At 39.9% G+C, this 288,358-nt stretch overlaps 1 protein-coding gene across 2 annotated transcripts; it reads left to right on the top strand.

The window, feature by feature from the left end:
• Positions 1-65,753: 65,753 nt before the first annotated feature.
• Positions 65,754-244,095, top strand: SH3RF1 (SH3 domain containing ring finger 1). 2 transcript variants are annotated; one of them, XM_032413171.1, is made up of 12 exons: positions 65,754-65,963; positions 67,510-67,997; positions 176,720-176,995; positions 177,810-177,905; positions 204,268-204,570; positions 210,297-210,443; positions 218,161-218,297; positions 219,493-219,663; positions 222,100-222,359; positions 223,284-223,645; positions 232,671-233,011; positions 241,667-244,095. In XM_032413171.1, exons 2-12 carry the CDS (start codon positions 67,605-67,607, stop codon positions 241,833-241,835), a joined length of 2,655 nt encoding a protein of 884 aa, XP_032269062.1. In that variant the 5' UTR covers positions 65,754-65,963; positions 67,510-67,604; the 3' UTR covers positions 241,836-244,095. The 2 variants fall into 2 exon arrangements, with proteins under 2 accessions (XP_032269062.1, XP_032269063.1); XM_032413172.1 differs by having other exon boundaries at positions 65,756-65,963; positions 210,297-210,407.
• Positions 244,096-288,358: the final 44,263 nt, after the last annotated feature.

The raw sequence follows: 288,358 nt of genomic DNA, 5'->3' as shown, positions 1-288,358 counted from the left end.
CATGAATGAAAGGGGAGAGATCACAACCAACACCAAGGAAATTCAGATCATTTTAAGAACATACTATGAGCAACTATATGCCAACAAATTAGACAGTCTAGATGAAATGGATACATTCCTGGAAACTTATAAGCTACCAAAACTGAAACAGGAAGAAAAAGAAAATCTAAACAGACCAATAACCAGCAAGGAAATTGAAGCAATAATCAAAAACCTCCCAACAAACAAGAGTCCAGGACTGGATGGCTTCCCAGGAGAATTCTGCCAAACATTTAAAGAAGAAATAATACCTATTCTACTGAAGCTGTTTGAAAAAAATAGAAATGGAAGGAAAACTTCCAAATTTGTTCTACAAGGCCAGCATGATCCCAAACCAGACAAAGACCCCACCAAAAAGGAGAATTACAGACCAATATTCCTGATGAACATGGATGCAAAAATGCTCACCACGATACTAGCCAGTAGGATCCAACAGTACATGAAAAGGATTATTCACCATGACCAAGTTGGATTTATACCTGGAATGCAAGGGTGGTTCAACATTCACAAATCAATCAACGTGATAAATCACATTAATAAAAGACAAGATCCATATGGTCTTCTCAATTGATGCAGAAAAAGCATTTGACAAAATGCAGCATCCTTTCTTAATTAAAACTCTTCAAAGTGTAGGGATAGAAGGAACATACTTCAATATCATAAAAGCCATCTAGGAAAAGCCCACAGTGAATATCATTCTCAATGGGGAAAAACTGAGTGCTTTTCCCTAAGGTCAGGACCACGTCAGGGATGTCCACTCTCACCACTGTTGTTCAACATAGTACTAGAAGTCCTAGCCTCAACAATCAGACAACAAAAAGAAATAAAAAGGCATTCAAATTGGCAAAGAAGAAGTCAAACTCTCTCTCTTCACAGATGACATGATGCTTTATGTGAAAAACCTAAAAGACTCCACCCCCAAGTTATTAGAACTCATACAGGAATTCAGCAAAGTGGCAGGATACAAAATCAATGCACAGAAATCAGCTGCACTTCTGTACACTAACAATGTGACTGAAGAAAGAGAAATTAAGGAATTGGTCCCATATACAATTGCACCCAAAACCATAAGATACCTAGGAATAAACCTAACCAAAGAGGTAAAGGATCAGTACTCTGAAAACTATAGAACACTCATGAAATTGAGGAAGACACAAAGAGATGGAAAAACATTCCATGCTCATGGATTGGAAGAATAAACATTGTTAAAATGTCTATGCTGGCTAGAGCAATCTATACATTCAATGCAATCCCTATCAAAACACTATCGACATTTTTCACAGAGCTGGAACAAAAATCCTAAAATTTGTATGGAAACAGAAAAGACCCCAAATAGCCAGGGGAATGTTGAAAAAGAAAAGCAAAGCTGGGGGCATCACAATTCCAGACTTCAAGTTATATTACAAAGCTGTGATCATCAAGACAGCATGGTACTGGCACAAAAACAGACATAGATAAATGGAACAGAATAGAGAGCCCAGAAATGGACCCTCAACTCTATGGCCAATTAATCTTTGACAAAGCAGGAAAGAATATCCAATGGAAAAAAGACAGTATCTTCAATAAATGGTGCTGGGAAAATTGGACAGCCACATGCCGAAGAATTAAACTGGACCATTTTCTTACACCACACACAAAAATAGACTCAAAGTGGATGAAAGACCTAAATGTGAGACAGGAATCCATCAAAATCCTAGAGGAGAACACAGACAGTAACCTCTTTGACCTCGGCTGCAACTTCTTGTTAGACACATCTCTAAAGGCAAGGGAAACAAAAGCAAAAATGAACTATTGGGACTTCATCAAGATAAAAAGCTTTTTCATAGCAAAGGAAACAGTCAACAAAACTAAAAGGCAACCTACAGAATGGGAGAAGATATTTGCAAATGACATAACAGATAAAGGACTGGTATCCAAGATCTATAAAGAACTTACCAAACTCAACACCCAAAAGCCAAATAATCCAGTCAAGAAATGGGCAGAAAACATGAACAGACATTTCTCCAAAGAAGACATATAAATGGCCAATAGATACATGAAAAAATGCTCAATATCACTTGGCATCAGGGAAATACAAATCAAAACTACAATGAGATACTACCTTACACCAGTTAGAATGGCTAAAATTACCAAGACAGGGAACAACAAATGTTGATGAGGATGTGGAGTAAGAAACCTCTTACAACTGTTGGTTGGAATGCAAGCTGGTGCAGCCACTCTGGAAAACAATATGGAGGTTCCTCAAGAAGTTAAAAATAGAGCTACCCTATGACCCAGCAATTGCACTACTGAGTATGTACTCCAAAGATACAGATGTAGTGAAAAGAAGGGGCACCTGCACCCAAATGTTCATAGCAGCAATGTCCACAACAGCCAAACTGTGGAAGGAGCCAAGATGTCCTTCAACAGATGAATGGATAAAGAAGATGTGGTATATATATACAATGGAATATTACTCAGCCATCAGAAAGGATGAATACCTACCATTTACATTGACGTGGATGGAACAGGAGGGTATTATGCTAAGTGAAATAAGTCGATCGGAGAAAGACAATTATCATATGGTTTCATTCATATGTGGAATATAAGAAATAGTGCAGAGGATCATAGGGGAAGGAAGGGAAAACTGAATGGGAAGAAATCAGAGAGGAAGACAAACCATGAGAGACTCTTGACCCTGGGAAACAAACTGAGGGTTGCAGAAGGGGAGGTGGGTGGGGGATGGGGTAATCGGGTGATGGGTATTAAGGAGGGCACATGCTGTGATGAGCACTGGGTGTTATATGCAACTAATGAATCATTGAACACTACATCAAAAATTAATGATGTTGGTTAACTGAATTTAAATTAATTGAATTTAAATTTTAAAAAGTAAACTAGTTATTGAAATATAAACATACATATAGAAAAGTTCCCAATCACAATTGTTCAGCTCAATTACTTTTCAAAAATATAATATACTCATGCAGCAAGCATGTAAATAGAGAACATTTCTAGTACCCCAGAATTCCCATTCTATTATTACCTCTCACAAGTAATCTCCATCTTTTCTTCCAACATCACAGATAAGTTTTTGAACTGTATATAAATAGAATCATATAGTATATACTACTCTTTTCTGACTCCTTTTGCCCAACCTGTGTTTGTAAAATTCATCCATGTTGTTGCACTTTGTTTGTTAACTTTGTTGACTTTGTTCATTCCCATTGGTGTTTTCTACTATTAAGATATTCTAGGGGCACCTGGGTGGCTCAGTTGGTTGAGTGTCTGCCTTTGGCTCAGGTCATAATCTCGGGGTCCTGGGATTGAGCCCCACGGGTCAGGCTCCCTGCTAAGCAGGGAGTCTGCTTCTCCCTCTCTCTCTGCTGCTCCCCCTGCTTGTGTGCCTGCTCTCTCTCTCTCTAAAATAAATAAATAAAATCTTTAAAATATTCCACAACTTTAAAAAAAAATTTTTATTGTTATGTTAATCACCATACATTACATCATTAGTTTTTGATGTAGTGTTCCATGATTCATTGTTTGCGTATAACACCCAGTGCTCCATGCAGAACGTGCCCTCTTTAATACCCATCACCAGGCTAACCTATCCCCCCACCTCCCTCCCCTCTAGAACCCTGTTTGTTTTTCAGAGTCCATAGTCTCTCATGGTTCGTCTCCCCCTCAGATTTCCCCCCCTTCATTCTTCCCCTCCTGCTATCTTCTTTTTTTTTTTTTTTTTAACATATATTGTATTATTTGTTTTAGGTACAGATCTGTGCAAGACTGTTGAATCCACAACTTTTTTTTTTATCTGTTCTACTGTTTCAGTGTTTGGATGTTTAGAATAGAGCTATAGTAACCCCTTGCCTACATATCTTTTGGTGAGATATATATGAATTTCTGTTAAGTATATACCTAGAAGTGGAATTTTTGAGTCATAAAAAACATATATGTTCAGTTTTAGTAGACAGGGAAAAAAGTTTTCCAATACGGTTGTACCAATTCCTACTTCCCAGTACTCTATGTATTCCAGTTGCTCCACGTCCCTGCCAAAACTTGGTTATAAATAGTTTTTAATTTTAGTTATACTATTCCTTACCTATCCAATTTCTGCTCAAGTTTCAAATATGTTTATAAGCTTAAGGATGTGTATGAACTATGGGTAGAGAGTTTGTATGTAGATTTTGTGTGAAATTCTAGGGGAAAATTCATAATTATCTATAATTGTATAATAACTAACAATTTACATTACTGGCTTTTACATAAATTTACAGATTTAATGTTTATAACAATCCTATGAGATTGAAGGAGTTTGTTATTATCCTCATTTTATTAAAGAGGAAAGTAATGCTCAGCACATCTGTGATGTGCACAAGACCAAGGCAAAGCTAGACTCAGCTTTTCTGAGAGGTCATCCTATGCACTTTTCACTTCCCTCTCTGACTATTCATATCAATGGACTAAAGAAAAATCACATGCACCAGTAGTGCAGACAAGCTTGACTTTACCATCTGATCTATTATTAATATACATATTTTGAGTATAATGTTGATTTGCCAAGGACTCTAGATCCTCAGAATTGACCAAGATAGATTAGGAATGGTCTATATCCTGATACTTTTTATTTAACGAAAGAGTCACAGGCACCTACATAAACATGATAGACTAAAACAAAACACAGAAGGAATTAGAATAGAGAATTTAATTTGGAATCATGTTGTTGAAAAATTCTACACAATTTACTCAACAAATATTTGAATGCTTTTTATGTGCTGGGCCCTGTTTTAGGTATTGGGATATAGAACTAATAAGGTAAGCTAAGTCCTACTGTTTAGAGCTTAGCTTCTAGTGGGAGTAACAGAGAATGAGCAAACAAATACAAATATAAATACTATTATAATGATCTGGGATAGCTATAATACCATTAAAAATGACAAGGAATAAATTATAATTCATAAATATTACTAAAGGTTGGCAAAGGAAAATTGCTGCATTTTTTAAAAGGCAGGGAATTCATTTTCCAATTTAAAGAACAGTCAATATGTGCAAATGGGATTCATTGTGAGGAGTGGAGAATCAAACAGATGTGGCCTGAAGCAGGCAGGACCTCTGGACAGAGGGCTGACAGAAGATGGAAACAGGTAGCTAAAGGACAGGCAAATTAATAGAGTTGGGAAAGCTAAAAAGTAAGACTGTTTTCGAACAAGAGAATCAGTCTCACTAAATAGCCTGTTCCTGGAGAAGGATGTAAAGTATCTGCCACCATAACTGCATGAGTTTTCTGTTTAGCTGAATTTAACATGTAACAGCGTCAGATTAGTGTTCCCCAAGCTGTGTATGTCACTGAGATAGGTACCAAGATATTTTCTGAGTACAAGGATGAACATTTTTCCTTCTGTGGGGAGGGGTTTTAGACTGTCTTAAATCAAGTTTGTCAGAAGCATTATCCCAAGACAAGGATTTGTGTGCGGGTGATTTATTAAGGAAGTGCCTCTGGGGGAAGCTAGCACTGAGGAAGGTGGGGTAGGATCTGCAAGGGTACAGTTGAAAGCAAAGTTTTGCAAAGGGTAGCTTCAACCTAATCTCCCAGGGGAATTCTGACAAATTGTCCAAATCCAAGGTAAGGAAAGAGGACATTCATACTCCCAAATCTCTCAGGCTTTGGTTAAATGCCACCCCAACGATAGAAATTCCCTGGTATTGGGACTCTGCATGTGTGGTCAAAGTGGCTCTGGTCTCCCCTAGGGCAATTGGTCAAAGAAAAGTCATATGTGTTGACTGTTGGAATCAAAAGCACACTGAATCCTACAGAGCACACAAAATGCTCAAAAGTGATCTGAGGGAAACACTGTCCACTACAAAAGTTGTTGGGAAAATGTAACTAGCACATCAAAGACGGAATTTAATTAATTAATTTATTTATTTATTATTATTATTATTTTTTAAGTAGGCTCCATACCCAACATGGAGCTTGAACTCACAACCCCAAGATCAAGACCTGAGCTGAGATCAAGAGTCAGATGCTTAATTGACTGAGCCACCCAGGCACCCCTGAATTTAATTTTTTAAAATGAGACATTTAAAAGAATAACATCAGATAAACAGTGGCATAGATGATACTTAAGTTAATTATTAAACTGGCATAAAGATGACTACAGTTTGGCACATGCTGGCTTGGTTATCTGTTTTCATTTATATGGTACATTCAGGTGTTGAGTTTCCATCTAGTAATGGCCACTTCAATCTTCTTTGACTTTTTCCATGCCGTCCTAACTATTCCAAGACAGTGCTAATTCCCCCAACACTGTGAATGCCTCAATGCTATGAGTACTGCAAGATTTTGCACTTCTTATATTGCATAAAAATTATTGATTTAATATTCCTTCCCTAAAGACTTTGTGAGGTTCTTAGGGCAATGACTGTGTCTTACTCATCTTTGCATTTCTAATGTCTGGCTCCATGCCTGGCTTACAGTAGGTAGTCAGTAAATGTTTGCTGAATGGATTAATAAAGAAATCCTTTATAGCCTGTGGAAACTCTAGAAAATAAATTTTATCTTCAGTATAAAGTTTGTATCTTGTATTAATTAGACAAAAGCAACTAAAATTATAAACTACCACTAGTATGCCAATAAAAGTTACTGAGCCTCATCAGATAACTTCTACATTTGGCACAGAAAAGTTCTTACCTGAAAATGGAAACTTAAAACTTTAGTTGAGAAAAGCATTCTTGATTAAGAGCACTTGATTAAAAAGAGCTCATTAAGGAAAAACAATACGATTTTTATAAGGACTAAGCTCCTTTTATCTTGCCCTGGTTTGGTTTCACGCTTCAACAAATAGCACCTTTTGGCAGTCACGGCTCCTTGCACTGCCAAATGCAGTATTTGTGGCTGGTCATGCCCTTCCTTGACGTCACTCTAGAAGAGGTCATCAGCTAATTAGCTGCATAAGCTGGTCACCATTATTGCTTCCAAACTGCAAATGGTGTAGTCTGATGGAATCACAATGACTTTTAAAAAAATGCGTTGATTTTTTTTTTTTTCTCGACAGCACAAAAATGCTTCTTAGGACCTTGAAACTTAGGACAATTATAATGGAATGTATCTGATTAAAGCTGACCTATAAATATTCAGGAGAGCAGAAAAACTTGCTTGGATAGGATGAATACTCGGCTTTTTCTCCAGATCAGACATGGGATACTTGTCTGTTTTTCAGATTTTAGCCTCTCCCTCTTCAATTCCCAACCCCCAACAGTACAGTTGACCCTTAAACAATATAGGGGTTAAGGACACCAACCCCTGCACTGTCAAAATCTGTGTATAACTTTTGACTACCCAAAAACTTAACTACTAATAGCCTATTGTTGACTGGGAGCCTTACCAATAACATAAATAGCTGATTAACACATAATTTGTATATTATATGTATTATATACTGTATTCGTACAGTAAAGTAAGCTAGAGAAAAGAGAACGTTATTAAGAAAATCATAAGCAAGAGCAAATACACGTATGGTACTCTACTGTATTTATATAAAAAAATCTGCATATAAGTGGACTCAAACAGTTCAAACCTGTGTTGTTTAAGGGCCACCTGTGTATCTGCTGTTCTTCCATATACTACCTACTGCTTCTTCTCACAGACTTGGAATCTGTCTTCTAGGCTCCTGTACTCACATCTCTTTAACTTTTTTTCTCTGAATAGTCAGCACGTTCACTCAGCTCCCCACCTGCCCCCACCTTCAGGAGGTCTTGCATGTCCTGTTTTCTACTTGTGGAGACCATGCCTTTGTTTTCCAAGGAAATACCTAGTCAGTTTGGAATCTGTCATTCATATCTATGTCAATCTCTGAATGGCCAACCTTTTAATCTTTTCAGATTAAAATTGCTCAAAGAAGCAATTCTGGAGGTGCCTGGCTGGCTCAGTCGGTTAAGTGACTGACTCTTGATTTCAGCTCAGGTCATGATCTCAGGGTTGTGAGATCGAGCCCTGCGGAGCCTGCTTAAGATTCTCTCTCTCCCTCTCCCTCAGCCCCTCCCCTCCCTCTCTCTCTTAAAAAAAAAAGCAATTCTGTATGGATCCTATGCTCTATTACAGACTAGAAGGGGAAGCATCATAGAAAAGGGGAGATTAGTTCTGAAGAGGTCCCTGAGTTATAGCATACATATCTTAGATCTTATTTCCTTGTCCATTCCTCTTTCTGGGAATGAATTTACAATATAGAGCTTTTAATTTTAAAGATTTAAAATTTAAAAAGGGTCAACAAATTCATGATTTTAGCCAAAAGCTGTTACAAAATACAATATAGTCTTTAAAGTAAGGAATAAACCACAGAATAAAGCCTTGAATTGTGGGCACAGAACTTTGTAACAAAATTCTCAGATTTATTTGAAATATGTACTCACCTAATCAAAATGTCACAAGGAATAACTCACTAAGGTTGAGCTCCATATTTGGAAAAGGGACTATATTAAGTTCCCTCTGGTTTCCCTTGGGTGTCCAGCATGGCACTTCAGAAATTTGTTGAAATGAAGTTTTATTAATATTCTTGAGGCAGGTAATACAAATAAGAGGCCTCTTCAAGTCACAGACTTTTACACAAAATAGTAATATACTCTGAGGAAGTAACTCAGACTTGATGAAATTTGCTCCCAAAAGAAGTGATTTCTACCAAGTAGTTTGGTGACATAGTTCAAGTTACCTCTGTTTCCACATCTGTAAAATAGGAATGCCTTGAAGTGTTGTTGAGGTTAAATGAGATAACATATAAAAGGTGTCTGGCCCACAGTGAGCACCCACTATAGGTAAGTTTCCTTTTTTCTCCTTTCATATTGTATCTTAAATAGTCCCAATGCATGTGTGACATGGTTGCAGACACATCAACAAAACAGAACAGAGTGAAAGATAGTCCCTTTACTCAGGCACTCCAAATATAGCTACTTACTGTACTAAAATTACCCTACAACCCCTTTTTGTTAAGATTTATGCTCATTTTATTATGCTATATCCTATTAGTTAAAGACCCTTGGAGAAGTTTATGGTCCAATCTTAATATTAGAAATAGATACATTAGAAATAGATACAAGCAACTAGTTTGTGTTTTTCATGAACTATGAATTGTGTACTTGATCACATTTCTCTCTGTGCACTAGTAGAAAGCTTAGAATCAAATTTGTTGCTTAAGTTTAGCGTATAGTATAAGTATACAGAAAGTATACAGAAATTCATGGTATATATTCTTGCATTAACTTCTTTCCTATTTTATATCTCTATCAATTTTTTTCTCTTGCAACATATTTTTACCTACATTTAATTAATGTGATCTTAGTATATTATATATTTCTTTATAAGCTGTCTTAAATCCTGGAAAGAGAATAGGAGACACAGAAAAAAATGTATATATATTTATAGGTATATAGATATATCTCCAGGGGCGCCTGGGTGGCTCAGTCGTTAAGTGTCTGCCTTCAGCTCAGGTCATGATCCCAGGGTCCTGGGATCGAGCCCTGCATCGGGCTCCCTGCTCGGCTGGGAAGCCTGCTTCTCCCTCTCCCACTCCCCCTGCTTGTGTTCCCTCTCTCGCTGTGTCTCTCTCTGTCAAAAAATAAATAAAATCTTTTTTTTTAAAAAAAAAGATATATCTCCAAAGCCTTATCAGTCGCTACAAACAGCTTCATTCTCCTCTAGTTTGGGTACACCCTTGTCCCAGTAGTTTACAACGTATTTAAGTTTCACTATTAATAGAACAAACTACATAAAATAATGTAGAAAAGGGAGAAAGAAACTTTCAACAACTGAAAAATATAAGCATATATTAATTTAGTAAAAAAAGGTAGGTGAGTATTATTCATTGTATATATTGTACAGAAAAGCTATCAAGGAAGTTGGATAAATTTTAATCAATATAGAATTTTTGTATTCTATTAAAATTTACACACATAAAAACAGACTTCAAAACTGTTCATTTCCTGTTTAATATTTGAGTAATAACTCAAATATGGTTATGACTTATCAACAGAAACATAATTCTGAGCTACAGCTTGCTCTTTTTTTTTTTTTAAAGATTTTATTTATTTATTTGACAGAGACACAGCGAGAGAGGGAACACAAGCAGGGAGAGTGGGAGCAGGAGAGGGAGAAGCAGGCTTCCCACGGAGCAGGGAGCCCGATGCAGGGCTCGATCCCAGGACCCTGGGACCATGACCTGAGCCGAAGGCAGACGCTTAACGACTGAGCCACCCAGGCGCCCCTACCTCTTGCTCTTGATAAAATGTTATGTTTTATTGGGATTTATGAATTCATTATTCTCACAGATGATTTAATTATATAGTCCTGTCTGTTTTGCATACTAGATTTCAATAAGCAGGACTTCCAGCATCACAGGTGTTCAAAACAAAGCATAAAAGCTATGGTTGAATTACATAAATAATAACTTCTTGAAGTACAAAAGCCACATATATGATACCTATCTCCTACTTGGAATAAAATAGTCAACGCTCCTTTCTAAATGTGCAAAGTAAAATTTCTTCTTAAAAATTGTCTCCAGGGGCGCCTCGGTTAAGTGCCTGACTTGGGTTCAGGTCATGATCCCAGGGTCCTGGGATCGAGCCCCACATCCGGCTCCCTGCTCCACGGGAAGCCTGCTTCTCCCTCTCCCACTCCCTCTGCTTGTGTTCCCTCTTTCGCTGTGTCTCTCTCTGTCAAATAAATAAATAAAATCTTTTAAAAAAATTGTCTACAGAATTGAATAGCATAGGGCTCTGACTTCCTTTTAAAGTACTGGAATACCAGACACATTTCTATGTCTTCTTCTAGAGAAGTATTATTGTCACACATATTTAATTTCCTTCTGTGAATAAAACAATGCACTGGAACCCCACCCTTTTTAAGATTTTATTTATTTATTTTAGAGAGAGAGAATGAGAGAGAGCATGAAAGGGGGGAGGGTCAGAGGGAGGAGCAGACTCCTTGTTGAGCAGGGAGCCTGATGGAGGACTCGATGTGGGACTCGATGCGGGACTCGATGCAGGACTCCAGGATCATGACCTGAGCCAAAGGCAGTCGCTTAACCAGCTGAGCCACCCAGGCGCCCTCACTGGAACACTTATAGGGGAAAGGTGGAGTGAACCATGAGATACATAATCTGAACACCCTCCTGTAATGGAGGAGAATGAGGGCGAATAAGATGAGATTAATTTCCCAAGGCTACACTCTAGCATCGGCAACATTACCCACAGATTTTATGAGAGAGATTCCTATTGAAATCTTGGTCAGAGATGACAATGTTTGCAGCAGGTTGGAGGACAATGTGAGGCACAGTCCCTCCATGTAGAATTTTATCCTCTCATAGACCCACTAGCCCCCCATTTCTGGCATCCTCACCCCATGGAGAATACTGTGGTCCTTGGGTTGAAATGTTATGGGCCCATAACAAGGATAACATTAGTAGTATCTTATTTTTCAGAATACAATCAAAAATTTCATGTAGAATCATTGAATTTTTGAGGTGAATGGTGACTTGGACAGCTAGTCTAGAGGTTCCCAATCTTGGTTCTCAATCTTGGCTACATAGTGGAATCAACTGAGGAGCCTCAGAAAGCACTAATGCTGCTGTGCCCCCACAGATTCTGGTTTGATTGGTTCCACGTGTGATCTGGGCATTAGGATTTGAAAAAATATCCCCAGATGATCCTAATGGACCGGGGTGGAGGGGTAGCAAGAACCTCTGATGTAGTCTGACGACTCCCCAGCTCTCCAGGTTCATATTGTAGATAAAGTGAGATGCTGAGAGTCGGAGACTTGCTCATCACCAGCTGGTTATGATGGTTAGTTTACAATTGCAATTTAGCCCTGTGTTCCTGACTAAGAAGCAGATCCAGTGAGAGAAGGTGAGATGTTCACCAGCAGCACTCCTTGGGGCTACCAGGACACTGGGAAGCATCTTGTCCTTGGCGCTCCTGGAATGACACACACGACAAGCTTCCATTATTGGATCAAGACATCTCTATGAGGTTGGCATGAATTACCCTCATTTTATAGATGATGAAATTGGTGCTCAGATAAATGTTCATAAGCCCACATATTTATATTAGATTTTATGAGAGCTTTTGAATAAAATCCTATTATAATTACCTCTAGAGTACATTCAAATTATTTTGTTTTATTATTAGAAACCATATCCCTGTCTCAGTACTTAAAATTTAACTGGTTCCCAGCCTTACTCATGAATTAAATGAAAAAAAAATTCTTAAAACGAGAAATGAATTATTGTATGAAGGGATAAACACTTTACCCTCATGATCACGTATGGTTAACAAGCCTGGGTTTTTTTTTTTTTAATGCCAATAATTTATTTGTAATGACATCCATATAAGAGGATTTTTCTTATAGTAAAATCTCATAGGAAACATAAAATCTAATGGGAAATATTGGATTAGCATGAGTAAAATGCATGAGATCATGTGTAAAAGGATCATACATAAATAACTGCATTTGTAAATCCTGTTCTGAGAGTGGGAGGTAATTATGGTTTCATTGGGAAGGCTTGTCTGAGTCAGCATTGACCTATCAGCCCATTGGCATTTGGAATCCTTTTGGCAGAATGCCCCTCTCACCACCGGATCTGTGGCCAGGGCCCCACACTGAAGCAGGGAGGGTTACAACAGAACAATGCCTTTGGTTGATGGGAGGCAGTGAGTACATTAAAAAGGGCCACCGTTGACTGTGTAATTCACAGTGACTCACATTCTGACCTCAGAGGAGACAGTCACATATTTCACACTGTTGCTTCTAACATCTTTTAAAATCATAAACCTAATGATTATTGAAAATGTGCCACTTGGGGCAGGCAGCCACTTTCTCAGCTTTCCAGTCTCCTTCCAGTTGCTGGCCAAACCCCAAAACTAGTGGGCTTGCTCCTCTTTCAGCCCCTTCAGAAGCCCCTGGCTGATGGACAGTCCCTGTGCCTACTGTGTAGGGTAACTGTAATAGGTCATAGTCTTGGAGATTTGGCAAACTACCCATAAAACCTGCACCCCCATCCTCTGTCTTTCTATAGTAAAGGTGAGAGTAAAAGGGCATAGGAATTGTCTCTTTCACTGATATGATTGGTTTCCATAATATAACAAAATGTATTTATACATAGATATATGGATATGTAGATAGATAAACAATAGTCCTCTCAATCTCTGTATGTGTGTCCCTCTCTCTCAGCAAAGAAAAAAGATTGAAAGTAAATACATTAAGCTGATAAGCACTTTTTTGTCTCTGGGCAGCAAATGACTTTTTCCCACTTCTTTGTTACTGTGCTTTCTAAATATTTTGTGATGGGCTATTTTATTTATATTTTCAAAAATAAAACATAAAATATTTTCCTGTTAAGTATAAACCATCTTATCCCTTTGGTCTGTGGCAAATAGTCTAATTAGCTAAAGCACTAATTTACCTTAAAATCAAGAAGATGGGTTACTTAAACCCTATTTCTTCACAGATAAAATGAAGGAGCGTGTTAGCTAAGAAAGTATATTTTGAGAAAACTGAGAAGCGTAAAAAGATGTTTCTGGCTATAAAGAGGCAACGTGAGGGATCCCGGTGATGATGGAAATGTTCTGCCCTGACTGTATTTATGTCAGTGTCCCAGTTGTGATACTGAACTGTAGTTTTGCAAGATTCTATCACTGGGGAAAATTGAGTAAAGGATATATAGGATCTGTCTAACATCCTAGAACTGCATGTGAATCTACAATTATCTCAAAATAAAAAGTTTAATTTTAAGAAGTCCCTAAAAGGCACTGCTCAGCTATTTCTTAGATGTGTTAAAGGCAGAAAGGCCTCATCATTTTATCCATCTCAGAGTCATTCTGGAGTATATATTTAATATTCTCTCCTCATGATTTTCATGATAAAATTTTTTGTTTCATTGTTTCTTAATACTTTAGGACACAGAAATACATTTTCAAAATAACTGTGAACGACTGGAAAAGTATTCTGTCAAATGAGAACATGAATTGTTGAGAGCCAGTTCTCCCTGGCTCTTTTGCATTTCTGCATGTCTTGTGAGCAAGGCACTGACTGCTCTTTGTTCTGGATGATCTCTTCAAGGAAGTTTGTTTAGTGAACAGCCTTGGAAGATAGAGTGTCTCTTATTGCCCGTTTAAAAATATGTAGATTCCTGGGGCGCCTGGGTGGCTCAGTCGTTAAGCGTCTGCCTTCGGCTCAGGTCATGATCCCGGGGTCCTGGGATCGAGCCCCGCATCGGGCTCACTGCTCGGCAGGAATCCTGCTTCTCCCACTCCCACTCCACCTGCTTGTGTTCCCTCTCTCGCTGTGTCTCTCTCTGTCAAATAAATAAAATCTTTAAAAAAATAAAAAATAAAAAAATAAAAATATGTAGATTCCTTAAGCTCAGAGTTCCTCTCAGTACGCAGCCCACTGTGTGAACAGGTGTCATCTGAACCTCTTGGTGTCACTCTCTAGGACTTGGGGCTCAGGGAACTACTACAAAAATGCTGATACTCAGGCTGCTTCAGTTGCTCTAAGTAATAAATTGTCCTTTGCATCTGACCCAAGTGTTTCATGTCTTCTACCAGCATCTATGAAATTGTACCAGGCTAACTTGTTAGATTGCAAGTAGGGTAAAATCTTAGACCCTTAAGAGTTCTTGACAGTCTTGGTGATGAGGCTGGGATACTGAGAGATGTGACTTGCTGGATGGGGGCCTTGTAAGCTAGTTAATGGGATCTGAAGAAAGCCCATGAGAATTGGCAGGAAGCATGCTGATGCAATTTTATGGTCAACAAGGTAATAAATGGTCTTCTGCTTTATTTCCTGATAACGAGGGGAAATTGGGAAGGGGGTTACAGATAAGAGACAGGTTCAAAGATAGCTGCCCAAATGGCAGCTCCCTGTTTGTTGCTAACTATCCTCCAAATGGAGGATTTCCTTGCCTGTCTGATGGTGAGCCTCAGGTCCACCCCATTGTACAGATGAGAATGTGAGTTGTTGTTTTAGTAAGGGGGTAATGGTTGTCCCAGATTAAAGTGAGCCATGCTCAAGTCAAAAGAGGATACAAACCCCACTATCCCAGAAAACAATGTGGCTGTGGCTGCGGAGTCAAGCGTTCCCAAGGCTGTGACAAATGGTACCAACCATGAGGGATCGCTACCTGGCAAAGAGCACTGTGAGGGCCAAAAACAATGAAGTCCATTGGATTGAGCAATGAGACACGGCCACATAGTTTGAAACTGCAAGGAAATGAAAAGCCTTGTTTAATGGACAGAGCCACTGTATTAGTCTGCTCAGGCTGGCATAACAAAAGGCCATAGACTGGGTAGCTTCAACAACAGAAGTTTATTTCTCACAATCCTAGAGGCTGAGAAGTCCAAGATCAAAGTGAGCTCTTTTCTTTGCTTGTAGATGATTGCCTTTTCACTGTGTCTTTACATGGCCTGGGGAGAAAGAAAGAGAACTCTGGTCTCTCTTCCTCATCTTATCAGGACACTAATCCCATCATGGGGGCTCCTTCCTCATGACCTTATCTAAACCCAAATATCTCCCAAGGGCCCCATCTCCAAATATCTTCACACTGGGAGTTAGGGCTTTAACATGTGAATTTGGGGGAGACACAAACATTCAGTCTATAATAGCCACTCTCTACCTTCATGTCCCCTGATTTCTTCCTCCTCCTCTGCCTCCTTTTCAATCACTTTAAGGAGAAAAACAACTAGAGGTGGTGCTTGTATATACATATAATGGAATATCACTCAGCCATAAAAAAGAATGAGATCTTGCCATTCACAACAACATGGATGGACCTACAGGATATTATGCTAAGTAAAATAATTATGCTAAGTAAAAGACAGAGAAAGACAGATACCATATGATTTCACTTATATGTGGAATCTAAAAAACAAAACAAATGAACAAACAAAAATACAGAAACAGACTCATAAATACAGAGAACAAACTGGTGGTTGTCAGAGGGCAGGTGGGGGAGATGGGCAAAATAGATGAAGGGGATTAAGAGGTACAAACCTCCAGCTATAAAAGAAATAAGTCACAGATGTGATAAGTACAGCATAGGGAATATAGTCAATAATATTGTAATAACATTGTATGGTGACAGATGGTAGCTATACTTACTGTGATGAGCACTGAGTAATGTATAGAATTGTGGAATCACTATGTCGTACACCTGAAACTAATACAACATTGTGTGTCCACTATATTTTAATAAAATAACAAGAAGAGGCCATACACTGCAGCCCAAGGATACTAGGGATTTGGGGAAAGGGAGGAACTTGAAATGCCATGGCTTTGCTGGATATGGGTGTCCAAGTTAATATCCTATCTGGTCCTGAGGGAGGAAGGGGCTCCCAATTCAACTGATGGAATTTGGACAGTGGGGAAGGGAAACTAAAGGGGTCTTGGGCCAGGGTCCTTTCGGCCGATTCAGTGGACTGTCGTTGTGGATCCACTGCCCAGTGTATCAGTGTTATTGATGTTTTACATATTGTATTGTAAATGGCCCTAAAGTCCAAAGAGGATTCTCCTGAAAGAAAAGAGCCACATTTAGAGCCACATATATGTTGCTGCTCAATCCACCTCTCTGGTCCTCCTGGGTGGTCCAACAGAACCAGTATAAAGTTCCAGGAGAGAACAGTCTTTTTTTTTTTTTTTTTTTAAGATTTTATTTATTTATTTGAAAGAGAGAGAGAGAGCATGAGAAGGGGAGGATCAGAGGGAGAAGCAAGCTCCCCCTGAGCAGGGAGCCTGATGCGGGACTTGATCCTGGGACTCCAGGATCATGACCCGAGCCAAAGGCAGTTCCTTAACCGACTGAGCCAGCCAGGTGGCCCCAGGAGAGAACAGTCTTGATTAAAGAATTTAAAGGCAACAGTGATTCTAAGAGATGCACTATCTCAATATAATAGTCCTGCCAGGAAGAAAAGCTAACAGGAGCTGGAGACCTCCAGTAGATTGTCACCAACTAGATTCAGTTGTTGATCCCATAGCCCCAGCTGTTCCAGACATTGTGACTGTCACCGAATCCCTGGCATGGGCCGATGGCACTTGGCATGCCGTCTTGGACGTTGCTAAGGCCCTCTTTGCCGTATCACTGGCACCTAAGAATCAAGAAGAGTTCCCACACATATTGCAAGGCCTCCAATATGCATCTGCAGTATTCCTTCAGGAGTCCCTAAATTTCCTGCCACTTGCCACTGGTGGGTGGGTCAGAATTTAGTGCAAATGCCTCCACCTCTGTGTCCGAAGTTTTCATTACAGGGCTGATGTCCTGTTGGTTGGCAAGTAAGAGCATCAGTCTCAATGGTTTTGACTGTGACGTTATTATATTTCTGGCGAGAGGGTGAAGCTGATAAGCCCTGACAAAATTCAAGAGCTAGCTCACCAAGTAAAGTGTCTTAAGACTATGTGGGCAGATTTACAATGCTCAGCCACCCCAGTAGTTAGGGGAAAACTGCTGTGTCTTCAGCCCTATCACCACCACCATTGAAAGATGCCCAGATCCTTCATGGACTCTGTGAATACAAGAGAAAGTGTGTGCCTCACTGGGTATTCAACTTGCTCCTTTATATCAGGATACTTTGGGGCCCCAACAAACAGCCTGCATTAGAAGCTGTCCACACAAGCTGTGACACACTCTCTACCTTTGGGGTATAAATCTTCGAGCTAGAAGCCCCTGTTACTGGTTATTTGGCTGGTGGCAACCTCTGGCAATAGGAGGCAGCTTCCCTCCAGTTAGCTGGTAGGGTTTTGGACTTGTCATCTGCATGACATGGTGACCACGTACACCCATTTTGAGAAGACTCTTAGCTTGCTACTGGGCTCTTGATGAAACTGAATGCCTGGCCCATGGAGGCCTCGTGACTCTCCATCCGATATTCTTATTTTTGGTTGGATCAACGTTGACTCAGTATCTAACAAGGTGGGAAGGGCCCAATGAGCCTCACTTGCCAAGTGGAAATGGTACACACAAAGACACAGTTGGCCTGGCTCCCATGGCATGTTGGCTTTACATGAAAAAATGGCAGCTATTTCTTTGGGGGAAGCATCATCCTCATGCTACCACCTGAAGCAAGCTGCTGGCTCGGTGGGGCCCTTGACTCCTAGTGCTTCCTCTAAGTGCCTGGGCCTGGTTCACTGGTGGTTTAGCCAAGCCAGGACCTGATAGCGTCCCCTGGGTTGCCGTGTCTATGCTACTTTAGCATCAGCTATACAGGAACAGAAGCAGATGTGGTTGTTCTACTCTGAGGGCAGAAATCAAGGGCATTTTCATAACTTGGGCCAGTATTCCTCTTGATGAAACTAGTTACATTTTTACTGACTCTTGGGCTGCTGTCAATGGCTGGATGCCACTTTAAAAACTACAGACTGTCGGATTAAAGACACCTGTCTTTGGGGCTGTGGGCTGTGGAAACGAATTACAGCTGTTGATTGAACCGTCTGGGTCCTTCACATAGATGCCAACACTAAGGGCCCATTCTCTGATGAAACTAGCTGGGATCAAGCTGCCGGCTGAGGCTGCCTGGATCCCTCATCATATTGGACATGGCAGCACATCCGCCCTGTGGTACAAAGCAGAGGATTCTGTTTCTGATGCAGAGGTCACCATCACATGCCAGGCCTGGGATTCTGCCATAAGTTGACCCATTGACCTTGTGTGTGGTGAGGAAGGTCATATTATTACTTCTGTCAACTCTTGGCAGATTGAATAAGCTGAACCTTTGATCCTTCTAGGGGCAGTTGGTGAGGCCTCAGCATTATTGACACTTTTTAAGGTAATAGTATTGCTCTTGTAGTTTGAACAGCTGAGTCTGCTCACCCCACTGTGGCCCTTGGAATTTATCTGTGGCAACTTTTTGGCTTTGTGGATGAGTAAAGTCTCATGACAGTGTACCTTCTATCACAAAAACTGTTCAATAGAGGCTGATAGTCAAGATATTCAATGGACCCCCCATGCTCCCTACAACACACAGGCATCTCATATTGTTGACCAGTGGAATGACTTCTTCAACACTCAACTCAAAAAAAGATTTCTGACTCAACCTACCTCACATCATCCAGGTTTCTACACCTGTCTAAGGCAGTTTGCTAACTGAACTGGCTTCCCCAGAGAGTGATCTTCTTCCATTGGCTGCTTCCTAGGTAAAATGATAAAAGTGGCACGGAGATCTTTTTTGAAAACTCAGGATTCTGCCCTAACCATTCTTGGGTATGGAGCATCTTTCTTTCCCCTAAGAGAAACCCTAGGTTGGCCTGGTTTGTCCACTATCTGGGTGACAGCCTGTCCAAAATGGGGCCTTGGGAATTCAAACTAAATTCTTGTTCAGATACCTGGGTTCTCTTATTGGATGGACATGTCCTAGTACATCAGGATAATGACCACTTGGTTGAGTACACTGCTCACTGAATCTCCCTATGGTAGCTCACATGGGCCAAAGTGGAGGATATAGTGGGTCTCTGTAAGATTTATAAAAATGCACTTGTTCCTCTTGCACCTAACCTTTCTAGGCAAAAGGTCTGAATGCATATAGAAGATGAGTAGAACAAAGTATAACTACTGGAATGGACACACTGATTTTGTGGTGGTAGAAACTGGGAAGGGAATACTTCAGACCTTGGAAAGTAAAAATATGAAGGAGGGAAGGACACTAATTGTCTTTATCTTTCAGAATCACCCAGAAGCTTCCCCACAAAAGAAAGTGCCCTAACACATTAAGTGCCTTCCTTTTAACTCACTGCTGGGTCTGCCAACCCCTGCCAGACAACTCTGATCAGGATTTGATCTCTATTCCCTTTAACCCTACCAAAAAGTCTAAGAAACAGCAGGGGGGAAGTTTTTAGTTTGTTCAACAGTGCCTAACACAGAGCAAGCATTAGAAAAATGTTTGTAGAAATGAACTGAAATAGAGGAGAGGGAAGATGGTGGAGGAGTTGGGGACTGTAGTTTGATCTGGTCCCTGGAATTCAGCTGGATAGCTATCAAATCATTCTGAACTCCTGTGAACTCAACCAGAGATCTAAGAAACGAATTGCTGCAATTCGACAAATAGAAAAGTGACCACTTTCTGCAAGGTAGGAGGTGCAGAGAAGTGAATCCAAGGCGATATTTGGGAGGATAGACCGAGGGGGGAGGGAGCCTCTGTCAGCCGGCTACCGGCAAGTGATAGATCAGTGGAGAGCAAAATCGGAACCTTTAGAAGTCTGCTCCATGAGGGACAACCCTGCCTGAAAGGCACTCAGTTGGTGAAGCAGGGTGGAATCCTCAGTAGGACAGTGTGGTCTCAGGATCCCTGGGGTCACAGGAAGACCTGGGGTGCCTAAGTGTGGCAGAGTTCCCAGGCATCGGAGTGGGGAAGCCGGCTTCAATCAGGGAGCCCAGGAGTGGGCTCTCAGCTCGGTTTGCCATAAACCACAAACCACAGCACTGGTGACCACTCTCTAAGCAGGAGCCCAACAAGTTGAAGAACCTCGGGGAGACCGCCCCCTGCCCCCGGGAGGAGCAGTGTGGCTGCATGCCACAGGAGTCTGCAGGGTTTGGAGACTCAAAGCAGGCCACATACATGAGATAGAAATGCTCCTTCACAGGCCAGGTGAGCACGCAGTGCAGCAGAAACCAGGAAGACAGGAGTGACTGACAGTTTCTGTGAGGGCACACTGAGGAGTGGGGCCCCAAGCTTTCAGCTCTGAGGCTGGAGATTGGAATGCCGCCATTTTCATTCTCGTCCTCTAAAGCTGCGTGGAATGCCTTCAGGAAACAGAAGCCACAGAGAGCAAATGGGAGCCACTTGCTTAGCCTGGCCCTTGGCAAGGGCGGTGCAATTCTGCACGGGGCAAAGACACTTGAGAATCAACAACAGGCCCCTCCCCCAGAAGATCAGCAAGAACATCCAGCCAAGACCAAGTTTGTGGATCATAGAGAACTGCAAAACTCCAGCGCTAGGGGAAAGTAGTATATAGAATTTGTGGTTTTCTTCTCCAGATTATTTAGTCTATCCATTTTTTCCCCCCCTATTTATATATTTATTTATTTATTTATTTTTGATGCAGTGTTCCATGATTCATTGTTTGTGTATAACACCCAGTGCTCCACGCAGAACGTGCCCTCTTTAATACCCATCACCAGGCTAACCCATCCCCCCACCCCCCTCCCCTCTCGAACCCTCAGTTTGTTTCTCAGCGTCCATAGTCTCTCATGGTTCGTCTCCCCCTCCAATTTCCCCCCCTTCATTCTTCCCCTCCTGCTATCTTCCTCTTCTTCTTTTTTTTTTTAACATATATTGTATTCTTTGTTTTAGAGGTACAGATCTGTGATTCATTAGTTTTACACAATTCACAGCACTCACCATAGCACGTATCTTCCCCAATGTCTATTGTCAGCCACTCCATCCCTCCCACCCCTAGTCTATCAATTTTAATATTTTTCTTTTTCCTTTTCAACTAATTTCTTATTTTATCAACTCTTTTTATCAGGTTTTTAAATTTTCATTTTACAATTACATTCTATCCTTTCATTGTATTTAATTTTATTTTTGTATATATACAAGTGTTTCTTTCTTTACAGTCTTGGGATGTAGTTTCTTCTAACAAACAGACCAAAGTACACCCAGAACCTAGGGTATTGCTATGTTCTGTTCACCTGTCTGATTATATTCTTTCTTTCTTTTTTTTTAAGTCTTTTTAAATTTTCATTTTTAAAGTTACATTCTATCTTTTCATTGTATTTGATTTTATTTTTGTATATGTATAAGTTTCTCTTTCTTTACAATTTTGGGATGTAATTTCTTCTAACAAACAGGCCAAAATACACCCAGAATCTAGTGTATTGCTATGTTCTCTTCACCTGTCTGATTATATTCTTTCTTCTTTCCTTCTTTCTTTTTTTTGGGGGGGTCTTTTTTAATTTCTATTTTTACAGTTACAATCTATCCTTTCATTGTATTTAATTTTATTTGTGTATACATATAAGTTTTTCTTTCTTTACAATTTTGAGATCTAGTTTTCTAACAAACAGACCAAAATATACCCAGGATCTATTGTATTGCTCTGTTTTGTTCACCTGTCTGATTATATTCTCTCCTTTCTTCTTCTTCTTCTTCTTCTTCTTCTTCTTTCTTCTTCTTCTTCTTCTTCTTCTTCTTTGTTATTGTTGTTGGTTTCTGGTCTCTTCTGATTTGTTCAGTGCATAATTCTCTGGGGTCGTTGTTGCTATTGTAGTATTTGGTTCTCTCATTTATCTATTCTTTTCTGGAAAAAATGACAAGATGGAAAAACTCACCTCAAAAAGGAGAACCAGAGGCAGTACTGACTGCCAGGGACCTAATCAGTATGGATATAAGTAAGATGTCAGAGTTAGAGTTCAGAAAAGTGATTATAAAGATATTAGCTGGGCTTGGAAAAAAGCATAGAAGACTCTAGAGAATCCCTTTCTGGAGAAATAAAAGAACTAAAGTCTAATCAGATTGAAATCAAAAAGTCTATTAATGAGATGCAATCAAAATGGAGGCCCTAACTGCTAGGATAAATGAGGCAGAAAAGAGAATTAGTGATAATAGAAGACAACACCTCAACATATAATAGTGAAGCTTGCAAATCTCAGAGATAAAGAGAAAATCCTGAAAGCAGCTAGGGACAAGAGGTCCATAACCTACAGGGATAGAAACATTAGATTGGCAGCAAACCTATTGGCAGCAAACATTAGATTGGCAGCAAACCTATCCGGGACCTGGCAGGTCAGAAAGGACTGGCATGATATATTCAGGGTGCTAAATGAGAAAAATATGCAGTCAAGAATACTTTATCCAACAAGGCTGTCTTTCAGAATGGAAGGAGAGATAAAAAGCTTCCAGGAAAACACAGAAACTGGAAGAATTTTTAATCACTAAACCAGCCCTGCAAGAAATATGAAAGGGGATCCTTTAAGGGAAGAGAGAGCCCAAGGAGATGATGTCTGAGGCCCTGTCAACCATGGTTGTCATGAATCAACTGATGTAGATTCCATTTGAGTGGCACCAACAATTATGAACTCTTTCTAGGCCACTGTGTGCATTCTTATGTGGAACCCAGGCATTAACTTGCCTCCCTCCTGGAAATATAGTGACATGCACATTAGTAGCAGTCATAAAAGGTCTTCAAGTGTTTACAGAAAACAAAAGCCCTGAAGATATCAGTTCACTTGAACTCCCTGGCCCGGACTGTTAAGGATCATAGAATTGCCCAAGATCTCCTCTGTTGCAGTTGGTAATATGTACTGCGTACTTGAGTAGTGCAGCCAAGTGGAAAGGTCAAAACAGAAAGAGTAAGCGACCTGCATTTCCAAGGTAAACCCTGATGGTTTATAGGATTTGTTCAACTTGGGCCTGGGATTTTGGTGGGTGTGGTTGATTGAGGTTGACGTTTTAATTTGGCCTCATCCTGATGCTTGGAGTCTTGTTAATAGTAACTTTAATTAAATGCTGTATGAGACAATTGAAATGGATGTGGTCTTATCCCCTGTCAGTGAGACTAATGAGCATCGCTGATGGAGTGGTTTACTCATGGGAAAATTTACCAGAAGCCAAGATAATTGGGTTGAATGGTGGCCCCCCAAAAGACATGCCCCAGAACATGTAAATGTTAATTTTTTTTTAGAAAAAGAGTCTTTGCAGATTAATTAGGTTAAGAATCTCGAGATGAAATCATCCTGGATCATCCAGATAGTCTCTAAATCCAATGTCAAGTGTCCTTATCAGAGACACACAGAGGAGAGCCACAGAGAAAAGGAGAAGGCTGTGTGAAGATGGGGGCCAATGATGGAATGACGCAGCCACAGCTAAGGCGCACCTGGGGCCACCAGAACCTGGAAGAGGCTAAGAAGGATTTGAGCCTTTGGAGGAAATATGGTTGTGCTAACAGCTGGATTTCAGACTCCTGGCCTCTGCATGAGAATACATTTACGTTGTTTTTAGCCCCCCAGCTTGTGGTAATTTGTCAGGGTACTCTCAGGAAACTAATACAACCATGTTGAAATGAAGGTTGGAAATTACTGGGAAACATTTTTCCACGAGAAACTCCTTTTTCTGTCTATCTTGCAAGCAAGGCACTGACTGCCCTTCGTTTTGGATTATCTTTTGAAGGAATAGCCTTGGAAGATAGAGATAGTGTCTCCCTTCAGAGCAACGGGCAGGTATGATTACTGGCCCTTATAGAAAACGTGGGTCCCTAAGCTCAGGCTTTCTCCCCTGGGATGCAATCCACTGTGTGTTCAGGTGTCATCTGGCTGCTCTTCATCACCTGTGAGGATTGGGGCTTGGGGGACCAGTGCAGATACTGATATTCTGGCTACTGCTGTTACCGGGCGGAATAAATTGTCTGCTGTCTCCGGTCCCAGGAGTTTCATATCTCCTGTCAGCATCCAGGAAACTGGCGGATTAATTTGTTAGTTTGAATGTAGGTGAGTTCTCAGCATCTTCACAGTTATTGACAGATATTATTCTTAGAACTTCTGTAATTAAGCCATGAATACCTCTTTCACTCTGTCCCCACCTCCTCTGAATGCCTCATTCAATTCTATCCTGTCTCTTATAATTCTCTGAAATTATGTGAACATTATTTGTCAAAGAAGCAGATAATCTGTAAAGAGATTGATTTATTATAACATTTTATATTTTCATCAGTTAATAAAAGGGAGTAAAGAAGAGGGAAATTCTTGCTTTTGAAAATCTGCTGAGTCAAGGAGTGGAGACATTGATGAACATGTGAGCATGAACAAATTTTAGTATCTTTACAAAGTCATATGGAGTCAAGAATGCTTTAGTTAGAATATATCATCTGTACTTGTCACCTCAAATTAGATGAAAAGCTGATTCGTTGACAACTTTTCTTCAGGCAAGAGACATGTATTCCACTCCCGGGCTCCCCCACCAGCCCCAGAGAGCTGAGATAAGGAACTGTATCAGTGCATGTTGAACTTTATGAAATGACTAATTGGTGCCATTTGTGGTTAAATGTTGTCAATGCATCATATCAACAATCCTGTCATCATTCACAACAAGGAAGAGAAAGGAATAGGAAGAATGTTTTAGTTAACAAGCCTAAGCTGGTCAGAACAGGCTAGAGACAAAGTCATGAGGCTGTTTAAGCTCATCCCCACTGCCATCCACTCCTTTTCTCAGTTTGGCACCTTTCACCAGGACCTTCGGCTGCCTCCCAGCTGCCTCCGGCTGGCATCCTTGGTGCCAAAATTCTGGGGCTCCCCCAGTCCCTAACATACCGTCAAACGTATCTGTCCAGGAGTTTCCACATTGTTCCTGTTGCAAGTGAACACCACCCCCATGTATCCTACCTTGCTTTCCAATTCGGTTGCTCATGGAGAGCCCCAGAAGACCCAGGCAGGACATTATAGACTGAAAACTGTTTGCCCAAACCTGGGAAACTCTATCTTTGATGGATTGAGTTGAGAAATAAATCTCTAGGTTGTGTACACCCTGCCTTTTACTTTGAAGAAAGTAGCATCCCTGCTCAGCAATTCTCAAGGAGAAAAGAGTGGTTTCCTTGAAGTGCTCCTATATAATCTCCAAGATAAGGACTCTAAGTTCTAGCCTAGGTCACATACCCAATTGAGGACACTTTCTGAACTGGGCAGGCCTGGGTTACAGGCCTAATCCTTTGGCCAGGGTGGCCCGTTCTTTTGGGTAGGGGATGGGTGAAGGGGTGGGGGTGGAGATCCTAGCCGGATCCAACCATAGAGGCCCACGTCCAAAGGCTTATGTAGACCCAGCTCTGATATGGTTGTGAAGAAGCTGCGTGCTTCCACATCTAAACACGTGAGGGCTTGGGGAGCTCACCACTCAATCAGTCACACAGCTGGCCTGGGTTTAGTCTGCTGATTTCTGAGCTGTTGGCCAATTTCTGATCACTAGTGTCTGGGGAAAGCACTGTGCAAGACAGACCCGATGTCAAATAATCCCGGGTCAGGTGGAACTGTGTCCCCTATCGGCCTCAAGGAGGCCAGGGCCCTTCAAGCACTGCAGTCTATTGTTTTCTGTATGTTACACGGAGCCTGTTGACAGTCATCAGGATGGCGCAGCCAATATTGGCATTCATTCTGCCACGCCTCACACCCATGCCTCTAGCAGGTATAACTCATGAATCAAAGCACTCTTTCCCACTGAGCCAGAAAGCACCTCAGAATCGTTGTCAACAAAGTTGTCCAGGCAGTCACTCCTGGTATGCGAGTTGATGTCGAGATGAGACATATTTGTTATCCCTGCACCAGGCTGTCACAAGCCAACTAATTGATGACCTGTGTTTGCCACGTCTTGGCCATGTGTGAAATTTCCAGTAGTAAAATTGCATATAGACTACACCAGAGTGAAGACCTGGGTAGCTCAGTCGGTTAAGTGTCGGACTCTTGATTTCAACTCAGGTCATGATCTTGGGGTTGTGGGATCGAACCCCGCATCAGGCTCTGGGCTCAGCAGGGAGTCTGCTTGAGATTCTCTCCCTCTGCCTGTCCCCCGACTCATGGGCATGCGTGCGCTCTCTCGATCTCTCAAATAAGGAAATAAATCTTAAAAAAAAAAAACAAAAAACAGACTACATCAGATTTTGCTGAGCATTGTGAAAAAGCCTCGCTCAATAAGGCCTTGGTGAAAATGCATACTGGAATGATACACAACCTTTCAGGCACAACAGTGTTATTCAAACTAATAGATATCCAATAGATACCTCAATATTTTCTAGCAGTCAATATACATATGATCTTTCCAGATTTCCTTATTTAAGAATGAATAAACTGAAACAACAACAACATAAAATTAGGAAGAGCATGGCCCTGAAGATGCAGAGCAAATTCATACTTTAAAGGAGATTCACTACAGGAAAAATGGAAGCCAGCTTTGGAAATCAGCTTCTCTGTGATCTCAACCAATTACCAGAAAATACTAACTTTATTATTTTTTAAAGATTTTATTTATTTATTTGAGAGAGAAAACAAGCAGTGGGGAGGGGGTGAGGGAGAGAGAGAGAGAGAGAAGCAGACTCCCGGCTGAGCAGGGAGCCCCATGGGGGACTCGATCCCAGGACTAAGCAGACGCTTAGTTCACTGAGCCACCCAGGTGCCCCATGAAAATACTAACTTTAAAAAATGATATGGGAGATACAAAAGAGCAACAGATAAGGATGCAAGTTGAGACAAAATAGAGCTGGATTAAAAGAACAAACCAAAAGTAAAACATAGGAAGGCAAGAGAGAGCAGCACTGACAGTGTAAAAAACTGAATTTAGGGCACCTGGGTTGCTCAGTCCTTAAGCATCTGCCTTCGGCTCAGGTCATGATCCCAGGGTCCTGGGATCGAGACCCACATCGGGCTCCCTGCTCAGTGGGGAGCCTTCTTCTCCCTCTGCCTGCCGCTCCCCCTGCTTGTGCTCTCTCTCTCTCTCTCAAAAATAATTCTTAGTCTCAGGAAATAAACAGAGGGTTGCTGGAGTGGTGGGGGGGTGGGAGGGATGGGGTGGCTGGGTGATAGACATTGGGGAGGGTATGCGCTATGGTGAGCACTGTGAATAGTGCAAGACTGTTGAATCACAGATCTGTACCTCCGAAACAAATAATACATTATATGTTTAAAAAGAAAAAGAAGAAGAAGAAGATAGCAGGAGGGGAAGAACGAAGGGGGGGAAATCGGAGGGGGAGATGAACCATGAGAGACGATGGACTCTGAAAAACTAACTGAGGGTTCTAGAGGGGAGGGGGGTGGGGGGATGGGTTAGCCTGGTGATGGGTATTAAAGAGGGTATGTTCTGCATGGAGCACTGGGTGTTATACGCAAACAATGAATCATGGAACACTACATCAAAAACTAATGATGTAATGTATGGTGATTAACATAACATAATAATAAATAAATAAATAAATAAAATCTTTAAAAAAAAAAGAAAACTGAATTTAAAGTGTAAAACACAAATTAAGAGTTTTTCCAAAAAACATGAAGGCAGAAAGATGAAGGACACAGTGATGATTTGAACAAAACAATGAACAAACTTCAGCTAATGGATATATATATGAACCTGCACTCAGTCCAGATAGTTTTATAAATGAGTACCAAACTTTTAAGGACTCTTTATTATGTCTACACTGTCTTGGAGAATAGAAAAAAGAGAAAGTTTCCCCAACTCATCTTATGAGACTACAAAGTTTCTTCATATCAAAACCAGACCATCACAGGAAGAGAAGACAAAATTATAAGCCAGTTTTACTAATAAGCATAGGTTTTTAAAATTCTCCATAAAATGCTAGTAAATCAAATCCAGCAATGTATAAAGCAATAAGACATCATGACCAATACAAGGATGTAGGTTGTTTTAACGTAAGAAAATTAGAAAATACAACTCAACACATTATCAGATTAAAGAACATAAACCATCTCAGTAAAGCAGAAAATGCACTAGATGAAATACAGCATTCATTCATAATTTATAAAAAAAGAAATTTAGTCAACTAAGACTAGAAGGGAATTTCCTTAAAATAATGAAGATATCAATCAAAAATCTACATCACCCATAATACTTAATGTTGAAATGATAAATCTTTTCTTTTAAAACTAAAGTACAAACATGCCAAGTATCAACATCTATTCAACATTGCATTGGAGATCTTGGCTGCACAGTAAGACAAGGAAAACAATAGAAGGGCCTAGAAAGGAAGAAGCCAAACCACCATTTATCACAAATAGCATTAGTTTCTACATTGAAAATCCAAGAGAATCTACAGAAAGATTATTCAAATTTACTAAACACATTTTGTCTTATGTATGAGCACGCCCATGTGTGTCCAGCGGATCTCATGCCTTCCCTCTACCAAATATGATACCACATGTGGTACAACCAGTGGAGAATGAAAGAGATAGGGACCCTGCCTTCACAGCTTACAACTAGTGAAGGAGACAGGCAGTTAAACAAAAGGATAATAATAAAGTGAATTAAGTGTTATCATAGAGGGAGAATTTGTAGGAAGAGCCTCTAATCCTATGCAGAGAGGAAGGGGGTCAAATAAATCTTCCCCAAAGAATTGATATATGAGGTGGAATTGAAATGAAGCTGAAAAGCAATAAGGCAAAGAGCCTGGAAGAGCATTCTAGCAGAGAGTGTTGATCAGAGATGTAGCTAGCAGAGGATGGTAAAGAAGTTCTGCACAACGGATGTGGGAAGATAGGGGGGTTGGGAACAGTCAGGCAAAGGGCCTTGGAAACCATGGTGAGTAGTGTGAGCATTATCCTAAGGGCAGTGGATGCCGTCCAGAGCTTTTGAGCAGTTTGCATTTTAGAAAAACAACTCTGGCTGCAGTGTGGCAAATGAATGAGGAGAGGGTGTGCCAGACTGAAGCTAAGGAGACTGGTTTGGAGGAGATTGCAATATTCTAGGCAAGAGACAATAGTAGTCTATGCCAAGGTAGAGGCTGAGAAGAGCTGGATAGGTTTGGGATATATTCAGAAGACAGGGTCATAGGACTAAGAGACTGGTTGGATGCAATGTGTGAGGGAGGAATGACATTCAAGTATCTTGCTAGGGTGTACCAAAGACTGGAAACAAATGCACTCAAATGTTCAAATTATCTATTAGTTGTAAACTTATGGATAATTGTTGTGTTCTTCTTTATATTCTTTCTTTCCTAGTTTTGTTTTAAATACATTTTTTGGCGGGCGCCTGCGTAGCTCAGACAGTTAAGCGTCTGCCTTCGGCTCGGGTCATGATCCCAGGATCCTGGGATCGAGCCCCACATTGGACTCCCTGATGAGCAGGGAGTCTGCTTCTCCCTCTCCTTCTGCCTGCTGCTTCCCCTGCTTGTGCTCTCTCTGTCTGTCAAATAAATAAATAAAATCTTTAAAAAAAAATTTGTTTTTAATGTATGCTCCAGAAAAATGCAGGGCCTGAACTCACAACCTTGAGATCAAGACCTAAGCTGAGGTGCACCTGGGTGGCTCAGTCAGTTAAGTGTCTGCCTTCGGCTCAGGTCATGATCCTGCGGTCCTGGGATCAAGCCCCACGTGGGGCTCCCTGCTCGGCAGGGATTCTGCTTCTCCCTCTGCCCTCCCCCTGCTTATGTGCTCCGTTTGTCTCATTCTCTCTCAAATAAATAAATAAAATCTTAAAAAAAAAAAAAAAGACCTGAGCTGAAATCAAGAGTCAAACTCAACCGAGTGAGCCACCCAGGTGCCCCATCCCAGTTTTCTATGCAGTATTTATTCCTTTCATAATCAAGAGAAGATTATGATTAACTATTTTCTTTTCTTTCTTTTTTTTTTTTTTGATAACTATTTTCTTGTTCCTAACATCAAATCTGTAGGACTCAGCTCTCTTCTAGGAGAACTATTATAAGGCATACTCACAGAATGATGGGTTGGCCATGTGCTATTCTCCCATATAATCTATTTTGCTTTTTATTGGTGGTTGCTGATGGCAATTTGTAATTCTGAAGGACTGCCTCGTGTGGAAGCTGGCAACTAATATGAAAAAGTGGGAAAAGCCCAAGTTTTGCAGAGACAGGGAACTCTACTGCTTACCAGTTTAGTAGTCTTGGGAAAGTCGCCTAATGTCTCTGGAAATACCACCTCTCACACTTTCAGTGTCAAGTGTAATAATGTGTGTGAAAGCACTTGTCAAACGCCATACAGACGTTAGTAGTTATGTGGCACTGTCTACAGGTAAAGTCCAAACACCTTTCCTGGGATTTTGATCCTTGAACAACTTTCCTGAAATTAACCCTCCCTTTCTGTCTTCTCACACTTCATTCTTCTGTTCAGTATTCCCCATAACTCTGCTATACTCACTCTATACTCACTTTCTCAGCTCCTTGTACATTTAGGTATTTGCAAAGAGTGAGGTGGTGGTGCACATATTTTTAAGATGATGCCTTATATTTTAAGTGTTCATATGTCCTGGATTGTCTTTTGTCCCGGCATCTCATACATTTTACATTTATCTTGAATAACTGTGTCCTTTACTGTGCTTAGCTTTAGAAACTTTAGACCTCCTTGGTCTGCTAAATCCTGGTGGACTTTGGACTTGATCCCACGGGGCTCAGGCCTCAAACAAATGCTCTCTCTGAACTTCAGTCTACTCATCTGTAAATTGGAAGTAAGAATATCCACCTTGTAGTGATGAGGAATCATATTCACAAAGTGACTGGCACATAGTAGGTGCTCAATAAATCCATACCATTATTCCAGAGGTGCTGTAGTAATCAGTCTGATGATTTTTTATTTTCAGAAAATAAGCAAAAATATATTATTGTCATCAATATGACCAGCTTTTTGGTGAAGGAGGGATATGGATTTTTTTTAAGATTTCCTTATTTATTTTAGAGAGTGAGAGAGAGAGAGCACGAGCAGGAGGGGCAGGGGAGAGGGAGAGAGAATCTCAAGCAGACTCCACGCTGAGCACTGAGCCTGACACAGGGCTCGGTCTCACAACCCTGAGATCATGACCTGAGCTGACACCAAAAGTCGGTGGCTCAAGCAACTGCACCAACCAGGGGCCCCGGGATATGGATTTATATTTAAAAAATATTTTACATATTTTTACATAATGTACAATTTTCTGTGCCCAGTCTACATAATTCTTTCATAAATTCACTAGATTAACCCAAGTAAAGGCCAACTATTCAATTAAGACAAGAAGTCTCCCAAATCTTCAGCACCCACGGAGTAAGTTATCCAATGGAAAACCTCATCCTTTCACCCATTACTCCTCTCAACCTATTTTGTGGTTCATGCTAGGTTTTCAGATGTGATGGATAAAACTCAGTGAAGCTGGGAGGAAGGAACCAGAGGAAAATTTATCCATCAAACTTCATCACTTCCGGACGTAAGATGACATACACTTTCAATTAACATGTTCCCTGGGAAAGTATATAATAAAAAAGAAGCAGGCACTGTACAAATAAATATAAACTGCTTCTTTAAAGTTATATTAAAGTTAGGTTTCACCCTTTCAAACATCCAGACTATGAGCTGGGTCTCAAAATCTTCCAAAGCTACTTCCTCCCTTGGGTTAGAAAGTGTCAATAGTAGCAGCTGCTGAGGGCTTCCAAGGGCAGGCCCAGGGATCCTCACCCCGCACCAGTCAGTCACCAAGGGAGACCGAGGACCTGGAGGTGCCAACTGACTCTTAGCGGTGGGGAAGGTCCAGGGCTGGGCTTCTGGGACAATGTGACATCTTTCAATTGGCCTTTGGGGGAAACGGACATTTTTTTGCCCTTTTCTAAGACCAGGGAGGCAAAATTCCAAAATTCCATTGACCATTGTTCCTAGAATTCTGGCAAACAATGGTATCCTGCAGGTGCTCGTGTAGCCTGCCTCGTGGGGACATTCAACCGGGAAACGGGTCCATGAACAGGACAGAACCACACAGGCACAAGCGACGTGAGGAAAACCCCAAAGAATCGGTCAACACAGACATGATCTTTCTTTTGTAAGTAGAAATGTTCCTTTGGATTTCCTTTCTCAGGGATGATTTAACTTCATCTATAATTCCTTTTTCTGTCTCTGCTTGGGCAGCCCTGTGAAAGTAAGTCAGATTAATCTACTAATATGGCCATGTTAATTGTATCCTCATAAATGGCTTTCTTGCCCATAATCTACTTGGGTAATTTCAAGAACTTATTTCCCTTTTAATTTCCTTTTCTGCTTTCTGATGTCTTCCTCTGACACTTAAAAATATATATATTATTTATTTACAAACAGGAATCGTTTGCAGATGGTTTTCTTCCCCCAGAAGAGAAATTTCCAGGATAGGCTGTAAATTAAGATAATCAGATGCGGTATTTCCCGGAGATGAATCTCAGGGTTTTAAATGTTTTAGGGACTTTACTTAGGGCTTTTAAGACCCTCCAAACTATGTCTTCATCTCACCTCTATTTTTAGGTCTCGAAGGGTGAAGACACTTGTCTATAAAAAACGAAATGGGATCCAAGAGAATTAGATGTCAGTGGGTCTCCCGGAGAGTACACCCTGTAGAACGTGAGAAAGCCAGTCACATGCGCAGGCAGTGAGTCCGAGGCCTTTTGGCTGCAATTCAAGTGAGCATATCACTGGCCTGGAGCCAGAATCATGAGCTGCAGAAACCATTTGCACTTTGGACTGATTGGAAAGTGCGGGTGGATGTTGAAGCGTGCACATACAGGTCACCTCTGCAGGCCTCGCACGCTTTCTCCTTGGAGTCCAGGATCACGTGCTCTTTTTCTTCTCATTCAGTGGACTTAGGCATATTCCCATTTCTGTGCTTCAGTTTTTAACAGAAGAATTGGCACAATTCCTCTATTCCTACACTTCACTGCCAGAGAAGTATTTGCATAGATTTCATTAATTTATGAGCTGAAAAACCATATGAACTGTTTGTAGCTCCTTGGGTGAGACATGAAGTTGAGAGGTGACATTTTATATGCAGAGTAAGTCCTCTGGTTTTGATATCTCTTTGTTTTACCGCATCGTGACGGAACAAAGGGGCAGGATTTAAAAAGCACAGGCTTTGGTGACAAGAGCAGCTCTCCTGCTTATCAACTGTGAGATGTCCGGTAAGCAGCTCCTTTGTGCTCCCCAGTTTACTGGGGACAACACAGAATTTCCCTAGGTTATTAGGAGGTCCTCCCAGTAACAATACTCGGCTGATGAGAGGCAGTCAGTAAATATTAGGTTCTTTTCCTTACCCTCAGTTTTGACCCAACAGTTCTGAAAAATGTTCTTCCAGCCCATTCATGAAACAAAAACCAAACGATCCTTTTTGTACACGAGAAATGTACAAAAGCACAAACACAATCCCCACGGTGTGCTCAGTATTATTAGGCACAGTGAAGAATATTTAAAAACTATAAAATATATAAATAATACTTAAAACTCAATAATCAAAAGGCAACCCAGTCATCCAGAATATATAAAGAACACCTACAACTCAACAACAAAAAGACAAGCAATCCAATTAAAAAATGAGCAAGAGGGGTGCCTGGGTGGCTCAGTCAGTTGGGAGTCTGACTCTTGGTTTCAGTTCAGGTCATGATCTCAGGGTCCTGAGATCGAGCCCCATGTCAGGCTCCATGCTCAGTGTGGTCTCCTTGCCCTTCTCCCTCTGCTCCTCCCCCCACGCGCTCACTCACTCTCTCTCTCTCATAAATAAATAAAACCTTAAAAAAATGGGCAAGAGAAAAGAGACGTTTCTCCAAAGAAGACAACTAATAAGCACAAGAAACGATGCTCAACTTCACTGGCCATCAGGGAAATGCAAATCATAATCACAGTGTTACCACTTCACATCTAGGATGATTATCATTAAAAAAACAGATAATGATAAGTGTTAGAAAGGATGTAGATCATACCCATACACTGCTGATGGGAATGTAAAATGGTGCAGCTATTTTGGAAAACAGTCTGGCATTTCCTCAAAAGTTTAAATATAGAGTTACTATATGACTCAGCAATCCTACTCCTAGGTATATACCCAAGAAAAATGAAAACATGTCCGCACAAAAACTTGTACATGAATCTCCATAGCACCATTATTCAAAAGACCCAGAAGTGGAAACAACCCAAATGTCCACCAGCTGATGAATGGAGAAACCAATATGGTGTACCCATGTAATGGAATATTATTTACCAATAAAAATGAACTCCCAATGCCTGCTGTAACATGGACAACCCTTGAAGACATTAAAATGCAAGATATCCATAACAAAAGATTACATATTGTATAATCATATTTATATAAAATGTCTGGAGTAGATTAATCTATAGAAATAGAAAGTAGATTACTGGTTGCCTAGGGTGGGGTTGAGGGAGGTTTGAGAGTATATATTAGTTTCCTAGACGTGCCATAACAAAGAGTCACAAACTGGGGGGCTTAGAAAAACAGAAATTTATTCTCTCACAGTCCATAGTCAGTGTTGGCAGGGCCATACTCCCTCCAAAGGACCTAGGGACGAAGGTCCTCAGCACCTACAAAAGAATCCTTCCTTACCTCATCTAGCTTCTGGTTACCTGAAATCTTTGGCTTTCTTTGGTTTGTAGAAGCAGCATTCCAATCTCTGTCTCTGTCTTCACATGGACTTCTTCCCATGTGCCTGTAGCTCTGCATCCAAATTTCCCTCTCCTTATAAGGACACCAAGTCATGTTGGATTTAAGGCCCTCCCCAATCCAATGTAACCTCATCTTAACTTGATTACATCTGCAAAGACCATTTCCAATTAGGCCACATTCATAGGATCTGGGGGTTAGCACTTGAACATGTCTCTTGGGGGACACAATTCAACTCACAACTTGGAGAAATGGGGAGTGACTGCTGATGGGTACAGTGTTTCTTTTGGGGATAATGAAAATGTTCTAAAATTCATTGTGATAATGGTTGCCCAACTGTATGAAAATACTAAAAACTGTTGAATTGCACGCTTTAAGTAGGTGAATTTGTTAGGTATGAGAATTATATTTCCATAAGGCAATTATTTAAAAGCTAAACTCTAAAACATGGTCCCTGTCCTCCTATGGTTTACAGTCAAATTAAGAAAACCAGTTTGTTCATGTGAAACAAGTGAACAACAGAAGTCACAATACAATGAAATGTCGTCATGCAGTGTGATGATCGATCTTGTAGATGCCTAGAACAGAGGATGCATGAGAGCAGCATAATCCCAGAAAGCTTCATATGGAATCTTGAAATATGAGTAGGATTTAAAATTACTTCTTGGGGATTTAGAATGGCTAAAATTCCGCCACTGCTCAGTGCTCTTTGGTCACCAGCTATTTACACGGAAGGTCTCCTCTGCTCTGAACACTCCTCCCGCACTGGCTCCCAGGGGCCCACCTCTGGCTTCTGCACTGGGCCCCAGTCCCAGGCCTTTGCGGAGCCCCCGCCCCGCCCCCGCCCAGGGGCGGGGGAGGGGGTGGACTTGGCAGAAACAGACTTCGTGTGAGTCAGTAGAGCCTGGGAAGGTGGTTTGCTGGTCATTTTAGATGCTCCTCTGGGAAGAATCAGAGAGAAGGAAATTCTCTCTGTGTAAGCGGCAATAAGGAGCAGTCCGGGCCAGTCTCCTGCCAGTTTGTGTAAAATGTAAACTCCTGAGTCCCACTTTTAGAGAGTCTGATTAATGTGTCTGTGGAGGGGGCCGGGAATGAGCGTTTTTAACAAACACCTACAGTGATTCTCATATAGGGGTGATTTTGAGAAACATTGCAATAGAATCCCCAAGCTGAAAATCAGGATCAAAGAGAAGAAAGCATATAAAAATGGTAGCTGAAGGGGTCAATGCAGTGTCTCTAATGCAGCTTAACTTTATTTGAGGTCTTTAGCAACTCTTGCAGAAAAAGAGAAAGATGATAATTTACATGGTTCTCATTATTGGAAAGGTGAACGTGTACTCTTCCTCAGGAGAAAAGTGTTTTCCTCACACTAGATACTGAAAAATATTTTTTAGATGCAGTCTTTCCAGAAGAGATGCCCAGGCTCACTCGTAGGCTGCTTGCAGGGCTGGGCACGGAAAGGGGTGTTGGCTGGGTGGGCGCTTGTTACCAGCGACTCCGCTCTCGGGAATGCTGCAGCAGGCGCCGCGATAAAGCCAAACACAGATAAGTTCTGTTCAATAAATATTGATTTGCCATTTACCATGTGCCAGATACCGTATGAAATGCTGGTGAAACAGAGTAAGATAGCCCTGCTCCTGAGAGGCTGATGGCCAAGGAACGCCAAAGGTTGTGAGCTGAGCAGGCAGCTCACTGACAAGCGGGCAGAGTTCAAGGCTAGGAAATGAGCTCGACACTGGATGGGAGAGTTGCCTGACCCGTGAGCAGGAAGTGCCCAGCGGCTTGGATGCGTGGACAGGGGCCGGAAACTGTGCCTTTTAGGAGGGTGAGCTTTTCCAGTGGGTCCTAGCTCAGCTCACTGAACCGGGGGCCTGGCCTGGCAGGAACGTCACCAGGTCAGAGAGGGCACCCTAAGTGATGATGTCGAGTGTGACCGGTCCTCCACATGAGTTAGGTTCCAGATTAGGGGATAGGAAAAAATTACATCTAATCAAAATTCTCTTACAAAATTCCTTATATTATTCATTAAATAAAGCATACAAACACACAGCATATATACACATATGTGGTATTTGGTAAATAGAACATGCGCAAAATACAATTTTTACTTATTTTAAGTTATACCATTTAAATAATTTCTCTTTTCCTACTCACTGTTGAAGGCTGTATGGTTGCTTCGCATAAGTTAAAATCATGTATGATGTGAAATGGATGATCTTCAATAGGATTTTTCCCTTTTTGGCAACAAATACAAAAAAAGATTCCCTATGAGTGGTACTTACAGCCATCTTCGATAAAATCTGAATGCTAAAACTGGAAGTAGGGTAATTCTAGCATTGAGTTCATGGGGTTTACAATACAGTGCTCTGTGGGCTACCTGGACTTAAGGTGGAATTTAGAGCACCTAGAATTGCTGAATTCTAGAGACTTCATCCCTGTGACATTCTCCAAATACTGCCTCTTTGCAGGGCTCTTTGTAAGAGTTCCCGGCGAGCAGTGTAACCATTTGCTGCCAGACGTCTGCGGGGCTGGTCTTCTCCATTTCTGATTCAGGTCAGTTCCTCGAGGAAAACAGAGGAGGAGATGGTAGAGATGATGTTCAAGTTTGAACATTGTGGAGCCTAACCTATATTTTTGCCGGAGGAGAAAGCTATCCCACATTCACAAAGAAGGTGGCCATACAAATATAGATTTTTCACAATAGCTCTGGGCCCACCTTAGTACTTAAATACATTTTACCCTGAAATTCTGAGTTCTTCCCCCTCAAACAAGGCAGAGACAGTTTTGGTCTAGGAAACATTTCACAATCGATGCTACTGGTTGCCCACGAAAGGTAGAGAAGACCTTCAGGAGCGGCTTGTCTGATTGTGAGCAGCATGACCGACCTCATAGAGCCGTAAGGGTAAATTAGTCATAAAATGTATTAGGTTTCGGACCCTATTTTGTCTCCTGTGTGTTTTCATTCCCTGGCTGGGTTCTGGCCTCATGTGCACCCCCTTCCCTGCCACCTGAACCTCAGCGGTTCTTGTGTTCGGGCCCTCCCTTTCAGTGCTGACAGTTCATAGTGACCTCACTTGGCTCAACAGCAGATACAGACCAGCTCCTTTGAAGGAGATCAACTATGAATGGAATTCCAAGATAGTATTGTCCCAAAGAGCTTGGATGACAGAACGTAAGTCTCAAAGATACTTTAGGCCATCGTGGAACAATTCTGTTACTTCATACTTCTTAATACAAATTTTCCATGTGCAACATTATCTTATCCTGACAACAAAGAGTAGCTCTTCATTGTGATTTGGCTTATAGAAGGGGCTGACTTTATTATGTAATTTGAGGAGATTGTGGTCTCAATTTGCTTTCATGCTTGCACGTTTTTGCCAAGTCTAAAATGTACAGTCAGGTTGGCTGCTTTTGAAGTCAGTCTGCTGGGCCAAGGCAATGGTTTGTATTTCTATGGCACCTGTTTGAGGTACTCCTGGGTCTTTACTAATAAGGTTCCTGGGGGAGTCTATTTATTTCTTTATTTATATCAGTGCAGGGCTTGAACTCGCAACCCTGAGATCAATACCTGAGCTGAGATCAAGAGTCGGACACCCAACTGACTGAGCCACACAGGCCCCCCAAGGCTACTGGGCCAATCTTAAGGCAGAGTATTTCTTGGCATATAATCCAATACATATATGAGACTAGTGCATCCCAACAGGGGTATGTCTAGGCAGAAGTGATTCAGGGTTGTTCTAAAGCTATAAGCATTTTTCTAGGTTGCCATTACTATCTCAAACACTTTGTAAAAAGGGCACGGCTCTGGTGTTCCTACAAAATAGTGAGCCCACAATGTCCATGCATTGATTTTGACAAGCTTGGAAATACCAATTTGTACTGGGCTCATTCTGAGCAGACAGAGCTCCTGAAAGCTACTAGGAGGTGGCGCATGATCCTCAGAGGTGGGGATTGCCTGTAGACCTATCTGCTTTGCACACCTCAAAGGGGAAATGTTGATGTGAATTAAATACTTGGGCACTTTTTTTTTTTTTTTTGCTATGTCTGCCACTAGGTCCTTTACATATCAGTTCATTGAACCTAATGATAGGATCAGATCATAGGTCAGATCAGATGATAGAACCTCTGATAGATCAGGAAACTGAGGCTCAAGAAGGTTGGCAACTTTCCTGAGGCCATATACCCAGGAGGTGGCAGAAACAGAATTCAGATCTGGGACTGTCTCCACATTACCACATCAGCCTGTCATCCTGGGAATATTATGCGAAAATTATAATCACCTTAATAATTCCTAGAAGAAACTAACGGATACAAAAATTGTGTTTTTATGTGTGTGGATACATAGATGCTTAGTGCTTGCTCTACAAATGATTTCTGTAAGGTTTTACTCAAACGAGGTGTTAGGCATGTAAAGGGGTTCAGGCCTGAATTCTACCCTTTGTTTCCCTCTCCCTCCAGGGCTGTCATAAATAGAAAGTGTGGATGTAAGAATCAGCAGTTGAATGTGGATCAGAGTGTAACATTTATATTAGTTGACAGTTTTAATATAATAAATTGTTTTCTATGAATAAATGGCTGAGTAGGATTTCCAGGAAACCATGTTGGAGAATGAGGCTTAGCACTGAAGCCTGTTGGGGTGTTCTGCTTCCTCCCTAAATCTAGACTTTTGGGGCCCACTCTGTCCACTTAGAGAGCAGCTGCCAAGAACCTCAAGCTGGCCTCGTCTTCCTAAGGGACAGAAAGGAGAGGAAGGAGGGGAGGAGGAGTACTTTACAGGTGGGGACTTGAAGTGAGAGGAGGTTACGGGCCGCCTGATGGCCAACAGGCCCAAGAAGGCCACAGGCTGGGCACCTGGGACCTGGGACACATAATCCTGTCTTCTAGTAAGGTAGGGCCCAGGAATGCCAGACGCCCATTCACCATATGAGCCGTCCCCTCCCCTGCCAGGGAAGGACAGCAGGTGTCCTCGCTCCATGCTCCCCTCTCAGGCAGGGAACAGCAAATCCTGTCCTCTTTGGAAACATGAACAGGGATGATAAATGTTCTTGAGCATTTGAGCTATGTCCAGAGCATAACTGAAAACCAGAAATAAACAAGCAGCCTTGAGCCAAGATGAGGTCACAGTGACAATCTTGTTATCCAAGCAACCTTCTCGGGCTCAGAGGGTTTCGGGGCCTTGCGAGTGTCTACCCAGAAGCAGGGGACATCACAGCATTCTCTCAGGATCAACTTTTCCTTAATAGTTTTTGCTATAAATTTATATTCAACTTGCTCTTAAATGTCCTTAGTTTTGGCAGTGAGATACAGTGGTCTATTGGAAAGTAGTGTCCTATTTTGTATGAAATGACTCCAAATACATTATTTTACTGCTTAGTTTCCATCAATTTGCCCAGTCTTCAAGTAGGTGTGTCCACATAGCAAACACCGTTATAGCTACTACTGGGTCACAGTAGCCAAAGCAATTTTTGTTTTTGCATTTTATTCATGTGGTGCTATAATTTTCTTTTTTTTTTTAAAGATGTATGTATTTATTTTTAGAGACAGAGAGAGAGCGTGAGCGGGGGCGGGGGGAAGGGTGGGAAGAGGGAGAGAGAGAAAGAATCTCAAGCAGACTCCATGCTAAGTGAGGAGCCCAATGCAGGGCTCGATCCCAGAACCCTGAGATCATGACCTGAGCTGAAATCAGGGGTCGGTCACTTAATCACCTGAGTCACCCAGGCGCCCCATTGCATGGTGATATAATTTCCTATAATAATTGCAAATTTACATAATTCTTCTTGCCAATTTGATTCTTGAGCTCACTTTTCCAATAATACAAAGCACCGTTGTCATTCATTATTTGTATTAATTGCCATGTACATGGTGCTTACTGTGTACCAGGCACTGTTTTCTATACCGAACTCAGTCAGTCCTCCCCACAATCCTTTCAAGTACTTGCTATTATTAGCTTCACTTTACAGATGAGGAAATCAAGGCAAGTAAAATTTTGAAAATTATGATGTGTTCATATATCAAGAGATGGGGATATAGTCTATATTACACACACACACAGTCTATTTTTCCTCACTAGCCAAAAATGTGTGTGTATATGTGTGTGTGTGTATTAGATTTTATTTCCCATGTACCCCCAAACCCATGCATGCATAGACTCCCTCCTCATCAGCCTCCCCATGCACCACAAGAGTGGTATATTTGCTGTAACTGAGGAACCCACTTTAACACATTGTAATCCAGAGGTCATAGTTTACATTAGGGTTCACCTTGGTGTTGGGATTTCTATGGGTCTGGACAAATGTATAATGCCATGTATCCACCATTACAGTATCATACAGAATAGTTTCACTGCCCTAAAACCCCTCCATGCTCTGCCTATTCATCGTTCTCTCTCCCTAACCCCTGGCAACCACTGATCTTTTCATTGTCTCCATAGTTTTGCCTGTTCTTGAATATCATATAGTTGGACTCATACAGTATGTAGCCTTTTTGGATGAGCTGCTTTCACCTGGTAATATTAATTTAAGGTTCTTCGTGCCTTCTCATGACTTGATAACTCATTTCTTTTTTAGCGCTGAAAAATATTTTATTATCTGGATGTACTACAGTTTATTTATCCATTTATTTACCTATCAAAGGACATTTTGGTTGCTTCCAAGTTTTGGCAATTGTGAACAAAGCTGCTATAAACCCCCTGTGCAGGTTTTTGTGTGGACATGCGTTTTCAACCCCTGTGGGTAAATACCAAGGAGTGCAATTGCTGGATCACGTGGAAAGAGCACGTTTAGTGTTGTAAGAAACCACCAAACAGTCTTCTGAGGTGGCTGACCCGTTTTGCGTTCCCACCAGCAATGATTGACAGGCCCTATTGTTCCACATCCTCCACAGCATGTGGTGTTTTCAGTGTTCTGGTTTTGGACTATTCTAATAGGTGTGTAGTGGTATCTCATTGTTGTTTTAATTTGCATTTCCCTGATGACACATGATGTGAAGCATCTTTTCATATGCTTATTTGCCATCTGTATATCTTCTTTGGTGAAGTGTGTGCTAAAGTGTTTGGCTCATTTTTTAATTGAGTTGTTTGTTTTCTTATTGTTGAGCTTTAAGAGTTCCTTGTATAGTTTTCATAATAGTCCCTTATCAGATATATCTTTTGCAAATATTCTCTCCCAGTCAGTAGCTTGTCTGTCATTCTCTTAACAACATCTTTCATGGAAAAGAACTGTTTATTTTAATGAGGTCCATCTTATCCAGTCTTTCTCTCATGGATCATGCTTGGTGTTGTTGTAGCTAAAAATCATGACCAAACCCAAGGTCATTTGAATATTCTCCCGTGTTATCTTTTAGGACTTTTGTAGTTTTGCATTATACATTTAAATCTGTGATACATTTTCAGTTAATTTTTGTGAAGAGTGTAAAGTCTGAGTCCAGATAAACATTTTTATTTTTTTTGTTTCAACATCATTTGTTGGAAAGACTACCTTTGCTCCACTGTAATGCCCTTACTCCTTTGTCAAAGATCAGTTTACTAGGGGCGCCTGGGTGGCTCAGTCAGTTAAGAGTCTGCCTTTGGCTCAGGTCATGATCTCGGCTCAGGTCATGGTCCTGGGATCTAGCCCCCTATGGACTCCCTGCTCAACGGGGATCCAGCTTCTCCTGCTCCCTCTGCCACTCCCCTGCTCGTGCATTCTCTCTCTCTCTCTCAAATGAATAAATAAATAAATATCTTTTTAAAAAAAGATCAGTTAACTATATTTAGGGAGGTACATTTCTGGGCCCTTTATTCTGTTCCATTGATCTCTTGGAACCTATTCTCTCAGCAATACCTCACTGTCTTAATTACCATAGCTTTATAGTAAGCCTTGAAGTTGGATGGGGTCGTCCTCTGACTTTGTTCTTTTCCTTCATGTTGTATTGACTATTCTGGGTCTTTTGCTTCTCTGCACAAACTTCAGAATCAGTTTTTAAATAGCCACAAAATAACTTGCTGGGATTTTGATTGGCATGGTGTTGAATCTATAGATCAAGTTGGGAAGAATGACACCTTGACAATATTGAGTCTTCCTATCCATGAACATGGAATATCTCTTCATTTGTTTAGTTCTTCTCTGATTTCTTTCCTCTTCTTTGATTTCTTTGAAGTTTTCCTCGTATAGATCCAGACATGTTTTGGTACTAAGGTAATGCTGGCCTCATAGAATGAGTTAGAAAATATTCCCTCTGCTTCTATGCTCAGAAGGAGATTGTAGAGAATTGATATTTCTTCCTTAAATGGTTGCTTTTTGTATGTCTTTTAATTTTTTTTGATAGCTTGGCATGATATAATGGGAAAAAGAAACTGCTGTAAATGGGCTTTTAGTAATGCAGTGGTGAGGTGTGGGAGTAGGGGAAGCATTCTGTAGTACTATTATTAGGTTTCAGTCTTTCCTGGGCTTGTGCCTCCAGCTGTGAACTTCATGTGCTTTTTGGTTGCCCCCACCCCACCCCTTAGGTGGGACAGGATGGCTAATAGTGGGCTGGAGCTGAGTATTTCCCTTCTTGCAGGTCAGTTAGCCTCTGATAAAACTCAGCAGATTACACTGTGTTTAGTTTCTCCTGAGGGCAGACCTTGTTAAGAAGAGCAGAATGCAGGCGCCTGGGTGGCTCAGTTGGTTAAGCGACTGCCTTCGGCTCAGGTCATGATCCTGGAGTCCCGGGATCGAGTCCCGCATCGGGCTCCCTGCTCAGCAGGGAGTCTGCTTCTCCCTCTCCCGCTCCCCCCTCTTGTGCTCTCTCTCTCAAATAAATAAATAAAATCTTTAAAAAAAAAAAAAAAAGAGCAGAATGCTCTGGCATATTTCAAAATGCTTACTCCCCCGCTTTTTCTACCTGAAGCAGAGGGGCTTTTCTCTATTTCATGAGAATCTAATAGAGCTCCAGGAAGTAAGACTGACAAGATTGTGACACCTCCCCCCGTCTTGTCCACACTGAGCCTTCAGCAATTTGTCAATTACAGGGATACCTCGGAGATGTTGCAGGTTTGGTTCCAGACCACCGCAATAAAGCAAATATTGGAATAAAGAAAGTCAAATGAATTTTTTGGTTTCCCAGTACATATAAAAGTTATGCTTACCCTATACCGTAGTCTGTTAAGTGTGCAATAGCATTAAGTCTAAAAAACAATCTAATAGGGACGCCTGGGTGGCTCAGTCAGTTAAGCGTCTGCCTTTGGCTCAGGTCATGATCTCAGGGTCCTGGGATCGAGTCCTGCATTGGGCTTCCTGCTCAGCGGGGAGCCTGCTTCTCCCTCTGCCTGCCAGTCCCCCTGCTTGTACTCTCTCTCTCTCTGACAAATAAATAAATAAAATCTTTTAAAAATGTAATAATTTAAAAATACTTTATTGCTAAAAAATGCTAATCATCATCTGCGCTTTAAGCCAGTCATAATCTCTCTGCTGGTGGAGGGTCTTGCCTCAATGTTTATGGCTGCCGCTGATCAGGGTGGTGATGTTGAAGACTGGGATGGTTATGGCAATTTCTTAAAATAAGACACTAATCAAGTTTGCTGCATTGATTGACTCTTCCTTTCATGAATGATTTTGCTGTAGCGTGTGATGCTGTTTGACAACACTTACCCACAGAAGAACTTTCAAAATTGGAGTCAATCCCCTTGAACCCTGCTGCTGCTTTATCAACTAAGTTTATGTAATATTCTAAATTCTTTGTTGTTGTTTCAACAATCTTCACATCATCTTTACCAGGAATAGTTTCCATCTCAAGGAAACATTTCTTTGCTCATCCATAAGAAGCAACTCCTCATCTGTTCAAGTTTTATCATGAGTTTGCAGTAATTCAATCACATTTTTAAGTTCCACTTCTAATTCTAATGGGTTTTCTTGTTTTTGTTTTTTTGTTATTTCTGCCACATCTGCAGTTACTTCCTCCACTGAAGTTTTGAACCCCTCAAAGTCATCCACAAGGGTTAGAATCAACTTCTTCCAAACTCCTATGAATATTGATATATTGACTTCTTCCTATGAGTCATGAATGTTCTTAATGACATCTAAAATGGTGAGTTTTTCCAGAAGGCTTTCAATTGACTTTGCCTAGATCCATCAGTGGACTCACTATCCGTGGCAGCTGTAGCCTTATAAAATGTATTTCTTTCTTTTTTTTTTTTTTTTAAGATTTTATTTATTTATTTGACAGAGAGAGACACAGCGAGAGCAGGAACACAAGCAGGGGGAGCGGGAGAGGGAGAAGCAGGCTTCCCGCTGAGCAGGGAGCCCAATGTGGGACTCGATCCCAGGACCCTGGGATCATGACCTGAGCTGAAGGCAGACGCTTAACGACTGAGCCACCCAGGCGCCCATAAAATGTATTTCTTAAATAATAAGACTTAAAAGTCAAAATAGCTCCTTAATCTACAAAACAGATGTTGTGTTAGTTGGTATGAAAACAACATTAAGGGGCGCCTGGGTGGCTCAGTCGTTCAGCATCTGCCTTCAGCTCAGGTCATGATCCCAGGGTTAGCGGGAAGCCTGCCTCTCCCACTCCCCCTGCTTGTGTTCCCTCTCTTGCTGTGTCTCTTTCTGTCAAATAAATAAATAAAATCTTTAAAAAGAAAAAGAAAACAACATTAATCTTGTTGTCCATCTCTATCAGAGCTCTTGGGTGACCAGGTGCATTGCCAATAAGGAGTCATATTTGTAAAGGAATCTTTTTTTTTTTTTTTTGAGCAGTAGGTCTCAACAGTGGGCTTATAATATTCAGTAAACCATGTTGTAAACAGATGTGCTGTCATCCAGGTTTTGTTGGTCAATTTACAGAGCACAGAGTAGATTTCCCATAATTCTTAAGGGCCTGAGGATTTGCAAAGTGGTAAATGAGCATTGGCTTTAACTTAAAGTCACCAGCTTCATTAGCCCCTAACAAGAGAGTTAGCCTGTGCTTTGAAGGCAGGCATTGACTTCTCTCTAGCTTTGGAAGTCCTAGATGGCATCTTCTTCCAACAGAAAGCTGTTTCATCTACATGGAAAATCTGTTGTTTAGTGTAGCCATCTTCATGAAGTATCTGAGCTAGATTTTCTAGAAAGCTTGCTTCTGCATCAGCACTTGCTGCTTCACCTTGCACTTTTATGTTATGGAGCTGGCCTCTTTTCTTAAACCACACAAACCAATATCTGCCGGCTTCCAACTTTTTTTCTGCAGCTTCCTCACGTCTCCCAGCCTTCCTGGAATTGAAAAGAGTAGGGCCGTACTCTGGATCAGGCTTTGGCTTAAGAGAATGTTGTGGCTGGTTTGATCTTCTATCCAGACCACTCAAACTTTCTCCACATCAGCAGTAAGAATGTGTTCGCCAGAGTAGCACATTTAATTTCCTTCAGGAACTTTCCTTTGCATTCACAATTTGGCTAACTATTTGGTGCAAAAGCCCTAGCTGTCAGCCTATCTCAACTTTCCACATGTCTTCCTCACTAAGCTTAGTCATTTATAGCTTTCGATTTAAAGTGAGAGACCTATGACTCTTCTTTTCACTTGAACACTTGGAGGCCATTGTAGAGTTATTAATTGGCCTAATTTCAATATTGGCGTGTCTCAGAGAGTAGGGAGCCCAAGGAGTGGGAGAACGATGGGGGAAAGCCTGGTCAGTGAAGCAATCAGAACACACACACATTTATTGATTAAGTACACCATCTTATATGGGTGTGGTTCATGGGGTCCCAAAATAACTACAATAGTAACGTGAGAGATCCCTGATCACAGATCACCATAACAAATATAGTAATAATGAAAAAGTTTGAAATATTGTGAGAAATACCAAAATGTGACACAGAGACATGAAGTGAGCAAATGCTGTTGGAAAAATGGTGCTGATAGACTTGCTCAACACCAGGTTGCTACAAACCTTCCATTTGTAAAAAAAAATATTAAAATAAAATACAGTATCTGTGAAGCACAGTGAAGTGAGGTGCGATAAAGTGAGGTCTGCCTGTGCAGTTCAGGCTTTCCTACTTTGGTGCTGGTTTCTGTGGAAGCTTTCACTGTGGATTGCTGCTCCAGTAAGTTGTGATTCTCTGTAGCCATCTGTCAGTCTCTCCAATTTTGGAGGCAGCAATGTGCCCTGTTCCCTTCTCTTACAGATCTAAGGAGAGTTGTTAATTTTTCAGTTTGTTCAACTTTTTACTTGTTGTTAGAATGGAGTGGCAACTTCCAAGCTCCTTCCATGCCAGACCAGAACCCAAAGTAGATTTCTTAGTTTGGTTTCTCTCAGCTGGAATGAGTGGAGACAGAAAAAAAGTAGGAACTCAAGGTTTGAGATGAATTCTTTTGAAATCTCAGAGGTCTGAATTTGAGCAGAAGTTATTGCATTTATTAGCCTCTAACATATATTCTCTTATCTCCAGGGTTTGGTGTGATTACAGCCTGCCCCTGGGGGTATGAATCTGAATAAGACCAACTCTCAGTAAGATCCCTGATGGGAGCAGCTCTGAATGGTCTGATCCCATCTCAAATAAAATTAACTGGAAGGAAAAAAAATTGACTGGAAAGACCTAGCTTGTCTGTCTGGTATCAGGTCTTTACATTCTTCCATTATCTTCCACACAGTATTTAATGTATGAGTATCTCCCTTCTGCAGTTCTGTCCTTCTACTCCAATTTGGCCTGATTCCTCTCCAGGCCTGCTGCCAACTAGTACTCTGGAACTTCCCTTCCCTGCACTCTGTGGTTGGACCCACCCCTTTTCAGATCCCTCATCTTCTTGTTCCTTGTTTTATTCCCTTGTTTACTTGAAAACATCTTCCCATTACTTCTTTAGAAAAATACTTGAGAAGGGTGTCTGGGTGGCTCAGTTGGTTAAGCATCTGCCTTTGGCTCAGGTCATGATCCTGGAATCCCAGGATGAGCTCCTCATCAGGCTCCCCGCTCAGCAGGGAATCTGCTTCTCCCTCTGCCTGCCCCCACCCCGCTCACATTCTCTCACTCACTCTCTCTCTCTCTAATAAATAAAATCTTATAGAAAAAGAAAAATACTTGAGAGATAGGCTTTCTGAACGCTTGCTGTTCTGAAAATATTTTTGCCTATATTCTACATAATTGCTAGATTGGTTGGCTGCAGAGCTCTAGGATAAGACTTATTTTTCTCGTACATTCTATGAGAGCTACCTAAATGTGTACCTCAGCGGCATTCTCTGCTCTTGCAACTAAGTGTAACTGTGAACAACTTCTTGAGTGGAGCCCCAGAGGTGGGAAGGGATATGCAGGGACCCAATGTGGTTGAGAGCCTGTACTGGATGTGGACCTTGACATCCTCCAGGCCAGAGAGAGTTTGGGGCCTCAGAAAGGTACCTGTAGGCAAGGGTCAGAGCTCCAAAGTTATTGGAGAGAGCTTGGCTTATGAGATCTATAGACAAGAGGAAAGATGACAGGGAGAACAACTCAGCTGACTAGGGTGGCCAGGTTGAGCCAAAAAGAGAGACAGAGACAGAGACTGAAGGAGAGAGGGAGACACAGGACACCTAGTTAAATTTGCCATCCTCTTTTTCAATACAATTTGAATCGATATAAATTTTGAGTTTGATATAAACAATACATTTATTAGCCTCTAACATATATTCTCTTATCTCCAGGGTTTGGTGCGATTACAGCCTGCCCCTGGGGGTATGAATCTGAATAAGACCAACTCTCAGTAAGATCCCTGATGAGAGCAGCTCTCAATGGTCTGATCCCATCTCAAATAAAATTAATTGGAAGAAAAAAAATTGACTGGAAAGACCTAGATTGTCTGTCTTGTATCAGGTCTTTACATTCTTCCATTATCTTCCACACAGTATTTAATGTATGAGTATCTCCCTTCTGCAGTTCTGAAAATATTTGATATTTGAATTTGATATAAACAATGAATAAATCTTTTCGTACAAGTATGTCCCATGTAATATATTTTATCTGGCAACCCTACAGCTAACACAGCTGCCCTTGGAAGGACCTGCTGGTCTTTCTGGCCCTCAAGAGTGGCTGGTGACTTAACAGGTAAGCTAAAGCCTCCGTGTCTTTGAGGCTGGAAGAACACTGACCTTTGTAGCTGAGGAAATTAGGATGCAGGAAAGCCTGGATGAGAAACAGAGAATTTTCCAGCTGATACCTTGTCTGTCCACAGGGGCAGAGAGCACTGAGCCTTCAGTAACCCATGGGATTGCTTAAGACTTGGCCCAGGGTGAATAATACTGCAGGTAGGCAAAGTCACAACCAAGCCAGAGAGGGAAAGAATGCGCCCAGCACCCTGGATGGGCAGCTGCCAGCAAAATCGAATGGCTGGAGGAGTACATGGCAACTTGAACCAAAAAAAGCAATTAGTGCAATCAAGGGGCTCCAATTATAACATTAAACTGCTATAACTGGAGCTCAAGAACATGATTTCTGAGTTTAAAAATACAGCAGATGTATTGAAAAAGAGGATGGCAACTACTGAGAAGTGAACACAGGCCTGGAAGAACAAGTGGAAAAACCTCTCCAAACAGCAAAAATTTAAAGACAGAAACCATCAGAGCAAATCTGAGAGCCAGAAGATAGACCCAGAAGTTGCAATGTATAAATAAATAGGAATTTCAGAGGGAGAAATAGCAATCGAGAGGAGAGGCGATATTTAAACAAATAGGTGAAGAAAATCTTGCAGAGCTAAGGAAACTGTTCAGATAGAAAGGAATCTTTGAGTTCCAAGGGAAGGAGCTACAAAAAAAGGGAACAAACATGACAGATTCCAGTAAAATGGGCTAATTCCAAGGATGATGACAAAGTTCTACAGTCTTCCAGATGGGAAGGACAAATCACCAAAAAAGAACCAGACTGACTTCAGATTCTTCTATCTGCAACTCTGAAATCAGAAGACAGTAGGATAATATCTACCAACAACAGTCCGTGTGGATTAAAAAACAAAACCCAACCACGTGTTCCTAAAGAAACCCACTTTGAACAAAGTGGTAGAGGTTGACATTCAGAGGACGTACAGAGATATCATCAGATAAATATAAATCAAAAGAAGCCGAGTCTGGCAATAGCAATGTTGGAACAAGCAGGACGAATGTTGATATTATGTAATGATAAAAGGCAAATTTATAGATAAGTATAACAACCATAAACCATGTTCACCAATCAATATAGAAGCTAAATATATAAAGCAAAACTATTAAGGGAATCTAGTAAAAATACAATTATAATAGGGATTTTAATATACCTTTTTCAGAATGAGTCAAATCTAACAGACAAAAAAAAAAAAAAAATAGGAAGAGGAAATAGAATAAAACAACAAACAAATTTGACCTAAAAGATGTATGGAACATTATATCTCATAACTTTGTTTCTTTTGTATTTTAATGGAACATTTACAAACGTTAGTCTTGTCTTTGGTCCAGAATAATATCTAGAATATCTAATATCTGATTCACAAAAGTAGAGATTTTATAGGCCACATTCCCTAACTGTAATCCCAAAAAGGGGGGGGGGATAAATAATGAAAAGGGGATACCCCCCAAGAAAACCCCTCTAATGACTTGGAAATTGAGAACCAACATCCCAAATAACACTTCAAAATATAAATAGTACTTAAAATATAAATAAGTATAAATAAAATATACTAAAATGTTAATAAACATATAAATACATAGTTTTATTTATTTTTTATTTTTTTATTTTTAAAGATTTTTATTTATTTATCTGACAGAGAGAGACACAGCAAGAGAGAGAACACAAGCAGGGGGAGTGGGAGAGGGAGAAGCAGGCTTTCCACTGAGCAGGGAGCCCGATGCGGGGCTCGATCCCAGGACCCTGGGATCATGACCTGAGCCGAAGGCAGACGCTTAACGACTGAGCCCCCCAGGCGCCCCAATACATAGTTTTATATAAATAAATAATATGTAAATAAAACTGAAATTACCCAAACTATCTACAAAACAATAATGGAGAAAACCTCATACCAAAACATATATGACACAGCTCAAACTATTCCTACTGGAAGTGCTTTATTATTAAAGAAAGCAGAGAAAAGTAAATTTTTAAAACTCAGTCTAAGAAATTGGAAGAAGAACAGCAAAATAAACCAAAGAAAAACTTGAAAGAGTGAATAAAGACAGAAAATAATGAATAGAAAACAAATAACGTAGGAGGCGCCTGGGTGGCTCAGTCCGTTAAGTGTGGGACTCTTGATTTCTCCTCAGCTCATGATCTCAGTGTCCTGGGATGAGCCCCACGCCCAGGCGGCTTGAGGATTCTCTTCCTCTCCTTCTGCCCCTCCCCCTGTTCACGTGTGCACGCACACTCTCTCTCTAAAATAAATAAATAGATCTTTCGGGAAAAAAAATAAACACATAAAGTAGAAAAGATAAGTACATCTCAAAGTGGATTCTTATGACAGACTCCCCTAAATAGATCAAGTCCCAGCTTGCAGAAGGAAAATGCAAAGAGAGCTAATGAACAACGGTGTAACAACAGGCTTATTGACTTCGCCTGGCTGACGAGGGTGCAGTCAGGAAATAGCTTTGTGTTCTCCCACCACTGCCTCACACATTTTTCCCCAGAAATATTTCCTTGCTCTTGGTGACATTACCGCTAGACCCTATGACTTTTCACCCACTCTGGAGTCTAAAAACAGTCACATGTTCAGATATTTTGTAGTTGGATCCAGCCTAAATGAAAAGTATCTCAGTATCTCTGCCCATTCAGTGATTTTCCAGTCTTCCCAGCTCAGGTCTGATTCACTGCTTTGTAGACCACGGTGAGGAAGGGGTGTGAGTGCCCGTATTATCTACGCCCACTCCCCACAAGCCTCCTCTGGCGTTGGGACCGGGGGTGTGTGGAGGGGAAGGATGAGCCCCCACCATCTATACTATTTCTTTTGTTGGTCATAAGCCCTCTTCCTGACACATTTGCAAATTCTGCTTCTTCCGTGGTGTGCAGCACATGACCTTGGGAGATTTCCCTTGGACACCTCCGCACCTGCACTGGTTTTCCCTGGAGCCAGCTGATGCACTTGCCGGCTGACCTCTGCAGCACTCCAGGCGTCCTAGTCCCTGCCCTCTGCCCTCTGCCCTCTGCCTTTTGTTTTTGTGGGTTTTTTTTTTTTAATTTTGTTTTGGAATTCAATTCACCCTGGCAAGCAGCCCTCTTTCCAGGATTCAGTTCAAGATGACCCAAGCCCTGCTACCTAATGGTACTATGAAAAGAACATAAGCATGCTTTGCTGTCAGATGGCGGAAATACCATTGCAGCACGTCTCTCTGCCCTGTTGTGGGGACTGCTGTAGGCCACCTGCCTCCTCCAGACTCTTCAAGGAGAAAGCTCTAGTGTTATATTCACAGGTGAGCCTCACACTTCAGGAGACACAAGTCAAGCTCTCCTAACACCCCTCCTGGGCTCTGCTCTGCCCCCACAGCCAGGGAGAGAAATGCCAGCCTCCTTTCTATCAAACATCAGTTCCTACAAATACATTTCTTTTTTTAAAAGATTTAATATTTGACAGAGAGAGAGAAAGAGAGAGAGAGAGAGCACAAGCAAGGGGAGCAGGAGAGGGAGAAGCAGGCTCCCCACTGAGCAGAGAGCCAGATGCGGGGCTCGATCCCAGGACCCTGGGATCATGACCTGAGCTGAAGGCAGATGCTTAACCCACGGAGCCACCCAGGCGCCCCCCTACAAATATATTTCTTAAAGCTTGCTTCACTTGGTTTGTGGTAGGAAGTGAAGGAAACGAGAGCATTCCTCGGCATTCCCATATAGGCTAGCAACTTCTGCCCAGTGGATTCTCTTCAATCCCACTTTTGAGTTTCTATTTTTCTCTCTTATCAGCTGGAGGAGTATGTTGAAGTAAGTGATGCTACACAACCGGCCATAGGGAATTAAATGGTTAATCTCATGCTATAATAGAAAAGATCTAATGGGGAAAGGAGGGCTGCCATGCAGGAGAGCAGTCCAGAAAGAAGTATCAGAATCTGGGCAGGGTGAGGGTGTCCCCATGGAGGGGTGGCCTGGGGTGAATTGTCAGAGACCAAGCAGGGAAGTGTGTGTCTGAATGGAAGGATTCAGAGGAGATATCCTAGTGTAGGATGTCAGGTCACAAGCAAGGTGAGGAGGGCCTCTGCATAGAAGGATATCATGGTGCAGGGTATCAGAACATTTGGGGTGAGGAAGTGGCCCTCACAGGGGGTTGGCCTGGCCCTAAAAACCTAGGTTAGGTAGGGAGGGTATCCTGTGTGGGGAGCAGGATGGCAGAGCAGAGGTGGAGTGAGAGGATTTTTTTTTTCAAGGAGGAAGTGCCAGCATAGAGTTACGGGAGATTGATTATATATAGGATTGATCAAAGAAGTAAACGTACTAAGGGAAATGGGAATCAAGGGTAGTTATAAATAAGGAAAGGGAGAAAATACAATCAGCCCTGCAGTACTGATTGAAATTGGAAGTATCTTGAAATCAGGGATTTCAATATATATAGCTATAGAAATAAATATGGATGCAAATGTGTGTGTGTGTTCCTTATCGGTCCACTGAGAAGGTCTGAGGCAAAGATACTCCACAAGCGATGAGCACAGCAGTACTAGGATCTTAATTTCTGAAAACTATTCTTCACTGAAAGGAGCCAGAGCTCCTTGGAGAAATGAGATTCTAGGACTAAGCAGAGTAAGTTCAAAAGGAACCTGGAACATCTTATGGTGCCAAAAAGCGAGGAGATGCTCAAAGAAATTGGGGTTATAACAAAAAGATACAGAAGCCAGCTTGAAGAGATGCTCACAAATCTGGGGCAAATTAAGCACCAAAACAACCAATGATGGAAATGCAAATAATCCTTTGAATGAAACTGCAAACTATGAGAATATATATATATATATTCATATACATATGAGTGCATTGAAAGTTTAATAAGAGAATATTAAACTTAATCTCAAAACACTCCCTAAGAAAATAGGACAGAGAGAAAATGTAACTTTACAGTGCAGAAGACACTATCTTAAACAAGTTATCAAATTGGACAACACCAGAAACAAATTGTGTGCCACATGATCGGATGCCTCGAGAGGAACACAGCATCCCTTCTGTAGATTTTTTCCCAGAGGTGCATAATCTGAGTCTAATAATAAAGAATAGTTTCAAACCCACATTATACAAAATAGCCTATAATCTTCTAAAGAATCCAGGAATGAGAAGTTATTTCCAAGTTGAAGGAGATTAAAGAGGTATGATAGCTAGGTGCAATGCGGGATTCTGGACTAGATGGATTTTTGCTTCAAAGGAAATTATTGAAGATTGTTATTATTGTTATTATTATTGACAAAACTTACTGGTGGTACTGTATGATTGTCAATGTCCCCATTTTGATGGTTATGCTGTGGTTATGCAGGAAAATGTCTGTGAGGGGATGGGGCATCATGTTGGCAACTTACTCTCAGATGATTCAGGAAAATGAAAGTTCTTGATATGTTTACTTGCAACTTTTCTGTAAATTTGAGATTGTTCCAAAAATTTTTTAAAGATTTATTTATTTATTTGAGGGAGGAGAGGCAGAGGGGGAGGGAGAGAATTTTCAAGCAGATTGCCTGCTGAGCATGGAGACTGATGTGGGGCTCAATTTCAACGACCCATGGGATCATGACCTGAGCTGAAACCAAGAGTTGATGCTCAACTGACTGAGCCACCCAGGTGCCCTAAGATTGTTTCAAAAATATTTTTTTAAGATTTTATCTATTTATTTGACAGGGGGAGAGAGAGAGAGAGAGAGACCACAAGCAGGGGGAGCGGCAGGCAGAGGGAGAAGCAGGCTCCCCACTGAGCAAGGAGCCTGAAGCGGGACTTTATCCCAGGACCCTGCTGAAGGCAGACGCTTAGCCGACTGAGCCACACAGGTGCCCCCTCAAAAACTTTTTCTTTTTTTTAATTTAAAATTATGGAGAAGTGAAAAGACTACCAATTGGGAAAAATACTAACAATGCCAATGTCAGAGAAGTAGCTAATATCTTTAACATACAAAGGGCTCTTATTAAACTGATAAGATAAAGACTAACAAACTCAAATAGGAGAAAATCAACATGTGAATGATAAATAAAAGGAGGTTACGTTAGTCGGTTGTCAGGGACATGCAATTTAAAATTTAACTAAATAGCATAAGACACCTATCAAAATGGTAACAATTTTAAAAAGTGGGCAGAAAGGGTGATTTGAGGATGTGGAATGAGTATTTTCATACGTTGATGGTAGAAATCTAAATTGTTAAGTGTTCATGGAATTAATCTTGGCAATATCTGTTAAGAATAGGCATTCCGTTGCAACTAGTAGATAAATAAATTCTGTAGATTTAATGCACAATATAGTGATTATAGTCAACAATACTGTATTATAAACTTCAAAGTTACCAAGAGACTAGATCTTAACTGTTATCTACACAAAAAGAAATGATAATTACATGACATGATAAAGCTATCATGATAGAGCTATACTAGATAAATGTGTCAAACCAACACCTCAGACTTACACAGTGTTATATGGTGATTCTATCTCAATAAAAACATTTTTTATAGTACATTCCCCGTGACCCAGAAATTCCATCCTAGGGAATCCATTCTCTACATAAGGACACAGAAACAAGAATGTTTATTGCAGCTCTGTTTCTAATTGCAGAAGAAAAAATAGTGAATTAATCAGGAACTATTAATAAGAAAATGATTGGGACACAACTATTCCAAGGAAAACTACGCAATATAAGGAATGTTAGTTCTATGCCTGTTGACTAAAAGGGAGTCCTACATTATATTTTTTTAGAGACAAAAAGCAAGATGCAGAGAAATATATAGGATAAAATCCTATTTTTTGAACAAAGTTAACATCCCAATATATGTCTATATATTTTATATATGGTTACTTGAGCCTGTAGAAAGAGAAGAAGCATACCTACATATATACCATATATTGGTTTGGGAGAAGGGGTGGATGCAGATAAGGAGAAGATGAACTTTGATGGTATTGCTCCATTTTGAGCAATTTCTATTGCTCTACAGATAAGTCTTACCATCTGGGTTAATTGATTACTGAGATGCTAGCAGTCTGGTAAATTAATTTTTACCAATTTTTACCAAAAATTTCCACTACTGTGGAAAGAGTAAGAAGTCATAGTCCGAAGATCTATTGCCAGGCCCCAGCTGAGAAGGCTGGAATCTGAAAAAATGAGCTGTTGGAAGAAGGACGAGGGACTAACATGCTCAGAAGAAAATCTCTGAGAACTGAGCACAGGAAATGATTATTTACCAAAAGTGGTGGGGAGGTGGTAAGGGGGAGAGGAAGACTCCCAATGTGAGAGTCAAACACCAGAGCATATCGCAGGCCAGGAAGGTGTAAAGACTTTGGATTACTTCTAATGGTTAGAATCACGCAAGGGGAAGATGAAGATGGGTGTGGAGCTTGCTGTAGCTCAGAGAAGTGAAGCTGCTGACAGAGCCGGTGTGGTTGGGGTGGCCCCTGGTCTGCTCTTCCTCCCACATGGCACTTCCAACCCCTCACCACTAAAAGATTTGGGCAGCTCCTAGGGGCACCTGGGTGGCTCAGTAGGTTAAGCATCTGACTTCGGCTCAGGTCATGATCCCAGGGTCCTGGGATTGAGCCATGTTGGGCTCCCTGCTCAATGGGGGGGCGGGGGGTCCTGCTTGTCCCTCTGCCCCTCCTCCCCTCATGCTCTCACTCTCTCTCTCCCCCCCTGCTCTCTCTCTCTCTCTTTATTTATTTATTTTTAAAGATCTATAAGACAGAGAGAGAGAGAGAACACAAGCAGGCGGAGCAGCAGAGGGGGAGGGAGAAGCAGGCTCCCTGCCAAGCAGAGAGCCCGATGTGGGGCTCGATCCCAGGACCCCAGGATCATGACCTGAGCTGAAGGCAGCCACTTCACCAACTGAGCCACCAGGCATCCCTGTATTCTCTCTTTTAATCAAGCTTCACAACACCCAATGAGGTAGGTATCACTATCTCCCTTCTACAGATGATGAAACTAAGGCTGATAGAAGTTAATTAACTTTCTTAAAGTCACATAAGTAAAAATTCCCAGGGCCAAGACTCAAACCCAAGCCTATCTGACTCCACAGTTAATTATTCTGTTTGTACAAAAACCAATATTTATAATGATGGCCTGGAGTCATCCTGAAATGTTAATTTCCAGTGCCTTTTATTTCAAAACTCAGGGAAACTTAAACTATATTTCAAATATTTTCAGCCAAATAAAACTGGGTTTTCCAGAGTGACCCATTCTTCAAGGATTCTGGATAGCTGAAGCTTTAACTGTACTTTGCAGCTTCTTACTAGACTTCAGTAATTATAGCTCTACAAATTGATTGAAATTGAGTTGCAAATAAAATTTTTATGAAATGCTATAAAATATATTGGTTGTAAATTTTGAGTACAACATAAATTTTATCTATTGCATTTCCTTGCAAACTTCATTTAAAAAAAAAAGCCTTCTAAATGTTTTTGGCAGGATTTTTTTCTAAAAAATTCTTCAATATGGACTTTTTCTTGGCAATCCATCTGATTTCCTGAAGTTCCTGCTGAGTATAAACTTACTATGTAAACATAAAACTTGATTTCCCCCAGTAAAAGCATCAACCATTTGCAAATGCCAATAGGCTTTATAAGCAATTTGCAGCTTGTGAGTAAGGTCATCCTCTTTTTCCATATTTTCTCTAGTGCTTGTAGTATGGGCCACAGAACCCTTAGTAAGGGTATTTGTGAATTCTTCTTTGCTTCAAGGCCTGACCTTTTGACTAAACATTCCTTTATTTTCCTGAGGTAAAGAATCTGATTTAAAAGCTCTAGCCAGCTTACCTGATCACATTTCCTCTAATATGTCAACTTAGCCATAACTGCTTTGAACATCTAACCTTTCCTTAACCCCCGTCACATTCATACAACTACACATAACAATATATACAGTTCCTTTTCATTTATCAAAAGAAAGAATCCTTGGGGAATAAAGATTTGACAGTTCCTGTTACAAGATAATTGTAATACTTAAAAAAAAAAAATAGAGAGAGAGAGAGAGATGAGACAGATGGTGTACACTGGAGACATGTGGAAGTTTGCTTGAAAAATAGCTTCAGAAATTCAATTGAGACTGAGAAGAAATTATGCAAATTATCATTTTTGCATAAAGGCATCATAGAAAACAATGAAATTATCTTCATCTTTAGTCTTCCACAATCTTGTAGAAGAGAAAAACGTCAACTGGACTGATACCATCTTGGTTTCCTATTTTTAAAAAACTTAAAACTTAAAACTTAAACTCTATAACAGCTCATTTTGAATTACAGAGAAAAAAGATTGTTTTGAGTGTGATGATTAAAAACATTATCTTCTACATCGCTACGCTTAGGTCTAATTCATTAACATCAACCATTAATACATTTTTTGATGAGTCATTCAGTACTTTTCTTGTATCATAGGTAATTTACATGGGAATGCGTTATAATAAATTTATTGTATTTCATCAAATTAAGTTCAGTGGCATAAACTGATGATGGAAATTTAACTTTAAAAATTATGTTTATTACTTTAACAAATTTTTCTATTTTTTTTTAAGATTTATTTATTTACTTTACAGACATGGGGAGGGGCAGAGGGAGAGTCTCCAGCAGACTCTGCACTGAGCACAGAGCCCGATGCTGGGCTCAATCTCACGACCTTGAGATCAAGACCCTGAGATCACTACCTGAGCCAAAACTCACTACCTGAGTCTGATTCTTAACTGACTGTGCCACCCAGGCACCCCACTTAAACAAATTTTCCAAATTGCCCCTTTAAATTTTATGTTTGCCTGATTCAGGCATGACACAAAATTTTAAAGAAAGAAAGCACGTACAAGAAGCTGTAAGAATAAAAATTCTAAGGAACAATGTGAAGGTTGGGGTGAACATTTTGGTGGTACAGGTTTAGGGGAATGAGGGGCAGAAAAACAGTAAGGAAATTGGTATCAGCAAAAGGAGGAAAACCACTTACTGCATTCAGGCAAATTTTCGGAAAAACGAGTTGAAGCATAGTATGATCGGTATCTAGTGTGATGATAATAATGCTTTTAAAAACATGAATAAACACATTTTATTTGGGAGCAAGGAAGAGAGAAGTGCAGGCAGTAGCTACAGACAAAAGAAAATGTTATGATGGGATCATTTCTACTCATTATGAAATCATAGAATTTGGCATGTACTTGAGTATACATGTGAATTAGGGTGGATAAATTGAGAAAGACCCACATCTTCTGCTCAGTATTATAATGAAAAACGAAACCTGGGTCATGTGTCATGAGTCTCTAGTGAATTCAAGCACATGTCCGTGTGTGTGTGTGTGTGTGTGTGTGTGTGTTTAAACTGGCCTATTTAAATGCATTAGAAAAGTCAAACTTTATCTTTAAATTTGATCAGAAAAAGGTCTGAAAATTGATAAACAATCTTTAATATACAAAGATAGATTACTAAGAAAGATTATGGAATTTCATTTCCTGAAGATAGCTAGATAAAGTGATGGATATTTATCTACTCTCTTTATAATAGTTGGGTTAGGTAAAGTTTGCTTAGAAGCAAAAAAGACCACTTGAAGGCTTAAAATTTTAGAATGATAATGGAATTTGACAAGAGAAAGTATTTTTTAATAGAAAGGAATAAATCCTATTATGTTTTCCTCATTCAGGTTAAATTTTTCTTTGTCCTTGGGTCAGAAAATATTAGGGGCATCTAGTTTTCAGGCATGTTTTCACTGAAGTTTAACAGTATTGAGCTGTTAAACTTCTGAGGCTTGATGTAGGTGACCCTGGTCACGTTTGGGGTCTTAGGGCAACCTGGAGCCAGCCATGTGTATTTCTTTGGGCAGACTAATATTTTGGCTCCCCTTTAAACTCATTCTTTAAAAATCTGTCCAGTATGGGGCACCTGTTGGCTCATCCAGTTAGGTGTCTGCCTTCGGCTCAGGTCATGATCCCAGGGTCCTGGGATCGAGCCCCACATCAGGCTCCCTACTCAGCAGGGAGTCTGCTTCTCTCTCTGCCCCTCTCCCCCACTTGTGCTCTCTCTCTCTCTCAAAGAAATAAGTAAAATCTTCAAAAAATTAAAAAAATTTAAAAATATCTGTCCAGTATTTATTAAGAGGAGACAGCAGCACTGCATGAAGTGGGCAGTGAAGGGGGGGACAGACTGGAATGAATGGAGGTGGAAATACTCAATGGCTCTTCTGTTGTCCCCAGAAAACCAGCAATGGCTCCAAGCTCCCATATCCTTCTCAACAACACCAAAGCTCTAGAGGGCCCTGTAGAGATGAGTTTCCTTAGTCAATGCCCAGGATACCTCCCTTTTAATGTGCCTCTGGGTGACAGTAGGTTAGCATTTCTCAGATTGTTGTCCCAGCATCACATACATTAGAATCACCTGATTCTTGAACCCCTGCTAGACCTACTAAGTGAGAATCTCTAGCAACGAGACTAGGATGTCTGCATTTTTAATGAGTGTTCTAGGTGATTCTGACTGCACTAAACCTCAAGAACCACTCCCTGAAGGCCAGGTTAGAATTAGAGTCAGCTTAGAGCACTGCAGCCCTCCCCAGGTATTCCACTGTCGAATAGTTCCTCAAATATTCAGACCTGTTTCATGAAGGCTGGAGGAAGATTCAGTTCAGTTACCTCCCACTCATCAGTCTTTCTCCCTAGCATCCATCCTGATTGAACTGAAATCTTCAGGGAGTGTCTATAAATACTCCATCTGCTCAGATTTTCTGCCAGACAGTAGAGTTTGCACCACCTTCCCACTACTGAGGACAAAAATAACTTCTTTGGGCTTGCCTGACTCTAACTGATAAAAGCCCCTTTTCCTGACAACTAAGGTGCTTCAGGACCACTTGGCTCTTTACAAGAGGAATCCATTGCCCTTAGATGTCCTTTATGCAGTTAGGATGGGGATACATTTTTAATACTGGAAAGAACCTTAGAGATAATCCAGTTATGTGGGAAAAGGTGCAGATGTACATAGAAAAGGAGACTGGAAATAAACATTTTATTGAACCCCACTATGTGCCATAAAAGCGCTGAACTAGATTTTTCAATGAGTTTTGTCATTAAATTTTTATGATAAGCTTTCAAAGTAGATAGCATTATATGCATTTGTATAGATAAGGAAGTTGAAACAGAAAATTAAGGAAATTTGCAAAGTCATTTAGTTAACAGGTAGTGGATCCAGGATTGAATCTAGATTCTAATAAAACATACATATATTTTATTATATAATATATATGTTACATATAATATTATATATATATTATTTATATATTGAGAGAGAGAGAGAGAATGGGAGAGAGTGGGCATTCGCTGCGTGAGTTGGGGGGAGGGGTAGTGGGAGAGGGAGAGAGAGAATCTTAAGCAGGTTCTACACCCAGCACAGAGCCGGCTCTACATGGGGCTCAATCTCATGACCCTGAGTTCATGACCCGAGCTGAAATCAAGAACACTTAATCGACTGAGCCACCCAGGTGCCCCTCTAATAAAAATAATATTAACCATCATTTATTAAGCACTTACCATGTGTTGGGCATAGTTCCAAGCATTCTATTTTTATTAACTTATGTAAAATCTCAACAAAACTGCTGAGGCAGGTAGTAGTTTTAGGCCCATTTTACAGGGGAAACTCAGGCACAGAAGGCTAGAAACTTGCCTGAAGTTTACCCAGTTAGTAGATGGAGAATTCTTTGATTCCAAAGCTCTCTCCAGAATCAAGTACTCTGGAGAGACTGAAAGCAGGGAGAGTATTTACTGTTCAAGTAGAAGATAAACAGTTCTGAAATAAGGACTGGGAGAAGGGGCAGATTTAAAAAGCACTTCTGATGATCTCTGGATCATTATTCTGTGGGGAAGGGAGCAGAGGGAAAAGGAGGGACTGGAGATAACTCTGAATTCTCCGGCTTGCTTGGCGAATGAAGTAGATGGTGACTAAGACTTGGAATGAAGACAAACTGGCATTGCATTTATGTTCTGTGTTACATAGCTGGTATTTAGCTTTTTCTGCAGCTTAACTGAGAAGAGAATCATGTGTCTTCATCTTCTACATAAAAACTTATTGACTGATAGATTATAAGAAAGACTCTCAGTGGAATTTGGAACATTGCCTGATTTCCTATGTGTGGGGCAGTGAAGCACTAAGTATGTAGCTTTAGGATGGTAATACATATAATTCTATACTTGATTAATTCTTTATTTGTGAATCATTCACTGGTACCCACCATGGGTTGGCTGTCCAGGCTACAGTGGTAAAGACAGACCCAGTTCATGTCTTCAGGGAGCTTATATTCAGGTGAGGGAGATAGGCAGTAAATAAGGAATCAAAAAATGAGATGCTGAACAGTACTATGAAGAAGACAAAGTGCTGTGGTCGAGCATGATGATGTAGGGGCCAAGTGACACGGGAGCTCATTAGATGGGGAAGGTGCTTGATTTTTATTCCAGGTATGATAGAAAGAAATTGATGAGGTTTGAGAAAGGGTGTAACATGATCTGTTATGCGTTTTTTGTATCTTGCTCTGGGTGTCACTACATTCAGGGCAAGACTGTGGGGACAGGAGTGGAAGCAGAGAAGCTGGTTAGGAGGGCCAGAGGCAAAGAGCGATGGTGGCTTGAATAAAGGTGCAATGGAAATATTTTGGGGATAGCTGGCCAAGTTGTTGATGAAGAGGGATGGAGAGGAAAAGAGAGAAATCAAAGATGACCCCTAGGTTTCTAGTTTAAACAACTGGGTAAATAGTGCTTGCATTTCCCAATGTCGCAGCAGCTGGGGGCTGGTTAAGTTTTGAAGGAAAATGATGATCAGACACATGTATGAATATGCATGTGTAAGCATGATCCGAAAGCTTACAAAAGAGTGCTCTAGTCTGGGAATTTAAAAGGCTGATTTATGTCATAACATTATCACTAAAAGCAATAACTGCTTTACACCCCATTTTTTCCCATCTGCAAATGGGGACGATTATATCTATCTTTACTGCTTCAGAGGGATGCCTAGAAGATAAATGAGATAACATATATGAAAGTACTTTGAAGTCTTGGGAGGATCAGAACTGTATTAAGCCAAGCTATCATTACTGTGTATAGGGTGTGTTTATATTTTTCTTGTATCTACTCAAAGTCACAGGGGCCATACGCATATCATGCTTACATTCTTCATGTTCAATTCCCAGAAATGATAAGATGAACATGTTTCTCTTTCCCCAACTCTTCCTTCCCCTATAGGATTATCTTGAGAGGATTTTGCAAGTATTAGTGTTTTCTCAAACTTTTCAAAGACCGTGGGAAGGAAGGATTTTGCCCAGTGTAACGCTGCCAGGGTAATTTTTGGCAGATAACAATAATGAGATCTTTCTTTAATAGAGATGTACAGATTACAAAGAACCAACACATTATTTCATTGACTTTTCCAAGAACGCTCTAAGAAAGGTATTATTTTTTCACCATTTGACAGAAGAAAGATGGCTCATGAGTTTAATTTGCCTAAAACTTGGTTTCTACGGTTAGAGTAATTAAGGCTAATAGAAGAGCTGTGTTCTACAAAATATAGTGAACTAGTACCAGGGACATTCAAAGAACTGCAGCCATGTGCCAGGTACTATTCATGGGATGTGTGTGGGGGCTCCTTTGATCACTTCAGTCTTGGACACACTGTCTTCAGTTCTTTGGTAATGAGTGTGACTACTGATTTTCTTGCCTAGTTCCATGAGCTGCACCATTCCACCCATGACCTTATATACTGTTCTCCGTAAAAACAAAAAACCAAAATAAGAACAAAACAAAACAAAAATTGTCCCTTACTCTCCAGAGTAATTCCATGATTAACAGTGTCCTCTTTCCCCGGGAACAGTTATAGTACACTTGGTTTTGCCCGAGGCGTTTTGTAAGAGAGAGTACTTGGAATCCAGAGACCTGAGGTTGAGTCTTGGTTCAACATGACTGATTGTGTGACGTGGGGATGAAATGAACCTCTTTGAACTTCAGTTTTAAAAACCGTACACTACATATACTCATATTTATCTGTTTACTGACTATAGTCTTCCAGTGAGCCCCACTTTCATCTGCACAGGTCCAGATACAGAAGTATATAGGCTAAGTTGTCACTTTCAGAGTGCCTTATTTGTAGATTATTGGATTAAAAATTCTCCATGCTGTTCTCAGCCCAAATGCATGTGTATTTGCTCACTTCTAAGTGGGCTGTTATTTCTGGTATTCACACAATATGACTCTCAGCATCTTAATCTATTTAGAACCAAGCTAAGGAGGGATGAGGTCTGAGACTGCAGTTAAGGATTGAATTAATGGATGTAGAATGTTTAGCACATACAGTGAATGGTCGATAATAACTGTTATCATTTTTTCCTTACTTAGGCTATCTCATTGGTCTTGAATAGTTAAGCTGTGGCCTGGGTGGAGACTAGAGAATAATCTGGCTCCCCTTCAGAATGTTACCCTGCTTGCTGGCCAGGCAGGGGTTTCTTGCATAATATCTTTAGCCCCTCTTATTTTCATATATAGTTTCTGCACACCTTTGAGGAAGGGTATTTGGGATAACTTTTTGTAAGTTGATGGGAAATGCAAATAAAATTATGATAACTTTGAGATAATGACGAAATTTTAATTTGTTTTCTCCTCTGAATCGAGCCTGAAAAACAAACCTCAAAACCTGTGGACATGTTTTTCAAAACTACATTTCAGAGTTTACAGGTGTGCGCCTGCGGCAACCGAAACAAAGATTAAGTGATGTTATGGCTGCCTCCCAGGCTCAGATAAAAGAGGCGCCTCTCAGCTAGCTCCACGGTGCCAGCTCACCTGGGGTCAGACTTTGAGTTTTCCCCATTTAGGGCAGGTATAACAGCAAATCCCCACAACCGTTTTCCTCGCCTCTCTCCCCTCCCATTTTGAGTTTCTGGATCAGCAATCCTTCCAGCTGGCTCAGGTTTGTGCCCCGGGGAGGCAGCGTGATGTCTGGGTGCGGGCGGCGGCGGACCGAGAATGGGCGGGTGGACAGCTGCCCTGGGACTGTTTCCACGCTGATCCAACATGCTTCTCTCAGCCCTAGGGGTAACAACACTTAACTCTCGCTCTACCAAGTGTCTCCGCAGGCCTGGGCGAACAGATGCAGAGGAAAGTGGGATCAGTTCCCGCCAGGGCTGCTCCCGCCCTTTCCCCGGCCCCGGCCCCAGCCCCTCCCGCGCCGCGGCGGGTCCCGCCCGGAGTCGTGCGTCCGGGGCCGCCGGGCACCACTGGGCAGGAGGCGGACGCAGCCGGCCCCTGCCCCGTGGCGCCTTCCTTCTTCCCTCCGCCGCCACTCCCAACGCTCTCCTCCTCCGGTTGCTTCATTTTTCAGGCGTGTTTCCCTCCGGGGGAGGCGTGTGCCCCCAAACCATCCATCTCCCTCGCTCCTGGGGACCCCGCTTCCTGGACTCTCGGCTCTCGCAGCGCCCCCTCAGGCTGCCGCCCCCATCGCGCCCCCGGGGGCGGGCGGGGACCGCGCGCAGGTACCTCAGCGCCAGGAGGCAGGCGCTCCAGCCCCGCAGTTCCCGGAGGTGCCGCGCCCGCTCCGGGGGGAGGCGCTGTGGTGCGGGGCCGCCCCTTCGCGCCCCGGGCGCCCGCAGCTGCTCGGCCTCCTCCTCCTCCTCTTCCTCCGCCCTCCTCGGCTGGGAAAGTGGGAGGTGGCGGCGGCGGCGTGTGTATGTGTGTGTGTGTGCGCGCGCGTGAGGGGGGCAGCAGAGAGGAGTCTCCGGGTGCCGCCGCGGCGTCAGAGGCACTGCGAGCGGCGGGCGCGGCGGGGCCGCATCTGCATCGGTCTCCGCCGCCGCTGCGGGGCCGCGAACAAAGAGGAGGAGCCGAGGCGCGAGGTAGGGCGCGGGGCCGCGCGGGGAGCCGGCGCGGGCAGACCCTCGCGGCCGAGGAGGAGGTGGTCGGGGCGCCCCCCTCCTCTCCGCGCTGGTCCGTCCCTCAGTCTCTCCACCCTCGGGTCCCCCTGGGCCCGGAGCCGGGACGGTGCAGTGGCCTCGCTGCCTTCTCCCGGCAGGAAGCTGCCTGGGCTCCGTGCCGCGTTCTCCCGGGGCGCAGCCCAGCACTCCCTGCTCTCAGATGGCTCGGTCTCTCTGGGGACTCCCGCCTCATCTCTGAGGCGTCATAGATGTTTCCCGAAAGGTGGCACTTTGTGGGGCTGACTTTCGCAAGTTAAGGCTGCGGATTTATTTTTAAGTCCTTGAAAACTTCCAGCAGTCGTTCGGGGGGGATTTATGTGCCTGGCCTGACCCAAAGGGTGGCGGAGAGGAGGCCGTTGAATGAGATCCCCGTTCCGGCACCGCCCGGGCAGCAGCCCCAGCCTGGGACCCTCCCCTGCCCCTTGTCGCCGACACCTGGCTCCGGGGTGTGTCTGCGGCGAGCGGCCGCCGCGCCTCCCTGCGGATCTGGGAGTACCTGAGCTTGGCAGCGTAGGAGAGGGGCGCAGCCCTGGGGCTCCCCGCTCCCCGACTCTGTCAAGGAAAGCTGTTAATGCTTCCATCGAAATCTTTTTACCCTTTTTCTTCTAGGCATTTACATTTACATTTATTTTGGTGGTAGGGGAGAGCGGCGCAGTCACAGGTTTAAATGGTTTTTCCTGAATGGCCCCATTTTCATATCATGCTCACAGTTTTCAGTCCAGCATTCCATTCTCAAATTCTTTTGGTGATAATTTTGCCAGATTTTCTGAATGGGATTAGGACAAGCTGTTCAGAAATCCGTTTCAGAGTTTGTCAACCACTGCCCTGAAGGGTGCTTTTATATTTCAGCTGCTTTCAAACAAATCTTTAGTTGTGTCCATTAGAATTGTCAACCTTGGCTCGTTTTGGTTGGGCAAGATTGAACAGTTCTATTTTTAAGGCCAGCGAAGAAACATATGTATTTAATATTGGGATCATTTACCACAAGTGATCGCATGAGGCATGGTTTCTTAAACACTAAAGTAGCTTAAAGATTGGGAAGTTTGTTGGGTTTAAAAGTAATTTCAGGTAGAGGAAGCTTTCAGTTGCTTCTGTTCAGCTTTTCGTGTGAGTTGAGGACTTTATTAAGGCAGGCAATATCACTTTGAGAGCTGAAGAAATCATGAGATCTTTATTGCATTTCATAAATCCATTTTATTGCAGGAATTCTGCATAGTACTTGATAGCTATTTCTGCACAGTGAACTCTTAGATATCTTTAGGGACTAATTTTGAATTGTTTAAAAAGCCCATTTTGTTTTTAATTGTTGACTTTGGAGTTCAGGAACCACATTCCAAAGCAAAGCTGCACTATTCAGAGGAAGCACTTTTGTGTACTTTTTGGTTCTTGGCTCCTCTGTGAACCTTTTCCCCCAAATAACAATACTAATTTTCTGTCTTCTCTCCTCCCCCCTCCCGCATTACTCCAGAGCAAAGTCTGAAATGGATGTTACATGAATCACTTTAAGGGATGCACACAACTATGAACATTTCTGAAGCTTTTTTCTCAGTAAACTAGATAAAGATGGATGAATCTGCCTTGCTGGATCTTCTGGAGTGTCCTGTGTGTCTAGAGCGGCTTGACGCTTCGGCAAAAGTCTTGCCTTGCCAGCATACGTTTTGCAAACGATGTTTGCTGGGGATTGTAGGTTCCCGAAATGAACTCAGATGTCCCGAGTGCAGGACTCTTGTTGGCTCGGGTGTTGAGGAGCTTCCAAGTAACATCCTGCTGGTCAGACTTCTGGATGGCATCAAGCAGAGGCCTTGGAAACCTGGCCCTGGTGGGGGCAGTGGGACGAACTGCACAAATGCATTAAGGGCGCAGAGTAGCTCTGTGGCTAATTGCAGCTCAAAAGATTTGCAGAGCTCCCAGGGCGGACAGCAGCCACGGGTGCAAGCTTGGAGTCCCCCAGTGAGGGTGAGTAGCCTGCAGAAGCAGTTTGGTGAATAACGGTGGTGAAAACTACATTTTTTTCTTTATGCTTTAGCTTGATACTTTCTAAATCAGTTCATTGCTAAAGAAGCCACACTGGAACAGATAGGAAATTATGCCTCAGGATTTTTTTTTTCCTCCTTTTGGAATGAGAGTGGATATAAATAACAAATTTTTGTTTCTAAAAATGCTCTCCAGATAGTCTCTGTTACCTTTTAAGATAAATTTTGGGAAACAGGTAGCAATTATTCACTGAAATCTAAAACGAAGTAGTTTTTTGGTGCCCATTTTAAAATGGAAATTTGGTGTGATTTTTCCCTTTTTCATGGAGTTGGGAGAACCATAATTAGGTATGTATGTGTACATATATATGTTATAAATATGTATGTGGGTGAATCATAAGTAGGAAATTCAACCTTAATTTTTATGGTGCATTGAACCATTCTAGCCATTCTCTTGGTTTTATGAATGCATAGCACAGAATTTACTGGTTGGAGGAATTCTTAACAAATCATGGCCACAGGTAGCTGAGTTTCGTTGCTGTAGCAACGAAATGTCATTTAGGACTACAGTGTAACAGAATCTAGCTTTATGTTGGGTTTTGCAGGGAGTGAAATGAAATGTTTCCATCAAAATGATTTTTCTTGGGTTTTGGGTTTGGGCTGAAATAATTTTAAATGCAGCTAAATATTTGGACAGTTACCATATTTTAAATTCTTAGAAGGTAAGGTATTCTGAATAAATCTATATTATGTTGTGGGTAATGGCATTCCAGTAAGACACATTTTTCTCATTTTTGTAAAAATAAAAAGTAGGTATGGGCATCAGATAATTAAAACAATTTCATTTTTGTTGGAAGAAACAATTTCGATAATTGGCCAAACTGATAAAATATATTTTTAAAGAACAGTTAATTTGGATAAGAATTTTTTTTTCCCCAAATATTCATGGTAAACACTCAAAACTGACTTCTTTCATTTAGTGTTAGAACAGCCATTGGGATAGCATTAGATAGTATAAATTCACAGGTGTGAATATCAGAGGCTGTACCATTCCCTGGCTTCTTTCTCAAACTCATCTTTTAAAATGATACAAAGTATTTATATCACTAGACCTAAAATAGGAAAGGGTTTTATTTACTAGGAAACAATTTCTTTACTGGGCTATCAGGCTTATTTTGAGTTGTATTTCATTTTTTTTTTTTTTTAAAGATAGTGAGAACTTTGGGTTAAGGTGGTTTTCTTTGTATATTTGAAGCCCACATATTTGTGAGGTTGGTCTGCTTAGCAGACCAGTTTTCTTGGATTTCCTTTCTTTTATGGAGTTTACTGGTGCATTGACTAGTGTATAGAGTCACTAATATTTTAATCTCACAACCAGTGATCAAGTTGGTCATTTCTGAGACACCTAACCCAGGTCCACTTAGCTTAATGAGGGAGTAGATTTGCTTCTTTGGAGATTTTGTTTCCTTGTTAATTAGACTAGAGACGTTGTAGCTTCTGGCTATGAATGGCAGTATCTTAGTTGTTGACACATTGCTTTACCTGTTATGAGGAATGCATTGAATGTTTGATTACTGACAAAAAGGAATTTAAGAAAAGGGCTCAAGTTTCAACCTAATGTCCTTTGAATTTTAAGTTTTCTTTCTAACATAAAAATTGACTATGTAATGCTGTAATGTTCATTTATTTCAACTGCTAAGCTTTCAAAATTGAGCTTCACTTTTCTTGGGTAAATTATTTTGAGATTTTGATCATGTTACTGTTATTTTTCTGGCTTATATGAGTTCCTAATTTGCTGCATGTTTTTTCTTTAGCATGAGGAAAATTATTCACTGAGAATCCCTGGTGAACTTGAGCCTTATAACTTGGATAAAATAGTTGAGGTTAATAAAACAGAAAATGATGTCTGTTATTTTAGGGGGTGGGGAGGCACAGAGAGCAGAGACAAAACAAGAAACAAAATTACTCAGCAATCTGAGTTCATGCAAATGTTGCAGTACTTATAAAAATAGCAGTTTTAATTTCTCATTAGTAGTTACTGGTAACTTTTGCTTTCAAGTATTCAAAACAACCAGGGTTGCACAAATAGTCCAGGTACCTGAAAGATAAGTACATCTCAGAAAATACTCCTTTTAAAAAAGAAATCTGTAACATACAGACATGTGGAGGTTGTAATGCACTCCTTTGGACACTTTCCTGAGGTGAGTGACCATAATAAATTCCAAACATGCATTCTCCTCTCTTAGATGTTCTGACACAACCAAGTGGTGCATGAGCCTGTTTCCACATGTTGCATAAAGCTGAAAGTGATAACATGTGGAATATTGCTTCAGTGTATTAGTTATGTTCTATATTCCATTAGATTGTGACCATGTGGCTTCCTCATGCATTTAGCCGAGGTAGATTTGAGTGTTATCAGCAGATACGAACATTTCCAATGTGTGACACAGATCTTGTTCCCAGAATTTTAGTGTTTCCTGCCTAATATTAAGGAGAAAATGAAAAAGTGTTGGATTGGAGTCACCATGGGAATCCATCAGTTCTTTACCCCGTGTAAAGAATTCCTGTTGGTTTTAGGCCAAAGTTGAGCAGTGGAATGAGCCACAGGGAGAGGGGGACTGCAGATATCTGTTTATAGGGACTAAAAATACCTGCAGAAGATAGATAATATATAAAAAAATATAATATACATGCAAAATTCCATATGGAAAACATGTTTAAATAATTTCGACAGAATTATGACATAGTAGAACAGTTAAATTTCTGCTTTCTATGAATGGTTCCATTGGTTCAAGATCTATTCATATCTGTGCACCTATCTGTCTAGAAATTATTAATGATCTCACACTGCTTCTATCTCAAAGTGAGTTTATTCAGCAAAAATAAATCCACATAACCACGGATTTACACTAATTCCCACTTCGTTTATTCTTTCCTTTAGCTAACAAGTATTTATTGAGCACTTACTGGGTGCCAGGCACTACTCTAGCTGCTCGGTAGGTAATGATGGATAAACCAGATACAGCTTCCACTTACGAACTTATGAGTATGTGTCCATCTTGGGGGAGAGACACACATTAATAACATAATAACAATGCAAGTATGTAATTAAACTTGGTAAGTGTTATGACAGAAAGCTAGGAGAGAGGATAGGAGAACGGCCTGTGTTTAGTGTGAGGGTAAATGTGTGTGTGTATGTGTGTGGTATCTTCAAAAGCTTCCTTGAGAACAGCATTTGAGCTGAGATCTTAAGGATAAAATTATATTAATTAGAACTGAGGGTTGCTGGAGTGGGGGGGGGGGTGGGGGGGATGGGGTGACTGGGTGATGGACACTGGGGAGGGTATGTGTTCTGGTAAGCGCTGTGAATTGTGCAAGACTGTTGAATCTCAGATCTGTACCTCTGAAACAAATAATGCAATATATGTTAAGAAAGAAAAAAAGAAGAAGAAGAATGTAGCAGGAGGGGGAGAATGGAGGGGGGGGAAATCGGAGGGGGAGAAGAACCATGAGAGACGATGGACTCTGAAAAACAAACTGAGGGTTCTAGAGGGGAGGGGGTTGGGAGGATGGGTTAGCCTGGTGATGGGTATTGAGGAGGGCACGTTCTGCATGGAGCACTGGGTGTTATGCACAAATAATGAATCATGGAACACTATATCTAAAACTAATGATGTAATGTATGGGGATTAACATAACAATAAAAAAATTAAAAAAAAATTATATTAATTAGTTGAGAGAGGGCTGGGAAGGTGAAGGAGCAGGATAAGAGTATTCCAGTGGCCTTGATCTGTAGTGGGACAGGGTATGGATCCTGTGAAGAACCGATGGAAGGTGAAGGTGGACTGAACATGGGACAGGGATGGTGAGCTGAATGAGGCCTCAAGTGCAGTAATGTACAAGGCGTCCAGAGCCACCACAGGCCACATGGGGTTAAGGGCCAGATGAATGGTAGAGCTAGAAAGTACTCTGCATTTGGGATTAGAAAGATGAATCATTAGGACTGAGCAATCATCAGGGCTCAGAACGGAAATGGGAGTTTGGTGTCAAAGGACTGAGAGAGAAAGGGAACTCTAGATTTGGGGGGAACAGGTGAAATTTCCTTCTGCAAGTGTAGAGTATGCTTTTGTTTCTCCATAGCTACACTCACAGCTCCTTTCTCTCCCTTTCCCTGTTGCTGACTATTATGGGCTGAATTGTGCCTCTGCACCCCCATTCATAAGATGAAGTCGTTTCCCCTAGTACCTCAGAATGTGACTGTGTTTGGGGAATAGTGACTTTAAAGAGGTGATTAAGGTCAAATGAGGTCATATGGTGGGCCCTGATCCACAGTGTGACTGGTATTCTTTTTTTTTTTTTTTTTTTTTTTTTTAGAGAGAGCGAGAAGTAGGGAGAGGCAGAGGGAGAGAGAATCCTAAACAGGCTTCATGCCCAGCGTGGAGTCCAACATGAGGCTTGATCTCATGACCCTGAGATTATGACCTGAGCCAAAACCAAGAGTTGGACGGACAGTGAACCCACTGAGCCACCCAGGTGCCCCATGATTGGTATTCTTATAAGAAGAGGGGATTAGGACACAGAGACCCAGAAGGAAGACCATATGAAGACACACAAAGGTGGATATCTGCAAACTAAGAAGAGAGGCTTCCAGAAGAACACAACCCTGCTGACACCTTGATCTTAGACTTCTAGCCTCCAAAACTGATGAAATAAGTATTTGTTGTTACAGCCAGTCAATCTGTTATGGCAGCCCTAGCAAACTAACACACTACTATGGATGTACTCCTCAAGGTCAGCCCCTTGAATGGCCTCAGTCCACTGCCAGTCCCTTTAGTCCTGGTTTCCCCAAAGACCTGCAAGTGGTCCAGTCCTCTGGATGTGTAATAACTCTGAGAAGTTCTCTGGTCCCTCCATCCCCCTCAACTGCCCGAGTGGCCTGGTATAGTTTTGCAAAATAGACAATAAACCAGAAACACAGAAAATTTTAGGTTGAGAGAAGGAAGCGTCAGGAGGAGAGAACGGTTCGTACTACTCGTTTATCTCTCGGGTTCTTCTGTAAGTGGAGTTTGGAGAGGGTGCTTTCCTGGGCATCATGGTGTCTGAGGCATTACCCAAAGGAGAGGTGGCAGAAAGAGAATTGAAGGAAGGGTAGGGGAGAAAGTCAGGTCTACAGTGTGGCTCCGGGTAGGGTGTGAGAAACTACTGCTATGAATTGCCCCATTGGCCATCTTTAACCTCCAGTCAGTGAACAGGTACCTGTGGAGAATTTTTTTCTGGCTCAGTTCTGTGCTATGATCTGACCTAGGACAGAGGTGGCTTTAATGCATGTTTCTGTTGAAAAAGAGTTTACCTTATGGGGAGGTAAAACACAGGAAACAACAAATAAGGCAGCATCGAGTGAAGCATCAAGCTATTGGTTAAGAAATGGAATAAGTCTCTGTAGTGTAGTTTGTGTATTGTGGCTCCTGGAGTAAGTGTCTGGTCAAAGAGTGGAATGAGTGTGGATTAGGAGGGACAGGGCAGGACATGCTACCCTTCAGTGGGAGACTCAGCCCAACACTGACATAGGAATTGATGTCTTCATTTGGTGGTTTGGATGAGGGAGGCGTCTGGCTGTCTCTGAATGGCTGAGTTAAAATAGAAAACTGTTTGTTTTTGCCAAACAATGTCTGTTGCAGAAATTATTGACTTCTTTTATTTATCATTTCATTCTTGACCCCTGCTTTGGTCCTTATGTTCATCCTATCCCTGGCTTGACTTTATTCCTGAGTCAGGCTCAATGTCTAGGGTTCAAGGCTCAGATTTGGGATTGGGATAGAAGGCTGGGATGGAGATGAGCCTGCCATGCATACTGATTAGTAATTAAAAAAAGAAATGCCTAATGACTCTTTTTTATATTACACAAAGTATGGGACCATGATCATGTAAATCTCACAACAACCCTCGGGTTAAGTACTATTATTATTTAAAAAGTTAAAAAGAATGTGAATTTCAAAATGAGTTCCTAAAAACATTCTGGTGGTAAAAAAAAATTCAGTAATGTAGATGTATAATATGAAGTGTGCATGTCATTCTACATCTCTTCATATACATTTGTGTGTGTATACATATAGTTTGTTTTTTTACATAAATGGAATTTCATGCTCTGTGATCTGATGATGTGATAGTTCATTTAATATATCTGGGAAACCTTTTCATGTCTGAGCACATCTATCTGTCTCATTAAAAACACCCACAGCTGTTTATTGAGGTATAATATACATGCAGAGAAGTGCACCTATTTTAAGTGAACAACCCATTGAATTATCATGCTTCATTCTTTTTAAATGACTAGGATTTTTCTCCCTATTTTAAAAATTAAGGTAGTACATGCTCATAGTAAGAAACTTAATGGTGGATAAGGATGTAGAGGAGAAAATCAAGACTTCTAATCTCCCCATTCTTAATCTCCAGGAATGACTACCATGAAGAGGTTTTTTGTGTGTGTGTTTTTTTTTCCCCAGGAAAAAAATTAATAGAAATAGAATGACATTATATGTGCTCTTCTGCAATTTGAGGTTTTCTGTTTAATATATCTTTCATAGCTTTCCATATCTACTGTCATTGATGTATAAGAGGGCATTCTGTACTATCATTCTCATTTTAGGGATGTGGAAAGGATGTCAGAAAGAGGCTGAATAACTTGTTCTAGGTCTCCTAGCTAGAAAGTGATGGAGATAGGGTTCCACCCTCGCCTGTCTGATCCCAAGAGCTTCCTTCCCTTACCGACACTGTACTTAAGTGACAGACATTCTTCCTGGGTTCTTGTGCTGCTTATAACAGAGACAGCTTTTAAGTGGAGGTTCTTGTGTTCTTACTGTCCTTGCTGTGTTCACTGTTGTTGTTTTAAAGGGACAAATGAAGCTCCTTTACAGTGACAGTAGACCAGGAAACCAGACCTTCTTTAGCTTGGTGCATAGGAGGAGTGTGGTTTGGAGGTCAGAGGTTGTGGCCTCCAGTTCCAGTGCTGCCATCAACCGGCTGTTTGGCTTTTCTGGGCTTCATTTCTTTAGCACAGAACTGCAGAACCTTAGGTCCTCATGCTCCGTGCAAGGAGTCAGGGGGGAAGGATTGGTGAGTTTGGTTCATCTTGCACTTTTCAAAACCCTTTGTGGTATTTGGCATATAGTACACGCTCAAAAAGAGATTTGTTGAATGAATGTTTATTAGTTTCCTGGAGCTGCTATAGCAAAGTACCACAAACTGGGTGGCTTAGAACAACAGGAGTTTATTTTCTCACAATTCTGGAGGCCAGAGTCTGAAATCAGGATATTGGCAGAGCCAGGCTCTTTCTGAACCTTTCAGGGGAGAATCCTTCCTTGCCTCTTCCTAGCTTCTGGTGGTTCTGGCAGTCCTTGGTGTTCCTTGGCTTGTAGATACAGCACTCCAGTCTTTGCCTCCATAATCACATTCCTTCCCAGTGTGTCTTGTCCAAATTTCCCTCTTCTTATGAGGACACAGTAATTGGATTAGGGCCTACCCTAAACTAATATGACTCCATTTTAACTTGATTACATCAGCTAGACTCTATTTCCAAATAAGGCCACATTCACAGGTATTGGGGGTTAGAACCTGAACATATATTTTTAGGGGACACAATTCAACCCATAACAATTGAATGAATGGAGGAATGAATGGTTGAGTGATGTGAATTCTAATCACCTTCTAAGGATCCTAGCTGTACATTTTCTCAACAACTTATTTGTCCTTAACCCCTTTCTTTGTGTTGTTTCCTCACCATCTATAAAAATGGGTTAACACTTCCTCTACCGATTAATATTAAGGTTGCCTTGTGGATAAATGCAAGAATTGATGTGCAACCATTTTGAAAATTATAAAGTCCATGTAAATGGATGTATTATTATTAGTATCATTACTATAAAAATGATCAGTCTTCCTCACAAGGAATATAATATCATTTCTATTTGGGTGACAAGAACCAAATAATTGAGAAGAAATTTAAAAGATCACCAAACGAATATAGAGCTATGCAAAAGGAGGACTTGAGCTCAGTTGTTTTGGTCCCTTCCCTGTGAGAAACAACCTGATGAATGTTCATTCTCTCTGGCTACCCCTGGGAGGTTCTTTGCCCATTTTCCCCATTTTGATTACCATTCCCTCAGCCCTTATTTCTCCTGTGGCTGATTGAAAGAGAGGAAGGGAAGGGGAGGTTATTCTGTTGTTGCTGGCTGAACAGAGAAAGGGAGGAAAATGAGATAAAATCTACTTTTGCTTTAGTCCTAAGCCCTTGCTGTTCTTCCTGTTCTCTGAAAAGCCTCACCTCTGCCGCTGGTTCTCTGGCTTCAGCCCCTCGACCCAGCTCCAGCCTCTGCCGGTGTAGAACTTCTGTAGTTTGTTCACTTTTCTGCCTTCTAGCCACCTTGTATTGTTCTGTCATGCAACCGTGGTCTGCGTTTTCCAAGTGGCTAAGAGGGGGGAAATGGGAGAGGTGTTGGAACAGGAAGGGGGAAAAGGAGAGCAAGGACTCCTGTGCCATTCCGTTTCCTTCCTTGAATTGTTTTTCCAGGTTGCATTCACAGATTGCTCATTTTGCCCCATAATTAGTCTCTGGGCTGGGGAAAAGGAAAATTAAAAATAGATACAAAAAAGGTAGGGGCAATCTGTTAATACCTACCTCCACTTCACCCTTCCAAGAGTCCCTGGCTCCTCTTTGCGTACCTCTATTCCTTAACTGTCCTCCTCTGCTGGGAAGAATGCTGGCTTTTCCCTACCACAGTCAGGCACTCACTCTGTTTATTAATCCATACCCTCTCCAGTCTGTTGCATTAATATGGTTTAAGTAAACCTGAGACAATACATGAAAAGCCTTTTTCATTTTAAGGTCAAAAGACAGATGACTTTGTAGTTCACTTTCTAGCGGGATTCTTTATGAGGATCCACAATAGTAGAGCAACGTAGTATACATAGTACAGTATAATAAGAATACTTGTGATAGAAATATTATGTATAGTAACATAGTATAGTGAGGAACTCCGATATCAAATCAGATGTCAAGTCAGGCAAGCCTCTTTCTTTTACATAGCAACATAGTGTAGTGAGGTGTACTTGTGATGGAAATAGTACACTTGGAAACAGCTTTGCTAGTAAGGCTTCCTCACTGTGGAACTTAGACCCCTCACCCTCCCAGAGCTTTTATCAGAAAGAATGTGTCTATCTCTCCACCTTTTTCTTTTTTTTTTTAAATTTCAGAGACCTTGAAAGTAGTAACCTTAAAAAAGAAAAATTCTGAACCCCAGTCACCCTTCCTGTGGTCTTGCAATCCTTTGCAGTGTATGTGCCTGCCAATGCTTAGTCAAGAGGATGGTAACAGTTGCTTCATGAATGGTGACATATGGGTATCTGTAAACACAGCCATGTTAAAGATAAATGTGTGAGTGGGCTCTTCCGGGGTAGCAGGGAAGGGAGTGGAGGTGCCATTTCAAATGGTTGACAGTAGCAGTAAGGTAGTAGACCATTTGAGTTGTGAAACGTGGATAAAAGGGAGCAGTAGGAGGATGTGCAAATGAATTTTTAAGTTCTATTAAATATAGTGCAGAAAGGCAAGGACTGTCAAGTTTGAACATTTTTCTGTTAGCCTAAGGAAATAAAAAATTCCTTATTTTTTGCAAGAAAAAATCCCTTAGAAACAGTCTATTTTTATTGTTTATAATGTTCAATGAATAAACAGGAGTGGATTTTCATTATTTTAAGATGTAGTGAGTAGCCCTAAGCAATGAAGAATTATACAGAAATAAAATAGAAGGTTATTATAGGGTGCTCCATATCTAGTTTTAATTATGTGAGGGTTGCCCTACCCCCCCATAAAACAGTAGCAAGTAGAGTAAGAATATCAGTGTGGGATACCAATACCCCTGGTATCTGTATAAGATTCTTGGAAGTGTATTTGAGCACTAATGTTTAAAAGTTGAACATTGATTTGTTATAAGGAGATAAAATTCCTCTAGAGCTAAAAACATATGTACACTCCTAATTACATAACTACTTAGTTTTTAAAGAATTTTAAAAGTCCTTTAACACATAGATTAAATATTACATGTAAAAAATTAAATTTCAAACACATTTTTATTTGCTGAGCTTATTCAAGTGACATGTAGTTAGCAAATCTCAGTTTTTCCCGTTAAGCGTGTGTTTCATTTATTTATTTATTTATTTATTTAAAGATTTTATTTATTTATTTGACAGAGAGAGACACAGCGAGAGAGGGAACACAAGCAGGGGGAGCGGGAGAGGGAGAAGCAGGCTTCCCGCGGAGCAGGGAGCCCGATGCGGGGCTCTATCCCAGGAGCCTGGGATCATGACCTGAGCCGAAGGCAGACGCTTAACGACTGAGCCACCCAGGCGCCCCAAGCGTGTGTTTTAAGCACACTTTTGATGAATTGTTTCTAGTATTTCATGTTTTTACTTTTTTCCTCCACAGTTGAACACAGCTGGAGAGCTTAAGTCTATAGGCTAAATATTTTCGCCATTCTTGATGGGCCTAATTATTTTCATTCAGCATTATGTATTTCATATGATACTATGTGCTGGAATTAACACTTTCATTTTTCTCTCTTCTGTTCATTTTTATAAAACAAGTCTGGAACATTAGACGATATTAAAAACCTGAATTCTATTGTACAAAGACAGTGATGCAGCTGAAATTAGTGTGTTAATTGAAAGGCACCATCGTGTGACAGCTCGAAATGTCTATATATTCCAAGAAAGTCCTATTCCAATGTCAAAAAGTATTGGGTGTCAATGTAGGAGTATGAAAATGTGTGCTATGTAGAAGTTGGGGATCACCTCCTACATAGTGGCAAGAATGATGGAGCCCTGGTTTCTACTCCTGGCTGTATGACTTTATGTGGGTGATTTCTCTTTTATAGGCCGTGGTTTCCTTTTGTAAAATGAGGGCTTGTCTGATATCCAAGTTCTTTTGCTTCCCTGACTTTTTGAAATTATTATGCTAGCAAAGGCCACTTTGACATTGAACGTGAAAAACAAACTGAGGTTGGTGTCTGGCTATCATCTTGGTGCGATGAGGTGAAAGGTGCCTCTCAGAGTCACCCATGGACACCAGACTCTAATATCCTCTGAGAAGCCCACGCTTCAGGCTGCCACAGGAACCTTTAGAGGAACTGCTGGATAATCTGGGAGTTGAGATGTGAGGCAGAACAGAAAAGCAAGGACGGTGTAGGGAGCCTGATTTGGGATCAGGCTGCACGGAGGGCTGGTTTGCTTGATGGGCCTCTTCTCCCTGGAATGATCTGCCTCTGTTATGCCTGAATATTACCTTCATGTGGTCGTCACACCGCCTAAAATTCTGACAGTTGGAGATTGTCCACGTATTAAAATGTTCTGCTCTTTGGGAGGGTATGAAATCATCAAAATATGTTGCTTTTCCCATTCTTACTGACTTGAGAACACCTGCTCTGATGGACAGGATTCTTTATGCTGCAAGGGGGAGATGGAAGTAACTGAGCTTCTTTGAGGTCAGACAAGCCTGGATGAAGGGAGTGCAGTGAGGGGCTTATGTGGGGTGACCATGTAATTTATCCTCTACACTTTTGAGCGTGAAGGGATGCTTTTGATAATTTTGCAGAGTCAAGGGGGGTAAACTGGGTCTGTCTGGGGCAAACAAGGCCATATGGTCATCCTAGCTGAGGGCAGTGTGAGCAAGCCCAGGAAATAGAAGAAAGTTTCATCAAGTATGGGGAAGATGCCAAAGAATACAGAAGCTCTTTCAGACATTTTCAGGCAAAATGCAAGAGAATTGATTTCTTCCTCTGAATGCTTCTTTCTGTGGGCCCTGTGGTTTTTGCTGGAGAGAAAATGTGATGTAGTAGGAAAGGCAGGGGATATAGCATTAGGCAGACCTTCCTCTATTCTTTGTTATCTGTGTGGCTCTTGGGCATGTTACCTCATTAGCCTGATTTCTTCATTTGTAAAATGATGCAGATCTGCTTTCCAGGGTTGTGAGGATTGTATGAGATAAAGAATGTTAAGTGTCTAGGACCTAGTTAGACATTCAGTAAATGTTAGTACCTTCTGTTTTTTCTCTTTCCAGAGATTAGAACGTTTAGTACCTTGTATCAGTTATACTGTAAAATAACCTGTGTGCGTTTGTGTGTGTGCGTGTGCGTGCGTGTGTATGTGTCTGTGTGTGTGTGTGTATGCATGCACCCGTGTGCACGTGCATGTGGGCGTATGTAGTCTGGTCATTTAATTAATCCACAGTTACAATGTTAATGCCACAGGAGATTTTGTTCTCTTTTCAACAGACAGACTTTAGGTACACAAGCTGTTCATCAATTAGTGCCTGCACATGATGCTAAATATCTGGTTTAAGTCCTGCTTCTACCACTAACTGTGGTGTGACACTGGTTCTCGGGGGCCTCATCTGTGAAAGGAGATGGTGAGCAACATTATCTCTCATACCTCTTCCTGTTCTCTCATCGTATAAGAGACCCAGCCGGTGGAATTCATTGTATGTTAGACCATCTGTGACTGTTTTCATTGCCTGCCTGCCTTCCTTCCTGCCTTCATTCTTGCTGTGGGGAAAATAATAGTTCAAATAATTTAGAATACTGATCTTTGATTTTGTTCTTTGCTATAGTATTAAAAAGACTTAGATCTCTAAAACTTCTGTAAGGGAAACTAGCTGTGCTTTGTAGTGCAGATTTTGTGCAGTGCACTAATTTTTAAAAATTATTGTTAGGAAGGATTTTTATGCCCTCACACGGGTCCTTTAATGCCACTGTTGGATAGAATGTGTGTTTTATTCCTTTGTGGCTGATTTTTGTTTACCATTCCTACCCTTTCCTGTCCCTCTTCCATAGAGCATCAAGATTATGTTCCTTAAATAGATATTACTGGTCCGTTTAATCATGTTTTCATTATTTTTATACCTCCTATCTAGAGCAACTCATTGCTGTTTTTATGTGATTAGAGCCATCTCTGACTAAATAAATGCCTTTCTGTAACTGATAACTTTCTGATGAATTTTTAAAATGCTGCAACAGTGAAGAGACTTGCTATGCTTCAACTTTAAGCAAGTTTGTATGTTTTTTTTTAATGAAGCTTCTATTTATAGTTAAAATATTCACTTCCTGAGTTCGAAGGGTAAAAAAGGACACTGAGTGAACATTTTATGAAGATGGTCATCTACTGCATTTAAAAAACCTCTTGTAAAGGGCATTTCAAAAGCTGGTTGGTAACTTATTCCTGTGACTTGCAAGTTTCATCGCCAGGAAGTTCCTTCTTTTGTATCAAATACGAATCCCTGTCCTTGCAATTTAATCACATTCTTCTAGTCTCGTCCTTAATGGAAAAGAAGTGTTCCCTTGTATACGCTCCTTCATAACCTTGCAGGCGGTTGTGCAGCCAGACCTCCTCCCTTAGCCATCTTTTATCTGTCCTAAGTAACTGCATTTCCTTTACATGTCCTCTTAGGACTCATTTCCTAACATTTTAATCATTTTAGTCGTTCTCCTTTGGATGCTGTCCAACTTCTGCTCATCTTGCTTGGGTTCAGGTCCAGAATAGCTCTTAGCGTGGTAATAAAGTTCTGAATAGATCATCATGCTGCGGCAGGCTATCACATGATCCTCCTGAGCATGCTGCTTGTTTTTACTTCCTGATGCTATGGATCTTTAAAAATAACTCACTGTATTGCTGATTCATACTTTGCCTAGACCCTCAGAGTTTCTTTTATATGAATTTGCTTTCCCCCTATCCTTATATGAGTGGTTAGTTTTTACTACCTTTCTAATTAAACTTCCTCCTGTTGTTTCGATAATCCTTATGGTAGCGTCAGCAATTTGCAGCAATCAACAGGAACAGAAAAGTGTCAATCCAAAATGCTATCTCTTTAATAGGTATTTGTAATTAAATGGATGCTTGTTCTTAAACACATATATAACCTGTTTATCCTCTGTCCCCATTTGATATTTGATTGTTCTCTAATTAATTGTGTTTTAGTTTTGTCTCCTGAACCAAGTTGTAAGTAACTTGAGAGCAGGAACTCTTGTGTTTTATATCTCTTTTCTGTTCTTTACTGTTGAAAATTAGGTGTTCAGTTCAGTAAGTACATCTTGATGGGGTTGATAGATTCTTCGCATTCCAGAATCCCAAAGTCCACTTGAACACATTCACATCTTCATAAGAGAGACTGCCTAACCACATGTATATTTTTGGTGCACTTAATCATATTCAGTTCTCCATTATTTAAGTCAGCAATGAAAGTATAAATACCAAAGGCTGGGTAAACCCTCATGAAACTTGGCTGTAATTGGATCCTGAATAACAGTTCACTTGAGGGTGGCCCTTGAAACATTTGTGTTACACCCACCATGGTGGTCTGGAAATCATGTTTTCCTAGTTTATTAGAAAGAATGTTCTGCTGAATTGAATCAGAAGCCTTACAAAAGTTAAAATATGTGATCTGTTATCTCCTATCCCCCAGGCACCTCATCGTTCTGACATAGAGGAAAATGAAATGAATCTAATAGGAATTAGCTATCCAACAGTCATGTTGATCTTTACCAAACACCTTGTGATTTCTCTGCTTGCATATCTACTTTTGGAATTCAAACATTACATGTAATAAAGGCCTATGTTTTGATGCAGATTATCTATATACTAAGTAATATCTGTGGTAGGTAATCCTATGGATGGTAGGAAGCACAGGTAATGATGTGGTTTGAAATAGCACCTCCACATTCTAATTCCCGTAAGAGGCAATGTGCACATTCAAAATAAAATTCTTTTTTTTTTTTTTTTAAAGATTTTATTTATTTATTTGACAGAGAGAGACACAGCGAGAGAGGGGAACACAAGCAGGGCGAGTGGGAGAGGGAGAAGCAGGCTTCCCGCCGAGCAGGGAGCCCGATGCGGGGCTCGATCCCAGGACTCTGGGATCACAACCTGAGCCGAAGGCAGACGCTTAACGACTGAGCCACCCAGGCGCCCCTCAAAATAAAATTCTTGAGAATGAAGTGGGCGGGTGGGGGGGGGGCGTAGAGGAAGGCAGTTAGAAGAATAAATTAGCCACAAGTGACTCTTTCCAATTCTCAAATTATAGGACCCCAGGCAGGTCAGATATCTGCAAGTCTGATATTCTGTGATTGCTAATGTAGCAAATAGTTAACTATAATGCATGGAAATACCTCAAGTTATTATTACTTCTCTCAGGAGGCTAAGCTATGTGATAACCTACCAATAAGTAACACTAGATCCACCTAACATTTCATTATAGATGAAAGAGAATGGCATATCTCGAGGAATGGCGCGTTAGGAAGGCTTGGTAACTTTAGAAATGTGTCACGCTGTGGTTTTTAGGTATGCAGTGAATGAAGAGCCTTGTGTGGAAGGGGTAAAAATGCTCTGTGAATACTTATTATGTAAATTTGTGTGTGTTGCTAGGTTTATGTACGTTTCTTCTTTGTGATCCCAGCTTTCCTTATTTCCTGGACTGAGAAGCAAGTTTATTTTTCACATTAACCTGATATATAAATTGGTCAGCCCCCACTGGTGGCTTTTTTCTCCTTCCAATTTAGTGGTGTCAGGTCAGTATCTGGGCAGGTGGTACCCATCATTAGCAATTAGCTAGTGTCTTGTCTGTAAATGCAGCCATGCTCTAAGCCACCCAGCCCTTCTGTGACTGGGGTTTTTTGACCAGCTTGGGATTTATTTAACGTTGCTTAGTTTAGTGATATATGTTGAAATTGAAAATGTATGAAAACAGAGATTGTGTTTAATGCATGCATGTTATCAGTCATTTGGTACACATTTCTTCTCTGTACCTGGAGTGAAAGGTCACCATTTCTTGGCACTTTTATCAGACATACTGGGATATTAAGCCAAAGAATAGAATAGGTGGGTTAAAGATAGATTGAGGACAAAGTTGATTTATAGTTTGATACTTAATATCAATTTTCCTAGTCAGTCGAGTGTCATCTGACAGGTATGCTGAGTTGCTAATTATTGGCAGCCATGTACTGAATAATACCGTCTGCATAGGTGGGGAGTAATTAGATCGCAATGATATATCTGTAGCTTTAGGATGAAAATAGTAGCAATTTTAGTTTGGCCCCCAAATCACTTTTACATGGTCATGAAATCATTTTAAGAGCTGATCTGGGACATCTGGATAGCTCAGTTGGTTAAGCGTCTACCTTCGGCTCAGGTCATGATCCCAGGGTCCTGGGATTGAGTCCCGCATCGGGCTCCTTGCTCAGCAGGGAGCCTGCTTTTCCCTCCGCCTGCCGCTCCCCCTGCTTGTGCTCTCTCCCTCTGACAAATAAAAATCTTAAAAAAAAAAAAAGAACTGATCTTATGGAACAATGTATATCTGGATTCAAGAAAATAAATTCTTGACTACCTGACCTTAAGGGAAAATATGTAACAAGATGTTTTGTGATCTTGAGTGAACTAATCAGTTGAGCGAACTAATGAACTTGAGTAAACAAATATTTTAGTAACTCTGTTCTGTTTGTTGCATCTAGGTTAGCAATGAATGAATTCATTTTGTTCTAAAATAACTTGTTTTGCGTTGATATCACTGTTTGAAAAAGTAAGCTGTAATAAATTTCATAAGCTGGAAAACTCAGCATGCCTTAAAATGTGAAAATGCCAGGCTTCCTTTTATATACTGAAACATGGGGTTAATTGCCTTTATTTTCGACATCTTACAAAGTTCTTGAGTCTCTGGACAGCATACCAGAGTCCTTATTTCTGTGGATATGCAATGTATCATTTACAGTCTCCAGCTGATAAATACCCTTATTTGGCACAAACACATATGATCAAAGGTGATCTGAATAGTATACAGGTTTGATTAATGAATACACTAGGCTTTTCCTTAAGGTTTGAACAAAGAATGATATCACAAACAGTTTTGTTAATAAAATAAATAGAGGTTAAAGATTGGAACTGTTTCTAGTAGACTGTGCAGCCCTAAATCATTCAAAAGTAATGAAGCAGTTTTCTGAAACAGATTGTGTTTCCTTATGAAGGAAGCCACCTTTGTTCCATGTCACTGATGCATTCTTTATAGGTGAGGTCACTCTGCATTGCTGATATCTTTTTCCTTTCATAAAAGGGAGATGTGGACCGCTCCCAGTGCATTCCATTTCTCACAGTACATAAAATAAGGCTTAAATGTACCTGTCCATTAAAAGCTTTTGAAGGACGAAAGCCAACCTCAGAGGCTTTGTGAACCATGAATTGACAATAAAAGACAGTATGCTTCTGTTTTTCAAATAGCCTGTTTAAGGACAAAAGAACTATTCACTCCTACATGACTTTCATGTAGTTAAAAGATAGGAGGATGGTCATCTTGTTTTGTGCATGATTTTAAGGCTGCTTAAGTGAGATTATTTGAAATCATAGTTTTCAATTATTCAAACTAATAAAGTCACTGAGAGGGATGTGTGGTATAAAGTATATAAACATCTTTATGTCTGTTTCTTTAGACAGAATTAAATTTAAGAAGTTAGCTCCTCAACCCCCACAAAATCTAAAGGGTTAAAGCGTTTACAGAGTATCAGGTTAAGCTTTAACTCTTGAAATAGTCTAACTAATCTTCCTCCTCTTCTACCTGTGTCTCCTAGAGTTCCCTTAACATCTCAGTATGAGGTGACACTCTCTTGCTCAAAACTATATAATGGCCCCTTAGACTGAAACAGTATAACTGAGCCATGTCTTTTCCTCCACCTTATCTTTTAAGCTTATATATTTTGCTTCAGCCATACAAGTTTTCTTTCTATTTATCAAACCATCAAGACCTGGGGCCATTTGTACCAAGACCTGGGCCATTTGTACCTGGGGCCATTTGGAACCTGGAAGGAAGGTCTGCTTTTACCCAGATTTCAGGATGGCTTGCTTCTTTACTTAAGTTTGATTTCTTCTCAGATGTTACATCCTTGGAAGGGTCTTCTCTGATCGTCATATCCAATCTTCTAGTCTGATAGATTTATTTTTCCTTATAGCACTTATGTCCACTTAAAATTTTATATTTGTTTACTTTGTCCTCCCCCACTTCACACTACCCCCAATAGTAAGCTCTATGAGGGCCAGGACTTTGCGTAAATTTACCACTGTCGTTATACCCAGCAGCTAGAACACTGCCTGGTACAAAGTAGGCCCTTGGTAAGAATTTTTTTTTTCTCCCTCGGTAAGAATTTATTTAACAAATCAGTGAATGAGTTTTACTTGATGTATGGTGGCCTTAATAACTCTGCAAACTTCATGTTGAAAAAATAATGGCAAATGGGAATCAGGTGTTTAAGTTAGAACTGAAAAGTTTTATAGATGAGTGAATTAAAGTGTCATATTGGCTTATTTCGTAATTCATTTTGTATTTTGTTTTATGAAGGTAAATGTGGAATGATTTAAAAAATAATCTTGCTCTGAGTCTTTTTATTTCCAGTCCAAGAGATAAGCAACATGATTTCAAACTATAGCACTATCTGTTTTTAGCTTTTAGAAATGAATACACACCCTTTATAACTGAAGTGTCAGTGTACTTTAGTACTCGTACTTTTAAAGCTACCCGGAACACCAGATAATGAGGGCATGGAAAGGAGCACTGTGTTTTTCATATATTTCTGCAAATTCCTATGCTTAACATATTCTTTAGAAGAGAAGTGACATTGTTTTCTGTACCTAAAACTGTTTAAGGAGTGGGTGGAAACACCTATTAATCTTGGCTGTGTCGTGACTTGAGAATATTTCCTCATAGGATGTTGGGGAGATTCAAATTAGCCTACAGGTATCCATTTTTTTCCTTTGCAAAATAATACTACCGAATTGTGGGTTGATTCTGTTGATTAATATCAACAGAATGAGCCTGTTGATTAATATCAAAAATAAAGTTCTTTTTTCTAATCTAATCATGGCTATGTGCATTATATATAAAATTCACTTAAGTGTCTCTGTAGACACTTATAAAAATGATCACAGTCACCTGTTTCACCAGTTACTGTCCTTAAATCTGCAGTTTTTTCTAGCTTATTGACATGGAGTCCTTGCTGAAAACGTATTTTTCCCGTTGTTGCCCTGTGTGCATCCGATAGAGGAATGGATCTTTGTATTTCTTTTCACTAACAGATAATTCTGTGTTTTACCATCTATTGGTACTTGGTCTGCTTTCCACTTAGAATTAGAGATTGTCCCTCCTCCCCACTAATGATTCTGGGGCAGTTCTGCAAGGTCACTGTACATGGGCCCATTCTCCAGACTCCAGCTTGCACCTGCAGTCTTGCCTCACATGACCAGGCTGTACCCTGTGTTAATCGCCATCCGCTGAATCAGGTACACACCCCTCATGTTGCTGTGTATTGGCCACCATTCATTCCCTCAGTAAATATTTACTTGGGAGAAGATCTTTGAGCTATAGTTTGACCACCTCTCCTGTTCACCCACTGCGGACTCTGTCTAAACTATCAAGCTTGTTTTTTTTTCTCTCTTCACTTTTTTTGTTTGCCTCTTTTTATCCCTCTCTGTTATCCATTCTCAAATTGGAGACTCAGATACTCAAAGTCTTTGTTTTATAGCCATCCCTGTTTTCCCAGTGAGCACATCATGCCTTAATGTCCTTTTTAAAGTTCCTTGACTACGTTTGACTTATGGTAGAAAAACTAGTGAAGAGTAAAGCACATGGTAAAAGGAGGCATTAATAGTATACGTCTCAATTTTTCTGCAAAATGGAACTTTATCTCCGTCTACCTTTCCTTGTTAGAGGAAGAGCTGTGAAATTATTAAAGTTTTTCTACAGCAGTCTTACAGGATTGTCATATTTACCAGGGATTATTTTATAGATGAAAAAATTTGAATTGGCTTTTAGTTTCAGAGTAAAATAATTGCTAGTTTAAATGACTTACATTAGTCGATCAGACCTAGTTAACATAAGTTTGTGTCTCTTAAAATAAGAGTTGAAAAATTAAATTTGTTCTTTGGTAATTTGATTTGTAGGAAGTGGGGAACAAAGGATTCCAAACAGGGCTTTTAAAATCAGTTCTAATTAATCGTGCGTGCAGATGCATCAGGGAAGATTGGGAGGCAATTAGTATAATTATGTTTAAAATACAGTTGCATGCTTAAATAGATAATCACACCCTTAGGCCTGCCTATCTTTTTCTACTTTCTCCTTTAGGCACGTAGTGAATTTTTTGGCCATTAAGCATGACCTTGGCAGTGTCTGTGGAGCAGAACAGAGTGACAGAATGCAGATGAGCACGATTGCACATTCTCCTTGCTCAGAGTTTGATACTTCAGTGATAACACCTGCACAGCACACCTAGCTAGAACGATTAAACCATACGAGGGAAAACTTACGTTCTCTAGCTAACTGCTCCCCTCCACCGCTGCCAAATCTTATTATTGGAAAGCTGAGCTCTCTTTATGAAATCTTTTTTTTTGTATTCCAATTTGGAGTAAACTACAGCTGAGTCCTCTTCGGAGTGTTATGAAATAATTTGAGTTTCAGAGTAAAACTTGAATAAGTAGCACCTTGCCTAACCGCATACCATTTGCATGACTCAGTTACAGGCGAGGTAGAGGGGCCAGTGGAAGTGCCTTCTGGGTTTCTGAAGTGTTTTCGTACCTCTCAGGTCTTCAGCTGCTGCTGCTTACAATGGATGTGACACCGTGACAAAACTGTTTTTCTTTTCAACTTCAGCAGTTGGTATCTGTACAGGTGAATGAACAGAGATGTTTTTCCTGCCTTTCATTACAAACTCATGTGACCATTTTTCTCTTCAGTAGATTCGGTTTTATTGGAAGAATCTTTCGAAGGTGGTCTTGTATAAATACTCCCCTATTGCCCTTCCTTTGGTTTCTGGTAGCATTAAACATGATTTATAAATTGCATTTTCATTTTATAGGCTGTCCTGCAGTTACAAGACTACAGTCTTTATACCAACCTACCACAGCGATTTTGCTTTTTCTTTCAGCTGCATTTGCTGTATTTCTGACCATATTATTTGTAGCAGAAACTGAGGTCTACTATCATTGCTATGTTTATAACTGGACTGTGTGGTTTTCTCCACGTAGGCAAAAACAGGATCTGGAGGATGGATAGCTAGTGTTGTTAGGCCAGTTGGAGCTTTGCTCTCTGGACTGTTTTTGCTAAGCCTGCTGTGAGAACACAGCTTACTTCATCTGTGGCTATCAAAGTATAACGGAGTTAGGTGAATGATAGGCAAACTTAGATGGAGATTTGAAACATGGACATTTGAATATGTAGATTTTTAAAAAAATATCTGTTAGGGTAGCTTTTGTATTAATTAATTAATTAATTAATTATGTTCAGTTAGCCAGCATATAGTACATCATAAGTTTTTGATGTAGTGTTCAACGATTCATTAGTTGCGTATGACACCCAGTGCTCATCACAACATGTGCCCTCCTTAATACCCATCACCCGGTTACCCCGTCCCCCCACCCCCTCCCTTCTGTAACCCTCAGTTTGTTTCCCGGAGTCCAGAGTCTCTCATGGTTTGTCTCCCTCTCTGATTTAGCTTATTGGTTAATATGGCTTGTGTTCTGACTCGAGTATGAGCCATCGTTAGGGCCTTCGGTTCACATTTCATGCATAGACACAGGCTTAAACCAAAGTAGATTTGTTCAGAGGGGACCATGCCATTTTACTTCTTCCCTTGAGGTTACCCTGTGAGAGTTGGTAGTTAAAGTTGTGTTTGAGAAGTTTATTCTTCCTTTAATCTTTGAAACAAACTACTCTTCTTACGGTAAACATAAAGCAGGTTGTTTTAAAATTTAGACCAATTTAGGAATTTGGTTTATAATAGGTAAATGCATTATTTTAGCAGATATTTGATGCTAATCATGATACCTTATGATGGAATAGCTGCTTATAGTATACAGGTAAGTTTACTGTAGTGTATTTATCTCTTTGCATTAAGTGATTTATATATGTAACCTGTGTTTTTCATAACCTTTACTAAACACTGGGTGACTTACACTTTAAGTTTTTTACAGTTTCAGTATCTCTTTTCATGCTGAGTCTTATGTACCACCCTCTTTGTTTCTTATTAATAAGATGTTAAACAGTAGTACAATTTAAAGATATTAAAGGGATTAGGAGGTTATAACAACAGAATTGAAAACCATTGACTAAGTTTAGAAAAGCTTAGTGCTGCAGGGTTGTCCTTGTGTCTTGGTTAAATTTATGCAACTCAAAAAAACCACCATTATTCTGTCCTTTATATTATTTTATTAGATATCCTTCACATACATATCAGCTTATCTTAAACATTTCCATGTGCATTTTGGGTAGTTAGGACACTGGATTTCGTGTGTCTTTCTCCTTCAAGTAATGCTGGTTATAGTTAGATGAATTTAAATTTATTAACTTACGGTCTCGGAAAATTTAGATTGATTGACATTCTGGCATTAGCAGTATAGTGTATTCTTGAGTGCACAAAAAGATGTATTGTGAAACTCTAGAATTGGGTAGAAAGAGATCATCTGTGTAGTGGCTTCAAAAAAACTGGGAAGAGCTTTTACAAAAGCAGCAGGAAGTACTTACTGAATCAGCACTGGTCCATTGTGTGGAGGGGTTTGCAGATTTCTAATTAAGCCACTGAATACTTACAGTCCTCAATTCACATGGAAAAATTTTAAAATGGTGGTGAGACGCGTGTACGTTCGTGTGTTTGTCTAGGGCAGCTGCTTGTAATGACTTGACAGTGAAAATTAAAAAAAAATAATGTGTGTGCAAACAGCAAGAAAAATTGAAATAGCGTGTCTTAAAAAAAAAAAGTAGAACAACCACCAAAAAGTCACTCCATGTAATTTCGAGATCAGACAAAGGGATGGCCAGAGCATAATAGGAGCATGTAGAAGCCTGTTGCTAAATCAGAAATGAACAGGAATGCAGTTCAAAACCTCATTTACTACTCTTTAGTCTGTTGCCCTAGAGACAGACTTAACATATTGACTTTGGCAACTCCAGAGTAGCCTGCCATGTCTGCAGTTATTTAAGTGAAAATCTGAATTTGTGACTTAAAAATATAAGTTTACTGTAGTCAGTGCAACCAATTACATTTGTGGTTGGTGGGAATTTCCAGGAGTTTCTAAGTCATCTTAAGGAAAATAATGAAATAAATAGATCAAATAAAGAATTCTGATTCTAAAAAGTTCAAATAGGAAAACACAGTAAATGAAAGCAACACTTGTTGAGAATGATTTAAATTTCAGGCACCATCTCACTTTATAGCATGAATGAGGTAACTGGAGAACATAGATAACAAAATTAATAGTCAAGGGAGTGCATAAAATATTGTTCGAAGATTAAAATGAGAGAGTTAGCCTAGAATGATCAAGATCCCATCCAGTTCTAATTTTAAACGATTCCTTAGAGCAAGTGAGCTTTTCAGCTTTCTCTTACACCAACTCTGCTATGCCTTGCCTTCTGGCATTCTTATTATTCTGGAGTTGCAGTGAAAATGACATTTAAAAGATTTTCCTTGAAAAACACTAATCCAACTAGGGATTGTTTAAAAAGTGTCAAATGAAAAAAAAAGTCATGGAGTTGGAAGAAGGGGCTTGGAGACTGCACAGCTATAATGGAAATGAATTCTCTTCCCTGCAGTGCTATTTTTCAAGACCACCTGCATCAGAAGCACCAGGGTGCTTATTTAAAATGCAGATTCCTGGTCCCAACCCAGAACCACTGATTTTGATTTCCTGGGGCTGGGACACAGGAATCTGTATTTTGAACAAGTTCTTGTACACACTTAATGTTTGAGGGAAACCAAAATGTAAATGCAAATCTTAGGTATTAAGCCACACAGATTAATGTTTCAAATCTCTCTTTCCTCTGAGTATGATTTTAGAAGTGATATTTCATCCTAAAAATATTGCTTAATAGAAAAAGATTACATAGATGCTAGAATTTGGGCCACTGCACGAGTGATGCCTGTGTGGGGAGAAAAGTTTTCATGGAGAGCAGATTTAGGTTTGTGATTAAATCACAAATCAGATTAATGATTGAAATGGTTTTAGGCAGAATATTTTCCCTTTGGGGAGAGTGACAGAATCATTTAGCACTATAATTTTTACTCTTCTGTTAAAAAAAAGTATTCTAATTGAAATAGAAAAATATTTGATTAAGAATCAAATTCCTCCTTTCCTACCAAAGGATCCTATTTATAACTTTTTTGACATTTAAGCATTATTGTTCATATTTATCATCTTCAGATTTTATTCATTTTTTTAAAGATTTTATTCATTTATTTGAGCGAGAGAACACATGAGCCAGAGGGGAGGGGAAGAGGGAGAGGGAGGGGAGAAACAGACTCCCAGCTGAGTAGGGAGCCCGATCCCAGGACTTTGGGATCATGACCTGAGCCAAAGGCAGACACTTAACTGACTGAGCCACTCCAGCGCCCCTTCAGATTTTATTCAAAATATGAATGACTGAAACAAATGACCTGAAACTTTATCTCATATTTTTTTAAAAACAGTTTTTGCTGCTGTGCTCTCTGCTGTTTAACTACCTGGTTAGCAGACTTGGGGACTTCAGCCATAAGGGCAGAGAAGGCCAGTTGACTTTGCCAAGGGTCAGGGGGCCTTGTAGGAGGGAATTAGCTCCCATATCCTTGGAAGTGCAGTATGTATTCAATAACTACCCTACCTGGTCAAGTTGCCCAAATGACATTTCAGCAGGATCTCAGTCTGTGCCTTTGATTTTTCACTTTAGAAAGATAGCCACCTTCTTCTTTTGGTTGTTTAGATGCATTCCTGGAGCAGCTGAACTTGGGCCCTACTCCAGGATGTGCTGGTTTTCTCAGGGTCTGCTCAGGTGGAGCTCAGGTGTGCCCCTGTTGGCAATGAGTCTGTGCCAAAACACATCTCATTTGCTCAGATGCATTCCAGCCCTTCTCAGTGCCTAAGGCCTTTACTGTATTTAAAACACAAACAGAACCCGCACAAATCAGGTCAACATTTCTATATAGAATTGGAGGTGAGGTTCACTACCTATTTGCTGAAGGGTGAGTTTGTTGTAGAAAATCTATTCAAGCCCCTTCTAAATAGTAGTTAGCATGTATTTCCTGTGTTTATTTGAATGTTTAAACTTGGTCCGTTTCACAGACTTGAGTAGGGGCATTGATTTAAATTTTTTAGCCCCTAGTAAACCTTTAAAGAGAAGCCTTCACTTCTTTCTTTTTCTTTTTTTTTTTTTTTAAGATTTTATTTATTTATTTGACAGAGAGAAAGAGAGAGAGAGCGAGTGAGAGAGAGCACGCACAAGCAGGGGGAGAGGCAGAGGGAGAAGCAGGCTCCCCGCTGAGCAGGGAGCCCGATGCGGGGCTCGATCCCAGGACCCCAGGATCATGACCTGAGCTGAAGGCTTCACCAACTGAGCCACCCAGGCGCCCTGCCTTGAGAAGTTTTAATTGACTTTGAAAAGTTGCTTGTCTTAGGAGTCCACTCTTGGATATTCCAATGTCTACTTTGGGTTTGTGCTTTGTAAATCTTACTGTAGATCTTAATGATTTTTAAAGAAGAGTTTTTCATTGATAGGTTTTTTGTTATAATTTACAGTTAATTAATTAATGGCAGTTATTCTGAGTACTTCTCAAATGATGTACTCATTTCATTTGTATAGGATTTTTGATGAGGTGGACATTGCTAAAGCTTGAATGGTTAAAAGTTTTAAAACTTTGACTGTCTTTTAATTTATTTGGAAATCTCTGAACAGTTATTTAATAAAAACACGTATATACACATTGATTGAGGAGCAGTGACTAGTTCCAGGTTTGATCCTTACAGATGTCTGTTTTCTGAACAACACTTGCGGCTCACAGCTCACTTCATTAACCTCTCATTATTTCCGTCTATGCTTGATTTCTTAAACATCAGCTTTTTTTCTGCTTGCTGCTTATACGCTTGGCCTGCATTATATCCTTCATGGTTTAACAGAGATATGCGATGGTAACAAAAATACTCCCTTTATACAAAGTGGGTAGATTTAAAACCTTTCTTACTGGCGTAATCGTGGCTGAAACAGCGATCCACATATGGTTGTGAAAAGGCTAAAATTCCACATGGAGGAAGGAGGTAAATAAGAAGAAAAATCAGTGAAGTATTACTTAAGTGAGCAAATGTATCTAGTATGGTCTGGTGTAAGAACTGACCAAGGCCAGTGCTGAGCAGGTAAGCTGTATTTTTGAGAGTGCTTGCGAGGTCCATGTGGTATCTTGAAACCGGAAAAGGGCGAGGGAGGAAGAGAAAGAAAGAGTAAGCTTGGAAATTATTTACCTGTCAATTTTTATGCCTGAGACAGTTAAATAGATAGCTTAAACATCTAATAGGAAGAAAGGAATGGGGGGAGCTATAAATGCTGCTTCTGAGTAATGGGGGGCAGAGCTAAACATGAGGCAGGAGGGACTAGAAGGAAGATGGTATCGTCAAAGAGTTCTTCACGGGACTCTGTTACCACAGCCAGAATGTCTTCACGATGGAAGTGAATGTTCCCTAAACTAGTGAGCCTATCAGAATTTTTATTTAGTGGTCGGATGATGGGAAGAATAAACCCTGGGAGCATAGCTGGCTGAGTTGTGCCAGAATAAAGGAGGCAATGACTTGTTTCTTGTGAAAGAAGCACAGAGCTGATTCTTGGCCTTTGTGCTGTCAGATCTGATCTTGAGAAAGTCATTTCACCCTGATAGACAACAGTCCATCATTCTCAGCTTCTTCTCCCTCACGAGCGGCTATTAGGACAGAGCTGTAGGAATGTACTGTGTGTTAGGAACCCAAGTGTCCCAGAGATTCATGGTGTTGGTAAAATGGGGAGGCAACAGAGACTCTATGGCAGCTTAATATTCTGGCTTTTTCTCAGTGATGAAGATGGATTATGGGCTGTACCATTTTGCCAGGGCCAGAGTTCCCCACAACCTTCCACACTAGGACCCCTCGCAGGCTCCCTTGCCCCTGCTGAGGGGGTTATGAGTTTTACCTGTGCAGGCTGGACTTGGGTTGCTGTCCCAGTTCTGGACAAGCTTGGAGATTACACTCCAGCCTCAACTTTTTTTTTTTTTTTAATTCCAGCCTCAGTATTGTCATTTCTTACCATTCACATTGTCAAAAAAATTTCAGTGTCTGAGCATTTTTCTAGAGGCACCCTGGAATGGTGGCCAAGCGCTTATAGAGGTTGTGTGGTCCTGTTAGCTTATCTTCCTGTCCTTATCTTCAGTCTCAGTCAGAGTGTTGTTTTAGCTTCCAATCTTCTAGTTCCCAGAAGAGGAAGTTTCTACTACTTTTGCATTTCTTCTCCTTGACCTTTGACATAAGTCTAGAGTATCCAGAAACCTTTGGCATTTTTCTGTTTTCTTTCTTCTGACTTTGTGAGAAGAATTCTGTGTGTACATGAATTTTTTTTTTTTTCTGGGAAGAGAGTCCATACACTTTCCTCAGACTTTCCTAGGGCTCCATAACCCCAAAATGTTAAGAACCACAGATCTCAAGTAAGCTTCTTATTTTCTGATTAACGCTGTGGGGTATTCTCTCTCTGCAGTCTTATTACTAATTCCTTATCAGTAATATATATCCATCTGACCTTCACTATTTTGTATTCTCTTGCTGACCTTTCTGATCTCAGGTCATTCTTCCTTAATTTTTTAAAATTATTATTTTAAAAAATTATTATTTTTTTTTTCTTAGGGAGAGAGAGGGGTGGGGCAAAGGGAGAAGGAGAGGGAGAGAGAGAATCTTAAGCAGGCTTCATGCCCAGCCTGGAGCCTGATGGGGGGCTTGATCTCACCACACTGAGATCATGACCTGAGCCGAAATCAAGTCAGACACTTAACCGACGAACCACCCAGGTGCCCCACTCTTCCTTAATTTTTTAAAAGCTCTATAATTTGCCACAACCAAGCTTCTTGGATTTCATCACTCTACCTGTGACTTAGCTGGATGTATCATTCCCTTCCACTAGCCACATTCAGGGCTTTCTAATTCATATTTGCATTAAAAAATATCCACATACACATTTTATTATAGCAGCCCCCTGACCAGATTATTTTTTAGTAGAGTAGGATATTTTTTCAGTATGTAAATGTGGTTCTTCACTACCTTTAAGAAAGTCTTCCTCTATTTCCTTCACCAAAATTATGTCTAATAAATACGTCAGAATTATGTAGTTATAGCATGCTAGTTGTTGATATGGGCAATCATCTTAGGGGCAAGTACAACCATTTCCCCTCTTAAAATCAGTTTTAATTATCTCCTGAGTAAATAAAAAAGTACCTGGTGAAACTTGTCTTTGAGTGATTATGCTCTTTACGATGTTTCATGATTCTAAGCATGACCCTCTTCCTAGTCAGATCACCTTTACTGTGTGTCTAGGAACATTCCAAATTGGTTTTCCACATCATACCACTTTTTTTCTATCTGCTTATTCTATCCCTAGCAACTTGATGTCAGGTGCTGGTTCATTAGTAGACATTACTGTGCATGTCACACAGCCAGATGGCACCACATTTTTGGCTCCTTCTGATGAATCTCTTTCTAGTTGGCTGGCAAATTAAATCTGTTCATTGAGACGGGTATGTGTGTGTGTGTATGGGTTTATTTATATGTGTGTTACTGGCAGAGGATGGGGCAGAAGCAAAAGTTGGGCTGGTTAAATACAATCATCTCTCTATTTTCCTTATTTTTCCTTTTTCATGTTCAAAATACAAAAGTATTTTGTAGCAAGTGGATCATGGGCTTTATTATTCAGTTTTTATGCCTATCAGTCAGTTATTTGTTAGCTTTTGGGTCTGTATGTTTAGCATTTTATTATTGGAATAATAAGAAACAATATTTGTATTTACATAGCCATTCCCCGTATTGTAAAGCCCTGTGACCACAGTGACAATATAAGTTAGCTTGCATAAAGTATCTAGGGTAAATAGTGGGTATTTACTATATGCCAGGCAATGTTTTGGGCCCTTTTTTAATTCTTACAACACTATAAGGTAGTTGCTATTATTATCTCTATCTTACAGATGAGGTAATAAACGCAGAGAGGTTAAGTAACTTGTTTAAGATCACACATCTAAAAGTAACTATTATTTAGAATAGGTTAAGTTTTGGGGGGCCTGGGTGGCTCAGTCAGTTAAGCGTCTGACTCTTGGTTTCTGCTCAGGTCATGATCTCGGGGTCGCGGGATGGAGCGCTGCATCGTGCTTCAGGCTCAGCAGGGAGTCTGCTTGAGAGTCTCTCTCTGCCACTCCCTACCCTGCCCCCTGCATTCGCTCACTCTCTGTTTCTCAAATAAATAATCTAAAAAAAAAATAGGTTAAGCTTTGGTACAGTAATAGACAACCCTCAAATTTGAGAGGCTCAACACAGCAAAGACTTACTTTTCACTCATGATGCATGGCCAACGTGGGGTCCCAGGGGGCTCTCCTCATTGTAGTTACTGAGAGACCCAAGCTGACAAAGGCTCTGTCTAAACTCATACTTTAAGGAAGGCAACGGGGAGTCGAGCTCTGGCTCTTAAAGTTACCTGAAGTGACACATTTTACTTCTGCTCGCATCTCATTGTCCAAACCAAGTCACTCGGCCGTGACTCCATTTAAAGGAGGTAGGGAAGTGCAGGCCTGCCATGTGCCCAGAGGGAGAAGAGAATTGGAGTGTTTGTGAACAGCCCTAAAACAATGATCACAGTGATGGAGCCAGGACTGGAAACCAGGCAGCCAGGCTGTAGAGGCTGTTACATTACTATAGCACAGTGACTGTAACTGTAAGAAAATACACGACAGCTATCCCGAGGCATGTATTGTCTAGAATACTTTTGTCACTTAGGATGCAGAGGAAATGTCATTGAAAGAAATTAAGTAAACTTTGGATAATATGCTCGTTATTATATGATTTATAATTATTAATACGACATGCTAGTGTATGAGATGGAGTATAGCATAATAGGTGAGAACATGGATTCTGAGTTAGGCTGCTTGGATTACAGTGACAGCTCTGTCAGATTACCTGTGTGACGTTGGGCAAGTTGCTTAACCTCTCTGTTTAATTGCTTCATATTTAAATGGGAAAAGTAGTAGCACCTGTCATACAGAGTTATTGTATCATTGAAAGGGATTTTTAAAATTGTGTGTGTGTGTGTGGTGCTGTTAGAATAGTAAGTATGAAATACATAATAAATGTTGAATAGATGCTACCTACAGTTTTTTATGATTTTTGTCATGCTACAGAGTAAACGGCATCTCTAAAAACTTAACCAAAAACAAAATAGTTTAATGACTAGGTTCGTCTGTAAGGATATCACTGTGTTATGTAAGCCAGATTATCATAGTGCTTGGGTACTGTTTAATGTTTAAATGTTTTCATTTGTATTCTTCAAGAATTAGAGCAGTGTTGTACTAAGTCTTATTTCCACAGTAGGATTATAGGTGGAATCCTGTTTTAAGAATATCAGCATAAAAGAACTTGTTGATTTGATTATTAAAAATATCTGTGCCCAGCAAACCTAATACGTTTGGCAAGATCTGGAGACATTTGTCATATTGGACTGGGGGAGATGCCAATCTAGTGTCTCAAGGCCAAAGATCCTGATAAACATCCTACAGCGCACAAGACAGCCACCCTCTCCAACCAAGAATTATCAGACCCAAATGTCAAAAGTGGCAAGGTTGAAAAACCCTGACCTGAAAACAGAAATCAATATACCATGGATTGCTCTAAGTAGAAAGAATCCTTAGGAGTGCAGGTAGATTCCTGTTGTGGTAAATACCATTGTAATGACCTACTGGAAATAGTGTGAGGTTATTTCCAAACATTGCCAAGCAGCTCATTCTAGCAAAGGTGTGCTGTGAGGTATAGCAATGTCTATTAAATGAGAAGTCTACTCTTAGAAATGTGTTAATTTATCCCCATGAAAGGAGCTATTAGGATATCTCTGTATAGATGTAAAAAGTGTTCTTCACCAAAAGTGATATTCTTTAACTACCATGGCAGTATATTTGAAGAGTTTTGTGTTGATTTGCTTCCTGGGAGAACTGGAAGACTGTGGTACTTGATCTGAGATTATATTCTAGATCAGGGTGTCTCAGCTTTGAACCATGGACATTTTGGGCTAGATAATCCTTTTTTGTGAGGGTTTGTTTGTAGGATATTTAGCAGCATCCCTGAAATCTACCCATTAGATGCCAGTAGCAAAATCCTCCCTATCCCCTTCATCTGACAAGTAGGGACAATGAAAAATTTGGCATTGCCAGATATTCCCTGGTGGGATGCACCGAATGAAGAACCTCTGTTCTAGAGTAATTGGGGCGAGGACATTGCTTTCTCAGAAGTGTTCAGGTTGACTAGATGGACAGGTTTAGAAGAGTGAGGTAGGAATGGGAAAAAACAAAAACAAAAAAAACCGCAAACCAGGAATACTTTTCAGCTTTAGGAATATATAGAGAATCAGAATGATAGTTGGAGAAGATTTCAGAGTACAGGATGGGGAGAGGCAGATGGTAACTAGCAGGGACAGAAGATGTTTTATAGTGGCTCTGGGGCAGGGGTCAAAATAGAGAAATCGAAGGGGAAGGAAGACCCTCAGACTTACCTAAAAGCTAGATTTTCAATTACGTCCCTTAATGAAATGTCAGCTTGTAAGGGCAGAGCTGACAAGTATGAAAGAGTAATGGTTCTGCGAAATAATGGGGTAGAGGGAGGTGGTTTGCTGATTAAGTTGCTCATTATCTGGAGGCTGTGAAGAAAATCAGTCAGTGAATTATGGTGGTGAAATATAACTTTTATTTTTCCAGAAGCCAAACCACTCACCCCCACAAAAGAACCTAAAGTAACCAGGTTTGTTTTTCCATGACTTACAGTGACAGTTCTTGTTTATCAACGAGTTGATGCAATAAAATATAATGCAGTGAGTTAATAGATTTAAAGCATTTAGAAGAGTACCTGTCCCATGGTAACCTTTTCATACTGTTAGTTATCATCAGCTGTTCAAATGAAGACCATGAATCATCCTATTCAATATGGTTTTAATTTTAAATTATTTTATTATAATAGTGCTTTGAAAATTGGTAATTCTTCTGTGCTATATAGCCTATGTGTTAACCTTACAGAAAATCAGAATAGTAAATTAGCCAGAACATCCCATTTACCAACTATTCTGAGGAAACCAGCCTTTTGTTATTATAATCTGCTGCCTTTTAAGACTTAATATTTACAACCAGGCAGTTTTCACCTTTGATCAGAGTTGTAGATTATATGATGTTCAGAGTTTATGGATTCAACTAAAGCCCTGCTTAATTGTTTGATGGGCATGAACCTTATTTGGGGGTTTGTGCACATCACTGAAGAAGGGTAAAAAATATCTAGTGGTAGCCAATTTTCAGGACTAAAGTGCAGTTTATAAAAATTTACTGAATCAACTTCTTTTTTACAGCTCTCGTGTGTGTACTATGCAGTTTCATTCAGAAAGTATCGGATTAGTCAACTCCAGTTCGTTTGCCCCAGCTAAACCAGGTTGACTATAACTCTGTGATATAACCAAAGTTTGCCTTTTAAGTTCACGGGGTTGAGGAGAGAGGTTCAGTGGAATGAGAAGACCTGGATTCCAGGAGCCTCTTAGTTGTTATTTTATCATCATTATGTGACCTTGATCTTCGTGAAGCTGTTTCCAACATTAAATATGGGAGTAATAAAGCCCACTCCCCACAAAGTTTTTGTAAGAGTGTTCTAATTTTGAAGGCACTGGGAAAATCATGAAGCCTGTTGACTCGGTCTACCTATTTTTTTTTTTTTTTCTAGTTTCTACTTCTATTATTTTATTCTCCACATTGCCACAGTGATCTTTCCCGACTGTGGATCTGAACCCCTGTTTACCTGTTTAAATCGCTTCAGAGCCCTCTATTGTACAGAGAATACAGTCCAGAACTGTTAGCACAGTCTAAAAGAGCCTGTTGGGTTTCACATCCACTTACTCTCACCTCATAGGGCCTCACTAGAGCCCTCACTTGCTCTCCGGGATATAAACCACTCTAAGCAGTTCTTGCACGTCTGCCTTTGTGCAAGCCATCCTTCTACCTGCAATGCCTTTCCTCCCTTTTTTCCCCTGATAGCTCCCTGGCCTAGCACTCTCACCCCTCCACAAGGATGTCAGGCCCTTCTTTTTGCCAATACTGTGCTGTAGATATATTTCCATTCTGGAATTTTTTAAACTGTTGAAATCTTTTTGTTCACTTTTCTTCTAGACTAACAAGTTTTTAAAGACAGGAACTGATACTAATATATCTTTATATTTCTAATGTCTGAAATAGTGCTCGATATGTAGTAGATATTTACATATGCTTGAAAGAATCAATCATCGAAGAGAGATGGTTCAGGCAGAAGTAGAAAAAGGCATTGGTTGTTCAGGACTCTAATGGGAACAGTAATGGATAGTTGGTGGTTACAGAGAGTTGGCAGAGGTGCAAGTATCCTGTCACAGCTTTGGGCAAAAACTAATGTTGGCGATTTAGATAGAATCTTGAGAAATTTGTTTTCCTTTTTATTTATGAATAACAAATTTAGGGCAACAAACATGGTCATATAGAGTGTAGTAAAAACAACAGTAATAGAGTAACAAGACCTCTTCGTTGAGTGCCACGTGCCAGTGCTGTTCTAACTGCTTGGCATATTTTAACTCAGTTAATTCTCAAAACAGCCCCACGAGATAGGTGTCGTTACCCTCTCCCTTACATAAATGAAGCAGGGTGGGCACAGAGAGAGTAAGGAAGCCTGGGGCCCACAGCTGCTGCGAGGCAGAACAGGATCTCATCCCAAGCCCCAGAGCGTGTGGTCTTCATGCTGTATCTTATCATCCCACAGGATCAGGACACTCAATGATCACAGACATTGTTTTTCAACTATTGAGTCTCGTGTATTGTAGATCCCATTTTTATAGAATTTTAAAAAAGGGGAGTCGGTAGTATTTGAGTAGTTAATACTTAACATTTTAAGATTAAAGTTGAAATTTTATTTTAGATTGAAATAATTCTAAAATTTTATTGAAAAACAAGGTGAAAACCATTTGGAAGAAATTTCCTATCCCTTTAAAATTAACCCCAATTTGGGGCGCCTGAGTGGCTCAGTCGTTAAGCGTCTGCCTTCGGCTCAGGTCATGATCCCAGGGTCCTGGGATCGAGCCCCGCATCGGGCTCCCTGCTCGGTGGGAAGCCTGCTTCTCCCTCTCCCACTCCCCCTGCTTGTGTTCCTGCTCTCGCTGTGTCTCTCTCTGTCAAATAAATAAATAAAATCTTTAAAAAAAAAAAAATTAAATTAACCCCAATTTATTTTAATTTTTTATTAACTCAGTGAATGAAGGAAAAAAACCTTTGAAGTGCCTTTTATGAATCTGTTGCGTATATGGAGTGGATGGAACATCCGTGGGTCTATTTGAGGGCCAGCATTTTGAAGGAGATACATTTTGACTATTTATAAACATGGTATGGTCTGTTTAGACTTGGATCATTTAAAGTCATGTTGAGTTAAACATTATTTCTTTTAAATGACCCATCCATATAAATACAATTAGAGACTGCAATACATTTGTGTTGTTTCAAGTAAATCTTAATCATAGTTGCAATTTGGCATTGATTCTACATTTAATATTTATACATATATTTCATAAACTCTCATGAGCTAAACTGGGGTTGGTTTTGTTCCCAGTTGTGTTGAGAATGCTCTGAGTGCTCAATAAGTAATATTCTGTGGAGATACTCTCTACATCAGTATTGTCTTCTCACTTTCCTGCCTCAGCCCAGGATATTTATAGCAGTGTTATGAAAACTTTCTGAAAGCAGGTTGAACAAAGTTAGATGTTTCAGTGTTTTGGGACTTAAGAGTTTTAAAAAGTTAATGTGCATTGTGACCCTCCCAAAGGGGGGCCATGGCATACAAACTTTTCTAAATACATATATAAAATATATATGATCACAGAATAGGGTTTTTTGTTTTGTTTTGTTTTTTAGAGGTATACTGATTTACATTACCAAGTGTTCATGTAACACAGTTTGGGCAACAAAAAAGTCATGTATTTTAGAATAGACTATTACTATTTAAATTGCTGTTTTGAAGATTCAGAAATTGTTCCCTTGATCCTCATCTAAAGAAAGTGGCTATGTTGTATACCTGAAACTGGTATAACATTGTATGTCAACTGTGCTTTAATAATAAAAATTTTTTAAAATGTGGCCAACAGAAGTATTAGAGAATTGATTTGAATATGACAAAGGAACCATTCTTAATTAAATTCAAATACTTTAACCATTTTATTTAAGTCTCTTCACTTAATAGAATTGTAAAGATGAGTCCATTTTCCCACAACTAAAGTTGGAATTAAAATGTCATGATTTATTTTTATTGGAAAGCACTGAAGTTGAGAAGGAGTTCAGATATCTTTGGGTAACTGAATGGAGACCTTGAGAATTTCTGGAAAAACTCACTCTTTTGAGATAAAGTAAAATTAACTTAACAGAAGTGTAGCCATAGGTCAACATAGCAGAATGAATTACAACTATGGACAGGAGCCTTAGGACCTTTTCTAGAATAAGCCTAAAATGAGATCATAGTAGGTATTAAACTTTGTGAACCTAAAAGAGTTATTTGTTGGGGTTATTGTGCTTTTGCTATCCTATTTTTTAATCAAAGTAAGGTATTTTCTGGTTTACACTCTTTAAACCATCTGTTATTTCTTTCAAGAACATTCTTTTTTTAATAAAATTTTAACACTACAAAGCTATAGATGTTTTAGAACTATTTAGCAGAGTTAGTCTAGAATTCATAAAGTAGAACAGAGAAATCTAAAGAATTTTGTGTGTGTTGTGGATATGGTGTATGTCTGTGTGTCTGTATAAAAAGGTAAAATAGTATGTGTATTAATGGATGATTACAAATTGTGGCAGGCAGGATAATGCCCCTTTCCCCCAAAGATGTCCACATCCTAATCCTTGGAACCTGTGAATATGTCCTACTTGGCAAAGGGGAATTAAGATGGTTAATCAGCTGACTTTGAGATGAGAAGATCCTAGATTATCCAGATGGGTCCAATGTAATCACAAGGGCCTTTAGAAGAGGGAGAGGGAAGCAGAGTTAATGCTAGGTGAGAAAGACTCAATGCTCTGCTGCTGGCTTAGAAGATGGAAGAAGGGCCTGTGAGCCAAAGAATGCGGGCAACCTCTATAAAGCTGGGAAAGGCAAGAAAATGGATTTCTTCCCTGACGCCTCCGGGAAGGAATGGAGTCCTGCCGACACCTTGATTTTAGCCCAGTGAGACCCATTTTAGACTTTGGACCTCCAGAACTGTAACTTAATAAATTTGTGTTATTTTAGTCCATGAGGTTTGCAGTAATTTGTTACAGCAAACATAGGAAGCTAATGCATATGTATACTGTAATCTGTTTGGGTGGCTCCCTGTGTTTGAAGACCACTTGATTTTATAGCCTGTATTTTCTAGTGCAGAGTTTTAGAAGATACACATTTAGTGTATATATGTATTCAATGACGAAGTGCTTACTGCTCAGGGAAACAGTTTGAAAAGTAGAGTAGTGAAACAACTTATTGAAGATTAAAATTGGAATGCATTATGTTACTTTTATAGGAAATAAAATCTTTAATAAAGTTCACATCAGGCATTTGGGATTCAAAATCACTTTATGACTCCAGAATTTTTGGAGTTCCCTTCATTTACTCTTGTGGCATTATTTTTTCAAAGTTTTCCTTAAGAATTTTCTGAGATGAGGTATTTGGGGATGCAATTAGATTCTGCTCAAGTATCCAGACACAGTATGTTTCCAGTGGGAGATTGTATGGTAGCCATCCCATTGCCCTTTGACATACTTCTTAAAGGTGGCTCGGTTTATCTTGGTGGCATGTTCTGCTTCCTGGGGATATGGTCTCTCTACTCTCAAGTTGTTTCCAGTCCACTGGTGGAGAAAGGCACACGAAGAGAGTAATTATAGATTAATATGGGAGTATAGTAAAATAAATAATGCATGGATGTTATGGAACACCCAGGGATCCCAGCTACCCCTGCCAAAGGTTGTTTCAGAATATAAAATGCTAATTCAGATTTAGGAAGAAACATTATGCTGCTCTGGGCTCCATTACAAGTTGTAGAGCCTAAATTCCAACTTGACACCTGACACCTGTTAAGAAAACCACATACTTTTGTAGCCATGGATGATCTCCATGAATCATTTTGCTGTGTACCTATCAGTGAAAGATGAAATATTTGGTGACAGATACAGTTTTTTCGACAGGAACATTTTAAAAATATGTGAAATAGGGAGTAGTTTGTTTATCATCTGCCGTGTCAGATCTTTTTAGTGTTTAATAAATTAAGAGTTCTTTGAAAATAGGTTATTGATTGATGATACAGTCTAGTGAATTTTTAATTTTTTCCTATTGTTATTTTGTAATTGGAATTAACTCTCAATTCATTTTTTATGTGTTTTTAAAACTAGTTTGGTAATTGAGGTAGTACAACTTAGGTTTAGAATTGGGGTAATTAATGCTGTTTTAACTCATTCAGGATGTCACCCATTCATAGTTATTATAAGACTTTAGCTTCACTGGTAATTTTGGCAAAATGTATAAAATATATTTACAAAGATACATTTTCATTATCTCCCCAGAAGTTTCCTATAAAATTGATGGTACATCATGGCCAATTACTTAAAAAGCTCCTGATCTAAGGACAGTTGCTTCTGGCTTGTGCTTTTTCTGTACTTTCATTTTTGGGGGGAGGGGTAGTTAAATGAGGTTAGCATGAGCTATGGTTGATTATCTCATTAATTACTTAGCTTATCTTTGTATTCTATTCTTTCCTGCTCCTTTTTTAATCAAGCTCTATCAGATTTTTTCTCATTATAGCACTCTATATATTTTGCTTTTCAGTGTTATGGAATGGTGGTATTATGGTGACTGGGAAAAAACTTGATGTATAGACACAACTACAGTAAAAAGAATTTTTTTGATTTAGAATTTGAAACTGGATTGTAAATGTCAAGTGATTGAGAAAGACAAACCAAGTAGGAGTTTAAATGAATTTCAGAAACAAAATATCCTGTTTTATATATAGCATGCTAAGCGTTGTCTGGAAGGTTATTCTTCATTCATTTACCAAAGATACTTAACCACCCACCTCTTTCATTCATGTCAGGTACACTAAACAAAAGAGACAAACTGTGAGTCACAACATTTGGTTGTTCTGGTGTCACGACATTAACTAGAATAGTGGCATTAGTCAGAATATTGATTCTTCTAGAGTGATTATTGGAAGTGTGGTGCTATCTGTAGCTTTATTCCTTGTCTCATGAGTCACCTCAGAGCTTCACATACTGTTAACGCCAGTCTGTTACGTGCAGAGGGGCTGTCAGCAACATGGCGGCCACCATGGGTCACAGGCCTGACCGTTTTCCCTTGTTTGCCGAGGAAGAACTGTCCCTTCTCTCCAAGGCTGCCTCTCTGCCCACCTCTTCTGTTCTCTTGTTCCTTAGTAGATGGTGTCATCCTGCAATTTTAGTCTCTCCCTTTGCACTGGAATTCTTCTCTTTAAGCTCCTTAACTTAATTCTAAGACGCATACACACACGTGCACTCACACAATCTCCTCTCAACTCTGCTCAAGCTACCACCCCTCTTATGTCCTTCCTTTTATAAGCACACCTTGACAAATAGTGTACTCTCATCTATGTTTCCTAGACTGACTCGCTTTCGTTAGCACTTTGCAGTCACTTTCTCTCTCTCTCTTGTTGAAACTGCACTCTTGGCAGTTCCTGACTCTTCTTAGTCACAAAACCCTTTGGCTTTTTCTCAGTCTTTATCCCCCCTTTACATCCGTGCATTCAACCTTCTTGTACACAGCTGCGTTCTTGAAACTGCATCTTCCTTTTCTCTCATCACCACATTCTGTACCCACGGTTTTCTCTGCCGACCTTCCCTCTGGTGGTGGTGCTGTTTCAGACTTGTGACTTTAGTGGTCACCATCTTGCTGATGACTCCCAAATAGTGATCTCCAGTCCTAACTGGTGCTTGAGCTCTGGTCCCACATAGTCAGCTGACTTTCCTACTTGTGAGGTTGGTCAGCACTCAAACCCAATATATCTGAAGCTGATGCTGGACATAACTCCTTTTCTTCTGAAACCCTCTCCTCTTTCTCCATGATGCCCAGCTTTATTCATGGCCTTGTCATCCCTCTGTCACCCAGCGTGAAATCTGAGGGTCAGCCAGTCATTAACTATCACTGCCTTTGTCTCTGTGATGTCTTTTGGATTCACCAGTGCAGAGCCTGCTCCCTTTACCCCTAAGGATGCTGGAACTGGCCTCACTCTCTGCCTGGTCTCCTTCTTTTCAGTTTCTCCTTTTCCCATTTAGTCTGTACACTGCTATTGGATTACTCTGTGGAAAGCATGGAGCGCTTCTTCGGCGCTCTGTTGCCTACAGAATGAGACTACATATCTTGGGCTAGCTCTCTAGGTCCTCAACGATCTCGTCTCGGTTTCCCACTCCAACCTCATCTTTGACTTCCCCTCTTCAGTATTCTGCTTCAACTGGGTGAAGCCACATCAGGCAGATTCTGATGGCTCTGTCAACAAAGTGCCCCTGATCTTGCTACTTTTCGGCATCTCCATGATAATGACCCCAGTCCAAGCTGTCATAATCTCCTGGATGACTGTAGTAGCCTTGTACCTGGTTACTATGGAGCTACTTTGGTCTCCTAGACTCACTTTTTTATACAGTAGACAAAGACATCTTTTCAAGATGAAATTCAGATCACAGCTCTATAAAAAGAGACAACATGCTATTTCCTATGTTCCCAACTCTCTAGTGGCTTCTCACTTACACTCAACAAAATCTTATCAACTATTTGTGACAACAGAGCCACGTAGGATCTGGCTCAGTGGTTCTCAGTGGGAGATACTGCTCCCTTTTTGTCACCTGTAGGAGTGTTTAGAAATAAGTGATGGTTTCTTCTATCGTTACAAGGGTGGTGCTATTGGCATTCAGTGCCTCAAGGACCATGATGCTGAATGGAAACAAGACCACATTATCCTGTCCCAAATGACAATAGTGCTCTTATTGAGAAATACTCATTCTCACCTCACTTACCTTTCCAGAAGTATTTCCTACCTTTTCTCTGCTTCATTTATTCTACTTTAGACACACAGATCTTCTTGCTAGTCTTAGATAATGCCAAAGTGTTCTGCCTCAGGGCCTTTGCACATGCTTTCCCCACATCTTTCCTCTGTTTGAATCATTTATTTTCTCACTTGATTCAGGTCTTTGCTCACATACCACCTCATTGATGACCCGTATAGAAATCCCCCTAAGTCACTGTGCCCTTACCCTGATTTATTTTTCTTCTTTATACTTATCACTATCTGACATTAACTTTTATATTATTTGTGGATCTGTTTGTTCATCTCCTCCACTGGAAAGTGAGGTCCATGAGAGCAGTCTTATTTACAGTGCATCCTCAGCACCTGGAATAGTGACTGTGTATAATGTATAGTGTAATAGTGTAGTGTTCAGTAAACATTTGTGGACAGAGTGATTTTTAGATATGAATCACTTTAGGATATGGAGTAGAATAAGTTTGAGATACAAATTGACAGAATGAGCAGATATTATACACTTGCCAGCCTCATGCTGTGGTGTCTCCTCTTTGCTCACCTATTTAGAGTATATTTTATTTGTATCTCCGATTCCTACCCATCCTTGGAGGGTCTGTTTCATCTGTCATTTCTTTCATGATCCCTTCTCTGATCTTGCCAGCTCCTCAGAACTCTAGTAGAACTTTATAGCTCTTATTGTGTGTGCTGATTTCTGTTATTTGTTTATGTTTCCGTGTCCCTTGCTTGTCCACGCTCAGTGTCCATTTCAACCTACACTCCCTGTGTGCTGAGCACAGCACCTTGCAATGGGTGTCTGTTATCCATCAGTTGAATAGGTGTCCTTGTGTGTCTGCCTGGGAGAAAGGGCCTCCCTTGACATTTTATGCCTGGACAGCCCTGGAGCAATGCCATAAGGGAGTCTGCATGTTGGAGGACTGACACCACTTGGGAAGAAAAGTGGAGGCAGTATTGTGTGTGCTTCATCTTTGTGAAGAGCTGCAGCTGGGCAAACCGCGTGAGGCATGACACTGCACCTCTCAAAAACTCACAGGAGTATAGGGATGCTGTCCACACAGGCTTCATAATCCGCTCAGAGCTTTCCATTTGAGGCAAAATTTTCTCGGCTGAACTCCTGTATTAGAGGTATGGTAGGGAGCAGGACAGAGTATGGGGAATAAACATGTTCTATAAAAGTTAAGTGTCACAAAGTAGAGAGTTGTTAATGTGAGTTCTTTCTCACTTTTAGTTATAAAATGCATTTTAGAAGGTGAAAGATTAACAAGGGAAGCAATAAACTGACTGAAATGTGTCCTCAGATTACAATTCCACTTTTATTGAGGCAGAGTTTGTTATTATTTTGTTATGGTATTTATCTAGCAATGTGGTTAATTTAGAGTTAAAGTCTATTATCTTAAATCCCTGTTAGGAAGGTGTCAAAATGTACAGAACAGCCAATGATTTATAATTTATTAATTACAACATTGCTGACTTTGCAGTATAGTATGTTTTGCCGTGGGAAGAAAATAAGTCAACCTTAAAAAAACAAGCAAATGGATTGAATATATATTATTATCACATAGTAGACATCTACACTTGATAATATTACAAAGAAAAATTAGTAGTATTTTTTCAGTGGATGAGGGGAGAATGCTTACTTTATTTTTTTTTTAAAGATTTATTGAGAGTGAGAGTCGGGGGAGGGGCAGAGGGAGAAGGAGAGAAGCAGACTCCCCACTGAGCGTGGAGCCCAACAAGGGGCTTGATCCCACCCTGAGATCATGATCTGAGCCAAAATCAAGAGTCGGATGCTCAACCAACTGAGCCACCCAGGTGCCCTGGAAGGCTTACTTTTAGAAGGATGAATTATGTAGCTCCGTTACTGAACTCTGTTCACCCACTAAACACTAGGGTTATGCTTTAATTTAGCAGTTCACTCTCAGAGACTTAGGATCCCTTTCAAAAAGGCTATCAGAATTGTAGATATTATGTGAAAGAAGAATTTTAAAATTCATGGGAAATTTTAGGGAGTAACAGATGAAGTGTTGTGTTGTCTTGAATCTAACAGCTACATTCTTTTACTGCCTTTAATTGTAGATTATAAGGTATGTTACAAGGAGTAGAGTGTTTATCTGTTAAAATGACATGCTACCATGGCAAAGGTTTTAGCCTAATGCATGTATCTGATTGAACCCTGTTCTCCCAGTGTTCATGTTTTCTAAATTTTCCCAGAACAGAGTTGTTAGTATAGCTGATTATGGTAAATCTTAAGTTATACACTGTTTTTCTTTGATGGAGATCAAAGTAGCAATTTGGGCAATTTTTGAGTTTTATTTTTGTGGAAACTAGTTCTTAAAAGTGCTTCCAAATCTGTGTCTGCAGGATGGAGACTCAGCTGGCTGACTGTCTATCACACTTTGTAGGAAAGACTTGGTATTTTTGAATTTCAGATGCTTCTCAGAGTTCTGTTTATAAACATTGTCAGAAGCAGAGAGTGTTAGGAATCTTCCACTTGAAAGAAAAATGACAAAAAGAATAAAATCATTACTTGACTTGCCTGTGGTTTCATGCTCAGCCTCTCATCTTAATGCCATTGAGGATTACTCTTGCTCACTAGAGAGCACAGAATGATGTTGTGTCAGCAAACTGAAAACAGTATAAAATGTAGTGTGTGCCTCTCATTTCTGATTAACCACTTGAGACCTTTTGGTATTAAAGTTAAGTTGTGTTCAAACTATTTTGACATGTGATGTTCAAAGTACTTTTAACTGAACCAGAATTATTTGCCAAACTTCTGCCTTTAAGGCAGATTTTACCTGTGACTGACCTTCAGTCCCATTAATTTTAACAATAATCAAAACCTCTGCAATGACTTTGTTCTTGAAAATTATAAATACTAACCTCATAAAATGTATGGATTTGTAGATTCTCACTCCAGATTGCATTTTCATGTAATTTCAAGTTTCTCCGTGCATTACTTACCAATAAATAACAGGAGGTTGTTAGTATATTCAAGCTTTGTGTTGCAAGATGGTGAACTCTAGGGAGTTGTGGGTCAGTTGTTTGATTGAGGAGTCCAGTGTAGTGAAAGCTAATCCCCCTGGAGCTGGGTGCCCAGATGCCCAGGCTTCCGGAAGGTGGGCAGGACTGCGGATTGCTAAAATTGCCAAAGGCCAGAAGATGGCTGCTCTTGGAACAAAGCAAGTTTCCCCATCCCAACATCTGCCCCACTCCTCAACACACCCTTGCCAAAATATGCTCTCTAAAAGTACTAGAGAAAGGGAAATTTATCCTGTGGAAGAGAGGATCAAACAGAAGTTCATTCGGTTCATTTATTTTTGACTGAGGAAAGCTAGTGTAAATATTTAATCATAGAACTTGTGAAATGACATGTATTTAAAATGAAATATATTCTTCATCAGTCTTCATGTGAAGAGTTAGCTAGCTGTGGACACCACTTGACGTTTCTCTTCCAGTTACAATTATAAGAAGTTCATAGGAAAGAAAGCAAATTATGTCAGTCTTAATTTCATTATTAAAACAGTAAAATTATGCAGTTTATAACACAAAACTATTTCCTGCATTAGTTACTTTTCTCTTAGTTATAAATAGGCCATGCAGAAGGGGCATGCTGGTAGACAGATGATTCACTTTGGCTGATTTGAAGTAATTTTAGTATTTCTTTGAAGCATAAACCAAAAGTTTCTCCTTTCTCTTTTCTTCTTTCCTCCCTTCTGTCTTTCCCCTAAGTTAGATTACACAGGCTAACTTGAATTGATTGCATGGATGTTAGTTGTTAATAACAAACTGTCTATTCAAGGATCATTTTAGTCAGCCAAGACAAAATACAAATCTGGGAATAAGAAGTATAACATATAAGTGAATAAAATGATTTTACATGGGATGACAAGTAAACAATTGATTCTGATGATTGCTTGATAAGGAAAAATGGTAGAGGGGCACAAATGAAGAAATAGTCTCACCTTTAAAGTTTGTAGACCCCTGGTTCCACCAGCAGGAATGCATGAGCAGTGTTCTTGAGTTTGGGCTCTTTTGAGTAATCACAGCAGCGGTTTCCTGGCCCTTTGCCTGCAAATAGGCCTAAAGGAAACAGAAAACAGAAGACAAAGAAGAACAAACACAAGCTGCCCCTTATACACATCCTTCAAATATTTGGTAAGGGATTTCGGAGGAGAGTACATTAGTTTTTTTTAGCAGACAATCTTTGGTAACATTGAAATAGTTTCTCTTAGGAAGAAAAACTTGAAAATAACGCAGTGGCTCCTTTATTTGACATTGGTTAGGAAATAAGGTGTTCTCAGGGATGAGTATTTAATCTAACTGGAGTTTATTATGTGAGATACCAGAACTCTTTTTCTTTTCTTGTAATTTTTATTAAATCTTTCCTTCCATACGTCAAGGGCTCCCTACATCGGCTGAACAAAGGCTACACGGTTTAGATTAACCCTTCCCTGAGGGTTTAGGTTTACCGTTACACTTCTTGTTGAACTGTGACTCAACACAGTCCAGAGTCTGTTTCTTTGTCTTTTGTAGAGGTCAGGCTGTCAGTTACCACCTCTTCCATGTTGTTAGGCTTGCATCTGTCAGCTACTCCTTCTAATTTTTTCTGAGCTGAGAGATCAGACAACTAGGTTACTGTGAAGTCTCTGTTACGTAAGGAAGGGTTATTAAGGAGTTTGAGTATAGAGGCTTTGTGATAAGTTGTATTTGGATGGGGTAATCATGCTTCTATGTTCAGTGGCTATATTTTAGAGGGTAGATCTGTCAAAAGTCCGACTTCCAAATAGTATAAATTACAATGTTTTTAAAGTACCTTGAAAGAACTCCTAATTACCTGAAGCAATATTTTACTTCTAGATGACCTTTACTTAACATTTTTTATTCATAGAAGCTTCCTTCAATAAATTAATTAATTCATATAGTTTTTAGGCACAACACTACCTACTTTGCAGACCTACAAATTCATTTCAATGTTAGCTTCAGCCAGCTATAACTAGGCAGTGAATGTGGCTCTGATTCTTAAATTATCAATAAATGACTGACTTTATCTGCATTTTATGTTATGGTGGTGTTCCCTTTTGGTCCTTGCTCTGCAGCCTTTCCTCCCTGTGTTGAGTGGCTAATCCCCCATACCCAGGCTCCTGGTCCCAGCTCCAAGGAAATGGGTAAAAGGAGTTTCAGTTCAGGCCAGAGACTTATATGGGGGGAGGGTGAAATATATTAGTTAAATATTTTAGATAATAAAAGGTATGCCCCCCTAAATGTGTGTGTATATGTATATATGTATGTTTGTGTATTTACACAGTTAAACATGGCTGTATTAAACTTGATTCTGATGCAAACCCTGTTTCCTGCTTATTCTTGCTATGGATAAATGCATTCACATTTGAATTACAGTTGACCTTTAAGCAACATGGGTTTGAACTGTGCAGGTCCACTTACATGTGAATTTAAAAAAAAATAAATACAATACAGCACTGTAAATGTATTTTCTCTTCCTTATGATTTTCTTAATAGCATTTTGTTCTCTAGCTTACTTTATTGTAAAAATACAGTATATAATATGTATAACATACAAAATATGTGTTAGTTGACCATTTACATTATTGGTAAGGAATCTGGTCAAGAGTAGGCTAAAAATAGTTAAGTTTCTGGGGAGTCAAAAGGTTAATGCAGATTTTCAACCGCACGGGGGTCACTGCCTTATTTCCCATGTTGTTCAAGAGTTAGCTGTAATTTCTTGTTGGAAGTTCAATCTATAGACTATTCTTTGTACAGTGGTGATTTAGAGGATCATAGGAAGTTTTTTAGGGAAATTGAAGAGACCGAATATTTTTGATCAGTGATGCTAGAAAACATTTTTCCCAAATTTTTGAAAATTTTCTTTTTATTATAGTAAAATACGTATAACGTAAAATTTACTATTTTAAAGTATACAGTTTTATGGCATTAAGTACATTTATACTGTTATATATCTGTCTACATAGCTTCTCATCTTCCCCAGCTGAAACTCTACACGTGAAATAGTAACTCCCTATACCCTGTCCCCATGACCAGGCTGGTGTTTTATTCCTCACCATCAGGTTGCCCCTAATGTTCATCTCACTGCGGTCTTGTGGCTTTATCCTTTGTCTGGAACCCCTGGTTTAGTAAGCCCTCCAGGTTTGGACTTTGCCTTTTTGTCTCTAGTACTTCTTCCCCTTTCAACTACCACTGAGCTCTGGACAAATATCCTGGGCCTTTTTGCTGACTGACTTTGTCTGATTTTGTTAGCCATCTACCCTGATTTCCTGTTTCTCTGATTCACCACCTGGTAATAAACATTCCTGATGGAACGCCTGGGTGGCTCAGTTAGTTAACCGTCTGGCTTTTGATTTCAGCTGAGGTCATGATTTCAGGGTCCTGGGGTTGAGCCCTGTGTCCCGCTCTAAGCTCAGTGTGGAGTCTGCTTGAGGATTCTCTCCCTCTTATGCTCCCCCACTCGCATGTGTGCACTCTCTCTCAAATAAATAAATAAATCTTCAAAAGACAGAACATTCCTAATGGCAACAGCTTTGTTGGATCATTTCTCTGTTGCCCAGCTGTTGGCTTTGGTGTTTTGCCTGATGGCTTCTAGACTTCCTCCCAGGTTGTTCTGTTCTTCCTACAACTGCCTTTACTTGCCTTGGTCCTGTCCAGCCTGCCCAACTCATAGTGGTTAACCAAGCCTTGCCTGACTGTTGTAAGAAACAATACAGGCAGATTTTAAATTCTAAAGTAGCCTTTTTTATTGAAGACTATTGGAAGTCTACTCTACAAGTACTAAATGGTACTTTACTTTAATATAACATGTAACATTGAAAAATGAAACACCAAATGAATTTTGTTTACCAGAAATGTAAATAGCAGGAAAATACTGAAGACTGTTCGCCAGCTTTCTAGAAATAATTATTGAGTTAGCAATTAATGGATAATACAAAAGGGATGGAAGAATAATTCCCATTAATAAATTTGACTACATGTTTAAGAAATCTGTATTAAATCAAGTTATGAAGATATTTTCCTATGTTTTTGTGTGTTGCTATTTATTGCTGTGTAACAAACTGTCACTAAATCTGGATGTCTTAAAACAACATCTTATTATTATAATTCTTAGATTGGTTAGGCTTAACCGTGCAGTTGTTCTGTTCCATGTGCTATCTGCTAGGGTTACCTGACTGAGGCTGGAACATCCAAGATAGCTGCACCCTCAGCAGATGCTGCTTTGGCCTTTCTCTCTTTACATAGTCTCTCAGGCTAGTCTAGCTTCTTTTCATGGTGGCAGTGTGCCAGCATGGTTTTTATTTACTTTTTATTCTAATATTTTTTAAACTTTGTTCCTAACTTAATTAGTTTACTGTTAACTCCTTTAAATAGTTAAATACACCTAAGTAATTAATTGTTATATATAGTTTATGCATGTGTGCGTGTGTTTATCTAGAAAGCTAGAGAATAGAATTTTTGCTTAGAATAAGTGGGCAGTTACACTGTTTTGCCCATGTAGATATAATTTTCAAATGAATTTCCCTCATGAGCTATTTCTAAATATTAGAGTGTAATATGGGTTTTTTTTTTTTTTTAAGATTTTATTCATTTATTTGACAGAGAGAGACACAGTGAGAGAGGAAACACAGGCAGGGGGAGCGGGAGAGGGAGAAGCAGGCTTCCCACTGAGCGGGGAGCCCAATGCGGGGCTCGATCCCAGGACCCTAGGATCATGACCTGAGCCGAAGGCAGACCCTTAATGACTGAACCACCCAGCCCCCCCCCCTTTTTTTAAAGATTTATCCATTTATTTGAGAGAGAGTGAGCCGGGGTGGGGGGCAGAGGGAGAGGGAGAGAAGCAGACTCCCTGCTGAATGCAGAGCCCAGTCTGGGGCTGGATCTCACGACCCCAAGACCATGACCAGAGCCTAAACCAAGAGTTGGATACCCACCTGGCTGAACCACCCAGGCGCGCCCAACATAAGAAGAAAGCATTTCTTGTTTCTGAACAGACATTTTTATACTTCATAGTAGTCATTGCATAGATCTTATTTACACTCACAATAACAGCAGACTATGTAAGAGCAGTCACAGGAAACTTTACCTAAAAAATAAAATATTTCAAATACTGGTAGGAAACAATGAGAAATACCTGGGTATTTTTTATTTCAGGAATCATGAAGATAAATGCTGAAATAGTTTTTAAATGGTTAAATGTCTTAATTTTAAACATTATAATTTCAAATTTTCCTAAACCTTTTATAGAATATGGACTTTTAAAGATTCTTTATTATTTGCCTGCCTTAGAAATAATGAATTAGACATATTGCTAATAAATAACGACATATACTACATTACTTGACTATTAGAAAACAAGTAAGTATGCCACATATTGATAGATAATAACTCTGTGAATTTTATGTTTCTGAGAGAAATAAAATGCAACTTTCATAATAGACAAATGATGTAATTAAATAGGAAATCTAAGTAAGGCTAAATCTATTAAAGAAATTGAATCAATAATTAATAACCTTCCAAAACAGAAAGCACCAGGCTCAAGTGGCTTCACTGATAAATTCTAACAACCATTTAGGAAAAATTATATCAATTCTCCACATTCTCTTTAAGAAGAGAAATAGAGGAGATCCTTTCTAACTCATTCTAGGAGGCCAGAATTACTCTAATACCAAAATCAGATAAAGACATTATAAGAAAAGAAAACTATAGACTAATATTTCTCATGAACATAGATGCAAACATCCTCAACAAAATATTAGCAAATTGAATCCAACAATGTATAAAAAGAATTATACGCCATGACCAAGTGGGATTTTTTCCTAGGTATGCAAGTCTGTCTGGTTCAGCATTCAAAAATGAATTAATGTAATCCATCACATCAACAAGCTTAAGGAAAAAAGTAACATGACTATCAATATACGCAGAAAAAGAACATTTGACAAAATCCAATGCCTGTTCATTAGAAAACTCTCATTAAACTAGGAACTTCCTCAGCTTGTTAAATAACATCTACAAAAATGCTATGGCTAACATTATACTTAATGGTGAGAAACTGGAGGCTTTCCCAGTAAGATCAGGTACAAGGCAAGGATATCTCCTCTCACAGCTCCTTTTCAACATTATACTGGAAGTCCTAGCTAATGCAGTAAGACAAGAAAAGGAAGTAGAATGTATACAGATTGGGAAGGAAGTAATGAAAATGTCTTTGTTCACTAGATGACATGATTGTCTATTTAGAAAATCCTAAAGAATTGACAAAGAACTCCTAGAACTAATAAGCAATTATAGCAAGGTTGCAGGCTATAAGCTTAATATACAAAAATCAATTGCTTTCCTATATACCAGCAATGCACAAGTGGAATTCAAAATTAAAAACAATAGTATTTGCATTAGGGCCTCCAAAAATTAAATACTTACATATAAATCTAACAATATATGTACAAGATGTATATGGTGTTAGGGTATAAAACAGATCATAAGTTAATATCACTTTGAGAAGCCCTCTCTATGAGAGTGGACTCAGGAGTGGTGTCCATCTAGATGGCGACTTGGCAGCACGATTTTGTGCTAGCTTCATTGACATCTGACAATTCCCTAATACACATGGACATAAAACTTATAAATGCTTTCATCCACCAACACACATACATTTGTTATCTAGGCTTTAATTGTTTGTGGAGCTTTCCGCCTTTATGAAAAATAGTGTACTAAGTGCACAAGGCCTTCATTCAAATTGAAGGAACTCACTAAGAACAGTTTGACCTAACTCCTCATTCACGGTAGACAGTGCTGATGAGATAACCTGCTTATTCTGAGTTCTCCAGTGAATGGTTGCAGCATGGTGATCTTGGATTTAGTTCCTTAGAGAGGGGGTCAAAATACCAAGTTTTGTTCACTAATGGACAATAGATTAGAGACTTTTTTTTTAAGATTTTATTTATTTATTTGACAGAGAGAGATACAGTGAGAGAGGGAACACAGCAGGGGGAGTGAGAGAGGGAGAAGCAGGCTTCCCGCGGAGCAGGGAGCCCGATGTGGGGCTCGATCCCAGGACCCTGGGACCATAACCTGAGCCAAAGGCAGACGCTTAATGACTGAGCCACCCAGGTGCTCCGATTAGAGACTTTTTATGGGACTTTCAATTTAAGGGTATAAGTGTTTTGTCTTTTGTTCTTACTTACATTGTCCTGTGAAAATAAATAATTCTGTTTTAACGAAAGTGGGTTTTTTTTTTGAGCACATAACTTTGAAGTGGCATCACCAAAAAAATAATTATGCAAAGTTGTGCATGCTATTATGAAAAGAGATAGTTTTTATAAACTAGGTAAATGCAATTTTATTTCAGTGGCATTTTTAAAGTTATTATTTTAAACACCCCATTAGGCTTAGACCTCTTTTGGAAATAATAAACTAAAGCATATTGTTTCATTATAATTTGTGAAATTAACATTTGCTTCAATTTTTGCATCATGCTATAAATAATCGTAAGTTAAAACATATCTAGAGTATGAGCCAAGTAGTCACATAAAATGTTTTGTCTTGGTGTGAATTAGAAGGTAAAGTTTACAGTTTTCAAATATAAATGATCTTTGTGGTTTGGAGATGGAAATAAACAGCAAGGCAAAGAGGAGCAGGAGGGGAAGGCAAGAGGGAAGTAAAGGATATGATGGCAAAAGACTCCTACAAGATGACGATGCAAGGGAAAGGTATTAGTGAGGGAGGAAGGCAGGAAGGGACCGATCAAGAATGCAGAGATCTGAGGACAATGATAAGGCATGAAGAAAGGTAAACATTTAATGTCTGTTGAGAGCCATGAATCATGTTAGCATTAACTACTACAGTACAATCTATTATGTCCATTTTGCAGATAAGAAAACTTGAGTATCTTATGTTACAGTGTGAGTTAGTGGTAGAACTAGGATTCGAACTCATATTATTAAATTTTTCTGGTAATATTTACTGACCCTCATGATAGGCCAAGCTTGATATTAAGAATACTACAGTTACAAGGGAGATGTTAAATAATTAATATAATATATAATACAGTATAAATTAACCTTATGCCATATATATATGGTATATATATGTATATATATATAATATGTGTAAAATATAAATTAATCTTATACCATTAAGTATTTAAGCTGTCCTCAGCTTAAATTCCAGTGGGACAGGCAGACAAGTAACTATACAGGTTCAATGCAGGTGATAAATGCTGTAGGTAGGGGAATGAATTCAGTAGGAGAATTCAGGCTGAAAACACCTCACACTGACTTGGCATCAGGGAAAGCTTCTGGCTGAAGTGGATTCTTATTTGAGAACTGAAGGATGAATTGACAATGACCACTCTCCTCTCCTATAACAAACTGCTGCTTCTTATTTTGTTTGGTGTGTTTTTCATCTTTTTCCTCATTTCTGTTTTTTTTTTTTTTCCAATCCCTTGCTTATTTTTCAACCACAGAAACTCAAGTTTTGAGAAAAAGTTTCATATCTTTATTTATGCCTGAGGATTTATGCATGGTTGAGGCTCTCAGCCTACTTCTTGGCTTTCTGTCCCTTGGGTTACAAATGACTTGGAATGAATGTTGGGCAACTTACTAGGAGCGGGACCTGAATGAAGGAGGTAGATAAGCCTGATACAGCTTCAGGGTAGATGTATGATGCTTGATTCAAAACTCTGTATCATTTCCTTTTGTCCTTGGGGTGCTAGGACAGGGTGAAATTGGTATAACTAAGATGGCCAGTAGTCATTTACTGGTCTCCTAGGTTATGTGTATTTGATTTAATAGAAATGAAAATAGTTATTTACTGGGGCTCCTGGGTGGCTCAGTCATTAGGCACCTGCCTTTGGCTCAGGTCCTGGGGATCAAGCCCCACATCACGCGGGGAGTCTGCTTCTCCCTCTCCCTCTGCCTGCAGCTGCCCCTGCTTGTGCACATGCGCTCTCTCTCTGACAAATAAAGAAAATCTTAAAAAAAAAAAAAAGAAAATAGTTATTTACTAAATGATTAGGAAAGAAACATTTGGTGTGATAGCAGTTGTTCAAGTTTTTTTTTTTAAACAACAAAATAGATGTGTGTGTACCCATTTTTTTTTTTTTAGAAACTTTGGTGTCTTACTAAAAAGAAGCTTATAGCTTTATGGTATTAAAATGTATTTTTCATCTTTTTCTTTCACCTACCTAGTGATTAACTATTTCCTTTATTAAGAGTTTCTGTAGGAATATAAGTAAAAGTGAGAAGGAAAAAGTGAGAGCACAATGGGTTTCAGTGGGTAACAAAAGGATGAATGGAATTCCTATAGAAGATAAAGTGGGTGGAAGGGCAAAGGTCATTTAAACTCTGGGCAGAAACTGCTAATACTTTGGGACAGACAGCAGGGATATGGATGGAGGGCTAGTGAAGGAATGTAGTTCCCTTTTAGGAAAACAAAACAAAACTGGAGGCCTTAAATAAGTAAGGCAGAGCTAAATCTTTACATGTTTAAATAAAATTATTTTACTTTAGTATGTTTCTTTGTATCTGTTGTATACTGGCAGACAGGAAAACCTGGCAAAGCAGACTAGAGGCTATCCTGACCCGGTTTTGTTTGGGTTTCTGCCCAGACCCTGCTCCTCTCTTTGTGCAGAATCTGCTCACCCCCACTGACACCCCATGGTGTTGTCATTAGGCCTGTGATCTGAGTCTAGCCCTGCAGGGAGGGTTGCTCCTGTGAGTGCCCTTTGGAAAGTGGCACCTGTATAAACAACCCCATCTTCTGTTGTCCCCTGTTGCATCTTGGTGGTTTTTGACACAGTAGACAAGCAGTTAAGGGAGCTTTCTAAACAAGTGTCCTCCACAGAGGTAGAGCTGCTGGAACTGGCCTAGCCACCACAGTCTACTGTTGGGTTTATCTTCCCAGCCGAGCTCACAGCAGCCAGAAGCTGGAGGGCTGAGCTTCAAGAGTGCAAAAGACCACTGTGGAGCTGACCACATATATGGACAGAGCTCTGAGATTTTTAAAAGTTCTTTCCTGGGGTAGTTGATTCAGAGGCTAGAGTCTAATCCTAAACGACTTTAGTATATTGTGGTGACTTATTTTAAAATGTAAGCATTTTGGTTTAGCAGATGGCATAATATCCAGAAGTTAGCAGGTCTCATTTCTTTTTAGATTACTGCCCCATTTACTTTGTCCCTAACTTGTTTATTCATTTCCCATTGGTAAGATGACAACAGTAAACACCATTTTCTTATATCTTCTGTGGCTTGGTGCCTCATCTGCTGCATACCCCATAAAGATTGGACTGTTGATATTCCCAGGGTATCCCAGGAGCTGGAGCCTGAGATTCTCAGTACCGGTTTCCTTCATTGTCCGAAAGTAGAGTGTTCCTATGAAACTGTTTGTAGGCCAAAATGGCGCAAAGTGAAGAAGCAAATACTATTAATTTACTTGGGAAAGTTTTTGAGCATTCAGAGGCCCCAGAAGTAACCTCTCTCAGGCTTTTCTGATACCTTAGGACACATCTTGCTAACGGATGCACAGAATAAATTGAGATAAAGCACAGATGCTCACAGACACGTTCAAAGCTATAGAGCTTGGTGCTGAGTTGCTAAATGTAGTTCCAGGGGAAGGAGCTTGGGGACGACCCCTCTGGCTGCACGAGGCGCATGCTGCCTCTGTAACTACTGGTTGTAAAACAAATGATGAATGCTGTTTTCGCTTTTTGCCTTTTTTTCATAAGAGCAAAAATCCTTTTGGGATTTCTTTCAAGTTCCCTGGAGCAGGTACAGGTTTCCCCTGCTGTCCAAAGGTAGAGAGTTCCTATGAAACCTTTCATAAGTCAAAATGGCTTATAGTGAAGAAGCAATTACCATTTTGTAAAAGTGAATCTTCCTCAGATATCTTTTGGTTAGCAAAAACAGGTGGTAATGTAGGTCCTTTGTAAAAGCGAAGTGGTGTAAGGTGAACTTTCAGAATGTAGGGGATACCCGTATAACTTAGCTTTATAGCAACTTTGTGGAGCTTTGCAAATGGCATGTTCTCTTGAAGAGTTCTGATAAATTCAAGAGTATTCTTTAGAACCAATGTTCTTAGTTCCTTGAAATTACTCATCTGATAGACTGTCGGTGCTATGTAAGCTTTTTAGGTTGCTGTGTTTGCTGCATTCCAGAATTCCATTGCTGTTTATTCCATTTAAAGACATTAATTAAGGGGCACCTGGCTGGCTCAGTCAGAGGAACATGAGACTCTTGATCTTGGGGTCATGAGTTCCAGCCCCAGGTTGGGTGTAGAGATTACTTAAATAAATAAACTTTAAAAAAATAAAGACATTAATTTAAAAATGTACTTATTGTACTTGTGTTGGTGGATAGGGGAAGAACCAATTATAAAAGGCCCCAAATTCTAAGCTTGTTAAAATGTAAATGTCCCTAATGAGCTGGAATGAGGCGGTTTTGCCAAAGGGGATCTGAGAACATCTTTGGACATGGCTGGCTTGTTTTCTTAAGTCAGGATATGAGTTTCTCGTGTGTGTGTGTGTGTGTGTGTGTGTGTGTGTGTGTGTGTGTGTGTTGTTAAGAAATATTTTAAATATCCTTGGTGTTCTCTTTCCTTTCCTTGAGTCAGAAAAATTTTACTCGGTGTCAATACGGAATGTAGGCAAATTTCAAGAAAGGGAAAGATAGAAATTTATTAGTCCAGTTACGGAGATCATTATGTCTGGTTAAGGGCTCCTCTCAGAGTTACTGCCAAGTAAAAAAATATGCTGGAAGATTATTCTGACAGGTATTTGTCAACACTTTAATGAGATCAAATGGCTTAAAAATAACCCAATGCTCAATGCTGCACTATGCCCCTCAGTTTAGGGCATTATATTTAACATGCCTGGAGGTTGGCCTGCATTTTTAGGTGATTTGATCTTATTTTTACAAAATCATAATTAGTAATATAAAAGAGACAATGCATGGGAGATTTTGCCATGCTTCTTATTGTCTTATCAGTGGTATTACAAAATAAAAATTAGTTTTCATCAAGAAATCTGACAAGTCATTTCTGTTTCTCCAAAGCCCTACATGTGGTGTTAATTTTGACCTGATTCATAGGTCCTCTGATACCCTAACACACAAAAAGTGTGTGTAAAATAGCTAGACTTACTGGCATTAGCTTTCTCGCAGCTCTTGCCAACAAAGAAATACTATGTACTAAATTTGAATCTGGTTTCAAAACAAATGTCAAAATTTTAAAACACTGGATTTACTGGAACATAAAGAACGTATTTAATGAAGCGATTTCTCTTGACTGCCTTGTTACTCTGTCAGCATATGCAGTAATCCACGTTGCTAGTAAATTTCCATTTTAATATATGATTCCTATCTTTCCTTCATTCACTAATGACTGACTGAGATAGAGAATGGAAATTCAGCCTTCTTATAAAATCTTTTAATTAGCACATTGACTTCTTCATACTATAAATTGCTTCAAATTCCAGAAACAAAGTAAATATGAGCCCAGACTCTTCAGAGGGGAGAAGTCGCTATCTGTGATAAGTAGGCAAGATTCAGTCGTATTTGTGTCAGTTAGGTATATATTAAATACCCATCTTCACACTCTAATTGTTTTTATCATTGTAGAATCTTAAACTTGGTATACTTTGGGAAATTTTTAGGTTTGAGGGTTGTTGGAGGATAGAGACAATATATTAACATAAAAATATGCTGTTCTGATTTTGAGGATAATAAAGCCTTTGACAGGGAATAAGGTAATTTAATGAAATTATGTGCTAGAAGTTTTATTGAATTAGTTTGATTAAAAGAAACTGTACACCTCAAAATTAGAAGAAACAACGGTATTCAGGACCTTTAGAAAAGCAGACGGAGAATAGTATTACAGTCATTGGAAACTAATTTTCTATTTTATCATATTCTGTGTGGAATTTGTTTTGCCTTACTTCATCTTATTTAATAGCCTACCATGAAGTTTTACTTATCCCTTGAGTTTCTTTTTTCCTCAGGGTTTAAATAGGGAGGAGAAGTTAGAATGAGGGAGAGAGAGAGATTACTGGTAACTTTTGAATCCCTCTGAGTGCCAAGATTATGCCAGCCACTTTCTTCACAGTAGTCTTTTGGGATAAAAACTGTCTTAATTCCTGTTTTGCAAAAAGTAACTGTTCAAGATCACACAGCTAGTTAGTGGTGCAACTAGACTTTAAACCCTATCAGTTTAGCACCAAGCTCTGTGTTCTTTCTTCTGCAGTGTGCTTCTAAATGTATGATTTCATAGAATCACAGATTGCTGGTACTTCTCAGGGAGTCTGGAGAACAGATCAGAAGAGTTACCTCTTGACTAGAATTCAGGGGGGAAAATGCAGATTATTCAATCATCCATTTAACAGATATTTTTATTTGCCAGATACTGTTTTAGATGTATCCTCAACCAAACAGGCAAAATAGCTTACTTTTTTTTACATCATTTAGCTACAATTTATACATTAATAGAAGAGACCTCTTATTTCTGGTAGGAACTGTTGAGCAATTAGAACAACTCCAGGGTATATTTATATTGAAGGAACTACAAACAAAATGTTTTGCGCTATGAGTTAATACTCTCTGATGCACTTTATATATATAGCAACTATGTTAATATGTGACATAACTGGAAAGTACTAAATACAACATTTCTTTAGGTGTGTTCTGTGGGGTATTTGGTTAAATCATTTTGGAAAATGCTTGGTTAAATATAACAAGATTTCTTTACTCCAGAACTTCTTAGAGTCCTTAATATGCTAATGTGCATTGTCAGTCTTGTGCAGTATTTCCCCAAACTTATAGACCTTTTTTTCTAAGAGCTGTCTAGCCCAAATAGTGTTCAGGAGAACTTACAGTACTGTCATGATATAGAATGCTATGTGTTCCTCCTTTACTCTTTTTTTCTTTCCTGCTCAGAAAGCACCTAATTGTGTCTTTCAAGGTTCCTTTTGTTGAAGATCACGTCAGCATTTCTAATGGTAAATATATTAATCCTTAGGTGCAAAGATTAAATATCTGATGACAACAATATATGTAAGGAGCTCATTTGTCATAAACTGCTTCTCTGCTTGTCATGAAGTTGCTAGGTAAAATTATTATGTTATTTCTTTAGAAATAGACACTTACACAGGCCTGGAATTAACTGATACTTTGGTTTTTGAAGGTAGGTATTTACTACCATTGTGTTTTCAGAGGTTCAGACAATTGTCACTATACTTTAAACCCAAGTAATAATTATAAGCTGGCTGCAAGATGAAGACTTTTATTCATTTTTAAATTACCCTTTAAAAAGAACCACATCCCTCCTTCAGATGAGTTGGTAAAATGAAATAGTACTGCCCACTCTGGACTCCCATTTTTCATCTACACAGAGACTCACTGTTTGAGGTTGTTAAATGGGTACTCTATTTGCCTAGATGTGTGGGCACGAAAGAAAATAGAGGGCTGAGCTTCAAGGTTGATCTTATACAAGGAACCAGCCTCCTGCAGAGGGAGGTAAGCATTAAACTGAAGAAGCAGGGTAAAGAAACAGTTTTTGTTAGGGCCATAGTGCAAACACTGTTCTTTACGGTCCCAGCACTCAAGCACCGTGTGGCACAAAGTAGGTACTCAGTAAATATTTGCCGAATGACTAAAACAGTAACTTCTTTCATTCTGTATCCTGAGGTTATGGTTCTGGGGAACTCAAGATCTTTTCTTTTTTAGGTTAACATTTGCTTGGTTTTATGCTTAAGTGTTTTGTATATATTGTCTCATTTAATTCTTACAACAACTGAATGAGGTACTTTCCCGTTTTACAGATGTGTAAACTGAAGTTTGAGAACATTAGATACTGTGCCCAAAGACCCTTATTTCATAACTAGTGGAGCCTAGAATGAATCCAAGTAGGTGGATGCTGGTACTTGTAGTTTTAACCAGTATCCTGTGCTACTAGGTTTCTCTACTTGCCTCTGTGGTGATTATAGATGGGATTTCAGTTCTTATTCCCAGAACTTTTAATAGTCAAGTGTTTTATTTACATTGGAAAGAAGAAAAATCAATGTATGATTCTGACTGGGAAAGAAGAGCTGCAGGGAAAGCCAGGAGTGTTTTCTCTGTGACATCACAGGAAGTTACCATGGAAATGATTATGGTATTATGAATACAGAATTATAACCTTGAATGGGAAATAAGCTGCCTAAGGAGATGAACGCTGAGAAATAGCAAAGTTGTTGTCATGACAGTGCCTTTCAGGTTTTAGATGAACAAATTTAGCAACATGAGGTCTAAATGCCTAGTCCCTCTCAGCATTCCCAAAACATCAGTGTTAAATTATTCTTTTAACTCTCCCTGGTTTTGTTACTACTTTTGGAACTTGTTGAAAGTAAAATAATTCCCATGTGTGCATATGTGTTTTTAGTTTAGCAAATATTGTTGGTTTTTTTTTTTTGTTTTTTTTTTTCTGACTCCTCCCTGCCTAGCTTCCTCTAATTCCTTCTTCAAGATACTCCCAGTGGAGGTAAACTGTTTCCTGATTTTTGCATCAACACATTCCCTGTAGAGTATGTTAGCACTGGTATTTGTTAATTGTTAAAGCCAACTCTGGCAGTTGGATGGAGGGGGTGTAGTTAAAAAACAGTTATTTTTCCAATAGCAAGTTTAATTTCAAATTTCATCGTTTCAGGAAATGTAATCCTTTCCAAAAAATGCTTGTTTAAAAAACATTGGTCATGTACTTTAAACTTAGTCAAAGAAAATTGGAAGTGGTGACAGTGCTCATCATCTTAATTTCTTTGTATTTGGAATCCTTTAGTGTTTTTATTTATTTAACTAATATTGTGTCTGACTTGCTCCAGGGCACCCTGAAGACTACTGTTCTCTTATTGCCATCATTTTGCTTTGAAAGGACTGATGATTCTAGACAGGAACTTCATAGCTGTTCTGGCCCCTTAAGCTCTAGAAACTTGACAATTTACTTGCTTCAGTTAGCACCACAGATTACTCTGGGGTCCAAAATCTCTTTCTTTCCAATCTATTCTGGGATCTGAAGTATTTTCCTAATCTGTGATTAGGAGGAGACTAGTGAGTAACAGTGGAGCTTTCTTTTCAATGAAAGGGAATTTAAAAATGGTAAAAGGAACACAGAGAGAGTTGAATTTGGCACAGGTTATGTGCTAGTGTTATCAGTCAAGCTTGACACATATGAAAGACTGTGTCAGGTATGTGTGTTATGAAGCTTACATATGTAGACTGGTGAACCTACCACCCAACTTAAGAGTCAGAACATTACCAGTACCAGGGAGGTTATTTATATGTTCATTCACTGTCCCATTCCTCTTCCAGTTTGTGTTTAACATTCACTTGTCTTGTAAAAAGAGAGTTGTGTAGTTTACCACAGAAAGACAAATAGTTTTGAAGAAGTAGTAACATATAAGCTGTAGCAATTTGTTTTTTTCATTCAATATCGTGCTTCTTATTCATCCATGTTGTTGTGAGCTGTGGTTCATTCTTACTGACAGTCAAGCTTGACACGTGAATTTCTTTTCCAGTCTTTACTTTGACTTATGGCTTATTTAGAAATGTTTGAAAATTTTCCCAACATATGGAGATTTTAATTTTATTTTTGTATTATTGATTTCTGACTTAATTGCTTTGTGATTTGGGAATGTGGTCTATATAATACCTATTCTTGGAAATCCATTGACACTTCTGTTGTGGCTTAGCAATTACAAAATTTTTGAAAATGGGTATGTGAAAATAGTACGTACTCTCATTATTTGGTGCACTGCGTGTGTTCACTATATTGAACATTTTTGGGGATCTCCTACTACATGATAGGTTTATTAATTTCTCCTGTGTTTATTAAATTTTGCTCTATACATATTTGAGGCTATTTTAATAGGTGTATAGATAGAATTGTTATACCTTCCTGTTAAATTTTTATCATTATGTAGAAGCTCTCTTTGTTTAATTTTTTTGTTTTGTTTTGAAGCTCATTTTAAAAATGATATTAATATATTTTAACATCATTTATATAGGTTAATATTTGCCTGGTATATTTTTCCATGTTTTCAATCTTTCATGTCTTTATGTTTTAGGTATGTCTCTGGTATTGCTGGATTTTATTACTATTTTAAAATGCAGTTGGTTGGGCATCCGACTTTTGATTTCCATTTGGGTCATGATCTCAGGGTTATGGGATTGAGCCCTGTGTGGGGCTCTGTGCTTAGCAGGGAGTCTGCTTGGGATTCTCTCTCTCCCTCTGTCCCCCCCTCAAATAAATAAATAAATCTTTAAAAAATAAAATAAAATGCATTATAACAATCTAATGTTTAACTGGCAGATTTACATTTATTATGATTGCGATATATTTGATGTTACCACCATCTTACCTTATATTTTGTCTCACTTTTTAGACTTTCTCTTCTCTATTTTATTGTCCTTTTTTAATTGGTTGAATTTTGTTTCCTTATTCCACTGTGCTATACCTCTGGCTTAGAAGCTATAACAAGACTCCCAGCTGACCTCTTAAACTTATATCCTCTTCTTATTCTTGAGTATAGTACTCAACTACATTTCCCGTCCTCCCTTGCTATTAAATATTACCATGTGATTGAGGTCTAGCCAATGGAATTTGAACAGAAGTGATGTGTGCCATTTTGGGGCCAAGACTTTTAAGAGTGCCTGAACCTCATCCATATGCTTTTTCATCTCTGGTTTCTGGATACAGAAGATGATGATACTCAAGGATTGGTGGAGTCATAGGATGGAAAGAACCTGAGACTTTGAATCTCTGTGTGGGGGAAAACCACTTGCCAACCAAACATTAGACTGTTTTGAGAAATACTCTGCTAAGCCAGTGAAATCTGGGTGATTTGTTATGGTAGCTGGTATGTTCTTGAGTAATGTAGAAGTTGTACACTGTTTTTATTCTTTTAGTGATCCCCTTGTCCATATATAACTAGCAGAGTCCAAAGTTAAACCTGATTTTAAACCCCTCCCCCATAATACAAGGGTCTTAGTACACAATTCCAGTTGCCTCCCTCCTATCCTACATGCTCTTTTTTTAACCCTAGACATTATAATTGTTTTGCTTTGCCTTCATTTTACCATTTTATTTCCTTGCTTTCTTTTTTTTTTTCACTCAGACTTGCTTTCTAGAGTCATTTTCCTTCTTGAAGTATGTTCTTTAGAAGTTCTAGTGGGTAAAACTCTACTGGTAATAAATCCTCTTAGTTTTTACCTGTCTGAATATGTCTTTATTTTTCTCTTGTTCTTTTAAGTCTAGGTTGATGGCTATTTTATGTAAACACTTCAAAGATATTTTCATGAACTTTGGCCTTTATTTCTTTTGAAATCTGTTTTGAGCCTAATTGTCATCCTTTGTTAGATGTTCTACCTTTTTCTCTTTTAAAGTTTTATCTTTCTCCTTGATGTTCTGCAGTTTGATTATAATGTATCTAGGTGTGATTTCTTTTTATTTATCCCCTTAGTATTCATTTTGCTTAATGTATTTATTTACACATTTTGAAGATTTGGATAAATTGGATATCTAAAAAAGGTCAATCATTTGATTAATTTCCATAGAGAATGCATTATTTTTCATATAAATTTATTTGCAAATATACAAATCAAGATACATGTGTTAGTATGTATATATTATACTGAACATGATATAAAAAGTAGGAGCAAAAACAAATATATGTATTTTTTTGTATAATTTTTTTTGGACATTTACCAGGGTGCATAATATCAAATACACATTTATATTGACCAGTCCTATGGAAAAATATAGCACATAAAAAAGTTAAGAACCTGGTGACAACATTCTTCTCTATGTAGATTATATGCCTTGCAGAAGGAAAGCTTTATTATTAATATAACCAGGAGTGTTAAAAATATTCATTTGCCTGTTTTCTAAGAATTAGGCCTTTATTTGTGGTTTAAAGTGTTGAAAGCTACAGTAACCTGACAATTTCTGATTATAGAGACCAAATGAAAGGTGGAGACAGAGGACCATGTTGTGGACCTTTCCATAATGTAATTTACCTTTTGCTCCAGCCCAAAAACATTGCTTTCTAGAAAGGGTGGAAACTCTTATTAATGCAATAATTTTGGACCAATTGATTTTTCTAAAGCACTATTATGAAACTTTTTCATTTCTTCTGTCAAAGGAGAACATTCTGATTTTGAGGGTCACTTAGTATTTAATAGTCCACTCATGTGTATCAATTGTATTATACAGCAAAGAAAACAGTTGAAACAACTGAAACTTTTAATATTTCCTTTTGATCAGTGTCCTGTAGTCAAGTGCCAACTTTTAGTCATATTTTAAAAGGATATAATATTTAACCAAAGGGGCGCCTGGGTGGCTCGGTTGGTTGGGCGACTGCCTTCGGCTCAGGTCATGATCCTGGAGTCCCGGGATCGAGTCCCGCATCGGGCTCCCTGCTCGGCGGGGAGTCTGCTTCTCCCTCTGACCCTCCCCCCTCTCGTGTGCTGTCTCTCTCATTCTCTCTCTCTCAAATAAATAAATAAAATCTTAAAAAAAAAAAAAAAAAAAAAAATATTTAACCAAAAATTGCTTGGAGAAATTTTATCATTTATTCATTGTAAAAGTACTAGGTCTGTTTAATTTCTGATTTTAATACAGAATGTTAATAATTTTATATTGAAAGGATTATTCCCATTCCCACCATTGCAGATGTAGTTTGCTCTTTATAAAACATAATACAGCAAGCATAGTTATTCTAGGGTGGGGGCCTTTGTATAGTTAAAAATAGAAGTGATAGAATTATAGATCGTTTTTCTTTTACCTTTTTTTGTTGTTGTTGTTTTCCTTAACAATGAAAATTTAGTTCCACACAATCCTGGAAACTAGAAATACAAGACCAAGGTGTTAGTAGGGTTGGTTTCTTCTGAGGGCCTCTCTCCTTGGCTTATATTTGGCTGACTTTGGGCATCTTCACTTGGTCTTCCCTCTGTGTCATCTTTTACTTGAGTGTTGTTTTGTTTTACTTTGAGTGTTTCTTTCTCAGTATTTTTAAAGTAAAATAGTCAAAACTATTTAAAGGACTTAAAAAGTAGAGTTGGATAAAACTAAAGCAATAGTAGACAAATTCATGGGTTAATATATGGTTAGACTTTGAGGAGATACAGTAAAGGAACAGCTTGTTAAATAAAATACAGGGCCAGGGTAGTGGACTAGGTAATTTAGGTTAACCCTCCTGCTGAGGAAAATTGGAAAAGTAAGTTAAAACATAAAAAGGTCTTCTTGGAACAACTAAGATGTCTTTCAGTAGGTAAATGGATAAAAATAGACCCTGGTACATCCAAGCATTAGAATATTATTCAGGGCTAAAAAGAAACAGGCTCTCAAGCCATGAAAAGACATGGAAGAATCTTAAATGTATATTGCTAAGTGAAAGAATCCAATCTTAAAAGCTTACTTACTACATGATTACAACTATATGACATTCTAGAAAAGGCAAAACTATAGAGACAGTAAAATGATTATTGGTTGTCAGAGAGTGAAGGATGGGGGAGGATGAATGGGCAGAGCAGTAAGGATATTTAAGGCCGTAAAAATACTCTGTATGATACTGTAATGGTAGATACATGTCCTTGTATATTTATCCAAACCTATGAAATGTACAATGCCAAGAGTGAACCATAATGTAAACTATGGACTCTGGGTGATTATGATATGTAAATGTAGGTTCTCAGTTGTAATAAATGTACCACGCTGGTGGGGGAAACTATGCATGTTTCGGGGTAAGAGGGCTTATGGGAAATCGCTGTACCTTCCTCTCAGTTATGTTGTGAACTTAAAACTGCTCTAAAAAATTAAGTCTTTAAATTAAAAAAACCAATCTGCTTGGAGGCATTGGGGAGGTAATAAGATAGTGAAGATTATGGGGTCAGATCAGGGAGAATCGAGGCCCAGCTTCTAATCATCTTGTTTCCTGAAATTAGATTAAGGTGACTCCACAGTACTAGTCCCACAAGTATCTGGCAGAAACAAGTTTAAATCCCCTCTACAAGAATATAACATCCTAGTCCTCGAATTATTTTTACTAACAATTTTGCAAAAACAGTGTCTGACAATCAAAATAAACACTTGAGGAAGAAGGACAAACATTAGCAAAACCTAGAAAAACAAGAGCAATAGAAAAATGCATAGAAGTTTTATATATTGGTGTTATTAGAATCAGACTTTAAAATTATTATGTTTACTATTTTCAAGAAAAGATAAGAATTCAAGAGAACTGGAAAGTATAAATAAGAACCAAATGGGAATTCTAGAACTGGAAATTACAATAACCAAAATGAACAACTCAGCAGATAGATTTAACAACAGATTAGATATAACCAAAGACAGAATTAGCAAAATAGGTTAAAGAAAATATGCAAAATAAAACACAGAGCCCTTCTTCTTCTCCCCTATGTTCATCTGTTTTGTTGCTTAAATTCTACATATGAGTGAAATCATATGGTATTTGTCATTCTCTGAATGACATATTTCACTTAGCATAATACACTCTAGCTCCAACCATGTCATTGCAAATAGCAAAATTTCAATCTTTTTGATGGATGAATAATATTCCATTGTGTATATGTGTATATATATCTGTATATATACCACATCTTCTTTATCCATTCATCAGTCAGTGGACACTTGGGCTCTCTCCATAGTTTGGCTATTGTTGATAATGCTGCTATCAACATCTGGGTACATGTATCCCTTTGAATCAGTATTTTTGTATCCTTCGGGTAAATACGTAGTAGGGAAATTGCTGGGTCATAGGGTATTCTATTTTTAACTTTTTGAGGAACCTCCATACTGTTTTCCAGAGTGGCTGCATTGGTTTGCATTGGGATGATATCTTTAAGCTGTGGAAAGAAAATAACTGCCAATTTAGAGTTCTTGGCACAACAAAAATATTCCTTGAGTCTGAGGGTGAAATAAAGACATTTTCAGACAAATGAAACTTGAAAGACTTTGTTACCAACAGATTTTAGCCAAGGAGAATAATAAAGGGTGTTATTTAGGAAGTAGAAAAATTCTCCCAGATGGTCAGAAATTCAACTTTAAATGACTATGATTAGATTAGTCTATGATTAGGTTAGAGAAATCTAATAACTTGTACTGAATAAAATAGTAATAATGTCTTTTGGTTTTAAAATATACAGAGAGTTGGGCGCCTGGGTGGCTCAGTTGGTTAAGCAACTGCCTTCAGCTCAGGTCATGATCGTGGAGTCCTGGGATCGAGTCCCGCGTTGGGCTCCCTGCCCAGTGGGGAGTCTGCTTCTCCCTCTGACCCGCCTCTCATGCTCTCTCTCTCTCTCTCAAATAAATAAAATCTTTTTGAAAAAAGATTTCTAAAATATACAGAGAGTTAAAACACATGACAAATAGGTTTTTGAAAAGGTGCTCAACAAAATTTGTTACAGGGAAATGGGAGATACACCTACACTGAGATACCACTACACTTCGCAGGTGTGGCAAGGATATGGGCTAACTGGAGCTTTCAGAAACTACTGGTGGAGAACATGAATTGGTCCACCCACTTTAGGAAAGTGGGATAATGTGCAGACATTTATGATAAACATGCCCTGTGATCCAGCTTAACAGAAATGCATATAAAAATACATTAAATAATGTTCATAACAGAGCCATTCATAATAACTAAAACCTGGAAAGAACTCCAATGTTCACCAAGATTAGATGGACAAATTGTATATTCATACAGTAGAATACACATCAATGAAAAGGAATGAACTAACAACTACATGTAACCACCTGGGTAAATTTCACAAACATGGAGCAAAAGAAGCTGGGCATAAAAGAATACAAGACTGCACAATTCACTTAAATAGCGTCTTAAAAAGACAAAATGGAACCACAGTGTCAAAGGATGCATACTTAGGCAAAAGGATGGTGGTTGCCTTTTGGGAAAGGGAGGAGCTAGTTATTAGTAGGATCATGAGGGAGGCTTCTAGGTTCTGGCAAGTTCTATATCTTGACCCTGGTAATGGTTATGTGAGTGTTTTTCCTTTGTGATAAATCTGAACTGCACATTTTGTTTTGTGCATGTTTCTGTGAATATTTCACACAAAAAAATGTTAAAATGAATACTTATACAATTTTCAAACCATACAGAAGAAATTTTAGATGAAGAACTATTTTAACTTCCTGTTATCCAGGCGTGTGTCTGTCACTGTTCGTCTCTCTTTAAAAAAATATTTTGGAGGTCCTCTTGGTATAATTTTTTAGCAGCTCTCATGCTAGCCATCAGGAGCATGCTAGTTCCCTTTTACAACTCTGGCCCAAATATTAACAAAATCCCTCTTGGTGTTAGCATAGCTGAAAAAAAGATTTTACCAAATATCCAAGGAAGAAAAGGCAGAAAAAATATGAGTAATAACAAAGGAATATAAACCTGAAAAACAGTCTCGTTTGTTCAGGTTTTGAATCTAACAACAGCTAATTTATTCCCAAAGCTCATAGAACCTGTCCTTTTCCATCGCTGAGAGAGTGTCTATTAACTTCTAAACAGAGACCTCATATTCCGTTCCAGTTCCTCGGCCAGTGGACCTATTCTTCAGGTGACTGGCAGGGCTATGAGGTGAGACTCTCCTTCCTCATTGTATCGATGGAGTGATGCATTCCCTGACAGGGTTTACACTGTAATAATTACTCAGCCATGCAGTGAGCCAAGCATCCTTAGTAATAGGGCAAAGTCTCCTTATTTGTCCCAGAGGGAACAATTTTGGAATGACAGTTTTAACTTGCAGACTTAATATCTGTATATATTGAAGTAGAACATAACAGCCCTGGAATAGCTACAGGCACTTATTTATGTTTAAAAGAAAAAATATGCCCCAAATAACTCTCTGGGGGTGGAGTCCTTGCGCTTTGTCTGTTGGAGGCTGACACATCTGCAGTGTTCTGCTGAAACTTAAAACTTAAACCTAAACTTAGCTGGGGGGAGGGGAGAAGAGGAAAAAGGGGCTGACATGCACTGAGTATAGCCAACTTCTGTAGATTTGGTGCTTTGCATGCTACCACCGCCCCTTTCAGCCCCACAGTGCTCAAACGAAGAAAGTGAACATCAGGGAAGTCAGGCAGCTTGCCTAAGAGCAAACAGCTAAGCATGGTGGAGCAGGTCCCAAAGCTTGTTCTTTTCCTGTGCATCCTACCTTCTTTAACAATGTAGGGAAATACTGATTTTCTTTTTAACCTAGGGTATTGCACTAATGACCCTGGAAACAAAAAATTTGTGAAAATCTGTAAAAGAATCTCTGGAAGGAGATAGCAATAATGTACTTGCCTTCCTACCCAGTTCTTTCCCTGCCCTAATGCCAACCTTATTTGGATTTTCATGTCCAGAGCTGTGATGAGGAGTAAGAAAAAATTCATGCTAACTCACCATGACTTCTGCTCTGTGTGGCCCCACATGGCACCCACCGAAATGTATTACCAGATCTTTAAAAGAGAGTGTTTTAATGGGACTAAAATAGCAACAAAATATTAACACTAGGGGGTGATGACTTTACTGCTTTATGACTGACTTATTTGACTAATTGCAGAGAGGTCCTTTCTGAATTGATATAAATAGTTTGGGAACTGCGTTCACTGTTGTGATACAGGTTTGCTTTGTTCTGGGGGCACTTGAATGTAGCATCAATAACAATAGAATGGTAAAAACCACAATGTGTTCATCTTAGACATTTAAAAAGCTTCTACCTGAACTGGTACGAGTCTCTTCACAGTAACTGTATAAGCCAAAGCTATCTTTACAAGAATGAGACTGGTATTTGTATCCCCAGAAATTTTCATTTTCAGTGTGTATATGCGTGTGTGTGTGTGTGTGTATTTTTTCTTTTCCACTGTAGCTAACTTCTTAAAAATGTCAAGGTGATTACATAATTTCATTGAAAAAGTCAGTTACAACTGGTACATTGATAAACTATTTCCTTAGTGATGCAACCACCAAAATATTGGAGAAGAAAAGAGCATGTGTTTAACACTCCCTGCTGAAAGCTTGAAGCACATACAAAAAATTGAGATAGGGAGTATGGAAGAAATTATTTTGCCAGTTTTGTCCACTTCTGCACAAAGCTTTTCATTTAAAATTTATTGAACTGTGGCAGGCAGGTTGAAATTATTAAATAAGCCAGAAAAGCGGTAAAGATTTTGAGTATGTCGATGTTTTTAGATGTGGGCTTTTATTCCATCAGGTTTTCAGTGAATTATAATGATTACAACTACTTTTTCATTATTTTTTGTACCATAAATAAGGGAAGGGTTTTCAGAAATGATTAGAGAAAAACAGTGTATTGTTCTTCAGTAGTCATACTGTTAGAATAACAAGTTTGTACATTGCCTTTCATTTTTGTAGTTGGATTTCGCTCTTAACAACAATCTAAGGGCAAAGAACTGCCTGAAGAACTGCCTGTTTACAATGAGAGTGATGAAGGAAGTGTGAAGATTGTGTTGTTAATACTAAGTAGGAATTTGCCCCCGTGTTATATATCTTTGCTGCGTTAGTATTTCGCTTGAAGAATGAACGGTTGTGGGAAAGCTCCTTTTCTCTATCTAAGCATGCCTTTCAGCCAAAGATACTACATTAGTTTCCTAGGGCTACTGCAACAAGTTACCACAAACTGGGTAGCTTAAAACAATTTTCTTACAGTTCTGTAGGTAAGAAGTCTGAAATCAAGGTGTTGGCAGGGCCATGCTCCCTCAGAAGGCTCTTGGGGAGAATGTTTTCTTCTGTCTTCCTAGCTTCTGGTGATTGCCAGCAATCGGTGGTGTTTTTCAGCCTGCACCTTCCTTACTCCCAAGTCAGCCTCTGATATCACACAGCCTCCTTCCCTCTGTCTGTGTCTCACTGTGCCTTCACATGACCTTCATAGAAGCAGCCATTGGACTTAGAGCCCACAAGAATCCAGGATGACCTCATTTTAACAAATTACATCTGCAAAGACCCTATTTCCAAATAAGGTCATTTCTGAGGTTCCAGGTGGGCATGAAATTTTGGACTGTTTAACCCAATACAGGCATACCTTATTTTGCATTTCATTTTACTGCAAGTCACAGATACTATATTTTTTATAAATGGAAGGTATGAGACAGCCCTGTGTTGAGCAAGCCCGTTGGTGTCATTTTTCCAACAGCATTTGCTCACTTTGCATCTGTGTATCACATTTTGGTAATTCTCACAATATTTCAAACATTTTCATTATTATTATATTTGAATTGCTTCAAGCTCATGGTAAAACTTTAAAGGATAAGGAGTTGCTTCTTATGGGTGAGCAAACAAAGTGGTTCCTTGAGATGGAAAACTACTGGTGAAGATGCTGTAAAGATTGTTGCAATGACAACAAAAGATTTAGACTGTTACATAAACTTACTTGGTAAAGCAATGGCAGGGTTTGAGAGGATTGACTCCAATTTGGAAAGTTCTCTGGGTAAAATGCTATCAGATAGCATTGCATGGTACAGAGAAATCATTCATGAAAGGCAGAGTGAATTGTTGCAGCAAAACTTCATTGTTGTCTTATTTTAAGAAATTGCCACAGTCACCCCAGCCTTCAGCAACCACCAATCTGAACAGTCTGCAGCCATCAACACTGAGGCAAGACCCTCTAGCAGCAGGAGGATTAAGGCTTGCTGAAAACTCTGATGATGGTTAGCAATTTTTAGCAATAAAGTATTTTTTAAAGATTTTATTTATTAGAGAGCAAGTGAGAGAGAGAGCATGAGCCAGGGCGGGGGGCGGGGGAAGGAGGAGCAGAGGGAGAGGGAGAAGCAGACTCCCCACTGAACAGAAAGCCTGAGGGCTCTGGAATCATGACCTGAGCCAAAGGCAGATGCTTAACCCACTCAGCCACCCAGGCGCCTCGCAATAAAGTCTTTTTAAATTAACGTATGTTCATTGTTTTTTAGATATAATGCTATTACATGATTAATAGACTACAGTATAGTATAACATAACTTTTATATGCACTAAAACCAAAAAGTTTATTTGACTGGCTTTACTGCAGTGCTTATTTTGTTGTGGTGGGCTGGAACCAAACCTGCAGTGTCTCCAAGGTATACGTGTACAGGTAACCTTCCTTATTTGTTCTGAAACATATTTACTTCATTTTACTGATACCTTACTTATATCTAGTATTAACTTGCTTAAAAATTTAATTTATAGGGGTGCCTGGGTGGCTCAGTCGTTAAGCATCTGCCTTCGGCTCAGGTCATGATCCCAGGGTCCTGGGATCAAGCCCCGCATCAGGCTCCCTGCTTCGTGGGAAGCGTGCTTCTCCTTCTCCCACTCCCCTTGCTTGTGTTCCTGCTTTCGCTCTCTCTCTCTTTCTGTCAAATAAGTAAATAAAATCTTAAAAAAAAAATTTAATTTATAGTCTACAGATGCCTGATTAGATAACTAGTATTTTTTTTTTAAAGATTTATTTATTTATTTGAGTGAGAGAGCATGAGTGGGAGGGGCAGAGAGGGAGAGCGAGAGAGAGAATCCCAAGCAGACTCCGGCTCCATGCGGAACCCCATGCAGGGCTCGATATCACAAACCTGAGATCATGACCTGAGCTGAAACCAAGAGTTGGATGCTCAACTGACTGCGCCACCCAGGTGCCCCTAGATAATTATTGTTTTTAATAAGCTTTGACTACTTTGTTATACCTAAACACTGCTCTTGTGAGTTGCTTGTCGACTAGGAGGGAGAGATAGATCGAGAGACTTGTTGTAGTAGATCTATATGAAACAAGCTCATTTAAATCTTTTAACCATAAACTAGAAAAATAGTTGCTAGTAGCCCTAATAGTTTAAAAAATATCAAAAGCAATCCTTTTCTGTAAAGCAGAGATCTTGAGGTTTTATAGAGAATCTTAATTTACCTTGGAGTGGAGATGGTAGAAACTGAATTTAAAGGACAGATTCTTTTTTTTCCCCTTAAAAAATTTTTTTAAAATTCCAGTATAGTTAACATACAGTGATATATTAGTTTCTGGTGTACAATATAGTGATTCACCAACTCTATACATTACTCAGTGCTCATCATGATAAGCATACTCTTTCCCCTTCACCTGTTTCACCCATCACCACATGAACCTCCCCTCTAGTAGCCACCAGTTCTCTGTAGATAAGCATCTGGTTTTTGGTTTGTGTGTTTTTTCTTTGTTGTCTGTTTCTTAAATTCCACATATGAGTGAAATCATATAGTATTTGTCTTTCTTTGACTGACTGATTTCATTAGCATTATACCCTCTAGACCTATCCATGTTGTTGAAAATGGCAAGATGGCTTCTTTTTTATGGTGGAGTAATATTCCTCTGGGTGTTTTTGTATGCATGTGTTTACCATATGTTCTTTATCCATTCGTCTATCAATGGACATTTGGGCAGCCTCCATAATTTGCTGTTGTAAATACTGCAATAAACATAGGGGTGCATATATTTTTTTGAATTAGTGTTTTCATATTCTTTGGCCAAATACCCAGTAGTGGAATTACTGGATCATATGGTAGTTCTATTTTTAATTTTTTGAGGAACCTCCATACTGTTTTCCACAGTGGCTACTCCACTTTGCATTTGTACCAACAATGCATGAGGGTTCCTTTTTCTCCATATCCTCACCAACCTTTTCTTGTTTCTTGTGTTTTTTATTATAGACATTGTGACAGGTGTGAGGTGGTATCTCATTGTGGTTTTGTTTTGCATTTCCCTGATATGGGGTGATGTAGAATATCTTTTCATGTGTCTGTTGGCCATCTGGATGTCTTTGGAGAAATGTCTATTCATGTCTTCTGCCAATTTTTTTCTTTGTTTTTTTGGGTGTTGAGTTATATAACTTCTTTATGTATTTTGGATACTAACCCTTTATAGGCTATGTCATTTGTAAATATCTTCTCCCATTCAGTAGGTTGTCTTTTAGTTTTGTTGGTTTTTCCTTTCCTGTGCAGAAGCTTTTTATTTTGATGTAGTCCCAATAGTTTGTTTTTGCTTTTGTGTTTCTTGCCTATGGAAACATATCTAGAAAAATGTTACTACAGCTGATGTCAAAGAAATTACTACCTGTGCTGTCTTCTAGGATTTTTATGGTTTGAGGTCTCACATTTAGGTCCTTAATCCATTTTGAGTTTATTTTTGTGTATGGTGTAAGAAAATGTTCCAGTTTCATTCTTCTTCTTCTTTTTTAAAGATTTATTTATTGAGAGAGAGAGAGAGAGTGCACACAAGCGAGGGGTGGGAGGGGCAGAGGGAGAGAGAATCCTCAAGCAGACTCCCTACACCCTGAGATCATGACCTGAGCTGAAATCAAGAGCCAGTCGCCCCCCATTTTCATTCTTTTACATGTTATCCCAACACCATTTGTTGAAGAGACTTTCTTTGAAGGACAGATTCTTACTGATAGGATATTTTAATAGTCAAGAAAATGTTTGTATCTATGGACATATTTTTATTATTAACCTTGGCATTTTCTAAAGAATGTTTTGGAATATGTGAAGTAAAGGGATCCTTTTAAAACAGTAAGTGTAATTTTCATTATTTCATTATTTCATGCACCTAAAGGAAGATGATACTTTATAATGGAATCAGAAAAAAAAAGATTTGATTTAAACAAACATTTTATAGTCAGTCTTTGAGAAGAAATAACTTCAGTTTTATAAAGTGAGATACCTAAACTGCCTAAACAAATTACTAACAATAAGTTTGGGCACCTTTCAGCCACTACTCTAAAGTTAAATACTTAGAAAATAGCACAATCATTACTCATGTTGGAAGAGGGAATCATTTCTTTACTTGCAGTAAATTTTCTATATAACCTGCAGTGTTCTCTAAATCTTTTAGCTCTGTAACATTACTCTTACCTTAATAGTTAAATAAAATGACTTGAGCCCCCATCTCATACATTTTGGGAAGTCCATTGTCCACCCCAGTGTTTCTGAAGATCTTGGGGAGGTGGGCAGTGGAGAGTAACGTTGATGGAGGTGTGTGTGCAGGAAGCTTGTGATGTGCATTTTTCTGGTCCCTGTAACCTTGGAATCCTGCTCCCACTGGGTTCTGATTACTCTGTATACATACTCAGCTGTGATTTGTTGCCTTTTCTCAGACCTTTTTGCCTTAACCAGGGGAAAAAAAGTCCCCCTCCCTCATCCTCAAAGCACAATTTGTCCAAACCTGTTGTGTATAACAGATTCTACTGAACGCTTGGGTGGATAGAGGAGGCTGAATGAGGACATAGTTTAAAATGGACAATTTAACACCTTCAAGTTCCTATCACTCCTAAAACCTACGGCTTGAGGCTGTGGCTGTGACATTGGCTCATTCCCCACCCCACCCCCTTCCTAGACCCATCTTTCCCCTACTCTGGGGCTTTATCCTGTTCTCCCCCACCCCCCAGTTCCCTCCTGGGTGAGCAGAGCCTGGACAGCTGTCCAATTCTTCTTACCTAATTATGTAGTATAAGTCAACTCTTCTTTATCTCTCTTCTTTCCTGTCCACACCAGCTTTGAGGCTGGGTGTTAGCAGTTGGTAATCACTTTTTAACTAAAATATTTGCTTAAAAGAAAAGTATTTAACATTCCTTAATAGTAATTTTTTTCTGTGCAGCTAAAGAAATCAGCTGAGACTGCAATTCACTCTTAAAAATTTGAGAATTCTTTTCTTTCTCTCTACTATATTTAGACTATTTCAACAGTTTGAGAAAGAGTCCAAGGTTACCATTTCATCCTGCCATTCTTTCTCTCCTGGCAGTTGTCCCTGAATTCAGTTGTGGGCCCTCAGACTGCAGAGACTATCTTTCTTGTTCATCATTTTATTCTCAATTTCTAGTTCAGTGCTTGGCATGTGGTAGGTACCTAATAAATATTTGTGGGATGAAAGAACAACCTCTGTATACATAAGGAAGGAAATCTTGAAATTCCCATTAAGTCTTGTTCCTTTCAATTAAAACCTCATCCTAGGAAACAGATAACACAAATAACATACTTGTAAGATATTTGGAATACAGAGGCTTTTTTCCTGGTGGTCTTGTGACATCACTATTTGAAACCTAAGGTGAGGCACAAAGAATTTGAGTCAGGAAAGTAAACTATCTTGGAGATAATCCTTCACATGTATCATCTTGTCCACTGTTGTCCGTTTTCTACTGCTGAGTCCAGTTTAGTTTTAGGTAATGCTATTCAAGTATAATTTAGATTGTATACCCTAGGGCACAGACTTTGTCTTGACGTATTCCACGCACAGCCAATGTGCAAAAAATAACAAAACTCTCTTACCTCAGATGATTGGGAAGTTAGGAATCTTTTCTCTACTAGCCTTCTTCATACAGAGACAGGCATCTTCTTTTCAGTCTCATAGTAATTAGTGGTTGCTGCAGATTGCATTTAAAGGTCATGAGGTTTAGCTCTCTTCAGAATGTTACTACATTGTTAAACTTGAATGGCTCAAACGAGAAAGGATAGCTCTCCTCATGGGAGGCTCAGGAAAGTGAAGTAAGTTGTGATGAAGTGAGGTAGCCTGGATTCAAGCCCAGGTCTGACTGGCTTCACAGCCCATGTTGATTACACGCTGCTCCATGGCTTCCCCATCTGGTTTTCTAGAATCTTCAAGCATGGAAGGTCAGATCTGCTTTTTGATATGTGCCTGTGTGATATGCCCTGGTATTGTGGATGGAGTTAGAAACACCTTAAAATTTAGAGTTGAACAAAGTGTGTTGCTGTAAAGCATTCAGTAGATAATTTGCCTTGAAAATATAGACAATCCTGCAGGAGATCCTCCTGCTATATCAAATGGGTTTCAGAGGTTGGGGATGTAGGTTCACAGCTTGCTGATGGGGTGCCCTTGAGGTCTGGTACCTTCTGTGAATGAATTTCTTTTAGTCACTAAGGATTGTTCATGCTCCCCAGCCTCCTTACTTCTACATCCCAGGTAACAGATTTAGGCAAAAAGAGTGACATAAGCTATTACTGCTTTTTAAAAACAAACAAACCTTCCTGTTAGCCTTGCTGATGGAAACAGTCTGTCAGCTTTATCTTTGTAGTCTCATAAACTTCATGATTTTATGGAAATAACAAGTCTCTTTCCTACATTCCTATTATCTTAGCAAAGGCTTCCAACAAGCAGGCATGTTCTAACTCATTTGTTTCTTGTTGACATTTTTTTTTTTAAACTTCAGCAATTATTAAAAAGTCTTGAAAAAAAACCACTAACAGCCACCTTTCTTCTCTTATGATACAAAAAGCAATTATTTACATACTATTTCATAGTGTACTCTCTTTAAGAAAACAGAGTAAGCATCCTAATATCTGGACAGTGTATTGTTATTCTTTATCCTTGATCACTTTGCCTCCTTGAAGTCCTATTTAAAAACAAAAATTCAGCTGAGTTAATTTAAAGATCATATTGGCTTTATTTAATGATTCACGAATGGGGCAGCATCCCATCTAGTAAATAGAAGCTCCACCACGGTATAGAAAAGGAAAAGTTTGTAAAGGCAGAAAGAGGGTGGAAAAAGGAAATTTTTAGCAAAGAATGCATTGTTTCAGGCAAAGTCACCCACCCTCCTAAGGGGAATTGAAAAGGTCTTTTGGGCAGATGACCTCACTGATGCTGACCAGGTAATCCCAGGTTGGCTGCTTAAAGGTTACATTCCTGGGAGAAGTTGAAGCTGCAATTAGGTTAGGTATTAAATCTTAGTTTGCTGATGTGGGGCTTAGCACAGATGACTCCATTTTGGGCCTGTTGTCTCTTTGTAAAAAATTGCTCCCTTTTGTTCAGACTCAGCTTAACTGAGAGATGTGATCAAAATTTAAGGCAGTAGCACCACTCTCAGCTACTGTTCTGTAGTTCTTACAACTTTTGTTGATCCTTTGTGTGGTCTTCACAGGCCATGACATTTTTTGCTTAATCTCTGTGATAGGCCATGACTTTAGGTTCACAATTTTTAAGTTGATCATTTTCTTCATTCATTTTCTGACATTCCAGTTTTAGGGAGATCATTTGCTTGACAGTTAGCAGCTGTGAACGTGCATTGACAGGTTTTGAGAGAATACAGTGCACCCGGGAAATTACTATGATTATTATAAGCAGGATAATTCCTAGTGTTTGGAGTATACTTTGGATCCATGGTCCCCAAGACCCAAACCAATCAAAATCAAGTAAGTCATAGAAAGACTCCATTGAAGGAGTCCTCCTTTTAAGCCAAGTGGCCTGCTCACTGATCTTATGTGACTGAGTTTCAATTTCTCCAGAAGTTTTAATCCAGGTGCAGTAGGTAGTATTGACTACAACACAGACACCTCTTTGCTCAGCTAAAGGGTAGTTAGGGGCCATTCTATTATCAAGAACAACTTTGGCCAGAGAGTCTAATGATTTTGATTAGGCAGCTATTGTCTTAGCAGTAGTTTCTGCAGTGTTTTCAAGAGTTAAGCAGAGGTTTCTAATCACAGCCTCATTTACATTTACTCCTAACCAGGGATATAGGGCTTTACCAAAGGAACTGAATCCTGAATCATAAAAGCCTTCTAGTAGATTCTTTCTGCCTTGACAATGTAAATTCAGGGGAGTTGACTAATGACCTGTAATAGTTAGGGGCACAGTTAGATAGCCTAAGAGGCACTGCCCAGTTGTATGCCAGCCATCTTGGCATTCATAGGCCCAAGGAGAATGACAACCACCACAGACAAAGATAAATCCTGTCAGGGCACAAACTACTTCTATTAAGGTGGTACTTTTTTTTTTTTAATATTTTATTTATTTATTTGATAGAGGCAGACACAGCGAGAGAGGGAACACAAGCATGGGGAGTGGGAGAGGGAGAAGCAGGTTTCCGCTGAGCAGGGAGCCTGATGCGGAGCTCGATCCTCATGACCTGAGCCGAAGGCAGAGGCTTAATGACTGAGCCACCCAGGCACCCCAAGGTGGTACTTTTAATGGACATATTGGAGTTTTTGATGACAAATCCAGCAGTCTGAAAGGCAAAGTTTCCCCATCTTAGCAGTGACCTAAGAAATCTGTATGACGGTATTATCTTTCCAGGTAATGTCAGAGTAAAGGAAAGAAAGAAAAGAAGAAGGGGTTTTATGTTTAAAGTATGAAGTTTTGGGGTGCCTAGGTGGCTCAGTTAAGCATCTGCCTCCGGCTCAGATCATGATCCAGGGTCCTGGGATCGAGCCCCGCGCTGGGCTCCCTGCTCAGCGGGGAGTCTGCTTCTCCCTCTCCCTCTGCCGCTCCCCATTTTGTGTGCTCTCTGTCTGTCAAATAAATAAATAAAATCTTTAAAAAAAAAAAGTATGAAGTTTTGACCTGGTATCTTGGCAGGAAGCAGTCTACCTCACTGTCAGCTACTTCTCTTCCTAGTCAATTTGATTTGGAGGTCTCCAGCTCTTGTACATGACCAGATGATAAATGGAGCCTTATTTATCTGTGAAATGTATACCTGAGGTTCAAGTCCCTGAAGTTTGGCTGCCATCTGGGTGGTAAGGAGGCTCTGGTGTAGTTCCAAGGAGATTGAAGGGCAGTCTTAGTTCTTAGTGATTCCAAATCAGAAGGCTGAGAGAGAATTGGAAACATTTGTTTGGTGAGTTGTAGCCAGGTATTTAAGGAAACTAGAAGAATTTAGGATCTAGTCCAGTTTATGGGTATATAGCAAAATCTCAAAGAATCTAATATAGACAAAGATACAAATATAATTTTTTTCTTTATAGTAATCCTCATTTTTCTCCCAAGGATAATCACAATAAAACTAATTTGTTTGCATTATACTTGGCCTGGTTATTTACACAAGTATAGCAAGAGTAGTAATTGACCATGTAAGCCTCCTTTTATGATTGCTTTGTAAGCGAGAACCTTGTAAACAAGGTACCAGGCCAATTTTTTAAAAAGGCTTTATTAGTTCTGTAAAGTCAGACTTACTTCTTTAAAACTGTCTGGTCATATCTGAGTCTACACATCTCTCTCTCAAATACGGTATTCTAGTCAAAGCCTTGGTGATATAAGCAATGTTTCCAATTGGGTTTTGTTACAAGGAGAACAGATTCTTACTGAATTTATGCAAATAACTAACTGTATTGCTATGGAAAGAATACTCAAGAGTTTCTGAATTCTGGAGGGATCAGGTAAGGAGAAAAAGTAAATATTTCATCTTTGTTCACAAAGGCATCTTTTACCAAAATGTTGATAGCTTAGGAAAAAGAGGAAAAGGTTTCCTAAGATCTGGAAAAACAAAATATTAGAGAATCAGAAATGTTTCAAACAATAAGTCCTAAAAATGATTATCTTCCTCTTCAATTTATTTAGTACCATGGAATTAATACTTGTTTGGCTTGAATCCAGTTTTTTCATTAGTTCTGGAAATTCTTATCCAGTTCAGTTTTATGATCTTAAAGTTATCAGAAACCATGTTCTAGGCTTTCCATCCATGAGTGTCCTTGAAAATGAAACACTTTTGCAAAAGTATTAGAGTGAAACAGTAACTGTAAGTAAATGACAAAAGACTTAACAATGGGTATGATTAAAGACCTGATGGAAAGTTCATTACAATGCAGCTGACAAAGCAATTTGGTTATTTCAGTGATAACACTGAATGGTAACATTTCAAGATACAAACTAGAATTACAAGTAACAACATACCAGGACATATCAGTTTCTTACAATTTCTGAAACACATATTAATAACATATCTACACAAATATAATCTAAGAAGGTTTATTATCACTTATTTGACAATGCTTCCCATGTAATTTAACAAACCAAATAAACCTAATTTGTGTAACATCTCTCTTTTTATAAGAGGGAACAAATCTTTTGAGACATAACAGGGGCCCTCTAGAAAATCCTGAAGTTAATTTGAGGTCAGAAAGATGAGTTTGACTTGTGGGAAGTTTGTCAAAAATATCAAAAGGTTTTAAAACACCAAGTCACTGTGAAACAATACTTAGTTATTCATTTAACCATAGTGACAATTAAAGACTTTGAAGGCAAATATAGAAAGTTAGTTTTTAAAAACCTTAGCTCTTTTAATAAAGAAGATTCAGCCTTCTTAAGTAGTCGAAGACCTGATAAAGACAGAAAATTATTTTGAGAAGACACAAAATCTTTGTTTTCTAGGCAGATGACTTAAAAGGTAAAGAAAAACCTTTTACAGTCTCTTATCAGGAGTAGAGAAAACCAAATTCTAATTTTGCAGTGGTTTACTTTTGATATTAAAATTCATATAACTTAATTAATTTTATTCTAATCTTAGCCAGCGTGACCACACATTAAAATTTCTTTTCCATAAACCTACGACTTTTTTACATTTTGATTTTGTCCTGTTTTCCTCTTTACCATTTTGAAATAATTATCCTCTTTAGAACAAGATTGCTTTATTTTCCCTCCAACAAAAATGCATTTTCATTTCTCATACCTCCTTTTACTGAAAACACATATTCTACTTCCCTTGCATTTGGAGATATTTTCCTTATTTCTTTTTTTTTTTTTTTTTTTAAGATTTTATTTATTTATTTGATAGAGACACAGCGAGAGAGGGAACACAATCAGGGGGAGTGGGAGAGAGAAAAGCAGGCTTCCCGCTGAGCAGGGAGCCCGATGTGGGGCTCGATCCCAGGACCCTGGGATCATGACCTGAGCCGAAGGCAGACGCTTAACGACTGAGCCACCCAGGCGCCCCTATTTTCCTTACTTCTAGTGGCTTTAATTACATATGTTAGAATTTTTAACCCTTAAAAACCTTAATTGTTAGTGAAAATAAAGAAACAGTTATGAGCTGTCTTTTATATTAGCTTTCTTTGGCTTGGCAAATTTATAAATACCTTTTATAATTTCTGGAAATACATGTTTTCTAATAGTAAATTCTTCAGCATGGCACAAAACATGTTTTCTTATTTGGAAATGATCTGGATATTTAATGAATTTAACTTAACTCATCATTTAACTTAATTTAGCAAAACTTTAAGGCTTTAGGTTACCAAAAAAACTGAGGGAAAGTATTTGAAGTTTGCTAAAAACCACTTTTATTCCACTTAACATCTATTTACTTTTTCTTAACAATTATATTTAAACTACCCACAAAAACTTCATGAGACATTAGACAAAATCAGCCACATGCCAAGCTGTTTTTCTTGCTGACAAATTCTGTAAGAGATAAAATGAATTTACTTGATTGGTAAACCCAGGTAGAATATAAGTTGTATGTCGGTATTATATTTTATGCTGGTAACTCAGAAGACATGCCTATTTTAATTAAACCAAACTCAAACTAGTTTTTACTTGTCAAAGATTAACCCGGATCAGTAAAACTGAAAAGTAGTTGGGTTTGTTTCTGTTGTATTCTTGAGAATTTTTATGAATACTTAATTTATATAAGCATTTAATTTTCTTTAAGACACATAAATAGAGGTCTTTTACAAATTAATTTTGGCAGTACCATCTGGAGGTAGAAAGTATCACACATATATAATACATATATCTAAACAGACATAAACATACAGACAAATGCAAACAGAGACCTTATAGTTGCAGAATTCAGAACACTTAAGATATCCTGTTAAGTTCCAAATGACTTTTCCCTCTTTTGTTTTTCTTTTGATAAGAATTACTTCTCTGAAGTGTGTACTTTAACATTTACATCTCAAAGGCACAGGGAAGAATGCAGGTTACAAGAATTTTAAGATAAATGGGGAAGGTTTGGGGATTGGTAAAAAGGTGGAATTTGAGTTGCTTCTACAGTTGCATTTGTAATTTTGAAAAGATTTGTAAGATAAAGACAGTTGCTCTCAATTCCTCGAGGGCTTGCAACTTAAATGACCTGATAGGTAGATCCACCCATAAATCATTTTACAAGGGCTTTGGGTGGTTTTTCTTCTACTCTGGGTACAAAGTTTTATTTTAGCTTAGGGATGAAGGCTTGAAAAGTTTTTTCTATGAGGTTCTGCACTTGGCCAGTTCTTCACCACAGAACTACTTTAGTTTTTAGCTGGGACAAACAGTAAATATTTTTGGCAGTATTGAATAACCCCTTGGACACAAGACATGTCCCCAAAGAGGATGCAAGGGAGATTTTATTTTCCTCTTTCTACTGGGTACTACCACAGAGATTCAGGAAAGAGGCTGGTAAGAATTCTCACCTTTAGCCAGCTTCTGCCAGTTTTCCCAGGATTCCACCTACAGGCTCTGAGTGATGTTTAAAGGGGGTGTAGCTCCGGTATCTAGAATTTGGCAAGGTTTTTCATTAATTTTTAGTTTCCCTTGGCTGGTTAGAGAATAACATAGCAGTTTCCCAGAAAATCCCTCAGAGTCTCATCAACTCTGGGAGGAGTCCACATGGGCTCCTTTGAGGGTAGATATGAGGACATTTGAGTCGATGTTGAAAAATTTGTATAGGCCCTTTGAGGACAATCTCTTTTCCGGTGTCCCAGCTGATTACAACTGAGACAGCAATCCCTGGGTCATTGTTTTCATGATGGACTCCTAGGAGAATGCGACAGAGGTGTTTTAGGTGGCTGGCCTTGGAACTGTTGTGGCTATAAAGCTAATGGTTTGGCAAGCTTTTGTTTATAGTCTTGTGTCTTTAGACTTTCATTAGCTTTCTGCAGTGAATTTTTTAATGAAGCTATTTCAGAATCTTAACGCTTTTTGAAAGCTTCTACATACCAACGAAAATAGGTATCCCATTCTGTTTGATATGGGATCCCTTAATTTCAGCTACCCATCTTAAGTCAATCTTTTCTAATTGGAATGTTTCCCATAATGGCCATTGTAATTCTAAGTTGACTTTAGTAAGATTTTGTCATTTTTGTAGATATTTACAGCTTCTAGGACTGCAGTTCTTAGACATAAAATAAGCAGGTGTGCCAAAAGATGGCACATTAAGTGGATTTTGAGGATCTCATTTTTATTACTATTACTACTACTACTACTACTACTACTACTACTACTACTATTACTACTATTACTACTACTATTTTTTTAGCTAGGCCTTTGGGTCTCTCCCAGCCAAATTAATACCTAAAAGGGATATGTCATGGGGTTCAGAACGGTGTGATGCTTTACAGTATGCCTCGTTGCATGGAAATTTTCTTGAGCCTGGTGGGTGACCTAGTGTCAATCTAACTTGCTCCATGACCAACTTATCCTAACATGGGAGTTTTTGAATTAGGTGGCAAGGGCTCTGTCATCCGTTAAGTGCTTGACCTATGTTCACCAACTTTGTGGCTTTTTGACTTCCAAGATTCTCATTAGCAATTAGCCTTTGTCTATACAAAACAAGACAAACAAACATGTGCATCTTAACACACCAGCAATAACCAAGAGGTATTACTGCATACTGGCCAAGAGAAGGCTGTGCACACCACCAGCAATTCTCACTGGATTAAATCAGCAGCTCCAGTAAGTGGGGACTGTGGACTGGAACTGGGGAAAGAGATTACAAACAACTGGTAAATTGCTGACTGAACTGTTACAGGTGGAAAGTCTGCATTGTGTGAATGGGGGGTCTTGGTCCTTGGATTCTGCATGAGAAGATTTACATGGGGATCCACTCTAATAAATACAGCCAGAAGGAAAGTAGCAAGCACAAAGCAATTTATTAAAGCGAAGGTACACTCTCTAGGTGGGAGAGTGGGCAGATTCCTTGAGGTGGAACCAGCCCTAGGGTTGTTTTGGGATTGGATATTTGTTGTGTCTCTCTGGGCTGGGAGGAGCTGTGCTGTTACGTGGGGGTGGTCTCTAATGGAGGCTGTTTCCAGTCATTTGGGGGATTCCCCCCACGGGTTGGGAGGGGGAATTTTTGACCCTGCAAGGCATGGCAGCCTCTCTCCATCAAGGGGCCTGTACCCACAATGCAAATGTATTATAATGAGTCTAGGGGTTACCCTGGGGCAGAGGTAGAAGAGGACAGCACATGCTCCACACCTGTGGCCCTTGATCTGTCAGCCCCAAGGTCTTGGAAGTCACAAGGTCAGGATGTTGTGCTCCCAGGCTTTTAATGTATAGCTTATTTATCACTGTTCTTGCCTCCAGTTCATGTCTCAGTCATTCCCCTTTAAGGACTTGGGACTCTGCCTCAGGACATTCCTTCCACGGCTCAGGTCTAGCTTCTGCCTAACAGAACCAAGGGCAAGGACTTGGGTTCTGGATGACATTGTCTGACAGCTCAGACTGGCCTAATAAGCCCTGGATTGGAAAGCTAATTAGATTGGGAGCTCAAAACAAAGAGAGCAGAGCTCAGAACTAAGAACTCAGCCATGGCCCTCAGAAATGGCGAGAAAGACAGTGAATTCAAAAGGGTTTGTGGGGTATCATGCCTATATTTCTCCTTGTCCCTGAATGCTGTCAGAAGTTCACTTCAGATCCCACCACTGCCACCAAATCTGTTAAAAAACAAAAATTCAGCTGAGTAAATTTAAAGATCAAATTGGCTTTATTCAATGGTTCATGAATCAAGCAGCATCCCACCCAGCAAATAGAAGACAAACAAACAAGCTGAGCCACAGAAAAGGAAAGATTTTTAAGGGTGTAAAGGGGATAGAAAAGAAAATTAATAGCAAAGAGTGCATTGTTTCAGGCAAAGTCACCCTCCTAACCAGGGGAATAGGAGGGGTCTATTGGACAGATTACTTCATGATGCTAATCAGATAATTCCAGGTTGACTGGTTAAAAGGTACATTCCTGGGAGAGGCTGAAGGTTCAGTTAGGTTAGGTATTAAGTCTTGGTTTGCTCACATGAGGCTTAACACAAATGACTCCATTTGGGGCCTGTTGTCTCTTTTTTGCAATAGAACCAACTGTTAAGAGAGGCAAGAAGGAAATAATGGTCATTAACAGGGTGCTGAACTAATCATTCACGTTCAGAAAAAAATTTTCCATAAGCCCTTTGTAAGTCACATTAGAGCAAGATTGGATTTAAAAATCCCAAAATTATGATAGAGACTAATAAATTGTCTCTTTTATTTTAAACTGTACAGGTTAGTTTTTATGTTGTGTTAGTTTCCATACTCTCAGAGTCTCCATAATAATATTTTTGAGGAATTTTGAATTTTCTAGGTAATATTTGGATATTAAGAATACTTTGAAGAGAGAAAATATTTTGGCATTCTTGATTATATGTGTGTTGAAACATGTATACATTCTATACTATAACCTTGTGTACAAGCCACTGCTCAGTGGATGATCTTTTTGGTCATGTTCTTTTGGAAATGATGGTGTTTTATACAATCATTGATGATTTGGTTATAAAAATCAGCTATTTCTAACAAATCAGTTGTAATATTTTTTTTGTTTATAGAGTTGGAGTAAGATACAACTAACTTGAAAGTTACAAAATCATATATTTGAATTTTCCAGAATAATCTCTATTTCAGATAGTCTACTCCATTCTCTCACATAAGCAACAAAAAACTTCATTTATTCAGTCAACAAAAATTATATAAGCACTTAACTCCTGCCAGGTACATTTTTAGGCACTGAAGATACAGCAGTAAATAAAACAAATATGGTCCTTTTCCTCACTTTAATAGAAGAGATGCAGTATACAGCAAAAAGAATAGATACCTAATAGGTCATATATAAATATGCATGGATAGATATGAATTAGACTGTAAACACCATAAAGAAAAATGTAGCAGAGTAAGGGGATTTAGAGAGTGGTAGAAACAGAAATGTGAGATCATTTTTTTGTCAGGCCATGCATCTTAATTTTTAGTTTATCATCAGCCATCAGCAGTGGCTTTTTGCAGTAGGGTTGGTGAAGCCCTGAGGGGAGAGGTGAACTCACTCAGGACCCTGAGACCACTTGTAGGAATGGCCATTTGGGAGACAACCTCATTTTTATTGGCTCCAAGGGCTGAAGAAGTTGGAAGTCTCAACTGTTGTGGCCTCGTGCTGGTCTCCATTCTGCTCTTCTCTGGCACCACAGTCTTAGAAAAAAGAGAATGAAAGGATAAGAGTAATAGCTTCAAGGGGCGCCTGGGTGGCTCAGTCATTAAACGTCTGCCTTCAGCTCAGGTCATGATCCCAGGATCCTGGGATCGAGCCCCACATCGGGCTCCCTGCTCTGCGGGAAGCCTGCTTCTCCCTCTCCCACTCTCCCTGCTTGTGTTCCCTCTCTTGCCGTGTCTCTGTCTGTCAAATAAATAAATAAAATCTTAAAAAAAAAAAAAAAAGAATAACAGCTTCAAAAGGACAGAGTGGGCAAGACACTATATTTTGAGGATGGAAAGTTTCAGTTACACAAGATGAATAAGAGATCTGCTGTATAAGATTGTACCTACAGATAACAATACTGTAATGTACCCTGTAAAATGTGCTAAGAGGGTAGATTGCATATTAAAGAGTGCTTACCACAATAAAATACAACGGAAAATAAAGTAAAAATTGGACAAGAAAAGGATTTAGATTTATATGAATGTAGTAGATAGTTACGCACATGATATAGATAAGAGTGTTGTGGGGACTTTTACACACTCAAAAATCATCAGACTGCCTCAGATTTCACCATTATTTTCATTTCTTTGATACCTAAATGATCTTATTAATCTTCAGGAGACTTCTCTTAAAAGGGTTTTCCAAAGTGAGTGTTTGCTAAAAGAATTTTGGATATGAGACATATGGAGAGAGGAATGACATGAAGATTAGGTACCAACCAAATAAGGGAGGAAAGAACATGATAAATTACACGGAAAGGTCATTATTTTCAATATGGCTCCCTGGATGAAACACGAGCCCCAGCCCTCTCTCTTTTTGCCCTTACCCTGGAACAGTGGGGGGAGGAACAGACCTACTGAGGAATGCTCATCCAGCAAGGTTTTGTGGTTTCATTGCAGCAGGGGAGAAAAGATACTGCAATTCTGTTTTTCTGTAAAACAAAAGGAGTGGAATAGATGATTTCTAAACTTCCTTCCAGATTTAATAGGTCCTAGGACTGTGGTCTTAAATAATTGTAAGGAAATACTTGGCGTTTCAATGGAAGGATTGAGCATTTCTGTACAGTATGTGTAAGAACGCTCAGAATACTGTATGTGATTTTCCTGAGTACCTGGGTTGGGCTACATTTCAGATTTAATTTACTTCACTAAGAAAGAATACAGCACCCTTCATTCCCTAGCGTGAACGCATGATTAAAGAGAAAAGAAAGGGTCACTGGCAGGTGAAACTCTTCCTCTGGCTAGTGAGGGGAATGCTAATAGGTGCCCGAGACATCTGAGATTTTTTTTTAAAGTATTTGTTTGTTTAGGTTAGAGTTTAAAAAGTTGAATAATAAAACCGGAAGTATTGGGTTTAGGTTGTGGGTGTTGGTTTTTTTGTTTTTTGGGTTTTTTTTTTTGGTGGGGGGAGTTAAAGTTTATAAAGTTGAAGAGTAAAAGTGTCTTGAGTTTGATTTATGTATACACTAATATGATGTAAATTAGTATTTGTTTCCTATATCACAGTATATATGTGGTGCTTTTACTGAATCTTACTCAAGTAGGCAACAACAAAAGGCTGAACCAACTAAATAAAAACAAAAACAAAAACAAATGGGGTGTTGGGGACCAGATCCTGGATGGACTAGACTCCCCTTGTTTACTCTGTGTTAGTCTGCATACTAAGTGTTCATTTCTTTTCTTTTTCCGTTTTTGCTTTGAAGCTTAGCACAAATGTAGCTGGTGATGGGCAATTCACTAGACTAGTTAAAATTCCTCTGGTTGTGGCAGTGTGTTAAGCTGTAGTGTTATTGTTGTAACTGGCTAATTATGTAATGTCAACAATTCAATGAGGTGGAGGATCAGTATTTATACAAGCGGGACTTGGAACACGAGCCTTTAGCCTTTCTGGTTTGGGCACATTTTTCTCATCTGCAGGTTTTCAGTTTAACTCCTTTTTTTTTTTTCTTTCCCACACTACTTTATTCTTCATGGGTAATCCCTTCCCAAATCGAGACACATTAAGTTGGAAATTGGAAAGGAAAGAATCAGTTAAGGCTTGGGTCTCATTTTGCTGCATTTCCTTCTTTTGCCTTTGCTGTTATGCAGATGGTCTGGCTTTGGTTGTTCAGCACTAGAACTACAAATTTTCCTTTTCATTCTGCTGGCCCCTCCCCTCAGTGGATGTGGCCAAGATTTATGCAGGTTTCCTTTGCATTAAATTTAAGGTATCTTATATATTCACACCTTCCTGTAAGAAGCTTATTGCGGAATGGAAATCTAAGGGATTTGCATTCACACTGTAATCTACCGTGATTACTGAGGCTGCTGGTATGACTTAGTGGGTGGAATATGTCTTAGGAAAAAAATACATAATTCTGACAAGATGCTTTTTGAAAAGTCCCAACCAGCTGTTTCAAGTAGAACACTGTAAAATTTATTCAAAGTCCATTTTGTTTCCCTTGGAAGCAAATGTAGTTCAAAGAATGAGCTCAAGTAAACAGTGAAATTTAACTGACTTGAAGTTCGTGCAGTGTTGTCTTTGTATAGGGCTTTCAGCAGCTTTCTTTTCTGTTGTCAAGCAGTGTACCAGTCTTCTGAACTTATCCTTGTATAACCTGAGGAGTGTGGGAAGTTCCTCAAAGAGAGATGTGAGGCCTGTCCCATGTGGCCTTGGACGTTGGACTGGCCAAGGGATGGGAATGTTGAATATAGAGTCACATAGTGAATTAGTTTATCTTGGCTGTAACAAATTACCATAAATTTAGTTACTTAAAACAACAGAACTTTATTATCTTACAGTTTTGTAGGTCAGAAGTCTAACACAGGTCTCACTGGGCTGAAATCAAGGCGAAGGCAAGGCTGTTTTGTTTTCTGGATGCTCTAGGAGAGGATCTGTTTCCTTGCCTTTTCCACTGTCTAGAGGGCACACAATGTCCCTTGGCTTGTGGGCTTCCTCCATCTTCATAGGCAGCAATGATGCATCTCTCTGCATTAGCGTTCATAGCCAGCAGTGTTCTTTCATAGTCACATCTGCCTCTGACTCTGAACTCAGCTGGGAATGTTTTCTGATTTTAAAGACCTTATGACTACTTCTAGCCCAACTAGATAATCGAGGATAACCTGCCCATCTCAAGGTTCTTAACTTCATCACATTTGCGAAGTTTCTTTTGCCATTAAAGTAACATCTTCTCAGGTTTTAGGGTCTTGGTTTTGCTACTTACTAGCTGTGTGACTTTTGGGCAGTTCAGTTCACCTTCCTGTCCTGATGTGTGGGGGTTGGACTAAATAATCTTTAAGGTCCCTTTCAGCCCCAACGTCCTTTGAGTTGATGCCTCAAAATAGGGTTAGGTTCATAATTTCTAATTTTTTTTTTTTTTAACTCTCAAGGATGTCGTCTGTGAAAATCAAGGCCTTAGCACCTTTATCTATCAGCCTCGTAAGTGATTATCTATTTGTATGTGTGCTCACATTATACTTACACATACGTGATGTTTTCCATTCAAATATATAGGGAACTGCATATATGAACTACATATAGGATCTTTTCTCTTTTAACCCCTTAATTCCATGAAAATCTGTTTACATATATGTAAGCAACTTTAAAATATAGAGATATTTTAGGGGCGCCTCTGTGGCTCACTTGGTTAAGCATTTGACTCTTGATCTCAGGGTCATCAGTTCAAGTCCCGCTTTGGGCTCCATGCTGGACATGGAGCCTACATTAAAAAAAAAAATAATATATATATATATACATATACATATATATATATAGAGAGAGCAATTTTAAAACATTTGAGTATTTATTTTTAAAATGGTAGATAACCCCATTAACAACACATAGTTAAAATGTCTCATTGTAAAATTATTAACGTGAAAGATACTAGACTAATCCTTTTAGTGATATAGACATATACAATGGATTGTGATTGTTCTTTCTTGTTTATTTAATAAACTTTCATTGCATATACAGATTGTGTGTTCATTAAAATCAGTGTGGGGATCTTTCGGTGCTTAATTTTATAACTTCTCTGTGTTTCTGTTCTTGCAAATGTTGTCCTTTACTTAGATGAATCTCTTATTAATTAGAGGATGAAGAATGTCTTCTTTGGCACAAGTGGGTATTTATAAAGTAAAGATTTTTAGGGTACAAGCTGAGGAAATCTTTAGAAAAAGATCTATGTTTTTTTAAAGAATTTAAAATTGGAGGACAAAGAGATAAGCAAAAGTGAGTATACTTGCATCTACCTTGTGTTCAGGGTTGACAAAGGATGACAGAACATCCCTTACTTATTTTATAATAATTGAATTACACACAAGTGCTGTACTTAAAGATGGCTTATCGTTCTTTCAAATGTAACTAGCTAACACTGCTTTCAAGAGTTGTAAACATTACCATTCCGTGTTCTTTGCTATATTTAGATAGAAAAGGAAACACATATTGTTGATTAGTGCTGAGAAGAAAAAGGGGCCTCTGAGCCCCCACCCAAATTTGCTGTTCTCTGGGCAGCATGCTGACAGCGGGTTAGCCAGCCTCCACATGAATACTTGCAATTGACCAGGAAGGAGCTCATTATTAGAAAAAATACTTCTTTACATTGAAAATTATTTTGGCCCATCGCAACTTCCCTCTGTTATTCTAGTTTTAGGTTCTAGAACTATAAAGAATAATATTGCTCCATATGTCAACCCTTTGAGTGTTTAAGGACTACGCCCAGTTGATGAATATGTGCTCTGGAATGAAACCTCATCACCTACTAAATGTGTAACATTGAGTAGGTTACACAACCTCGCTGGGCCTCGGTTTCCAGAGCTATAAATGGGAATAATAATGATAGCCTACCACACAGACGTATCGTTTGTGTGAATGTATGATGGCACATTGAGGATGTTCGGCAACTACCAACTATTACTGTCTTCACTTTCTAGGATTTTTTTCAAGTCTTCTAAGTCCTTTAGACAAATGTTCTCTAACATGATTTCTAACCATTCACCTTTCTAAAGATCATGTTACTAATATTCCTCTTAAATTGGGATACACAGAACTGAACAAGATTCTGTAGATATTGTTGATCAGTCAGGACATGGAAGGCCCATTTCTTTTTTTTTTTTTTTTTTTTTTTTTAAGATTTTATTTATTCATCTGACAGAGAGAGACACAGCGAGAGAGGGAACACAAGCAAGGGGAGTGGGAGAGGGAGAAACAGGCTTCCCGCTGAGCAGGGAGCCCGATGCGGGGCTCGATCCCAGGACCCCGGGATCATGACCTGAGCCGAAGGCAGACGCTTAACGACTGAGCCACCCAGGCGCCCCATGGAAGGCCCATTTCTTTCTCTGCATCTCATATGCAGGCTAATGTTCTAGTGAATTTTGACACTAGCCATGTAGCCATGTTACTTGTGGCTTATACTGAACTTGTAGATAGCACCAATCCTTGAGTCTTTTTCATTCAATCTGCTGTTAGGGCAGTCTTTTGTAGTTTCCTATACCTGTGCTAGTGTTTTTAAGCAATGAAATACACTAGTGAATGTTCATCCTAGGAAATACTTGCTTTGCTTGGTCCGTATTTCTCATTGATGAAAATCTTTCAAAAATCATATTTCTCTCATCCATCATATTAGCTGGCTAGCTCTCCCTTCTAGTTTTGTGTCACTGGCAAATTAATCGTGCCTAAATGCCTTCATTCAAATTATTACTAAAAATACTAGACATCCCAAAGGATGGACAGTTACAAAGCTTTGGGGCACATCACAGAGCCCTCCGTCCAGGTTACTTTCTGTTGACTCATTTATTGATTTTACCAGTGTCAGGTTACTTACAGACTGTGGTGTTTAAACAACAGACATTTATTTCTCATAATTTTGGAGGCTGGGAAGTCCAAGGTCAAGGTTCTGACATATTTGTTTCTTGGTAACACCTGCTTCCTGGCTTGTAAATGGCCACCTTGTTCCTGTGTGCTCACATGGCTTTTCCTTGGTGCACATATGTGGAGAGAGGAAGGGAGAGGAAACTCTGGTGTTTCCTCTTTTGAGAGCACAAACCTACCAGGAGAACTCTACCCTTATGACCTCATCTAAACCCAATTGCCTCCAAATGCCATCACATTGGAGATTATAGCTTCCACGTATGAATTTTGGAGAGGACATAAACTTTCTGTTCATAACAACCAACAGACATTAGAGTGCCTACAACTTGCTAGGGATGGACATAGGACTACGATCCTCTTGAACAAGATAAGCTGTGTTTTAGAGCTTATGTTCTAATGTTTTTGGGTGGGAAGGAGGAGACAATAAACAAGCCAACACAGGAATGACTAGTATAACTTCAGAAATGCCATGAAGAAGATGAGCATGGTAGAAAGAGTAGGGTGAGGACATTATGATGGATGCTGGTTGTGTGAGGCTATTTGGAGATAGTTAGGGAAGGCTTTTCTGAGGTGACATTGGAGTAGAGACCTGAGCAATGTGCAGAAGTAAGCCTGTAAAGAATATTGTAGGTGTAAGGAAAAACAAAGAGAAAGATCCTGAGGCAGAAAAGAGCCTGTAGTAGTCATGAGCAGCAACAAGGTTAGGAGTTGGAGGTTAGCAGGAGTTGGAGGTTAGAGGGAAAGAAGTTGGTTAAAGGTAAGTAGGGGCTAAATGATGCAAAGCTCTGGAGGCCATGGGAGGGAGTTTGTATTTTATTGTAAGTAGACGAGAAAGCCATTGGGAACTTAACAGACGAGAGAGTATAGACATCAAATTCTAGGGGTTCAAGAGTGGCAATATAGAGGTAGTGTTATTTTGGCTTAGGTTGGTTGTAGAAATAGAAGTTGTAAGAAATGTACCGGTTTAGGATATATTTTGAAGGTAGAGCCAGAAGGATTACTGATGAATTGGCTGTAGAATATGAAAGAATGGAAACAGAGGCATCATGGTGAGTCTCAATGGTTGGACCAGAGCAGCTACCTGAATGGTGGGGCCATTTACCAAGATAGGAAAAAGTGGTAGAGGATCAGGTTTTGGTGCAGGCAGGTGGAAATCAAGAGGTCTATTTTAGACAAGTCAACTTGGAGACATCTACTAGACATTGAACAGGAGATGTGAAGTAGGCACTTGGAGCTCAGGGGAGAAGTTGTAGCTAAGATAAGGTCTGAGAGACATCAATGTGTAGACAACAGGTCTTAGCCCTTTATATGAGAACCACGAAGGAGCTTTTTAAAAAACCTGTATTTCTGACCCAACCCTGGAAATTTTTGTTTTATTGGTTTGAGGTGGGGCTTTACATAACTTTAAAAGAAGAAGAAAACTCCCTAGTTGATCCAAATATGCAGCCAGGGTTGGTCATGGCTGGCATAAATGGTTTTAAAAGAAGGGAATAGATAAGATCAGCTTGGGAGTAAACTTAAAAGAGAGAAACTGTCAGAAGATTGAATCCTGGGGCACCTGAGGAAGAAGATTAAGCAAGGAGATGGGGAAGGTAACTGATCCCTGATTCCCATGCTGCTCAAAGTATGGTTCCTGGACCAGCAACATCACCATTGCTATCTCCTGGGAGCTGTTAGAAATGCAGACTCTAGCCCTACCCAGACCTACTGAATCAGAATTGCATATAACAGGAACACGTTTATAAGCTTGAAAATAAAGTTTGAAAAGCACCTGTTTTGATTTGTAATCAGGATAGGGCTTGCACCAAGTATGAATCCATTCACTAGTTCATCATTTCTCTCACTTAGGGAAAATTAAAATGGAAGTATAATGCTATATCCTTAAAGTCAGATTGGTGGTGGTGGGAGCTGCCCTTATGTTTCTAAAACACTTTGTGAGAAAGAGAGAAATGGCTTTATTTTAAACATTTCAAAATCTTGTCTCTGATTAATCAAGTTTTTTTGACTGTGGTTCTAAGAATTCATATACTATCAACTCATACCCCTCCCATACACTTAAAAGCAGCTTATGAATGATAAGATAACTGGTAGTTAGGATCATATGCTGACTTCTTAAGTTTGCATGAGAAATAGGTATTTTTGAAGGTGACATGTCAAGTGACTGCCATGTATTTCACAAGTTTAGTAAACTAACCCATTTGGAGCTGAGGGAGGAAGGTATTATGCTTTTATTTTCTCCAAAGCTAACATGCTTAACTCTCCAAGCCCCATGATCTACAGCATGTCAGGAGCACAGCTCCTAGACATAAACTCTCAAGGTGAAATCACATTGATTAGTTGAATCACCAGGTCTTACAGAAGGGGGGGATATGACTGTGGAGACAATTTATGTCTTTTTTTAAAAAAAAACAATTTGTCATATTTTATCCATTTGCTCTTCTTTTATAGCCATAAAGAAAATTAGCACAGCAAACCAAAAAGTCTGTATTTTTGTAAGAGATGGAATTTGAATAACAAAGGAGATAGTGGGGATTTTACTGATGTTGTATTGATACTGCATTAAAGTGACAGAGTCAATTATTTAGTGCAACTGAATATCCTAATCAGTAATAGGAGTAACTGGGAGTGGGAGTAGGGGATGTATATTTAGGGCCTACCTAGCTTTTCTTTTCATTTTCATTTAAAGGTGACTTGTGGTTGCTTAAGAATATATAGGAGGCTTTGATTGCATTTAAAATGCTTTATTTCTCAAGTTAGGTGTGGGTACAGGGCTATCTTTTATAGTATCCATCTTCTTCTAATAAACAAGATAATTAAAATTTACAGTTGACTACATTAGAATTTTACACACTACATTCCTTTTTCTTATGTACTTATTTTTAAAGTTATACCTGTTCATGATAGAAAATACATAACCACACGAAGAGTCTAAAATAAAAAATTAAAGTGTCCCTTCTCTCATGCCCTCATCTTGCTTTCCAGAGGTAAGGGCTTATACTGTTATCTGATGTTTAGTTCTCCTACTGGTTTCATGTACAGCCTCAAAGAATAAATTTCTTTTTCTTGATTTCTTAGCCTTTGACAATATCAATTTCAGATACCAACTGATAAAATTGAGATTACTTCCATCTACTTCCCATCTCTCCTTCCCTAACTCTTGATTTTTGTTTGTTTTTTATATTATCAGGGTTTATAACATTCTATTATGTGGCTGTACTTAATTCTTCTTTTCTATGTTTGGAGATTGATTCTATAAATTGAAACGCCATAAAAACATTGTTTGTGGTATTGTGATTATATAAACATTATTCACTGCACTGTGGTTGGGTCCATTAAAAAGGAAACATAACCTGTATCACCAGATCCTGCCTCAATGCAAGTAGGATGAATCCAGCTTCTAAGTCTAATAGATTCTCCTTAAATTTCTTTTCCATTTTCTTCATGTCTTTTAGATCATGTTTAGCCATCCGTGTTTCTTGTATCACGTATCTTCTCTCTACAAGTCTTCTGTGGTTTTTTGGGGGGTAGGATGGGAGATACCTCCTTGAACTTTTTTTTAAAGATTTATGTATTTATTTATTTAGAGAGCAAGGGGGAAGGGGCAGAGAGTTGCAAGCAGACTCCATGCTGAGCATACGACCCTGAGATCATGACCCGAGCTGAGACCAAGAGTTGGATGCCTAACCAACTGTGCCATCCAGGTGCCTCTGAACTTTTTTTTTTTTTTTTAACTACACAGGGAATAAAACTTTCTGAGACTTTGTATGTTCAAGAGTATCTTTCTTTTGTCCACACACATATTTATTTAACAGCTTAGCTGGCTAAATTTTTCTAAATCTGTTCCCTTAGAAATTCAAAGGCATCGCTCTTTCATTTTCTTTTATCCAATATTGCTGCCAAGAATTCAGATTCTAGTTCCGAAATGGTAAACTATTTTGCCCTAAATCTTTTAGACTCGTTTCCTTGTCTTTTGAATTTTGCAAGGTAATGAGATGTGTCGAAATACGATATTTTTTTTTCCTTATTAACCCTGCTTGGTATTTGATGAGATTGTTAAACTCAGATCTTGGATATCTTTAGCTTATGAAACTTTTCTTCCATTCCTGTTATTTCTTTCATTATTCTCCTCCCCCTTAATGTGTTTTTTCTTCATGATTCTCACTTTAGACTGGTATCAGACTTTTAGAGCTATCTTTCATATCTCTTAAATTTTTGGTTATCTTTCACCTCTATCTTTTTTCTGTATGTTTTGGGATATGTACTTGACTTCAAGAGGATGGTTACTATCTTGGTCTTTAGCCCTGCCCCATATATTTTTTAATGCAGACATTGAAATTTTTCTGATTCCACTTGCTTTCATTCTTCTAGAAATTCCTAAAATTTTCTGGTATGCTAACGGTTGCTTTCCCTATTTTCTAGAACTGCTGTGGTTTTATTTTTTTAAAATACTTTTTGTTATTTCAGTATGACTGTGGAAAAGGAGGTCATTCAAGCAATTAAAAGCATGGGTTTAGCCCACCATTGCAAAATACTGCCTTGATGTAAGTCTCTTTCTTTGATTTCTTTGCTTAGGTCAGATAAAATAACAAAAATACAAGTAGACATGCAATTCAGTGCCCTGACCTTCTGCTTGACTGGTACATACAGGCAGTTACCATGTGGGCCACTCTACTAATTTTCTAAGCAGAATTCCTTGGAGTAGAACACCAGACACAGACTGCCAACTTGAATAGAGGGTGCAAGATAGGAAGCGGAGAAGCTTCCTCCTCTTTCTTAGAATTACGTAGTTGATGAGAAGAAGAATTGCCTAGAGGGAGGGACTGATCTAATTTATTTCAATAAATATGTTTACTATCTATAAGATACGTTATTAGGCTCTGCAGGTGATCTGAGAAGGGATGAGAGACCATCCCTGCCCTCAAAGTGTTTTGAGTCTTGTAGCATTATTAGTAAAGTACTCAAATATATGTGATAAAAGGTACAATAAAGCCAACAGAGAACAAACAAAGGTTTTCGTAAACAAAACCTTCTGAGGCTGAAAAGGAAAATATATATCGATATTGGACAATAAGGGAGGGACTTGGGAAATATGATGTTTGAATTGTGTCTTGAAGGCTGGATGGACTTCTCACAAGTGGACATGCAATCTGGGGAAGGGGGCTTTTTGGGTGGAGGGAATGGTAGAGAAAAGTCCCAGAGGTTGGGTGAAAAAAGGATCATATTTAGGGAACTAGAGGGAATCTAGTTTGGTTAGACTATTAGATACTTGTTGGAGAGGAGTGTGAGGTATTTGAGAAGATAGTTTGGGGTCAGACTGTGGGCATCTTAAGTGCCAGAGAGAAGGGTTTGAACTAAATTTGCTAGAAATGGAATTAGAAAAAGGTTGATCAGACAGATGATTTGGTAAAAGCTGTATTTTAAGAAGATGAATCTGGCAGATTTCTGTAAGATGGAATGAAGTAAGAGGCCGCCAGAAAGCAGTCATCCAACGAGCTGATTCTGTGCCATGTGTTGGGCTGTCAGGATACAGAGATGAACGCTATCCAGACCCTGCCCTCAAGTTACTCCCATCCTGGTGCACATGAAGAACTAGCTGTTTTACCCAAAGAAACATTTAGTTAAACAATTTTTTTAAAACATACAGGTGTAGTATTTTATATTAGTAGATGTATTTTATTTTAAGATTTTATTTATTTATTTGACAGAGAGAGAGAGATTGAGAGCGAGAAAGCACAAGCAGGGGGCGTGGCAGGCAGATGGAGAGGGAGAAGCAGGCCTCCCCGCTGAGCAGAGAGCCTGATGTGGGACTCGATCCCATGACCCTGGGATCATGACCTGAGCCAAAGGCAGATGCTTAACCAACTGAGCCACCCAGGTGCCCCTATGTTAGTTGATATTTTAAAACTGTAATTTAATTTGTTGCCAATGGCTATCTCAGATGATCAATTTCTCATTATCTCAAATTTTCTATTACAAATATAGCTTGAATGATCTTTTATCTTCTTTGTGCAGTATGTATTAAAGGCTTATTGAAAGTAGTCTTGGATGCACACATATGGACTCTGCACTTAATTTTTATATTCTTTGCTATATATTTAATCACCTAGAAATATAAAAAACAATATATCATTTTTATATAATGGTTCATTTTGGTTGAAAATATCTGTAATTCATATCCTACTGTTTAATTATTTAGGGGAAATAGAAGAGTTGGATTTGGGCTTCTCTGTGTTAGATTAGTTAGTAAATCTTTCCCCTTAAGTTTCTCTTATTTCATATTTTTAGTAATCAATATACTTAAATTGAAATTGTTTTTAGAGGGGAGCTTCAATAAACTACTTGTTTTAAAATAATTATGTTTGTAAAATTATCCATTGCAAATATTTTTTTCTTCACAGTAGTATTTCTTGTGCAGTCCTATGATAAGAAATTATATAGCAAAAGCAATTTGCATTTTCTAGTAACCCTCATTTAAGTATTGCAGAATATTTACAGGTATTTTTAAAGTATCATTTTATAACAGACTTAATGAAAGGTAAAAGAGTTTTGTTGACAGAACTATAAGATTGTCTCTATATTCAGTTAATACTTTAAAATTTTTTGAAAGCCAAAATTCCAAAGCATATGCATAGATAGGGTTTTTTTTCTTTTAATGAAGACTTAATTATGTTTTAAAGATCTTGATTCTACCCTATGGGTTTCACAGGATTGGTTTTATATCCTTGTAATAGATTTATTTCAAAGTAAGAGGATATTATCCTGCAGTAATTACTCAGTCTTCACTATGTAAACTTCATATTAATTAACTGGCAGAACACTCCTATGGAGAGTAGTAACAGTAATACACAGTAATATTATGTCTTACTTTTTTTTTTTTTTTAAAGATTTTATTTATTTATTTGACAGAGAGAGAGCGAGAGCAGGAACACAAGCAGGGGGAGCGGGAGAGGGAGAAGCAGGTTTCCCGCTGAGCAAGGAGCCCGATGTGGGGCTCGATCCCAGGACCCTGGGATCATGACCTGAGCCAAAGGCAGACGCTGAACGACTGAGCCACCCAGGCGCCCCTATGTCTTACTTTTTGACATAAACAAAAATAATGAGATAAAAGTGACCTGGTGTGCCTGACCACAGCTGAGCTTGCCTCTACTTTTGTTAATATTGCAACAGGTTGTGATAGATTTTGGAGTTTGAGGCTGGCTTGATTGGATTTCTACAAGCTAATTCATATTCTCATTTTGTTTTTCCAAATGTCCCCTCCCAGCTCACTCTCCCATACCTTAGTACTTTCTTTATTCTTGAGATTCCACTCCTAAAAAAGAAACAAATGACAAAATCATCAAGAATTAAATTATTCTTTCAAATGGTCGGATTGCCAAAGAAATCATAGCATTACTAGAGATCACGTGTCATAATCTTTGCTCATTTGCCTTTGGGCAGAACAAAACTTGTGAGACTGTCCTATCTTTTAAGTCTCCAGGGAAAGAGATACCATAATCCATTGCAATATTTAATAACCCTCACTGTCAGGAAATTCTTTTATCCAACTTAAATAATGCATGCATCAATTGAAGCCTTTATTTTTTTCTTTAGTGAATATGAAGCCCACTTACTTTTCTTATGTAACACCATTTCGTTGTAATTGAATACTTACTTTAATACTGACCCACTGATACATCTCACTTTCTGCAGCTTTTCCTTCATATTTTCCAACACTTTTATCTTCTATGCCACTCCCCACGGAACACGATGCAGCTCTCTGTTCACTTTGTTTATGGGATTCAGAATGTAACCTGGACATCTAGTGAGCACTGACTGGTACAAAGTGCTGGGTCAGATTATAGCAGAGACCCTACATTACATACACATACTCTGTACATTGGTGATGAATTTCCTTTTCGAAAAGTTGCCATCTTTCTAGGCACTAATCTCCATACCTCTGGACTTCAGATTTCTTGTTTTGCCATTTTCTTGATTGCCATAAGTTGTTATTCACTGTGATACTTTTGTATCTTTTCCTCCATGTGCATACATGGTCACATATTTGTTATATGTGGTTATTTCTCATTTTTTTTCTAAGTGCTGCTACTGGTTTATTTTTTATATATTTTAATATTGAGATAAAATTTACATATGTGAATTGCAGTTCTTAAGTGTACAGTTTAATATGTTTTGACACATTTGTATACCTAGATAATCAACATCCCATTCAAAATATGAATCTATCTCTAATCTCAGAAATTTTCATCACGCACCCTTCCATTCATTCCCCAACCCCTATAGACCACTACTGTTCTGATTTCTATTACAGTAGGTTGGTTTTACTTATTCTGGAAGTCATATAAAGTGTAATTATATAGTATTTTGATTTTTTTTCACTCATGTGTATCAGTAATTTTTTTTTATAACTAAGGATTTCATTATTCTCTTGTTGATGGACATTTGGTTTTCAGTTTTTGGTATTATGAAGAGTGCTGCATTGAGAGTTTCTGTTATGGTCTTTGTGTGGACATATGTCTTCATTTCTTGGTTAATACCTAGGATTAGAATTGTTAGGTCATAGAGTAGGTGTATGAATAACTTGATAAGAAATTGTCAGTTTTCCAAAGTGGTTTTACCATTTTTAGACTTCCACTACCAGTGTATCTGAGTTCTATTTGCTCTGTATCTTTGACAACATTTTCTGTTGTCAGTCTTTTTCTTTTTTTTTTTTTTAAGATTTATTTATTTGAGAGAGAGTGAGTGAGTGAGTGGAAGGAGGGGCAAGAGGAAAGTTGAGAGAGAATCCCAAGCAGACTCGGTGCTGAGCTCAGAGCCCGACACAGGGCTCAATCCCACAACCCATGGGATCATGACCTGAGCCAAAACCAAGAGTCTCATGCTCAACCAACTCAGCCACCTAGGCAACCTGTTGTCAGTGTTTTTAATTTTAATCATTTTAATGGTTGTGAAAGAATATCTCATTGTGGTTTTATTTTGCATTTCTCTGATGACTAATGACGTTAAATACCTTTACATGGCTATGTAGTAACTTCCTTTTTGAATTATATCTTCAGGGGCGCCTGGGTGGCTCAGTTGTTAAGCCTCTGCCTTCGGCTCAGGTCATGATCCCAGGGTCCTGGGATCGAACCCCGCATCGGGCTCCCCGCTCTGCGGGAAGCCTGCTTCTCCCTCCCCCACTCCCCCTGCTTGTGTTCCTTCTCTCGCTGTGTCTCTCTCTGTCAAATAAATAAATAAAATCTTAAAAAAAAAAAAAAAAAAGAATTATATCTTCAAATCTTGTTTGTTTTTAAATTGCATTGTTTGTTGTTGATTTATAGAAGTTCTTTATATTTACAGATTAAAATCCTTTGTCAGTTATATATATTGCAAATATATTTTCCTTTGTGTGGCTTGCATTTTTATTTTTTTTAATTGTCGTTTGATGGACAGAATTTTTTGATTTTGATGAAGTCCAATTAATAAATTTTTATGGTTAATTTTTTTTTTAACCTACCTAATCTCTAAGATAATCTGTGCTTTCTTCTGGAAAACTTAGTTTTACGTTTGGTTTTGGGATTCATCTCAAATTAATTTGTGTGTGTGATGTGAGGTAGGAGTCAAGACTCATTTTTTCCCCATATGGGCTTTTAATTATCCAAGAACCATCTGTTAAAAAGACTTTCTTTTCTTAAATTGAATTGCCTTGGCACTTTTGTCTAATTGCCCATATATGTGTGGGTTTTTATCTCGATGTTATTTTAACTCTGAAACTATGAACTATCTTTCATATATAATATGTCTAAATTTTATGAGCATCTCTCTCTGGGATATTAATGAAAACACTGGACAAAAAATAAAAAATCTAAAACCAGGCCGTTGAATTAGATTGAGGCCTTACCTGACCTTTCTATTTAATATTAAAAACCTGCTCCCACACACCCCTCTGCCTCTGTATTTTTGACTCTCCCTACCTTTCTGGGTTTCTGTAAGGATTAGGCAAGGGCCATGCAGAGTTCTGATACACGGTCATTCTTCTCCATCTAGTCCCACGCCCCCACAGGCAGGTGGGAGGTTTAGGAAAGGACAGGGGCAGATTCATGCCAGGAATCAAACTGTTTTTCAAATAGACAGAAACTTGACCTTTTACCAGGAAACATCCCTCATCTTGCCGTGAGTCCCCAAGATGATAGCTCAAGTTACTGCAGAGAATTTTCCCAATAACTTTTCCTCCTCTTTGCAAAAATATATTGTAATTATTAAACGTGATGAAACAGAAAACTAATATTCAGGGCAATGAGTGACATAAATTTCCTGCATTTTATTTCTGTGACTGCATTCTCAATAGCTGTCTTCCCTTAGAGAAATTCAGTAAGATTTGTTTTCTTTAATGATTTGTCTGTCAGTTGGATACTCCCTTTTTAAGGCCAGCCAAGAAAAAAAGCTATATATCAACTACGTGACTATTTCCTCATAACCACCAGATGAGTTTGAAAGGAAAATATTTGTTTGCTGTGGTTTGCTATGTAATTTGTTTCACATTTTTCAGATGCCAGCATTTTGCTTAGTACAAACTCAACTGCCCATTTCCAGAATGGATCATGTTTTTAGTCATGTTTCCAGGGCACATTGAAGTGGACACCAGTTAGACTCGTTCACATTCCCCCAGGTTTTTCTGTGGCACCTTCGTGTGCTCCAGGTTTCCCAGCAGCCTTCAGAAACAGGGAATGAAATTCTTTCCTCAGTATTCCTGCTCCTCCCATGTCTCAGTGTCAAGCGCCCACCATACGCTGTGTTCCATAGGGGGCACTGAAGACAGTTTCACAAGGATGGGCTCACGGGCTGCCATTCAGGAGGAGTACCAGAGGCACGGAAATATGTGAGTGCATATGTTGTGCAATACATTTAAGCTGGTGAGCCTGCTATCCACAGAATTGTCTTTTAAGTTGCTTTTCCTTTAGATACGGTATTTTTTACACTTAGCCATCCATATCATAGACCTCAGCCTAGAGATAAATTCATTTTTAAAATTTATTTATCCACCAAGAATTTATTCGCAGACGCTGAGGTTGTAGGTGCTCATGATCTAAAGATGGGTAACACATCGTCCCAGATCTCCAGGAGGTTACAGTCTGGTAGGGGAAACAGGTTGTAAACTGAGTGAGATGAAAGCCATAGTAACAGGATGAGTAAGACATGCTGGAGGAGCACAAGAACAGCACTTTCTCCAGATTTGGGGCAGGGAAGGTTAGGAGACTCTTCCGCAAGGAGGTAGTGCCTGCACTGGGTCCTTAAGAACAGGTGGCCCCTACATCTGGGAAACAGAATCTGTCCTGTTGACCTGCACCAGAATGTATCTCTGATCTGGCCTTATTTACATCTGATTTCAAACAACAGAAGCAGTCATGCTAGATACGATAAAAATAGAAGTGAAATAAATGCAGTGTAATTACCAACTGTAGCTCTGTCAAGATGTATGTGTATAAGTGCTGGGGACTCTCCATGTAGGAAGGTGGACAGAGAGATGGGCTGCTTTTGAAGAATTTTGATGAAGGAGTATCTTAGTCCATTTGGGCTGCTATAATAAAATGTCACAGACTGGGAAGCTTATAAACAACAGAAATTATTTCTCACAGTTCTGGAGGCTGGAAGTCCACGATCAGGGAGCCAGCATGGTTGCATTCTGGTGAAGGCCCTCTTCCTGGTTCATGGCTGGTGCCTGCTCACTGTAGCCTCACAGGACAGAGTGGCTAGGGAGCTCTGGGAGCTCTCTTTTATAAATGCACTAATCCCATTCATGAGGGCTCCACCCATAAAACCTAAGCACCTCTCAGGGGCCCCACCTTCTAACACCATCACCTTTGATGGTTAGGATTTCAGCAGTGAAATCTGGGGGGACACAGATGTTCAGACAATAGCCAGAGGGGATGGCCTGTTGGAGGTTGGAGGTGATGACCACAGACTGGTTTACTTGCTGACAGTGGAAAACATGAAGTGGAACAGTCATTGCAAAGGGGGGGGCCATAAAGCCGATGGTTTAGGACACCAATTTGATTGGAGAGATAATTGGGAATTGTTTCCAGATTTTAAAGACACAGGTGATATGGATAAGATCATGTTGCAGGAATTATTCTTGCTACTGTGGTTATATTCTGCTTGTTCTCTTCCTACCTCTCAAATTCTTAGGGTTTTTTTTTTTAATCCCCTAAATCTAGATATTTCCTAAGCCATGTGCCTTAGTCCACTTCTCTCCCTGTAACAGTGCTTTTCAAACTGTGCTCTTGAGTGCCCCTGTGGGCACTCCTGGCAAGTAGGAGAGGGGAGCCATGGTGGCCCTGATTCCACCCCACGGGGTTGTATTTATCTATTCTCTATACTGCAGTTCCTAGAAAAAAAATTAAGTCTCCTCTATCATTTTTTTCTTAAGTTTGGAAAACTCTGCTCTTTATTTTCTCTCTGGGTGTTTGAACGTGATCTTTTGACCTCAACTTATTTCATTCTGTATTTACATTTGATTAAGTATTGATTAAATAAATGATTATGTATTATCACTTGTTTAAGTAACAGTGAGAATACTGCCCAGGGAAAGCTGCTACTTTGTCTCCTCTCCTTTTAACCTTGGGTTTTTGTTTGTTTGTTTGTTTTTCTCCCTCCACCTTTCCCCTAAACCATTAATATTATTAAAACAACAAGGCTGAAAGCTATAACTGGCTGATTGCCGTTTAGTCATGAGTCAGGATAGAAACTCCGTAAGGGCTTATGGGTTGGGTTGTAGGAGCCGAGGGTGAGGAGAAGGAGCACGTAAGAGTGTATGGAGTGTAAGCAGGAGCTGGGTGCACAGGGCACAAAGCTGGCCTCAGTCAGCCCACTTTCTGAGGCAGGTTGGTACCGGAACCACGTCAGGAGTAGAGGAGAAGGACAGGCAGCCTGCAAAGAGTCTACTTAAGGAAAAAGCTGGAGAAAATGAGCATGCAAGAGGACAGTGAAACAGTAAAATAAGGACAAAAAGACAAGAAAAGTGAATGAAGAAAACATGTATTTCTTCATTTTTGTTTATTCACAACTGCCATCCTCAAAGTGCTGGTAGATATGATTACAGTTAGTTTGATGAGAAGATTTTATGTGACAAACTTGGGGTGGATAGCAGATAGTAGCTTAAGAAAGTGATCACCAGATAAAATGCCCCAGTACAGTGCTCTCCACAAATAAATTTTAAAGGAAAGAATGAATAAAAAGATGGGCTATATCATGGGATTATGGGATTCTCAGTCTCTACTGCTTTGGAAAAATAACTTGTAATACTGGATGTTTGCTATATTGAAATTGAAATATTTCAAGTGATGGTCCAATAATATTTGAGTAATAATCCAACCTAGACATCTTGAGAGTAATACTTAAGACTTATTAACTATTAAAAAATCAGTATTATTATGAAATACTATTGGTACATTCTGATAGATTTTCACTTTGTAGGGAAAAGCCAACATGTATTTTGTTGTACAAAGGACAGTTTGTTTATTTACTTATAAAAATATTTTATTTATTCATTTGAGAAAGAGAGAGAGAGGGAGAGATATCAAGAGAAAGCATGAGCTGGGGGGAAGAGGGAGAAGCAGGCTCCCAGCTGAGCAGGAACCCCAATGCGGGGCTCCACCCCAGGACCCTGAGATCATGACCTGAACTGAAGGCAGATGCTTAACTGACTAAGCCACCCAGGCACCCCTACAAAGGACATTTTAAAAAATCCTTTTCTGAACCCATTTTGCTACTTACTACTCTGTGTGTAGTACTTCCTATTATTGTAATTTCATTGTGCTTCAGTTCTTCTGGAAAGTTTTTGAAAGTCAAGTAGAAATCAGCCATAGTTTGTGGCCATTTAGATATAACCAAATTATTAAATTATACACACTGTGGTGCTGTTCCTACGGCAAGAGTATCTTCCAGATACTCTTTTTAGTAGGTCATTGAATCTTTTTTACTTTATGGAGCAGTAAGAAATGCATGAAGAGATTTGAATTTAAGGAGGCTGTCTTGCATGTATATCTGGGCATTGGCATTTAGAGTCTATAAAATAAATTGGCAGTGAATGTTTTATTTACCCGTCAGAATCTCAGCTACATCATCAAGTAGTACTTTGCCAGATATATTGGAATGCACTTGATGATACAAAAATGGAGTGTAGAGTGTTTAATCAAAAATATTTGTGTGCAGGTCTCATAAGGATTTTAATGTCATATTAAATATCTGTATACATAATGTAGAAGCAAAATTACTTGAAGAGTAAAACTGGTCAACTGTCATATTTATTCCTTTTCATATGAGCAAAGTAGTCCCTATTTGTTGAAATGTATTTCAGATTAAGAATTGTTATAATAGCTCACCTGTCTAAATTGCCAAGGTTTTTGATAAAGGTGGCAGCATGAATGACAGCTGCAAACCCAAGGTTAGACTGCAGAGTCAGTTTCTCTCTGGCTTTCTCTCCTTTTAAGCCTCCCTTTCATGTGTAGCCAAGTGAAATGTAAGCTCTGCGGATCCTCAGGGGCCTTGGCCTGATGAGAGGATACAGAAGAAAGGCAGCAGTTTGGAAAGCCTGCCGAAGGCACGGAGGGCAAAGGGCCCGAGCGATGACATGACTCCCAGACCTTTCTAAGGAGATGAATGAGAAGGCAGTGCCTCTGTGGGCCCCGGACGTATTTTACCCACAAGAGAAGTCCGAGGCTATCAGACCAATTGTTTTGGCTTTATCCTTCAGATGTTGCAAAAGGAAAATGCATTCTTTTATGGCTCTTCCAAGTCGTTTGGCCATTTATCCTTAATCATCTGCAGTCTGTGTGGGAATAAGCCTTTAAAAGATCACTGAACTTTGCTTGATTTGAAATCAGAGTAGAATTCATTTTATTTAATGTGGGAAACCTTCATTTGAGAAACTTGACACAAACTGGCTTTTTAGCCTCTTAGAATTTAATTGAAAAAGAACACCATAGAAAAACACAGCCAGATGCACAAATGTCTGCTCGTGGATTAGATTGCCATAAGCTTTATGATTCTTTCTCTGTGGTTATTGATCATTGAAATAGCCTTAGCAGTCAAGATTTAGCAAATCAGTGTGAATTAATAATTTTAGGTTGCAGTCTCAGAGATGTGACTAGGCTAACCATAATGTATATCACTGTTTTAAGTTTTATCCTTGCCATTCATTGTATTAAGAATGTGTGATGATTTTAGGAATACTTAATAGATTTGCTTTGCTGGAAAAGTTAATAAGTTCATTGGGCCACTGGTGTGTGGAAGTGATCTGTGAAGAAATAAATTCCTTCAGTTCCCACATAAGCATGTCACAAAAGAACCATACTGTGTTTTTTGGGGAATTTTACAGATCTCTTCAAGGAGCAGTTCAGAGTGGTTTCTAAGAGTGCTAAATGTGTATCTTATTGCATGGATTTGGCTGGCATGGATTTGGACAGAGTGGGCCAAACAGAGCTAATTGAGGTGGGGGGAAAATCGAGAGAACAGGCCATAATGGTGAATAGAGTTATTTGTCACCGAGTTTGTAATAGGATTTTCAATTAATTCATGCAGGCTTCCAATGCCTTACATTAGCCCTGTCAAGATGAACTACAGCCACATCTAAAATGCCATCCCCTATTAAACCGTGCATGTCAGTGAATTTGTAATTTCTTCTGTTGAACCAGAAGATGAATGGATTTCACTTAGAAAACAAATGTGTGCTTCAGAAATGCACATTTCGAAATCCCAGTACTTCCTAGGAGGAACATTCTTTGCATTGCTATACAGTGAATATGTATTAAAAATGTAATTGCTATGTGAATTCATCCAAAAGGAAAAGCATCCAGCTGCATAGAGACGAATACATTTTCAGGTGCTGTGTTTCACTGGTGAGCAAGGCTTTTCATACTGGGCAGTGATGATGATGATAATAGTTCACGCATGTAGCACTTCCTAACTGCTGGGCCTTTTGTAGTGGTTTACATACATTAACTCACTAAATCCTCACAACAAGCCAAAGAAATTGAGGCACAGAGAGGTTAACTTTCTTAAGGTCACACAGGTAGTAAGTGGCTGAGCTGGGATTCAAACCCAGACATTCTGGCTTCTGGAGTCTGTATTTCCAACCCTTACCTGAAACTCCCTGATCATTGTCCCATCAGCTATGTTCCAAGAGTTGGTTTATTACAGTACTTGTCAGTTCTCTGTCTCTGGCTCGATCACTCTTGCCCTCTTTCATAGTGATATTTGTTTCTGTGTTTATTTACTGTTATTTCCTCAAACCTATCTTGGGAAATATTGTTATATTATGATAACCAGACTTCCAGAAATAGGTAATAAAGTAGAGTGTGCAGTGAGGCATCTCTGTGAGAGTAGACAAAAATTAGAATCATTCCACAGAGTTGGACACTGAAGGGAATATGACTAAAGTTCACAGGATTGTGAGGCGCCAGAGTTCCTGATGGACATTTCCCTTCTGCAGAAACCAAAGGGCACAGCAGAATTGTTTATAAGATTAGGCCATGGCCGGATAACAGGAGTCATGCCTTCATAGGCAAGATCTTAAGGCAGGGTCCAAAAGTCAGAGGGCACATGAGGGTTGTCAGAACTTCTGGAAGGCTCAGCTCCTGCCTCCTCAGGATATTGGCCTCTCGAGCAGCCCTCATTAACCAAACGCAACATCACATGGATCAAGCCAACACAAGATGACTGCCAATAGCATTTTGAGAGCCAAGAATTGGCTATTCCTCTTAAGCCAAACAAAAATATTTAACAAAAAAAGTTTGGCTTAGGAGTAGGCCAGACTCTAAATCTCTGACTAGAAACCAAAGTAATTTTTTTTTTTTTTTATTTGACAGAGAGAGACACAGCGAGAGAAGGAACACAAGCAGGGGGAGTGGGAGAGGGAGAAGCAGGCTTCCCGCAGAGCAGGGAGCCCGATGTGGGACTCGATCCCAGGACCCTGGGATCATGACCTGAGCCGAAGGCAGATGCTTAATGACTGAGCCACCCAGGCACCCCCAAAGTAATTTTTAAAAACTATATTATGAAGTTCTGTTGCCTCTGGGGTATAAAACTTCGATCCATTTTTTGGGGGGCTTGGGGAGATGGAAGAGCCCAGGGAGAGGGCAGTACTATGAGTAGTGCTTCCTATTTACTTCATTAGAAAGATTAGGCTGTAAAAAATTTTTCAAGTAGTTTAGGCCTGTGCTTTGCACATAGCTGTCAGCCTGACCCCATTCTGTCCATTTCCTCCTCTAATGCCTGACACTTGCTTCTTACCACGGCCATCTGTATTTCAGACCTGTGAGGGCTTGTCATTGCCTGAGGGACATAGCAGTTGAACCTCTTTGCATGTTATTCAAGACCCTCCATGAGTTAGCTTTTGCCTACTTCTACACTTTATATTCCATAATTCCTCTCCATGAACACTGCATTCTTTATAAAACGCCAGTCCCTTTGCACAGCATGCTCGTGTCTTTGCTGGTGCTGTCCCCTCTGCTTTGAATGCCTCACTTTTCTCTTTTATTCTTCCACTCCAGCTTTGCCTGGCTAACTCCTGTGTTTCCTTGAAGACTTGGCTCATGTGTCATCACTTCCTCCTGGAAGGGTTTCATTTTCCCACCCACTAAACTCCAGAGACCTGCATGCTATGTTGAGTTGATTTTGACTAAAAATTATAATACAGTTAAATTTTCAGACATTTTTGGACCATCCTTTAATTAAAAACTCATCTCTTTCCTTAAGGGTATACCTCAGTTACCTTGTGCCAAAGCGTTGTACAACTACGAAGGGAAAGAGCCTGGAGACCTTAAATTCAGCAAAGGTGACATCATCATTTTGCGGCGACAAGTGGATGAAAATTGGTATCATGGGGAAGTCAACGGGATCCATGGCTTTTTCCCCACCAATTTTGTGCAGATTATCAAACCGTTACCTCAGCCCCCACCTCAGTGCAAAGCACTTTATGACTTTGAAGTGAAAGACAAGGAAGCAGACAAAGATTGCCTTCCATTTGCAAAGGTAAATTTAGAATGAGATTTTCTGTTTGTCAACTCTTCCTTTGGACCTGGATACACAGGAATATGGCTTGTATTTTCTTTTGTAAAAAGATAAAATAGTTTTAGTATTTCACTGTGCTTTTAAAAATACCTGGAAGCAGTTTTCTTAAAGTCATAAAAAAATAATTTTGTGCATAGGCTGTTCTTATATGAAAGATAATTTTGGTTGATGTTCTGTGTGTTATCATTTTCATATTTAGAGCCTAAATGTAATTCTAAGCCACTTTACAGGGTGCGTGTGCCACTCAGGGATTTTAATTTACTGAATTATGAATAACAAAATGAAACATCATTATTTCCTTATTTTATACATAAATTTCTCTGCTGAAAGCACACAGGGGTATATCTACTGAATTGATAAAACGCTTTAGAACTTTAAGTAGATAAACACAATACTGTTTTTTTAAAAAAGAAAAGCAGTAGGATATGCATTTAAATGGGCATTTGGTATATTATCAGAGAGAACATGAGAAGAGCCTGAGAATCAATCTAAAACAGAAGCTCAAGAGCCTGGGATGGGTAGCATTTGAAGTTGTAAAAAGCAGCGAGCCCCTGTATAGAGGGAGTACATAGTTTTACAACTGTCTGAAAGGACCAACTGTTTGATTGATAATGGCCACTTAGTTTGTGACAACATTGGATTCATGTACTAAAGACATGTCGTAGCATTTTAATTCATGTACTCTTAAAACTTGGGCGGCCCCTTTATTGAAAAGGAAAATTAAATGACGAGCTTAACGTGGGATCAAGTAGACTAATGTTTGCTCTTTCTTCAGGATGATGTTCTGACTGTGATCCGTAGAGTGGATGAAAACTGGGCCGAAGGAATGCTGGCAGACAAAATAGGAATATTTCCAATTTCATATGTTGAGGTAAGTTAATCTGTAGAAAATTCAATCATGGTAGTACTCAGCTTAGTAAACAAATCTTACTTATGCATTTTGGGTATTAAGATGTCCTCCCAGGGGCATCTGGCTGGCTCAGTCGGTAGAGCATGCGACTCTTAATCTCAAGGTCATTGGGCGTGGAGCCTACTTAAAAAAAATTTTTTTTAGTTAAAATTTTTTTTAATTAAGAAAAAAGAAGCCCTCACAATCATTTTGCAATATATACACAGAGCAAATCATTAGGTTGTACACCTTAAACAAATACAATGTTATATGTCAATTATATCACAATAAAACTGGGGTAAAAAAAAGAAAGACAAAAACCCAGCCTACAGAAGAAGGAGGAGGAGGAGGAGGAGGAGGAAGAGGAGGAGGAGAAGAAGAAATCGTCTTCACCACACAAAGCACCAGGAATGCCCTGTTCCAGATCACTGGATGATGGATTAGGAAGAATTGCTCCATCCTGCCTACAATTACTGAAGACTCTGAAATGTTTGAAACTCTTCACTGTGTCCCCCTGCTAAAAGCATTCCTGTGTCTTGTTAAATGTTACTGTATGCTTCCTATCAGTACCTATATTGTTTCCAGGTGTTCTATTCCGTTTGCCAACTTTGGGAACAGAAGGTTGATAAGTTCTGAGTAAGGTGGGAGGTGAGTGTATGATTGTTTACTTATTTCTTTTCATTATCTGCCACATCATCAGAACTAGAACGGTGATTTGCAGAGTAGGCCTCTAATAAACATGACGTAAAAGAATGAATATTCCCCCACGTTATACCAGCAATACCTTAGTCCCTCCCCTCCCCTCCTCCCTTTTTAATCAGCTTTACTCAGGAAGGTTATGGCCAGCCTGATTCAATGAAGTCTTTATAGAGAGTATGGTTCTGTTATTTTAAAGAATAACACAAATTAAAAATGAAATAAGATGTTACAATTTATTGTAACATTACATTATAAGCCTGCATTACATCATATGTCATAAATATTCATGTCCTTTAGTCATAAGAATTTCTTGCTGAAAACAAATTGAAGGCATTTTTAAAGAATGAAACACAGTGCAAACAACGATACAAAGTTAGCTGAGGTCACAGAAGGATTCTAGAAGAAGTGAGTTCTTAGTGGATGTCTGTGTGATGGATAAATAAACGTTAACCAAGAGTCATAGAAGAGGTGCATTTTTATGGCAAGGAGAACATCCATGCAGGAAGACTGGCATGTGCAAGAGCCAAAAAGTAAGAGAGAACAGGTTGTTTGGGGAAATTAAAAGTAATTCTGTCGTTTAAGATATCAAAGCATGTATCTTAAGCATGTAAAAAAGAAAAACCTCCATTACTTATTTTTCCATCTTTTTATCTGAGGCATTTGTTTTGGCATGATTTTGAAAACTAAAATGACAAATCCTGTCATTGTAGTTAAAGTTGTCATTAAAAATCAGTTTGACTACCGTATGCCCATGGAAAAATAATTCAAACCATGTATGAGCCTTGATTTTTATCCATATGTTCCTATTTATTGAAACATTTTTTTCTCCTTTGAAAGTAAACAAAAGAAGAAAAATTCCTAACTCTCGGGCAATGCTTCCTGTATATTATTTTTATATTCTAGCTGTGGGTCATGGAAAATTACAAGCATTTCCAAGTATTTGAATAGTTACACTGAAAAGCATGGGTAAGCACGAGATTAGTAATGAAAGCTTGTCTTTACTTGTTAGGTATTATCAATATTACATGCCAATACTTGGTTTGTGATGCATGAAAAAGGATTGCTATACTTTTTTGTTATTGAGCAGGTGTAGAATTGTGCAGATAGGCGTAAAAGATCCACCCCTGGCAAATCCAGAGTCATTTTGAGTCACTCAGGTCATTAGGATTATTTATTCTAACTTAAGTTGGAAAGATAAACTTCTGCCCAAGTGGAAGGTATTTTCATTCTTCTGCCTCCTTTCTTTCAAATGAGTACTTTTCTCATTTGAACCAGAATTTTGCCAGTTGAGACGGGATAAACAAATCATCTATCTCTAAGAGACTATAAACATTTCTTTGATGTCAGGCCATCAGATTGAAGTTTCTGGTAGGAGCAGAGCATCTGGGGATTAGTAACACCTGGTTTAGCCTTCAGGGGAATTGGGGGGTGGATTTCAATAGCAACCTATCAAAACTCAACTATTTAAATAAAGTATAGACTGTGTTACAAGGCAGTCTTAGATGGGGTAAAGCTAACTATAAGGAATCAAAAACTGAGCCTTTTTCCTGAAATGGTCTTTCTCTTGCTCTGACCCATTTAGGGTCCAGACTATCCCCAGTATAAAAACAGGCTGTGTTATAAAAAGCCAGGTGTAAAACATTCTCTTGTATCTTATAAATATACATTTAAGTCTCCATGATTGTTAGGTGCTTTTGCTTTTTTCACAGTGCTCCAAAAACTGTTACCTTCCCCCCTCCCCCAGATGTTCTGAGAGGATCAAATGTATAACATATTTTGAAGGGTCTGGCACTGCTGTGTTTTATGCATAGTGGTTTGGAGTTCAGATTAGACTGTAATCCAGAATATGGCAGAGTATAGTAATGATCAAATAAAAGAATCTCACTACTACATATAATGAAAGAAATGAGTTCAGAATTGAATTCTGAGTCTCAGAGTGACATCTTTGATCTCCACAGGCCTGTCAGCAGAAGCGGGAACTCCCCCTCAACTCCTGCTGGTTGGCTTTGCTAATGGAAATGCTCAAGGAACTTGGTTGTGGCAGAAACTCTACACAGAATGGGCTTAGGGATAGGATTGTGGACCTGGAGTAGAATCACGGGGTCAGAGGTTCAGCTGTGGAATTAGGGGGTGGGATAAATTGAAAGGAGCTGAGTATTAGAGGTGGGTAAAGAGAATTGAGTGGGAGGATTTAGACATTGAGAAATAGAAATGCTGCTGGAATAGTTTACCCTTCCTTCTTGTCTTCTTTCTCTTTCTCTTCTCCCTTAACATCCCATAACTGTGTAGTACAATCTGCACCTATATTAGAATAAGGTAATAAAACTGTGGTGTGGTATAGCCACAAACAAATGACCTTTTATTAAAGTACAAAATTCTTCACGGTTTGAACAGAGTGGGAGCCTCTGGTTAAGGAGAATGAGTAGGGCAAAGAATGGCTGTATAAGTGGCCTTGATTTCTTCCCTTGGAGCCTTTGTTTAAGCTCCTAAGATTGAGGTTGAGCCGTAGAGGTTGTGGATTCTCTTCTGCTTAGACAGGATCTGCCTAGACTTGAGAAAGCTGGAAATTTGGAAGGGGCAGGGGTTTCTTAGGGAAATCTGAGGAATTCTTGAAGACACTATGCCAGGATATGTATAAAAGGGTGTATTTGTCAAGGACTGAATGCAGTATAAAAAAGAAATCAGTAGCTTTCTTCTTTATTTGTTCAAAAATACCACTCTTCTGCAAAATAGGATGGAAGACTTGAACAATGTCATTAATTCAGAGCTGAGTCATTCAAGTTTAGCAGTCGTTTGAACAAGTATGACATGATTCTTAGCAAGCAAAAAAGTTTGAAGTAAATGCTAAATATGGGATTTGGGATGTTTTCAACCATTGTGCATTGTAGGTTCTGGTGAACTATAAATTTTTATTAATTTTATCATTTTATTTTGATTCTTAGTCATTCATTGCAAATATCACTTGCCCAGTTTTTTTTAACAGCAACAAAAAAATTATTTAGCAACCTGCTCCTCTGCTATATAGATGTAATATAAAAATAAACATTCCTTATGTGCAGATGTAATGAAGTAGGTATGGCCCAATAGACAACTATGCTTACTCCTTAATTACTGCCAGAAAGAAGGGCTATGTTTCTCATTTTTTAGATCTCTGTCACTTCTTCTGACAGACTTTTCCTCACCACCTTATCTAAAGTAGTTCCTCCTTTGCCAGTTGCTTTACCTTCCACACCTGGTGGTGTGATTGTGAGGAAAAACTTGTACTCTGAATCCAGATGGCTGGGATTCAAGTCTTTGCTCTACCACTAAGTGTCTAAGTGACTTTGGTCCTCGTCTCTTCATTTGTACAATAGAACTACTTCATACAGTGGGTTAATTCCAAGATACTTAAAAGCAGTGCTGTAGTGCCTAGTCAGGGCTGTTTAAGTGATAGCTATGATTATTATTCCCATTGTTATTATTCCTTTATAGCATTTTATATTCTCTTCAACTATTTTGAGTTACTTGTTGATGTGGTTACTGTCTCCCTGCTCCTATTAGGAAGTGAGCTCCTAAGGGTAGCACCTTATCTTCTTTCTGGTTTACCTTGGTCCCTTGAGGTCCTTGTATAGCACCTGCCCATTATAGGCTCTCAATAAATATTAGCTCTAAGAATGAATAAACATTGTGCAAGACTGTTGAATCTCAGATCTGTACCTCTGAAACAATGCAATATATGTTAAGAAAGAAAAAAAGAAGAAGAAGAATGTAGCAGGAGGGGAAGAATGAAGGGGGGGAAATCGGAGGGAGAGAAGAACCATGAGAGATGATGGACTCTGAAAAACAAACTGAGGGTTCTAGAGGGGAGGGGGGTGGGAGGATGGGTTAGCCTGGTGATGGGTATTGAGGAGGGCACGTTCTGCAGGGAGCACTGGGTGTTATGCACAAACAATGAATCATGGAACACTATATCTAAAACTAATGATGTAATGTATGGGGATTAACATAACAATAAAAAAATTAAAAAAAAAAAGAATGAGTGAACAACCTAACAACCTTTAGAGTGAAAGGTTTTAAACCAAAACCAGATTGGTTTTTAGATGTTGACAAGTTTTACATTTTTCAGCTAATACTCCCATCTTTCACTACCTAGGCATCTAGTTCATCATTGATTTATCTTAGTGTTATTTCAGGAAGTTCCATTTCTCAACGCCTAAAAGGTCTGTTGTGTGACCTTAGTGAGATTTTTTTTCTTTTTAATTAATGAGGTTGGGTGAGTATTTGGTTGTGCCTACTTTAGAATTTTTCCAGACCAAATAATGGTAACTGTATTCTGTGGATTAGATCTTGAAGCCTTTACTGATTATTTATCTCTAATATACAGATGACTCCCTAGTACTTTCTGAGATGAATTTTCACCTGCTTAGGATTATTTCTTTGGCTCCCTTGAGGAGAGCTGGGTGACCTTATTGTCAAGGTTCTTCATTTTTTAAAATAACATTATTGGGTTATAAGTGCTATACAATAAGCTGCACATATTTAAAGTATACAATTTGATGAGCTGTTATTTGCTGTTTTCAACTTTTAGGAGAAAACCACAGGCAAATCTCGGGAGATGTTGGCTAGGGAAGAGAATTAAGTGTTATCAGCCTTAACAGGGAAAAATCATATGTGCCGGTCTCAGAAAGCACAAGTGGCCTTAAGGATAGGAGTGCTAGCTTTCTCTTCTACAGATTCAGGGAATTGGGAGATATCATCTGTGCTCCAGGAAATAAGAGGTAGAGATTTAGGTACATAGTTGGAAGTTGCCAAGGTGACTGACCATTGAAGGAACTCAGAATAGCAATAACTTTCTTTCTTAACCTAAAGCCTTTGCTCCAGAGAATAATAAGAGCAGAAGACCAAAATAATAGTCTTTTTTATTAGAGAGAGATAGAGAAAGGAGAGAGGGGAATGCGGGGAGGGGCAGAGGGAGAGGGAAAGAGAGAATCTTTTTTTTTTTAATTTTATTTATTTATTTGACAGAGAGAGCGAGAGCAGGAACACAAGCAGGGGGAGTGGGAGAGGAAGAAGCAGGCTTCCTGCTGAGCAGGGAGCCCAATGTGGGACTCGATCCCAGGATCCTGGGATCATGACCTGAGCCGAAGGCAGACGCTTAACGACTGAGCCACCCAGGCGCCCGGGAAAGAGAGAATCTAAATAGTCTCCAGACCCAGTGCATGAGCCCCACCTGGGGCTCGATCTCACAACCCTAAGATCATGACCTGAACCAAAATAGAGTCAGACGCTTAACAGACTGAGCCACCTAGGTACCTCCAAAATAGTAGTTCTTGATTATTAATCTTGGCTTAATAATCAGAGTTGATTGAGCAGTTTAAGAAAATATTGTATCATCTGTCTTTTTCAGTGTATTCTTTTCTTTTAAAATTACAAAGTAAAATGTTCAATTAATTGAAAATTTTTTTTAAGATTTTATTTATTTATTTGACAGAGAGAGAGAAAACAAGGAGGGAGAGCTGCAGGCAGAGGGAGAGGGAGAAGCAGGGAGGGCTCAGCAGGGAGCCCAATGCCAGGCTCAATCCCAGGACCTTGAGATCATGATCTGAGCTGAAGGCAGATGCTTAACTGACTGAGCCACTCAGGCACCCCTGAAATCATTTTTAATAAAAGAAATGTAGAGGGGCGCCTGGGTGGCTCAGTTGGTTAAGCGACTGCCTTCGGCTCAGGTCATGATCCTGGAGTCCCTGGATCGAGTCCCGCATCGGGCTCCCTGCTCAGCAGGGAGTCTGCTTCTCCCTCTGACCCTCCCCCCCTCTCATGCTCTCTGTCTCATTCTCTCTCTCTCAAATAAATAAATGAAATCTTTAAAAAAAAAAGAAATGTAGGAAAATTGGGGGGAAGTTGGAGAAAATAACTATATTGCTTCACATCCAAATTTCCCCTTTAATTCTGAAGTAAATTAATTTTTATAAAAGAAACTTAGAGAAACTGTTGGAAAGTCAGAGAGGAAGAATTACTATGTTGCTTACCACACTTCTTCCTTCAGTTCTGAAGTAAATTAATTTTTCAAATGAAATTTAGAGATATTGTTGAGAAATCAATAAGGGAGAATTCTGTTGCTTAGCATCATACTTTTGTCGATAGAGAAATGCAGCAAGACTGAAGGGCACACCAGAGGCTTTTATTTGGGGTCTGAGAACTGCAATTCAAGAGACACAGATTCGAGGCGGAATTGAAAATGTGTTCCAAAGTGGGGAGAAAAGAGGAGGGCTTTTAAATGCAAGAGGGGATTTCCAGTAAAGCCACATAAATTGTTTGTCAAGATTTATGATTGGTGCTGACAGGTTGAAGCTATTCTTATCTGTACATGATTGGTTGCTAAGGGCTATCACTAAGCAGAAAGTCCATTTGTAAGTAAAAGAAAAAAGTTCATTTCTCTTGAAACGGCAGAGTTGCAGCTGGTGCCCCAGGACGCTTGTGGTTTGGCAGTGACCTGTATTTTAAAGCTTACCTTTTCTTTCAGGTGGGGACATGCAATAAGCCTTGCTTCCTTAATGGTCTCCTGGCTCCATTTTAAATAGCTCTCCTAGCAAGCCTGACTCCATTTTGATGCTTCTTTCACATTTCTCCCCTTTGATTGAGATCTTTCCTTGGAAAGATTTGGTGATCAGCTAGTAGGTCATCCAACATTAGTATAGGCATCCTCAGCTCTAGGAAGGCTCATTCTTAGAAAGTCACATCCCACAGAGAAAGGAAAGTAGAGGTAGGGTGATTGGTATGTTTGAGGAGAGCTTATGACCACATTTGCACAACAGGGAGGTTTTCAGGAGACAAGGCTTAGGCATTGTCCTCACTTGAGCAGTTTATCAAATTTATGATAGGAGTATCAAGAAGTCCAAGTGAGTAGGCTTGGCCTATCGTTTGGAGTTTTCGAGCAATAATTTTGGTTCCCTGAATCATGGTACAACATTGAGAAAGGCAAAGAGTTAATAGTTGCACTAAAACAAAGAATGAATAGATTAATAAAACAATGAGTAATATTATTTGTCGTCCCTTTCTTAGGATGGTCCCCATCCCAGTTGGAAACCAGCTGAATAAATATGGAAATCTAAGGTTAAACCAGCTTGTTATTCCAGGGGAATGAGTTCCTTTTAGGGATTTGGTGAGTTTGAAAAGCTTAGTTGAATCCAGGTGCAACAGGAAGTGTTTGTGATAGCACAGACCCCTCCTTGGGTATTCAATAGGTAGTCTAAAGCTATGTGGTTGTCAAGGACCACCCAGGAAGGAAAATCTAAAGATTTCTTTTGAGCCCTAATGACTCTAGCAGTTGATCTGCCCATTCTTTTTATAGTTTGGGATAGGTGTCATATCATGTATTTGTTCCATGCAGTTCCTATCCCAGCCAGGAGCTAAAAATTCCACCAAACTGGGCTGTTTCTGAAGGGTTGACCCCTCCAGCGAGGTCACAGGCTTGAGAGTGGCCACACCTGTTGTCCTCATATACAGAGGGATCTTCATCAGGGTAATCCTCAATTATATTAAGGACTCTCTTTTGTCTTCCTGGTTTCTGGGAACCTTGAGTTATTCATTTAAGAATTGTGAGTGGAGTTGTTAAATAACCCAGGAGACATTGTCCAGGGAGTCTTCAACTATCTAAACAATCGAATGTCTATGGTTTATTTTTATATGCACAGACAAATATGTGTCCTGAAGGTACACAAAGTACACCTGCCAGTGTCTGGTTATTTATAGATTCGTTTACCAGTATGGAAGAAGGCATATGATCAAACCAGGGATCTGTATGTAGGTTAACGTAATTATTTTTTCAGGCATTGAGTGGCTTGTTTGCCCAGCCTGTAGATCTCATTTCTAGTTGGGAAAAGGTGTTAAACAGAGGGCCAGGGCAAGATATACTAGGAGGATATTTATTGTTGAGTGAAACCATTGATAAAGGAGAGTTCATGGATATTATAGGTACTTCTTCAGATAGGAGGAACCTCAAAGCATGGGGGATTTGTTTTGCCTGGCAGCAAAACTATTTTGACACGGTAAGTGGAGCTTGAAGGCGTTGTTTGATTTATGGTGCAATTCAGAAGGGATGAAAAATTATTAACAGGTATAACAAAGGGATCAGCTGTTTTACCATGGTTGGTAAGGGGCTGATGATGACATATCCAGCAATCAGATAAGTTTCTTGCTTTGGCCATAGTATGGGATAACCAAATAAGGGTACTTTTATGCCAAGTTTCTCTGTTGGCTGAGGACAAAATGAGAAGGATTAGGGGAATCATCTTTGGATATAGTAAAATCAGAACTCTTTAAACAGAGTTAAACAATTGAAACCAGGAGGAATAAGAAGAAATTAAGCAGAGTGCAGTTTTTGCTGTAAAAAGGAGTAGGATACCAAATATTTCATGAATGTTCATTGGCTAAAGAGTTTAATATACAGGCCTAGTCCAGATTCTTGGAAAGCAGTCTACACCAGGTGTCATTTGCTTCTAATCCTGGCTGGGTGGTCTTCAAGGTGGTCTTGTGTTCTCTGGAGACTTTTAATTTGAGGTCCCCAAAGGCTGGGCATGACCATTCAGGAGTTTATGCCCTTTTAAAATTAATCCATGAGTCAATACCCTTGAGTTTAGCATCACAAGGATTGGTTAATAATTTGGTATGGTCCTTTCTATTGGAGCTGTAAGGTATCTTCGTGGAGATGATGTTTCCAATAAACATAATCACCAAGTTGGAGGTCATGGTAATGTATGTCTTTTTCTCCTGGGAGCATGCTGTGAAAAGATTGCTCTATGAGCTATACGTTAATTTTGAGGGCTTTTATGAGTTCCTTGCAGTAGATTAAAAGGTCTTCTTTTAACAAAAGTGGTTTGTACATTCCATCATCTAGCCTCATAGGTCTGCCAGTGATCATTTCAAAGAGTGACAACCTGCTTTTTCCTGTAGGTGTGGACCTAAAGTTGAGCGGCTCTTTAAAGGATTCTGTGCGTCTTGCCAGTTGATTTTTTATAATCCTATTTGTACATTCCACCAGTCCTGAGGACTGGGGTTGGTAAGCTCACAATGAAAGTGTAGGATGGGCCAGATTTTACAGATTGAATTACCTGACCAGTGAAATGGAAACCTTTGTCATTATGGAGCTCTGAGGGAATTCCCCAAGCAAAAATACTTTTTTTCTAATAATATTTTGCCTACTGATGAGGCTGTGGCTCTGTGGCATGGAAATGCTTCTACCCAATGAGAAAATATACAGATGATTACCCATACAAATTTGTATCCCTAAGAAGGCAGCAACTGGATGAAGTCTATTTGCCATAAAACAAAGGGACCTGAGGGTAAGGGAAAATGTCCCATAGAGGTATGAATGAGTTTTCTAGGGTTATGTTTTGGACAAATTTGACATTTCTGGTATACTTGGGAAGGAGATTTGAGATATGGCTTCCAGTAGTACTGTTTTCCCCATAAGATCATTATGTCAGTGTTCCAATCAGTTAAGTCATGGGTATATTTATTGTTAATACAGGGAGGACTGGCCATCCATTTGGACCTATCCATAAATTGTTTTTTGGTTTATTTTATTTTTTTAAAAAAGATTTATTTATTTATTTGAGAGAGAGAGAGAGAGAGTGAGAGAGAGCACGAGCAGAGGGGGAGAGGGAGAAGTGGGCTCCCTACTTCCCAGGGCCCTGGGATCATGACCTGAGCCGAAGGCAGACACTTAATGACTGAGCCACCCAGGCGCCCCACTTTTTGTTTTAAATTTGCATCCTTGTTCAACACATTTTTTCTTATTTTGTTGGGCAGCCAAATGTGCTGTTAGAAGTCCATCATATCAATAAAGGACTCAGCCAAGGTTAAGGATGTCCTGATTATATTAGGGGGTGAATTGAGGGCTGCTCTCTTGGCAGCTGCATCAGCCAAATGCTTTCTCTTACTTTCTTCTGTATTTGCCATAGAGTGTGTAGGAGTTTTTATAGGCTAGAAGTTTAGGTAATTGAATGGCTTCTTAAAGGTTTAAAACACAAGTGCTATTTATTTTTTATCTTTTGTCCAGAGGAGGTCAGAAAACCTCTTTGTTTCCAAAGTATTACAAAGTCATGGGTAACACCAAAGGCATATTGACTGCCAGTATAAATATTGGCAGTTTTATTTTGACTAAGACACAAGCTCAAGCTAATGCATGAAGTTCTGCCTGTTGGGTGGAAGTTGCTTGGGGCATTGAGTCAGCTTCAGTTGTTCCATTTAAGGAAACAATTATGTAACCAGCCTGATATTGACTTGTTTCATCTTTTAGGTAGGATCCATCAGGAAACCAAATTAATTCAGTATTTTCAAGAGGGGTTTCCTGTAAATCAATTCAAGGAGTCAGCAGTTGGTCTGTCAATGTCAATCATGAGGAAGTTCATTTGTAGGCAAAGGAAGAATAGCAGTGTTTCATGTATTGTAGCGAGCAATAGTAACATACAAAGGGGATAGTAAAAAAATTTCATAGGAGGTTAGTCTGCTTGTGGATAGATGTTGAGTGTGATGGGACTTAAGCAGGGCTTCCGCCCAGTGAGGTGTATGTAGTCAGTGGTGAACTATTTCTTCTACATGTGGTAAAAGGTTAGTGGTGGCAGCAATTGCTTGCATGCATGGAAGGAAGCCTTTGGCCACTGGGTCTAGTTGTTGACTATAGTACCCAATGGGTCAGTGCTGGCCTCCATGTCATTGGATTAAAATGCCCACTGCATTTCTCTCTTTTATGAACAAAAAGGAAGAAGTGTAATCAATAGTTAGGATGCCACAGGGCAGGAAGGTTGTGTAGGCTGCTCTTTATCTTATTAAAGGCTTTCTGTGATCCTGCTGCCCATGTAAAGGTCTCTGCTTGGTCAGCTTATGAAGGGAATATAAAGGCTGAGCCATAGCAGAGAAATTTAGAATACAATTTCTACAATATCCTACCAACCCTAAAAATCCTCTGAGTTGTCTTTGGAAAAGTCAAGATAGCTTGAATTCTATTGGGATCCAGAGAAGGCTATGGTTAGTGATCAAATGTCCCAGACACTTAACTTGGGATTTACAGAATTGAAGGTTTTCTTTAGATACTTTGTGTCCCCTTTTTTGCTAGTTCTTGAAGGAGGTGGAGACTGTTTTTGAGAGATGCCTCTCCAGAAGTTGAACACAGGAGAAGTCATGTACATATTGTAGAAGGGAGGACTGATATGGAAACTCTTTATTGGTGATGTCTGTCTTTAAGTTTTGAGAAAAGTAGGTTGGACTCTCAGTGTAACCCTGAGACATTACTGTCCAAGTGTGTTGTTGTCCTCTCAAATGAAAGCAAATAGGAACTGGCTTCTGGAATTGATACGAATACTGAAAAGGGCACTGCAGAAATATATAACTGTAAAGAATTTACTTTCTGGTGGTATGGCTTAGAGCAAGGTGGGAGGATTAGGCACAACTGGGTGTGGAGGTATAACTGTGTTGCTTATTGCTCTCAGATCTTGGACAAACCTCCATCCCCTTCCATGAGGTTTTTGGACAGGATAGGAGTGTTTCAAGGACTTGTATGAGAAACAGTGAGACTTTGCTTAACATATTCCTCAATAATGGGCTTAATTCCTTGAGTAGCCTCTGCATTTAATTGGTGAATATTAAGCAGGGGCTTATTTTCATCAATTTATATTTTTATCGGTAGTACATAATGAATGCAGCCAATATCAGTTACATTTTTAGACCATAATTCAGGTAGAATGAGGACTGAGTGTGGCTCCAGTGTCTCTTAGAGCTTTAGTTACCTCATTCCCAATGGGTAAGTCTATTTTCCCCAGGGAGTTAGTCAAAAGCATGGGGAAAATCCCCTTTTGATCCTTGGAGCATCCCTATTGTTGGGAGTATTTAGGTTGGAATCCCTGGGAGGAATTACGGTTTCAGAGGCTATTGGTCTTATAGGAGCCTCTTACGTGGTAAACAAAACTTTTTCCAGTGTCTGGGCTTTTTACAGTAGTAGCAGATGCCTTTAAGGGATGGCTTGCCTGGTAGATTTTGGAAGGCAAGTTTGGTTGTTAAGTATTGTGTTTGTAAGATCACTATTTGGGTGGCTTGAATCTGGGTACTTAAAACTTGGGTGGCTTTTTTCTTTGGATCATCTGGCTAATTGTTCAGGCAGGTTGACTAGCCTGTGAGGATCCATAATGGCTCAGTTAAGCTGCTTAGGTTAAACAAGTGTGCTTAGTTAGTTCTTCATTGAACCTGTTCAGGAAGGTTGAGTTAAAAAGGGTGGACATTTCATAATTAATTGAATCTAGACAAGAATATTGTTTTTAGATTCTTTCAGGGAGAGTAATCATAAACATCTTCATTAGGTTTTGAGTACCTTGTTGAATCTTTTTCCAGTCAATAGTTTTAGGAAAAAGTTTAGGAATCTCATTATAGTTTTTTTGCTAGTTTAAGAACATTCGATTGGTCACTTGCTCTCCACTTACTGAAATTCTCAAGAGGATTTTTCTAATTTACTATGTCCATCCATTCTTTAGCTCTACATTCACCAATGAGCATGTGAATCAGTTGGTAAAGACTGGAGTAACCTAGCTGTTAAGTTTGCATCGCTAGGTTAAATTCCTTCGCAAAGCTTATAGGATTATATTTAGGATCCGGGAACTCTTTAGTAATAGCTCGGAGTTCTGGTTTTGTCCAAGGAGTAGAGGTCACATATGGGGGGTCCCTGAACCACCTTCATTAGGTTTAACCTTAAAGGGAGTGGCAAAAGCTGGTGGCTCAGGATCTGAGTCATTATTGCAAGGAAGTTCAGCTAGTGAAGGATAGAGAGGTGGTGGGCAAGCAGGAAGAGGAACAGGGAATACAAGCAGAGACGACAGATGAGCCTTTGGAAGACTCCTCCAGTTTAGAAAGTCTCTGAGACAGCTCAGAATTAGCCTTGGTTAATTTCAAGTTAGCATTCTGCAAGGAAGCAGTTTTGGAAGTAATTATACATTTAGAGGCCTTGAAATATCAATGAAAATAAGCTTCCCACTTAGGCTGTTTTATCTTAAACCTCTTTCAGTTGGCTGCACAGATAAACCAATTTAGGAATTTCAGAAGAGCCCCAGTAGGCCAGTTCAATTGTAAGTTATCCTGAGTAATGGCCAGTCAGCATGACAAACATTTGCAGGACAAAGTTCCATAGTTTTTATATATAAAACCAGCAAGAGTTCCAGAAAGAGACTGAGCTACCCATTTTAACAGACTGTGTGCTCACCAGAGACAAAACAGGAAATCTTACAAAGGCTGGCAACATAGGACACCCAAACAGAGCCTGAACCTCAACTGAGTTGGGAGGTTCTGGACCAAGAGGACTATTACTGCAACCCGAAAACACTGAGGAGATGACAGAGCACAGTGGACTCTTGTAGGGCATTGAAAATGTATTTTGAAGTGGGGAGAAAAGAAGAGGGCTTAGGCAAAGTGAGGATTTCCAATAGAGCCACAAAAATTGTCAAGAATTATAATTGATGCTGAAAAACTGAAGCTATTCTTATCTCTATATGATTAGTTGCTAAAGGCTATCACTAAGCAAAAGGTCTAAAAGAAAAAAGTTCATTTCTCTTGAAACGCAGAGTTGCAGCTGATACTCCAGGATGCTTATGGTTTGGCAGTGACCTATATTTTAAAGTTCATCTTTTTTTTCAGGTGGGGATATGCATAAGCCTTGCTTCCTTAATGGCATCCTGGCTGCATTTTAAATAGCTCTCCTAGCAATACCTGCTTCGTTTTGATGTTTCCTTCACCCTTTTAATTTTTAATTCTGATAACGGAACACATTGCAGTAATACCTTTTTTTGTTTTTTAGCACTGTGGGCTCTGTCTCATTGTGCATGTTTTCTTATCAGCTTGATACAATAATTGTTGTCTAGGAAAAAAACAAAAACAAAAATAATTGTTGCCTTTTGTTCTGCCACAATGATAGAGGGAAAAATGAGCACTGGTTTCTGAATTTCTAAAGGCAAAAGAGGGTCTCCTCTGGAGTCCAAGAAGAACTGCTTAATATAGATGGCTAGAGGCAACTTAACTAGACTCAGTCTGACAAAGAGGCCTTTAAATTAGATAAAGAACTAAATATTTAAGACAGTTTATGCTCCATCTATTATTCAGCAGCCTCTTTCTAATTTAAGAGTTTCCTTTTTGTTTTCTATCAGGAAAACACTCAGGGAGCTGAGATTCTAAAGATCGGTTAATGTTTATTGAATTCTCACTGCATAAATGGACGGTTTCCAGTACTCTGAGTAGCTTTAAAGAACATAAAAATGCAGGTCTCCTGTAGTGCCTTCATCAGAGGCTGAGGATAATGACCAACTCATGTCTAACATTCACAATGATTCCGCATGGGACCCTTAAATTATTAGGGGGCCACATCCCCCTAGACATACCCAGGGCCCTCACTAAGTTGATCTACTGATTGTTCCTGGAAAGCATGCCTTAGAATTGCTGCCTTTACAGCTCATCTGGGATATTTCTTTGTCCAACTATCTGTAGAAAGTTGACCCTTTCTTCAAGGTCCAGATGAATACTGTCATTTCTCTTGAAGTCCTTCTTTTCTAATTCTCCTCTGCAGAAATAGAACAGAACAGAACAGCCTCCTCCTTGTTTCGAACTTCTATGATACTCAGTTCGTACCATTATAGATATGGCACATGCTAAGAGTATAATTACATGTGTAGATGATTTAATGTTTTCCTGTGTCCTTGGGAGCCACATCTTACATAAAGAATATTTTTAATGATTTTATTTCAGTAATATAATCACATTGTGGAAAAGTTGGAAAGGAAACAAATAACCCTTAGTCCCATCACATATAATTTTGATAAATACCTTTCCATTTTTTCCCCTTATGCTTTAATGATACTACACACATGATTTTGCCATTCTTTACATTCTTATAGTACTACTAATCATCAGGTTTTTTGACTACATAATAAACATTCTGGTAGCTAAAATCATAATATAGCTAATTTTCCCCCCTCTTTTAAACTAAAGTGTCTTGTTTAGGGACACACAGCCAGTAATTGAGAAGTGAATTGTGGTCCGTATTCTGCTGTCCATTGCTGCCCCACACTTCTGCCCTGCACTAGCCTTCCAGCACCTGTAATACTAGTGTTCCTAATACTGGTACAGAACCACTGTTATTAGCAAGCTTTGCTTAAAAAGTATTTAGGACATTTTGATTTTTCATCAAGAATAATGACGGCTTTTCAAATTCTAACACCTAAAAGGTTAATTTTCAGAAATGACTCATTATTCAACAGTTTCAAATACCTGAGGTTGCCTTTTTTAAAAGAAAAACCACAAGTTAATTAAAACCATCATACTTTAAGGCCTTTTAAATGTGATTATTATTTATTAAAGTTTTACTGTATTACTGTACACATCCTAAATTTGGAAGTCACTAAGGCTTTAAGAAGCAAAATAGATTGATTTTAATTAACCAAGGGTTAAGTCCTTTCTTGTATCCTGAAGAAGATTGAATGAATGTTCTATATTCTTCTGCGCATTTGTGTGCGTGTGTGGTGTGTAAGTGGCATGAACAGAAGCATCCTGATTATTAAACCACTGGGAACAAGCTTCTCTAGAATGAAATCGAATGTATTTCTGGAAAATTTTTTCTAAGTGTTGTAAAACAGTATTCCTTTTAAAATAGTGTTTAATGGACGCCTGAGTGGCTCAGTCGGTTAAGCGTCTGCCTTCGGCTCAGGTCATGATCCTGGGGTCCTGGGATTGAGTCCTGCATCGGGCTCCATGCTCCGCGGGGAGTCTGCTTCTCTCTCTCTCTCTCTCTCTTTCTTTCTCTGTCTCTCATGAATAAATAAATAAAATCTTTAAAAAAACAGTGTTTAGCGGCAGTGCACCTATTAGGCTTCACATGTGTGAAGGAAAAATTTCTCTATATGCTGAGGAGAAGGAAGATCTTAAACAAAAGTGCAAAGTCATGATGGTCAATATTCTCGGTATTTCTCTGTGTAAGATTCCTTCTTGGTGATTAGCCTTCCTCCCTACCCCTTCTCACCTCCCACTGCTTCACACATTCACACACACGCACACACACACACACACACACACTCTCTTCAGGTACGGGCAGGAGAAATATTTGTTCACTGGTTTATTAACTGATTACGTATCACTATGGAATTTCTGTCCGTGTGTCATTTGACACTGACAGATTTTTACTTAGAAATTAATGACAATTGCATATTCTTAACCTCCTGATACATATTCCAGATGTAGTATTACAACATCTGGTAATGAGGTCCTTGAAAATGAAATGTGTCATTGGATTGTATCCTTTTGGTTTATAGATGTTTCTTATTTGTGGTGTGCTTTTGGTGAACAAATACCAAATAGAGACACACACAAACCTAGTGTATTGTTAGAGTCATAAGCACAGAGAACTGAACTGAGCCCAACTTTTAAATTATCCATTGGTCTCTCTCCTTGTCCTCATGATAAGATTATAGATCTGTTGCTTCAGAAATAACAGGTATGACTGCCTCTTTAGCGTTAACCTTCAGGGTAGAGCTTTCCTCTCTCTCTAAATCCTTCTGCATATGTGCCGCTCACATTCCTCCTGCCCCCCCCCCCCCCCCCCCTCTTGGTGGATGAAGTGTTTCTCTTACTTGGCAGTTTCTCTCTCCTCCTCCCAGGCCTTTCATTCTCCAGGAACTTGGTCACATCATGTACATTTTTTCTGTTTTGCATTTTAGTTATTTGCTTTCCCCTCTGTCTCCCCCTTAATGTAGGAAAATGAGCAGCTTTTTGCTCACCTCAAAACTCTTTTCCTTGACTGCATTCCCTTCAAGTTATGGTTCTACCTCTTTCCTTCCTTTCCCTGCCGAAATTCTCCCAAGAATCACTTACACCTGCTCAGTGCCTGTTTTCTGATCACCTGCAATTAGCCTTTGGCTACTTCAGTCCCTGAAACTGCCCTTCCAGCTGCCAACTAACTGCCTTTTCTGAGCTCTTATTTGTTGTTTTATCATTCCAGTGACATCTACCACTATTTTTTCTTTTCTTCCCCCCCCCCCCCCCATGGTATTAACCATCACAACCACCATTCTTAATCTTCCTGAAACTCCTTGCCTTTTTCATTTCTGGGGTATTGGTTGGTTGGTTGGTTGGTCTGGGAAACTTTGCAAGGTCCTTCTGTAGCCTGAAATGCTGAGAGCCTTTTGCTTTTCCTCCTACCTTTGGTATCTTCCGTACTTTTTCTTCCCTAGGTCAGAGAATGCCAACTAGTGTGACCCCACAGGACTTTCATGCTTGGCTTGCAGAGTGGGTTTGTTTTAATTCTTAAGATACAAAAATCAGGAGATTTTACATAGGCCTAAATTTCTAGCTTTCCTTAAAAAAAAAAAAATCAGCTGACACCAGCAAGCGGCTGCCTCTTGAGAGAGGACCCACACTCCCCAGGGCACCATAGAGTCCACTGTTTCCTGTTGGTCTCTGTCTGGCCTTCACTCATTGACCTCACCTGCCCTAGCTCTGTTGACATGTGAATTTTGCACCTCCTACTCTTAATATTAGAAATCCATCGTGCTATTTCCAAGGTCTCTTTTCTCACAAGTCAGAGGAGGCGTGTCTGTGTTGTCCCCCTTTCCCCTAAACAGTACTGTGCCAGGCTTATTATAGTCACTCAAAACAAAACAAAACAAAACAAAACAAAACTGAACGAGCTCCATTAGGTTTGATTGTGGTTACCGTGGATCTGAGGGCTCTAGCTTGACAAAGAGGTTTCTGCCTCTGAGTATTTTGAATGGGGTATTTTTGTTTTGGGTTGAGAAAAGGTATCAGTACTTTATATAGGAATAAAACTTTACAGATCGTTAAGTCCAACTTCATGTTAAATATAGCACATAGGAGACACACACAAGATAAAGTGACTTGCCCAGGGCAACAGAGCAAGTGAAGGATCAGCTGGGATCCCTCCCTGAATAGTGAGAATAACCTGAGCTTTACATGTTACAGAGCACTTAACCTGTACTCATTTTTACTGGGGGTATGCAGACTGATTTCACCTTCCCCATTTTATACAGCTAAGGAAACAAGCCATAGAATTTAAATGGTCTACCCAAGGTTACTTGGCCAGTAAGGAGAGACCTGACTCCAACCCAGACCTTTCAACTTTACGTTCCCAGCTTTTCCTATGGTTTTCTGGAACGATCCTTATTCAGCTCACTAAGCTAAAATTGTTTTTAGGCTTTCAATGAAGTGAACACTACATTTGTCCTTTATATTTCAGAATCAAAAACCTGAAAAAGAAAATTCTAGTTTATTTATTTTTTAACAGTTGGGGCCAGCAGAGGTGAAGATGATGAAAATAAGCAAGGAACTAAGTAGCTGATGTCTCACCTTCCTAACCTAGTGCAGTGGGGCAGTTACTTTGAAAATCCTTTTCCCTTGGTGGGACATCATAAAGGTTGTATTGAGTCTGTGTTCCTCACTGCCCTGCTGCGTAAAGGAGTAACACGTGTTACTAGCGAACTGTTTCAGGGCCCAAGAGGCTTCAGGAATGTGGGCCAAGGGAGGTCAGGGGAGAAGTTTCAGTCCTCCTTTCTCAGTTCAGCAAATTCATTGTGCTTAATGAGCCTCAAGAGACAGCCACCTTGGGTGCAGTTCCTCTCCCCTCAGAAATCCCTGAGAGTCTAGAGCTGTGCTATTATGTACACATAGCTACTGAGCACTTGAAATGTGTCCATCCACACTGGGATGTGCTATAAGTATACAATACACACTGGATTTTTTTTAAAATGTAATTATTTCAATAATTTTTTTTATTCTTAAAATTTTTATTTTATTTATTTTCTAAGTATTTATTTTAGAGAGAGTGCGTGCGTGTAAGAGAGCGAGGAGAAGCAGAGGGAAAGGGACAAGCAGACTCCGTGCTAAGCACAGATCCTGGCATGGGGCTCTATCCCATGACCCTGAGATCATGACTTGAGCTGAAATCAAGTCAGAGGCTCAGCTGACTGAGCCACCCAGGCACCCCTATTTTAGTAATTTTTTTATGTTGATTACATGTTGAGTGATAATATCTTGGATAAATTGGATTAAAAAGGATATATTATTAAAATAATTTTACCTGTTATCTTTTCAAATGTGGCTATGAAAATTTTAAAATTATACACGCGGCTCATATTATACTTCAGTTGGACAGTGCTGGTGTAGAGAGCTTGATAGTTCTAAGAGAGTGACATTTTTATTCTTTCAACAAATATTTACAGAGTCCTAAAAGGAGCTGTTGGCTGAGGGAGGCTTTGAGATCAATTTAAAAAGACTCCTTAGTAATCCCTTCAGTCTTTCTAATTATTCCTTTTTTGTGGGGGAGTCTTCTATTATAAATGAAGACTGAGCTTGCTTTTGTATTTGGATCATCCAAAACCAAATATCTTGTTACCTAAATGCAGGGAAGAATAAAAGACTAATGGAAATACAAATTCCTCATTACCATTATGTAAAAACATTTTGCAAAGGAGTATAACGTGAGGCAAAATACTTTTGTTTCTGCTAAGAGGAGGCAAATGGCATGAATTTAGATCCTGTAGCATTTGTTCACTGGTATTATTTAAAGTGTCTAACTCTCTGGGGAAGGAACACTGGACCTAACAATGCAGAACACTAAAGTATCTTTTTAAAACATGGCTTTATGAAGGTGCATTTCAAACCAGTGAGGAAAAGGTGTACTGTTAGGTAACAGTGATGGGTCAGCTCCTGAGCCATGTGGAAAAAACATGGTGCTATCCTTACCTTACTCTTTACACAAATGTACACATGGTTTGAAGACTGAGATGTAAAAAGAAAGAAAGAAAAAAAGGAAGGAAGGAAAGAAGGAGCCATAAAAATACTAGGAAAAAAAATGATTTTCTTTTCTAAAATAATGGGATACAATTTTTAAAGCATAGTAAATTGAGGGGCGCCTGGCTGGCCAGTCAGTGGAACATCTGATTCTTAATCTCAGGGTTGTGAGTCTGAGCCCCATATTGGGTGCAGAGATTACTTAAAAATAAAATCTTCAGGGGCACCTGGGTGGCTCATTCGGTTAAGTGTCTGACTCTTGATTTTGGCTCAGGTCATGACCTCAGGTTGTAAGATCAAACCCTTCATTGGGCTCCATGCTGGTTGTGAAGCCTGCTTGGGATTCTCTCTCTCCCTCTGCCCCCCAACCTCCCACTCACATGTGCGCCCCCACTCTCTCTTTCTCAAAAAAATAAGTAAAATGTCTAAAAACATAAAATCTTTTAAAAATTAAATAAAGCATGGTAAATTGAGATGACATAATGGAAAAGATTGATAAATTTTGCACATAAAATAAAAAGGTACGTATAACAAACATATCAAGTTAACAAATTGGAACAATATTTCTAATTTGATGGATATATATGTATATATATACATACACACATATTATATTAAAGAATGGTTTATATAACATATGAAGAACAGTTATAGATCTGTAAGAAAAATAGTAGCAACCCAACAGAAAAGTGGCTAAAGTATGGTAATAAGCAAGTCCTAGAGAAAAAAAAAATAGATGTTTAATCTCATTAACAAATAGAGAAATACAAATTAAAACTATAGTATAATATAGTTTGTTCCCTCTCCAACTAATATTTTTTAAATGATTGATAATACCTAATACTGTTAACGATGTGGGGAAACAGAGACTTTTTAATAGACTGTTGGAGGTACACCTTCAATTTACACAATGTATATGTCCAATATATTGCAGTAAAAAATACAACGTTGGAGGTGATGAAAATTGACACCTTTTTGGAGCACAATTCAGCAATATCCTTCAAAAGTGTTTTAAGCCTATACTTTGATCTAACAAGTTCACTTTTAGGAGTTCACCTGTGCATATGCCTGCACAAGCATGCCAAGATACATTAAATGAGGACGTCTCTATATAATGAAATACCATGCTATCCATCTGTCTCTACTGATACAGAAATATGTTCATGAGATGCTGTTATACAAGAGAGTAGTATATACTACTTGGTTTCATTTGTGTTAAAAATTAATAAAATAGATGCACATTTAACAGTGTCTACATAGAAAATATATGGAAGGAGGGCACCTGGGTGGCTCAGTTGGTTAAGCCACTGCCTTTGGCTCAGGTCATGATCCTGGAGTCCTGGGATCGAGTCCTGCATCGGGCTCCCTGCTCAGCAGGGAGTCTGCTTCTCCCTCTGACCCTCCCCCTTCTCATGCTCTCTCTCTATCTCATTCTCTCTCTCAAATAAATAAAATCTTTAAAAAAAAAAAAAAGAAAATATATGGAAGGATATGTTCTAAACTGTTAAGCTTGGATACATCTGGGAAATGAGTTGAGGGGAGACAGATGTGGGAAACTGGCTGAGGCTTTTCACTTTTTTACTTCATATTATTCTGTACTATTTCCTTTGTAGAAATAATGAACATACGTTACTTTTATACCATGTTTTTAAAAGTTTCTTTGCCTTTCTTAAAAAACCTATTACGTTCAAGGGACAGCTTAGTGGATTGTGAATTAGAATAGGCTCCTTCCTCAGACCTACTGTTTATATTCTCTGGTGCTAAAAAACTGGACTGATTCATCTGTAAAGCTTCCTATCAAATAGTGACTATTGAACTAAGTTTTCATTAAAAAATTTTTTTCTCTTTAAAAAATGTAAGTTCCATCTTTTAAAAAGGTCATATTCTCCTTAGCAAAGAACACAGCTATGCAACACACACAGATTATTTTGATATTTCTTAAGCTGCCTTGTTATTATTTTTATTATCAATATTTTGTCAGTGTTTCCTTTCTCATACTTATTTATACTTCTGATAATACTCCATCTAAATTTTAGAGTTTCCCAAAAACGGATATTACGGTTTTAAGAGATTAACAAATCCCATTTGTCCCTGCTTGAGCTCCAGTGTACTAAATTTTACCTTGTAGGTAACCTAGGTCTCATCAGATATTCCTTACCAAGTGCTTGGAAGAAGGTATATTAGGATACAAATTTATTTTGCAGGTGATAAGTGCACTTCTAAACTTAAAGGTCATGGTTAGATAAATGTCACAGAAAGCCTACACTAGTGAGCTCAAACAAACGTTTATAAATGAATGTTATCAAAATTCCATTAAAAGCCGTCAGATCCTTGCTTTCCTGTTGTTACTGAAGGTTAAGTTACACTTACAATAAAAGTCTCTTTAAGTTTCTGCCCAATTTACTTAATGCCTCTACCAAATAGTCTTGACTTTGTGATTTTCTTTGGGACTTATAAAGGCAGCAGATAGCATTTTTTAGTACTAACCTCTGCTGCTTCAGAAGTCCAAAGTAATTTTAAATTATGGCAGCATTCTGCTAACAAATATGACTGCCCGTGTGTAAAAATGAAATGCGGGAAAAATATAATAGGTGATTTAGAGGAATAGAAATGAAAGATGTGAAATAGAAAAGTGAATTATATCTGTTTAAAGTGAGATAATGCATTACACATGTGGAGAGCTAAAAGAGACAAAAAAGATGATTGGCTCCAGCTTCCTCGTTTTATGGATGAGGACCAGAACTGTTGTCTTTGGTCTGCAGTTCACTGGTTCCCACCATACCATGATGTGTCTGCCTGTATGCACGTACTGCTGCATGTAGATTTATTTTTCTAAACATGCCAACTGTGTGGCCCAGCAGTTCAGCACTTCCACTCCTAGGCATATATCCAGTATCCAGATGAGTGCTATGTCCACCAAAAAATACAAGATTATTCATGGCAGCATTGTTCTTTTTTTTTTTTAAGATTTTTATCATTATTGTTATTAATTAGAGAGAGAGAGCACAAGCACGAGGAGGGGCAGAGGGAGAGGGAGAAGCAGACTCTCCTCTGAGCAGGGAGCCCAATGTGGGGCTCAGTCCCAGGACCCTGGCATCATGACCTGAGCTGAAGGCAGACGCTTAACCGACTGAGCCACCTAGACACCCCCCCTTTTTTTAAAAAAAGATCTTATTATTTATTTTTTGAGAGCAAGTGAGAGAGATCACAGAAGGAGAGGGAGAACTAGACTCGCCACTGAGTGGAGAGCCCAGTGTGGGGCTCGATCCCAGGACCCCAAGATCATGACTTGAGCTAAAGGCAGATGCTTAACTGACTGAGCCACCCACGCATCCCGGCAGCATTGCTCTTAATAGCCAAAATGTATAGGATGGAAGGAGAAAGGGAAGGAGAGGAGAGAGAAGGGGAAAGAAGGGGACCCCAAATATAAATCAGCAATAGAATGCATAAGTAAATTGTAGTGTATCTGCACAATGGAATATTGCATAGCACTTAAAAAAAAAAGACTGAATCATAGAGCCAGATGGATAAATCTCAAAAAGTATATTGTTGAATGAAAGAAGCAAGACAGGAAAATACAGACCGCATGTGTTATTTATATGTCTGTTTTTAGATCTCTAGCACCCAGCACATTATCCAGCATGTGACATGTGATCAATGTGTATTTATTTTAATGGAAAATATGTGATACAGAAAAAGATATGAGGGAAGCACCCAGTATTTTTATAATGAGAAAAACAGCAGGAAATATAGGGAACAATACTTTATTTCTTATGTTTATTCCAGAACACAGCATACAGAAACCTAAAATTTTAATACAATATTAACTGTAACCGACACTTGGCTACATAAGAACAGGACTAGACTATGGTAATATTTCAGACTGTTTCAAAGCAGACATGACTAATGGAACCTATGATTTGATCCCAGGATTAATTTAACTAAGATATCAAGTAGATGTGATAGTTTTTTCAATTCCTATTTTTGGCCTTAATGAGGAGGAAGTCTCAGCTCCTTCCCTATTTCTTACTCAACGCAACATGAGGTCTCAGTTAACTGGTCAGATTCCAGCGTATAGATTAAGTCATGCTTTGAGGACTTGTGCCTTGGGATCTAAATGAGCTTATATTAGAAGGCATTTTCTGACTCCTTTTCTTCTGGCATTGCTCAAGTTTGGACCACTCTCACCGTAGTAATAAAACATTACATTTCTTCCTTTGGGCATCTGGTCTTCTTGGGGACCACCAGAGGGTGAGATGGCTAGACCAAGGTAGGATTTGTAAATTCTGTGTCTCTTGGTCAAATGCCATTCTAATGTTATAATAAGGCCACCCTTTAATATAAGTACCTCATTTCTTCATTCCTAAACACATAACACAGAGTCCTTACAGTCCTCTTTCTCCTGCCATTGATACTTCAGGCATTGATAGGTGTTAATGGTGGCATGACTGCCTATTATTCTTGAAAGTTTATCATGTGGAAAAAAATCCTTGAAGTCTGAAGGAGATGCATGCTCATGTTTGAAAAAGATGTATCCTACTAATTGTAGATCAGACAGGCCAGATGAATTCAAGGCCCTGGGGAGCCACAGGAACAAATTGTTAATCAATTTGCAATCATCTATAGAAGCCCTGGCTACTGAGCTGCAATTAGTACAGCTCTGTGAGCGGCCAGTTGTGCCGGGGCAAGTTCACTTTGTTAAATATTGACTGACAGGATTTCCATTCTTTCAGTAGGACGTTCTCATCCACAGGGTGAGGAGACATGGTCCTAACCATTTAGGTGGGTGGAAAATAGCATTTGGTGATGGTATTTTATCTAAGGGCACTTGTGAAGAGCTGACCATGGAAAGCTGAGATGAGAAAATCCCTATTATCCTTAATATTTACCTACATTACCTTTTTAAGAAGTCTATTATTTTTCATCTTAATTTTTTTTTTATGAGAGGTTAACTGCTCAGTGATTTCCTATTTTACTGTAATATCTAGTTAAGTTCTGTACAGCTTGTTATTATTGCAGCTTTCTGGAAACATTTTATTATACCTCAGGGAAAACAAATTTTGTGTTCCTTCCTTTCTTGCTGGTGTTACCAGCCCGGTGCGCAGCTTTTGACGCCTTGGACCCTTTATAGTCAGAAAACTTTTCAAATAGACAAGTTGGCTTGCCAATAGAACTTGGACTTCATGTTTTACCCCCTTATGATTTTAAACTGTCAGCACGTATGAAAAGAACTGATGCAATGACATGACAAACAGATTATCAAGAATGTCTACCAACTTTTTTGTGAACTTCTCCCCAAATTCACTGAAGCAGGAGGTTAATTTATGTGGCAGTGCATGAGTTAACATATAATGGTTTCATTCTTTGTTGTCTTGCCCATTTTTACCAAACCCAAAAGTTGCCCCTTCAGTGTTCACTTGTGCTCTGAGCAAATACCCGGCCATTATCAGGCAACAGAGTATTCAGTCAGACAAATGCACCCTTTTAATTGTTCTTCTTTAGATTTCATCAGTGAGCTGAAACGAATCTTCATTTGTTACAACTGGCAAATTTTAAAATTAGATATTCTGAAAATTCTTGGGGAAATTTTTTTTTTTTTTTACCTTGTTGGTCTTGAATTAGAATGGTTTATTCTTGATTTAACATCTCTTGGTGACAAATATAATGAAATCCCAGTATTGAGATAAAAGACATCTCACGTGGAAGAAAAGGCATACTTGCACATGCAAACTCTAAAGCAGTGATGTTCAGTTTTAGATAAAAGCTGGTTGAAAATAAATCTCAGCGCGTCCTTGAGAATTGTGTAACCGTCTTGTGTCGATTTCTTGCTTTGCAGTTTAACTCGGCTGCTAAGCAGCTGATAGAATGGGATAAGCCTCCTGTGCCAGGAGCTGATGCTGGAGAATGTACTTCGGCAGCAGCCCCGAGCAGCAATGCCCCAAAGCACTCTGACACCAAGAAGAACACCAAAAAGCGCCACTCCTTCACGTCTCTCACTATGGCCAGCAAATCTTCCCAGGCACCCCAGAACCGCCACTCCATGGAGATCAGTCCTCCCGTCCTCATCAGCTCCAGTAACCCCACGGCTGCTGCGCGAATCAGCGAGCTGTCTGGGCTTTCCTGCAGTGCCCCTTCTCAGGTAAATCCTATAGAGGTGTGAAAAGAGCTCGGGCACAAAGTGATCTACCCACAAACATGTTTGTTCACCAGCTGAAAAATACAGTTTATTTTTGCCTTCAGAAGAGAATAGCTTTCCTAAAAAAAAAAAAAAGGAAAATAGTAGCTTTCCTGGGAAGTAAAGCCTTTCTTCATTCTGTAGGTAGAAAAATGGAGAAGAGAAAACTAACCCAAAACTACTCAGTCATTTTCAAAGGAAGGATCAGAAATGACAAAATGATTTAGATTCAGTCATTTTCAAAGGAAGGATCAGAAATGACAAAATGATTTAGATAATGCTTAGTTTCAAGCAACTGCTCAGTGTTACAGAACCTTGTCACAAGGCTGCTTTGGGAGATCTTGCCAACTAAAATTTTATCTTCATCCAAACTGAAGATGCTATGGTTGAAACTCATAGTTGACCGTTGCCTGCATCTGTGTGACTTACCCTGATATTTAGGCTTCCCAGTAAGAGGTACAGAGGAAAAAAAGAGAGGACATGAAGAAACATTTAATTTAAATTAGAATGGACTCTGAGAAACAAACTGAGGGTTCTAGAGGGGGGGGGGGTGGGGGGATGGGTTAGCCTGGTGACAGGTATTAAAGAGGGCACGTACTGAATGGAGCACTGGGTGTTATGCGCAAACAATGAATCATGGAACACTACATCTAAAACTAATGATGTAATGTATGGGGATTAACATAACAATAAAATTAAAAAAAATAAAAATAAAAAAATAAAAACCTCATTAGTTCATCAAGGCTTTGGACTATCTTAAGAAATAGCTGCACGTTAGGGCGCCTGGGTGGCTCAGTTGGTTAAGCGACTGCCTTCGGCTCAGGTCATGATCCCAGGGTCCTGGGATCGAGTCCCACATCGGGCTCCCTGCCTGCTTCTCCCTCTCCCACTCCCCCTGCTTGTGTTCCCTCTCTCGCTATGTCTCTCTCTGTCAAATAAATAAATAAAATCTTTAAAAAAAAAAAAAAGAAAGAAATAGCTGCACATTATTCTTGTGTTAATGATTGGAAACATGCATTCAGTCAGCAGGCATTTATTGGTCGCCTTATTGTTAGACCCTTCTAGGCACCATGTATACTGTGATAATGAGCTATAGGACTTCCCCATGTTAGGCCTCAATTCTGGACTGCAAAATGAGCCCACTAAAGTGGCTCTGCCTTAGTCACAGGGCTGCTGTAATTATCCAATTAGATGATGACCATATTTTTCCTCAACCCAAAGGTCAGAGAGCCCTGTCCAAAACATCCTGTCGCAGTGGGAGAAATTTCTTTCAGGTGTTGTATTTAGTTTTTAAAATTCATGCAGATTTTACATTCTACTTTATAATATAGATGTAGTTTAAAAAAAAAAAAATCAATTATTTTCCTTTAAAGAAACAAAGAAGCAAACACACACAGTCCTGGTCCTCAGAAAGTTTACAGTTAATTAAAGTGCCTGTTTTGGACCACAGAATAAAAATTTACAACACAGTTTTTGGTATTCCTTGCCAATGTTATTAAAAGTTATTTTCTCTCAGCCTCATTTATTTGACCCCGCTCCCTTAGATTCATCTGGCATGTTGTGAGGTAAATGCATTCATTTTCTGAACGGGATTGTGGTTGGTGTTTTTTAGGTGGTGGGGGAATGAAGCTTTTGATCTTATGAGGGAACTAGGCTACACAGACATACCCCACTAGAACATAAGTGTGATGAGGGGAAAGGTCTTTGTTTTGTTCACCAATATATCCCAAATGTCCGACATAAACACTCAGTAAATATTTATTGAATGAATGAATCTCTTGAAAAATGGGTAAAGAGGAGAACTGTTACTTTACATGTAACTATCCCTATGTGAAAAATAGACATGGATTATAGATTGCAGTAAGAAGTACCAAGTGAGGTTACTCTGGAAAGGCTCAAAAGATTTTTGAATAAGGTTCTGACAGAGGTGGCTAGTAATGATGGCCATTCACTACGAGAAAATTGAATCATTTGAGTTTTTTATTTTGCGACCTAGCAACATTTGCACAATGATGTTTTGTTAAAATAAATGGTAAGTTTCTGGTAAGAACAGTGGCAACTCAGAATAGGAATAGCTTTAAAAGAATAAACGGTAATCTTTTGGCATTAGAGAAAATTAAAAGAGAAAGGAGGATAAACCTAGCATTTATATCTTTTGTAGAGAACTCAGCCGTCAGGTACGAGCATGTCTGACGCTGCCACACCAGAGCTGGGAATGAAGACGATAAAAATAGAGCTATTTTTGTTTTGGTTGCAGTAGCTTCGGAAACAAGGCTTTCTGTGTTCCATTAAAACAGTTTCCCCTTCAACCATTCCACCCCTCCTCCCATATTCTAATACATTCTGTTTTAGGTGGGAATGTGTTGCCTCAGGGAGAAGTTATTTCAAGAAGCCGATGGGAGATGTTTCAAGTGCTGCCTGGCTTCCCCAGCCCAGGTTTACAGAAAATACTACTTGTCTAGTGTACTGTGTACATTGGAAGGAACCACAGTCCATAATAAAGCAATGATGATGTGTAACATAGGTGACAGGCAAACATTCTGTTAACCGTGGAGATCGGTGTATATGGAAAGATGGCTCATGGGAGACTTTAAAATAGGACTGTCCTTTTCTTTGCCCCGCAAAGGACCAAGCAGGAGATTTGACTCCTCCTGCTCTGGCCCGTTTTTTTTTTTTTTTCCACTTCCTTTCCTTTCCTTTCCTTTTTTCTTTCCTTTCCCTTCCTTCCTTCCTTCCTTCCTTCCTTCCTTCCTTCCTTCCTTCCTTCCTTCCTTCCTCAATGCTGAGAAAAAGGATATTTTATTATCTTGACTTGGCCCATTTTCTCTCTTGCTTTTCCTTAATTAGGTTTGGTTCCACTTAGAAAATCTGCAGTAAGGAGCCCAAAGAAGTGAGTTTTCATTTTCCTCTCACCTGACTGGAATCTACATATAGGCAGTCAGTGCTGGTGTGATGGCGCTTTTCAGCTCACCTTTCCATCATATGGGTAGAACCTTATCCTTATGTTTCTATATAGAATTTACAGATCTCTCCAGGACATCCAAACTGTAGGCAACAGGATGGGGAAATGGACAGAAGAAAGGAGCAAGGGGCTTACTTGCTATTGTATTTGGTGACTATTGAGTAAAGGCTGAACTTTCAAATACATAAATTAGAAGATTCTTTATGGACTGTGCTGTCCAGGTGAGTCACCAAAACAAATATGCACAGATGTCTGTAACTGACATCTGTAAAAGCATATGATGCTATAAGTAAGACATTTTGTTTCCTCCTCTGGCCTCTGCCAGCTGGAAGAATGCTTCCTAATATTAAGTGTTTTTGTGGCATTTTTGTATTGCCGATGGCTTCAGGGGAGCCAGAGGTGCGCCCACTCATTTCCATTTGCTTTCCCCACCTCTTTCCCTCTCCACAGAGCCCTTTCTCGTGGGGGAGCCCAAACTAATTTGCCATTCCATGAGGAAAAGAGAACGGTAGAAAGTCAATTTTTCCCAATTCAGGGCATTTATTCTGGACATGCTCACCCTCAGCCAATTTACTTCTGCTGCTGCTGCTTAGTCATTCTTGGGTGACTTTGATCTCTTTTTACTCCAGGGTTAGGAGTGGCCCTGTGTTGGCTGGTGCCTGCAGGAGTCTCAGTGTTCACTGTTCCGCTCCCATGTCCATGATGGCGGACACCTTGGAGGGCCTCTGGTCCAACTCCCAAGACAATAAACTCATTAGCAGTTAACTATCTCGACTCCCAGCCTGTGGCTTTTAGAGAAACATCAGTCAGTCATGAGATCTTTCTTAGATATTTGTAAGGTCAGGCCCAGGAAGCTGTATTTTGGTGTTTTTTTCTACCCCAAAGGTTCTATGATAATGGCGTGCACTTGGAAGTGAGCTTCATTGTATCTTCTCAGAAAGACTCCCTCTTTTTTTTTTTTTTTTAAAGATTATATTTATTTATTTGAGAGAGAGAATGAGAGAGAGAGAGAGAGCACAAGAGGGGGGAGCGGGAGAAGCAGACTCCCTGCTGAGCAGGGAGCCCGATGTGGGACTCGATCCCAGGACTCCAGGATCATGACCTGAGCCGAAGGCAGTCACTCAACCAACTGAGCCACCCAGGCGCCCGAAAGACTCCCTCTTTTATGTGGTGTCAACTTACAAATGTCCTTGGGGTATGTATTTAAACAGATTTATTGGTTAAAACAGCTATAGGCCATTGGATTTTATGCTAGGATGAAAAATCAGTGTGCTTCCCATTAGAAATTGACTGGAAATAGACTTTGGTTCACAGGAGAGACAAAAAAATGACGGTTTGGGGAGAAACTCTTGTGAGGTCATCCCTTAGATCTGCTTAGTTTAAGCCTTTGGTTCAATCAATGTATGAGCTAACAGGTACAGATGTGATTTTAAAAGGATGTGGATTCCATGTATAACACAGATTTATTTGTGGAAATAAATTGTGTGCTGTGATGCTGATTATCCCTGCCCTTGGTAAGGCCTAACCCAGCAGGGAAACTCAAAGTTTCCTTCAGGCTTCTGGGAACTAATCTCAGGAGCTTTTCTTTGTCTTGATAATCTTTTTCTTAACATAGTTGAATTGAGGGAACTATGTTTGGGATTAAGTTTTGTTTCGTTTTTTTAAGAATTTTTTTTTTTAATTTGACAGAGAGACACAGCGAGAGCAGGAACACAAGCAGGGGGAGTGGGAGAGGGAGAAGCAGGCTTCCCGCTGAGCAGGGAGCCCGATATGGGACTCGATCCCAGGACCCTGGGATCATGACCTGAGCCGAAGGCAGACGCTTAACGACTGAGCCACCCAGGCGCCCCGGGATTAAGTTTTATTACAAAAGGCCTGGCATTGTTGGTGTATCATTGTTTCCTTGGGGGAACAAGGTACCAGCCAACCACATTCCTTTAATAATGGAGGGAAAACATCCCAGTTGTGTGGGAACCTACACACCTACTTCTGCAGCATCAAGTAATGATGGCATCTGTTTTGGACCTGATATTCAACATGAGTGAAATTGATCGAATAACTGAACACAGGCAATGAAATGACCTGAATAACTCAATTTCTTTCTAGTAAATTAATCTTGGATAGTATCAGGGATAAGACACCTTTTGAAAACAGCTAATTTGGCTTGACATTGTTCCTTTAAAGGTTTTATAAATAATTACCTGCTCTAGGCATGTCTAGGCAGCTGCATTTTAATTATGCATCCCCACTGAAAAGTAGAAGTCATGAAAAATGATCCCGAGAATAACAAAATACCTTAAGCACTTCACATAGATTTACATATTGATAGACAGGTGAGTATTCAGCCTCAACCTACCTTAACAGGATCTTTAGGGAAATTGCCAGTGGGCTAGTCAAGCATGAGACTAACCATCTGAAAGGTCAGTTTGGTTCACAGTGGCATCCCAAGTGAAGCAGTGTGTTATTGCGAAAGCCAACAGCAGTTGAATTCTGTATGAAAACCATCGCAGTGGCCAGTATTTGTCATGTGACCGCCCAGTGTCGAATACAGATTAGGTAATCAGTAAATGTAGATTGAATAAACTTAAAGAGCTTCTGCCTTCCCCAAATAGAAACGACAGATACATATATTTTTTAAATTGTGACTTGCCTCCCCAAGGTTTAGCCAGTACAATCTGTTGTATTAAATGGAGTTGTCTTTTAATTAACTTTTTTTTCCTCTTGGCAGGTTCATATAAGTACCACCGGGTTAATTGTGACCCCACCCCCCAGCAGTCCAGTGACAACTGGCCCCTCGTTCACTTTCCCGTCGGATGTTCCTTACCCAGCTGCCCTTGGAGTGAGTACAGCTTCTCCATCTCTGTTTCTCTCTCAGGTATTTAGTCCCATTAATCTGGCACACCCCACCGCCTAACACCTGCAGTTTACGTTGACACTTGTTAGGTGGGGGTGGATCGCTTTCATCTGTTATCTCTGTTCATCTCACAGAAAAAATGAGAAAGTCTCTTGCCTACAGCCTGCATAATTTTTAACAGTGAGGATCAGTGGCCTGAAGCCATTAGAAGACTTCTATAAGATCCTTTTAATTTTCATTAACGTTCAGCCTGATTTCCCGAAGACTTAACCGAACATTTCTTTTTCATTTCTTTTCAGTTTCTAGACTTCACTTACTTCTTACAAAGACATCTTTATAGAAATACTGAGGAAATCGGGATCCCAAAAGCTAAACAGTTTGCTTTGAGTCACAGGATGAGTCGATTCCAAATCTCTCCATTTATGATTCACCTTTTGGTTTCTCGTCTTCCACTATGATAGCTGCAGCTATGCTCCCTTGGAATCCTCCCTCAGATTGTGTTGATTTTCCTTCTGAAGACATCGCATCCTAAAGAGTCTAAACACTAATTGCTTTACAACATCCTCACGGGAGAAATTAATAGGAGAAATTAGGGCAGCCAAGGGAGATAGATACAAAGAATAACACTATGGAGAGAAAAAAGGGAAGAAGAAACAAGCAAATTCAACCTTACGTAGCAGAAACACAGTAGTTTAAATCCCTGTTTCCTGAAATTGCAGGCACATGAACTACAAGGAACCGGCAATTGTGAGACATCTTTCATCCAGGCCAATGCCTTGCTTATGCTTTCAGACTGTTTCTTTCAGTGCTGAGTCGAATGAGAATAGAAAAGATAGATCCCTGCATCAGATCTCCCCAGCGGGCCCCAGCCCTGCAAATCGCTTTAGAGTCTCACCTAGCTGTGATGCTCTCAGAGAAACAGCGTGGCCCAGTGATGGGGATACAGACCTGAGCTGAAAGCCCAGCTCAACCACTTACTTGTTTACATGACCATGAAAAGTTACTCAACCTCTTTAAGCTTCAGTATCCCTACCTGTAAAATGAAACTAATACTATCTACTTTGGAGAATCTGCACCATGCCTAGAATGTAGTAGGGATGACTATTCCTGATCTCGTTATTGGTCTCGATTGAGGACTGTTGCAGGGTGGGCCTGTGACACGTGCCGCTGGTTGGCTCTCAGAATGCCTTGGAGGGCCTGGTTCATTGTGTTATGGTTTCTCTGCTCTCTGTACCAGGAATAGTGAGGCTTCTAGGCAGCTGGTTTGTTTTTAGGTTGTGGATTTTATATATGTTGTAAAGATTATGTTTCCTTCTGCTAGAATGTTAGAGCCAAATCTGTATCCCCACCCCCGACCTAGGACCTCACGACATATTAGCACATTAGTCAAGATGTTGGCTCCATCTAGTTTTATTGTCCTCATTTTCCTTTTGCCTCATTTTACTTTGAAACAAGGTGGGATATAAATAAATGTGGAGTTAGTACCTAGCTTGACTTAGACCTTAGAAAACTTTTTATAGAGTCAAGCATGTTCTTGTATTTAAATGGAAGTTAATAATGTTCTGGTTAGAGGTTAAAGTTGTATTTTTTTTTTTTTATTTCCAGAACGATTACACTACCTTGATAGTACCACTGTTTGGTACAGGAAAAGTTGTTGATTCTTCTGGGGAGAAGATGAAATTCAGTTAACTTTTATTGAAATGTGGTTTCCATGAGATTCTGTTAGCTCCGGGTGTTTTGACCAGAGCCAAGTTCCATAATCATCCTGCCCTCTTATCTCCAGAGAAGACTCTCTCCTTTCCTTCCTTCCCTTCCCACCCCAATACATACACAACCAGTTGATATTTCCATTTCCAGATGATTACATGGAAAAATTCTAGCATAATTTCTTAAGAGAAAAAGGCTGCTTTTTCTGATCTTAGAAAAATTAATTAGTGGAAAAGACAGAGCTGGCTGAATTTCAGCCCTTGTGGGCTGAAAATTTTACAGTGTAGTAAATGGCCAGTTGCTCTTAGCTGGAGGCACACTCTAGGGCAAATCAATGAGACCGGTCACAAGAGAGCATGAATATACAAAAATTAATTTACATTCAACCATTTCATCCTAGGATTATATAAGAAAGCCTGCATGTTAAGCAAGAGGAAGGTTTATTAAACAGTATGTCTACTTTGCCAATTCCATTTAATGAAAAACTAATTATAAACAGACCTGTCTGTCATCCCAGGAGATGTCTAGATCTCAAAGTCCCTGGTAGGGACTGGCAGCAATGTTTTGGATTTAATATGTTAAGTTAAAGTGGGGGAAAAAAATCTCAGTAGCATGTACCCTCTGTATCTTACATTAATCATGGCAAGTATCCTATTTAAAATTTGAAATATTTTCAAAGAATTTGAGCACAATCACAGCAATAATATGCAGCTTGGTAGAGAGAAAACAATGCTTTTCGTGGTGTGGATTTATTCGGTAACAAATGCCAACACTAGAGTAGGAAATGAAATTATTTCTAGTATTTTTATCATGAATTGAGACTTTCTAATCTTTTACGCAGAATGAAGTTAGGAGCATATTGTCCTATACATTTCACATGTAACAGTTAAAATGTTAGATCTCTAATATTAGGAGCAAAACTAGCATTATATCTATCTAATTCAGACATCAGGCTATTAATAGTAGTGAGGGGTTTTTTTTCCAACTAATTTTGTGAAGGGAGAAAGGTGAGGATCTGTATTAGTCTCATATTTTCTGCACAAGGGCAGAAGAACTCTTAAATGAGTGATTAAGAATCCCCAATCCCCTGTACCAGCTGAGAGGTGTTTAGCTGCAAGATGTCACAGTTAGTCAGGCCAGTAAAGACCAAGCTGTGGCCAGCTTATAGACTGACTGCATTCCAAAAATGCATAACCCTAACTAAAAAAATTTTACATATACACACATAGTGTGTCTGTGCGTGTATTTAGAGAAGCAAATTAAGTGATGTCAGGTTCTCAGAATAGCCAACATGTAATTAGTCCATTGGAGCCCATGGTGGAAGGCTCAGCAGGACTCACTGCTATCGACAGGATCAGGGAAGGGTTCTGGAAGTCGGGGAATGGAACTGCCAATGTCAATAGTTTGAGAGGTACAAGTTGAGCCCTTGGAATTGGTGGGAGTTCTGAAAATCAGGATTAGAATATGGCCAGAACGTTCCCAGCAACAACAGAAAAGGACTCCAGCATCTCAGGAGCCAAGGCCTCTTGATCCATATCATGTTGTCCTAAGAGAGGTAGAAGCACAGAACGTTTTCTCATTTGTGAAAAGCTCACTGAGGATCTGTTAACTTCTGTCTGCAAAGCTGGGTGACAGCAATACAAGATGAGTAAAACAGTGTTCTGAGTTCACAGTCTCATGTATCATAACAACAGCTTCTCTTTATTGGGCTTCTGCTGTGCTTCAGGGTACTGGGAAAGACAGCTTTACCTAAACTATTTCTAATTATAACTCCATCTCACAGATTGGGTATATTAAGGCATAGAGACCTTATGTAATTTATACAAAGCCAATTAATATCAGAGATATCTCTTCTTATGAATCAAATGTAGAACAAGAGATCTATAATTTGTGAGGGAAATTCCATTCCTGGAGAGATTTTTTAAAAGTGCCAAATTCTTAATTACATCTTCCCCTTTAGACATCATCTAAGCATCTATTTCTAGTATTTTTTAAATATATTCTTTAATTTTATTTCTTTTTCTTCATAGCTGTACCCACAACTGACTGGCTTCATTCCATTGAGCATCCAGTTGAGACGTAAGAGTTGGGACCTTCCATCTTTATCTTAATTTTATTGAATTCTGACACCTAAGGGTTTTTTTTTAATCACTAGTGTCAGTATTTCCACTTTTCTACTTCCTACTCATTGTCATAAAATAAAGCAAACTATTCACATAATTGCACAAACCCTGCTCTACACAGACAGTAATGCTGCTGAAATTGCTAACACTCCTGACTTGAGGGAGCATAACGACACAGCAGCTTGAACTGTTTCTCCATCAGCCTATATACATGCATCTGGGTTCAGTACCCAGAGAGGCTATTTAGAGATGTTGATGTGTAGGGTTGAAAGTGGGTTGACTGGAAATCAGATGTTGAGAAAAAAAAAAAAAAAGATTCTGGCATTGGGGGATATTACATGGTATTTGCCCAAGGGACCGAGAAATGCCCAAAGTCTATCCTGCCAGTCACTTTTCTACCCTGGGAGATAGAAATGGATGTGAGGGAAATACACACCTAAAGGACAATTGGAAAGAAAATGAATCCTTTATTGTCAGTTGAACTTATGCCCCAAACTCCAAAGCACTTTACCAGCAAAGCACTTTACTGGTAAGGTGGCCTGCAGCCCATGGCCCGCTTAAAACCTAATGGATCTTGTCACCTATCTTTAGCCAAATCCAGACCTAACCACTCTTCGGTCGCATGAAAGGGCAAAAAGAGGAGAGAGCACTGGAGTGGAGTGGTATCACACCCACACACTTCAACTTTTCACTCACAATGTGCACTAGCAAATGTGGCTTCTCTGGCTTAGAATCCAGCCCTTTCAGAAAGGACACTTTGCTGGGGTTCATTCTAACATAGGAGGGAAATCAAGGACTGCCCTAAGACACTGAGCCAAGATTAGAATCTATGTTTTTCTGACCCCAAAGCCCACGCTCCTTCTACAGTGTAAAGCTGATGCTGCTTTCAAGGTCAGTAGGGTGAGGGGACAGAACAGAACCTGGACGTGGCAAAGTATGATCATTTCACATTAGCGGACCACTGTCCTGTTTTTAAGCTAAATGTTATTCAGAAATAGCAATTCTTGCCTCAGACCATTACCACAGACTGTGAACAGAAGATCTGAATCTATAGAAACACAAGGAGGAAGCTCATTTTTAATGAATATCAGAATAACATCCCATTTTCTACATTAGTATTTCTGTGGTCTGGCCCATAGTTCTAGACAACTTTACTTTGATAATACAGACCTGCTGCCTTTCCATAAAATAAAACTCAAGTGATGAGCGCTTAAGCTATTAATTTAGTATGCAATGTCTAGTGAAAATGGCATTTAAGTGTGGGATTTGCTTCTGAACAATATTAAGCTAACAAAATATGAGCGAAATGTGATCTCTACTTCTTGCAGGCCCATAGATGTTTTTTTGTTTTTTTTTTTTTGCTGCTGGTGGAGAGTGTGTCTTGGCCTCTGGTGCCTGCTCTGGCCTGGACTATGAAATAATAAGCAGGTCTCCAGGTCAGCTCTGGGTGAATGAAAGGCTGTGGTTTGCTCTGTAGAAATTTCAGGTCTTGCAGGATAGCAAACTGCCTGAAGCACAACACGCAGTGGATTACCTTTTGAACTTCCACATCACCAGATTATTTCAGTTTAAGTTGTTTATAAAGCAACCCACAGTACTTCCTAGTCAGTCACAGCTCTGGACTCACCCGAGCCCTATCATTTTACCAACCCCAGAGGGCTGAACAACATCTAGGAATCTGATTTTAATCAGACTCTCTCTCTTGGTCTTTGTGTGCTTATATACCGAGTACATGTGCACACACATATGCACATTTCCCCCAAAGATATGTAACCCAACATTGGGGGGAAAAAAAATCTGTCCAATTTTATTAAGACTGTTTCAACCACAAAATAGAGAGAAATAACTGCATTTTCTCTCAAGCACAACCTTTGGGATCTTTCAGAATATCCTCTTCTAAGCCATATCTCCAATGACTTCTAACTAACTCTTTGTGAAAGGGATGTACATGAAACATTTGTTTACTGTATTTTTTAACTGTAAGAGCTGACCTTTTTTTTACATTTTGTTAACAGAATGTGACATGTTTTTATCAGGTCCGTAGATGTTTTTTTGCCTTTTTCTTCTTAGGGCTAATTTAGTACAGCCTCTGTTTTAATAAAGTTAAGATATAACAGACAATTTTAATTTCCTTTCCTCTTGAAAATAGAATTCTACTCAGATTGTGAAATGGAGGTTTTTGCTTCTGGGCCTTAGGTACTATTTTAAGTAATTTCCAGGAGCAGTTCTCGTTGGGCTCCTTGTTGAGCATGTGCACTGGCCTTCCTCCTTCCCACAGCCACGCTCTTTGGAGATTGGGCTTCGGAAGATTTCAGTGGAAATCATTTGAGTGGTAATTTTACAGTGTCCATATATTACCCGGTGTACAGTCTAGACGTTTTATCTTGCCCGACAAGCTACCAATGTGTTGTTATTACCAGTGAACTGCCCGGGTCATGTGTGCTGAGTGTTTTACCAGGATTATCTTTGTTTCTCTCTCCTTTGTCACTGGGAGGAGCCCGAATGGAGTGAATGCTTGACCTCCTGGTCAAAGGTTTTGAGGACTCTAAGCCCCAGCGCATGCAATTCCAGAGTTGTAGCAACTCTTAAGACTGCCATATTTTGTATGGAGAGTGTGAGTAACGTTCATGCAGTTCTAACTCTCTGAACTGGCCTCTGCCTTGTCCAGGTTAGCACTCTGTAAGCAGCTCTGCGCCTCATTTATTTCTGCACTGAATGTTCCACAACACCTTCAGCTTCGGTATGGGAAAAATCCTTCTCCAAAGTCACTTCAGCAAAAAATTAAATATAATGTGTGAAACGGTTGCCACATATGTCTAGAATTCTGAAATTTTTTTCTACTTAGTTTATTGTGTTTCTGGAACTATGTACATTAACAGGCAGATGAAGCAAATGTTGATGAGATGTGAATTTTTATTTCACGAAATAGAAACAAAGTGACTGTTACGAACTATATTTAGAGATCATTGGGTTTTTCGTATTTATACGCTGATGTGTGAAAGCCATTTATGCTTTCCTAGGTGCATTCTTTAGTTTTCTTATTTCTCTTTTAATTCAGTTTTTACATCTAGTGGTTCAAAGATTTGGGAAGGCCGAGGTGGGGGTTCAGGGAAGTCTTTGTGTGCCTGTTTTCCCAGGAGTTTCAGTATACAGACCCTGAAGAATCATCTGGGGTTTATAGATCAGAAAGTAACAATTGCTCCATTGATTTTCAAAAGGCATGGAATCCTGTAGGCAGAACCCCATTAGGCTGTGCCCATAAAGGAACCAGCAGCTTTTCACTGGTGTACTTGTTAAAGATTACCAGCCTTGATAGTACTAAATTTCAAAAGCTGGCAAAGTTAAGAAAAGAATAAGCAAAAGTAGCAACAATAGCCCAGTGATTGTGGCTTGCTATTGTTTGGGCTTTTTGGAAACCAGGCATCAAAGGAAATTTTCTTCTGAAGGAATGGTTTGAGATATAGGGCAGCTGAATTGTTCTGTGTTGTGTTTAAGTTACAAGTTACAGAAACAATCACAAATTAATTCCTAGCAAGCAGTGTGACATTATAGCTGCCCGCTTGAAAAGCGTTGGGGTTCTTATCCAGGTCTATACTGAAAAATGTTATTAATCTTAAAATTACATGCTGTTGTTCCATTTTTTTCTTTCCCTCTTCCCCAGTGTCATTACTTACTGTTTGCTAAAAAAGTTGCTGTGGCTCTAAGATCTTAAAGGAGAACAAGGGATGAGTTTTTTTTTAAAAGGAGGCTTTCTTCCAAGGTAGCCTGCTGGTTCTGCTCCCTGTGGATTCCATTCAGGTCTTTTCCTGTGGATTCCTGATTCCTCTTCCCTCCCACCTTCCATAAAAGATGTAAATAAATAAATCATTCATTCTTCTTCTCTCTCTCTCTCTCTGTCCTCATACCAGACGATGAATCCTCCTCTTCCACCGCCCCCTTCACTGTCCTCCACACCTCCGGGCGCTGCTGCTGGAATGGGACTGAGGCCCACAGCGGGACCCGCTGACCAGATTGCACATTTACGGCCTCAGACTCGCCCCAGTGTGTAAGTGAGGGTGTCATTTATTACTGCTTTAAAGTTCATTTCAGACTAAGCCCAAACAGCAGAGGTAGAGAAACACCTTTCTGATAGGAGCCGGTGACAGGCTTATGGCTCACCAAAGTGGTTTGTGTTCTGCAAACTTACACCCAGTCGTGCATATAATTAGGAAACTGCTGAAACAAAATGGGTCCAACACATGAGCTTGCTAGGGAGCCATTCTGCTAAGTGAAGGCCTTTTACAGTTTAGGGAAACGTAGTGTTCGCTTCTTCATAATACTGTGTGTACATGGAGCCATCTTTTTGTATAAGTCCTGTTTGAGCATTTTGTCTCCAATTTCATTCCTTGCATTAGGATACTAACGAACAGGAAGGTATTCCACACAAATCAGATCTAGAGGGAGTGTGCATGTGAAAAGCTGTAAGTCCCCAGCATTAAGTATCCAGAAAAGTCTCATTGTCTCATTGTCTTGTTCAACGCTTACCAATGGCAGAATACAGCTAGATTTTTGTGGCTCCTACATTGTGTGATTTTATATGTGGAACACTTTAGAGCCCTGGTTAAAACAAACAAACAAACCACTATTGGTTAGTGTTGCCTGCCTGGTTTCCATATGTTGGTGGCACAGTCACCTTGCATTGTGGGGTGGTTTTGCACTCTATGATCTGGGCTTTTTTTCCTTTTGACTTTTTCAAATTCAGTATTTTTCCTGCTGAGCATACAAAAGCAGATGCAACCCAAGCCTCTAGGTTCAGCTTGTATGTGGAAGGCAGCGCGTTGTGCCTCCCAGTGGGATTTCGTGCCATATGTCCTCATTCAGGGCTACTTCCCACATCTAACAAGTGCCATTTGAAGAGCTCAAGTTTCCCAGTGGGTCCCTAATCCCCAGCAGCAGGTTAGGCACTTTGGGAAGCTGCATAATTCTTTCACACCCCACAAATACCATTTGGTGGGATAGTCACCTTCACATTGGGGGGACCAGGTTGGCAGTTCTTAATCAGGAAGGCGTCTGTCTTTTAAATGTAGGCCACTAAACCTCTTTCAATGGAAAATTACCAATGCTACTTACAGGTTAGAGGATTATATTTTCTGTTTACATCTGTATGGAATATTCAAGACTTTGTAACAAGGAAGAGTTTTTGTGCATCCTGGGGTTTATCTGTTACTCAGCCTGAAATCACATACTCTTTTCTATTCTAGGTATGTTGCTATATATCCATACACTCCCCGGAAAGAGGACGAGCTGGAGCTGAGGAAAGGGGAGATGTTTTTAGTGTTTGAGCGTTGCCAGGACGGCTGGTTCAAAGGGACATCGATGCATACCAGCAAGATAGGGGTTTTCCCTGGCAATTATGTGGCACCAGTCACAAGGTATGGTTTTAAGTAAATGGTTTACTAAGTTCTAAACAGAGAAGCTTTGTTCTTTTCCATGGTTTTCAGCCTATCCAAGATTCCTTCTCACACTATAATTGCCTGTTACATAGCCAAGATTTTAAAAATTCATATCTATACTTGCTGAAATCCCTTCTAACTCTAAAATTCTTAGCTTACTTTTCACATGAGTATATGTGAAATTGTATGTTTCTACCAATATATGTACTGGGTTTTAAGTTATTTGTTTGAAGTTATATGTCAGAGGATCCAACTATACCAATTTTCAACATTTTTCTGCTCAAAAATAAAAAATATCATGTTTAGTATAAACAAAAGCTATATTATTAACATGTTTACATAACACTTACTATATGCCAGGCAGGCAGATTTCGAAATGCATATTACACATAATAACTCTTGAATCCTTAAGCAACTTGTTGATGTAGTTGCTATTATTATCCCCACTTAATAGATGAGAAAACAGAGGCACAGAGAGATTAAATAACTTGTCTGAGCTCGCACAGTGAAGGAGTGCTTAAACCTAGGTGTCTGGCTCTATATTTATTCCAATAGTTTGGTGATTACCTTGGAATTCTGGCAATTAATTTCTATAATATAGTCAGAAATAAAATTCCTTAAATATGACATTGATCCTTCATCCCTCTCAAAAAGGGTGATTTTGCTCCTCAAGGGAATCTGTCAATGTCTCAACACAGTTTTGATTGTTACTCTGGAGGATGTGGGAGGACGTTGCTATTGGCATGTGGTGCACAGAAGCCAAGGATGCTGCTAAATGTCCTATAGTACACAGCACAACCTCCTACCAAAGGGAATTGTCTGACCCAAAATGTCCCTCAGGTTGAAAAACCCTATTATAGGATAATAGGAAGTAAGAGCTTTATGTTTACAAGATTTTCTTTCCTTTTTTTTTTCTCCCAAAATTTATTTAAAGATAGTCCACCTTCTTGTCACTGAGGAAAGTAGCCTTGGAAACTGAATGGAAAGACCTATAATGGCATTGAGGGAGCCCCAGGTTTTAGCTACTGGGCTTTTAATAAATGGTCCAGGTTTAGCTCTGTTAAATCATTCCTCAAACACCCTGATTTTAAATAAATGGCTTAATGAACTGACATGTTTGTCAGCTGTTGGCCTTGATTTATAGGTTGGCCAGCAGCCTAATCAAATGAAAATCACTATTGTTGCAGATGGTGACAGAATGTTAGCTTTAATTTGACTTGCAGATTTTTAATCAATATAAACCATCTTTTCTGTATATGTTAAAATCTACATTCAGGATCCAGAAGATGGCAGATAGACTTGCCCTGGTGAGAAAAAAAACAAACAAAAAACCACCACAACAACTGAGGGAAATAAAACAAACCAAACCACAACAAAGACTAAGCTAATGAAGGAAAGCATTTTCATAACCTTCAAAAACAAATTATTAAAAGTCTCTGGAGAGATGCTTACTTACAATAAATTCTCTGTTATTTATCATCGTAAATAATAAGGATGTTGGAGTTAATGAAGTATTCTACTTAGTAGAAAGCTACTTTATATAGAATTGTTTAAATGAATTTAGAATATAAAAAAAAATACATGACACAAAACTACATTGAACCTAATTTAATTTAATTCAACCTGTAAATGTTCCTTTAGAGCGGTCTGTATCTGGAGGAATGTAAAAGAACCTTTTCACATGGGCCTGCTATCAAGGAACTTTTACTGAATCAGGAGTATTTACTAAAGAATTTACATGGTAAAAATAATACATTTTGTCATCAAGGACCATAGAAGGAAGAAATTCACATGAAACAATAAAATCATAAGGTCTTAAGCCTAAAACTTAGGCAAGGCTTCTTGAAAAGAAGAGATCTGTGCTGGACCTTGAAACATACGTGAGATTAAGACATATCAAGAGAGGCCAGAGAGAATATTCCAAGAGTGTGTGCATATGTGTATGTGCACATGCATGCACGTACACAGGTCCTTGTGTGATGCAGACCTGGGGGCAAGCAGGGAGAAGGGCAAAAAACATGAGCAAAGCTCTGAAAAAGGAGCGAAACTGCTAATGTTATTAGCAGCGATAACAAATAAATCAACTTCTTTGATGGCTGAAGCAGAAGAATCCAGGGCCTTAAAGACAGTGGAGGTGTTGAGCCTTGATATGGAAAGCTGAACCCAGTAACCGCATATTTTTGAGCAAAATACGACATGTAATTTTCTGTGACTCACAATATATTTCCAGACCTTTCTCTTCCTCAGGGCCATCTTTACTTTGAATTTGTGATTCTTACATTTTGTAGAAATAATTCCATTCATTCTTTAAAATGTTCTGTCTCAAAGCCCTCAGTCATTTTTCTTGCCTTTAATTGTTCTCTCCCCCGTTTTGCTGATGGATTGGGCTTTCTGTCTCTGTTTCTGTGTTGGCAGGACCGTGACAAATGCTTCCCAAGCTAAAGTCCCTATGTCTACTGCTGGTCAGACAAGTCGAGGGGTGACTATGGTCAGTCCTTCCACTGCAGGAGGGCCTGCCCAGAAGCTCCAGGGAAATGGTATGGCCGGGAGTCCCAGTGTTGTCCCCACAGCCGTGGTGTCAGCAGCCCACATCCAGACTAGTCCTCAGGCTAAGGTCTTGTTGCACATGACCGGGCAGATGACAGTCAACCAGGCCCGCAATGCTGTGAGGACAGGTAAGGAGGAGACCAGACTGGAAAGTACCCGGAAAGGGGTGCTTGCCTCATACCAGCTCTTCTGTAACAGCTGTAGAGAAAAGCAGATGTCGTGTTACAGTAATGAAGAACATTAGGAAATAAAGCAGGCACAGTCTAGTCAGGGGTACTTCACATCTGCTTATTTTGGCTAAGCCTGCCCCGCACATTAATTCAAGCCTGATCTACAGATCGAAAGTCTGAAAGAAATTAGGCTGATCCTAAGAATGTCGATAGGACTTGAAAATATGACTTCTGCAGTCCAGACTGTAGGAGCTCAGATCTCACTGCCGTCAGCCGCGTGACCACAACATCGTACTCCGCTAACCAGTGTGCTGATTATTTCTGATGAACTTAATCTCAAGTCTATTTTAAACCTAATGGGATCTTAAATGACTTTCTTCTTTCTGTAGCATTGAAAACCTACCCAAGGGTCTTGGGTAACAGTGGTGGGGTAAACTTGTAAATTCTATCATAAAAACCAAAAGAAGGAAAATGGTTAGTAAGAAAAGGGAGAAAAATTTTGATTGATTGATGGATTGATTGAAAAGAGAATCATTTTAAAGAGGACTGGAGGCCAACCTAATCTGACACTCTATAGAGTACCATCAAAGACAGGCTGTGTCCATAAATCCGTGGAAAGACCTTCTCTCTAACTGAACAGCCTGGGGTTATAGCTAAGTTTCCAAGCTCTCTACAGACTAAAGAGCTGATCTGGAAGGAAAACAGCATCTAGGGACCCAGCTAAGATTAAGTGCTTTTAAACCAGCATACATCCATTATTTATTGTAAAAATGCAATAGCAGCCTTTCATTATGGGCTGAGGTACGGAAATGACTCATATTTTGGTGAGTAGCGTTTATCAGAAAGGCCAATTTTGCTGTTTTCTCTCCTGTCATCTACTAGTTGCAGCACATAACCAAGAACGCCCTACAGCAGCGGTGACACCCATCCAGGTACAGAACGCCGCCTGCCTGGGCCCTGCATCTGTGGGCCTGCCCCATCATCCCTTGGCCTCCCCACAACTTCCACCTCCAGTGGCAGGCCCTGCCACCCACGTGGCTGCCGTTAATATGGGTCGAGTCAGTGCCCCTCTGGCGTGTGCTGCGGCTGCTTCACTGACCTCTTCAAACATCACCACCGCCTCTCTGGAGACCGAGCCCGGTGGCCGGGCGGTGACCATTCTTCCTGGACTCCCCACCTCTCCTGACAGTGCTTCATTGTCCTGTGGGAACAGTTCAGCAACCAAGCCAGACAAGGATATTAAAGTAAGACCAACGTCCTGTTCCTCTGCTTATGTTGTGTCCCATCCTTTCTAACTAATGAAAGGACTCGTTGTTCAACAATCCTTCAAATGCTTACCATGTGTGAGTCACCATGCCAGGTGCTCAATTCATGATTCTCTGCATTGAAACACCCACTAGTTGCCAGGCCTTGTATTGTATGTTTAGGGAGACCACAGTGAATAAGACTTAGTCACTTCTCATGCAGCTTACATCTCATGGAAGAATTTCCTTTCCCCTTTAGTTACTCATTCTTTCATGATTTTGCTGTCCTTAAGTCTTCCTATTCAGTCAGTTCTACAAAAAAATATTTAATATACAAAAGGGTTGAAATTGTTGATCAGAAGTGTTAATTGTGGGTTTATTTTTTCTACAGCATATTGGATTATAATCAGCATGGATGGTTTTCCTCTTGACTTGAAATATGGGTGAAAAATTATTTTCTACATTCCTAGATCTTTAAAAAAATCTCATTTGGGGCTGAATTTCAAAGAAAAAATAAATGGAAAGCTGTGTTTGAAAAACTAACCTATGGTTGGGTTTGGAGACAGGTGGTTGGAGGCAAGGGAAATTGATGGTGAGTAACTATGAACAGAAATCGAAGAGTGATAATAAAGTCTGGATAATTGTATTACAATCAAATGTAGTAGCAACCTAAGGAAAATCTGGTATTTTCCTCAGTATTTTGTGCATTTTCTCCTAAAGTTCTAGCCCAGTTCTGGGAAGCTGTAGGGTAATCATAAACTCTTAGCCACCTGGTTCAGTGGTAATGTATGTCGCTCTATTTAAATGGTTAGGTAAGCCTGTAAATAGGGGTTTATAAGGAAATAAACTTTACAGCCTACTAAAAAGTTAATATTTAATTGTTGGGTTAATCTTAGCGTTTGTGAAAAGGATTGGTATCTGTTCAGTGTTTATAATTAACTACATTAAACTTGTACTCAAGCTGACATGTTCAACTTTGTCAGGATCTTTAAAGAATTGTTTTGTAGTTTAGAATTTAAGGTTTCGGGACAGTCAGTCACTGAGAACAGGGACTCTTCAGCTCTTGCCCTCCCAGGAAAGAATTCATTGAATCACAAGCTTGAAAGGGACCTGTGCCAAAGAGAATAATGGCTCCCCAGAGATGTCCACATCTTAAGCCCTGAAAGGAGAATATGTTTCCTTAATGGCAAAAGGGATTTTATAAAGGTCTTGAGATGAGGGGATAATTCTACCTTATCTGGGTGGGCCCCATATAACCACATGGATCTTCCTGAAAGGGAGGCAGGAGGATTGGGTCCAGAGGAGATGTGACATTAGAGGCAGAGATCAGAGTGATTCAAGGAGGGAGCCACAAGCCAAGAAATGCAAGCAGCTTCTTCTAGAATCTGGAAAAGGCAAGGAAACAGATTCTTCCCTAGGGCTTCTGTAAGGGATGTAGCCCTGCTGACACCTTAATTTTAGGACCTGATTTTTACCATGAAGTTTGTGATAATTTGTTACAGCAGCAACTAATACAGCACCTAAGGGTTATCCTGTTGAGTCCCCATCCTTGACAGATGGTCACTGGCCTCTGTTTGGACACCCTCATTGACCATGAGTGCCCTAGCTCCAGTGTGTCCCATGCCATTTTCTTTTATTTGAGGGGCTACATAGAAATTGTTGATCTTCTTTCTATATGATGCCTTGACTTATTTCAGAGTTATCTTCTTTTTTAAGGCTATACTCCTGAAGTTTTTGTCACTACTACTTATGTCACAGATTATAAATTTTCCTGAATGTTCCAGATCCACCAGGGAGACTTCTCCTGGTTAATATAAAATCAATAATTTCATGATTAACATGACTGGAGTGTCATTTAGTCTACATTCCTCCATCAGGTCTACAAGGATATCATGGGAGAACTTATCAGATGCCTGTCAAAATCCAGATGTCTTTTACATTCCCATCCAAACTATTCCCCAGTCCCCCATCATTTTAGCTGTTACTCATGTTAGCAAGTGTGTCCTAGAGGAGTCTCCTCCTCCATGACTCATTTCCTTTCATTTACTACATCGTTCTAGAATTTTCCAGACAGTCTGCAAAGTGCATTGTTGTCTTCTTTTTGAAAATTAAGATTACACATGCCCTTCTTGCCCTGAACCTGAACCTGATCTCAGGTTCACCAGGATCTGTCAAAGATTATTTGGTTGCATTTTAGCTGTTAATTTTCTGTGTATGCTGGGGTGAATTCATCCTGGCAAGTAATTATTGGATCTCTAAATCCCAGTCTCTTCACCCATTTCCCTCTTATCAAGGCTTGTTCATTCTTTCTAGTCTAAAGATTATCCTTCCCTTTCTTCGCATCTTCTGAGAACCACCATCCATCTCAAACAGGAGGTCTGTATCTTTCCTGTTCTTCTGATTTCAAACATAACTTTAAGGCTACCCCCCCTTTTTTTTCAAGTTTAAGCTGTTATGGGCCATGATATGTTCTTTCTTATGGTCCCTTCTCTTGATCTTTTTGTACCAAGTCCTTTAAAAATTTGAGCCCATTAGGCCGCTCTCTGGGGGATCACATTACTGTCTTTAGATGCCTCCACATTTTCATCTGCTCAGATAATTTGCAGTTGTATGGTTAGAATTAAGTTCTGGAGAGCCCTCCCATTCCTCTTGAAGTATCTTTCCTTTTGAGTTTCAGGTCATGCATATATTTTTTTTGAACTTTTAAAATCAGTTATTTTAAACTTCAGAGTTCAAATCTGACTAGCCAACTTCTCTTTGGGTGCTTACTTCGAAGTTTTCAGTATTTCTGCTTCACCAGCTGAACCTTTCCACCCCCTACTGGTCTCTACCATTCCCCCAGTTGATCAGAATTAGATCCAAAGTGAGATTAAATTATCAACAATTCAAGGAAAAAGTACATCAGAGATTCTAAGTGTATAGAGACCCTAGTTTTAGTTGAGACTTCCAGCAGATATCTAGGTATTTGAGTCTCCTTGTTATCTCTATCTGCTTTCATTATTTTGTGATCAGCATCATCCATTTACTTAAATTCTTTAGATAGTGTGTGGTATGTCCTCCAAATGATAGCTTGTCGATTGCCCTGTCCTTTTCTCTATACATAAATGTCCGTAGTGAGCTACCACTGGTGTTCCATAGAGACATATAACTTTTTGATGTGCACATAGGACTATTACAGCTCCTCGCCTAACTAAGCTATTCCTTTTGAACAATATTTTATTTGGAAGTCTTATCTCAAATGTGTTTTTGTCCTTGACTTAAAAAAAACAAAACAGTTTTTGTCCCTGTAGCTAATTTTGTCTGGTAACTGCGTTCTGTGGTTTGATAAATAAGCATCTGAAACTGTGCAGTATATTTCCAAACATTATCTCAGTTATTTCTTGTTTGAAATCCTGGGCCTCTCTGCCATTGTTATTCTTCTTTCTATGGGATTCCTCGCATCTTCTAGAGTTATCAGTTTAACAGCTTTATCTGGACATTTTTCTAACTGCATGTTCAGTTTAAAGGCTTCATTATTTGATCAGCTAGTCTCCAGGCAGATGAGTTTCCCAGTCCTTATGAGATACTCCTATGTGTGTGTGTGCGTGTTTTATTGTGTTTTCTTATTATAAAAAAATTTTAAATAGACATTTATTTAGAAGTGAGAGAAAAATCTAAATATCCAAATAGAAAACCTAAATATGATCCAAGATTTCAAAGACAGCCATTAATACTATGGTGTATATCTACTTTTTCCCCCTCATATACCAAAATACAGTAAATATTATTTTGGTATGTTATGCTTTTATCCAGAAAATAAAATCTTTTTTTCCAGCACCAATTATGTAATTGACTGTTCTTGTATTTTCTAAGTTTTATTAGAAGACAAACTGATACATACTAAAAATTCTAAGTTTATTTGAGGAAAAACGTATTCAAATCAGGCAGTGCCAAACTGGAAGTGCTTAGGAGCGCTCTACCAACAGGAGCCAGGGGTAAGAATTATGTAGAGGACACATCAAAGCAGAGCAGGGAGGTTATTTGATTGGCTATAGTTTAAGTGGTTGCCTTGTTTGGGAAAGCCCAGTTGGCTGTTTGTGATTGGTTATCCTTAGGTTTTGATTTCTTAACCTGGAGGTGTTTACAGATTTAGGTTTTGGTTTGCTAACGGAGGCTGCTAGGACATTAAAATCACCTCAGTCCTAATAGCCTCTAATTGAATCTCTAATGGTTTAATTAATTTAACAGTTTAACCCTCACACAGAGAAAGAAAAGAAACCATCTCTGAGGCCCCACTTTACTTCATGTGCTTCCATTTTCTTCCCCTACCTTCATGGTGTAAGTCTTCTCTGACATTGTCATTTATTCCCATATCAATCAGCAGTAGGTGTTGGTTCTCATGCCCTCTGCCATATTCTAGATTTTTTCCTAAAAGATAACATTTCTAAAAGTGGCCCACAAAAGATCAACATTTAGTGCCTCAAATGTCCCACCCCCAAAGTCCTAGTGACTCCCTCCCTGAAGTAGCCATAGGTCTTCTTCAAACAGTCTGCTGTTTGAGGACCTTTGCTCTTAATTCTTGGTTTTCTTAAGCAGAGGGTTCATCTAGTTTTTAAATACCCATTTTCAGGGTGCCTGGTTGGTTCAGTCAGTAGAGCATACGACTGTTGATCTTGGGGTTGTAAGTTGGTGTGGAGATTACTTAAAAATAAAATTTTTAAAAAGTCAATACCTGTTTTCTTCTGTTTTGAACACTTGTCCCAGAGTTCCTGCTGATCACTTTCTTTGCTAATATGATTTTCCTTCCTCCCAGTTCTTATTTCACTGTCAAAAACAAGTTGGTCTGTGAGCTTCGCCACTTCATTCCATGTTAAGTGATCAGAGTCCCACTCCTGCCCCTGCCAACAGCTGGGATCCAGGTCTGGACAGTGCAGATGTGCACACAGTTCCATACAGAGTGACCCTTATGATGTGCAGCCCTCAGGCAAACATATCTGCTCTTACCGCTCCATCGAGTAGATGTGCTTCTAGAGATGTTACCTCTGCTGAACTCTCAGAAGAGCAAAGGCTAGGTTCAAGTCCCACTTCCACCCCTTACTAGCAGTGTGATTTTAGGCAGCCTTAGAGAGGTATAGGCAATGAGAATAATACTGGTTCCTGTCACATCAGCTGGGTGTTAGGAATAAATGTGGAAATCCTTATAAAAGCATTTAACAAGATTCTTGAACCTAGTGGTGTTTAATCATCTCTAGAATTTCACATGGCCTTTCCCTCTCTCTCTGCACTTCTTTAAAAAGGGCTTTTCTGAGCCTCCCATCTCAGATAACACCCCCGATCAATCACTCTCCCCTTACCTTGCTTTATTTTTCTGCAGAGCGCCTGTTCTACAGCAGTGTTAATGTCTCTGCTAGAGAATGTGAACTCCTTGTTGTCTTGTTCACTATTGTATTCCCAGAGCCTAGCACATTATTGGTTCATATTCAACACTCAGTAAATATTTGTTAAAGGAATGAGTGATTATTATTAGACAATCATATGAATTAAGCTTTTGAGATCCCTTATAGTGACTGATTTTGGGGAATATGACTGTGTAGATTTTTGATGACAATGGCCCGGAAGACTATTTATCTCTTGCTACTTTCTTTGTACATCTGAGGGCAAGGAGAGGAATAAAGAAGACTCAGTGGGTAGAATGTGGTTAACTTTATGAGTTCCTCAAATGGAATTTATTTTTGCTTGGGAAGAAGAACTTGAGGTCTCCCATATTATATTCATCCTCTGTGATATGACTAATAGAAAGTTATTTAGGTGATGCTCAGAAATTATTTTTATATATAAAAATTACTCTCTCTCATCATCTGGTAATTATTTTCTGGCCCAAATAGTTCTTTTTTGTATGAGTTGTGGTTTTAAATCATCAGATCTGGGCGCCTGGGTGGCTCAGATGGTTAAGCGTCTGCCTTCGGCTCAGGTCATGATCCCAGCGTCCTGGGATCGAGTCCCGCATTGGGCTCCCTGCTCCTTGGGAGCCTGCTTCTCCCTCTGCCTCTCTCTCTCTCTCTCTCTGTCTCTCATGAATAAATAAATAAAATCTTTAAAAAAATTAAATAAATAAATAAATAAATAAATCATCAGATCTTCTGAAGAGAAAATTATGAGTATAAAAACATTATTCCATCTAGGAATAATTTCTTGGAAAACCCACAGGAGAATTGTTAAGGTTCATGTTAAAAGATAATGTCCCTTTTTCATGCATGCTAACACTACATTTAAAAAATTGCTTTGCTGAAGTGTAGTCTTTATTAATTCATCTATAGTTTTCATTTCTGCTATTGGATTTTGAAAAAAACAAAGGTGCCCTTAGATGATAAGTGTCTGTGTTTGCAAAATTATCTCTCCAGTGGCACACTGTTCTGCTAATGTAGAAAACATCAGAATATGATATCAAAAGCACAGTTCGGTGGAACTAGGGCAGCATCTTTTCCATGTTAGCACCCCCACCCCGTACCCCCACACCCTGACACAACACCTAATCTTCTGCCTTCTGCTCCGTGGGTAGTCGGCATCAGCTGATGATGATAACACATCCCTTAGAAGTCATTAAAGCAAGCTGTATTTAATGTGCTTAATCATTTTAGATGAACCAAGTCATCCTTCTTCTTAATCACTTTAGAGGCTGTTCCCTGAGCTCCATTCAGTTAACTGAATTTTTCTGAGTGCCCAGAACTGAGCTTTTAAGAAACATCTGTAGCCGTGTCTTGCTGAGATTGTAATTTATCACTGGACTTGATGTTCTCAGTGGATCTGTCCGGGTTCAGGGATTAGAGTGTGCTTTCTTACATCATAGCAGGAATAGCTGGAAGTTGTGGCCGACTGCCCCCGCCCCCTTAGAAGTGTAGACGTTTTTCTTTCTCAGCTCATTTGTCGGCCCTCCAGACCTCAGGCTCCCTTAAAGAAGTGTGGCAGCAGCTTTGGCAGGCATTTGGTCAGCCCACTTCTTTGGCCACTGTATAAAGGGAAATCTTTATCTCCACGGGATTTAGGAATTGCAAAATGTCCTTAGTCCCTTAGCCCTGGGGCTAGCTCAGTCTTTCCCTTCCTCCCACCTGTCTCCTCTTTCAGTCTTGGCCTCTCAGCTCAGTAGGTGCACCTCTGCACTAGGCACTGGGTGGATGAGATACAGGCACTCAAGCAGGTAGTCCAAGTGTGCAGGGTCCTTTAGTGGAATGTATTAATAGCCCTTTGGAAAATGAGAAGTTAGAGGAATGAAGGAAAAGTCTGAAAGGTGAGTTAAGGCCAGGCCCTGAAGAAAAATGCAGAAGAATCTTCCTCGGGCTAGGATGGGGAGAAGGGGGTGGGGATCAATTGATTGGTTCTGCTCATCTGCAGCCTGAGTTGAGCTGTACAGAAATGAGTTCAGTGCTCCCCACCATCCTTCCCTGTCCTCTGTTTCTAACCCATGGCTTAGTTCGTACTCTGAACAGTATTTGGTAAATGGGGCCTGCAGTTTCCTGGGATGCTTTTTCCCTGGAATGCTTTTTCATCATCTGGTTAAATCATTACTTTTGTCTCTTCTTTTTTCTGCCATTCTGTCTCTAATGGAACTGTGTTATTATGGATTCAGACCATTTTCCCCAAGGGATTTTTACTGAGTATGAACTAACTCATATTCTCAAGAAAAATTCCTCAGTGTTCTGTCTTTGGGTGGGCCCCTCATAATTCTATTTCCCTTTTAGTGGACCTTAATGATTCTAGTTTGAGTTTGTCTATAGAGTTTTCTAAAGAATTATTTCTCTATGAAATGTTTAATTTTCAAGCAATGTTTCCATTCAGATGACTTTATGATGTCATTGACATCTTAGTAAAATGATGTAAAATGATTATTTTCTATGCTTGATCATCAGAAAGAACATAGACACAGGTTTTGGAAATGAAGAAAAGTTAGCTCTAGATCTGGTTTTCCTAGCAGAGCAAAGAATGAAAGTGTCAAAACAGACAAAGTTTCAAGAGATGGTTTTTGTGGAGTAGGATTGCTGGAAAAAAAATTCTTTTCTACATTTGCCTGCAAAGCGACATAAAAATGTTTTTGATTATACTGAAGCTTTATATAAAATCTTGTGGAGTTTTGGCTTGTGGAGATTGTTGCACAATAGAAATGGTTTGACTCCTGTCATTATTGGCTTACTAAATTTCCTCAAGGTGGTGACATGTGAGAACTGTTTTAGTCTTAACCCTGATCAAGACATCACTACCTGTAAGTGGTAAGAATCAAGTCTGGGTGGCTCAGTCAGTTAAGCGTCTGCCTTCAGCTCAGGTCATGATCCCAGGGTTCTGGGATCCAGCCCTGCATTGGGCTCTCTGCTCAGCGGGGAGCCTGCTTCTGCCTCTGCCTGCTGCTCCCACTGCTTGTGCACTCTTGCTCGCAATCTCTCTCTCTGACAAATGAATATAAAAAAGCTAAAAAAAATAGAATCAAGTCTGTGGAGAGTAAAATGCTATAATGTTTAATTCAGCATGTAAGAATTAGAGGTAAGATAGTCATAATTTCAAGAAATTAAGTCCATAATCAGAAATTTCCATTTTGTCATAAAATGTCTACTTCTGCCTTCACCAAGCCTGGTATGTGACTTGGTGAGTTTTTGTTTTACTTCTTTTTTATCTGTCTGTTCTACCTCAGCAGAAGATAGTGATGAACATTGGAGTGTCCAAAACAAGCAAAAACAGGCAGGCAGAAAGGGAGAAGAAAGTGAGACAAAAGGTTGGGTTAACATCATACAGGATTTGGGAGCTAGATCACAAATAACCAAATATCCGCAGAAATAAATTGTAAAAGATCAAACCAGGGGCGCCTGGCTGCCTCAGTGGGTAGAGCATGCGACCGTTGATCTCGGGGTTGTGAATTACAGCCCTGTGTTGGGTGTAGAGGTACTTAAAAATCTTTAAAAAAAAAAAATCAAACCAGAAATCAAAACTGTAACACCCTATCGCGATTACAATAACAACAGTACCGTCCGTCTCCAATTAATGTACCTTTTTTTTTTTCTAGAAAGAAAAAAAGGGTTTGTTGAAGTTGCTTTCTGGCGCCTCCACCAAACGTAAGCCCCGAGCCTCTCCTCCAGCCTCACCCACCCTGGAAGTGGAGCTTGGTGGCGGCGAGTTGCCTCTGCAGGGAGCAGTGGGTCCTGAGCCGCCGCTAGGGGGCGCCCACGGCAGGGTCGGCTCCTGCCCCACAGACGGGGACTGCCCGGCAGCCGCTGTGGCCCAGGACGCTCTTCATCGGAAGACCGGCTCTCAGGACTCCGCCGTTCCCATCGCTCCGCCGCCTCGACAGCCATGTTCCTCCCTGGGCCCTGTCATGAATGAGTCTAGGCCTGTGGTTTGTGAGAGGTGAGTTCACTGTTGTTCCCGGAGAAAACGAAGAAATGCCTAGCAAGCTTTATGCTGGAGTATTTGTTCTGACATCGGGATACTTTTCCACAACCCCCAAAATGTTTTTAACTGAATTTGTAGTAACCGTCAAGCTCTGGCTCTCTTTTACCATTTGCTGTGTTTCTTCCATGGGTTAGGCCTCCAGCCCTCTTTGTGTTTGTTTTCTCCAGACAACCACTCCAGAATTGTATCCAGATGAAACTTGTTAATCCCTGGAACTTGGTTCACATCTTCCTTCTTCTTGCTGCTCTTCCATTGCCCGCAGCTGCTCCCTCGGTTTATCCTTTGCGTTTTTTATTAGACGTTGACATCATTACCTGCTAGTTGTCCAGGAGATTCTGCCAACTAAGAGAATTCTCTTTATTCTTCCTGAGTTAGGAGAGTGTGGCTCGGTTCTCAGAGACCTGACTCCCCTCCTGGCACAGTGACTTGGTTCGGTTCCGCTTGGAACTAGGAGCCCTGTTTTAGTGATTCTGGCCTTGAGTAATGATTACAGATGGGAGATCTGTTTGATACAACCAGTGGGGTTCTAGGAGTTACACTGGGAAAAACTATGTATGTAGTAAGACAGATATCTGCTAGGATCACATGAATTTAAAAAGCACTGTTGGTGGGCCAGGAAAACATCATGAAGTACACTAAAAATAGCGGACACTTTATACATAATGCATAAATAGATAAACATTTATTTTTAAAAGTGCCATCAGTTTTATTGTTTCTGTAAGCTTTATTCCCTTTCTACCTGCATTTTATAAATAAAGCAAATTTCTAATTTGTGGAGGTATTGCATTTTGGGTAGCATTTTCAGTTACTGATTTGAAGTCTGACTATAAAATGTTATACTTTAAAAAGACTTAAATTAACCTCAAGTCTGTATTTCAGATGAACATTTGTGCCCACCAAAATTTGAGGACTTCATTCATATAATTGGGGGGGCATACCTTTTTACCAAAAAATAAACTGGAAAAGAATAAACTTCAAACAACCTACATGCACTAAGTACAAAGTACACAGTTTATTATGTATTTTCATAGTTTGGTGAAATAATTTTTTGTAGTTCTAATCCTTATAGAACCAGTTTTGAAATGAGACATTACCTTAAAAAGTGTTCCTCCTCCACAAATAAAATCATTCTATCTTTCCCCTCATCTACTGTGCTCCTCATAAAGCTTTGAAATTTCGTCCTGCATCCACTTAATCCTTTATTCTGAGAGTCAACCTTTTTTCCTGCAGTATTACTCCGCTTTCCAGGGATAGGGCCTTCTGTCCCTGGAGTTAGTCCAGGGACTTGTTTACTTTCTTTTGGTCACAAAGGCTCCTTCTTTCCTTCCCACCCCCAGGCATTGATCTGCAGTTTTTCCTTCGTGCCCTGAGACTCTCTCCTCTTTTCCCTGTCATTTGTGGTGTTTATGTGACTGTTCTGATAGTTCATTTTGCCCAGCCTCTCCCTAGGCACCGGCTCTGGCACTGCTGCCTCCCTCCCCCATTATGCATTCCTTTTCAGTTGCCAGATGTCCTCAATCTCTGCGGCTTCTGCATTCTGGCCCTTTCCTCTTAGAGGAGCTCATTTCTAACAGCAGGATCCTGCTGTTCAGTGCATCTGAAAAGGAGAAATCGCTAATGCAGACAGGTGATGGTGGTTCAGGGAGCAGGGGGATGCATATCAGATAGGGAACATGGAGAATTTAATGACGGAACAGATGGGCACGGGCACTCTGGAATGTTCTGGCAGGTTTTTCAAATAACCATTTCAGTTTTTACAAGTGGAAAGGGGGTCTTTGGAGAAGATTTCTGCTCAAGTTTATATTTTTATAATCCATATGTTCAGTGGAATATTAAATATAATAGCCAACCTGACCAACCTTTCACAGTCCCTTTGCCTTCATACAATGATGGTGATAGTATTTATTTAACTTGTATTCTTAGGTCTGCCTGACTATAAAAACAATAGGGGAAATGTGTGGAAACAAGTAGTATAGGAAAACAACTTATGATCCACTGGGAATGAAATTTTTTGGTTAGTAGAAAGCTACCAAGTATATCATTTAGGGATTATCTGTTTTGATATTTCAAAATTTTTAACAATAAAAAGTACTTATTGCTAAAAATGAAGGGAAGAATAACTTTCACATCAGTATGATTCAGAAAGTATTTCAGGATCTTAGATTCCTTGATTCGCAATGTAAATATCAACAGCTCCTGCCCTGGCAGAGTGCAGAAGCCTTGGATTCTTCTGGTAGAATTTTTACTGATAGAATTTCGTAGAGGTAGTTCTCATTATATACTGTTGGTACAGTATGAGATAGGATTCCCCCAAAGATTATAATGAGAGCAAGCATAAAATTTCCCCTCAAACCGTGACTCTGTCCCATAAATCTAAAGTAAAAGAATGTGAGTAGGGCAGCCAGTGCCTTCAATGGAAAGAAGCATTCACGTGACATAAAGACTTAATCTCACAGTAAGAAAGGATGAACCTTGAGGTGTGTTGACAGGTCTTGGTGTCAGCGGAGACAATTCTCTGAGGAACAAAAGGATCCTTTTTTGTCACAGAGGCTGAGGAAAACAAGCAAGCAATGCTCTATCCTGGAGGCAGAAGATGTATAACTGATGACAGCAGAAATAATAGAACAGGTATCTTAGGCTCTATTTTAGGTAATGGAGAAAAAATAATTAGGATATAGTGAAGAGAAAATAGAAACAAAATATTTCAGAAGGGATGGCAATAAAAGAAAGTATATGTGACAGGCTTTTCTTTCTTTTTTTTTTTCTCTCTTCTGAAAAAGAATAGATAAGGGCTTAAGGAGACACTGCACATCATCTCTGTGTGTATTTTGAAGCTTAGGAATTAAACTGATAACCACATACCTATAAACCCATCTCCTAAATTGGAAAAGAACCAATGATCTTTGATCAGGGATTAAACTAGAACACTTGGAAACACACAAATTGGATAGAGATAGATTTACAGAAAGTCAGTCGGGTTTAACCAGCATGATTAATTTGAGTTAGTGACAATGAACCCACTGGGTGAAGCAATGGATATAATTTACTTGGACTTCAAGCAAAGCTACAAAGCGAGCTAGTATGGTTTTGTCAGTGAAATACTTAATTGGATATTAGATTGCTGTAGCAACTGGCAGAAAGCAGTGCAGGTTACTTACCCAGACCAGGGTGATGGGCAGAATGCCTCCCAGAGCCACAAGGGGTCCAATTTAGGCTGTACCAGGAGAGATTAGAAATAACAACAAAAATGTATGAATTACAGAGACTGCAAGAGAGGCCAGAAAAATAAAGGAAATAGAAAATTTATACAAATAAAAGATTGCAAGTGCTCATTTAGGTGGAAGACTGAACATCATAGCCCAAGCCAGGAAGATTGGCAATGGGGTATCAGTAGAGCTTCTTTGTATAGCAAACCTCTGTTTCTTGAATTCCACCCTGGTAACTGTCACAAAAACTGAGGGTCACAAAGCCAGCAAGAGGCAGAAGCCCATTCAGGGCCAAGACTGTGAGCCATGCCGTATACCTCATACATATTTGTCCTATTGTGTGTGGCTTATTTCACTTAGCATAATACTCTCAAGGTCCTTCCATGTTTTAGTGTTTGTCAAATTACAGTCCTTTTTAGGGAGCTTTGCACCTTTTAAAAAATAGTTTTACTATACATTGTGCCTTTTCTTTTGTCATTCAACATGCTTATTAAGAATTATCACAGGGTCACCTGGGTGGTTCAGTTGGTTAAGTGTCTGACTCTTGATTTCGGCTCAGGTAATGATCTCTGGGTCATGAGATCGAGCCCCGCATTGGGCTCCACACTGAGCATGGAGTCTGCTTAAGATTCTCTCTCTCCCAGGGCACCTGGGTGGCTCAGTCGTTAAGCGTCTGCCTTCGGCTCAGGTCACGATCCCACGGTCCTGGGATCGAGCCCCGCATCGGGCTCCCTGCTCAGCGGGAAGCCTGCTTCTCCCTCTCCCACTCCCCCTGCTTGTGTTCCCTCTCTCACTGTGTCTCTCTCTGTCAAATAAATAAATAAAATCTTTAAAAAAAAAAAAAAAGATTCTCTCTCTCCCTCTCCTACCCCTCACCCCCATTTACATTCTCTCAAAAAAAAAAAAAGACATTATCATTAACTATGCTAAGTGGTAAGAGGCAGTTAAAGTGAATTTACATCCTCTCACCCCTCAAGCAGCTTAGGGTCTGAGAAAATAAATGAGACAGGGATGCAGATAGTAACAATGCAATATACACTGCACTAAGTGCCATAAGAAATGTACATGAGGCCTCTGGGATCTGAGCAAGCATGAAATTACTTCCAGCCATGGGGCTAGAGAAGATTTTGCAGGGGCAAATTGGAGCCAGGCTGTGGGAGGCTGATCAGGTGTGGATGGGCAGAGGTGTCATCACAGGGAGTTCCCAATGGAAGGAACCACATGAGCCAAGGAGTGGAGAGGTAAAAGCCATATATGGTGGGCACATTCAGGTTTAGAGGCGTGTTTGGTACCTTCATGGAGATCATTGTAAGTATAGATAGAGAGATGGAGGTCAGATCATTGAGGGCTTTACATACCAGGCTGAGGATTAACCTTATTCACAGGCGTTGGAAGCCAGTAGTGATTTTTGAGCATTAGATAACTACAAGTAGAGTTGTGGGGCACCTGGGTGGCTCAGTGGTTAAGCGTCTGCCTTTGGCTCACTCAGGTCATGATCCCGGAGTCCTCGGATTGAGCCCCACATCAGGCTCCCTGCTCCTACTCTTTCTCTCTCGTTCACTCGCTCTCTCTCTCAAGTAAATAAGTAAAATCTTAAAAAAAAAAACAAGTACAGTTGCCAGTTAAGAGTCTGTCAGTTCTGTGTAGACATGGAATAGGGGCAGAAGAGATGGAGGCAGGGAGGACAGGTACATTATTTGACCAGGTGGAAGGTTCACATGAGTTTGTCCACCAGGATGGTGGCAGTGACAATGAAGAGGAGTAGATGGGTACAGATTTTGAAAGTGGGATTAGCAGGTCCCATGGGAGGTTATGGGAGAGGGGTCTTCAACTCCTGAGGTTCAGAACTTCCCCAAAGCCCTACTCAAATAAAGACAAGCATAATCCAAGTAGGGCAGAGGGTGGAGGAACAGATGTGAAGGGCCTCTGCAGCTGTGCCTTACATCTGTCTGTTGGTCTGTAAACATTCTACTTTCCATGCCTGAGATAGTTGGCCAGTTGTGCCCAGAATTTGGCCTTAAGAGTCTATGTTAGAAATCTGTGTGCAAACTACCTCACAAGGCTCGAGGCCAGGATCAGAGCTGGAAGATTTCTAAGTGGAGTCTGTTACCGCTGCACCTGGTAGTCTTCATACAATCAGGACTGTGTCACAGTTTCCATTATGCACATGGTTTCTCGTTCCACCCCCAGAGGTTTATAACCTAGCAATGAAAATTTGCTCCCACTGGGAACTTGGCAGGAAGATTATGTTCTTAGCCCAGCAGCAGTTCTAGTTCAAAAAATTTTGACAAAATTGGTTTAGTGCATTTTATAAAATGCAAATATTAATCTAATTCACTTCAAGTTTTTCGAGAACCATTTTTGTTCCATTTTACCTTTAAGGCAGCTCACAGAGAACCGATGGGGAATACATTTCATGAGAGATCTACTCTGAATGTAATTTGAGTCACTTGTATGCTTCTTTCCAGACTTACAAAGCTTTGCTCAAATTTTAACTTGCCCCAAATGGCAACTTGTTACATTGCTTTTTACATGAATTTTTAGCATGTTGGCATCATACTTGAGAAATCTTTTCATCTGGATCCCTTCCTTCAGATAAGTCTATGATGAAATTATTTGTCCCGCTTTTAAAGATAGCAGAGAGGGAATTCCAAAACCTAACTTTATCATTCTCAAGTGTCAAGTCTCATTACCAGGCAGTTCTTTAGGCTGTGGCCTGAGTCTGTTTCCTGGGTAGAGATGGCCAGTGACTTCCTGGCCCATCCTTCACCCCCTCAAAGCACCAGACCCCTGCCTGCTTTTGCCTAAGCCATATGATCCCAGTGGGAGCTAGAATTTGGGAGTATAAACTCTGTAACAGACAGCGTGCTAAGAGCATCACACTTACAATCTTACTCCATTACATGACAGTACCTGTTTAAGTTACAGCAATCTCTTTCTACAGATAAGGAAGCTGAGACTGAGAGAGCAGAGATAATTAGCCCAAAGTTAAGCTACTCCAAATGACCTTTAAGGCTAAAGCAACCCCTAGCCCAGAGCTTCACACACAGTGCCTTTGCGCACAGTGCCTTTGCGCACAGTGCCATGCCTCCTCCCTCAGTTCATGCTTGATTGGAACCCTGAACCTTGTGGGTTCAACATGTTAATCCATGTTTGAATTAACTGAAACTTTCTTAGAAATAATAAGTCAACCTCCATGCTATACCTTTGCTTCAGACCTTGGAGGATAATTTGGTTCATGTGCCCAAAGTAGCTCAGGAACGGTTTGGGCAGTCACTTGACTTTTGTAGAGATGCTTTTTCTTTTTTTTTTTTTTTTAGAGTAATAGTCTGGGGCTCTTGCTGTGATCCTTCTTAATGAGAGTCGGTTCAGGTTTTTATGAGATGGAGATTGGTGAAGCTAGCAATCTTCTGAAAGGACTGGGCTCTAATGGGTTTCATAGTTTAGGGGCAGTTCTATAGAATTTGTTATGACTATCATTATTTAAGCCATATTATTCTTTACTTATAGTCAAGAGTGGGTCCTGTGAGGCTGTAAACTTATTTTCTGACTTTAAGAACCAAACAAAAATAGAAACTCAAAATCACCTTTATGACTGAATAGTGCATAACAGCAAATGGAGAAAGATGTTCACATTTTTTAATTAACTATTGCCGTGTGACAAATTACCCCTAAAATTGAGTGGCTTAAAACAACAATAAACATTTGTTACCCCACAGCCTCTGTGGGTTGGGAGCTTGGGAGTGGCTTATCTGGATGGTTCCAGCTTGGGCTATTTCCTGAGGTTGCAGTCCATCTAGATATCAGCCTCAGCTGTAGTCATCTAAATGCTTGACCAGGGCTGGGGGACTCTTTTTCAAGTGACTCTTTCACATCACTATTGGCTAGTTAGTTGGCTTTTAGAAAGAGACCTCAGTTAGGGGCTCCTGGGTGGCTCAGTCAGCTGAGCATCCAACTCTTGGTTTTGGCTCAGGTCGTGAATTCACAGTTGTGGATCCATGCTCAGCGGGGAGTTTGCTTCAGATTCTGTCTCCCTCTCCCTCTGCCCCTCCATCTCTCTCTAATAAATAAAATCAAAGGAAGAGAGAGAGGGAGGGAGGGAGGGAGGAAGGAAGGAAGAAAGAAAAGAAAAGAAATAAAAGAGACCTATTACCCACCATGTGATCCTCTCCATAGGGATGTAGTTTTTTCAAAACATTGCAGCTAATTTTCCCCAGAGTGCATGATCCAAGAGAAACTAATGTAGAAGCCACAATGCCTTTTATGATCTAGCCTCAGAAATCACACAGTTACTTTCACAGTATTTTATTGGTCACACATATCATCCCTGTGCATTGTGGGAGGAGATCACACAAGAGTATGAATACCAGGAGGCAACGGTCACTGGGGCCATCTTTGAGGCTGGCTACCATACACCACCTTTTCCCCCCTTTGATTAGGAAAAGCAAGAGAGAAGTAAAGGAGAGCAGTAGTGCTGGAAAAATAGAAAGATAAAAGGATATGGGGCACAAAACCTCAATCTGTCTTCCATGGCTGTTAATCATAATTTTGCAGAAGGAGACTAAGGAGAAAGGAAGAGGGGAGATAGATAGTATTAAACCAACAAGGCTTCTGGGAGTTTTAAGTGATAATTAAACCTTTTCCCACTAATATCAGAGTTGAAAACCAATAGAGAAAGAGACAGTTATCAGACTAATGGAGATCAGAATGTCAACCTCATTACTGGTGGTGTTAGATTGAATTTGTGGCTATGGTCCTCCCCTCCCTGTCTAGACCTTAGGACAGCCTGCCCAAGGGAGAATTTGGGTATATAAGGCAGATGAACTTCCTTAGAATTGCTGCCTCATCCATGTCGAGCCCCAACGTGTAAGGGACACAGAGAGAAAGACTTCCAGACCCACTTCTAGAAGGCAGGCCTGACCCCTGACCATTCCATGCTTCCAGTGTGGAAGCAGAGGCAGAGCAGAACCCACTCAGCCTGGAGGCAGGTAGTTCAGAGAGGACTGAACCCACCTATTCAACTGCTTCTCCTACTCACCAATCAAATAAATTCACTCCTTTCTTCTTGGAGAAGATGGAAGGACAGGGCATTTCCTGCTAGGAAATGGAATAAAATTTTTGCTATGGGAGGGCACAAGAATAGCTTTCCCTGTAAAGGTCATTCAAACCAGTCTAGGTCATCGATAGCGAGCTGTTAAACATCCAAACTCTATTAAAACCTAGTCTCTACAAAACAGAGAAAAGTTGTATTTTGAGTTGTTTTACGAATGTTAGAAACAAACTTATGTTACTTCTTATACTGTTTATGTTTAAAGCTGTTTTAGACCAGTAGTACACCTTTTTTTTTTTTTTTTTTTTTACTACTTTGAGTGACTTTAACTAAAATATATCTCTTTTTTTCTAGGCACAGGGTGGTAGTTTCCTATCCTCCTCAGAGTGAGGCAGAACTTGAACTGAAAGAAGGAGATATTGTGTTTGTTCATAAAAAGCGAGAAGATGGCTGGTTCAAAGGCACATTACAACGTAATGGGAAAACTGGCCTTTTCCCAGGAAGCTTTGTGGAAAACATCTGAGGACACTAACATTGAGAAGGCTGAAAGTCACATCACACAACAAAATAGCACAAAGCAATTTAATGGAAAGAGCACATTTGTGGACTTCCAGATGGTCAGGAGATGAGCAAAGGATTGGTGTGCAACCCCAGTGCCCCCAGCACAGGCCAGCCAACAGCGTGAAGAAGGCGTGTGTGTGTGTGTGTGTATATGTATGTATGTGGGTCCTGTCACTCTGGATTCTGATGTGTAAGGTGTGCCTTGTACTGTCTGATTTACTATACAGAAAAACCTTTTTTAAAAAGATATATAGCTAAAATGGACAATTGTTTACAAGGCTTAACTAATTTATTTGCTTTTATAAACTTGAATTTTTCTTGTAATAGATAAATTCTTTGGATTTTGATTTTAAGAAATTATTAATTTATGAAATGATAGCTAAGGAGAAGCTGGATTATCTCCTGTTGAGAGCAAGAGATTCTTTTTGACATAGAATGAGCCCCTCCCCCCCCAACCTGTGTTACTTTTTTGCTTCTTTAAGCCAGAAATGCCAGTTCTCTAATTTGGTTTTCTTCTTTGGGAAACCAAAACATATAACTGAATCAGAATCAATAAAGGCCTGGGGTAGGGAGACAGAAACTTGAGAGAAAAGAAGTTAGCGACTCCCTGTCTTTCTGGTTTGGTCAGGAATCACCCTTAAGACCTAGTCCTCAATATAATTTTGTGGGTTTTTAATTTCCCTAGAATGAAGTCAGTGAAGTGATAAGAAAAAATAAAGCACAACCCTTGAACAAAAATGTATTCAGAAATATATTTAGTTTTATAACAGAAGGAGCTCAATTCATTGGTTGGAAATTGGGAAAATTGAAGTTGTACTCCTGTCTGAGAATGGCTATGAAATGTAATCGCCATTTTTACGCCAAGTGATCTGCATGCCCAGGACACAATAAAACGTTTGTGCGATTGTGGTGGTTAAGTGATGCCCTCGTGCTTAAGTCAAAGGCTATAAGAAACACTGTGAAAAGTTTACATTCATCCATTGTGATTCTTTTCCCACCATCTTGCATGTGTTACTGGATTCCCACAGTAATATAGACTGTGCATGTTGTGTATATTTCATTGCAATTTCCTGTTGAGGTTAGTTTGGGCTCAGAAGTGACCAGTGCAGGAGGTGTAAAATAAACAATGTTCTTTTCGCTCCTGACCAAGGTCTCTGGGTGTACTCCCTCCCTCCCTGGCTAAGGCATCCATCAGCCATTATACAAGTCATTAGTGAAAATGTTCCTTTCTGTCCTCCCAGCTGACTGATATAAAGGATGAGCCAGGAGACTGCTCCTGTGACAGTCCCCTTGCGGCTCTGGGAGGCCTTGCACCAGTGAAAGTGCCCACACCTTCCAACTGCGGCAGGATCCAGCTGTGCCCATCTTTTTATATCCATTCTTTGATGTCATTGACCTCTTTTCCCCATTACATTCCGGTGCCACGCAGTTGTGGGTCTGGGTAGTCCTAAAAGCAAAAGGAGGGAAGACAGCCTGGTAGTGAATGAAATTGTTGCTACAGTTTTCTTGTGAAAAAACAAAAAACAAAAAAACAAAAAAAAACTTTTTCATTTTTTACTCTAAGAATTACAACTGGGAAATAGAAACGTGAACTGAAAAGTCTTCTTGCAATAGCAAGAGGTTTCATGGTCTTAAAAAGATATTATGTGGTTGAAAATGAAATCATTCCTAAATTAACCTTTTTTTTTTTATATAAAACACTGTACATTATGTTCCTGTGTGTTGAATTTTTAAAAAAAATACTTTACTTGGATATTCATGTAATATATAAAGGTTTGGTGAAATGAACTTTAGTTAGAAAAAAAGCTGACATCAGCTTTCATCTGTGTAAGTTGACACCAATGTGTCATAATATTCTTTATTTTGGGAAATTAGTGTATTTTATAAAAATTTTAAAAAGTAAAAAGACTACTACAGCTTAAGATAATTTTTTACCTGTCTTTTCTCCATATTTCAAGCTATGTGATTGAAGTACCTCTGTTAATAGTTTCCTGCTATGAAGTTGGTTAAAATTTCATCTGTTAATAGATCACTTAGATAATATAATGTATGGGTTTTCTATTGGTTTTTTGGAGACAGTAGATGGAGATTTTGTAACAAGGGCTTGTTACACAGCGATATGGCAATGATAAAATTGCAATTTATCATTCCTTTTCATGTTAATAATTTGAAGACTGGAGAAAAGGTTCAAGATTAAAATTCGATGTTCAATCGTTATGTGTCCCTTGCGTTAATTCTTAAAATTTTTCTTTTTTCCTTTTTTTTAACCTGAGATACATTTGATGTAATTTCTACTTCATAAAAATTCTTTGCATATACCTCAAACAGAAGATGTCTGCAGTAATCAATTTAGTGGTTACAATACATTTTACCGCTCCAACTAACAAACCTTCTTTGGTTAGTTCCCCAAGAAGCTTAAAGTCTTCTTAAAAGAGCCTGTGGAGTTTTATCACTTCTGCTTCCCTCTCCCCCTTCATGGCAACTAAAATGTCTGGTGGCCACTAGAAGTTGTTTCTTAGCCACAGGAAGAAGTACTAGACCTATAACCCAACTGTATGATAACCAGTAGGTCTCAGCAAAGCATGGGAACATCATCTTTAGACTATGATTTTACTCTTTCATGGAATGCCAACAAGTTATAACATCAGAATTCAAGTTTGGAAAATGCTTTTAATAGATGTTAGGCTAAGTTGTTGAGTGTATCCATATGAAATTTTTTAAAAATTTGTTTGAACCAATTAAGCTATGTCCTTATCGAGGTAGCATCCTATTGAAATTATTCCTTTCCAAGAGAAAGAATTTGCCAAGCTACCAAAGTAATGGAGAGGATATTTAGAAAAGAGATTAGCCAATGTCCAGGCTTAGCAAGGCCTTGCCCTTCACTAACTCCTGTGAACTGCAGACTACAATGGGATATGCTCTGGTATATATGGATATATCTAATGGGACTTTGCTCTGTTCCTGGGAATAATTACCATCAGAGACAATAAGAAGCTACTGGAGTGGTAATCAGCCAATATGAACTGGGACAGTTTGAAAATACTCTGATTTACAAATGAATGTTTCTTTTATTCATTTTGTGTTTCTTATTAATAACTTTCTGGCTTGGCTTGTTTCAATTTCCATTTCGGAAACACCACCTTGGTCTCACTCAGGGCAAATTCTTATTGCACTGCAATGATCCAGACATCCAATAATCATGTTGAAGGGACCTGCAATTCACATTAATCTTTGAGCCACCATTCAATACTATTATTATATGGCAACACTAATTTAGTGATACTGTTAAGTCTCCAAAGACAACAGAACTATCCCTACTGGTAATCAGTGAGCCAGATGTCACTGCTATTGCTTCCAACTTAAATAAGAAATTTGGTTCCAGAAGGCTTTGACCTTGAGTTGAATATTTCAAGGTCTTAATCCTTGTAAAAGTACTAGAAAAAAACATGAGATTTCAGAGTGAGAAGGCCTTCCTAAATATGACTCAAAAATCAGAAGCCATGGGGTGCCTGGGTGGCTCAGTTGGTTGAGCGGCTGCCTTCGGCTCAGGTCATGATCCTGGAGTCCTGGGATCGAGTCCCGCATCAGGCTCCCTGCTCGGCAGGAAGTCTGCTTATCCCTCTGACCCTACCCCCTCTCATGTACTCGCTCTCTCTCATTCTCTCTCTCTCAAATAAGTAAAATCTTTAAAAAAAAAATCAGAAGCCATAAAAAAGAAAACATTGATACCTTCAACTACAGAAAAAGTTTTATCTCCATGACAAAACACCATAATCAAAGTCAAAAGAAAACAATTCGGAAAAAGGTATTTAACTCCTGTAACAAAGAGAATTTCCTTTATATATAAAGAGCTCCCACAATAAGAAGAAAAGCCCAAAAGTAAAATTGACCAAGGATTTGTGACAGAAATTGCCAAATGCCTCCCAATATTCATTTTCCAATTCTCCCTTTTTAACTGATATCTGGGCAATGTGCTCAGTTAACTGCATCCAGTTTTTCTCGGATGCAGCCATGTTACTAAGTTGTTGAAATACAAGCTAAAGTGTTAAAGGAGACTTCTGGTAAGTTTTCTTAAAAGGGTATACACCCTTTAGCCATTTTGCTTTTCCTTCTTCCAGCTGCAATGTAGACTTGATGACTGGTACTCTAGCAACTGTTGAACCATAAGATGACTTTTAAGAGGGAAGCCACATTTTAATGTGGTAGAGGAGAAAAAAAGAAGGAGCTTGAGACCCTGATACACTTGTGGCCTTCATGCCAGCCCAAACTACTCATCTTTAGAGATGATTTATGTGAGAATAAGTCCCTTGAGTGTAAGCCACTGCAGGCTGATCTTACCCATAACCAACCTGATACCAATAAACTGACAGTTCAGGGGTGCCTGGCTGGCTCAGTCAAGACAGTATGCGGCTCCTGATCTCAGGTCCCATGTTGGGCATAGAGCTTACTTTTAAAAATAAATAAAAGGGGCGCCTGGGTGGCTCAGTCGTTAAGTGTTTGCCTTCGGCTCAGGTCATGATCCCAGGGTCCTGGGATCGAGCCCCACATCGGGCTCCCTGCTCCGCGGGAAGCCTGCTTCTCCTTCTCCCACCCCCCTGCTTGTGTTCCCTTTCTCGCTGTGTCTCTCTCTGTCAAATAAATAAATAAAATCTTTAAAAAATAAACAAATAAAAATAAATAAAAAAGGGACGCCTGGGTGGCTCAGTCTGTTAAGCATCCGACTTGATTTCAGCTCAGGTCATGATCTCGGGGTTGTGAGATGGAGCCCTGTGTCATGCTCCACACGTGTCATGCTCCACACTCAGTGGGGAGTCTGCTGGAGATTCTCTCTCTCCCTCCCCCCGTCCCTCCCCTGCTCTCTCTCTCTCTCTAAAAATAAATAAATGAATAAATAGTTTATCAAAAGAAATTCAAATATATTAAAAGATGTTCTACTTCTTTCCTAATGTAGATGCACATTAACAACAGTGAAATATGTTTCATCTGTAAAATTGGAAACTTTAAAAACTTACGTATCACTGTGTTGGCAAAGTGAGGAACACTTAATATTTTGCTAATGAGAATGTAATTTGATAAAATATCTAGGGAGAGCTATCTAGAAAATATCAAAATTTTAAATGCATTTACCCATTCTACTTCTAAGAATTTGTCTTCCAGGTATATCTATTTATCAAGTGTAAAACGACTGTACCATATTCATTGCAGCATTGTTTATACAAGTAAAATACTGGAAACAACCTAAATGTCCATCAATAGGAAACTGGGTTGAAATCTACTATAATAGCAATACTACATAACCATGAAAAGAATGGGGAAGTCTTTTAATCTTGGATATTGTATCATCTCTGAAATATATAGTTAAACAAAAAAGACAGAGTATACTACCATGTGGGAAAAAGGAGGGGAAAGACGATATACAGTACATCTATTAGCTTGTGTATATAGCATCTGCAGAAGGATGTACAAGAAATCAGAATGGTGTTTGCCTTCACCATTGAAGATGGGACCTATACTAATTTACAGTAAGTCTCTCATCAGAACGAGATAGAAAAAACTAAAGCCCCAGGCTTCAATGGAAGCCATATACAGTTGACCCTGAACAACACAAGTTTGAACTGTGCAGGTCCATTTAAACATGGACTTGTTCTCAATAAGTACAGTATAATACTGCAAATATATTTTTTCTTCCTCATGATTTTATTTTCTCTAGCCTACTTTATTGTAAGAATACAGTATATAACATATGACATACAAAATATGTGTTATTTACATTATCTGTAAGATTTCTGGTCAACAATAGGCTATTAGTACTTAAGTTTTGGGGGAGTCAAAATTTATATGCTGATTTTTTTACTGTGTGGGGCACCGGTGCCCCAACCCCAATGTTGTTCAAGAGTCAGCTGTATTGGAAGAGAGAATGAGGAAAGGAGGAGACAAGCATTAAAAAAATTTTAGGAAAATTTGATCTCTAAAATTAAGTTGGAAAGCAAGGAATACCCACTTTATTTATTTATTTATTTTATTTGAGAGAGAGAGAGAGCATGAGGTGGGAGGCGGGTCAGAGGGAGAAGCAGACTCCCCACTGAACAGGGAGCCCTATGCGGGACCCGATCCCAGGTCTCCAGGACCACGACCTGAGCCGAAGGCAGTCGCCCAACCAACTGAGCCACCCAGGCGCCCCAAGGAATACCCACTTTAGTGAGAATGATTCATCATTTTACTACTGAGTTCAAGAGCAGACAGAAAAAGGATATCATTTAGAGAGAGCCATCCCACATTTCTACTCCTTTGTTCAGAGCACATTATCTTCAAGAGCCTAGGAGACCTCAGAGGTTGATTTTCCACATAGGATTGACTTTTATTCTTCTGCCATTACTTTGAGAAATTGAGAACCAATGGACTTTTTTTAGAGTACAATGGATCCCATGAGAAAGACCTTACAAAATAAACTGGATACACAACAAGGTCAATAATTAGATTCTACCAGTGCATCTGCATATACTTCCAAGATTCAGAACTCATGGCAGACTTGCCATGGTACAAAAAGAAGGAAAAGTATCAACAAAAGTTGAATGTTACAGTGCAGCCTTCCAGACTTTGATCTTGTCTAAGGACAACTATGAAACAAGGCAGGCCTTTTGCTGGTGGTTGTCCCTCCTGTGTGTCCCGGTATGAAAACTGCTACAGGGGTCCTTAGCAATTCTAGGCAGGCATACTACCTAAATGTCCACAGAAAGAGATTCAGATATTCAACACTTGGCTCATCATTCAGGTAGCTGAAGATGAGACAGCAAGAGCAATGGTGATATGCTTGGCAAACTTGAACTCACAGGCCTCACCCAGCCCTGTTGGTTCATGCAGATTCACGAGGTCTTTAGCCTTAATCTTCTCAGGGGAGCTATGTAAACAAGAGGATGATCAGCAAAAACAAAACAAAACAAAACAAAAAATACACAACAACCAAAAAACAAAAAACCACCAAGGTCTCCCTCCCAGAGCAGAAAGTGTTTGATCAAGTAAGATGTAAAATTCAGAGTCCTTTCTGGCACTATGGCTACCTCAGCTTTCTCCAGCTGTTTCTGCAGCTTTTCAAGTTGACCTTCCAAGGAATTCAATTCTTTTTGAAGGTGGAGCCTCTGAAAGACCCATTATCGAAAGAGATCCATCTGCCACACTCAGCGGGCCATTAAATGACAAGACCTAAATGGTAATGAAGTGGTCTAATGGCAGCTTAAAAAAATTACCTTTGAGCTGCTATTTAAGTGTTTGGCCATTCTGAATCTATATATGTGAGCGTAGGTGAGAAATTCATCAAAATTTATTTTCTAGTTCAGCACTGACTCATAGAACTTGTGCTCCAAAAAGTGATGGAGAGTTTTAGTTTTTTTAATGTTTTATTTTATTTTTAAACTGTAGATGTTATTTATTTATTTTTTTTAATACCTATCATCCGGGTAGAGTTTTAGTTTTTTTATCTGCACTGTCCAATATGGTAGCCACTTGTGGCTACTGAACCCTTCAAATGTGGCTACTGTGAAGTGAATCTCTGATTTAATTTAATTTAAAGTAGCCACATATGGCTAATGGCTACCATATTAGGAAGTGCAGTTTTAGAAAATAGCTATTTTTTTTTTTTTAGATTTTATTTTTTTTATTTGACAGAGAGAGACACAGCAAGAGAAGGAACACAAGCAAGGGGAGTGAGAGAGGGAGAAGCAGGCTTCCTGATGAGCAGGGAGCCCGATGCAGGGCTTGATCCCAGGACCCCGAGATCATGACCTCAGCCGAAGGCAGACACTTAACGGCTAAGCCACCCAGGCGCCGGAAAATAGCTATTTTTAAATGATCAGACCAAAAATATGTAAAAACAAAAATGTGGCCTTGCTATACCATATCCAGCTTCTCATTTGGAGGCACCAATTTATAAGTTAAGGATCACAGAACTGGATTCTAACAAAGAAACCCTCCCCAAGATATGTGAAAACATCTTAACTTTGAGCAATAGAGATTCTTTAATTTTGAGTACTTTTTTCCTCCCTCTGCCCTCCAAAAAATAAAGAAGTTAAAGAAGAGAATTTGGGGATCCTACTGAAGCTTTTTGGTGTGGCCAAGAAGACCAGTGCCTTCCATGCAAGCAGAGATCCCGTCATCCTTCAAAGGGCAGGCCTCTTCTAAGTGTTTCTTGGTTTCTAACATCCACCTTGATCTTGAGCCCACTAAGGATCACCAGACTGAACACATGACTCTCAAAGCCGTTAAGATGATGATCAGATGATCTGCCTACTGGGAACTTAATGAACATTTTCTCATGAGATTGAGGTTGGGGTTTATAGAGGGAAAAAAACGGAACTGCAGCCCTCTAATTAAACATGAAATGACACCTGTGGAACAAAGGCCATGCTTCTTATTCCCCAAGCCCGGCAGCAAGGTCAGTTCAAGCGAAGGCCAGCGCTTTATCTTTCCAATCACATCTAGCTCATTCCTTTTGCCAGAGAAAATTGAAAGCTTAATGGAATTACCTTTTCCCTTTTTTTAAGCACTCAAGGGTGCTACAAGGCATAAAGCAAAAACGTCCTTTTGAGTAAAACCAATCTCCTTATAAATTATATCACAAAAGCACGTTCAATAAACTCCCTCAAGGCGGAGACAAAGTGAAGACGGAGGCCTCGCGGCCAGCTTACGCCTAGCTCACGCCTTCACACAAGCTAATTCAGCCACCGCCTGCCCTCTTCGTTGGTAGCCCCTCTCCCTTTTTCCCTTTCTTACAAAGGTTTCGGAGGAGGCTCTGTTCCGAGCGGACTCCGGTCAAGAACCTTAGTTTTGGCGGGGAGGGAGGATTCTGTGGGTAAAAACCGTTCCTGTGTTTCAGGGGCTACCAGATGACAGGCCACCGCGGCTCGCGGGTCCTAGGTGTGAAACAACTGCTGGCTTCAAACTCTTCCGTACTAAACGAGACCACCTTGGTTCCTGAAACCCTCTGTGCGTCAGCGAGCCCTGTGGCTCAACTATAAACCCCACCAGCTAAACCCAGACAGACAAGACCGCTTACCTCACGCGCCCCCTGCAACGCACGGTGCTTATTTCTTACTGCACTTTTCCTTGAGGCGTCCACGAAGGTGCTCTGTCATGACTAGAACATTCTGCCAGGCCAGAAAAGCCCTCTACTAACAACAGAAGGCCTGTGACACCACAGCCCACGCACCCTCCTCCGCTGCCCATGATCACGTGCGGGACACACGCCGACTCCCCGCCCGCGCCCGCGCATGCTCACACGCCCTCCGCCCGCTCTTCTGCACGTACCCCTCGCCCCCAGTCTCTGCTTGTAAAACTCTAGGTGTCCGTGTTGCGGGCAGAGAGGCGGCTTGTTAAGGCTCGAGCCCGCCACCGCCCCCAGCTGCCAGCACCCCAACTAAATCTCTCCCTTTCTCTTCTCCAAAGGCTCCTCTCTTGAGTTAATGGCTTGTCTTGCGACGAATTTATCCGAGTGTGTTCGGCAGAGTGTCGGCCAACCCAACCAGGAGCTGTGCACTCGGTTCGCCCAAGCCCCTTGGGGATTCCCAGGAGGGAGCCGTTGTCCCCAGCAGCGCACCCCAGGGCTTCCCTTCGTTTCCTGAGTCAAGGGCTGTGCTCCATCCGTCACATGTGGACGGTAAGTAAGAATGGACATAGAGGATGATTTAAGAGACAGGGTGCTCAAAGGAGGCTCACGGATTATATTGGCCCCGCGGTGTTCAAGCAGCCAAGTCTGCACAAACAGCCGCCTGCAAGGACGCGAGTCGAAGGTAAGGAGTAAGGAATCGTTCCTCCATTCCTGTCTGCAAAGGAAGAGCTGGGCTCCTGAAGAGATGAGGAGATAGGACGAGCTGCCGCTCTTGCTCCGGCCACCATGGCAATGGGGCAGTCTCCATATATAGCCGGCACTGCTTGTTCTTGTTCTACTGGAGTAGCAATTGTGGGATTGCTCTGATGTGGTGACGGTTGCAGAAATCAAAGCTGGGCTTGAATTTCTACCCTTGACGCTAAACTGTGCTTTCCTGTGATGTCTTTACCCACTGAGACAGATGTGTGGGATTGGCATGTTATCAGTCAGCCCCTGTAATAAAACTGAACTGGGGGAAGCTTTCAAGAGGGTATCTCAAAAGAAATGCTTCACATAAGCAAAGCTGTAATAATCTCCCCCACCATCTAAATTCACCCAGTGGCTTAGGCCTGAAGAAAGTAGACTCAAAACTTTTAAAATCAGAATCTTACCCTTTGATCCTGAACTATGCCTTATGCCAGAGAATGCATTTTTTTCCCTTAAAAAAAAAAAAAATCCTACGGTTTGGATTACTCCTCTCTTACCTCACTGTCTCTGTGTCTCCATCTCTGCCTGCTATCCCTCTCCCCCCAGCTCCCACTCCTGCCCTCTCCTTAGTGTGGGTGTTGGGTGATGGAGCTTGGTGTCTGGTGGAATGTTCCATAAACAAGTGTCCTCATCTAGAAATGCTTATATCCTTAATGACTCCTCTTAAATTCCCATCTGAAAATCCATTGAGGGTCTTTGTTGTTTTGTTTTGCCTTTTCTCTCTCCTTAGTTTTAGTTGTATTAAAGTCATTTTCAAGGTACTGGGATATAATAAAAGACAACACAGCTGAATCAGAGGGTTAAGAAGACTTAAATGATTCCAGTTAGATTCAGATTCTTAAAGAACTGAAATGTATTTTTTATTTGCCTGAAATTCATAACATATGCCCCACTGTATTTCAAAACCAATTATATTATTTTATTGAGTGGGTTCTCACGCCCCACTGTGTGTTTAGCTAGCACAATCATAGGTATTGTCACAGAAACAGAAGAAATACTTTTTTTAGACTGCAAATGTTTGGAGGTAGCTTACAAAAACATATACAATAAAAATGATAAAGATAAAAATAGGTAAAATGCGTGATCGGGGAAAACAGATAGGATATCAAGAAGAGGGGATAATTAGAAGAAATAAAAGACACTGTCCTTGCCCTCAAGGAGATTACAGCCTGCGGAGTAAACACAACCTGAAAATTGTATGAAATATGAGGAGATAGTACATCATTATAGTAACTTTGAGGTAAGATTACAAATACAATATGAGCTCAGAGGAGAGGGAGGCCACGGAAGGCAGGAGTAAGGTTTAGATAAAAAGGTGAGAGGACCTGGACAATGAAGAATGGAGAGATTTTTGAATAGGTATCAGGGAAAGCAAAGGACATACAGGGGACCAGACCTTAAGCAAAATGGCTCAGCAGCAACCATCAGGCAGCATGTTTGTGGGGAGATGGAAGACCCATGACTAATACGGAAAATGTGTAGTCTGTAGTTCGCTCATGGCCAAATGCTGGCAAGTCATGGCCACATACTTCAAGCAGAAGTATTTACCTTGATGCTGCTAGAGGTTTCCTAATACAGAAGTGATGTGGGAAAAAGATGTGACCAGCAACCATCTGTAAGATTAGGGTTATGGAGATACGCAGGGGGGTCAGGGAGTCAGGGTGAACATGAGGAGATAGGGAGCTATACCTTGAGTGGGGAGGGCAGAGGGAATGAAGAGGAAAGTAAAGTCAGGAGAGACATGTTGGAAAAAAAGAGCCAATAGGAATCAATGGCTGAATGAATATAGGAAACAGACGAGATAAAAAAAAAAAACACCAAAGACTTAGATCACAGTCACTCGGGCAGTGGCCTTCAAAAGGGACACAGAGGTTGGATAGGAAGAGCATTTCCAGGTAAAAATGGTAACTTTTATTTTGGGAATGTTGAGTTGAAATAATGTCGGGAGTTTCAACTGTAAATGTCATGTAGACAGCTGAAAACATGAAATTTAAGTTCTTGTGGGGTGACAGTGAGAAAAATATCGATGGGGTGATTTTGAAATCCTTCAGGGAAAAGCGGTGTGGGTGGTGGACAAGGCCAGGACCCAGGGGGGCCGTTTGGAAAGACACACAGGGAGGTAACTACATGAAGAGGAACATTGCACAGTATTTCCTTCTGGTAACACGGTCAGGATAAGTCACCCATCACAGAAGGCAGGAGAGCAGTTTCCAGAAGTAGAGTTAAGCAGTATCTCCTGCAGCAGACAGAGGAGAAAGAAAGAACTTTCTATTTCCCAGTCTCTTCTCACATCACTGACAACCCAACTGAATCCCTGAATGGGATGTTACATTTGACATTCTAAGAGATTGTGCTCAGAGTGCTTTGGAACCAACCCAGGAAGCTCTTGGCAGCTGTCCTGACCCTTTTCCCTCCTCTGTTAAAAAAAAAAAAAAAAATTTTTTTTTTTTTTTTTTTTTTTTAAAAAGCTATTGCTCTTCAGGAAAAGAATGCAAGGATCTTGTTGACCCAATCAGAGTTGAAAGAAAATTTCGGTGTTCTTGCTATAATGTAATTGTGCAATGAGGTATAAATCCTGCTGGCAGATCCTATGGGGATTGACATATAAAAAGGATGTCTTTAAAATCATATAAAAATCTCATTATACACAGCACGATATTTGATATACAAATATGACCATGTTTTCCTTACATTGATTTTTTTCTTGTATAAAATGAGAACAGATCATTTATGAGAGAAATCACGTATCCCCCTTGCCTACTGTGCTGTTCATGTAATTGTGTGCAGAGAACCCACATGCCTGGTATGAGTAACAACTTTGGCAAGTGCTTGCTGCTGCGAACACTTACAAGCATTCTCATTTGCTATTTGGATTCACATCTTGACTGGTCGTTCCCTTTATGTGATGTTTTTTTCCATCTCTAATCATTTTCTCTGCTTCTTATATTACACTGCTCACTCTGGGCATATGGCCACAGAGAGGGAAGAAACACACATTGTTGTTGATTCTGCAGTGCTTGTGATGTCTGTTAACTCTGCTGGTGATTTCCCAAGATCAAGAACATGGGGTGACTTTAAAAAAATGTTTCCTTCGTGATAGGACAAAATGGAGGAGAAGTATCCAGAATTGTTTGTTTCCTCCTGGCAGAAAGGAAACATCGTGGGAGCCAGACGAGTCTTTGCTGATCCTCAAAGACAGCTAGTCCAGACCATGGATTCCAGTTCCTCAAATTGCCAAGTGTGTTCCCTTCACCAGTGCTGTGGGACCAAAGCTACCCTCCCAGGGCTGGCTTCTGCCCGGCTGGGAGACCTGGAGGCGGTGTCATCCGATACGACTCAAGATTCTCCCCAGCAACCTGCGCTTGTACATACTCGCCTTGATCCTTCTGTCTGGGTTGATGGGTTATCAGGCACAAGCCTGAAAGACAAAGGGACTGGCAGGTGTCACAGGGTAGCAGTGTCTGCGGTTCTGGGCAGCTTGGTGAGCGGGGCTGGAAAGCCCAGTGTTGTTGCAGACTCGAGCCCTCCCAGGCTCAGCTCTGTTTTCTGCTCGTTGGTAACGACCTGCCAGCCGTCTGTGTGGAAAGCTGCCGAAGGAGGCTGTGATGTCGTGATTTATAATAAGTATCTATTTGGTGATCCTCTCTGTTTCTGGCACAGAGCTCTTAAAACACTTGGAATTTCCTAATTCATAATTCCTTGTTATGTTAATGAAGTGACTTTTGAAAGCACCTGAGGATGGGAGTCTGTCGTCAGAGGAGCCAACCAGGTGCATAGAGGGTTGGAACTTGAACCCCACTCTCCCCACTCAACCTCCAGAGAGAGGAGAGGGGCTAGAGGTTGAAGCAGTCACTAATGGCCAATGAGTTAATTAATCGTGTAATGAAACCTCCATAAAAACCCAAAAGGCAGGGTTAGGAGGGCTTCTGGATTGGTGAACACGTGACTATCTGGGGGAGAGTGGCATGCCTGGAGGGGGCATGGAAGTTCCACAGGACCTGCCCCATACCTTGCCCCATGCATCTCTTCCATCTGGCTGTTCCCAAGTTATATCCTCTCATAATAACCTGGTGATCTTTTAAGTAAAATGTTTCTCGGAATTCTGTGAGCCTCTCTAGGAAGTTAATCAGACATGAGAGGGAGGTCGTTTTAACCCTCAATCTGTAGCCAGCCAGAAGCATGGGTAACAGCCTGAATGTGAAGTCACGGGGCAGGGGTGGGGGGGTGCCTATGGAGGGCATCTAGTGGGACTGAGCCCTTAACCTGTGGGATCTGATACTCCAGGATCTGATACTCTGGGATCTTCTCCAGGTAGATAGTGTCAGAATTGAGTTGAATTCTTGGATGCCCTACTGGTGTCTGAGAATTGCTTGGTGTTGTCTGGGGACCACGCTACCCCCCACCTTGGAATTGGGGGCAGAACCTAGTTTAGAGGCCCACCTGGAAACTCTCTCTCTTTGGTGATTACTCATTAAGAATAAGTTAAACGTGGTGCCTGGCTGGCTCAGTCGGTAGGACATGTGACTCTCGATCTCAAGGTTGGGTCATGAGTTTGAGCCCATGTTGGGTGTAGAGATTACTTAAAAAATACAAGTTAAATATTCTCTAAGTATTTCTCCTGTTTTTTGCAATATTCTTTGAGAGGGGCTAGTTGCTCTGGTATCAGGTTGGTCTCCTCTGCAAAGTGCAATCTTTTCATATGTCTGGTGATTTTTTTTCTGTTGTGATTTTGTTTATCCTTAAAGAGCGGAGTCTCCATGTATCTGGTAATGGGAATTAAGATGTGTTCTTTTAGAATGGTGTGGATTCAACTGCAAACCTCTGGGAGAAGGGAAATGTTTAGATTTATTGTAGTTTTTCTTTGATATCTTACAGATAAGGATGAAGAGTAGTTGGTGCCAAAGGCAATATTTTTGGGGCCCAAAGATTTCTTGGAGAAATGACATGACCCATTCTATCCCCAGAGATCAAGTGTTTAATCGCTTCATGTAATGTCAAAGAATCCAGATGTCAGTCTTCCTGAAATGCTTCAACCCCTTCCTTCGTATCCATCCCTGAGTTTTCTAGTAGTAGCTTGGATGTAGAGGTGGATCCAGATGGGCTTGATCCCATGTCAGTAAGTGATTAGGTTGGAGAGGAACTGATGGTTGAACAGAGCTTGGTGTTGGCAAGTCATGTCCAGAGCTCAGAGTGGGACAAAGAAAGCCCTGAATTCACCTAATGGCCAAGGGTATTCAGTATCTCCTGTAGAAATTGATTTGAGTTGGTACCCCATCTCTTCCAATCTTACTGGCCAAGGATCTTCAGGTCAAACCCCTTCAGTTCCTTGTCAGCTCGTGGATATAGGGTGGCAGAGGGTAGTGGTGGACAGAGCAGCTAAGGAGTTGGGAATGGTTGGGTTTACTCAGTAGGAGGGAATGGAGTAGGGATTGAATCTGTTCCTGAATTTTGTGTCCTGTGCCTCTGCCGTTCCATCTAGGCTACAGTGAAACCCTTTTGTAGCAGTTCTGGAAACTGACTGCTTAGAACAGGCTTAGTTGTAAGGAACTCATACCAAAGCCCAGAGAGTGTTACAGCCCTTAATGACCAACTATTTCCTCATAAGCACGTTCAGCCCAGGAACATAAACCCACCGCAGGAGGTGGGCCCCAGCTTTGTACAACTGCAGAGAGCACAACCATTATGGCCTGCATGAATGATGCCTTCTGGAGCTGGGCAATGCAGAAGCCCTGAGTTGGGTGATTTCTCGCTCACCACTCTGGACCAACATGTTCTTTAGGCATCTGCTCTCCAAGCGATGGGACAGATTTCAACTGAAAACCTCAAAGCACAAAGTGTCTTGTGAGTTTGCCCCTTTCCTCCAGGTAATGTGGGTCCTTAATGCATTCTTACTGTCCTGAGGGAGGGTCTCCTCTCTCTCTGTCTCACCAAATAGGGGAAATAACACAAAGTTAATTTCTGGCAGGGCACCACTTGAAAACGGCACCAATCACACGTGTCTCATGGCCATCTGAAATTATCTAGGGTGGTGACCTTCTTCAAAGACACAGCTGCCCTCTTAGGAGCCGCGGTGGAGAGGGACCTGACTTGTTCATCATCCCACCTGTGCTAACTGTAAGGGCCAAGCACTACAGGGAGATGCCCCTGGCATGGGATCCAGCGTCTCGTAACTTCTAAAAGGCAGCCATGGAACAAGTTGGCCCTGTTCCAACTGCCCAGTGGCTTCACCTCAGGCCTTACTCTCTCCTCACCCGAACCAGAGAGGTTGGTGGGTTCCCAGTGGGAACACCTTTCCTTCACTCAGGCAGGACCCTTCCCTTGAATGCAATGGCTTGGTTGATCCTCCTTTTTCTCTTGGCCACAATCCACATTAAAGAAATTTCTCTACGTTTTTGGCATGTGGATGGCACTATACTTACCTATCAGGAGTATATATAGCTGTATTACTATCCTGTTTTCTTGAAGAACAGGGGCCATTCTGGGCATAACGTATTGAGAATTCTTCTGGAGTGCTTTATGGAACCCAGCTTCCCGCAGAAGAAACATCTCAGTCTACCATGGAGCCCTGGTGGCTGTGTGGTGTTTTGAATTACTTAAAATAGTCTGATTGCCCATATTTGAATCATTTACCATTTCTAAGACACTAGACAACTCTGATGACTTAATTCTCAGAAAGCCTTTATGTGAGGGTGCCGCTCTTGTGAGGAGGAAGCGGATTTAGAGAGAGCGTGCCCTCTAGGAAGTAGCCACCTCAGAGAAATGGGTTTGAGTAAATAGAAAAACCAAGCACTGAGTTAAAGCAATCAAGTGAGTATTGAATGTATCTTTTTAAAAAAGATTTATTTTAGAGAGAGAGTGAGAGAGAGCAGGGGGAGGGACAGAGAGAGAGAGAATCTCCAGCAGACTCCCTGTTGAGTGCAGAGCAGGACATGGGGCTCAATCTCATGACCCTAAGACCATGCATGACCTGAGCCAAAACCGAGTCTGACACTCAACTGACTGAGCCACCCAGGTGCCCCCTGAATGTATATGTTTTAAAACTAAAAAAAGAAAACTATCTTCTATAGTAGGGTGTCAGTAGGTCAGGAGCTGGGTAGGGTATTATGTGTTTCTCTCTTCTCTCTGCTCTCCTGCATCCTCTCCCTCCCCCTCCTCTCCCCCTTTTCCTCCTCTCCCCCTCTTCCCCCTTTCCCTCCTCTCCTGCTCTTCCCTCCTCTCTCCCACTTCCCTTCTCTCCCCCCTCTTCTCTCCTCTCCCCCTCTTCCCTCCTATCCTGCTCTTCCCTCCTCTCCCCTTCTTCCCTCCTCTCCTGCTCTTTCCCCTCTCCCTTCCCTCTCCCCTCCCTTCCCCTTCCCACTTCCCCTTCTCCTACCCCCTCCTCTCCCCTCTTCCTCCCCATCTCTCATGTTCTGCCTTCTTCTCCTTCCCCCTTCTCCACTCCCTTCCCCCTCCTCTCCTTCCCCTCCTTTTCCCTGTCTCTCTCTTCCCCCTCCCTCCCTCTCTCAGCCTCCCCTGTGCTAGTACTCTCTCAACTTCCTTTCCTCAATCCCTCTGGGCACTTTATTCTTTAGGAATTAAAGGAATTTAGGAAGTTTTGTGTTCAAATTGCAAGTTTGCAGCTTAAACATGTTTTGCAGGAATTATGGATATAAAAAAATTTAGAGAAATTTGGAGTATATAATTATATTACCCTTGATATAATCATTCTCCTTGAAAACCACCTCTCTCCCAACTCTTATTATCTCACCTTCCTCATTCTCCTCTTCCTTTTCTGGCACTTTCCCTTTCTCACCTCCAACCCCATTTCTAATGGTCTGAATATCTCATTAACCGAATAGTGGGTATTTGTGCATAAATTCATTGAATTTAATATAATGATTTTAAGACCCATAATTCTAAGAAAAATTTTGAAATAATCTTACATTGCTTTTGTTGGCCAAAGATAAATAAGCTATATTAAGTGAGACTAAAAGGTGACGTTTAATGAAATTAATTAAGCCCTGGATAATATAAACTACCTCTTACATGATCATTTATATTTTTCTGTGGTAGACTCTAAGTATAAATGATAGCAGTGAAGTTCATAGGACAAAGGAGGTATGCCTGGGACAGGTTGTAGGTCATTTGTTAGCTTTGTTCCTCTACTATTTGTAAGGCACTTACTGTGTATAAAGACGTTGTATATAGGCTTGAGGGCAGGGGGTTTTGGTTCAGACACTTGACATTGCAGACGGACAGGTGGCTACACCTTGTCTTGGTCTTCAGGGATGTGGAAGGACTTTGAGGAAATTCTGTAGTGTAAACTGGATGGCGTGGTATTCAGAAATAACAGAGAATTTTCCTGGTAAGGAAAATTGGATCCCGGGATGTTGAGAGAATTTGGAGATGTGACTGAGAAGTCTTTTGGATAATCTCTGAGGAATCATGAAAAATAACAGAGCTACAGGAGATGGGGAAAATGGAATTACAATTCTCAAAAAGAGAAAGAAGACAAATTCTATAAACAGTAGATTTAGTGAGCTGATAATGATTCTTGGTGAGAATCTTAAACAATACTAGAAGATGGTTTCCGAGCTCTTAGAAAGGGAATTGGGTGGGGGGGGGTGCTGGGGGTGGGGGAGAGAAGGGGAATCAGTGAGTATGAAGAACCAGCACAGGGTCACTAAAAACACATTGTGTCAGAATGTTTTCATCTCCTTTTCTGATAGGCTTATTCGACTGGTAAGCTTATAAATGAGATTGATACAAGCTGTCTACATTCCAGGAAGGAATCTGACATGGTCACTCTAGTATTCTTGGCATAAGGAAAAGCAAGGTATCATTTGCTGTTTTTAGGTCGTAAACCAGAGAAACAAATTCTAACTAGTTTAAGAAAAAACGGGTTTTTATCCAAGGATACTGAGGAGCTCTCCTGGAGGGCTAGACAATCAGGTTTGGATGTCACAAATCAGAACCATACCAAAAATCACAGAGCTGGTCCTGTGAGTGCATGACAGCTTGTCAACACTGGCGTGAACACCACCATTTCCACTCTGACACACTGACCCTGATGTCCCAAAAAGGGTATAAAGCTGTCCCCACCTTCTGTCAGAATAGAATCCTTAAAGTCCCAGTTTCTTTGCATCTCTAGCTCCTAGGTCTGCAGTTCAGCATGATGCCTCTGATTGGTGGAGTGTAGATCACATGCCTGAACTCCAGTTGCAAAGGAAGCTGAGAAAGCCAGGAGCTTACATTTTTCACCTTTCATCCCGGAAAGGTGGTCTCTGGCTTCTAAAAGACTCATAAGGTAGGTAATTGCCCCAAATAGAAAAGAGGTTCCAACGATGGCTGCCATAAAGATCGGTTAATGTCCTCACAGGGGCTGAGGGATCCAGGGTAATTGGGTATGTTTATAAATGGTTGGAGGACCATAGCTAAAGCTTGTTAATTAATCAATCTTTTTTCATCTAAAAGAAGGTTTTTATTGGCATACCACAGGACTCTGCATTTTTGTGCTACACAAGATTTTTTTTCAATGAGTGGCTTGGCTGAAGCCAGAAAAGAAGCTTATTTTACTTGCAGGTGACACAGAGCTAGAGTGGAATGCTAATGCATGCAAGGGCAAAATCAGAATTGCAAAAGATCTCTAAAAGTCTGAACCAATCAGCCCATGTTACAAGACAAAGTCTATCAGTAGTAAATGGCAGGCTCTGTTTTAGGGTTTTAAAAATCCAGCTACTCAAATATGTAGTTGCTGCTAAGAAGCAGGCCACAGTTTAATGTGGTTGCCAAGAAAGCTAATTAAACCCCAGGCTACATGAATAGATGCATAGTATTTAGAACAAAGTCCTCCTCACTCTTCACTAAATGAACCACAGCTGAGCACTGTGCCAAGCTATGAGCACCATCGTTTACCAGGAGCCAACAAGTTGGAGGATGGTCGGGGGGAGCACCGGAATGGTGAGCAATCTCAGACCCCCTGGTATAGGAAGAATGGTAACAGAAGCTCAAGGAGCTTGGTCTGTGAAGAGAGGCCTTGAAAGGAGTGGCCATTGATTACTCAAAAGAGGGAAGGAGGGGTAAGATTTATCCCAAAGGGTGTGAAGAGGTGAAACCAAGGTCAAAGTGCAAATTACAGGCAGTCTTTTATAAAAAAAAGGACAGACTTTCTGAGTAATCCAAAGGTGGAGAAGCCTGTGCTGGGAAGTAGGAAGTTAACCTGTCACTGGAGATACTCAGGTAAGAGATTGGTGGCCAGCATTTAGAGGTGCTATTGAGGGGCCTCAAGCTATGTTTAGATCAAATGAACTTTCAACTTTTTATTTTTCATATTTAAAAATTTATTAAAATAGAATAGACATAATATTAGTTTTAGGTGTACAACATAATGATTCGATATTTGTATGTATTGTGAGATGGTCACCATAATAAGTATAGTTAACATCCCTCACTGTACATGATTATGAAATTTTTTTTCTTGAGATGAGAAATTTTAAGATCTACTCTTTTAGCAGTCAGTCTGTTCTCTGTATCTATGAGCTCATTTGTGTGCGTGTGTGTGTGTGTGTGTGTAAGATTCTACATATAAGTGAGAGCATCAGTATTTGTCTTTCTGTGTCTGGCTTATTTCACTTAGCATAATGCCCTCAGGTTTCATCCATGTTGTCACAAATGGCAGGACTTCCTTCTTTTTTACAGCTCAATAATATTCCACTATATATATGACAATTTCCTCACTGATTCATCCAACAAAGGACACTTAGGTTGTTTCCATATCTTGACTACTGTAAATAATGCTGCAATGAAACATGAAGGTCAGATAGCTTTTCAAGTTAGCATTTTGGGTTTTTTAAATAAATACCCAGAATGTAATTGCTAAATCATATGGAAGTTCTATTTTAATGGTTGAGGAAATTCCATACTGTTTTCCATAGTGGCCGCACCAATTTACAATTCCACCAACGGTGCACAAGGGTTCCCTTTTCTCCACATTGATGCCAACATTTATTCTATGTCTTTTTGATAATAGCTATTCTAACAGGTATGGCATGATAAATCATTTTTGGTTGATTTGCATTTCCCTGATGATGAGTGATATTGAGTACATTTTCATGTACCTATTGGCCATCTGTATATCTTCTTTGGAAAAAATATCTATTCTGATCCTCTCTCCTCTTTGTTTTCAATCGAAGGATAGGTGACACACAATGTTAAATTAGTTTCAGGTGTACAGCACAGTGATTCCACAGCTCTGTACATTACGCTGTGCTCATTACAAGTGTAGCTACCATCTGTCACCATACAACCCAATTACAGTACCACTGATTATATTCCCTATACTGTACTTTTCATCCCCTTGACTGATTTCAAAACTGAAAGCTTGTACCTCCCACACCCCTCACCCCTTTTTCCCCATCCCCTCACCTCCTCCCCTCTGGCAACTATCCATTTGTTCTCTGTATTTATGGATCTATTTCTGCTTTTTCTTTGTTCGTTTTGTTTTTTAGATTCCACATGTAAGTGAAATCATGTGGTAGTTGTCTTTCTCTGACTTATTTCAGTTAGCATAATACTCTCTAGGTTGTCACCAATGACAAGAGTCCATTGTTTTTTATGGCTTAGTAATACTCCATTGTATATAAAATATCATATCTTCTTTCTCCATTCATCTATTTTTTTTAGAGAGCGCAAGAGAGAAGGGGGAGGGGCAGAGGGAGAGGGAGGGAAAGAATCTTAAGCAGACTCCATGCCCAGCGTGGAGCCCAGTGCGGGGTTTGATCTCACCACCCTGAGATCATGACCTGAGTTGAAATCAAGAGTCAGATGCTTAACTGATTGCTTTTAAATCTTGGCTATTATAAATAATGCTGCAATAAACAAAGGGGTGCATATTATCTTTTTGAATTCGTGTTTTTATTTTCTTTGGGTAAATACCCAGTAGTGGAATTACTAGATTATGTGGTAATTCTATTTTTAACTTCTTGAGGAAACTCCATGCTATTTCCTGCAGTAGCTGTACTAATTTGCATTCCCACCAACAGTGCAAGGGCTCCTTTTTCTCCACATCCTCACCCATACTTGTTATTTCTTGTGTTTTTTATTTTAGCCATTCTAACAGATGTAAGGTGATATCTCATTGTGCTTTTGATTTCTATTTCCCTGATGATGAGTGATGTTGAGCATCTTTTCATGTGTCTCTTGGCCATCTGTATGTCTTTTTTGGAAAAATGTCTATTCAGGTCCTCTGCCCATTTTTTTCTAAGTTATTTATTTTTTTGGTAATCTCTGCACCCAATGTGGGGCTCAAACTCATGATCCTGGGATCAAGAGTCACATGCTCTTCTGACTGAGCCAGTCTGGCGCCCCTCCTCTGGCCAATTTTTGAGTAGATTATTTATTGTTCTGGTGTTGAGTTGTATACGTTCTTTATATATTTGGGATATTAACACTTTATCAGATCTATCATTTGCAAATATCTTCTCTCATTCAGTAGGTTGTTTTTTTTGTTTAGTTGATGGTTTCCTTCACTGTGAAAAAGCTTTTTATTTTGATACAGTCTCAATAGTTTATTTTTGCTTTTGTTTCCCTTGCCTGAGGAGACTTGTCTAGAAAAATTTTGCCAAGGCCGATGTCAAAAAGATTACTGCCTATGTTTTTTCCTATTTTCAGGTCTCACATTTAGGTCTTTAATCCCTTTTGAGTTTTTGTATATGGTGTAAGAGAGTGGTCTAGTTTTACTCTTTGCATGTAGCTGTCCAGTTTACTGAGCACCATTTATTGAAGAGACTGTCTTGTCCCTATTATATATTCTTGCCTCCTTTGTCATAGATTTATTGGCCATATATGCGTGCATTCATTTCTGGGCTCTCTATTCTGTTCCATTGACATATATGTGTTTTTGTACCAGTACCATATTTTGATTATTATGGCTTTGCAGTATATCTTGAAATCTGGGGTTCTGATACCTCTAGCTTTGTTCTTCTTTCTCAAGTTTGCTTTGGCTATTTGGGGTCTTCTGTGGCTCCATACAAATTTTAGGATTGTTTGTTCTAGTTCTGTGAAAATACTATTGGTATTCTGGTAGGGATTGCATTGAATCATCTATCAATTGCTTTGGGTAGTGTGGATATTTTAAAAATATTAATTCTTCCAATCCATGAGCTTCGAATATCTTTCCATTTTATTTGTATCATCTTCAATTTCTTTCATCAATGCTTTATAGTTTTTAGAGTATAGGTCTTTTATCTCCTTGGTTAGGTTTATTCCTAAGTAGTTTAATCTTTTTGGAGCAATTGTAAATGAAATTGTTTTCTTAATTTCTCTTAAATTTTCTCCTCTGCCCATTTTTAATTGGATTTTTTGTTTTTTTGCTATTGAGTTACATGAATTCTTTATATATTTTGGATATTAACCTCTTATCCAAGATACGATTTGCAAATATCTTCTCCCTTTCAGTAGGCTGACTTTTCATTTTGTTGATGGTTTCCTTTGCTCTGCTGAAGCTTTTTAGTTTGATGTAGTCCCACTTGTTTAATTTTGCTTAGACTTCAAGATTCTATTGTTTATAAAATTATAAGGCATTACAAAGGGTGATATAACAAGTTCTGATGTACATGTGAGCATTTTATAAGGTTTTTCAATATAAAAAATGCATAAAGATGTTTTGTAGATGACCTGAGAGAGATTGCTTCAGAATTACATAGGAAGCTCCAAAGGCAGAGAAGAGAAATGCTGCGTGGTAGGGCTCATTAATGACCAACGGCAAAAATCTTCCTGGGCTTGTTTGGTTTGGGCTTTGTGCACATGGGCCACAATAACAAAAATAAATCACCAGGAATTCATTTCCTCTTTTTAGGAAGGTTTCAGAACAGTGCTGAGACTGCAGTCCCAGGGAGCTCCCTGTTTTCCCACACAAGCCAACAAGCTATTCCTGGAGGACAACCAAAGCAGACAACCAGTAATCTCTTTGATTTTTGTCTCCATTGAATACTTGGGCTACACACCATTCATAATGGAACTTAACGAACATCCTTATTTTATCTATAGGGTTTGTAATGCTTTTATTTCAGTTACTCATGAATCATTACAGGCACATAGGCCTGTGAGCCATAGCTGCCTTGTACAGAGGGGATCAGGATTGAGTGAAATTACTCCAGACAAAGCAAACAAAGACCTTTAGCTCCAGGGCACTTGCAGAACAACAGCCTGAGCCTCTCACGCACATATCAGGAGAGAAATAATTCAGAGGCCTAACAAGGGGAAATATAGTAGCCATACTGGTCGAACACCTGGTAGATTGCACCCAGCTAGACAGGAGTGGTGTCTGCAAGGTATTCCTAATCATTGTGGATATCACTTAAAGAGAAAAGTTGTAGCAAATGTTTACATTATAATTTTCTGCTTCCAAGATAATAGGTTAAAGCGGAGGGAGAAAAAGTAGACACTGTATTACTTAGATTAGGACGTCACGTTAGTAATTATGATTGTTAGGATGACCCTGGGGCTACCCATGTTCATGTTTTTGTGACCTCTCTAAGAGACCAGTTGTTTCTGTCTCTCAAATACTTTCCCAAATTAGATTTCTGGAAGCTCATAGGAGTGCTTTGATAGTAGTAGATTTCTGGAAGTTCAAAATATTCCTGTATGTCTGGTTCAGGTCCTGTTAATCACACCCCAATATGTAGGCAAATTCTCAGCATACAAGGCTGCCTTTGTGATTGGAACATTTTGGGGGCATAGAGAGAGAGAGCAGGGATTTCAAACGTGTATAGTGGGTTTCAAATTTATAGTGACATCTCAGACATGCAAAAATGAAACTTTATTTCTCTATAACTGCACTCAATTTGCTTATGAGGTAGTGGAAAACTCAATCCTGGCACGTTAGGATAATTGACCCCATTCCGGCTTAAAAGCCTCTTTTGGGTAATTCCTCAGTCAGTTCAGGATTTTAACTCCAGCAAGGCAAATGTTTTCCCCTCATCCTCTCCTCCTGGATAAGTCCTGGGTCTGAGTTCCTCACTTTCTGTTCTCTGGCTCCAGTTGGCCTCCTTGGACACATCTTGCTACCTTGGTCATGGGTGTCCACCTTGGTCCCTGTTGACTTTACCACTGACCCACCTTGTCATATCCGTCAGGCAGCACGTGGTGGCTGCCCCCTGCTCTACAGTGGCCGGTGCTGCTCTCACCAACTCTCCATTCTCTATTGCCTTCCTCGCTCCTCCCAAGACGGGCTCCTTTCTTGCTTTCCCCACACAGAAAGGAAGTGAGGGAGACTCAAGGTGGGGTGGTTGTTTGAGGCCCACCATCAGTCTGAGTCTGCTCTGCTTACCCTCCCCCCACCACAGTATGCACTCTTGCATAACTCTCTCTCCTCTCCCCATCTGTCTAGGCTCTGCCCCCACCGCTCTGTCCTGAGTCAGGAAATACTTTTATTGCTTTTGTGTGTGTGTGTGTGTGTGTGTGTGTGTGTGTGTTGCTTTTGTGTGTGTGTGATGGAGAAACAACCTTGTACGGTGACCTGCATCTTGTAGAGGGTAAACTCTATGCTCTGGTCCTCCAAGCTTTTACTGTTATCTTCAAGCTGAGCCCTTTTGGAATTCAAGATAAGACCACCTCTCCCTCACACAAGACTAGCTCTTTCAAGTCTCTTCAACTTCAGATGTTGTGAATTATAAATCCACTCAGCACCTCCACCAACTGCTTTGTTCTGGCTGTTTCCACTTTCTCCTTAAGTCATGGATGCCATTGAATCAGCGGGTGGAGGGCCAATAATTTGGGGAAGGAAAAGAACCTCAATTTAAATTTTTAAAATATTATTTTAATCTTTGATAACCCATATGCCTCCATTCCAAATCAATGAAGATCAAAATATGTGAATAAAAGTCAAGATGACATCTAGTTTTTTTCCACTCCTGATGTAGCTTGAGGAAGGAAAGGCAACTTGTGTTCCCTAGTATTAGCTCAAAGTAACTCACCAAGTTTGTCAGGATTTCTGTTTCAAACCCTCCCCTCCCCTGCAAAAAAAATCACGTGTAGGTCACACTACCTTCACTAGTGGAGGCTTATACCATCTGGATTCCTGTTTTCATCTATAAAGAACTGATTGACTTTTTTAAATGAGCACAGTGGTCATGATTTGTTCTGTAGCTTAGTGTAGACTTTGTTTTAGAGGAAAACTAGGTTTTTGTTCTTTAGGTCTGCCTTGGACCAGTTTTATGTTGCCTCCGATGTATGTTTTGTAAATTTCTCTTGTGGAAAAGATGGTGCCGTGCAGGGCCATGACCAGTGATTCCTGGGGTAGCTGGGCCCCCTGGGCCCTCCACCAATGTAGGCGTCACCAGCACTCCCCTCACGTCCAGAGATCATCTTCTCCTCCTCCGCTGTGCCCAGTCCATCCCCAGTTTCCTGGATCTTCTGAGTGTTGGTGGGAATCTCCATGGAGTTGTTGAGCTTTTGATGGATGATCTTGATGGTAGGGGGGAGAAAGTGGTCAAGAGGCAGCTCTATGGGACCCACAGAAATGTGTGAGCTTGATGTAGCTGAGGCTGGGCTTGTTGGCCATGCAAGGGAAAGAATTAAAAAAAGCAGAGGAAATGACTTAACATTAGCATTTAACACAGTGAACATTTAGTGTATACTACTTCCAACATTTTACCCAATAATTTTCTACGTGCCGTGGGGGATAGAGGAGGATCCTGGTTATGTGGAAATTATGTATACAAAATTAGTTATGACATAATGAATAAAGAAATCACAACAAAATTACATATTTTAAAAAGTTAACAGTACAAAATCACAAAACCCAGAAAAATAATACAATATTTTTATTAATTTTATACTTCTGTATATTTTCCTCTCTATATTCTTTGGCTATATATTCTCTGGTTACCTTTTTAAAGAAAACAATTTTATAATTTCATTTTCTCTAGAGAGAATAGAATAATTCAATCTTTCTTCTGGCACAGTTGATTGAAATTTGTTTATTGATAGTTTAAAAATATACTTATTGGTAATATCATTTAAAATTCTAGGGTTATGTTAAATTTGGCTTAACCTCTATCAAGTTCCCTTTATATATAGGCTGTGAAATCTGGAAGAGTTTTCCCAGACTGGCTTCTGGCTCCATGTGTTTCAAACTATGTTTTAGGTTCACGATCCACACACTTGTGGGTGCCAGAAGCCACAGAACACTGCGATTCAAGTTCTGGCCTTCCATGTTCTTGTCATGATGCCAGGTGAGTTGGCACATGTGTGGCAGTTTTCCTGGAAGCCATGCCTACATCAGGATGACTAGCTGTAATTTTAACTATACACAGATATGTCTGTGAACCAGATGAATGTATCCCACCAAGTCCAACGAACTGTCCAACTAAATGTATTTCAGTAATTCAACTTCTCCTTAGCTGGATTCTCAAAATGCTCATGGCCACTTCTATACCACCTACAACAAGGGGGCATAGGGTGGGATGCAAATGGTCTTAACCATCTGAGGTTTAAATATCTCACATCAGTACATTTATTAAAAAGCAGACAAACAGGGGCACCTGGGTGGCTCAGTTGGTTAAGTGTCTGCCTTTGGCTTAGATCATGATCCCGGGGTCCTGGGATCAAGCCCCACGTTGAACTCCCTCTCGGCGGGGAGTCTGCTTCTACCTCTCCCTCTGCCCCTCCCCCCAGCTTGTTCTCTCTCTCTCTCTCTCTCTCTCTCTCTCTCAACAAATAAATACAATCTTAAAAAAAAAACAAACCGGACAAACACATTGCTAGGGGGCCCTTCTAGGACACTGGAAGGTGCCTGTTCAGGTGAGGGATTTGGAGGCTTCAATTTCATTTGTTTCACAGCATAGCCATATCTGATGAGGTGGGGGATGCCGAACAAGGACAGAAATCAGCTCCTTGCTGAGAAGACCAGCACAAAAGGCCACAGAACCACAATGCCCAGTTCAGTGACTTGCTGACCATGTCATTTTGAAGAAGAGGTGAAGGGTGGGGGATAAATTAAAGCACCAAGTGGCCCCTCAGAGAAAGGGCGGATGTCCTGCAGGCTCTTGAGCGTTTGCTTGCCCCAGGGTCCACCAGCGAAGTCAAACCTCCCCCACAGGCACAGCCCTGCTGTGACAAGTTTCTGGAGAGATTTAAGCCGTGCCTTTGCTACATGAACTTTTTGGACATGCAAGTGATGTGACTTTTGCTATCACTCTGTTTTTCTTCTGTGCTGTTAGTGCTGCAAATGGCTGGTCAAACTTGGTGTTTAGGGACAGAGCTGTGAACAAAGGGCATGCTTCGATCCATCCAAAAAGCAGTGATTCTTCCATCCTAGTGTGCTGGCGTTTGGTGGGGGAGCACATTGACTTAGAGACCACAAAGGCAGCATTTAGCTGAGGAATTACAGTTGTTACTCATTAGGGTGTATTTGACTCTGCCTGGAAAAGTTAATGTGTTTCATGGTTGCTACCAGGGAAGGACGCAAGCCCTGGGAGATCTTGGTTCAACAATGACTGTCTTATGTAGCAGAGTCATTCACTTTATGACCACCTTAGGAACCACTAAGGAACATAATAAGAAATACACAGAACTGGTTGTGGGTCTGCCCTTTCTCCCTTTGATTCAGAAGGGAAAAGATAAAGCCACACGGCCGTGGGGACCCCTTACTTAAGAAATGTCTTTGTTTAATCACCAAGGCCAGGATGATGACAACAGAGTCAGGATGGAACAGTGAACATGTGTGGTTCTTCAGCATTGCCTGTCCTATCACTGTCGTGTCTGTCTGGTGTGATCTGGACTATTTTCTAAACACACTTCCTGTTCAGTGCCGCCAGAATTTTGGGGGTGATGCTTAAGTAATTATCTTTTTTCCTCCCCTCTCTCTATTTTCTCTTTCCTCTGAATCGCTGCCAAAGCAAGCAGAATCATAGAATTTTAGAGCTAGGAGCTCAGGGAGAGAGGTTTGGATCCTGATGAGCCAAGCACGGGAAAGAGACTTTTAAAAATTTGAACAACCCTCAGTTGTTGATCCTACACATATACTTAATATTAGCTGGTGTTGGCAGAGGTTTATACTGGAAAGACTGCAACTTTCTGTGCCCCATATAAGCAAGATAAAACTCGAGGAGAGGAGTGTTGGTTTAATTTAGAAAGGCTCTGGTTTTTATTTGATACTAAACAAATCATGCAGTTTACAAGTCCTGTGACACCCCAAGATTTAACCAGCATTTTTTAATATGCTATAAGAGGGTCTATGAAAGACAGATGCCAAGATGGTGCTTTGAAAACATGAAACATCTGTAAATAATAACGTTGGGGTATTTTACCTGTGGTTGCTTCTTTGTATTGTTTTGTTCTAATATTAATTTTGATCTGGCTTCCCTTTTTTTGTCCTTCAAATGCTATTTGCCAAAACATATATTTTGGGGACAAGAGGCAATTTGGATGGTCAAGCTGAATTGGGTTATTCACCAACCTGTCACCTTTGGTTTTTCACTCTAACATTTGTATATATGGCCTAATAAACCTCATCCAGTATCAGTAATGATGAAATTAAGTATTTTCCAACCTGAAAGCCCAAGATTTTAAATGCTTCGATTTAGCTAGTAGAACACATCTCTTGAATCTTCCTCTGGGCTTGGCAAGCAGGGTGCTACGGGAGGTACATTTACCCTCCCTTCACCAAGGAAGACTTGGGAGTTTCTCAAAGGGTACTTGTCTCCTCTTCTGCCAGACATACCCAGGCCTGACTTGGGCTCTGTTCCTGTACCCTGCTTTCCAAACTAAGAAGCAACAACACCACTGAGATTACTTCTGTTGTCCTGACCATCATTATAGGTGTGTAGAGTTGATTTTGTGCTCTAACAACCCCAACGACAGCAGTGATGAGATTCCAGATCATTCTGCCTGCGATGGTGGTCACAAACTTGGCCACAGGGAGAAAGGGAACCCATGTATTCTTATAAATTGTCCAGGAAGAAAAATACAGGGCAAGAGTAGTAAATATGAGCCACTGGAAGAATGGAGATGTATTGATGATTTTCCAGGCTTCCTCAGTTGGAAAGAGAATTCAGTGGTGGTGACCTTCAAAGCCTGAGACCCAAGGAGGCATTGTGACTCCAATGGTCCCAGGAAGCTAAAAATGAAGGCTATAGGTAGTATGACTTTTAAAATCTTTGATCAACTCATCTCCCACAGTAAAATTTGAGACTCAAATGCTCTGATGGAAATGAAGCAGACTTTAGGAAGTCTGGTTTCGGGGGTGCTCCAAGAGCTGAATGTTAAATTTTATTTGTTCCAGAAAGTCCTGGCAACTTGGTACAGCAAATTTGATCAGCACCATACGCCCGACCTGTCTCAGTAACGGTGCCGTGCTTGTGACAAGGACTGCAAAGCAGCATGTGTTCGTGGGGGAAATGACAGGCACAGGAAGGAAAAGCTGAGAACACTGAAACTGTTCCTAATTGTGCTGCGAGAAAGGAGGCTACTGCCTGGCAGAGTGGCATGTTGGCTGGAAGAGGGGAGTGATTAGCAGGGCTGGCAGGAAGAGCATAGACTTGTGTGAGCGAGAGAAGAGGCAGCAATCTGGAGGCGCGTCAGATCACAGAGCCCTGAGAGAAAAGGATTGCATCTCCCCCATCCCCCCCCCACCCCAGGGAGCTGGGTGGGAGGCCCAGAGGAACTTTCACAGGAACTGTGGGAGGGGCTTCTCTGCTCCAGGGGGATGATCTATGAACTAGATGCTAACTGTTTTCAAAGGCTTGAAAGTCAGAGATGGGTTTGCTTCAGTTTGTTGAAAGACACTTTATTGAGAGGATTTCCACTTAGGTTCTGACGTGAAAGAAATATCACTCCTTCTCCTTTATCAAGATTCCCTCTCCTTGCAGGAGTCTAAAGCTCACAGCTTGTCACCAGGAACACGTGTCTTTCAAGTGGGATTAACAGCATATTTGGTCTGAAAGCTGATTCACTGGAACATTGCGGTCACCACACTGGGCCTCCTCTGTGGTTGGTGTGGCTGATGTTATCAGACAACAGTGTTTCTCACGTGGGCCTGAATGAAAGAAGCAGCTGAGGTCGGAGGAGATGTTTGTCCGCTTTGGGAAATGCTGAATTTTCCAAAGCATAAGCCTTAGATAGACTGTCTTGAGCCGGCCCATGGAGGCTCTTGCTGACTTCAAGGAAGGGAGCTGAAAGCTGGAAACCTTTGAGGACTTGAAGGAATTGTCACTGGGAGCTCTTTCCCTACCCTCTTCAGGGCACACAGCTCACACACAGCCCTGGGAGAAGAATAATGGCCCTTACAACTTATAGCATGCTTTGGTGTGTTTACTCAGAAAGGCACCATGGCTTTAAGTGACATAGTGACCCTGCCTAAGCCTGAGCTTAGGGGCACAATGTGGGTGTAGATATAAAGGAAGTTTCTCTGTTGCTGTGGTTGGGTTACAAGTAATTGTCAACATGGGAGCATGTTGACTTCTAACCGTCGGTGGTGGATCTGTGACTCCCCAAGCTGGTCACTGACCTTAAAAGAACTATTATATACATTGTGGGACCTACAGCCTGAGAATAGAAATACTACCTCCCTTTCTATCCCATGACCTCTAACAGCCTGGTCTCCACCATGGCCTTTTGTTCCTGGAGGGAATAGAAACTTTGGGAAGTGGGGTCACTCCATTGCTTCTGTAGGTCATCTTCCCAGACCGGCCTAAGCTTCAGAATCTCGGGCTTCCGCTCTGTTTTGCGTATCTGTTTTTTGAAGTTTTTTTTTTTAAATTATGAGCTACAGTGTTTTCAAGCATATAAAAGAGTGCAGAAAATAATATAATAGATATCTGAGTATCCACCATACAGATTTAACAAATACTAATGTTTTGCTCCATTTGTATCAGACATTTTTAAAAATTGCAGTAGAACTAAAACCTCAAATATCTATTTTTTGTAGATAGAAAAGCATAAACACGTTTAATTCTAGTTAGTTGCCGGCTGTACACAGCAGCGTCCTTTGAGTCTTCAGATATGGAAACTGTGCATTTGTGCACCACACTGAAGTCACAGTGATCTACCCCCACCAAAAAGATTGCCAGTAAATGTTTGTCTCAATACTGGAGAAAATTTTCTCAGACCTACATTGCATATATTTCCCCATCCCAGCCAAATGCCAAGAACCCCCTGGCTCCAAAGGTTATAGGGATAAAAACAATACATCCTAACCTACTCAGAGTTTTGCCCCATTTAATAAGAAAGGATTACTAAATATTTTCAGAAAATGAATGAACCTTTTGAACACTGTTCAAAACTTTCCCATGTCCACATTAGCCAAGCTCCTAGAAAGCTAAGCCTTAATTAACCTATTACAGAGGCTAGAGTAAGGCTTAATAGAGAAACCTCTCCTGAGTTCTAGTCCTGAATCTTCAATCCAATTCATTTCTACCAGAATGTCCTGAGAACATTTCAAACTTGAAATGTCTGAAGCCAAACTCATTCTCTTTCCAGCTAATTACGTTCTCTTTCCAATTTCTCCATTTTTTTCCAAGAAAGGCACCATTCTTCTTCCAGTCACGTTGATTCAAAGCCTTGCAACCAGCCTCAATCCCATGTCTCCTTAAAGTCTTTAACATCCGGTATCTTTCCTCAATATATTTCTTGAATCTGTTTATTCCATCCCAATCCCACTGCTGCCATTCATATTGGGATATTGTTCACCTTTATGGTTTGACTATTGCAGCAGATTCTGCCTTTCCCCTTTCTCCTTTCAATCTCTTATCAGTATCAGATGAATCTTCTGAAGAAGCATTTTGTGCCATTCTGCTCAAATTAATTCAGTGATTCCCATAGTTTAGCAAAGACCAGTCTTTTTTTAATCCATCACCTTCAGTGTTTTTCATAATCTTTTCTATTCCCACCTTTCTATATGTAGGCCCATATCATATCTCCCTGAAACATCTGCCCCAGGCACACAGCACTACTTGCCCTCTCTAATTCCTTGTTTAATTATTTCCTATGCCTGAACCCCTTTCCCCCCCTTCATTCAGCAAACCAATCTTCATTGGTCACCTACTATGAACCAGATCATGTGGTAGGTTGAAGTACAACAATGAACAAGTTAGAAACAACCCCTGCCTGTGAAGACTTTATAACCTACTGGAGAAAACAAAAGGATAAATAGGCAATTGGTGTGCCAGGCTATGCAGGAAGTACTGTGACGAAGGAAGACGAGGACCCCAGTCCCAGGCATGGGGACTCGTAGCAGGCTTCCCAGAGGAAGGGACATAAAAAATTATGATTCATTTTTGATGATGGTTGGCTAGGTGAAGAAGAGGGAGAAGAGGAGGGAAGGAACTCTTCAGGAGAGGGAATCATTCTGCTAAACTCCTACCCAGCTTAAATGCCTTCTTGACCAGATAAGTGGGATACTGTGAGAGCACAGATTCAGAGCTACACACACCCAAATTCTAACCCTGACTCTGCTACACACTAGTGGTACTTTGCTTAACTTACTCAAGAGTAACTTAATTTTACTAAGAGTCAATCTTCTAATCTGCAAAAATACTAACTCTTACATCAAGAGTTCAGTCATTCTATAAATATTTCTTAAGCATAAGAGCCAGGTACTCTTCTTGGTGATCTATGGTATTCACATTCCAGTAAGGAAATGTAGACAGTAAATAAAATAAATATGAAAAGTATACAGTATATTATGGGGTGACAAATTCTATGGAGAAAATAGGAGAGACTGAGCATGGGGAGATTATAATTTTATTTACTCATTCATTTATTTTAACACATTCATTTATTCACACAAATAGTATTGAAAGCCCACCACATGGCAGGCACTGGGGATACAGCAGAGAGTAATAGACAAAAATTCCTGCCTTTATGGAATGTATGTTCTGGCAGGGGAGAGAGATAAGAAACAAGATAAAAATAGGAAAATATGGAGATGTTAGTGGAAAACAGGAAGAATGGATGAGAAAAATGAATAGAGGCATTCAGCAAGTACAAAGGTGCCAAAATAGGACCATCTTGATGGGGGTGAAAGGAGTGAGTGAGGAGGAGAAAAGGAAAATAGATGGATAGGTAAGGGTGGTAAGGCAGGTCAAGACCCCGTGGGTTATTGTGAGGACTTTGGCTTTCATTTAGTGTGACATGGAAAGCCAGTTTGGAGCAGAGAAGTGACTTTGTCAGACTTATATTTTAACAGCATCACTCTGGCTGCTGTGCCAAGAATAGTCTGAGGAGAACTAGGACAGAAGCTGGGAGAGCATTTGGGAGGCTACTGTAATAATTTAGGCAAGGGGTAACAGTAGTTTGAATTAGAGTGGTACCAAAAGAGGTGGGAAGAAGCAGTAGGGTTCTGGATATATTTTAAAGGCAAAACCAACAGTACTTGTGATGGATTAGATACGCAGTACAGTAGAAGTAAACTGATTCCATTTTTGGTTTGAGCAACTGGAAGAATGGAATTGCTCTTTACTGAGATGGAGAAGAGTCTGGGAGGAGCAGGTTGGGGGAAATATTAGGAGTTAAGCTTTTGATGTGTTGAGCTTGATTTAGAATGATCTAAGAAGGAAGGTTCACTGAAAAGGAGATAGTTCAGTGAGAACTTAGAGGAGATGAGGAAAGAAAACTTGGGAAGACTTAATAAGAGAATGTTTGAGAGAGCATCTGGCACAGAGCAGTGAGGCAAGCTCGGGCCCCATTAATTCCATTTTGTCATCCTTAAAGATATTCTTATACTCCGGGGAGCAGTGACTGATGTTATTCATCATTACATCTTCCCTCTAGTGGGTAGGACTGTACCTTGTCCATTGTAGTTGTTAATATTCGCTGAATGCATGAGAGAAAGGAATAAGCTCTAGTCAGTTAAGGGACTGTTCCAACTGTCTTCCCTTTCTCCTCCCCTTCCAAGAGAGAGATCCTGGCCAAGCTGTTTTGCATTTGGGGGAGGGGAACTGGAGGTCCCTCTTCTCTCTGTTACGGTTAACACGGTGTGGGGGTTCCCCAAGTGCGGCGCCACCTGCAGCAGAATCAGCAGGGACGGTGGTAAAATATGAATTCCTGGACCCTTTCCCAGACTTTCTCAATCTGAATTTCTAGGGGAGAAGCTGGGATCTTTCTGTCACAGACTCATCGAGTGTTTCTTCAGAAACTAAAATGTAAGAACTACTGACACTAAAGAAGATGACCGCTCATTGACATTTTTCCTTGGAGGCAGGTAATTTCTAGCCATGGTGTGGTGAATTACAACCGCTCTGCAATTTTATGATAATGTGTGCTCATCACCTAATCTAACTGCTCCAGTTGAGTTAGAACCTGGCTGGCTCAGATCCCCACTCACATTGTCAGGTGATTGCTTCAGCAAAAGAGGCCTTTTGCCAAATACCTCACAGTCAAACTTTGCAGCTTAAGGAGAGAAGTATGAGGGAACACATAAATGTCAAATTTCTTATTATTCCAGGAGTTTTCAAACAATGAATATGATTCCATCCCACTTTCTCAAGAAATAGGGCAGCACATGTATTTCACTCTTAACTATAATGAAGTAGTTTCTTCACGTTGCTCAGTGCGTCTCTGCCACATAACGACTTTTGGCACCATGTTTAGCAAGTCCTTTATGGGCCATCTTCTGATGCTACTAAAATGAGGGCAAAGTTAATATTGCTCAGTGCTCCCTCTTTGGTGCTTCAAAGAATGCCTGGCACACAGTAGTCACTCAATAAATATCTGTGGATGGATGAATAAATCCATTCCACTTCCTGAAGTGAAGAGGCAAATTTACACACATTTCCATCTGTGGGGTATCCTTGTTTCCTGTAGTTTACATCCATGTACCTCCTCCCCCCCAGATAACTACCCCCTGTATAAATCTGTGCAGTTTGCACTTAAGATATAACTTTCTGGTGACCCCATAAAAAATTGGCAGAAATTCTCGGGAAGGATGATATTATAATTGGTCTTGTGAGGGATCCATGGAGGGATAAATTTCACATTATTCATGTTTCCAGATGGGCTTTAGTCCCCAGGGCAGTCATTCCAGAACCTTTTCTCAGCCTTAAGTTTACTCCAAGAAATATAAATAGTGATTTACAGCTTGATTGCTCCCACAAAAGGCTCCCCTGTTTTTGGTGCAGAGTGGGAAGTAGGGCAGCAAAGGCATCTGGGAAGCCGGATGAGGGACTGGTGCCCATAGGGAGGGCACTGTGTGTGAGTGCGATGTTGGTCTACAGTGTCTCTCTGGAGGATGAAGACTTGGAGGACAGGGGGATGAGCTAGACATAGAGTTGTCTGAATGGCAAGGCAGCTGAGGAAGCTTTGAGCAGCAATAAGCCTTGGATGTTGACATGCCAAGGTTGGTGTAGATATGAATTCATCCTACCCTCCCACAAAAAACAGTCTTCAGCTGTTCGGAGTGCTATACTACCAAGGTTTAATAGGAGTTTTTCTTGGGCTTTTACTAAGCTAATATATTAACTCCTTCAGCAAATATTTATGTGTCAGCCTCTGTGCTGGGTGCTAAGAATATAGCCATGAAAGGGGAGAAGAACTAAGGACCATTTTTTATCAGTGAACTCCTCTGTTTCATGGCCTCAGATTCAAGCCCTAGTCAGATATTTCTTGGATGTTTGTTGTTTTTAACGGAGTACGTTCAGAGTAGGTAGATCAGAGTAAATTCTTTAGGAGTTCTCAACTATGGGTTAGGGATCCCTAAATTATAAGGATATAACAATCAATGTATGATTGACAACCAGTCAGACAAACACTAAGCATTCGATTCATGTATGGCTCAATCAAAATTTCAGTATGAGCCTGATAGGACAGACTATCCATTTGTGAAGAATGATATCATGGCTTGCCTGGACTGCTGCAAAACCTCCTAACTGGAGTCCTTGCTTCCCCTCTTGCTCTGCAGAGTCTATTTCCCACACAGCAGCCAAAGTATTTTATCATGACCTAGCTGAAAAACCTCCAGTGGCTTCCTGTTGCAACTGGAATAAAATCCAGTCTCCTTACAAGGATCTCCTATTAAGGATCTAGCTCCTGCTTTATGTCCTGCTCTATTCTGGCCTCAGACTTGACCTGAAACTCTTTCCCACCTTACCTGTGATTATGGTTCCTCATTATTCAGGACTCCATTCAAATATCTTCTAAGAGAGCGCCTTCCTGACCACCCTATCTTAAGTAGCTCCATCCTCTTCCCCACAGCCCCCCTTTCTTCCATTAGCATATTTCATATTCATGGCAGGAACTTAAAGTGATTAATCTTATTACTTTTTGGTTACATATTATTACCCACCTCCCGCCACTAGAATGTAAGTCCCTTGAGAGGAGGAGAGTAACTGGCACTCAATAAATGTTTGTTTAATGAATTAGTATGTATCACATTTCCTAAACACCTGCAGGTTTTCTGGGGATGTCTCTGACTGTGACCGGACTGCCAGTGGTTTGACAGCATCTTTGAAATCATTTTGGAAAGCATGGTACATGACTCAGAGCCCCAGCACCTAGTATTAACCTGATGCTTAATGCTTTTTGTTAAATTGACTTGAACTAAATTAACAACAGACCAGTGACTGTAAAAACGTATGTGACCAATAAATCCCATCGATGGTACCAGACAGTGGCCCAAGAAGACGAGTTCATAATGGCTGCTTGTTAGAAGAGTGGATGTCAGCCCACATTTTCTTTACTGGGAATAGGGGGCTATGGCAAAGCCCAGGGAACATGGTGCTACCCAAAAAAGAAATAGTCCATAACAGGGGCAGGGCTGGTTGAAATCTGATGGAAGGGTAATGGCGCAGAGGTCTTGTGCTTGATGCCACACTGAGACTGGATGTTGGTAGGATGGTGCCCTGCTGTAATATGTTTAGTAGCTGTACTTGCTGAATTGACAGCCTCTCTGTTTAAAACTGACAAGGAGAAAATTAAAGTTTCCCTTGTATTTTGTGTCACACATGAATAACCAATTGCTTGGCAGCTGGTTAAAATTCATATTTCCCTTGTCAGGTGTTTAGCAACTGTGAAGATTGGGTTAATGTAAGTCTCCCCTACCTTTGCCCTCTTGGCTAGCTAGCTAGCTATATTTGCATTTCTTTTTATATAAGTCTTTTTTTTTCCTGTCCTTTTGATAGCACAGTATCAGAAATTCATATTATCTTCACAGATGTTCCATGTTGGGAAGCATTTACTCCTTATATAAATACAGAGACATAAAGAGACATGTTCCATGTACCAAATCCTTTTAATGACTTAAGGACAAAGATTGCTTTTTTTTTCTCGGTGGTATGATCATCAGCAAAAAAGATTTGTCAACTACTGGGAATTTGGGAGTTTTCTAATCCTTCTGGAATGGGAAATTCTAAATATTGTGAAATAGGCTTTTCCATCCAACGAGATTCACTCACAGATCCTACACCATGCAGTTCTGTCACTGACTTATGGAAAAGAAGACTCACTTCAGCTTTAGCATGTTGTTCACACCTGTGAAACACCCGGCCATACTATCCTTCTACTCCTTTCTCATCTCAGCTCAGTAGAATGATCAAATCCCAGAACTGGGGAAAACAGACAACCTTTGCTCTCACCCTCTCTTTGTTTCCCTTCTTGATCCACAACTTACACAGAATTGCAGCTGAGCATCGCCTGCTGGCAGCTGTGGCCGCAGATCCTCTCTTCACATCTCAGAGAAATAACTGAATAGGGAATTGAGTTGCCTCTAGGTTGTACAAACAGTGTCTCAGGAACACAGCTGGTCACCACCCTGCACGAGGGATGAGAACTGAGAGGAGGGTATGTATTTTTCTCACCCCGAAGAAACCCAGGAGAGATACTCTCCTAAGGTTTGCAGGAAATTTGTTTCTGACCCAAGGGTCACAGCACAGCTTACTGTGAATTTTAATTGGCTGCGAAATCATTGCTAATTCACCTCTGACTTTGGCAGAAAAAAATTAAGTGTTAAAGAAATGAATTTAGAAGGAAGTTGTGTTTTTTTGTTTGTTGTTTGTTTTGTTTTTGTTTCTGTTTTTACACAGGCATGATGGCGCAGCTGCTGAAAGTCTAACAGAGGGGATGGTAAATAAACATATGGAGCTAGGGTGTGTTCATTTTCAGAACTTCTGCTTACAGAGGAGTCTGAAAACTACAAGATACATTTTGGATTATAAATATTTTTTGCTGACAAGGGAGTTATCCTGCTTCTGCCAAAAACAGGCCAAACCAATTTTGTAATGCTGTGAGACAAGGCTGAAAGGACAAGGCATAAAAGGGCCCGTCAAAGGTACGTGTCAAATGAAGGCAGCTCCAACTTGCCTTTGGCTTGAGAAGCTGAACTCCCAGGTCTCTGACCTCACTTCCTGTCCCTGTGCGTTTCAGAGGCTCCATCTTTGTTTTGTCCCTGCTCATTTCTCTCATTTTTCTCCTTCCCCGATATTTCCCCCTGACTTTACTCTCCTCAAACTCACACATTCTCCTCTTTCTACTACTTGATATCTATCACATACATACATTAAAATATGTTTAAAAATTCACAGTTGAATCCTCAGACATACAAATATCTGTAATGAAAATTGAGCATCCTTCTGGCTCTTTGTGCTGCTGGACAGATAATGTTGTTCTGTTTATTCAACACGCATTCTCCGCCACCTTCCCCTTGTCTTCCCTTATTGTAGAGGCTAGAAAGAAAAAATTTTCAACTTTCCAGCTTCTCTTACAGCTAGGTGGAACCTGAGATAGTCCAGATCCTAGTTAAAAACCTATGTGTGGGGGCCCCTGGGTGGCTCAGTCGTTAAGCATCTGCCTTCGGCTCAGGTCGTGATCCCAGGGTCTGGGATCGAGCCCCACATTGGGCTCCCTGCTCTGTGGGAGGCCTGCTTCTCCCTCTCCCACTCCCCCTGCTTGTGTTCCCTCTCTCGCTGTCTCTCTCTCTCTGTCAGATAAATAAATAAAATCTTTTAAAAAACAAACAAAAAAAACCACCTATGTGTGATTTTCCGGGCCTGGCCATTGGCAATTACAAAGGCTCTACCTGGCTGGCCGACTTCCCAGGGGAAAACTGCCCTCCCCACAGCAGACTGGGTGTGCAGCCAGTGCATTGCAGCCCCTGAGGGGAGCTCTAGTCCAGGACTCAGGGACCCTTGGCCAGTCATGTGCTCATGTGTAGCTGCATTCCTAGTCCAGGTACCTCCATTTGGAGGTCTCCTCACTGGGGACTTTGAAGATACTTTCTCTGCTCTCAATACTTTTCCACTCTTGGCCTGTCTCCTTCACACTCCTTCCTCCCCCCAGGGCCAGAAAAAACCTGGAGCCTTTTACTCAGGACTCCTTCAAAAGTAAGATAACCCTACTGGATCTGTGCTGATCCATCCTATCATCCAGTGGTGGGGGCACATCATTTCATGGGGGGAAATGAAACAGGGGGGAGTAGGTGCTTTCTCAGTTTAGCTTCTTGCTTATACTACTGCACTAAGTGATTTTTTAAAAAGATTTTCTTTAGTTCATTTTTTTTAAGGATTTTATTTATTTATTTGACACACAGAGAGAGAGATTGAGAGAACGAGTGGGAGGAGGGGCAGAGGGAGAAGCAGACTCCCTGCAGAGCAGGGAGCCCATCGCTGGATTTGATCGCAGGACCCTGGGATCATGACCTGAGCTGAAGGCAGACACTCAACTGACTGAGCCACCCAGATGCCTGTGCTAAATGATTAAAGGGTTCACTATTATTTTCATTTTGGTTCCTTATTGCTTTAATTGGCTACTCCAACACCTGACAGCTCAGCTTTCTCTTCCACCTCAATGGAGCTCCTGGCAGACCCACGTGACACAACTGTGGGCAATGAAATCTAAGAGGAAGACGGCAGGCTGGTTTATGAGAAAGCTGTTATTTTCCTGCTTAGGCAGGAAGGGAGTGCGGGGTGGAGGACAAATAAGATTCTGCCTTCATCCTGCCTAGAATACAGATGTGATTCGGGGAGATGCAGCAGCCATTATATGAACAAAATATAAGCCAAGTCCTTAAAGATGTTGAGAGGAAAGGTTGAAAGAGCCTGGAGTCTTGATAACACTGTCACTATAATAGCCTTGGGATACCTATCTTTATACTTCTTCTTGTGCAAAGAAAAGAAACTTCTTATAGTGATTTAAAAATATATCCATAAATTCTTTGACCCTCTTCCCATCAGAAGGAAAAGTCTAATTTCCCTCCCCTTAATTATGGTCCAGCTTTAGTTTGTTGCTTCTAACAAATAGAATACAGCAAACATGATGCTGAGGCTAAGTCAAAAAAGGTGATTCAGCTCCTATCTCTCTCTCACCACAACCCTTGGGAACCTATAGCTGACACATAAAAAGTCCAGCTATACTGAAGCTGTCATACTACAGAAACCACTGTTTTTTGTTTTTTTTTTTTTTACATGAGCCTGATTCTACAGCTGCTGAAAGTCTAACAAAGGGGATGGTAAATAAACACTAGAGCTAGGGATAGATAGCTGGAATGTGAAGCACTAGGATTTAGAGTACTGAGGAATTAGCATGAATCATTCTTGGGGGACTAGGGAGAGAATAATGAATGCTACTAATTAGCCTGCTCAGTATCCTCTGTAACTAGAGGATATTTGGTTGCAACTAGAAAGCTGAGGTAATTATCTCTTTATTATGTATGAATCTATTTACACGATCCACTTGGGCATTTGTGTCTGGTTAGCTCAGATAAATGGATGTCCAGGCTCATGACAACATCATGAATTTATGCCCTGTAGCTTCTTTCTATTCCAGGGCTATAGACTCCATCACTTGTAGTTCAAGGTGGCCACCATACCTGGAAACACAAATAATACTATTTTATCACGTAATATTAGTAAACCATTTATTATGTATTTATCTGTGTTTCCAGAATTTAGTGGCCACCCTGGAGACACTTTTGGGGGATATCTTTAACAAAACTCAACATTCCAGTTCTCAACCCATTCTACCTTCCCTGAGAAGTGCCGCTGATCCACATAGGTGGACTCCTAGAGACTGTACCTTTTGTGTGGCTCACCTTGCTGACCTCAGATGATTGAACAAGGGGTGAACACTTGATTCAAGTAGGGCCAATCAGATTCTCTCTTCCAGGAGTAAGAGTGGAAAGACAGAGAGTTGGTTTCTTCTAATGACCGGAACAGTCACAGATAAAGTCATTAGCTGTGGTTCAGACATATTTGGCCTTACAGAAAGGAAAACAGGGAAAGATGGACTCTGATGTTAGAGAATGAAGCAAATATGCAAGAAAAAGCAGAGTAGAGATGGCTTAAGAGTATATCTTGGAAATATGGATGCTTTTCATTTCTTAATTCCAGCCCTTCCTAAGGCCTGACTGTACTCCTACACTTAGTTCTTTAGCACACTTCTGTATCCTTACGCCAAATTCCCCCTTCGTGCTTAAGGTGAGTCCTTTTGGTTTCTGTTACTTGCCCCCAAAATTTTAGCTAACATAACTAACATAACTGTAAACTGTAGGAGAGGAAAAAAATTTTCCTTCTACCCTTCTGAGTTCTTAGCTGAGTCTCCAGTAATAAGACAGATTAACAAAAGAGAAACAAACAGAACTTTATTCATATGTTTACCTCATGCACACATGGAAGATGCCCAGAGAAAAATGAGTAACTCCCCCCAAATGGCTTAGAATTTAGGATTAAATCCCATCTTAATAGGGAAAGGAAAGGGGGATATAGGCCTTTTAGGGAAGAGTGCACGGTTTTTTTGAAAAATAAATGGGCCCTTAGAAGATTAGATGGAAGGTATGATAGTTTGTGACAAAGTTTGTCTGGATGTGGTGTGGACTTCTGGTCTCCTCTCCTGTGACGAGAGTCAATCCTCCCTGGGTGGTGAAACTCCCAGGGAGGGGATTTATGGCAAATGGGTTCCTTTTGGAGGATCTGTCCTTTGGCAGATAAGGGCAGTGCAGAGAAAGTCTCTCCCTGCATCTGCTGTTTTTCAAATGCCTGCAGCTCAAAATAATCAATATACCAAAGTGGCATGTTTGGGGGTGGCATATTCTGCTACCCCTCAAAACCTTGACTACCATCTCCCCAGAGAATACCATTGGTCATGAGGGTCAGGAAAGACTATGTGGGTAAGCATGAATTTGTTGACAATTTAAGAGCTTCCTCTTCTAGAATGACACCAACAGCATCAGCTTTGAACACAAGGGGCAGTTGCATCAGTCCTACAGAGCATGGAAAGCTCCTCTTTCTATTCCAAAATTGACTTTTTTCTAATAGAAAAGAGTTTCCCTGAGGTACCGACAGAAGAATCTGCTCTTTGAAAAACAATTTCAAATCCTCACACTCTAGCATATCTTCACTAAAATGAAAAGTTGTCCTCAGATATCCATGGCTGAAATGTCCTCCTAAGTTATTTGCACTGTCCTTGGCTGAAACTGTCTCCACCGAGTAGTATAACCAAACAGAACTGCTTTCCAAGACTTGGTTCTAGGTACAGTGTTCCCAGACTGCATTTTATCTGATGTCATTTCTGGTGTTACCAATGATTAGCAAAAGGGGGCAAAATGAGGCTTCTTATTTCAATATAATGTCTCTTCTCGTTTATAGCTGGTAACTTTATAAGGCTGGGCAAAAAGAAAAAATATGGGGAGAAAATGGCAAAAGACTTTAAATATGAATGTGAAAGGCAAGAATGAAGGAAAGAAAAAAGCCAACAACCCAAAATAGCATAACAAGAAGCAGAGGTTGGGGAGCAGTTCTCCAAGTGAGTTTCTTAAAGGCTAGGACCACTTGTTCCAGATCCAAGTGCTTCACCTGGGGTAGAACAGGAACTGAATGATGAGTAGGGCTTAACTGATTGAATGAACAAATGATTGAAAGGCTTGATAAAATGAAGGCCAGAAAACGATTACCCACTGCTAGTAGGACATGAGTTTGTTTCTGTTGAATTCAAGTATTAAATCTTCCTGAATTTGTCCACTCTAGTTAGAATCCGATGTGGCCTCCAGATACAAAAAGTAAAATTCTTAAAGCTTGCCAGGCTCCCACAGTTAATGCTGTTACACTCTTTTGAATGTAGAAAGAAGTCACAACCTGACCTCCTGCCATAGGTGTGAGCAGACGACATGAAGTCCTCTCTGCCTGACCACCCCAGTCTTCTTTTTTTATTTTTATTTGTTTATTTTTTAAATTCTTTTTTGTAGAGGCAGGGAGGGGCAGAGGGAGAGAGAGAGAGAATCCCAGGCAGGCTCCACACCCAGCGCAGAGCCCGACGTGGGGCTTGATCCTACAACCCCAAGGTCATGATCTGAGCCAAAATCAAGAGTTTGTCGCTTAACCAACTGAGCCACCCAGGTGCCCCATGACCACCTTAGTATTCTAAGGTCTGCTCAGTTTGGGCCAAGTGATTCCACAGAAGACAAGAGGGGGAGGAAGTGTCTCTGACCTGGTGTCTCCAGTCTGGTGCCAGCCCTGTCATGGGGCCCCAGGAACCACTGACCCCCTTTTAATTACAGTCTCTGAAAGAAGAGGCCAAACCCCCTCTGATTTGGAGAAAGGCTGGTTTCTTCATCTTATGAACAATAACATATCCCAGTGCTCCAGTAATTACAGACCTATTGCTGAAGCAGTCAAATTGCTTATTTGAAAGAAAGACTGTTTCCTTTCTCTAATGAATGTGAACAGTTCCCCAGAGCCTGAAGGTGATGTGTATGAATGCCCCACTGTAACAATGAAAAGCGATTATAAATAAATGACACAGAGCTGCTCTGTTCTTAAAAATCACTGCATGATCAATTTGAGAGACATGCATAGAGACAGGACTCAGGAGATTTTGTTTTAATTATTCTGCCCGAAGGAAAACGATACTTTGTTCTTTGCTGGCACCATTGTACGTTGAAACTTAAAGAGACTTTGGAAACACGATCCTATTCATCTTTCTTAAACCATTAGCAGATACAGTGATGCAGTTGCTTTCATTTTATAGGAAGGGAAACTGAGGTCCAGATGTTTCTGTTCTTCACAGGATGTCTGAAGTTTCATATATCATCCCCAACAGATGTCTATGTCTCTCCCTTACTCAACAGCTCTGATAATTGTTTGTATTTGAAAATCCACCAGAAAGGGGAGAAATTAATAGAAGGCTATGACAAAGAAGGTGAGGTGTGTGTGTGTGTGTGTGTGCATACACATATTTGAGAATGTCTTGATCTGGGGATCAGGCAATAGTAAGAATGGAAAGATGCCAGGAGGCAAGGGCATTCCATTTCAGCCCTGGGCCCTGGAGCACCAGCCCTTCACAGAAAGCTGTAGCATGTGAGCTGAGGGCTTGGGGCAGCCAGAGATTGGAGCTGGAATGACACGATGAAAAAGCGTCGAACTCACAGTTCTGTCAGATCAGGGAACACTTGGAATGAAATCTTTTTGAATTTAAGGAGAAAACCTGATTACTAGTTGCTACAGTCCAACTGCTGCCCAGAATGGTAGTTTGTAAATAATTTTTCATTTAGGGGTCATGCTGTAGACCACTAAGGAGGCCCTCTGAGACCATATTGAGAAATCAACTTGTTACCCTTTGCCATTTCTAAAAAATGAATATTGAATCCATTTGGAATTCAGAGATGAGTCTGCAGAATTCCCAACAAGATAAACTAAACATTCCTCAGCATCCAGGATATTTATATTTCTAGAGATTCTGTAGTGTGGTATTAAGTTATCAGTACTTCTTGGATGAGTTTCTTGATTCTGGATGACATATACTATTGCGTTACATTTTTGCACAACTCTTAGTCATATGACATTCATCAAGAGTTGGCAGAAATCCCCCCTCCCCCAAAAAAATTTAGAGGAGGCTTATTTCTGCCTGCTTTTAAAGGAAGAGAACACAGAAATTACTTAGAAGAGTTTCTGGAATTTGGCTAATGGTTTGATGGTTTTAAGGGAATCAACTAATCACATTGACCAAATCACTAGCTAGTTCAGTAATGCAATCAGCTTAACTAATTGTCCAGCTGACAATCAAATCAATTACGTGCTTTTGTTTGGTTGGTTTTTTTGTTTGTTTGTTTGTTTTGCCTTTGACATGGCATAGACACGGCTCAAGCAAACCTGACAATCTTGTCAATGCTTAGAGAATAGAAGTGGACAATATATTTAAAAATGTGAGAGTCCATATGGAAAACAGAGCCTCATTAAAGAATTAGATGGAATTAAATGGGTTAAGCTCATCAGAAAAAAATAATAAAGGAAAAGGCTATTCTTGCCAGGGACTGAAGTCTCTGCAGAAATTGATTAGGTGGAGGGTCCCTCTGGGCCTTGGGACAATTAGCTCTCAGAAAATTAGAGGACAGCCTTTGTGCTTCTGGGGATTCAGATGTGACAGGTGTCTCCTGTCCCTTAGGAAACCATTCACTCCTTCCAACCTCTCATTTTTTGGATGCTTGCCCCTGTGGGGTAAACCCAAACCCTTGAAAGTTAAAGATTTCGAGGCACAGAGAATCTGAATAATTGGATTCTTGGAAGACATTACTTCTGTAAGCCTCTGCCACAGATGTACTTCCTGGGGTGTTTTCTGTAAAAAAAAAAAAGAATTCTTCTTTTGAGAAAAGGTAAGAACTAAGATACTGTACTTCCTAAAGTGGGTGATGGAAAAGAGACTTTTTTTTTTCAGTCCCTTTCCTAACTTCACTGTTAGCACAA

The sequence above is a fragment of the Phoca vitulina genome, unplaced genomic scaffold (assembly GCF_004348235.1).
Source record: "Phoca vitulina isolate PV1807 unplaced genomic scaffold, GSC_HSeal_1.0 scaffold14, whole genome shotgun sequence".
Taxonomy (NCBI): Eukaryota; Metazoa; Chordata; class Mammalia; order Carnivora; family Phocidae; genus Phoca; species Phoca vitulina.
This window is presented reverse-complemented; position numbering and strand designations above follow the sequence as displayed.

Bases quoted from the DNA above. Each gene is read 5' to 3' on its own strand.
- SH3RF1 (XM_032413171.1), top strand. From the start codon at position 67,605: ATGGATGAATCTGCCTTGCTGGATCTTCTGGAGTGTCCTGTGTGTCTA. The intron at 222,360-223,283 runs GTAAGGAGGAGA...GTCATCTACTAG, and splicing joins CCGCAATGCTGTGAGGACAG to TTGCAGCACATAACCAAGAA. The intron at 233,012-241,666 runs GTGAGTTCACTG...CTTTTTTTCTAG, and splicing joins AGGCCTGTGGTTTGTGAGAG to GCACAGGGTGGTAGTTTCCT.